The sequence below is a fragment of the Bufo gargarizans genome, chromosome 4, assembly GCF_014858855.1.
Source record: "Bufo gargarizans isolate SCDJY-AF-19 chromosome 4, ASM1485885v1, whole genome shotgun sequence".
NCBI lineage: Eukaryota > Metazoa > Chordata > Amphibia > Anura > Bufonidae > Bufo > Bufo gargarizans.
The window spans coordinates 233625353-233913710 of NC_058083.1; the positions used below are offsets into that span (position 1 = coordinate 233625353).

The window sequence follows — 288358 nt, forward strand, 5'->3', positions numbered from 1 at the left end:
GGGATGGCCAACCTGAGGCTCTCCAGATGTTGCAAAACTACAACTCCCAGCATGCCTGGACTGCCAAAAGCTATCAGCCTACAGCAGGGCATGGTTGGAATTGTAGTTTTACAACAGCTGGAGAGCCACAGGTTGGCCATGCCTGTTCTAGGGAATTAATATATCTAAAAATTCTGTGATTCTCACTAAACATAGCGGCAAATTTTAGAGATGTTCAAATTGATTCTGAAAAAAATCTAAATTGTTACAAATTTCACAAAAATTCATCTGGCAAACAAATTCGAAGTTTTTGCAATTTGCATTGGACGAAGTGCTTAAAAACGGTACCCAGTGCCTTACTGTGATAACTGGAGGGGAAAACCATGAGAGAGTAAGAAGATGGGAGATCACATGACAAGGGGATGAAGCTGGAGGAACGGCTTGCCCTGATTGGTTCAGCCAATCAGGGGGCAGGTCAGTAGGCAGTGGGCAGGCAGGTCCTTATGCTGAGACAGAAGACTCACCATTCTGGCTTCAGCTTGTGTCCAGTGCAATATACCCCTGTAAGGGTACTTTCACACTTGACTGCCAGATCCGGCAATCTGGACGCAAAAGGATGCATTTGGCAGACGGATCCGGATGCGGATCCATCTCACAAATGCATTGCAATACCGGATCCGTCTCTCCGGAAAAATGGATCCGGTATTATATTTTTTTTTGCATTTTTAAAGGTCTGTGCATGCACAGACCGGAAAGCCAGATCCGTTTTGCTGGAACACTTAATGCTGGATCCATTTATGCAGCACCTTAAAAAAATTTAACCCCACACACACACACACACAAACATTTTAAAAGTTTAATCGTGTTAAGTGCCCCAAAAATGTTTCAAATTTAAACCATGTGGAAAATGAATACAAGTATACTGACAATTGAGAGACATTAGCAGCATGACTGCAGGCCACAGCAGCCATACAGAATGAGATACTAGGCAAGACAACAACAGAGGCAAGATGGGGGACCACCAGCAAGGAAGGTAGGTGAGGGCTATACATCAGAAACAGCTGGATGAGTGGTGTGAAAATCCTCCCTCCCAGGTTTTATTCATTTTGACAAAAGTAATATTTTGGACACTGGCAGAGGACAACTTAGTCTGTTTGGGTGTCACCACACCCCTGCGGTGCTGAAAACCATCTCTGAGATGACACTGGAGGCCTGAGAAGAAAGAGATAGACAATGTACTGTGCCAGTGCTAGCCACTGTTCCAGTTTGCCTGCCCAGAAGAAGTCCATGGGATCATGGAAATGGGTATTATACTGGTCCTTTTTGAAAGAGATCAATGAGAACCATCTGAACCTGGTATTTAATGCCATGATCAAGGAAGAAACTGAATTCCTTGATCTGGTAATCAGAAGACAGAATAACAGATTTGTCTGTAATACCTTTTTTAAGCCGACGAATAAAAATAGCTTCATCCAATATTCCAGCTGCCACCTCCCAAGATGGCTTGACAATATTCCCACTGGCCAGTTTCGGAGGATCAGGAGGAATTGTACGGAAGATCTACGTTTTGAGGAGGAGGCAGCTGGAATGCGACAACTGTTCCGGGAGAAGGAATATCCGGATGAGGTGGTTGAAAAAGCCCTGGAAAGAGTTAAAAAACTAGACAGACAAACCTTTTTCGATAACCAGGTTGAAATTAAGAAAAAATCTCGGACAAGTGAAGAGATGAACAATAGGATCATCCTTCCCTTTAATGATGACCATAGAAAAATACAAAAAATAGTGAAGACACATTGGCATCATATACTGAATGATAAGGTGATAGGCCACCTTCTACCCACATCCCCAAATGTTATATTTACTAGGGCACCTAATCTTGGCATTAAAATAGCCCCCTCTGTGAAAACTAGAGAGAAAAAAAGGTCATTGATAGGAACTTGGATGGATCTGAAAGGGTTTTTTAAATGCGGCAAGTGCATCCCATGTAGAATTAACAATAAACCCCGTAAGATCACCATAGTCCCCTCCACACAAAATTCATTCGTTTGGGACATCAAGGATTGCCTCACATGCAATTCCTCCGGTGTGATCTACCTAGTCCAGTGCCCTTGTAATAAACAATACATTGGTAGAACCAAACGGTTACTAAAGACGAGGCTGGCTGAACATATATCTAACATCAAGAAAGGCTACGACAAGCATTCCTTGTCAAAACACTATAAGGAGGTGCACAATAGTGACCCGGCCAGCCTCGTCTTTGTGGCACTGGAAAAGGTGGATCAACACTGGAGAGGAGGCAATTTCATCAAACACATGTCGAGAAGGGAATCCCGACGAATATATGAATTTGGGAGCCTGCTACCATCAGGCCTAAATTCAGAGCTGGAACTATTTGGCTTTTTATGAGAGTGCCTAATGTGGGATTACATATTGAGAATAGGGCTGTCCCCATATAGGAGTCCAATACTATATTTACCATCCGAGTTATTAACATTGTTAGGTTTGCCTCCAATACGGTTAGACATGTATTGTATTGTGATATCTATGACAGGCATTAGATTATTGTGTCCAAATTGCCGCTAATATACTCATATACATTGTATTGGATATCCACTTTGGTTGTTTCATTATACAATACTAGTAATTCCTATTTTATCATTTTATTTTAACATTTTATGTGTTCATCAGTACACTAATTAGTGTATGCAGTTAAGTATCCAATATTAACTGACATACCATGGTTTTAAATGGAATCGCATATCCACAAATGGGGTATAGGCTGAGGTGGCAGAAAAAAACTCCTTTTCTCTCTATCCTTGCCTTCTATAAAAGAAGGAATAGAAGAATCATTGAAAAACTATATATTGACATCAAAAATGGGACATTACCAACTATAGACCATAGAATATCAAAGATAAACTGTGAGAATGGAAGTCCCGGATATTGAAACAGAAGGATTACATCCTGAGGTCCGATCCAGATTTTGAAGATAACCCTGGGAAGTATATAAGGCGTATTTAGACAGGTATGGCATAACCACTGAGGAAGGGAGAGTGACAACTCCCGAAACGCGTCTGGGTTTACGCCATATACCTGTCTACACTTTCCTAAATTGCATGGCCATGCAGACAATATTCCGATACCTGCAAGATTAAAACATCAGGAAACCGCAGTTTGAAATCACCGCCGAGATACAAGGTAGACGTCACTACCTGATCACACAGGAAGTGACGTAGGTGCTGTTTCGCTAAGCATCCAGCGCGGACACCGAGTGGAACCACGTGAGACGCCGGCCTCCGATACCATTCAAGTTGTTCCACGCACCTCGGCTGCACTGCGGTAGAATATCCTGAAAAGTCCGACCAGAATGCAGGACTGAAGACACATATGAATGAGAGGTAAGCGGCTATTAAGCCGGTCATTTCATCCTTACCTTATCTTTGCCTCATTGCATATTTTGGGACTATGATCTGACCAACGAAACAGTGCTGGAGCCTGTTAGGTCATAGTAATACCATCTCCATGGACTCTTAAACATAATCAGAGGACCTCATACAACGCAGTTTCAGGACTCTTGAGAAACCGATCATCTCCAACTAAGAAAATCATTACCCCATTGTGGTTATATTTATTTTAGTGTCATTTTATAAAGTTGTTGTTTTAAGAAGTTTTATATGTTATTATATACATTTTTATTAATTCAAATAAATGTGTACCAAATGGTAGAGTGCTCGTCCTTACACCTTTGATCAACTAATTTAGGTAGCCCTGAAACTGGGCGTTGAGCTGGGAGTTGTCGGCTTGCTGCCTGGCCTCAGCCAGGTGGGGTACGTGGAAAAAGTGCTCCATCATGTTAAGGAGACTGAAATGGCTACTGCTTCTGCTGCTCGTGGTGGCAAGTGGGGGGGAAGGGGGGGTTAATCTGCAAGGGCAGAGGGAGAGTTCCCTTTCAGGCAAGCTGCGTACACAGTGTTTCCTAGTTATAACATAATTTGTCCTCTCTTTCTGTAAGAGGAAAACATTCCCACATTTTGCCTTAGTAGCAAGGGTCTAAAAGCATGGCTATGCAATAATCATCAGACTGCTTGATGTCAATGATACGCCTGTCACTGCATAAGCAAGCCAGCATACAGGTGACCATTCTTCTCTGCTGCTGAGGTTATCTGGTGGATGACAAAATCATGGCTTTCCTCTGCTCGTACAAATGCTTGAGCATGTGCAATGCCGAATTACAGCGAGTTGGCATGTCACAGATTAAGCAGTGTAGCAGCAGGCTGTTCTGTTGTTGCAGGTCCACGAGAGCGTCCCTTTCCAAGTAAGAGTGACTGAAGTGCTTGGACAGTCTCCTGGAGTTTGCCAGCATCTTGTCGCCACGATGTTGCGCCCATTGTCACTGACCACCTTGCCCAGTTAGAATCAGCGGGGTGACAGCCAATGGGATATTTGCTGGTTGATGTACTTGAGCAACTGCTCGCCGGTGTGGCTACTTTCCCAGGATGATAAGCTTCAAAGTGGACATAGGGGACATCCTCTGCGCCTGGAGGAAAGAAGATTTGTACACAAACATAGAAAAGGATTCTTTACGGTAAGAGCAATGAGACTTTGGAACTCTCTGCCTGAAGAGGTGGTGATGGTGAGCTCACTAAAAGAGTTCAAGAGGGGCCTGGATGTATTTCTGGAGTGTAATAATATTACAGGTTATAGCTACTAGAGAGGGGTCGTTGATCCAGGGGGTTATCTGATTGCCTGAATGGAGTCGGGAAGGAATTTTTTTCCCCTTAAGTGGGGAAAATTGGCTTCTACCTCACAAGATTTTTTTTGCCTTCCTCTGGATCAACTTGCAGGAGAACAGGCCGAACTGGATGGACAAATGTCTTTTTTTGGCCTCATATACTATGTTACTATGGCGTGGCAACGCTTGACCACACACATATGATAGGAAGGAAGAGTAGTGCGAGCGACTCTGTGCCCAGCTGCTGTTGGGAATAAAAATGTGTCCATGTAGGAGGAGGATGCGGATAAGTGCCTGGTGTTAGAGTCAGCCCTACACAATTGTGGAAGGGTGAAAAGGACCTGGCCTCTTTCCCTGGGTGCTGCCTTACTACTGCTGGAAAAAACATTGACCCAGAGGGCTGTGAAATACATGTACTGTTCCTGCCTGTAAGAGCTGTTCCAGGTGTCCACCATGGCGTTAACCTTGCCACACAGCGAGAATCGCAGTGAGCATCCCACATTGTCCACCATATAAAAAGTACAAGGCAGGGATATATTTATGGGAGAAATAATGCCAGCTAGGAATCTTCCAGTGAGGCTGAGAGGACGCCACTAGCTCCCTGAAAGCAGTAGACTCGACTAAATGGTATGGCAGCAAGTACATAATTGCCAGCAACTTGGCCAGGTGGGAATTAAGTTTGCATACCATTGGAAGTAACTTCCCACAATTTGACGCAAAAGTACATCAATGATGATCGGTCGGGCACAGGAGCTGTGACTGACCACTGGCTGTGGCATAGAAGGTTTTTGTGCGGGGTACGGGTCCCCAATAACCCCAGTGTTTTACATAGTAAAAAAATAAAATTGTAAAAAAAGATAAATAGATGCATTTGGTATTGCCGCATCCATATCGACTTGCTCTATAAAAATATCACATAATCCTTACCATCAGATGAACATCATAAACAAAAATAAATTAAAATCATGCCAAAACAAAAAATATTCGTTACCTTGCCTCACAAAAAGTGTAATACCAAGCGATCAAAAAGCCATATGTACCAATCAAACTATAATTTCATCCTGAAAAAAGCCCCTAGCTAAGAAAATTGCCCAAAAAAATAAAACCAAATATGGCTCTCAGAAAATGGCAACACAAAAACAAGATTTTTTCAAAAATACTTTTACTGTGTAAAGATAAATAGACATATCTACCCCATCAGGTAAATGCTGTAACAATAAATAAATAAAAACAGCGCCAACATTTTTTGTCACATCACCTTGCAAAATGCATAATATCGAGGGATCAAAAAGTCATATGTACCCCAAAATGGTACCAATGAAAACATCACCTCATGTCGCAAAAAATGAGCACCCACATAAGACAATCGACCCCAAAAACAAAAAAGATGTTTTTTTCAGAAGATGGTGATTTAAAAAACATGATTTTTCCTAATAAAAATGCATTAGGAAATAAAAAAAAAAAAAAATATATATATATATATATATATAAACTTGGTATCTCTGTAATCGTACTGACCAGCAGAATAAAGATAACGTTTCGCTTTTCCCGCATTGTGTACGCCGCAGCAACAAAACCCAAAAAGCCTTGACAGAATTGCTGCATTTCTTTATCCTGCTTCACAAAAAGTAAAATAAAAAGTGATCCAAAAGTTGTCTTGTGTTGCTTGCAACTTCCATTAAAGCCAATGATTGAAAAGTTGTGCACAGCCTGCGATGTGTCGCATAGCAGTATGTTACATGTCGCATTGTTAGGGCTCTATCAAACGAGCGGGTGCCGTGCATGGAATCCGCTGCGCGAAAAACAGCCAAGCCCCGTTCCGGACAGCAGAGACACGGAGCAGTAACATGATTGATGCTCTGTGCCTCTCTGTGACCTTTTTACTACAATTTCACAGTGAGATAAAGTTGTCACTGTGATTTTTTGGCAAAAAGGTCACAGAGAGGCACGGAGCATTATCAATCATGTTAATGCCCCGTGTTTCTGCTGTCCGTAACGGGGCTTGGCTGTCTTTCATGCAGCGGATTCCACGTACGGCATACGCTCATGTGAAAGAGCCCCTACACCATTGACTTTTGCCGTGCGACACATGTCGCCGCCTAGTTGTACCTTTAAACAACTTATTTTATAGTATCAATTAGAGGTTCAAAGATTGTTGGACTGCCGCTATTGTGCCATATAATTGTGTGTGCACATAGTAATAGATTTTTCACATTTCTTAGCTCATCACTTGATAACACTAGTTAATTTTTAATCTAAATTACCTAACAAAGTTCACGTTCAATAAGACAGGTGTTAAATTCCATGTAAATTCCAGTTCAGGTGGTGAGCAGCTGCTTCCTAAGTGAGGATGGATCGTGTGTATTATATATTTTTCATAATTATCCTTTTTTTTAGAGAAGTTTTTTCAGAAAGACATCTGATGGTAAACCTCTATTCGGCAAAAGAAAATAAGCTGTTAAAATATGCCAGAGCAAAAAGATCCCTGGATATAGAAAGTTACTGTACCACAAATGGCTGTTGTGACAGTAGAAATGATGACTGCAATCTATTCTACATTGGGAAAAATGCAACATGTTACTGTGACACCTTTTGTGACCAGGAACCGTTGGGACATGTAGACTGCTGTCCAGACTTCTGGACCACTTGCATTGGACAGAATCTAGAAGAGCCTTCTACAACGAATGCCCCCTCCACTTTATTCCCTGGAACCTCTGATATACAGGGTAAGGTGAATTGTATGCCTAGAGCCTTTGTCAGTGAAGTGTACTTTACAGTCACCGAGCTTACACAGTAACCTCTGCATTGTCTGGATAAACACAGAGTAAAGCCATCGTGGTTTATTATGTTTTGTATAGAACCTACATTTTATCACATACAAGGGAATTGAGGCATTGATCATACATAGACTAGATGGTTTTGTAAGTGTGTACATAGTAATGAATTGCCCATATTTTGCATAATACACCAAGATGAATACACACAGTACAATTTATCAATTAGCAGAGTTATTAAGCTAATTGATTTCAAGCATTCTGCAAAGAAATGCCAAATTGACTGTGATGTTTACATCTCAAAGGAGTTGTGCATAGACTTCCGCAAACCCAATTAAAATGAATGGACCAGTAGAAAGGATAGTGGCTCAGTATTGATGATGAATTTGAAACAGTCCTATGCTATTACGGTATGTGTGCTATCATTTCTACTCAGCAATTCTTCTTGTTAACTGCCATAACGGTCTCAAAATCAATTCAATTATCTATCTTGCTCAATTAAGATTGGTCAAGATATAAAATTACAGAAGCAATTCAAATGAAATGATTTTATATTTAATAAAAGCTGCAATGTACTCAAGTGTTACATTACACTATGCCACAATTTCTGACCAGTAGCCATGGTCATTAACAATATTGGTAAACATGCTTTAATACATTTTAATTTGATAGTAACGCAGTTAAGTAGGAAGACTAAGGATGTACTGTAGGTCCATTGTAAAAATGTACAATCCTACACTGCTAATTTTGAGAAAAGACAAAACCCCTGTGAAGTAGATGCCAATTGCCTTATACAGGTCCTTCTAAAAAAATGTGCATATTGTGATAAAGTTCATTTTTTTCTGTAATGTACTGATAAACATTAGACTTTCATATATTTTAGATTCATTACACACAACTGAAGTAGTTCAAGCCTTTTATTGTTTTAATATTGATGATTTTGGCATACAGCTCATGAAAACCCAAATTTCCTATCTAAAAAAATTAGCATATTTCATCCGACCAATAAAAGAAAAGTGTTTTTAATACAAAAAAAGTCAACCTTCAAATAATTATGTTCAGTTATGCACTCAATACTTGGTGGGGAATCCTTTTGCAGAAATGACTGCTTCAATGCGGCGTGGCATGGAGGCAATCAGCCTGTGGCACTGCTGAGGTGTTATGGAGGCCCAGGATGCTTCAATAGCGGCCTTAAGCTCATCCAGAGTGTTGGGTCTTGCGTCTCTCAACTTTCTCTTCCCAATATCCCACAGATTCTCTATGGGGTTCAGGTCAGGAGAGTTGGCAGGCCAATTGAGCACAGTAATACCATTTACCAGTGGTTTTGGCACTGTGAGCAGGTGCCAGGTCGTGCTGAAAAATGAAATCTTCATCTCCATAAAGCTTTTCAGCAGATGGAAGCATGAAGTGCTCCAAAATCTCCTGATAGCTAGCTGCATTGACCCTGCCCTTGATAAAACACAGTGGACCAACACCAGCAGCTGACATGGCACCCCAGACCACCACTGACTGTGGGTACTTGACACTGGACTTCAGGCATTTTGGTATTTCCCTCTCCCCAGTCTTCCTCCAGACTCTGGCACCTTGATTTCCGAATGACATGCAAAATTTGCTTTCATCCGAAAAAAGTACTTTGGACCACTGAGCAACAGTCCAGTGCTGCTTCTCTGTAGCCCAGGTCAGACGCTTCTGCCTCTGTTTCTGGTTCAAAAGTGGCTTGACCTGGGGAATGCGGCACCTGTAGCCCATTTCCTGCACACGCCTGTACACGGTGGCTCTGGATGTTTCTACTCCAGACTCAGTCCACTGCTTCCGCAGGTCCCCCAAGGTCTGGAATCGGTCCTTCTCCACAATCTTCCTCAGGGTCCGGTCACCTCTTTTCATTGTGCAGCGTTTTCTGCCACACTTTTTCCTTCCCACAGACTTCCCACTGAGGTGCCTTGATACAGCACTCTGGGAACAGCCTATTCGTTCAGAAATTTCTTTCTGTGTCTTACCCTCTTGCTTGAGGGTGTCAGTGATGGCCTTCTGGACAGCAGTCAGGTCGGCAGTCTTACCCATGATTGCGGTTTTGAGTAATGAACCAGGCTGGGAGTTTTTAAAAGCCTCAGGAATCTTTTGCAGGTGTTTAGAGTTAATTAGTTAATTCAGATGATTAGGTTAATAGCTCGTTTAGAGAACCTTTTCATGATATGCAAATTTTTTTAGACAGGAATTTGGGGTTTTCATGAGCTGTATGCCAAAATCATCAATATTAAAACAATAAAAGGCTTGAACTACTTCAGTTGGTGTGTAATGAATCTAAAATATATGAAAGTCTAATGTTTATCAGTACATTACAGAAAATAATGAACTTTATCACAATATACACATTTTGTGAGAAGGACCTGTATTAGAGGTCACAATTGTTTCCAGACTCCAACTATGACCATCAGAGTAAATTCTTATTATATCATAATTTTAATAAAAAGGCATCCAGTCCATTTTTCAACTTGTTCAATAAACCAACCATTACAACATTATGTGACAAAGTTAAATAGGCTCACTAATCTTGCTAGAGCTAGATATAAAATGAAATGATCATTACAAAGATCTCTGTATAACAATATTGTCAATTGTCTCAATGGAATCAGGTATTGAAACCTTCAATACCGCCAGCCATTAACAATGTATACAGTGCGGTCTTCATTAGTTAAATAAGAGGCAGCTGTGGACTAATTTGCTGTGCGGTACTCGACTGCAGGTGGCCGTGCCATGAACTGCTAATGGCCGAACCAGCTAATGACCAACTCTTAAGGGATTATATACAGGAGTATGTGACTGTAAATAATATTATAAGTGATAACCAGCATGGGTTTACCAAGGACAGAAGTTGTCAGACTAATCAGATTTGTTTTTATGAGGAGGTGAGTAGAAGTCTGGACAGAGGGGTGACTGTGGATGTAGTGTTGCTGGATTTTGCAAAGGCTTTTGGTAATGTCCCTCATAGACGTGTAATAGGTAAAATAAATTCTATAGGCTTGGAAAATATAGTCTGTAATTAGATTGAAAACTGGCTGAAGGACCGTGTCCATAGAGTTGTGGTCAATGATTCTTATTCAGAATGGTCCCAGGTTCTGTCACGAGGGTGTCAAGAACCACGCCTGACTCCGTTATACCCGGGGTCAGGAAGTCGCAGCGGTTGGCTGCGCGCTCTATGTAGAAAGATAGGGCTGTTTCTTTATGGTAGATTTCTGGGTTTGCTTTGCAACCCTTTTTGGCTCACTCAGGGATCCGTAGCTCCTTCTCCTCAGCTGTTCCTTGTCCAGCACTCCCAACCTCCTTATATTCCCCTCTCCCACTTCTCTGGTTGCCAGATATAGAGCTTCCTGCCTGGACTTCTATACTGACCCACTGGAGCTGTGTTGCTGCGTTCCCTGGTTGTTGTTCCAGAACGTTACCCTCCGGATCCCTGTTGGGCCTCTGTGGTCTGCTGTTGTCGCCCACCTGGGATTATATGTTTGTCTGTATTGTCTGTCCTCTCCTTGGTGTTTTCCTCTTAGTGTCAGTGGTGCAGACTAGTGATCCCACCTAGGGCTCATCTTAGGGAAAGCCAGGGTTTAGGCACGTGATCGGCGTACGGGTGAGGAACCCGTCTAGGGACGTCCGGGCAGTCAGGTGCCAGCCACAAGGTGAGTCAGGGGTCACCACCTTTCCCTCTCCCTTGGGCAGGGCCTTCCCTCTTCCCTCCCTTTGCGTGACGCCGGTCATTATATTATATCTGGCCCTTATTTTGTGTAGGTAAAAAAAAAACAAATAAAAAAAACTTTTTTTTACCTACTTAGAATCCAGTATGGATCCAATTGCTACTTTGACAATTTCATGGCCTGTCTTTGGAGGTGGCAGGATTGAAGGCGTCGGTCCTCCAGCAGCAGCAGCAATTACAACTGACCGCAAGCCCAGCGGTTGCTACAGGTAACCAGGTTGTTGCAGAACCCAAGGTTGCTCTCCCTGACAGATTTTCTGGGGGAAGGGACAAATTTGTGACATTCCGTGATGCCTGTAAATTATATTTTAAGCTGTGCCCTTACTCCTCTGGTAATGAAGAACAGTGGGTGGGGGTTGTTATTTCCCTGCTGCAGGGGGACCCGCAATCCTGGGCGTTCTCTTTACCCACTGATTCCCAGGCTCTCCGGTTAGTGGATGAATTTTTTGGGGCCTTGGGTCTCATATATGACGACCCTGACCGAGTAGCACTGGCCGAATAAAAATTACGGAGACTCCTACAGGGAGAGCAGCCAGTAGAGGAGTATTGCTCTGAGTTCCGTAGGTGGGCTACGGATACCCAGTGGAATGATCCGGCTCTCAGGAGTCCCTGGTTGGTAGCGCACAATCCAGTGGTGGATTGGCAGGCCAGGGAGATATTGGAGTGGAGTGAGCATTGCAGAGAAAATTGCTTAAATAGCAATTGCTTAGTCGCCTCCATAGCTACCCTACCTACATTTATTTCGGACTTTGAGGACGTTTTTTCTGAAAAGGGTTGTAAGAAGTTACCACCTCACCGTCCTTATGATTGCCCGGTTAACTTTGTTTCCGGCGCAAAATTACCCAAGACCAGGATATATAATCTTTCGGGTCCGGAGAGACAAGCCATGAAAGATTATATCTCCGAGAGCTTGGCTAAGGGACACATCAGACCCTCTTCTTCACCCGTGGCTGCGGGGTTTTTCTTCGTTAAAAAGAAAGATGGGGGCCTGCATCCTTGCCAAGATTCTCGCGAATTAAACCGGATAACCATCCGAGACCCATACCCTCTTCCTCTCATTCCTGACCTGTTTAATCAGATTGCGGGTGCTAGGTGGTTCTCCAAACTTGATGTTAGGGGGACCTACAATCTGATTCGTATCAAGGAGGGGGATGAGTGGAAGACAGCTTTTAACACCCCTGAGGGGCATTATGAAAATCTAGTCATGCCTTTCGGTCTGACCAATGCTCCTGCTGTCTTCCAACATTTCGTTAATAACATTTTTAGTCATCTTATCGGCAGGTTTGTGGTGATATACCTAGATGATATTTTAATTTATTCGTCTGATCTGAAAACACATGAGGTGCATGTCAGACAAGTACTGCAGGTCCTACGGACGAATAAATTATATGCTAAAATTGAAAAGTGCGTCTTCTTGGTTCTTGGGCTTCGCAAATTTCTATAGGAAATTAATTAAAAATTATTCAGTTATTGTAAAACCCCTTACTGACATGACTAGGAAGGGGACTGATTTTTCTAAATGGTCTGACGCCGCTAAAATTGCTTTTTCCTCTCTAAAAGAGAGGTTTACCTCGGCACCTGTACTAGTCCAACCTGATGTCTCCCAGCCTTTTATTGTTGAAGTCGATGCATCAGAGGTGGGAGTGGGGGCTGTGCTGTCTCAGGGTCTGTCTCCTGGCAAATGGCGTCCTTGTGCTTTCTTGTCTAAAAAACTATCTGCAGCAAAAAAGAACTATGATATTGGCAATAGGGAACTATTAGCTATTAAACTAGCGTTTGAAGAATGGCGTCACTTTTTAGAGGGGGCAATCCACCCCGTCACTGTGATTACGGACCACAAAAACCTTCTGTACCTCGAATCAGCTAAGCGTCTCACCCCTAGACAAGCTAGGTGGTCGCTATTTTTTACCAGGTTTAACTTTGTTATTACCTATCGTCCTGTGGCAAAAAATACCAAGGCTGATGCATTATCTCGTTGTTTCCCTGGAGGGGGTAATGTGAGTGATCCGGTACCCATTCTACAAAGAGGAGTGGTTGTCTCTGCGGTACACTCTGCTCTGGAGGGGGAGGTGTTAGAGGTCCAGGGGGACGCCCTGGTCTCTTGCCCCTCAGAGAAATTGTTTGTACCGCTGAACCTGCGTTTCAAATTATTAAAGGAACATCATAATTCGGCACTTGCCGGGCACCCGAGTAGTAAAGCAACCTTGGAGCTATTGTCTCGTCGTTTTTGGTGGCCAAGGTTGCGTCAGGATGTAATGGATTTTGTGTCTTCTTGTTCTACTTGTGCGCGCGCGAAAGTCTCTCATACACGTCCTGCAGGGTCTTTATTGCCACTTGTCATTCCCAATAGGCCATGGACACATCTGGATTTTATCACTGACTTACCTTTGTCTGCGGATAAAACAGTTATTTTGGTAGTAGTGGACAGGTTTAGCAAAATGGTACACTTCATTGCGTTACCCGCACTACCTAATGCTAAGACTCTTGCTCAGGTATTCATCAGTGAAATCGTGAAGCTTCACGGGGTCCCTTCCGATGTTGTTTCGGATCAGGGTACCAAGTTTATTTCTAAATTTTGGAAAGCTTTTTGTTCCCGTTTGGGGGTACACTTGTCATTTTCCTCAGCTTTCCATTCTCAGTCGAATGGACACACTGAGCGTACCAACCAAAACCTTGAGACATATCTAAGATGTTTTGTGTCTGAAAACCAAGAGTTGTGGTCATCATATTTACCGTTAGCTGAATTTGCCATAAATAATCATCGTCAGGAATCCACTGGCAAGTCACCATTTCTTGGTGCATATGGTTTTCATCCCCAATTCTGTACTTTCAAAAAGGGGGGGGGTCTTCTGGGGTTCCCGAAGAGGAACGGTTTTCGTCATCTCTTTCATCGGTATGGCAGAAGGTGCAAGCTAACTTGAAAAATATGGGAGGTAAATACAAATGCATGGCTGATAAGAGACGGTTGCCAGGTCCGGACCTAGGAGTGAATGACTATGTGTGGTTGTCTACTAGGAATATTAAATTAAAGGTTCCCTCTTGGAAACTGGGTCCTAGGTTCATTGGCCCTTACAAAATTGTAGCCATCATTAACCCCGTGGCTTTTTGCCTGGAACTACCTCAGACTTTTAAAATCCGTAACGTCTTTCATAAGTCGTTACTCAAGAAATATGTTCCACCTCTAGAACCGTCACCACTGCCACCCCCTCCTGTTGTTGTGGATGGTAATCTAGAGTTTCAGATATCCAAAATTGTTGATTCTCGTCGGGTCCGCCGCTCTCTTCAATATCTGGTGCATTGGAGAGGTTAGGTCCCGAGGAAAGAATGTGGGTTCCTGCGTCTGAGGTAAACGCCGACAGGCTAGTTCGGGCTTTTCATGCCTCTCATCCTGAGAGACCTGGTCCTGAGTGTCCAGAGGCCCTCGTAGAGAGTGGGGTACTGTCACGAGGGTGTCAAGAACCACGCCTGACTCCGTTATACCCGGGGTCAGGAAGTCGCAGCGGTTGGCTGCGCGCTCTATGTAGAAAGATAGGGCTGTTTCTTTATGGTAGATTTCTGGGTTTGCTTTGCAACCCTTTTTGGCTCACTCAGGGATCCGTAGCTCCTTCTCCTCAGCTGTTCCTTGTCCAGCACTCCCAACCTCCTTATATTCCCCTCTCCCACTTCTCTGGTTGCCAGATATAGAGCTTCCTGCCTGGACTTCTATACTGACCCACTGGAGCTGTGTTGCTGCGTTCCCGGGTTGTTGTTCCAGAACGTTACCCTCCGGATCCCTGTTGAGCTTCTGTGGTCTGCTGTTGTTGCCCACCTGGGATTATATGTTTGTCTGTATTGTCTGTCCTCTCCTTGGTGTTTTCCTCTTAGTGTCAGTGGTGCGGACTAGTGATCCCACCGCCCCGTTCACTACCTAGGGTTCATCTTAGGGAAAGCCAGGGTTTTAGGCACGTGATCGGCGTACGGGTGAGGAACCCGTCTAGGGACCTCAGGGCAGTCAGGTGCCAGCTACAAGGTGAGTCAGGGGTCCCCACCTTTCCCTCTCCCTTGGGCAGGGCCTTCCCTCTTCCCTCCCTTTGCATGATGCCGGTCATTACAGGTTCTCAGTGGTGTACCCCAAGGTTCAGTGCTGGGCCCTTTATTATTTTATTTATTTATTAATGATATTGAGGACGAGATTAATAGCACCATTTCTATTTTTGCAGATGACACTAAGCAGTATAGTACTGTGCAGTCTATGGAAGATGTCTATAAAATACAAGCTTACTTGAACACTCTGAGTGATTGGGCATCAACTTGGCAAATGAGGTTCAATGTGGATACATGTAAAGTTATGCATCTTAGTAGTAATAATCTCTGTGCTTCATATGTCCTAGGGGATTTAACACTGGGGGAGTCACTTGTAGAGAATGATTTGGGTGTCCTTGTAGATGGTAGATTAAATAACAGCATACAATGTCAATCAGATGCTTCTAAGGCTATCAGCATATTGTCATGCATTTAAGCGAGGCATGGACTCGTGGGGCAGGGATTTAATATTATCACTTTACTAAGCGTTGGTGGGAGCTCATCTGGAATATGCAGTTTAGTTCTGGGCACCAGTCCATAGAAAGGATGCTCTGCAGCTGGAAAAAGTACAGAGGAGAGCGACTAAATTGATAAGGGGCATGGAGGGTCTTCGTTATGAAGAAAGATGAAAATAATTAAATGTATTTAGTCTTGAGAAGAGACATCTAAGGGATGACATGATTAACCTATACAAATATATAAATGGGCCATACAAAAAATACGGTGAAAAACTGTTTCATGTCAAATGCCCTCAAAAGACAAGGGGGCAGTGCCATGTGTGAATTTAGTTATCTTTATTGTAGTTTGTGGTTGTAGTGAAACACATTGACTGTTTAAGCATCTCACATACGGTAAATTACAATGGATAGAGAGATGCTTTCTGAAGAGTGAATAGGGATAAAAAAAAAATAAAAAAAACATTCTCTCAATAACTTGGAGCTGACAGGCAGACTTTTAATATGCCTTAAATGTCTTAGTTGGAAATACATTAAAAACTCGAGACCGTTTTTTAACAGGCTGTGAATAGCGGGCGTCAAAAATAGGAGATGTCCTATTTTTACATGGCCAGAAGTACCCCATTGAAATCAGTGGACAGGAGTGCACCCATCTAAAGTCCATTAAAAACAGATACAGTAGCGCAATATGGCCTTTTAGGGGTTAAAAAATCACTCACCTCATCCACTTGCATGCCCAGAGGCAGTTGCTTATCTCTTGATTCTGAAGGACCTGTTGAGGGACCATAGCTCATGTGTGATGACATCACCATATGATTATGCTGGGAGTGCATGTTAAGAGCATCACACTTGAGCACAGGTCCTTTGGCAGGTCCTTCAGAATCAATAGAGGAGCGGCTGCTGCTGCGTGTGCAAGTAGGCGAGGTAAGTGATTTTTTTTTCTGCTAAAAACAAACTTTTCAGCTGAGGACTACTATGGGGCCCACTTTGGTGGACATTATGGGCCACAAAGGGGGGAATTATTACTGCTGGGAGCCACTATGGAAGACATTATTACTGGTGGGGGCCACCATGGGGGACATTATTACTGCTGGGGGCAATTATGGGGGACATTAGGTATTCTGCAGAGGTTGGGATTTTATTAAAAAAGCCCATGAAATTCATCAATTTTTAACTGCCATTAAAAACAGACGGACAGAAAATAGAGGTACAAATGGTTGAAAAATCACCATGAAAAACTGGCAGTGTAAATTTTTTGAAACCCTTGGGAATGGTTCAGTCTGACAATGTGGCTCTCAGAAAAAGTTGTACACCCCTGCTTTAGGCAGAAAGCTATCACATGCCAATATTAAATGTGGTGCATATTACGACAGAGTAAAACCATGCCCCTTTGTCTAGAAACTTTTGAAATGTGTCTAGCAAGGTGCAAGCATTTCATCTAGTCGCGGAAAGGGCTTTATTTTTTTATTTTTTATTAAGTCCTTTTCATTAACATTTTAATAAATGAACAAAACAGAAACCACCCCCCCCCCCTCCACACAGAAGCTCTATACAGTATTAGAATGTATTGCGAGACTTCACGTAATAACTTAATAAATTAATTTGTACTATAAAAAAACATTTCACGAACTCGCGTTTGGTTAAAAGTCGTACTTTAGAAGCAATAACTTCGGCTCATCGTAGCCAATACATTCTAATACTGTACAGAGCTCCTGGTCCGTACAGTATTAGAACAAAGTTTTATGCAAATCGACTTCGGATGTTTCATCCAAAGTCTATTCGCTCATCCCTATTAATAGCCTATCCCTAGTATAGATCATAAATTTCAGGTCACTGGTGGTTCCATTGCCGGCACCCTCACTGATCAACTGTCTCTAGCGAGCATCAAATTCCATGTATTATTTACCAGATCCATACATTTTGTAGTGATGGTGCCTGGTATTATTGTTCAGCCCCATTCAATTAAATGGGACTGAACTACAGGGATCTGCTGTGCCAAGCACAGCCAGTACAATATGTATTGTGGTGATGTGTACAGTATAAGTGCTGGGAGGCGTGCACTGTATATCCCACCCAGATGCCTCAGCTGGGTGAGATAACTAAAATCCAGAAAGCTGCAGTAGTTTCAGCAAAGTGTAGTTTGCTGAGACAGTTTTGTCTAGATGTTGTTCTGGGCTGGATTTCATGTGGACTGGGGGATAGGTTTGGTAGTGGGATCTTCCAGTCCACACCCTTCCACTACATGTATTGTTTTTTTTTTGCCAGAGGTGATCTCAGGTGAGACCTGCTGCTGTAATCAAGGAGGGATAAAACAACCTTCTGTATATGACATGGAGGGAGAAAGACTGAGGAAGCCTGAGAGGCTATGTGTGGTCTCAGCCAGGAGGGCTTAGGGGCCACTAGGCTTTGTAAAACCTGAAATTTGGAGAGCCCAGTGATGCCTATGGAAAGAGGGTTGCACGGTCAGAGTCAGGAGGACTTCTGGACCATCTCCCCACAAGGATGCTGGTGTGGTCACAGCCTGGAGGCTGCTGGACCATATATGGCTGAGGAAGCCAGATCTAATCCCATGTGTGAACAGCGCTCTATAGGTGAGGTAGAGACAACACGTTTATTAGGTAGACCAGATGGGCAGGTGTTTATTTTCTGTTTATGAGTGTGATGGTGCTGAAGTGCCAAAATAAAGCACCTTTTGGACTTGAACCCTGTTGTCAGAGGAGAAGTCTGTGATTGCGACCCCCTGAGAGAGAGAGATCCCTTACAGTATGTAGCTGTGTCTAGTATTCAGTGAAGTGTCCACTTTAGTCAGCAGATTGGTGGGGCTGTGAGGCAAAATGGACATACACTAATTGATTCCAGGGGTAGAGAAGTATACTCTTGTAAAAACAGGGCAGATTTATGAAGTCTACTGTATGTAGGTCTTGATATTCTCAGAGCCACAAGAGAATGCATTTCATTTACAGTATGATGAGGAGCAGGTCTCGTCATAATGTAAGCACATCCTACTGCAGTTTGTGCGCCTGACTGCAACCTATGCCGGCTCATAGCTGGTGTAGATTTCAGTCATCATGTACACCATAAAACTGGTGTAAATGATGATAAATATGCCAGGGTTGATAGGGCGTCTTTGTCCCACCCTTACCATGTCCTTTTTTTGGAATGTGTCAGAAGAGTTGCAAAATGTGAATTTTGACTAAATTTAGTCACAATGGCAGGTAAAAAGCTCCAACCTCATGGTCTGAGGCTTTTCCATCCATTTCTAGTGAAGGGTGCATATTAAATAACCTCCATTGTTTCTAGGGGAAAATAGATCTTTACATACGGCACCCAGTAGAGCATGCATGTTAGCATACTGTGGCTCCTTACTAGGAGGCTTTATGGCCTCGGTGCACTGCCATACAGAATCCTTACACACAGATTTGCAATATACAGTATGTGGACCCGTACAGAATAGTTTATAAAAATACTTAAAGGGGTTCTGAAGTTCTTTTAAAACTGATGATCTATCCTCGGGATAGATCATCAGCATCTGATCAGCGGGGGTCCGAAACCTGGGACCCCCGCTGATCAGCTGTTTGAGAAGGCCTGGGCGCAGCTAAGCTCCATTTAAGTGAACAGAGCTTAGCCCAGCCCAGGCCAGTCATACTAGTTGCGATGTCACTGGGCCTAAGGGAAACAGAGAGAAGGGCGCTGCCTTCTCAAACAGCTATCAGTTTAAAAGAAATGGAGAACCCCTTTAAGATTGAAACTGACTGAGTGAAATCTGTTACGGTCCATTCACACAACCGTATCCATTTTTGCGGACCACAAAACATGGATACCGTTTGCGTGCGTTTCACATTTTGTGGATCGGAACATCCTTCCCTATGATAGAAATGTCTATTCTTGTCCACAAAACTGACAAGAATAGGACATGTTCTATCATTTTTGCGTGGCCGCAGAATGGAAGTGTAGATGCGGACAGCACGCTGGTGTGCTGTCCGCATCTTTTGCAGCCCCATTGAAATGAATGGATCTGCATCCGATTCACAAAATTTGTGGAACAGATGCGGACAGAAAAATATGGTTGTGTTAATAGGCCTTTACTACGATTGATTCGGCGTATTTTATAAATGTGCTCTAGATTTTAAGCTAATGTTGATGTATTGTCATCCATAGATTATATACATGAACTGTTTCCAGTATTAAATATGATTTATTTCATTGACAGGATGCTTTAAAGGTGGATCCTATTATGAAGATAACTCAATATGGAAAGACAACTGTAATTACTGGTAATATGAATAAATATAATTATGCTTCTTATGTAATACAGGCTGCTTCACTGCCTTAAAGGGGTTTTCCAGGCTTTTAATATTGATGACCTATCTTCAGGATATGTATGGAATCAATTTCAGATCGGTGGGGGTCCAAAACCCGGCACCCCCGCTGATCAGCTGTATGGGGAGAAGGCACTCGCCATGCGCAAGAGCCGTCTCTTGTCTCTCTTCCTGCTTGTCATTGATATACAGTAGCAGCAGCGAGCAGGGAGAGACACCTCTCCGCAAACAGCTGATCGGCGGGGGTGCCGGGTGTTGGACCCTCACCGATCTGACAGTGCATGTCCCGGTGACAGACTCCCTTTAATGGGGTAGTTCACTCCTTTACTATTGATGTCCTATCCTCAGGATTGGCCACTAATATCTGATTGTCTGTGGTTTGGCAAAGAGCACCACCAGCTGTTGCAGAATAGCTCTGGTAACTTCCATCGAGCCTACACAGATCCATCCATTGTGCAATAGAAGGAACTTGTAAATGAAATCCAGCTGACCAAAAATGTGTTTTAGCAATATGTTTTATGTGAGAGTAACATACCAGTATCAATGCTTGTATTTTACTATATAAACACAAGATGGCTATTAAAACAGGATCATCAGTACAGACGGTCACACAGCATGCTGTTATAAGCATGCTGATTGAGATAGTTACAGACACATTGCAGACATCAGTACAGCTCATCCTGTGTGCTCTGTGTCTGGCATTATTATAAATGCACTGCAAATTATACTATTAAATATACACTATAGATGACAATACTATTACTATGCTATTCCTTGTACTGTTACATTCACATTGGATGGTATTATTGAGAAATTCATGGCACTATTACATTGCCATTTATTTCACAGGCACTGTTTTAAATGCACTCTTATTTTTACATGGTATAGTACTTCTATTGTGTGTGTGTGTGTGTATATATATATATATATATATATATATAGTGCTGCCCATAATTATTCATACCCCTGGCAAATTGTGACTTAAAGTTACTTTTATTCAACCAGCAAGTCATTTTTTGACGGGAAATAACATAGGTCTATCCCAAAAGATAATAAGACGGTGTACAAGAGACATTATTATTATTATCAAAAAAATCTCCGTTTTTTATTTTCATTTGAGCAAAAAATACAAGATGTTCCGCACTGTGGAAAACCTCAGAGGACGTGGTCGGAAGCAAAAAAGTATAGAGGATAGTTAGAGAGGTGAAAAACAAGGCCATCCTGGTATATCTGGGCTCTGTTGGTGGCAATGTCTCAAGGCAGACAATCCAACGGACACTGCACAATGCAGACCAAGGAGGACACCACTTCTCCAGTTAAGGCACACAAAAGCTCGCTTGGCTGTCACGGACGGTGTACAGGAAACAAGACAAAGCAACATGCATATATGACTCACTGGATCCAAAGCTAAGGAACCAAAAGGGAGACCCCTGCACAAGACCTAGCACTTTCCCTGGCTGCTCAGCCTATGCAAAGATCCCAAAGGTGGATGGTTGCATATCCACGTACCTCGACTATATAACCCCTGAACACCCTACAATAGTGAGGGGACACGACCACCGGCTCCCTACACCAGACACGGAGGGAGTCAGGGTCACCTGGGATCCAGCAAACAGAAAATAACAGATAAATGTACAGCACTTAACTTTGTAGCAGACTGGGAAACAGGATCAGCATGCACACACACTCCAGGAAGAAGTATAAGCCGCCCAGTAAAGCATTATGGGGAGGAATTTAAAGGGAAGCAATCAGTCCAACTACATGACAGCTGAGAGAGGCTAACGAGATGAGGAACTGAATACCACAACAAAGAAAACTCAAGGAGGAGGTTCTGAAAGGCCTCTGTCAGAGCTTCTCAGCTGTCTGGTTGTGACAGTACCCCTCCCTCTACGAGTGGACTCCGGACACTCAGAACCCACCTTCTCAGGATGGGACCTATGGAAAGCCCTGATGAGACGAGAGGCCTTAATGTCCGTCACTGGGACCCACATCCTCTCCTCAGGACCATAACCCTCCCAATGAACAAGGTACTGAAGAGAACCGCGGACAAGACGAGAATCCACAATCCTAGAGACCTGAAATTCAAGATTCCCATCAACCATAATCAGAGGAGGAGGCAAAGGCGAGGGTACAATGGGTTGAACATAAGGAGGGAACCTTCAATTTGATATTCTTGGTAGACAACCACACCAGATCACCAACATTCAGGTCCAGACCAAGCACACGTCTCTTATCTGCCACACGCTTATATCTCTCACTCATGCTCTTTAGATTATCCTGAATCTTTTGCCAAATAGATGACAAAGACGAGGAGAATCTGTCCTCATCAGGTAAACCAGAAGACCCCTCACCCGAGAAAGTCCCAAACTGCGGATGAAACCCATATGCACCAAAAAATGGTGACTTATCAGAGGACTCCTGACGACGGTTATTTAAAGCAAACTCAGCAAGGGACAAAAAAGAACACCAATCCTCTTGATTCTCCGCCACAAAACAGCGCAGATATGTCTCCAGATTCTGATTGACACGCTCTGTCTGGCCATTCGACTGAGGGTGGAAAGCAGAAGAGAATGACAACCGAACCCCCAAGCGAGAACAGAAAGCCTTCCAGAATCTGGAAACAAACTGCGTACCCCTATCAGAGACTATGTCTGAAGGAATACCGTGCAATTTGACAATGTGATCAATAAATGCCTGCGCCAGCGTCTTAGCATTGGGCAAACCAGGAAAAGGGATGAAATGCACCATTTTGCTAAAACGGTCCACCACTACCAGAATCACAGTCTTCCCCGAGGAACGAGGCAGGTCCGTTATGAAGTCCATGGACAGATGTGTCCAAGGACGGGAAGGAATGGGTAAGGGAAGGAGAGGACCTGATGGCCGTGAATGAGGGACTTTGGCACGAGCGCAAGTTTTGCAGGCTGCCACAAAACCCTCAACCGACTTACGAAGCGCAGGCCACCAGAATCTCCGAGCGATGAGATCCAGTGTGGCTCTTGCCCCCGGGTGCCCAGCAAGGACCGTATCGTGGTGTTCCTTAAAAATCTTGTGTCTTAAAGTGAGAGGCACAAACAACCTCCCAGGAGGACAAAGATCAGGAGCCTCTGACTGGGCTGCCTGCACCTCTGCCTCCAATTCAGAAAAAAGAGCAGAGACCACCACACCTTCAGCCAAAATAGGACCCGGGTCTTCAAAATTCCCGCCTCCCGGAAAACAACGTGACAGGGCATCTGCCTTCACATTCTTAACTTCAGGGCGGAACGTGACAACAAAATTAAATCTTGAAAAGAACAAAGACCATCTGGCCTGTCTCGGGTTCAGACGCTTGGCTGACTCCAAGTAGGCCAGATTTTTATGGTCAGTAAACATGGTAATAGGGTGTCTGGCTCCCTCCAGCCAATGGCGCCATTCCTCAAAAGCCAACTTGATGGCCAACAATTCCCTATCTCCCACATCGTAATTTCTCTCTGCGGAGGAGAGTTTTTTCGAGAAAAAGGCACACGGTCGCCATTTGGCAGGAGAGGAACCCTGAGACAAGACTGCACCCACACCCACCTCAGAAGCATCAACCTCAACTATGAAGGGTAAAGAAATATCAGGTTGCACCAAGATGGGAGCGGAAGCAAAACTCTCCTTGATATTAGAAAAAGCCTTACGCGCCTCTACCGACCAAGAAGAAAAATCTACCCCCTTTCTGGTCATATCAGTGAGTGGTTTAACAATAGAGGAATAATTCAAAATAAACTTCCTGCAATAATTGGCAAAGCCCAAAAAACGCATCAGCACCTTCTGATTCTTAGGAAGCTCCCACTCAAGCACAGCGCGGACCTTCTCGGGGTCCATGCGAAAACCAGAAGCGGAGAGAAGAAACCCCAGAAATTGAATTTCTGGAACCGCAAACACACATTTCTCCAGTTTCGCATATAATTTATTCTCCCGCAGAATGAGCAAGACCTGACGTAAATGTTCCTTATGAGTTTTGAAATCAGGAGAAAAAATCTAAATGTCATCCAAATAAACTAATACAAATTTTCCCATCAAATGATAAAAAATGCTGTTCACGAAATGCTGAAAAACGGCTGGGGCATTCATCAAACCAAAAGGCATAACCAAATTTTCAAAATGGCCCTCAGGGGTATTGAAGGCCGTCTTCCATTTGTCTCCTTCTCTGACCCTGACCAGGTTGTATGCCCCTCTTAGATCTAATTTGGCAAAGACTTTAGCCCCAACAACCTGGTTAAACAGGTCTGGGATTAGAGGAAGCGGATAAGGGTCACGAATAGTGATACTGTTCAGCTCCCTGAAATCCAGACAAGGTCTTAAAGAACCATCTTTTTTCTTAACAAAGAAAAAACCAGCGGCAACAAGTGACTTCGAGGGTCGTATATGTCCTTTTCTCAGACTCTCAGAGATATAAGCACGCATAGCAATCCTTTCAGGTTGGGAAAGATTGTATAAACGAGATTTAGGCAGCTTGGCGCCTGGGATGAGATTAATAGGGCAATCGTACTCCCTGTGTGGGGGCAAATCCTGAACTCCACTCTCAGAGAAGACATCCGAAAATTCAGAGAGAAAAGATGGTACAGTCTTAGTAGCAACCTCAGAAACAGATGTCGTGAGGCAATTCTCTCTGCAAAAGTCACTCCAACCATTTATTTGCCTCGCTTGCCAATCAATGGTGGGATTATGTTTGGTGAGCCAGGGTAGCCCCAACACTAGAGGAGTAGGCAAACCGCTAAGGACGAAACATGACACATCCTCAACATGAGCATCACTCACAATTAAACGGATATTGTGAACTATGCCCTTTAATGATTTCTGAGAAAGTGGAGCGGAATCAATAGCAAAAACAGGAATATCCTTTCCCAAAGTGCACACCTGGAAACCATGAGTTATTGCAAATTGACTATCAATGAGATTGACCACTGCTCCACTATCCACAAAAATCGCACAAAAAATGCTCTTGCTCTCTAGCGCCACCCTAGCAGGCAGGACAAAACGGGAACTACAAGCAAACGGAAAACCTTCAATTTCCGCCTCAACCCTGCCAATAGTAACAGACGGAACATTTTTAAAAGATTTTTTCCTCTTTGTTTCTTTATTACTCCCAGAGAACTGCCTGAATCTCCTAGAGGGACAAACATTTGCCAAATGATTTATACCTCCACAACAAAAACAAACCCTCCCATGCGGGCTGAATCTTCTATTGTCAGAAGCAATCAACCCCAGCTGCATGGGCTCCTGCTCAGAAGGGGCTGACAGCGACTGAGACCCCTGCGCACAGAATGGGACCGCTGCACTGTCCTGGGACTGAGTATGACAGGAAGGAGAGATCTCTCCTCTCTCTCTAAGACGATTGTCAATACGAACGGCCTGAGATATAGCAGAGTCCAAGGAAATAGGCCTTTCATGAAAGGCAATTGCATCTTTCAATCCTTCTGAAAGACCATGGCAAAATTGACTTCGGAGTGCAGCATCATTCCAACCAGTATCAGCTGCCCATCTCCGAAATTCTGAGCAGTATATCTCTGCGGATTGTTTACCCTGGCATAATAGACGTAGTCTAGACTCAGCCAGAGCAATACGATCCGGATCATCATATATCTGACCCAGGGCTAAAAAGAATTCATCCACTGTGCCGTGCCCCCTCTGGCAGCGAAAAGGCCCAGGACTGAGCGTTACCCCTGAGCAGCGATATAATGATCCCCATCCTCCGTTCCTCATCACCAGAGGAATGGGGAAGAAGGCGAAAATTGAGTTTGCAAGCCTCTCTAAAACGCACAAAATTCTCACTACCCCCGGAAAACGTATCCGGGAGCGAGATCTTAGGCTCAGAACAAATTCCATGAACGCCAGCTGAACCGGTCACTTGAAGCTGAGAAAAAGTCCTGCGGAGATCAGCTACCTCCAATGAAAGACCCTGAAGGCGTTCAGCCAAAAGTGAAACCGGATCCATGCTTGAGACGGTTTTGGCGGCTTATAATGTCACGGACGGTGTACAGGAAACAAGACAAAGCAACATGCATATATGACTCACTGGATCCAAAGCTAAGGAACCAAAAGGGAGACCCCTGCACAAGACCTAGCACTTTCCCTGGCTGCTCAGCCTATGCAAAGATCCCAAACGTGGATGGTTGCATATCCACGTACCTCGACTATATAACCCCTGAACACCCTACAATAGATAGGGGAAACAGAAAATAACAGATAAAGTACAGAACTTAACTTTGTAGCAGACTGGGAAACAGGATCAGCATGCACACACACTCCAGGAAGAAGTATAAGCCGCCCAGTAAAGCATTATGGGGAGGAATTTAAAGGGAAGAAATCAGTCCAACTACATGACAGCTGAGAGAGGCTAACGAGATGAGGAACTGAATACCACAACAAAGAAAACTCAAGGAGGAGGTTCTGAAAGGCCTCTGTCAGAGCTTCTCAGCTGTCTGGTTGTGACATTGGCCTTTGCAAAAGCTCATCTGGACAAAGAAGAAGTCTTCTGGTCTTCTGTGTTATGGTCAGATGAAACAAAAATGTTATTGTTTGGTCACAATGATGTTTCCTTCATTTGGCGTAATAAAGGAGAAGCCTTCAACCCAAAGAACACCATCCCCACTGTCAAACATGGTGGTGGGAACCTAATGCCTTGAGGGTGTTTTTCAGCCAATGGACCAGGGAACCTAATCACAGTAAACGGCACCATGAAAAAAGAGCAATACATGAGGATTCTCAACGAAAATATCAGGCAGTCTGCAGAGAAATTTGGCCTTGGGCACCAGTGGACATTTCAGCATGACAATGATTCAAAACACACAGCAAAAGTGGTGAAGAAATGGTTAGCAGACAACAACAATAACGTTTTGGAGTAGCCCAGCCAGAGTCCAGATTTGAATCCAATTGAGAATCTATTGAGGGAGCTAAAGATCAGGGTGATGGCAAGAAGACCCTCCAACCTGAAAGATTTGGAGCTCATTGCTAAAGATGAGTGGGCAAAAATACCTGTGGAGACATGCAAAAAGCTGGTCTGCAATTATAGGAAGCGTTTGATTGCTGTAATAGCCAAAAAAGGCTTTTCTATTGATTATTGAGAATGGTATGAATAATTTTGGACTGGACACTTTTTGCTCAAACGTAAATAAAAGCTGAGAAATGTTTTTTTTCCACAATAATGCCTCTTGTACATCGTCTTATTATCTTTTGGGAGACACCTATGCCATTTCCCATCAAAAAATTACTTGCTGGTTGAATAAAAGTAACTTTAAGTCAAAATTTGCCTGGGGTATGAATAATTATGGGCAGCACTATATATATATATATGTATATATACTGTATATGTGTATATATATATATATATATACATATATATATATATAGCACAGGTAAAAGGATGTGGGCAGCACAACTATCTGTAGAGTACGGTCGGAGTGCCAGCGGCTGTGGGGGCGATCCACCTCCAATGTATAAAAATAAAAAATTCCACAGCACATCCAAGTAGTAAAAAGTAGAAAAACGGCTTTATTCACCAGACACGCGACGTTTCGATCCGCTCAATGGGATCTTTCTCAAGCAGTGACAAAGTGGGCAGTGCAATGTGCATATTTACTAGTGATGAGCGGGAGGTGCCATATTCGATTTCGCGATATTTCGCGAATATTCGAATGAATATTCGTGTTATATTCGTCGAAATCGAATATTCGTAATTATTCCAATTATCGCGAATAATATACGAATTTTTTTTCGCGTATTGCGATTATTTATCTTGATAGTATAAGGCAACGTTCCTATGCTAATTGACTATGGCTAGGCTAATATGTGTATTTTACGAAATTTCGTGATTTGCTCTAACTTCGTCTCTTAGAATATTACGAATATTCTAAAAGACGAAGTTAGAGCAATATTACGAAATTTCGTAAAATACACATATAGATTGTAATTTAGCTAATATACTGCTATAATCCCTTTTTTTGCCTCTAATTTTTTTTTTGCCTCTTCTGAACTTAAGTTTTGTAAAATATGTACACTATTAAAAAATAATACTATAGCAGTATATTAGCTTAAATACAATCTATGTGTATTTTACGAAATTTCGTAATATTGCTCTAACTTCGTCTTTTAGAATATTCGTAATATTCTAAAAGACGAAGTTAGAGCAATATTAAGAACATTTGCAAAAGCCGAAATTGCGATGCGAGTAATATAATACGAAATAATCGCATGAAGATTTCAACTTAGCACTGCTATATTCCATATTCTAGCCTAGTATGGAATACAGCAGTGCTAACTTAGCACAGCTATATTCCATATTAGGCTAGAATATGGAATATAGCAGTGCTAAATTGAAATCTTCATGCGATTATTTCGTGTTATATTACTCGCATCGCAACTTGCGAAATTTCGTAAAATACACATATAGATTAGATTGTAATTTAGCTAATATGGAATATAGCAGTAAGTTGAAAACGCCACTGACTGGAGCAGCCAGGAAGCCAGGAATCCAAAGGACAGGTAAGAACAACTTTAGAGAAGTGGGAAAGAAAAAAAATATTATAATAAAAAAAAAAAATATACGAATATTCGAATTCGCGAATATATAGAACGATATTCTAAATATTCGCAAAATCTCGAAATTGCGATATTCGAGAAAAAAATTCGTAATTCGAATATTCGCGCTCAACACTAATATTTACGCAGCTTGACATCATTAAATAATCAACAAGTCAAGTACATTCATCAAAGTTAATAAATTCAAAAATAATAATACAAACAGTACTATCCATGTATTTGTACAATCACATCCTATAACAAGCTTAAATGTGATGATATGGTATCATTCCTTCTCATGAAAATTCAACATAACCATAAATAAAACATAATACACTAATTGTGATAATAATAAACACAGGTGTAGGTCTTCTTGATAACCTAAAGTGTACAGGTGTACCTTCAGTGAGATGATGAGATGGGTCCCAGGAGTGTGCGATGGAGTCAATACACGTGGATCTCGGCGTATCAAACATTGCAGTATGCATGTCAAAGGACCTTTCAAAGCACTCCGGTCACATGATCGCATGTTAAATCGATCATTGAAGTGCGCATGTCCAAGGACCTTGGAACATGTGATCGTGACATATGATCACACATCCGATCATGTGATTAGGTGTATCACATCACAGAGAGCAGTACAAGATTCCTAGTATTCTATAACCTTGCGAAAACATCAGGGGACATGATCGCATATCCGATCATGTAATCAGACGTATAATCGCCTCAACAGAGACATTGTAAGATTACAAAGTGTTTCACAAGTACTAAGTTACAATATCGCCAAAGTAACTCCTGTAACCCAGCGCATGAAACTGCCAATATACACAAGCATACCATGGCTCTTAACAGAGTCCCACTGCGATCAGCAATATACTAGCTCCGATGTTAAAAATATGTGGATCTGGGTCAGTGATCAACCAGAGAGATAGAAGGGTGACTTAATAGACGTAAGTACCGTCACTATAGGGGAAGAAAAAGGTACATAATGTGCGGTAGTACCGCCAATTACCAAATGGAGTGTTTAACTCAAAATGGTTATTATTAAGATATTCCCTAGTCTTAGCGAGGAGCCCAACTAATGTGGCTCGTGCTATCACCACAAAACCACAAGTTGGAATATCCCCCCTGTCCGTGGGATACCATTCCTGGAAATCCAACATGAGAGACCGGGGATCATCCTCTAGATTACGGGGGCAATCCTATAAGAGCCCATTAGAAAACCCTTAATGTCACCTATCTCTCTGATGTTACTGACTCCAAGGACATATCCACACATCTAACCAGAATATGCAGATCACAAAATTGGAAATCGTAGATACCCCATAGTAATAATGTGCATGGTCATATTCATGTGCAAGGTACAGGAAAAATAATAATGCACAAGGTTCAACCATTATTATGTCAACCAAAAAATTGGAAAAATTATGTTGTATATTGAACAAAATATATAGGAACTTGTAATGCACATAATTCAGGTCCCATCATGATCCAGTCGGTTAGCCTTCCACTAGGGGGTATCTTAATAATAACCATTTTGAGTTAAACACTCAATTTGGTAATTGGCGGTACTACCGCACATTATGTACCTTTTTCTTCCCCTATAGTGATGGTACTTCCGTCTATTAAGTCACCCTTCTATCTCTCTGGTTGATCACTGACCCAGATCCACATATTTTTAACATCGGAGCTAGTATATTGCTGATCGCAGTGGGACTCTGTTAAGAGCCATGGTATGCTTGTTTATATTGGCAGTTTCATGCGCTGGGTTACAGGAGTTACTTCAGCGATTTTGTAACTTAGTACTTGTGAAACACTTTGTAATCTTACAATGTCTCTGTTGAGGCGATTATACGTCTGATTACATGATCGGATATGCGATCATGTCTCCTGATGTTTTCGCAAGGTTATAGAATACTTGGAATCTTCTACTGCTCTCTGTGATGTGATACGCCTAATCACATGATCGAATGTGCGATCACATGTCACGATCACATGTTCCAAGGTCCTTGGACATGCGCACTTCAATGATCGATTTAACATGCGATCATGTGACCGGAGTGCTTTGAAAGGTCCTTTGACATGCATACTGCAATGTTTGATACGCCGAGATCCACGTGTATTGACTCCATCGCACACTCCTGGGACCCATCTCATCATCTCACTGAAGGTACACCTGTACACTTTAGGTTATCAAGAAGACCTACACCTGTGTTTATTATTATCACAATTAGTGTATTATGTTTTATTTATGGTTATGTTGAATTTTCATGAGAAGGAATGATACCATATCATCACATTTAAGCTTGTTATAGGATGTGATTGTACAAAGACATGGATAGTACTGTTTGTATTATTATTTTTGAATTTATTAACTTTGATGAATGTACTTGACTTGTTGATTATTTAATAAAATATGCACATTGCACTGCCCACTTTGTCACTGCTTGAGAAAGATCCCATTGACCGGATCGAAACGTTGCTTATCTGGTGAATAAAGCCATTTTTCTACTTTTTAGTACTTGGATGTGCTGTGGAATTTTTTATATACATATATATATATATATATATATATATATATATACACCCATGCAGATGTATGTTAGGCAAATATGCAAATGATTTTTGAAAACGTTTGGTCCAGACCCGTTTTGGTCAAAACCGAAGTTGCTCTAATTGCCCTGAAAGTTGGTATATAGTCCCCTCTAGCCTCCTAGGACTCATAAATTTTAGGAAAGCATGTTATTTCTTTTCCTTTATTATTATTTTTTTTTACCCTCCATAAGCTCTGGCACACAGTGATTGCAATAGTAAATGACACTAACATACATAGCTGTAGGTAAACGCACATTTGACGGCGTAAATATATAGCATGTTTAAAAAAACACGGCACCAGCACAAGTCTCTGGCTTTTTCATATTCCAAAGCTTCCAAAAGGCTTCCATTAGTGGCATTACGCAGGCAGCAGCATGCAACAGGTGTAAACATTCATTTTAAAATATCAACCTTGTGGAAAGCGAGTACATGGAACTGACCCTCATGTATTAGTGGCAGTGGCATGATGCATTGCAGGCTCCAGCTTTGCCTGGACTGTGAGAAAATGGTGGCATTGATGTAGTAATCGAGAAAAAATATGCAGCTCCTTAAAAAAAGAATTTAAGGCAGGGGGCAAAAAAAAACGTGTCAACCCTCCGCCCTTAAAGAATAGTGACTGAAATGGATGCTGCTGCTACTGCTGCTGTGGCTTCTGCTGCTTGTGTTAATGGGAGGCAGAGGACTCTGCAGGGAGCTGAGGGGGCCTCTCTTTCAGACAAGCTGGCAGCAGGCATCTGATTGCTGCAAGCTGCACCAAGCTGCGAACACAGTGTTTCCTTAGTAACATAATTTGTCCTCCCTAATAAAAGAGAAAAACATTCCCCCATTTTGCCTTGGCAGCGAGGGTCAGCATGGCAATGATGCGCCTGTCCCTGCATAAGCAAGCCAGCATACAGGTGGCCATTCTGGACAGCGTGGCAGAGGAGCCACTTCTTTCCAGCTCCGGCCCTTACTGAGATGATTGGATCTAAGCCGGAGCCACCCTCTTCATCGTCCTCTTTCTCCACCCCCTCTGACTCCTCCTCATCTTCCAGTGAGAGCTCCCCATTCTTATCTTTCTCATTCTAATCTTTGTCATCCTCCTCCATGGCAGATTCCCCTTGTGTGTCCCCAACAGATATAGGGCAGACAGCAAGATGTGTCAGCTGCTCTTCTTCCGCTGTGGTCTACTACTGCATGAGTGTCAGCATTTGTTCTAAGGTAAATATGAAAGGGATGATGTTGTTCATGCCACAGTTGTCCCTTCTGACAAACTTTGTGGCTTCAGCACCCAACAGACATCTCAGATGAGCTGCCACTGCCTGACCCCGAAGCAACACGTGTTCCCTGCTGCTGAGGTGGTCTGGTGGATGACAAAATCATTCACAACTTTCCGCTGCTTGTACAGATGCTTGAACATGTGCAATGACGAATTCCAGCTAGTTGGCATTTCACGGATTAAGCAGAGTAGTGGCAGGCTGTACTGTCTCTGCAGGTCCAGGAGAGCGTTCCTCGCCACGTAAGAGTGGCTGAAGTGCTTGGACAGTCTCCTGGACTTTGCCAGGACCTTGCGCAAGCCAGTGTACTTAATTAGAAAGTACTGCACCACTAGATTGATGACATGTGCTATGCAGGGAACATGTCTTATTTCGCTCAGGTTCAGGGTGGCCATGATGTTGCTCCTATTGTCGCTGACCACCTTACCCAGTTGGAGTCAGCGGGGTGACAGCCAGTGGGATGTTTGCTCCTTGATGTACTTGATCAACTGCTTGCCGGTGTGGCTACTTTCTCCAAGGCTGATCAGCTCCAACATGGCGTGGCAACACTTGAACTTGCACATGGGATAGGGGTTGTGCAAGCGACCCTGTGTCCAGCTGCTATTGGGGACCGGAATGTGTCCATGGAGGAGTTGGTGGATAAGTACCTGGTGTGGGAGTCAGCCCGACAAAATTGTGGGGGGGTGAAAAGGGCCTTGTCTTGTTGCCCAGGTGTTGTATAATCACTGCCGTAAAAGACAATCACCTAGTTGGCCGTGAAAGACATGTACTGTCCCTGCCCATAAGAGCTGTTCCAGGTGTCCACCACAGCATGGCACTGCAAGAATCGCAACTGATACATTGTCCATCATGTGAGAGTACAAGGCAAGGATGGCTTTTTGAGAGAATTAATGCCAGCTAGGAATCTTCCAGCAAGGCTGAGTGCACGCCATTAGCTCCCTACAGGCAGCAGACTTGACTAAATGGTACAGTAGCAACTACATCGCCAGCAACTTGGCCAGGGATTGTGTCACTTCAGAAAATAGCACTTATTATGTAGAAGAAGTTAATACAAGCCACACAGTAATATATTGTTATTATCCATATTGCTTCCTTTGCTGACTGGATTCATTTTTCCATCACATTATACACTGCTGATTTCCATGGTTATGACTACCCTGCAATCCAGCAGTGGTGGCTGTACTTATAGGAAAAAGTGCCATTCTCTTTGGTGGCTGGGACAATGGGAGTGCATGTGCACATAGGCCAGAGTTTTTCCTATAGTGTGCAAGCATGACCTCCTCTGATGAATTGCAGGGTGGTTGTAACCATGGAAACAAACAGTGTATAATGTGATGGAAAAAGGAATCCAGCCAGCGAAGGAAGCAATATGGATAGTAACTGCTATCAGGGGCGGACACAGACAGCAAAGGGCCCCTGTGCAAAGAATGTACCTGCCCCCCCCCCCCCCCAAAAAAAAAAAAAAAAAAAAACAAACAAAACAAAAACAAACCACAAATTCAGATATAAACATATATGTGCAAATAAAAAACATCTTGTTAAAAATTATGTTTTATTATAAGCAAATAGGGGCATTAACATTACAACTAGAGGCTATGTTATTTTTATAACCGCTGTACCCTTTGCACTTTGACATGGACAGGTGTGATGACATTTTCACTGGGAGCTCCCCCTTGCTCCTAGAGGCTCATTTACATATAATAAAAAAAAAAACAGATTTTCTCAGCAACGCAGACACATTTGAACATGGGACCAATATAGATGCCTTCAGCTGCCAAACGCACATGTAACAGGTCAGCCAATGTCATAGATAATAAACTGCTGACAGATGCCCTTTTGTCCGGGTTCAGAACTGAATTCGGACATAACTCCATCTTCCCCCACTCAGTCCCTCTAACAAGCATTTCACAATTAGTCATAAGACTACACATACTCTATTAGCACCTGTGTCAATGCAGAATTAAAGCTTCTCTCTAACTCAGCTCACACACCACCTCCGCGCTTCCTCCGCTCACTGCTGCTCGACCATTCAGCTTAATACTTAACGCCACATACCGCTTACATCTAGTGATCTCTCCTCTAATGCAGACATTCACTTTCCTCATCTTCTCCATTCAGCCAAGACCACCATGACAACATCTTTGAGCCATGTCTTGTCTCAGCAGAGTTTGCAACATAGACATCTGAGATTCCTCACTTTCCATTAACCCCCTTCCTGGTGCCCCAACATGGTTATCCAGCTATTACCCCCAGTACTGTGTCCCCTGTGCTCCCCAATGCTCACATACACTATACTGCAGAAATAGTGCCATACAGTTAGTTTCCCCATAGTAATAGTCCTCCCAGACTAATAGTGATAGTGGTCTTCAAAGTCCCACCAGTATTAATTCCCTCCCATTGTAGCCTTATTAGTAATAGAGCCTCTACAGTGCCCCAATAGTGATAATGCTCTCCATGAGTGCCTCCTTTAGTAGTATTGCTCTCCATCTTGTGCCTGATAATTATTATGCCCCCATAGTACCCCAGTGGTCATAAGGCTCCCTATAGTGCCCTCAGTAATAATAAGGCCCTATATAGGGCACCCCTTATAGATATAAGGCCAATCTATAAGACACTTCTATAGAACTCTCAGTAGTAGTAATGCCCCCACCACTGCCCACAGTATTTATAATGCTCCCTGCAGTGCCCTCTGTAATTATAATATCTCCTGCCGTACCCCCTGGAGTTATAATCTTCTCTGTAGTGCCCCCATAAATTATAATGCCTGCCCTCTCCCTCCAATTTTCTATACCACGCAGTTTCATGTAAATAACACCAGTCCTTTCCCTCCAGTCTTCTATGTCTTACAGTCCCATGTAAATAACCTATCTTCCTTACAGTCTTCTATAACATACAATCACATGTAAATAACTCAAATCCACTCTTTTAGCCCCTCCAACACATAGTCCCATGTGAATAACAATACTCCTTACCCTCTAGTCCTCTATAATACCCAGTCCCATGTAAATAACACCAGTCATCTCCCCCCAATCTTCTGTAACATACAGTCCCATGTAAATAACACCAGTCATCTCCCCCCCAATCTTCTGTAACATACAGTCCCATGTAACTAACACCCCTCCCCTCCCTTCAGCCCTTCTAACATACAGTCCTAATTAAATAACATATTTCTCTCCCACTAAGGGGGAGGAGGTTTAATAGGGGAGAACCACATCTCCCAGCATTTCTCTGGCACTTACATTCATTCTATGGCATCACAGGTCTCCACTGCTGAACGCTGCCTTTTACTGCACTAGTCATATGATGGTGACCTCATCACAGGTCCTACCACCACTTCCAGTGTTGAAGAGATCACATGACTATGATGTCATCGCAGGTCCTTCATCTATGGAGTTTAAGCAGAAAGTCCTAATCGAGGCCCTGTCAAACCCCCAGATGACCAGTTTACCCTGTTGCAAGAGAAAGGGAGTAAAGAAAAGGAAAAAAAAACAACACCTCTGCTGCCACTGGAAAGGCCCCCCTGCCTTACTGAACCAGTTGCACAGGCGGTATGTCCGCCCCTGACTACTACCACCACCAACAGGGCTATGCCTGGGGTTTGCAGCCTCCACCTCCTTCTCAGGGAAGTATAAACGCCTACTGCTCTCACACAAGTCATTAACAGAGAGACTCTCTTGACTCTCTGTAAGAGGTGGACCAGAGGGAGTCCGTTAGGATACAGTGAACCACACAAGAATGAATGCACGGACAATGAGCTGTGTGAACCAAAATAATTTTACTGACTTTAGTAGAGAAAACTATATACAATATAATGTACACCGTGACCACACGGAGTGATGTATGTTCTGGTGTACTGAAGTTTTGATACAAACTCTCTGGGTTATTAGCAACCCAAGATTGTCCACAGTGGGACCCCAGCCGGGAATTCCCTAATTTAGGTACTATACCTTTAAATATTCCTACTTTGCCTAAATGCCACTAAATATGGCAGGATCTCCTAACCAAACACAGCGAACCGAAACCACTAGGAATTCACACTAAATTTGGGGTCTGTGTACCTGGGATCTCGGCTGAGGGACACTGTGGCTCACAGAGGCCAAATACAGAAAAATCCCACACTATTCCTCCCCCAAATGCCGATAATGCCCACTCCCCCACCTCAGCTAGACTCCCTTGAACTTCCACGTGGCTATTTGTAACTCCAGAACCGGGATATGGATCCACTTGCTGTCGCAATAAAGCTTTACTTGCTGCAGCGGTGCCAAAACTTGTCCTCATCCTGATTGCAGGGAGGGACCTGAGCTCAGGATTTAAGTCCCATTAAAAGTGCGCACTAACCGAGTGTAAAATGCTTCAGGCTGGGATCTCCAGTGCAGGCTTGAATGGCAGTTTGGTTTTCTTGATGATGATTCACCGCTGGCCTCAGGGCAGGCAGGCCTCTGGTCTCCTCAGCTCCTGAATATAAATTAAGACTACAGATCCTCTTTAACAGGCAGCAGATATTCACCACAGATCCTCTTTAGCAGGCAGCAGATATTCACCACAGATCCTCTTTAGCAGGCAGCAGATATTCACCACAGATCCTCTTTAGCAGGCAGCAGATATTCACCAATCATCGTTTGCTTGCTGTGGATAAAGCCTTCAATAGCTGGCTGATGACAGGACACCTCAGGTAAATAATTTAGCAGACATTGCTCTCCAACTGCCGACTCTATGTCCTCCTGCCACTTCCTTTCTCCAGCCCCTGTAGCTTTTCCCAGGAAGTTAGGACATGGCAACAAAATAACAAAATGCACAAAATAAATAAGAAGCGATCTTTTAGTCTATTTCAATAAGAAAGCCAATCAGGTGCAGCTATAAGATTACTTTTCTTTTTATATATTAATTGTCAACATCTCGCTCCTATTAGTTCTAAGGGGGCTGTCCGACTAAGGGCCTCTAGTGGCCAGTCACACAAACTGCATGTTATATCACTATGGCTTATTCAATGTAGTCACAGATGTATCCAATTGGAGTATCATATGTTTCATCTTGGGGGCCCCAGACTGTGACCCCTTCACATTTCTGCCGTAGGGCATGGTGGAATTTTATGTATATGTTTGCTTCTGCGAAGTAGGTCTGGAGAGAAGTCTGGTCTAGGGAACCTTCATCGCTGAGGCTGAAAGCACGTTCTTGTACAAGAATAGCACATGTTGTATATTTTTTGCAGAGCCACGGAACAGAACTACGGATGCGGACAGTGTGTTGTCTGTTGTCTGTGTGTTGCAGAACGGACCCAGAAATATGGTTGTCTGAATGCAGCCTAACTGAGAGACTAACCCTGAGTGAAAGCTAATAGCTATTGAATTTGAGGTTGAGAATCGCTTTAAGGCCATGCTGAATACAAACAGTAAAGTATTTTCTCATTTATGGCAAAAGACTTTAATGCTTGTGGAAAGGGTATATTGCTTTGGTACCCATTACACTTTGAGACGGACCGGCCATCCAGATGTAAGATCTGCACCCCGCAGCTGGGGAATTGCAGAAAGAGTTAATGAGAATGGAATTGCATGCCCGTGGTTTGATTGGGAAGATTGAAAAAAGCCTACTCTCTAATATACTTTGGAACTGTACCTATTGCTGTTATACGTATTGTGGATCCAATTATCAATTAGATAGAGATACTTTAGAGAGATTGTAACCAAACAGGCCTAGTCATTAACTCCGTCAACCATCTGCTGGCCCCTACATCTTCCCTCCTGCATTTCAACCATCTACCTAACATTTAGGGTACCCCACCTAACACCAGGCAGAAGCTCCAGAAAGCCCAGTGTGTATCCCAAGGACAGAAAGGGTGCACCCTTAATTCACTGCATGGGGAGCGTTGAAGTGGGGAGAGCCAATGTGAATCAACTACTGCTCCAATCAATGCCACTAGTCCCACTCCCCCCCTCCAAGCTCTCCCCTGTGGGTCGCTGCACTTTCAGCCATTAAATAACCATGTGTTTTTTCATCAGGTGATCAGTTGCACCTTTACAAGGGCCAATTATTGGAAGCAAGGGCTAGTTAGCTAGTTATTGTTTGCTCCAGATAATCATACAAATAATTATCCTGTGTAAAGGCACCTTAAATGGATTTTCCAGTAATTATTATATTTTATATTAATGCCCCAGCCTGCCTCCTGATCTAAACCAGTTGGATCTAAACAGTATGGTGACCAGAAGATGGAGTAGGAGGAGACAGTGCTTAGAGCAGAAGTATGAATCTTCTTTACAAAAAAGATTTTTTACAAAAATATAATTATTACCGGAAAACCCCTTTAATAGTAATGATGTGATAAAAGGGTTAACACTGTACTTCTGGCACAGAGTCATATTTAAAGTATAATTTTGCAAGTTTGTGAGTCACTACTTTGCTGATATACCATTTATATTTTCTTTATTTTTATGCTGTTCTTCTCCTCTTTAGTTTAGTAGAAAACAGGTAATTATTTTATTTTTTTGCAGTTATTGCTATGAGAAACATTGGAGATGTACAGACCATACCTGTCTTGTTGAGCCAGAATTGATTAACTTCATTAATAAAGGAGACTTTGGGTGAGTAACAAAAGCATTATCATATAGATATAGTATATGAAATCCGGCAGCACTCACTTTAGAGGTTATCAGGTGCAAGCGTCTCGCCTTTGACCATAGGCTTGTATATTCAAGGAAAAATTAACGTAGCACTCTTCTTGTAAAAAAACGCAGTGTCTTTATTCACACATGTGACACAAAAATAGGCAACGTTTCAATCCCCTTGAAACGTTGCCTATTTTTGTGTCACATGTGTGAATAAAGACACTGCGTTTTTTTACAAGAAGAGTGCTACGTTAATTTTTCATTGAATATATATATTTATATATATATATATATATATATATATAGTGAATTTCTAGTAGTGTTGATCGCAAATATTCTAATCACAGATTTTTATCGCGAATATTGGCACTTGTAGAATTTGCGAAGATGTAGAATATAGCGCTATATATTCGGAATTGCAAATATTCTAGATTTTTTTTCATCAGTAACCTCCATGCTTCTTGCTTGTGGACCAACAAGAAGGCTGCAATGTCTTTGTCAGAGTTTAGCAACATCCCTAGCAACCAATAGGAAAGTTGCCTACCCCTTACTATATCAGACACTCCCCAGCAGCCATTTCTGCAGTTTTTTAGCAGTTCTGAGAGAGAGAGCAGTGACATTGCTGTGCTCTGTGCTTTCATCTGGATCCTATTCTTTATCCAATTACATTAGATAGTTAGCTCATATATATATAATACAGATAGTTAGTGGGAGATAGTCAGTGTAAGTTAGATAGGGATATAGTGTAGCTGGTAGGTTCCAGTGCAGGATGTTAGGTATTGTGATAGGAATTACTGTTTCTCTGCTGTCCATACATACACGCTACAGACATAGTGCTGTGATGTCACAACAATACTTAGTGCACCAATCAGTAATTTCCACTCAGACATGATAAAATGTGAAGTTGAGTGTATTGTGCAAAAATATGCGCATCATTAGTGCCGATTTGCGCAATCGCAAAATAATGACTGGAGATCACAAATTCTAGAATTTGCCCATTTATTGCGAATATTATGCAGAATATTGCCTATGCCGCTCATCACTAACTTCTAGATATCTGTTTTCTGTCTGTTCTGTTGCACGGCGAAGTGACTAGACCGATCTGCACGACATTTGGCACATAGGTAAATCAATGTATAGGAAGGTTCTAGATCGGTTCCCGGCTCTCTAGGTGGTACCGTTCCTAATATTTTCCCAAAAAATGCAAATATGGCACCATCACAAGACCCGTTTCATTACTAGAAGCTCACAGATTTTTCACTCATATCCTAACTGTCATACACACAGTCACATGACCCTTATTGGCCAATAAAGGCTGGAAAGTCCTACAGTCTTGACATACACACAGTTTTACACCAGGTTTCAATAACAACCCAGCCATTTTTCTTTTCTGCTATAGCTCACCTTTAAGGGGCGGGGCACTGTGGAGGTCACTGTTAAGGGGCAGGGTTCTGTGGAGGTCACTGTTAAGGGGAAGGGTGCTGTGGAGGTTACTGTTAAAGGGGTGGGGTACTGTGGGGGGTAACTGTTAAGGGGGTTGGCTGCAGGGGAGGTAACTTTTAAGGGGTGGGATGCTCTGAGGGTAAATGTTAAAGGAGTGGGCCTCTGTGGAGGTCACTGTTAGGGGGGCAGGGTCTGTGGGGGAGTAAATTTTAAGGAGGATGACCATTGTGGATGCCACTGTTAGGGGATAGAGTGCTATCAAGGTCACATTTTAAGGGGGTGGGGCACTGTGGAGGTCACTGTTAAGGGGGTAGACCACTGTGGAGGTCAGTGTTATGTGGGTGGGATGCTGTGGAGGTCACTGTTAAGGGGGTGCTGAGGGGGGGGGGGGTCACTGTTAAGAAAGCGGGCTGAAGTGTAGGTCAATGTTAAGGGGTGTGGAATGTTGTGGAGGTCACTGTTAAGGGGCGTGACATTGTAGAAATCACTGTTAAGGGGGAATGCTACAGTGGAGGTCAATGTTATATCGAATGACATTAACAGTGCAATCACTTAAATGGTCAGCTAAAGATTGATTATAGGTATTTTATTCTGATTTTTTCAAATCAGGAGTCTGACAACTTTAAAAACAATGTCTGTCAATATTGTCAGGAATGCCCTTTAAATACGATTAAAATAGAATTGACTTTTGATTCTATTTAAAGACCTACGTACCTGTAATTTTTGGACAACTTTACAGTGTTTTTAGCCAAAAAAAGTCAGCTCCAGAAGTTGCATGGAAGTTCATGCGAGAACACAAATGCATTTTGTTGCCGTGACATTTTTTCAAAAAATGTTGTGTGTGTGTTGGAAGGGCTTAATGACACTTTCTGAAATTGCAGCATGCTCTGTGTCTGGCATTTTTATCTCACTGTCTGGAATTTTTGTCTCTTGGTTTTGTATGCCTTATATTTTTTTTTACAGTCAATTTTTCCCCTATACAGCTCTACAGAGTAAGTGACATTAAAGGGGGCTGTGGCAAAACCAACCTCGCCACTGGGTTTTGGAGGGGCCTGTTTGCTAGCCTCTTGCCCCAGGATTATGGGCCCTCTCATCAGCCAGGCTTCCTTTGTTCACAAAGGACTTGTACTAACTCGAACCCCTGGTCTAATTTGTGCCATTTTGGGATGTTAAATGTCTATGTGTATTGTAAAGGGGGGGGGGGACATTGTATACGTTGAGTAGTGAGGTCTGTTCCATTGTCTGTGTGTATTGGCGATGTCCTTTTGTCCTGAGAGATAATTGAATTACGTCTCGGTTGTCTCCAGGACAGAAGACATTGTGGATTCTCCTGCCTGTGATAATTACATCAACCCAGTGTGAGGTAATTGTCTCACAGGCAGAGGGGAGGATGTTGTGTGGGAGTGTCTGAGTGTATTGTACGTGGTTATTGGCTGTTTTTACAAAACCCTGTGGGTGGTAACCTTGTTGGAAGATGTGTATAAGTCAATGCTATGTGTTCAATAAAGAGTTCCTGTTTTACATATAGTCTCGTCTCATGTGTGTGGGGATTTCTATACACTGAAGATTTTCTATACTCCCCTGGCTATAACTACTAGCTCTTGTAAGAGCTGTTCCTGGCTCCTGTGGTGGTTTTGCTGTAGAGCGGAGTGCTCGGAGTCCTCGGGAAGCACTGGGAGCATCCATCGACGGAGGTACCCAGTCGGGGTGCTAGGAGATTCGTTACAGGGGCACATACTTTGCTATAAAAAAATGGAAGACATACAAAAATGCCATTAAAAAAACGCTGGGTGGTAAAACAGTGATGAGCGGCAGGGGCAATATTCAAATTCACAATATTTCATACATATTTTGTAGAATATTTGTCATATATTCGCGAATTTGAGATTATTTTATTGAATGCGAACAATCGGCAATGTAAAAATCGCGTAATGCGAATTTGTAAAAGCCAAATACAGGTGTGGGTCACTTTGGCTACACTTTTCAAGCTGCTAGAAGTTTCATGAGTTTCTACTGAGACTGGAGAAAATGGTTGGTACGGCAGAACATTACAATAGCTTTATATGAAGATAGAGTCAAGTGCTCCAATATATTCGCGATGGCACTAATCGACAGTGATTAGAATATTTTAGCAGGTATGACTACAGATTATTGATTGGTGCACTAAGTATTGTTGTAAACTTGACATTGCTTCCTTCTCATTGGCCCACAAGCAAGAAGCAGAGAGGAATCATGTGTTCAGATGTAAAAAAAAATGCTGCATATTCAATATAACGAATACATAGCACTATATTCCAAATATTTCGCGAATTATCGAAATTTGCTATTAGAATATTCGCACTTAACACTAGTAAGACACGCTATGGGCAAAAACACCAAAAAAAGGTACAAAGAGGCTGACCAATTCACAAAACTGTGTGTGGCAGAGCCCTATTGTAGCCTATCTTTCACCTTACTTTCTCATAGTAACACTTGCTCAGTACAATTTATAACATAAAATATATGTATTTTCTATGGCATAATTTTAATCTATATCTGACATTTAAATCATAATTAAAAAAACAACCTTAATTACAATTAAATATACATATAATAGAAGAGTAAAAGTAGACAAACACATTTTCTGTCAATTATTCCAGCTTTAGTTTAATAGTTTATACTGCAAAATCTTTTTGCATATTTTGGTTGCTTTGTTTCAATTATTTGCTGTTCTTTCTGTGATTGTGTGGATTCCTTTTGAGTGTTCCAATATCCTTCTACAATCCAGGAACAAACCAATAGGTTAATTGGTTTTCATGAAGTTGGCGGTAGTGTACCTCAGAAATACAGTCGAGAAAATGTTTTATGAGACACAGAGTGGTTTAGGGACAGATGTGAAATGATTTTGTAAATCAATGATGTCTTTTGCAGATGGAAAGCAGACAACTACAGCCAATTTTGGGGAATGACTTTAAGGGAAGGATTTGAATACCGATTGGGTACTAAACCTCCATCTCCTTCACTCCTCAGTATGAATGAAATGACAGTAAGTTTCCTGAATATTAGTGAAAAGTAGATCTATAAATTCTGAATAATATGCAAGTATTTGAGAAGGCTCTTTTTCATGTTTCAGGTCACAGATATACTTTACTGTATAAGTCATAATCTGTGAAATGAAGTGCCTTGTTTTTATATAACAAATCTATTCATTACAATTTTGCCATAATAAAATATTGATGCGCCTCTTCACAGACTGATCGTAAATAGGAATAATTTAATAATAAATTAAATAATTTAATAAATGTGTTGTCTAACATACGGTAACACAAATAAAATGAGTTACTATGCAAATGTCAAAAGTCTTTTAAAATTCAATTCCACTTTCAAAATTCCTGTTGCTGTCAGAGAACAGAAACACTCGTATTTAGAATCATAAAATAAAAACCAGTACTGACCATGACCCACTCAGAGGTGAGAGTTGAATATAAAATTTCCACATTTACTTATGACTTTGTGCCTTGACTTTGTCTACAATTTTGGAAAGGAGGCGTGGCCTAAAATGTGACTTTGGCAGTAAAATGTGGCAAACATTCTGGCATAAATCCTAAAAGAAACGAAAAGCTAGCTTAAATTGGCAGTCTATTGGTGCACCAGATTTACAGGATACAACCAGTGCCATTGTGATAAATCTGACACATTTGAAGAGAATATGTTATCAGAAAATGAACAATTGTTTAAACAACATTTTTATGTTTAACATATTTTAAGAATTTTTGGTGATGTTATTTGTAATTTTTTCTCTCTCTCTCTCTCTCTATCTATAAATCAATATGTGTATATATATATATATATATATATATATATCTCCAAAAGATGGCAGTGCAGCACTCCTCACTTCAAGTGATGCAAATGATTCAGGTGCCAGCATTTTCCTCTGGGTCCTGGGGTCCAAACACAATCCAAATAAATGTAACGCAGCACTCCTTAGATAAAAAGTAAAAAAATACAAAATGTATTTAATACATGTTGATACAGGCAATGTTTCAGCTCTCACAGAGCCACTTTTGGCTTGATAATGGCTCTGTGAGAGAGCTGAAACGTTGCCTGTATCAACATGTGTTGCATAATTTTTTATTTTTTTTCACTTTTTATCTAAGGGGTGCTGCGTTACATTTATTTGGATTACATATCTCTAAATGCTGTTAACAATAGCTTATGAGAGATTCAATGACGGAGGGCGGTATAATGCCGTCCCCCGTAATCACGCCTGCTACATACAAAGAAATGCACTTCCTGATGAAGGCTACTTTCACACTAGCGTTCGGGTGTCCGCTTGTGAGTTCCGTTTGAAGGGGCTCACAAGCGGCCCCGAACGCATCCGTACTGCCCTAATGCATTCTGAGTTGATGCGGATTCGCTCAGAATGCATCAGTCTGGCAGCGTTCAGCCTCCACTCCGCTCAGCAGGCGGACACCTGAACGCTGCTTGCAGCGTTCGGGTGTCCGCCTGGCCGTGCGGAGGCGTGCGGATCCGTCCAGACTTACAATGTAAGTCAATGGGGACGGATCCGTTTGAATATGACACACTATGGCTCAATTTTCAAACGGATCCGTCCCCCATTGACTTTCAATGTAAAATCTGGACGGATCCGTCTGAGGCTACTTTGACACTTTTTTTTACAATATAATGCAGACGGAACCGTTCTGAACGGAGCCACCGTCTGCATTATATGAGCGGATCCGTCTCAGACGGATCCGCTCTGAACGCAGGTGTGAAAGTAGCCAAAGTCATTCGTCACAAAACTAATTTCTTTGTGAAATTCGGTGAAGCAGCTGAATTAAGTCTTCCATAACTTCATTCATCACTAATGATTTGTATAATAGCTAAGCCAGCATCTTAATTACACACAGCTCTTTTGTGACTGAATATAGATTAATTCTCAATCAGTCAGAATAATATAAAAGGGGCACATTTATTAAGAACGGCATTTTAGATGCTGATCTTAATAATCCCCTAAACTGTCGCCGGCTTCTTCATAACTTCAGCGGATCTTCCGCCACTTCTAAATGTAAGACAGCTTTCGAGCTGTCTTACATTTAGACCTTTTACTACGCAGGAAACAAGATTAGAAAATGGTAAATGAGACGAGCTTCTGGTCCCTTCCCTCACTCTTTTAGACCTGGCATGAGCAGGGAAAGTTCGCAGATTGCGGCCAACTAACCTAATTTAGGTGTATTTCAGCATAATGAATGACCTCCAAAATGTACAGTATACTGTGTTGTAGAGCAGGCTTGAACACAATAGAATAAATACTACACACGTACTTTGTAGTGCAGGAACATAATAAAGGCACACATCCTATACTATACATTATACCCTGCACCACACTGACATTCTAATACATAAGTGATAGGGGAAGGGGGAGAAAAGAGAGCAAAAAGGTGGGAAGTCATAGGCCTAAAGCTTTATTGACAAATACACAAAGGGGAGAGGGAGAAAGAGGGGATTCAATCCTCCTATTCATCGATGTTCAGACAGTCCATCATGAAATCGTCTCTGAGCTGGTTGCAAACCAAGCCATGGAAGTCCTCTCACACTGCATAACCAGGTATTTCCTGGCCAGCCACAGTACATAAAAGTATGGGTCCCATGGAAAACTCCATAAAGCACTATGGTGTACTTCAGACTGTTCCTAGAAATAGAGTCTGTGAGTTCATTTTCCAGGTTGGCCAACAGGGCCTATGCAAATGGGAACTGCCAAAAGAGGGGTAAGGGTGTTTCCTCAGTGAATGGACACATGGGGCAGTATCTGGTGTTGCATAGTCAACAGGCATGCATAAAAGTTCTTTCCTCCTGAATGGCCATCCATGCCAGGTCTTTGTGCCCATTGGTTAACCTTCTAGAAACCACATTATTCCAAACAGTTTTATCAGTGGCAGCAGGAAATATACTCTGTTAAGTCTTTTGCTTGGATGAGCTAGGTTTCCACAAGCGGTGCTTGAGTCCCTCCAGTTGGTGTTCCCTTAGAAATTTGAGAAGGTCATAATAGCACCAGGGGATGTCTCAGTTGTACGGGTAGGAGATATCCCATTTGTCATAACCCAGCCTCCTGTAGAAAGGCAGAAGAAAGAAACTGGACATGAACTGGTCTGCCAAGCCACTTTCTTTTGATATCCGAGTCCTGTGGACACAGTGATACACAAAAAGCTGCCCACAGAAACTCCTTTCCCACCTTGCATGGTTCCTTGTACATGAATATCCATTTTACTCCATTTTGTAGTCCCAGATGAACCAAAAGACAGTCTTGGTAATGGCCTGGCATCAGGGGCGTAGTTACCCCTCATGGGCCCTGGTGCAAGAGTTCAGCTTGGGCCCCCCTTTACCTTTGTAGCAAGAGGCAGGGGAGCACCTAGCCTTTCTGGTGCCTGAGTCAAAAATTTAAATGGCACCCTTCCATTACAAATTCTCAACCTAACCGCTTCCCTCCAGTCATACTATTAAAGACATACCGTATTTTTCGCTTTATAAGATGCACCTGATTATAAGACGCACCTAGGTTTTTGAAGAGGAAAATAAGAAAAAAAATATTTTGAACCAAAAGGTGTGCTTTTGGTGGATTTAGAACTAATGGTCTGGGGATGACACTGTTATGGGGCTCTGTGGATGATGCACTGTTATGGGGGAACTGTGGATGACACACTGTTATGGGGGAAATCTGTGGATGATACACTGTTATGGGGGGATCTATTGATGATGCACTATTATGGGGGATGTGTGCTGTGACACATAGGGCCATGAGGGGGGCCAGCATAAGATGCTATATGTGTGGGTGACACACATATAACATCTTATGCTGGTCCCCCTCATGGCCCTATGTTTCACAGCATTACAGTACTTTATTCTTTGTATGTAAAATCTTTCTTTAATCCTGAATCAATCGCTCTCCTTTTGATAAACTAGCTGACACTGATATATCGCCGGCTGCTATGCTGCACAGTGTGGGCGGCGATACATCAGTCACAGTGCGGGGAGGGAGGAGGGGCTGGAGGCAACTCAAAGCGGGGCCCGGTGCAGTCACTGTATTATACCGGGCCCCGCGCACAGAAGTCTCTTTGTATGTAAAATCTTTCATTAATCCTGAATCAATCGCTCTCCTTTTGATAAACTAGCCTAATCGCCTGCATCAGTACTCACTATGAATGCAGTGTGCGTCCGGCCGGCGTGTGACTGACATCACTCAGTCAGTCACGCTCCTCCCACTTCATTAACCGCCTCCGGACCACCTAACACAGGATTGCGTTCCGGAGGCGGTCGATTCGTTCCTCCTTGATGCGCCGACGCGTCATCTAGCGAGATTTCCTGTGAACGCGCGCACACAGTAGCGGGCGTTCACAGGATCGGGAGGTAAACTAGTTTATCTACAGTCTGCCAGCGGCGATCATTCGCTGGCAGGCTGTAGATGTGATTTTCTTTTTAACCCTTGAAAGGTATATCCGACGCTGTTTTGTTAACAGTGTCTGATATACCTGCTACCTGGTCCTCTGGTGGTCCCTTTTGCTTGGATCGACCACCAGAGGACACAGTCAGCTCTGTAAGTAGCACCAAACACCACTACACTACACCCCCCACCCTCTGTCACTTATTAAACCCGTATTTACCCCTGATCACCCCATATAGACTCCCTGATCACCCCCCTGTCATTGATCACCCCCCTGTAAGGCTCCATTCAGACGTCCGTATGTGTTTTGCGGATCCACGGATCCAAAACACATACGGACGTCTGAATGGAGCCTTACAGGGGGGTGATCAATGACAGGGGGGTGATCACCCCATATAGACTCCCTGATCACCTCCCTGTCATTGATCACCCCCTTGTAAGGCTCCATTCAGACGTCCGTATGTGTTTTGCGGATCCACGGATACGCGGATATGCAAAACACGGACACCGCGGATATGCAAAACACCGACACTGGCAATGTGCTTTCCGCATTTTGCGGATTTGCACATTGCAAGAACTATATAGAAAATGCCTTTTCTTGTCCGCAATTGCGGACAAGAATTGGACATGTTCTATAGGCTCTACATAAAACGCAGTGATCGTCCGATCAGGCCTGATCTTGTGCGCACACTTGCGTTCAGTCCGCTCCACCGCAGTGACAGAATAGTTTTTTTCTGATCATTGCAAAAACACCGTAAAATCGCTGCGGCGCTATAAAGATCACTTTTGAGGGGCATTGCGAGTTCATAGAAGATTATTTTTTTTTTGCACAAGTTAGCGGAAATCGTTTTTTTTTTCTTACAAAGTCTCATATTCCACTAACTTGTGACAAAAAAATTAAATCTCACATGAACTCACCATACCCCTCACGGAATCCAAATGCGTAAAATTTTTTAGACATTTATATTCCAGACTTCTTTTCACGCTTTAGGGCCCCTAAAATTCCAGGGTAGTATAAATACCCCACAAGTGACCCCATTTTGGAAAGAAGACACCCAAAGGTATTCTGTGAGGGGCATGGCAATTCCTAGAATATATATATTTTTTTTGGCACAAGTTAGCGGAAAGTCATAATTTATTTATTTTTTCTCTAACAAAATCAACTTCCATTAACTTGTGCCCAAAAAAAATATAGTCTAGGAACTCGCCATGCCCCTCACAGAATACCTTGGGGTGTCTTCTTTCCAAAATGGGGTCACATGTGGGGTATTTATACTGCCCTGGTATTTTAGGGGCCCTAAAGCGTGAGAAGTCTGGAATTCAAATGCCTAAAAATGCCCTCCTAAAAGGTGCTCATTGGAATTTGGGCCCCTTTGCGCACCTAGGCTGCAAAAAAGTGTCACACATGTGGTATCGCCGTACTCAGAAGAAGTAGGGCAATGTGTTTTGGGGTGTATTTTTGCATACACCCATGCTGGGTGAGAGAAATATCTCTGTCAAATGACCACTTTGTATAAAAAAAATGGGAAAAGTTGTCTTTTAGAGAGATATTTCTCTCACCCAGCATAGGTATATGTAAAAATACACCCCAAAACACATTGCCCTACTTCTTCTGAGTACGGCGATACCACATGTGTGACACTTTTTTGCAGCCTATGTGCACAAAGGGGCCCAAATTCTAAAGAGTATCTTTACGATTTCCCAGGGCATTTTTTACGCATTTGGATTCCAAACTACTTCTCATGCTTTAGGTCCCCTAAAATGCCAGGGCAGTATAATTACCCCACAAGTGACCCCATTTTGGAAAGAAGACACCCAAGGTATTCCATGAGGGGTATGGTGAGTTCATGTAAAATTTAATTTTTTGTCACAAGTTAGTGGAATATGAGACTTTGTAAGAAAAATAAAAATAAAAATAAATAATTTTCTGCTAACTTGTAACAAAAAATAAAAACTACCATGAACTCACTATGCCCATTAGCGAATACCTTAGGGTGTCTACTTTCCAAAATGAGTTCATTTGTGGGGTGTTTCTACTGTCTGGGCATTGTAGAACCTCAGGAAACATGACAGCTGCTCAGAAAGAGCTGCTTCAAATTGCGGAAATTCAAATTTTTGTACCATAGTTTGTAAACGCTATAACTTTTACCCAAACCAATAATTATACACTTATTGCATTTTTTTAAATCAAAGACATGTAGAACAATTAATTTAGAGAAAAATGTATATAGAAATGTAGTTTTATTTGAATAATTTTGCAACTGAAGTGAAAATGTCATTTTTTTGCAAATATTTCGGTCAATTTCGATTAATATAATATAAAGTAAAAATGTCAGCAGCAATGAAATACCACCAAATGAAAGCTCAATTAGTGAGAAGAAAAGGAGGTAAAATTAATTTGGGTGGTATGTTGTATGACCGAGCAATAAACCGTGAAAGTAGTGTAGTGCAGAATTGTAAAAAGTGGTCTGGTCATTAAGGGGGTTTAAGCAAGGGGAGCTGAGGTGGTTAAAAAATTAAATACATTTTATTTCCATACAAATGCATTAGAAACTGACAATAACTACAACTAATAAAACAGTGATATTTTACTAATGCTTTATCATTAATATTTAGCTCACAACATACACATAATTGTGCTTCTGGCACTAATATATATATAATTTGTAGATAGAATTTGTAAAAGATATATAATGTTAATGTGACATAACAATGAGTCACAATGCCATTTCAGATGGACGTGTTAAAAAGGTCATGAACCATCACTGAATAGCAGACTGTTAATGTTCTGTTGTCTTATGTTTCAAGTCACACAGGGACACAACAGAAAATAATAAAAAATAGGCTTATGTGGGAAATAGTAAATGAGTACTGAAAAACAATTTTTTTTTTTCATTTAATAGACACAACAGAAGATATACCACATATCAGATGTTGAAAGTGAGACATTTTACCATTTTAATAAAAAATGTAAAAAAAAATTGAACTTGATGGCAGCAACACAATTCAAAAAAGTTATGACAGGGGCATCAAAAGGCTGGAAAAATAAGTGATAATAAAAAACTGCTGGAGGAGTAATGTGAAAATAAGTCATATGAATGGGTATAAAAATAACATGTTAGAGAGGCAGAGTCTCTCAGAAGCAAAGATCATCAGAAATTCACCAATCTGCAAAAAAAATAAAAAAAAAAATGCAAGTAAACATTGTGGAATAATTTCAGAAAAATTGCGAAATCACAGAAGGGACATAACCCTGTGCGGTGGAATTATAATCGTAAGTGGTAAATACTCCTAGGGCTCACTGAAAGGCCACTATTCTAAAACATAACCTTTAATTAATTAATAATAAAACCAATTCACCCAAAATATACAATAAGGAGAAAAAATAAATAAAAATAAAGCAAAAGGATGGGAAAAACCCTCAGCCGTGCGATGCCAGAGATGTTAATGGGTACTCAGCCAGAACAACAGAAATAGGGAGCAGGTTACCTCGTATTGCGTCCCTAATCTGACCCTAACTCCTAACCGTATGAGCCAACCCTGATGGTAGGAGGACTCATACACTGGAACCTAATAGTCCCTGCTAACACCTATCTGCCACAGACACAGAGCCTGGAACCCAAGTATAAGTGCTAATGTCCACAACAACACAAGAGACAGAGCACACACCACACAGGAAACCAGGAAACCATACGCTGCAATAAAAGCATAACACAAACACATCCTCATAACATCGTGTATCACATTCTATAACCACAAGGGTGGCCCTCACTGGCAGATGGGACAAGGAGAGTGCCTCCAGCTTACTACAAGGCTGGAGTACCCGTCAGACATCAGGTCTTAACTGAGGCTTTATAGCCCATGTAGTCACACCCACAATCAGACACACCCAGTGCACACACACTAGGAAGGAAGTTAACCCTTCCAACACTAGGGAAGGGAAGACAGCAACTTAAAGGGGAAGTGCACACAACTCAAACCCTGTGCACACCAAACAGGGAATGTGCACACATATAAAGGCAGGTTGCCAGGTGCAACCGCATGCACATTGCAGCAAGCTGCCCAGCATAAGCTCAGGCTGCCAAACTGCAAAACAACCACATGTTGCCAGCGGCAACCACAAGTGAGGCAACATACTAGCGGCCCTCACCTGTGGCTGAACAACAACACCAGACCGCAGGCAACAGCATGCGGACACAGGGGTCACGACCATGACCATGGTCATGACAATACTATTCCGGTCACATATGGTTGTAGGAAGGTATAGTAAATATACCAATAATGTAGGGTGTAGGGCAGTATCCCTATTGATGTCCCTATCTCTGCCACCCTGCCTACGAACGGAATAGCCGCCCCGTTAGGGGCGATCCCGTGTCTCGTGCCTCCTAATAGCCCTAGGATAGCCCTGACACGGGGATGTATTCCAGCAGTGTGGAATACTGGCCCTAAATATAGACTTGGACTACTATAATTTGCCAAAAATAACAAACAGATTTAGTGTCCCATATGTTGTGACAAGAACCACCCAATAATGTACAACAAAAGAAAAATAGTGATATAAAGAAAGATGGAACAAAAAATGAGAAAATAAATACTATAAAAATGTGCTTATGAATCCCACAAGGAGTGAAGATGGAGGCTGAGGTGTCCACAGATGAAAAGCAGCATGAAGCACCCTGTGCTGTTGCTATTTATACGTCACTTCCGGGTTTCGTCTGACATCACCAGATTATCACGTGACTCTGCGGCCGGATATGTGATCTCGCCGGCCGGGAAAACGAGAAATACTGTTAAAGCAGGGCCAAGCAATGCGACAAAGGAAGAAGAGCGGATATGGGGACTTGACTTTCTTGTTCTTTAAATATATTTGTTATTCACCGACATCAACAGACTTTATAGATAAAATAGCCACAAACTACATTCTGGGTTACATATGGTGTCACATGTTGATCACCTGACTGGACGGCAGGTCATGTAATCAAACCAACCTGCGAAATCACCGGAGTTAAAAAAATCGGTATGGAGCTAAGTGGTATGTCACTGCGGCAAAGTAAAGGGGAAATGATCTTTAATAACTTTATTTCTCAAGTATAAATGATGTTAGAGAACGGATACACAATACTGATAGATGTTGTAAATGAAATAGCCACAAACTAATAATGTATATGAAATCTGTATAAGGGTGATTGGTAAACTATATTGGGGACATGTAGGGAATATTAAGACCCTCACAACATTACCTTAAGATGCTCAAGATGAAAATATAAATTAATCCCCAACTAGTAAAATAAGAGAGGCCGGAAGTTTGTTTTAAAAAAAAAACACACGCAAATCCAATGCACTCATTTAGTCCAGAGGGTGCAACGGTGTTAAGCGCAAATATCCATCTGGACTCTTTCTGTTTTAAAAGTTTGTCAGCATCACCACCCCTGATAGATGGTACAAGTACTTCTATCATGGAGAAATGAATGACTTTGGAGTTCCCAACATATATGTCTAGAGATGGGTTTCCCCAGATATGTCTAAAGATGGGTTTGTCCCGTCTATTCCAAATGTCGCCAATATGTTCAAGAATTATTTTCTTGAAAACCCTATTGTTTTTACCTACGTATTTTAACCCACAGTCGCATTGAGCCAAATATACTACTCCCGAGGTATTATAATTCGCAAAACTGCAGGTATAAAACATTTTATCTTCGGAACTGTTCTTAAACGTCTTCCCTATAGCTATGAACATACACGCCTTGCATTTGCCGCACCTCAATGTTCCTACTTTGCTGTTCGATAGCCACATGTTGGTTTCTGGAATGTCCAGATAACTATGGACTAAGGTGTCTCCAATGTTTCGCCCCCATCTATAAGTAATAGCTGGGCTATTAGGTAATACTTCTGCTAAATCGGGGTCTGTTTTGATTAAAGACCAATATCGATTTAGGATATCTCGAACCTGCTGAGACTCTGTGTCAAAAGTACCAATTATCCTAATTGGTTTCCGTGGACTCATTTTCTTCACTCGCAGCTGTAGTAAAGAACAGTCTTTGGAGTTGGCCCAATTACACGCCTCATATAGACATGGGCTCGGGTATCCTCTTTGTTTAAAGCGATGAAACAGCTTAGATGCCTCTTCTGTGAAATTGTCTGGTTCTGAACAATTTCTCCGAACTCTCAGAAATTGTCCTTTTGGAATACCCCTTTTAGGGGCTTAGGATGGAAACTCTCCCATCGCAAGAGACTGTTTGTCGAAGTCTCTTTCCAAAAAAGGGTGTTTTTTATATAGTTGTTTTCATATCTTTCTTGGCATGTATCTAGGAAAGTAATGGAGTTGTGATGGATTTCAGACGTAAAGAACAAACCTATAAGGTTGGAGTTTAGAACATCCATAAATTGTTGAAAATCTATTTCAGTACCTGACCATAGAAGCAACACATCATCTATGAATCTGGACCAAAGAGATATGTATCAGCTCAGGAACACTTCCAGAAATCATTGTCGATGAACACAGTTCATCATGCAATCCACAAATGAAAATTTAATCTGTATCATGAATATGAAGAAGAATCTTTATGCCAACACCATCCAGAAATGCTGCCATCTTCTCTGGACCAAAGCTTATTTAAAAGGGACTAAAGCAAAGGAAGGAACAAGGAAATTTGTTTTGTAGTCAAATTAATCAAAAATGTATTTTTTTTCTTGGAAACAACAGATGCCTTTTCCTGCTGACACAAGAAGAGAGACCATTCATCTTGTTTTCAGCACAAAAAAACTGCATCTCTGGTGGTATTAATGCCTATGGTGTGAGCAGCTTGCACACCTGGAAAGGCACTGTCAATGCTGAACAGTATGTAGAGGATTTAGAACATCTGTTCCCATCCAGACAACATTTCTTTCTGGGAAGGCTTTGCATATTTCAGCAAGACAATGCTACACCACACACTTCATCCATCACAATAGCAGAACAGTCTGTGTGCTGAAGTGGCTTGCCTGCAGTCCAAACCTTTCACCAACAGAAAACATTTGGCACATGACGAAATGAAAAATACGGCAAAAGAGACATGGTATAACATTACACTTTCAAAAGTCAATCAACTGGGTTCCTCTCTTCCCAGGCATTTACAGACTTTTGTCAAGAGAAGAGGGTATGCTACACAATAGTAGACATAGTCCTGTCCAGGGGAGTTGTTAGGGTCTCAAAAGATCCGGGGCCAAGCCCCAATGCATATGGCCTGAAACAGATCTCCTGCTACCCTGACTGGGTACCTCAGTTGATGGATGCTCTTAGTGCTTCCTGAGGGCTCCAAGCACTCCGCTCGACACCGTAGCCACCATAGAAACAAGGAACAGGAACAACGAGATGAGGCTCTATATTGAAGGCCAAAACAGGAACTCTTTATTGACCACACAAGTATTGACTTTTATACACATTTTCCAACAAAGGGTACCACCCCTGTGGACCTGGTTGGGAACTGGGGACATAACATAGCAGTCAATCCTTTACAGCTTTACAGTTTAAACACAACGGCATTGCCTGTGAAGCAATCAATAACAGAATAGGCATTGTGTGTGACGCAATTAACAACACAATGGCATTGCCTGTGACATATTTAACAAACACAATGGACTTAATTACTCACAGGCATAAAATACACATTTTTCCCACCCACAGAAAACACCCCAAAGCACCACATATTCCCATAAAGGTTACATCCCCTGATAGCCTTGATCTGGGTGAACAACCTATCCAAAAATCACCCAGATTGGTTCAGGGGTTCAGGAATTTCCTGGAAGTCTTATTTTTGCCCCAACGTGCACATGGTCACATGCCCCAAATAGTTCCAGTAAAAAGTCCACAGGGCAGAAACAGAGCCTTTGAAATCCAATATGCACAAAAAGGGTCCCAGGGGCCATAGTCACAGGGCAAGAGGCTGGAACACATCTTACCTCCCAGGGGAAGACTACCTCCTGTCAGTCAGTACCTGAGTTAGTCGAGAAGCCCACCCACAACCAAGTACTGCACCTGTAGTTCTTGGGTGTCCAGCTTTCTTCGGTCTGTCCTAGGCTGCAGAGGGTACGTCTGATGGCGTTGCACAGTACACACTGATTTTTTCCACCACTTGCTCATGCAGGGCAGGGACAGCCCAAATGGAAAAGTTGTGGTGGCTGGGAACCACATACTGTGGGACAGCCGCTGTCACTAAGTTTTTAAAGCTATCCGTCTCCACCATATGGTGGATTGGGGGATGGACAGCTAAATGCTTCCATGGGACAGTGTAGAGATGCTCGGTGACACTTGTCGTGGTGGTGTTGCTGTCACATCTTCACTTTGAGGGGTGCCAGGTGGCCCTGTCGATGCGGGGGGGGGGGGGGTATCTACTCCACTGCAGCTTGTGCTTTGCAGTTAGGTGCCTGGTCATGCAGATGGTGGCCAGGTTTAGAACCGTTATGCCTCGATTCAGGCTCTGACTGCACAATGTGGAAATCACCTGTGTCTTGTCGGCAGCACATTTCCTGAAGAACTGCCATGCCAGGGAACTCCTTTGAGCTGGCTTTGGTGTGCTCTGTTCCTCAGCGAGTCGGGCAGTAGCAGGTGTGGCGGCTGGTGGCCAGTCTCTCTGATTTGGCACTCTAGTCCCTCTTTTGCTGTGTGAGCTCGCGCATGCGCAGTGCTGGTATAGTGTTCCTTCTCTGTGCTGGCATCAGCTTCAGGGAAGGAACTGCGCATGCACGAGCTTGCGCATCGCGAGATTATGGCAATCTATCGGTGATGAAAGGAGGACATTCGGAGGACATAGGCGGTGCTGGGCTCCTTCACAGACGGGTGTGGCTGGGCACCAGGAAGGTTCGTACAGACCCTTGGGCACCTTACAAGACTAATTTACATATCTTTAAAATCCTTTTTTAAAGAAAATAAAAGCACAAAGCCCTTTAGGACAGGTATATTGCAGACATGCTAGCGGCGATCTAGCTGTGCATGTCCGTATCTCTATAGCCTAAAACTTGGTGACAGAATCCCTTTAACAAGTGGGTGGCACATATGCAAACTGTTGTAATTCCTACACCGTTCACCTCATTTGGATGTAAATACCCTTAAATTAAAGCTGACAGTCTGCAGTTAAAGCACATCTTGTTTGTTTTATTTCAAATCCATTGTGGTGGTGTATAGAACCAAAAATGTTAGAATTGTGTGGATGTCCCGATATTTATGGACCTGACTGTATAATTAAAGTGCAGCATTTCATAAATTTGGTGCAGGCACATCAAGCAAAAACAGATTTAGAAACCACACAAAAAAACCCACAAATGATAAATGTCTCCAGCAGTGTTTTAACCGGATAGACAAAGTGCCCCTGAAACACTGCATGTCCAAATGCTGCTAAACCAACCTGAAGAGACTCACTTGCAGCTCTCAAGCTTCTTTAAATTGAGGATTGTACATTTACAGATAATGTAAACTTCCACAATGCAATTGCTGTATGGATTTACCAAGTGGCCATTCCTGTTGGATTTAATGTATCTTTATGAATACTATAATGTTAAAATGAGTGACAAGTCAAAATAGCCATCTCCACAATAGTTAATCTGAATTCTTCTCCAATAAAGCCTTCTAACTAGGCAAAAACTGACTCACAGATACTGAAAGAAACAAACTGAATGTATGATTTAGAAGTTCACCCCAGAGACACAATGAATTGTACAGAATATTTGAGTCTACTGTATTAATGTAAATCCTGTAATAAAGTAAAGCAATCTTTCTTTCCAGTGCATTTATTTAGAGACAAATCAAATGGAGATACATTCTTCCTTTTCTATATATTTGTTTTGTTAAGCCTAATGAGTAATACCACATTCTTCATTGCCTTTCATGTTAACATTGTCTGTCATTTTTAATAACAACCTATATGTGAATATACTATGTGTTTTTAATAAATAAAATAAAAATAAAAAAAAACAGGTAAATGGTTTTATAAATATATTTTTGAAGCCACTCCATGTATTATTCATCCTGCAGTGGCTTTGTGTTTGAATGTTTAGCATGTCAAGCAATACACATGTCTCAACATTTTTAACCAGACCATCACTGTGACCAAGAACCCCCCATAATAATTCAGTACATCCTAGAGCATCACAGATTACAACAATGTATCTGATTCTCTTCCATGAGAATATTTATGTAGGTCTACCTAAGGATTACCTCTCAGATAAAATCTTCCCCTCACAGTAGTAGTAACATACATACAGCCAGGTCCATAAATATTGGGACATCAACACAATTCTAACATTTTTGGCTCTATACACCATCACAATGGATTTGAAATTAAACAAACAAGATGTGCTTGAACTGCAGACTGTCAGCTTTAATTTGAGGGTATTTACATCCAAATGAGGTGAACAGTGTAGAAATTACAACAGTTTGCATATGTGCCTCCCACTTGTTAAGTGACCAAAAGTATTGGGACATAATAATCATAATAATAATCATTTTTAATACTTGGTTGCAAATCCTTTGCAGCTAATCACAGCCTGAAGTCTAGAATGCATAGACATCACCAGACGCTGGGTTTCGTCCTTGGTGGTACTCTGCCAGGCCTCTACTGCAACTGTCTTTTTAAGAATGTTCCAAACAGTTGTTTTGGCCACGCCTAATGTTTTTGCTATCTCTCTGATGGGTTTGTTTTGTTTTTTCAGCCTGATGATGGCTTGCTTCACTGATAGTGACAGAACTTTGGATCTCATCTTGAGAGTTGACAGCAACAGATTCCAAATGCAAATAGCACACTTGAAATGAACTCTGGGCCTTTTATCTGCTCATTGTAATTGGGATAATGAGGGAATAACACACACCTGGCCATGGAACAATTAATTATCCAATTAATTTTGGTCCCTTAACAAGTGGGAGGCACATATGCAAACTGATTTGGATGTAAATACCCTCAAATTAAAGCTCACAGTCTGCAGTTAAAGTACATCTTGTTCGTTTCATTTCAAATCCATTGTGGTGGTGTATAGAGGCAAAAATATTAGAATTGTGTTGATGTCCCAATATTTATGGACCTGACTGTAGGAAGACTAAATGCACATGACCATTGTGTGTTTTGCGGTCCGCAAATTGAGGATCTGCAAAACATGGATGGTGTCCTTGTGTGTTCCGCAAATTGCGAAGCGGCACAGACAGCCATTGATTTAACTGCCTATTCTTGTCCGTAAACCGGACAAGAATAGGACAGGTTATACTTTTTTGCTGTCCGCATCTTTTGCGGCCCTATTTAAGTGAATGGGTCTGCATCCGAGACACAAAAACTGCGGCTCGGATGCGGACCGAAACAACGGCCGTGTGCATGAGGCCTAACATAGTAACATAGTATATACGGCCGAAAAAAGACATTTGTCCATCCAGTTCGGCCTGTTATCCTGCAAGTTGATCCAGAGGAAGGCAAAAAAAAAAACTGTGAGGTGCAAGCCAATTTTCCCCACTTAAGGGGGAAAAAATTCCTTCCCATCTCTAATAAGACAATCAGAATAACTCCCTGAATCAAGGACCCCTCTCCAGTAGCTATAGCCTGTAATATTTATTATACTCCAGAAATTCATCCAAGCCCCTCTTGAATTCTTGAATTGTACTCACCATCACCACCTCCTCAGGCAGAGAGTTCCATAGTTTCACTGGTCTTACCATAAAGAATCCTTTTCTATGTTTGTTTACAAACCTTCTGTAATGCAAGGCACCAACAAACAGACCAGTGATGAAAGCAAAAAGGTGTTTATTCACCAGAAACATAAACGTCCAGGACACTTGCTGGTAACAAGGAATAATAACAAAAAACCAGGCAAGGAGATTCCAGGAATAGTCCCAACCAGTGCTGAATGATGCTGTGCACTTGGCAGTCGAGTCACTCCAGATCTTGGGTCCGCTGTAAGGACAAAGTTCCTGGCAGTCTTCAGTCACTAGGAGTTGTGACCTATACCTGGTTGAGGGAAAATAACAGTGGGCACTGATCACCCTGAGAGACCTCCTTTTAAATGCCTGCTGACCAATCCCAGGGTGCCAAGTGTCCACTACCATAGGTGAACAAATTGCCCTGCACCTGAGTACAAGGCCTAAGGCAATCACAAGTTGATTAACCCATGGCTGGCTCCCTAATCCACTTTGCTCTTGTGAGTCAGTATAATATGCGCCACTGGTCGACGAAGTGCATAAGAAGCGCGTACTCGCAACCGTGTATCCCTTTGCGAACCTGCCCTCGTGCGTACGCACGGACGCATGATTGACTCAGCGCGAGTATGCGAGCGCGTGGACCCAGATGCGGAAACGGAAGTCGTGGAGACACCGGAGACAACCTTGGCCGCGGCGTCTTGTCACTCGCCTGGCCACTCTGTCCCCAGGACTCCGACGGTCCTCGCCTCCGATGTCCACGCGAACGCATCTCCGCACTGGCTCGCAAAGGGGTCAGCGCTGGTGCATCAGAGACACGCATAACCTGTCCCGCAACTCCACGAGGACCCCTCTTGGTTCCCCTGGAGTGCAAAGCAGGTAAGGATCTTACACCTTCTTACTTCCAGATGCAGAGGATGTCCCCTCATCACAGTCACAGTCCTGAGGATAAATAGATGATGGAAGAGGTCTCTGTACTGCCCGCTGATATATTGATACATAGTAATTAGATCTCCCCTCAGTCGTCTTTTTTCTAAAGTGAATAACCCTAATGTTGATCATCTTTCAGGGTACTGTAGTTGCCCCACTTCAGTTATTACTTTAATTGCCCTCCTCTGAACCCTCTACAGCTCTGTTACTATGTTTCCTTCCATAATCCATTAACATGTATTTAAAAAGAAAGCAAACATATAACAACAGCATTAAATTGGTTTAATTCCTATTCTTGTCATACTTTAAAATGTTACAGTAAATGGCTTATAGTTATGAAAAAAATAAAATAAATTATTGAATCCAAGGTAAAATTTATAAATTGCATGCTATTAAACAATTAAGCAAATTAGGCCAGGTGCCTTCTTAAAGCGGTTGACCCTAGGTGAATGTTGGGCTTACCGCGACTTATGCGTTGACCGCACAGGCTGCAGATGTCAACAGATTGTCAGCAGCGGACACGTTAAAAAAAGCCCACTCTGCGAAGCCATGTGCCGGCGTCCTAGGAGCACCAGATGTGACCGTGCATGGTGGATGGCTTGTTCCAGATACATTAGCAGTCTGCTTTTTGCCTCCTGTACACTATGAGTTCTGCCTGCTTCTCCTCCTTCTACTTCGTATCTGCTGCTCCGTCTCTCCCTCTGAACTCCCCTTCTCTTACTCTCTTGTGGGCACTCATGGGACGTCCATCGACACGTCATCATCGTCACGTTCACCACCATTGACATTAGAGATCTCGGAGTAGGCAGCAACAGCAGGGACCACGCTTCTTCTGCTGATCTGGGTACTGTTGTCAGACTTCTGGGTGGCGACTGTTGATACCTCCTCTTGCTGATCCGATGCCAAGAATGGCTGTGCATCGGTAAGGTCTTCTAATGGATGGGAAAATAATTCCTCTGATTCAACCGGAGGAGATATGGTGGTGGTGGTGTCTTTGGGGGTGTAGACAGCAGAGAGTGAAGAGGGTGCAGATAGAGAGGATGAGGAGGGTACAGAAGCGGAAGGCTGAGTGAGCCATTCAACCAAGTCTGGTGCGTCCTTTGACGTAATCGTACGCACCTTCTGCAACTTCCCACTTAGGCTCCGCCCTGGTGCACCTGCTGACCCCTACCACCCCTGCGGAATGGCCTGCCTCTTCCTCTGCCTGTTATTTTCAAAATGACCCTGTGACAAAAGTCCCTATGGAAGAGTAGTATTTGTGGAAGAAGGTATATCACACCCCTGACTCAATCACTTTTTTGGGGGGCAACTGGTATATCACACGAATTGAAATTATTTGTTCCAATAGCGTTTAGTCACTCTGTGTAGCTGCGGTAACGCAGCAAAACCGCAAACAAATGCTGCACTACATAAATGCACTATATTGAAAGTATTTTTTTGTTATATTACACCCCTGCTTCTATCAGATTTTTTTTGGGGGCAACTGGTATATCACACCAGTAGAAATTATTTGTTCCAATAGTGTTTGTCACTGTGTAGCTGCGGTAACGCAGCAAAACCGCAAACAAATGTTCACTACCTAAATGCACTATACAGAAAGTATACTATTGGTATATCACACCCCTGCTTCAATCAGTTATTTTGTGTGGCATCTGGTATATCACACCAGTTGAAATTATTTGTTCCAATAGCGTTTGTCACTCTGTGTAGCTGCGGTAACGCAGCGAAACCGCAAACAAATGCTGCACTATAGAAAGTATATTATTGGTATATCACACCCCCTTCTTCGATCAGTTTTTTTTGGGGGGGCAACTGGTATATTACACCAGTAGAAATTATTTGTTCCAATTACGTTTGGCACTCTGTGTAGCTGCAGTATCGCAACAGAACCGCACACAACTGCTGCACATTACAAATGCACTATAATATACTTTCTATGTTAGAAAGTATATTACAAGTCTATTACACCCCTCAGTAAGTCACACCTATCGATAGCACACCTATACCAGACCTTAAAAGTACTTTTGTGGCCCTATTAGCTAGAGTTTGGTGTCCTTAACATTCTGTCCCTGCTCCACACAGCAACCTCTCCCTACACTGGCAAAAGACTGAATGTAAAATTGCGGCCAGATCGGGTTAATTTATAAGGTGTCCATGTGCTGAAACGTCTCTATTGGCTGTCCTGTACCACCTGATGGATGTTTAATGGATCAAAGTTCTTCAAAATATAAAAGAATATGGCGCCGGCGGACATCGCCATATGTTTGCCTGTTCGGCGAACCGTGAGCGAGAAAATTCGCCGCGAAACAACAGCCGGGCAAACTGCAAGGCCATTTCTATCGATGGGAATGAAGGACAGCTTCCTTCTGCTGAATTTGGCCACCTAAAGGAGTAGACAGCAGGTCTCTCCTCCAAGTCTGGACTGGCCTATAACTGCTGACTGTCCTCACAAAGCTCATTGTCGCTGCAAAGCAGAGCCGGTGGATATCATTACTTGGCAAGCAAAATGAGCAGCAAAAGCAAGAGACAGGTTCAGAGCTGTTGAGAGCATAGAGACATTTCCTGAGCCATGCCAACTAAGCATGGTGTCAGAGGAACCCACTGATTTCTGGCTGTGTGTGTCACCACCAGATCTTTGAGAAGTTCTGTTAGACGTTCTTCAGTACCTTCTGCATGATCTTCTTTTGTTTTGACATCTCTCCTCCCTCTCCCAGCTGTCATCCATTAGCAGTGATTGCCTCCCTATATATCTCCTCCCCCTCCCCTACTGCCTTACCTTGCGGTTTATACAACTTCCTGGAGTGTGCTGATGCTAGAAGCTGTTACTGCTGCATCCACAAGATAAGTCTGTTTCTTTATTTCTGTTTTCCTGTGGGCTTGATCCTAGGTGACCCTGACTACCTCAGTATTAAGTATAGGGAGCCGGTGGTCGTGTCCCCTCACTATTATAGGGTGTTCAGGTGTCATACAGTCGAGGAACGAGGGTATGCAATTTTCTACCATTGAGATTTTTGCATAGGCTGAGCAGTAAGGGAGAGAGCTAGGGCTGTTACAGGGCTTATCCTTTTGTTCCTTAGTTTTGGATCAAGTCAGTCGGATCTTCATTTGTGTCTTCTAGTTTTCTGTAACACCATCCGTGACAGTGTGTATCTGTGGTCACTTGAGATGATTGTAAAGAGCGAGTCAACCATTCTAGTACAGCTGGATTGTTGATCAACTATGAATTTTGGTGCACTGCACAAACATGCACATGGTGATATATTACACCTGCCTTTAATACAGAGATACAGTTACTGTATCACTAATGGTACACAATATGTGCTCCCGTCTAAATGTCATCATCTCAGGAGTTGCACGCCTAAGGGAGTCTGCAGTGGACCTCTTGTTGTTGAAAAGCAGAACAGAGCTGGTGGCTATCGTTACATGGCTAGCAGAAACAGCAACAAAAGCAGGAAGCAGATTCAGGACAGTTTAGGGCTTAGAGGCGATTCCTGGGCCATGCCAACTAAGCGTGGTGTCAGAGGAACCCACTGATTCCTGGCTGTGTGTATCTGTTGTCCCTTGAGATGATTGTGAAAAGCGAGTCAACCATTCCAGTACAGTACATTCCATGACCGCTGGATGACAGTGGTAGCTCTGGCCTGTTGCTTTGGCTGCTACCACCCCCACTTGTTCTGCTGCAACTTGTGCTGGCTACAGCATTATTTTTGCTGCTGCCTATTCCTTTGGAGGGTCCCAGAAACTGTCTGTTGGCCATAGTGCATAACAACTGTATCGCTAACAGAAAACATTACCTATAAATGTTGGTGCACAGCACAGAGATGCACATGGTGATATATTACTCCTCTCTTTAATACTGAGGCACAGTTACTGTATCACTAGCAGAGCGGATTAACTGTGAATGTTGGTGCACTGCACTATGATGCACATTGCAATACACTCTCCCTGCACTCTCCATCTCCAATATTGTTTATTTAAGTGCATGAGCACTTGCCATGTCTCTCCCTATGCTCAGCTCACAGGACAATTGCGGAGACTGGGCAGGATAAGGGTTTTATAGGGCTGTGACATCATAGGTGATGGCTACCTGTGGATTGACTCTCTGCAGGCATAATGGATGATGTCTCGTTCCTGGGCTTGTCTCTTCTACACTTACTTTCACTTGCTAACGTGAGCAGCCGCCATTTTGGTTAAACTGATTTGTTACCACGAAAGGTGAGGAATTGTGGATTTGCTTAGAATCAATGGAAAAATTGTGCGATGTACTATACTATATAAAGTACTAGTAAAATGACCCTGCTTCACGTGGGCATAGTTCAACTGTTTCATTTAACCCTTCAGATACTTCATTTTTGCATTTTAATTTTTCTTCCCTATCTTCCTGGAGCGATAACTTTTTTTTATTTTTCAGTATACATATCCATATAAGGGCTTGTTTTTTGCGGGACAAGTAGTATTTTCTGATGTCTCCCTTAAATATGTCATACAATTTAGTGGGATGCAGGAAAGAAATTCCAAACGGGGTATTATTGGGGAAAAAACACAATTGTTCCACCATTTTACAGGTTTTGTCCCTACGGCGTTCCCTTTGCAGCAAAACTAACCTGTGCCCTTAAATTTCTTGGTCAGTATGATTATAACAATACCACATATGCATAGGTTTTACGTCTAAATAGTGTAAAAATAAATTAAAACGTTGAAAAAAAATATTTTTTTACGTTACCATATTCTGATCCCCAGAACTTTTTTATTGTTATGTTTACTGAACTGTGTGGGGTCTCATTATTTTGCGGGACAGTCTGTAATTTTGATTAATACCATTTTTACCTTCTTGATCACATCTTATTAAAGCAATGAAAAAACTGTGAATAATGCCATTTTGATACTTTTTCCCATTACGCCATTTGGAAAAATATTTTTTATATTTTAATAATATGGGCGTTTTTGGACATGGTGATGCTCATGATGTTTCTACATTTTACAATTTATGTATTTATTTATTTTATTCTAAGGGAAGGGGGGTATTTAAATATTTGTTATATATATTTTTTTATGTTTTTTTGTATCCAGTGTAGGAGGCTACAACATTCACTAATTCTTTTAGTTATGCCATTTGCTGTATTGGAAAAATATTTTTATATTTTAATGGTACGGCATTTTCGGACGTGGTGATGCCCATGATGCTTATACTTTTATTATTTATGTATTTATTTTTTTATTCTAAGGAAAGGGGGGTGATAATTTTTTTATATATTTTGTTTTATTTTTATTTTTTTACATTAAAAAATATGTTTTTTATGGCTAGTGTAGTGGGCTACAGCATTTAGTATTATTTTTTTTTATTCAATATTACCACACTTCATACAGCAGCATGGTAATATGTAAATAGCTGATTTCTTATTTTGGCCTGCCACCTGCTGGCCAACATAATAATTGCAGCTCTAATACATTAGTCTCTTCATTGGATGCATGGGGATGGTGGTAATAACCCGGGCATATGCGCTTCTGGGTTTTCCACTATTTAGATCCGTGATCCCACTTAATCACAGCATCTAAAGGCTTCAGTGATTATGATCGGCATAATTTCCGGTCGCAGTCATTAGCCGCGGACCTTTGCTGTTTGAAACAACAGAGACCCACCGGCCATGGTGCCAACTGCAATCGTGAGCAAGAGCCATGCTTACCCATCGTTCCAGGGCTGCGCATGTACAGCGCTCGTAGCAAAAGGGTTAACGTTTGTGTGTGTAATTAAAAGATATCAACAGTGTCTCCCATACCAATGACATCTAAAGTTCCCCACCCCCTTAACAGTGACCTCTTTAGTGCACCATGCCCTTAACAGTTACCTCCATAACACCATGCCCCTTAACAGTTACCTCCATAACACCATGCCCCCTTAACATTGACCTCCACAGTATCTCATCCTCTTAACAGTTACCACTACAGTGCACCACTCTCTTAACAGTGACCTCCACAGCGGCCTGCCCCCTAAAAGTGAACTCTACAGTGCCCCATCCTCTTAAAATGTTACCTCCATAGCACCCTGCCTCCACAGTGGCCTCCACAGTTCCAGACCCCCTTAACATTGACCTCCACAGTGGCCCACCCCCTTAACAGTAACCTGCACAGTACTCAACCTTCTTAAAATATGACCTCCACTGCACCCTGCCTCCCTTAACAGTAAAATCCACTGTGGTCCACCCTCTTAACACTGACCTTCATATAAGCCCACCTTCTTTTCTGTGATCTCCACAGCAGCCTGTCTCCTTAAGAGTGACCTCCACAAAGGTCCACCTTTAACAATGACATTCACAGTGGCCTGCCCCCTTAACACTGACATCCACAGCACCCCACCCCCTTAACAGTGACCATCACAGCACCACACCCCCTTAACTGTGACCGCCACAGCAGCTTGCCAATTTAACTGTGACCTCCACAGCATCCCACACCCTGAACATTGACCTCTACATAGCACAGCGCCTTAACAATGATATTCACAGTGGCCTGCCCCCTTAAAATAAACCTCCACAGCAGCCTGCCCCCCTAACTGTGACCTTCACAGCACATTGTCCCTTAACATTGACCTCCCCAGCACTCTTTACCCTTAAAGGGGTTATCTGAGAGTATAAAATGTTCCCCCATATGCCGAGCCCCCCACATGGAATATACTTACCCCACTCCCCGTTCCCTGAGCATCTCCTGGCTCCGCACCACTGCTGCTGCTTCTCCCCATGCACGAATGAAAACATCTGGTGTCGGGGGGAGCAGCCAATAGCAGGCGAGGACGGGGACAAGCCTCCCTAGCATCGAGGGTGATGCTAAGGAGGCTCGTCTCCATCCACGCCTACCATTGGCTGCTCCGCCCAACACTGGATGTTTTCATCCATGCACGGAGAGAAGCAGCAGTAGCAGTGTGGGGACCAGGAGCAGTGCAGGGAGCGGGGAGCAGGGTAAGTATATTCCATGTAGGGGACCGGCATACGGGGGGACATTTTATACTCTTGGATAGCCCCTTTAACTGTGACCTCTACAGCACTTCATCCCCTTAACATTGACCTCCACATACCCCAGCCCCTTAACAGTAACCTCCAAAGAGGTCTGCCTTCTTAACAGAGATGTCCACAGCAGCCCACTACCTTAACTGTGACTTTCACAGCACCTCGGTCCTTAATATTGACCTACACAGCACTCTTTTCCCTTAACTGTGACCTCCACAGCACCTAATCCCGTTAACTGTGAGCTGTAGCAGTAAAGAAAAATGGCTGAGTTGTGGAAACCTGTCAGTTTCTATTGACCAATATGGGTCCTGTGACAGGGTGTATGGCAGTTAGTAAATGATTTAAAGACCTGCAAACTTCTATTGGCTAATACAAGTCATGTGATAGTGCCATATTTGCATTTTTGGGTATAGCTCAAGAACCATACGTCGTAGAGAGCTGAGACCCGGTCTAAAATCCTCCTGGACACCCCGATGGTACCTATGGCCGTGCATAAAAACCAGACGGACAACAGACAAAAATTCATTTTTTTATATATGGCACTCTGTTTCCTAACTGTTGTCATAGTGTTACCTGAGCTATTTCTGCATTAAAATATTATAACAGATTCTGTAGAAACATCAGTTTTCTTACATCCCGTAACTTTCTAAATAATAAAAATTTTGTATTTAGCATCGCGTATCTCCAGATGAAGAATTCCCAGTGTTTTTCATAGCTTCCTACAAATGGCCTAATTATATTCATCGACCTTTGGATCAAAAGAATTGTGCTGCATCGTGGGCATTTTCTACAGCAAGTAATATAAATATCTTTTTTATTTAATTCTATCTTTGATTGCTATTGTTGAATCTATTATTTCACTAATTATTAAGAATATCAATTTAGAAAAGAGATTCAGAGTACATTATAAAAAAGTAAATGTGTAGGGAAAAAAGATACAAACCCAAATGATATACGGTATTGTATGCATACCCTTAATTTAGCAATTTTATGTACCATGAGATACCATTTCTTGCCCAGAAACTCAGTGATTTTAAAGTAATTTTCTGAGTTTTTTTAAATGATGACCTATCCTTCAGATAGGTCATCAGTATCTGATCGGTCAGAGTTCGCCTGGGTCCACGGACCCTCCGATCAGTTGTTTGGGAAAGGCACTGCACTTGCAGTAGCATAGCGTCCTTCTCTTTGCTTACTAAGGACAATGCAGTACAATGTACAGTGACTGTGCTTGGTAGCGCAACTCAGTCCACTCATTTCAGTGAGGCTGAGCTGCGTCTAGACCATGTGACCAATGAACGTGATGTCACATGGCTTAGGGAAAGTCACAAGAAGGCGCTACTGCGAGCGCCAGTACCTTCACAAACAGCTGATCAGAGGGGGTCTGACCTATCCAGAGGGAGACCTATCCAGAGGATAAAAACATCTTGGAAAACCCTTTAATTTGCATTGTGGGCCTCAATCATAAAATACTTTCACACTTTATATTTAATCCTTTTGAAGTTTTGCATCTTAGTTATTCTAGTGGGTTTGGCTGACTATATGCAAATTTTCACGGCAGTCTTTAGAATTTACTAGGAAACAATTTACTCATTCATTTTTGAAGATTATGACAGGGATAGGGTGAGGGGGTGAAAGTTAATTATTTTGAAATTATGATGAAAGTAATGCAAGCTATTTTTATTTAAAAAAAAGAATGACTATTGCATGCATAATCCTAGACAACGAGGACCAATGTTATTTTATTAAACTATTTTCTTGTTGTCTGATTTTTTTAACTCTGAAATATGAGCTTAAGGTTTTTTTTCATTAAAAGTAAATTCTACATTTTTCAATCCAACACATTTAATAAAATCTAGCTGTATAGCGCCACCTTCTCTTTTCCTTATTTCCCTGTCTAATTTGGGTACATCACTGAGGAAGATACAGATGCTCAGTCCAGTACAACTGACACCAGATTTATCTACTATAAGAACTTGTGAAAGTTGCAGCAGAAAGAACACACCCCTGAAAAAAAGACAAAAGACATGCGCCCAAGAAAGGACATGCCCCGATCTGCCAGCTAGAAATAAATCTAGCAGAGAAGCTAGAGCAATGGATTGCAGCAAAGTTTTAGTTTAGACTTTATTCCATGTAGATACTTCTAAGGACCATTATATTACTGCATTCATTAGGATGTTTTAGCAAATCAATGACACCATGAGCACAATATACATTTACTGTATATCATGTAATACATACTGTGCTTTAGTTTTATTTGTGTTAAAAAAGGGCTTTCAAATCACAGTGTTTTTAAAGTTGTAATCACCTTTTAAGTCCAGAAGAACTATAGCTATGTTTCATGTATGCATTAGTTAGATTTCAGCTGTTGGGGCAGCATAGTGGCTAAGTGGTTATCACTGGTTCATTGTGCCTTGGAGTCCTAAGTTGAGGACTGGAGTCAGACCAGTGGAAAAATCTAAATTTTTGTGCTCACACACAATTTTCTTCTGGCCTTTCTCTGTCCTCTTTTTTCCTTCCATATAATAAAAATGTACTAGCCAAGTAAATACCCTGTGAAATTCCCTGCAGATTATGTATATTTCTGAGAATAATCTTCAATAACAAAAGCATGTTTCTTTACTAGTCATTGAGCAAATTAATTCGGCACTAATCAAATTTGTTTTTTAACTTTAAAAATGTTTTTTAATAGGCTGTTTGTTACTACAATCTACCATTAGTTTTATCATAACCATATACAGTATGTTGATGTTACTCTGACATGACTATTGCTATTTTAACAAACAGCCTATTAAAAAACATTTTTATGAGTGAACTTCCCAAAATATGTATTAAGTCTGATTCTGTCAGATTGGCCAGCAAATTTGATTCAGTCCATTTGCACGTCAGTTTTCCCCGTACTTGTACAGCACACGCCACCATTCATTTGAAAGGGGTTAGCTATAGTCCTAGGAGACCACAGAGTCTAAAGCCTTATTCACACGTCCGTGCTCAAATCCGCGAGAAGGCGGTCAGTGATGCATTTGTGAAGCTGTCCATTAAGGATCTGTGTTGGGTCCGTGTGCCATTTTTCACTGACACTGAACAGCTGAAAAGTAATTTTCAAAGCATCTCTTCCTAATGATCCGTGAAAAAAAGATGCAACATGGATGGCATCCGTGTTGCATTCGTTTGTTTTCACTGACCCATAGACTATAATAGGCGTGATGGATCAGTGAAAAATAAAGCATGCATCCATGCTAAAAACTCGGGCCCACAGACCATGCTAAAACACTGATGTGTGAAAACACACATTAAAATGAATGGGGACGTGTGCTGTTTGTGTACGTGGAACAATGAACTTTTCAGGGCAATTAAGGCAATTTTGGGTCGAATGGACTGAGTCAAATCTGCTGGCCAATCTGACAGCATCAGACTCAATACATATTTTGGGAAGTTCGCTCATATCTATTTATAACTGAAACATAACATAAAAATTGGCTCTGTATAATTTTTGTTTCAGATATGTCTAATAGTGAGCAAATTTACAGTAATATTTTGATCTATCTTTTACTAAACATTGTCTCTATAACAGGTGTTGCAGCAGATCGAGTTGCAATACACTCTCAAGGTCGTCATACTTCAAATCTGTCTCCTCAAGATTTTATCTCTTGCAATGTTCACAATCAATATGGCTGTAGAGGAGGACACGTAGACGGTGCATGGTGGTTCCTGAGAAAACGTGGGTAAATATTAAAGTGATATTGACATGTACTCATGCAAACAATGTTTTGTTTAATAATCAAATATATTTTCTCACTTTTATGGAACTATCAGAAAATAAATTATTTTTATTATTAGGCAAACTTTATTTACAGATAAATCACTATAAAGGTGGACCTGTAAACTCTTTTACTATCTTTCCAAAATTTAAAGCAATTTACTAGTTATAAAAAAAAAACATCTGCATAAAGAGGTTGTCCCTTAAAAACTATTCTACAGTTTTCAAACCAGCTGAGCCTATTACAGGGAGAGAGTACAGAATACACAGCCCCTGAAAAAGGACACTGCCCTTGAGGTGCCGGCTTGATATAAATCTAGCAGACCAATGAATGGGGAGATCTCTGTATCTATGTGAGGTACGGGGCTGGTTCTAGCTTTGTTAGAAAGAACTTAGCATGTGCTATATGATGTCTGATTTTTATTTTTTGCATGAATCATAGGATAATCTCTTTAAATCTAATAAAAGGAAAACAAGTTATAAAATGTTTTCAACTCCTCACTGTTTTAATTCTCCATTTGTGTCCCTTTATTTAGGTCATGGGTCTCAGCACCTCTCCTTCCTGCTTGCACTCAAGGCAGGACAACATTTTATATGTTGGCACATGATCAGTGCTGAGTGAGAAGGTTACGAGACACATAGACGGAGAAAGGGGTTGGCATAGCTATGGAAAACCCTTTTAAAGACTAAGGGGGACATTTAGCAAACTGGTGTAAAGTACAATTTACTTAGTTGCCCATAGCAACCAATGAGATTCATCCTTTCATTTTCCAAAGGTGCTGTCTAAAATGAAAGGTGGAATCTGATTGGTTGCTATGGGCAATTAAGCTAGCTCTACTTTACACCAGTTTGATAAATTACCTCCTAATTCTTTCACAAAAGTCCAATATATTAAATCTCTGGTGCTATATTACATAGCATTTTTTTCTAATCATCTGCAGTCCACCCCCTACATAATTCAAGCACATACCCTTAAAAGGTTAGAAGACATTATCTTCAGGTGACAACCTCTGTTCTCCCCTAGGCCCCTACCTGAATTGTTTTGTTGAAAGGTCTGTTGGCAGATAAGATTCCTTAAAGGGAAAGTGTCATCAGAAAATGACCAATTGTTTAAATCACATTTTTACTACTCTTGGTCAAGCACCAAAGTGCTCGGGTGCTCAAGTAGAACACCTCGGGATGCTCAGGTGCTCTACAGAGCACCCGAGCACAATGGAAGTCAATAGGAGAACCAGAGTATTAAACCAGGCACCCCTGCTCTGAAGCTCTGAAGAGGGGAGAGTGTCTGGTTCACTGGAAAAGGTCAGAAATTGATGGAAACACCACTGAAATGGTTCGGAAAGAGCATGGGGAGGATGTCTGGATGCATCTTGGACTTGCAGGTCACTTCTGGGAACGATGTTGTCCGAGTAGTACGCCACTTTTACAGACCGACAATAATGCGCACAAAACCGAAGATAAAATATATAAAGTGCAAGTGCTGCCAAAAATTACAAGGAAGAGGCACTCCGATACAACCTGTATATCACATAAAGGAGGACCTTATTCAGATTGTGCTACAATTGTTCAGGTAGTGGGACTACTACACTCATAAAGCCTATGCACTAAGTGAAAGGGCTGCCTAAAATTGCAAGGAACCGACTCTACAATACACCCTTTATTACACATAAAGGAGGGCATCATACACACCCTTGAAAAATTATGTTTGATGGCCTGCTGGTGACCCTCAAAAACAATAGGAGCAAGGGCCTGCTGGTGACCCTCTAAGACATTAGGGATGAGGGCCTGCTGCTTATCTGACCCTCTAAAACATTAGGGGTGAGTGCCTGCTGCAAATCTGACCATCTAAAGCATTAAACCTATACAATAACCAGTTCGAGCCTGACAAAGCCATCTGGCGAAACGTGTTGGTTAGGTGAGGGACACTACTTATTTACTATTGTGATATGTATTGACTAGTGGCTTTTGCTACTTGTTTTGACTCTCCCCTGCTATTTTGTGTAACAGATCTTGTATACTGAGCTAACACATGTATTTTTTATATGTGCAACCTCCAACAATGCCATGCACTTTAGTATACCTGGTAGGCTGTCAGTACTTGCACAATCTTACAGTGGAGACTTTGCATCTCTTTTCTTGTTTATGAAGCACTCAGCATTTTAACAGTACAGATTTTATACTACTACTGGAAAGGATGTTCATTGAAAGTTGTTTCTACAAGTGCAATATGGTCATTAGCCTCATCCTATCAGCCTCTCTCCTATGATATTTATTTCCAACTTGGTTGTGTGGACTACTTTTGTATGTTTTTTATGGGTAAGGACTCAATAAAGATTTAATTGATTATTAATATAGTTGTTTTGTAGCTTCAATAACCCGGGCATACACAAAACATTATTTTATAGGTTCCATCTAAAACATTAGGGGCGAGGGCCTGCTGGTGACCCTCAAAAACATTATGAACAAAGGCCTGCTGGTGACCCTCAAAAACATTATGGTGAGGGCCTGCTGGTGACCCTCTAAAACATTATGGGTGAGGGCCTGCTGGTGACCCTCTAAAACATTATGGATGAGGGCCTGCTGCTGACCCTCTAAAACATTAGGGGTGAGGGCCTGCTGGTGACCTTCAAAAACATTATGGTTGATGGCCTGTTGGTGACCCTCAAAAACATTATGGGCGAGGGCCTGCTGGTGACCCTCTAAAAAATTATGGGTGTGATCCTGCTGCTGAGCTGAACCTCTAAAACATTCTGAGTGAGGGCAGCCTAATAAGCATGTAGGTATGATGGAGGAGGAGGACGAGAAAAGGGAGATTGAACTATATACCCTTTTTAGTGGTGGAATGGGTTCATGGGAATACAGTGTATTCACTACACCATAAAAGTCACGTTTAGAGTGCCTTTATGTTCAGCCGCTTTCAGAGTAGAGAAGTCAGGGGAAATCCAGGCCTTGTTCATTTTTATAAGAGTCAGCATTTTCAGTTGACAGGTGGATGCGCTTATCAGTTATTATGCCCCCAGCAGCACTAAATACACGCTCTGACAAAACGTTGGCGACTTTGCAGGCCAGCACCTCCAAGGAGTAGAGCGCAAGTTTGTGCCACGTGTCCAATACCCAATAGTTATAAGGCACAGAGGGATCACTGAGGACGCTGACACTGTCTGCTACGTACTCCTTTGCCATCTTCCAAAATGTTTCCCTTCTTGTGACACTAGGCCGCGCATCAGGTTGAGGGTGCTGGTGGGGTGTCATAAACCTGTACCAGGCCTTGGAGAGTGTTGGAGCAATTTTTCCACAAGGACCTTCTGGTATTACAGCATTTTGCTTATCCTCTCCTTGGCATCGGTAGCACCTGTGCCATTCCAGGGTACGACTTGCTCCCGGCCTCCACAACGTTCACCCAGTGTGAAGGGAAATGTAGCCTCCCTGGCCAAAAGCACTTGTCCATGTGTCAGTCATTAAGTGGACCTTCCCAATACCTGCATTGGTCAGGGCTCGGGTGATGTTATGGGACACATGCTGGTGTAAGGCAGTTATGGCACACCGTGAAAAAAATTGGCGGCTGGGAACAAAGTTACGCGGGGTGGCCACCGCCATCAGGCTGCGGAAAGCCTCAGTGTTTACAAGCCAAAAAGGCAACATTTCCATGGCCAGCATTTTGGAAAGGTGCACATTTAGTGCTATGGCCTGTGGGTGGGTGTCTGGGTATTTGCGCTTTCGTTCAAAAGCCTGAGGTATAGACATCTGTACGCTGCGCTGGGACACAGAAATGGAAGTGCTAACTGATGGTGCTTGCAAAGGTCCATGTGCATGGCGGGAGGCATTCAGGTCTGCGTCTTGAACAGGGGATTGGCCAGCACGTAACACAGGGGAAGAGGAGGTAGCAGTGTCACGTGCAGACACTGATTGTGGATACAGGCCTTCGGCCCACCTATTAGTGTGCTTGGATGCCATGCGGTGGATCAGTCTGGTGGTGGTCAGGTTGCTATTGTTCACGCCCCTGCTCATTTTGGTATGGCACAGGTTGCAAATGACAATTCTTTTATCATCCGCACTCTCCTCAAAAAAGCGCTAGAGTGCGGAACACCTACCACTTGGCAAGGGAGATTGCCGCAATTGGGGGCTTCGGGGAACAAGTTGCGGGCCTGTTTGCTGTGGCTCACCTTCTCCCTTTTGCCACCCCAATGCCTCTTCCAGCCTGTTGCGGTGCTGCGTATCACTCCCTCTCTGTACTGCTGTCCTCGCTCGGCTTGCCACCTTCCCAAGTTGGGTCAGTGAATTCATCGTACACCACCTCCTCTTCCACTTCCTCACTCTGGTTATCCTTCAAATTTGTTGACCTAACAACAACCTCAGTTATTGACACCTGTCTTATCCTTATCATGAACCTCTTGAGACACTATCTGCGGTTGATTTATTGAACAGAATCACATGGGGGAGGAAATGCTCCGTGTGATGCATCAAGAAATCGAATTCTGGCTTTCTCCACGTCAACTGAAAATCGGAACAATGCTGACCGACAATGGGAAGAACATGGTATCGGCGCTGCATCATAGAAGGCTGAGCCATGCGCCCTGCATGGCACACGTGTTCAATCTGGTTGTCAAGAGGTTCCTGAAGTCTTCCACCCATCTGCAAGACATCTTAAAAATGGGCAGGAAACTTTGGATGCACTTCAGCCACTCATACACCGCAAAGCACATCCTCCTTGAGCTGCAGCGGCAGAATGGAATCCCCCAACATAGGCTGATATGCATAGTTTCCACCCATTGGAATTCCACCCTCCATATGTTGGACCGACTATACGAACAGAGAAAGGCCATCAACAATTTCTTGATGATGCACGTGGACAGGAGTACTCCACTGTGTAACTTCGATGTCAGCCAGTGGCAGCTCATGTGTGACACCTGCTGTTTGCTCAGGCCCTTTGAGGAGGCCACATTATTTGTCAGTTGCCAGGACTACGGAATGAACAATGTCATTCCACTGCTTCATGTCCTGGAACAGATGCTGGTAAATATGGCTGGCCAGAGGACAGGAGACGTGCAACGGTTCCTTTCTGTGGAGCAGCTGTAAGACCTGTATGGTCCCATCAGAATTGGCTTATGATTTGGCAGCCAAAAGAGGGAGTGGGTACAAAACACAGAAGACATGCAAATATTACATTCACGTATTATCTCTGTTTTACATCCATTCCTGTTTTTTTTGGGCATTAGCAATACTGATAGATTATTGAGCAAATGCTGACTGAGTGAAGGCGTATGCTCCACAGACAGGATCCATTTTTTGTGGGTTATTGTTCTGAAGGATCAAAGGAAGGGCAAATTAATCAGTGAAGTCAACACAAACTTACTGCTGACACCCTCTCCACTTTTGTTTCTACCCTCTCCACTCTGTCCGGGGAGCTCTACTTGTATAAGCGTTTAATAGAACAGGTTCTGTATACATCTATGTGGAATCAGCTGACGACAGTGTAAAAGGACTGTGCTTCTTCTTGACACGAACATCGACCTGTAAGGCTGAGTTCATAGTTATTTGGTCAGTTTTGGCAGCAAAACTGCCCAAATAAGTGAAGTGTGCAGTGATTCTAAGAGCGATGCCTATCATGTGCTTGTCATACTGACTCACAGTATTGTTTCACTACCACAGCGGACTCCCTATGCGTGTTACTGCAAGGCACAGTGTTCTACACCACTATAAAGGCTCTCTGCAGCCAGGAAATAGCAGTTTTTTAACGCAATTCACCGCAAATAAATTCGGATCGAAGCACATTTTTCGAAAAATTCGGCTAGCCGAATCGAATTTTTCAAAAATTCGCTCATCTCTAGTAGTAACTAAACAAACATGTCAGGAGAGTTTACAGGTCTTCTTTAAGGTCACAACCCCTGTGAAACCAAACATGTGTCACTTTAAAAGATAATAACTTTGGAATGCTTTCTTTTGTCCAAGAGAACATTGGGGGAGATTTACCGGCTATTTTCCAGAGGAGCTCTGGAAAATGAAATATGGAGTCTGATTGGTTGCTATGGGCATTCAAGCCAGTTTTTCTTTACACCAGTTTTGATAAATCTCCCCATTGTATTTGTACTGCAATGTTGTTCTGTATGGTAGTGGAAAATTTTGTTCAATATACATTGTATTTGGTTTTATTTACCACCATATAATTATAGCAGCCAGTTCTACTTTACACCAGTTTAATAAATTACCCAACATGTGTTTTGAAACTTGAAAGACTTCTATATTATGTTGCACAATTATTTTATTATTAAAAGGGTTGGATGGGCCCTAAAAAAATGGGGATGGCTGGGTATTTGGTGTGTGAATATAAAACCCACTCAACTGTCCTCCTTGTGGTCCTAGTTCCATGCAGCATATCTCAGTCCCCACCTGACTAAAAGTGTGACATGCTGACACCCTTTACGACACCAGTGCCAGCAAATCAGTGGCAACAGCTGTGACATCTACACGAATGCCGGCAGCTGTGACAAGCAGGAAGTTGGAACGTCACACATTCAGCCAGGATGGGGCTGGAGCCACAGGGACAGAGATGCACCGCTGTACCATGGATGACCATAGGAAGTCAGTGGGTGTTTATCTTTTACGTACCCACCATGACTGCCCACCCCCATATTATTTCAGGGCCCAGACAACCTCTTTAATTAGTATTAGCTGTATTTTATTTTTTTATGAGCAAAGCTTATCTATAAGAATATCTAAGTATGCTTATAAGTTTCCAGAAGACATTAACTCCTTCTAACCTTGGCCAGTTTTCACCCTCCTGCCCAGGCAATCTTTTGTTAATCTGACATTTGTCAATTTATGTGGTATTAACTAGAGATGTCGCGAACATAAAATTTTCCGTTTGCGAACAGCGAATTCAAATTTTTGCAAATGTTTGCGAACGGGCGAACCGGGCTAACAGCCATTGACTTCAATGGGCAGGCGAATTTTGAAACCCACAGGGACTCTTTCTGGCCACAATAGTGATGGAAAAGTTGTTTCAAGGGGACTAACATCTGGACTGTGGCATGCCAGAGGGGGATCCATGGCAAAACTCCCATGGAAAAAACTTAGTTGACTCAGAGTCGGGTTTTAATCCATAAAGGGCATAAATCACCTAACATTCCTAAATTGTTTGGAATAACGTGCTTTAAAACATCAGGTATGATGTTGTATCAATCAGGTAGTGTAACGGTTACGCCCGCTTCACAGTGACAGACCAAACTCCCTGTTTAACGCACCGCAAACAACCGCAAACAGTCCATTTGCACAACCGCAAACTCCCCATTTGCACAAGGTTGGATACCAAGCTAGCCATGTCCCGTTCCTTGTCCTCACTGATGTCATTGAAGGTCTCTTCCTCCACCCGGCCATGTACAACACCAAGGGTCCCCGAAAGGTGACAACAAGCCCCCTGGGACGCCTGCCACCTTCCTCCTCTGACTCCTCTTCTTCAGACTCCTCTCTCTGCGTTACCTCTCTCTGCGTTATTATAAGGTGTGTTAAGTAGTACTATTCCTATCAGTTTAATCCCTGTTATGTCCACTAGTATTATTATTATTAATATTATTATAAGGTGTGTTAAATAGTACTATTCCTATCCGTTTAATCCCTGTTACGTCCCCTATCAGGGGACGTGTATATGGCATCGATTTTAGGAACCGGGAGATGGAAAAAGATGCTTGGTCGGTCCTCCTACTTCAAATTTGGGGCACTGAGTGTGCAATCGAATGTGCCACCAGATATGAGGGGTGTGTTAAGTAGTACTATTCTTATCAGTTTAATCCCTGTTACGTCCCCTATCAGGGGACATGTATATGGCATTGATTTTAGGAATCGGGAGATGGAAAAAGATGCTTGGTCGGTCCTCTTAATTCCAATTTGGGGCACTGCGTGTGCGCTGTGTATTGTACTGTGCAATCCCAATATGTGTGGTGTGTTAAGTAGTACTATTCCTATCAGTTTAATCCCTGTTACGTCCCCTATCAGGGGACGTGTATGGAATAGATTTTAGACAACCGCAAAGAGTTGTCAATAGTTGACACACTCATGACATAAATTGTATTCCTCTATGCGTCAATCTTGGTGTAGTGATGACTGTGCTTGTGCGCACGTTTGGGAGATTGCAGGCGATGAGGGTTTTTCAAAGCCTATGGTCGTGCTGAGGTAGTTCAGTGACAGTTAAGTGACCCAGAAAACAATGATTCTGCAGTGTGGGCCCATTGTTGGCCTAGTAGGCTTTAATGATCACCTTAGATGATCACAAAGAAAATTAATGTTTTTTCTATGCAAAATTATCCAGCCGATCGCTTTTGGTCTGTTCACAATGAAGCAACGACCTTATCATCTGGGGTGTACCAACATTGCCATTGCGAACACACTCATAGAGGTGGTCGCTTTATTGTGATACGCAAGCCCCTTCACCACAACAAGGTAACGATCACGAAGGGGAATTGACACATGCATGTGCCTTTTTTTTTGTTTGGTTTTTGAAGCCACAGTGCAGCACCAGAGGCCAGAAAAATTAATGTTTCCCAGGCAGAAAGTGCCCTAAAACATTGCGGCTTGAACCCTAGTTGGTGGCGGATAAGTCACGCAAGTCATCCGGCATTCAGAGATAAAATACAGCAGCGTGTGGACAATTTTTAGCCCAAGGCAGCTCATCTCAGTCATCAGGCCTTTTTTAGTCGAATGTATTGCCCATCCCTCATTCATCTTAATAAAGGTGAGGAAATCTAGACTTTTTTGACCTAGGCGACTTCTCTTCTCAGTGACAATACCTCCTGCTTCACTGAAGGTCCTTTCTGACAGGACACTTGAAGCGGGGCAGGCCAGAATTTCTATCGCAAATTGGGATAGCTCAGGCCACAGGTCAAGCTTGCACACCCGGTAGTCAAGGGGTTCATCGCTCCTCAGAGTGTCAATATCTGCAGTTAAGGCGAGGTAGTCTGCTACCTGTTGGTCAAGTCGTTCTCTGAGGGTGGACCCCTAAGGGCTGTTGCGATGCGTAGGACTTAAAAAGCTCTGCATGTCCTCCATCAACAACACATCTGTAAAGCGTCCAGTCCTTGCCGGCGTGGTCATGGTAGGAGGAGGATTACTTTCACCTCTTCCCCTGTTAGATTCCCGTTGTGCTGTGACATCACCCTTATACGCTGTGCAAAGCATACTTTTTAACTTGTTTTGGAACTGCTGCATCCTTTCCGACTTCCAGTAATTCGGTAACATTTCAGGCACTTTCTGCTTATACCGGTGGTCTAGTAGTGTGGCCACCCAGTACAGGTCGTTCTCCTTCAGCCTTTTTATACGAGGGTCCCTCAACAGGCACGACAGCATGAAAGACCTCATTTGCACAAGGTTGGATGCCGAGCTACTCATGTCCCCTTCCTCATCCTCACTGATCTCACTGAAGGTCTGTTCTTCCCCCCAGCCACGTACAACACCACGGGTACCAGATAGGTGACAACGAGCACCCTGGGATGCCTGCTGTGGTTGGTCTTCCTCCTCCTCAAAGCCACATTCCTCCTCCTCCTCCTCCTCCTCAGACTCCTCTTCCAGCGTTGCCGCAGGTCCAGCAAGCGATGCTGATAAGGCTGTTTCTGGTGGTGTTGATGGTGATCAAACTCTTCCTCTCCTCTTCACGCTCATCTACGGCCTAATCCAGCACTCTTCGCAGGGCATGCTCCAGGAAGAAAACAAATGGGATGATGTCGCTGATGGTGCCTTTGGTGCAACTAACTAGGTTTGTCACCTCCTCAAAAGGACGCATGAGCCTACAGGCATTGCGCATGAGCGTCCAGTAACGTGGCAAAAAAATTCCCAGCTCCGCAGAGGCTGTCCTAGCACCCCAGTCATACAAATACCCGTTGACGGCTTTTTCTTGTTGGAGCAGGCGGTCGAACATTAGGAGTGTTGAATTCCAATGTGTCAGGCTGTCACAAATCGAGCGCCTCACTGGCATGTTGTTTCAGCGCTGAATGTCTGAAAAGTGCGCCATGGCTGTGTAGGAACGCCTGAAATGGCCACACACCTTCCTGGCCTGCTTGAGGACGTCCTGTAAGCGTGGGTACTTATGCACAAAGCGTTGTACGATCAGATTACACACATGTGCCATGCACGACACATGTGTCAACTTGCCCAAATTCAATGCCGCCAACAAATTGCTTCAGTTGTCACACACCACTTTGCCGATCTCCAGTTGGTGCGGAGTCAGCCACTGATCCACCTGTGCGTTCAGGGCGGACAGGAGTGCTGGTCCAGTGTGACTATCTGCTTTCAGGCAAATCAACCCCAAGACGGTCGTATCCGGGATGTGGATTAGCCTCTGGGGAGCTGGGGGGGTGCCGTTGATGTGGAGCAAGATGCAGCAGCAGAAGAGGACTCAGCCGAGGAGGTTATGGAAGAGGATGGAGTAGGAGGAGTAGAGGAGGTGGCAGCAGGCCTGCCTGCAAGTCGTGGCGGTGTCACCAACTCCTCTGTAGAGCCACGCATTCCATGCTTGGCAGCCGTCAGCAGGTTTACCCAATGCGCAGTGTAGGTGATATACCTGCCCTGACCGTGCTTTGCAGACCAGGTATTAGTGGTCAGATGGACCCTTGCCCCAACACTGTGTGCCAGACATGCCATGACTTCCTTTTGCACAATCGAGTATAGGTTGGGGATTGCCTTTTGTGCAAAGAAATTTCGTCCGGGTACCTTCCACTGCGGTGTCCCAATAGCTACAAATTTTTTGAAGGCCTCAGACTCCATCAGCTTGTATGGTAAAAGCTGGCGGGCTAAGAGTTCCAATAAGCCAGCTGTCAGACGCCGGGCAAGGGGGTGACTTTGTGACATTGGCTTCTTACGCTCAAACATGTCCTTGACAGACACCTGACTGTGGGCAGATGAGCAGGAACTGCTCAAGGCGAGAGGCGGAGTGGCGGGTGGTTCAGAGGGGGCAAGGAGGACAGCAGTGGTTGACGTGGCTGAAGATGCTGGACCAGGAGGAGGATGGTGGCTTTGAGTTTGGGTGCTGCTTTTACTCATGTGTTGATCCCATAGGCGTTTGTGATGTTAGATCATGTGCCTTCGCAAAGCAGTTGTAACTAGGTGGGTGTTGGACTTCCCACGTTTCTTTTGGCACAGGTTGCAAATGGCATCGCTGTTATCAGAGGCAGACACACACAAAAAATGCCACACTGCTGAGTTTTGCAATGACGGCATTCTGGTGTTGGCAAAAGCATGCGTTCATTGGCGTGCTGTCTGGCTGACCACGGGTGCCGATACATGCTGTCTGACTGTGCCACTAGCTCCTTGTGACGACCTCCCCTGCTTCCAACTCGTCTCCTCCTCCTCTCTGTCTCCCCATCTGAACTTTCCCCCTGTTCTTCTTCTGTTCGAGCAGGCACCCACGTGACATCCACGGACACATCGTCATCATCAACAGCTTTACTTGTATATGACAACTCAGCAAAGGAAGCAGCAGCGGGTACAACATCATCATCATCACACCGTACGTCCATGTGTGTAATGCTGCCTGACTGAGACATATCCCTGTTATCTACATCTTCTTGCAATAATGGTTGCGCATCACTCATTTCATCCAACTGATGTGTAAATAACTCCTCTGACAGATCAAGTGAAGCGGCTGTGGTGCTAGTGTTGGTGGTGGTGGCAGGCGGGCGAGTGGTAACTTGAGAGGTGCCCGAAACTGAGCTGGAGGAGGATGGTGCGTCAAGGTTCCGAGCGGAAGCTGTAGAAGATTGGGTGTCCTGTGTTAGCCAGTCAACTATGTCCTCAGAACTTTTCGAGTTCAGGGTACGTGGCCTCTGAACACTGGGCATTAGTCTAATACCAAAGGGAATCACAGCACCACGACCACAACCACGATGGCCCCTGCGGGGTGGCCTGCCTCTGCCTGTCATTTTTTTTTGATTAGTTAAGTAGTACTATGCGTGCAAGCTACTGTGACAAAAGATATGAGTTGTGCTTAAGTGACACTATGGACTTGCAGCTGGGCCTTAACTGACTGCTATTTATTCAGTCAAAATATTTTTTTTCTTTAAATGGAATCGAATGTGACACCAGATATGAATGGCGCTGAAATTACACTATGCGCTGCACTGGGCCTTAAACACACAAACACGTGTGTAACTGACTGCTATTTATTTAGTCAAAATAGTTTTTTTTTCTTTAAATGGAATCGAATGTGACACCAGATATGAATGGCGCTGAAATGACACTATGCACTGCACTGGGCCTTAAACACACCAACACACGTGTGTAACTGACTGCTAGTTATTCAGTCCAAATTGTTGTTTTTCTTTAAATGGAATCGAATGTGACACCAGATATGAGTTGCAGGGTTGTGAGCCTGACACACACGCTGGCAGGCAGGCAACTGACTGCTATTATATTACAGTTAAAAAAGTTTTAGTTTTTTTTAAATGCAAGCTATTGTGACACCAGATATGAGTAGTGGCATTGGGCAAGTGGGCACAGTATACGCTGTGAGCCTGACACACACGCTGGCAGGCAACTGCAATTTAATTACACAGAAAAAAATAAAAATAAAAGCAGACTGATGTTCTAGCCCTAAAAAGGGCTTTTTGGGGTGCTGTCCTTACAGCCTTCAGGACAGCCTTCAGGACTGCAGTGGACACTGAATACACTTGCCTAGCTATCGATTTCCCTATTAAATCAGCAGCAGCTACACTGTCCCTCCTCTCACTAAGAATGCAGCTTCCGAATAAATCTAAAATGGATGCTGTCCAGTAGGTGGGAGGGTCTGGGAGGGAGGGCCTGCTGCTGATTGGCTGGAATATGTCTGCTGACTGTGAGATACAGGGTCAAAGTTTATTCAATGATGATGTATAGGGGGCGGACCGAACATTACATATGTTCGCCCGCTGTGGCGAACGCGAACAAGCTATGTTCACCGGGAACTGTTCGCCGGCGAATAGTTCGGGACATCTCTAGTATTAACCCTTTAAGGACCCATGATGAACATGTACGTCATTTCTTTCCGGGACTTAAAGACTAGTGTTGATCACGAGTATTCGAATTGCAAATTTTTATTGCGAATATAGGTACTTCAAAAATTCACAAATATTTAGAATATAGTGAAATATATTCGTAATTTTGAATATACCATTTTTTTTAACAGTACACATGATTCCTCCCTTCTTCTAGCTTGTGGGCCAATGAGAAGGCTGCAGTATCTTTGACTTTTAGGAGTAGTGTTGATTGCGAATTTTCGTAATGCTAATTTTTCAATTGCCAAGTAAAAACATGATTCCTCAAGCAAGAAGCAGGGAGGAATCATGACTTTAGATGGGAAAAATGATGAATATAAAAAATATTCGTAATATTCTAAAACAAGAATATATAGCAATATAGCGAATATTCGAAAAAAAACGAATATAGAGCAATTTAGCTAATATATCTAATATAGCTATGCTTTTTGAGTAAAAAAATCATAGAATATAATAAATATTCCAATTTGCGAATATTAAACTAATATTCTACAAAATATTTGCGAAATATAGCAAATTCGCAAATTCACTGATAGCGGGAACCCTGCTGCATGCGCCAGCATCGGTGAAATCACAGATGCCGGCACATTAACCCTTGATGTGCCGCGGTCAGCGCTGACCGTGGCACGTGCAAAGTCGGCAGGGATCGGAGCTGCCATCGGGTCCCTGTGCTGCTGTAATCGAGAACCCAATGGCATGGAAGGCAGCGCAATGCCTTCCTTAGGCATCAGGGCTGCATTCCAGGGTAGAGCCTGTGAGACCCAGCCCCCTGGATCTCACAGGCAGGAATCTGTACGTGTAATACACACTGTATTGCACATACAGTCGTGGCCAAAAGTTTTGAGAATTACATAAATATTGGAAATTGGAAAAGTTGCTGCTTAAGTTTTTATAATAGCAATTTGCATATACTCCAGAATGTTATGAAGAGTGATCAGATGAATTGCATAGTCCTTCTTTGCCATGAAAATTAACTAATCCCAAAAAAACCTTTCCACTGCATTTCATTGCTGTCATTAAAGGACCTGCTGAGATCATTTCAGTAATCGTCTTGTTAACTCAGGTGAGAATGTTGATGAGCACAAGGCTGGAGATCATTATGTCAGGCTGATTGGGTTAAAACGGCAGACTTGACCTGTTAAAAGGAGGTTGATGCTTGAAATTATTGTTCTTCCATTGTTAACCGTGGTGACCTGCAAAGAAACGCGTGCAGGCATCATTGCGTTGCATAAAAATGGCTTCACAGGCAAGGATATTGTGGCTACTAAGATTGCACCTCAATCAACAATTTATAGGATCATCAAGAACTTCAAGGAAAGAGGTTCAATTCTTGTTAAGAAGGCTTCAGGGCGTCCAAGAAAGTCCAGCAAGCGCCAGGATCGTCTCCTAAAGAGGATTCAGCTGCGTTATCGGAGTGCCACCAGTGCAGAGCTTGCTCAGGAATGGCAGCAGGCACGTGTGAGCGCATCTGCTCGCACAGTGAGGCGAAGACTTTTGGAAGATGGCCTGGTGTCAAGAAGGGCAGCAAAGAAGCCACTTCTCTCAAAAATAAACACCAGGGACAGATTGATCTTCTGCAGAAAATATGGTGAATGGACTGGGGCAAAGTCATATTCTCAGATGAAGCCTCTTTCCGATTGTTTGGGGCATCAGGAAAAAGGCTTGTCCGGAGAAGAAAAGGTGAGCGCTACCATCAGTCCTGTGTCATGCCAACAGTAAAGCATCCTGAGACCATTCATGTGTGGGGTTGCTTCTCATCCAAGGGAGTGGGCTCACTCACAATTTTGCCCAAAAACACATTCATGAATAAAGAATGGTACCAAAACACCCTCCAACAGCAACTTCTTCCAACAATCCAACAACAGTTTGGTGAAGAACAATGCATTTTCCAGCACGATGGAGCACCGTGCCATAAGGTAAAAGTGATAACTAAGTGGCTCGGGGACCAAAACATTGACATTTTGGTTCCATGGCCTGGAAACTCCCCAGATCTTAATCCCATTGAGAACTTGTGGTCAATCCTCAAGAGGCGGGTGGACAAACAAAAACCCACTAATTCTGACAAACTCCAAGAAGTGATTATGAAAGAATAGGTTGCAATCATTTAGGAATTGGCCCAGAAGTTGATTGAGAGCATGCCCAGTCGAATTGAAGAGGTCCTGAAAAAGAAGGGCCAACACTGCAAATACTGACTCTTTGCATAAATGTCATGTAATTGTCGATAAAAGCCTTTGAAACGTATGAAGTGCGTGTAATTATATTTCACTACATCACAGAAACAACTGAAACAAAGATCTAAAAGCAGTTTAGCAGCAAACTTTGTGAAAACGAATATTTGTGTCATTCTCAAAACTTTTGGCCACGACTGTACAGCCAATGCATTCCAATACAGAAGTATTGGAATGCATTGTAAAGGGGATCAGACCCCCAAAGTGGGACAAAAAATAAAGTTAAAAAAAAATTGAAAAAATAAAGCTTCCCCCTTCCCCCAAGTAAAAAAAAAAACTACAGAATTTTCCCCAAATAAAGTAATATTTTTGGGAAAAAATAGGGAAAAAAAGAAAAGTAGACATATTAGGTGTCGCTGCGTCCATATAGACCGGCTCTATAACTATATCACATGATCTAACCCCTCAGATGAGCACCGTCAAAAAAGAAAAACTGTGCTAAATAAATAAACAATTTTTTTGTCACCTTACATCACTAAAAGTATCACCAAGTGATTAAAAAGGCGTATGCCCGCCCTAAATAGTACCAATCTAACCATCACCTTATCCCATAAAAAATGACCCCCTACCTAAGACAATTGCCCAAAAAAGAAAAAAAAAATCTATGGCTCAGAATATGGAGACACTAAAACATAGCTTTTTTTGGCTTTAAAAATACTGTTATTGTGTAGAACTTAAGTAAATAAAAAAGTATACTTATTAGGTATTGCCTCATCTGTAAGAACCTGCTCTATAAAAATATCACATTACCTAATCCCTCAGGTAAACACCATAAAAAAATTAAATAAAAACGGTGTGAAAAAAATCAATTTTTTTTGTCACCTTACATCACAAAACGTGTAATAGCAAGTGATCAAAAAGTCCTATGCACCCCAAAATAGTGCCAATCAAACCGTCATCTCATCCCGCAAAAATGGTGGAGACACTAAAACATGATTTATTTATTTTGTTTCAAAAATAAAATCATAGTGTAAAACATAAATAAATAAAAAGTAGACATATTAGGTATTGCCGCATCTGTAATAACCTGCTCTATAAAAATATCACATGACCTAACCAAAACCTGTGTGAAAAAAGCAATCAAAAAGTCATATGCACCCTATAATAGTACCAATCAAACTGTAAACTCATCTGGAAAATAATGAGCCCCAACACAGGACAGTCGCCCAAAAATTAAATAAAACTACGGCTTTCAGAATGTGGAGACACTAACAAATATATATTTTTTTAATGCTTTGTTATGTAAAATATCGATATGTTATATGTCATATTTGATATTGTCGCGTCCGTGACAACCTGCTCTATAAAAATACCACATGATCTAACTTGTCAGATGAATGGGTCACTTTTTGGGAGTTTCTACTCTAGGGGTACATCAGGGGGTCTTCAAATGTGACGTGGCAGCTTAAAATTATCCCAGTGAAATCTGCTTTCCAAAAACCATATGGCCTTCCTTTCCTTCTGCACAATGCCATGTGCCCGTACAGTAGTTTACGACCAAAATGGGGTGTTTCTGTAAACTATCGAATCAGGGCCATAAATATTGAGTTTTGTTTTTGTCTGTTAACCCTTGCTTTGTAACTGGATAAAATTGATTCAAATGGAAAATATGCCAAAAAAGTGAAATTCTCAAATTTCATCTCTCATTTCCATTAATTCTTGTGAAACACCTAAAGGGTGAACAAAGTTTGTAAAATCAGTTTTGTATACCTTGTGTGGTGTAGTTTCTAAAATGGGGTAATTTTTTTTATGAGTTTCTACTCTAGGGGTGCATCAGGGAGGCTTCAAGTGGGACATGGTGTCAAAAAAACCAGTCCAGCAAAATCTGCCTTAGAAAAAAACTGCATCGCGCTCCTTTCCTTCTGCGCAATGCTGTGTGCCCGTACAGCAGTTTACAACCACATATAGGGTGTTTCTGTAAACTACAAAATCAGGGCCATAAATATTGAGTTTTGTTTGGCTGGTAACCCTTGCTTTGTAACTGGAAAAAAATTGATTCAAATGAAAATTCTGCCAAAAGAGTGAAATTCTGGAGTGCCTTCAGACCTGAACTGGTCCAGAAAAAGTGGGTTTTAGAAATTTTCTGAAAAATTTCAAGATTTGCTTCTAAACTTCTCAGCCTTCTAACGTCCACAAAAAATAAAATGGCATTCACAAAATTATCCAAACATATAGTAGAAATATGGGGAATGTAAAGTAGTAACTATTTTTGGAGGTATTACTATCTATTATAGTAGAGAAATTGAAATTTGGAAATTTGCTAATTTTTTTTTTTTTGTAAATTTGGAATTTTTTTTGAAATGAAAATACATTTTTTGGACTCAATTTTACCAATGTCATGAAGTACAATATGTGACAAGAAAACAATCTCAGAATGGCCTGGATAAGTAAAAGCTTTTTAAAGTTATAACTACATAAATCGACACATGTCATATTTGCAAAAAATTGCCTGGTCCTTAAGGTGAAAAATGGCAGGGTCCTTTGGAATGCTTTTACTTATCCAAGCCATTCTGAGATTGTTTTCTTGTAACACGTTATACTTTATGACAGTGGAAAATTAATGTCGATATATTTCACCTTCATTTATGAAAAAATCCAAACTTTGCCAAAACTTTGGTAACATTCGTAATTTTCAAAATGTCTTAAAACAGATGGTGATACAGATGTAGCAGGGTTAGCACTCAAGCTCTTAATTCTCAAAATTTCTTAATTAATTGCGTTATCCTGAATTTGCTTAACTCATTTAGTTTCGATAACACTTCTCATAAATCATGAGTGTTAAAATTTCCAAAACCCACTTTTAAGGATCAGTTCAGTTAGGCCTCATGCACATGACCGTTTTTCGGGGCCGCATCCGAGTCGGACCCATCCACTTCAATGGGGCAGCAAGAGATACAGACAGCACTCCGTGTGTTGTCCGCATCCGTTACACCATTCCGTTGCCCTGCCAAAAAAATATAGCATGTCCTATTCTTGTCCGTTTTGCGGACAAGAATAGGCATGTCTACAATGGGCCGTCCGTTCCGCAAATTGCAGAAAGCACACAGGTGGCTTCCGTTTTTTGCGGATCCGCGATTTGCGGACCACTAAAAACGGCTCGGTCGTGTGCATGTAGCCTTATGTAGTTTCTAAAATGGCCCCATTTTAGAAACTACACCTCTCAACTTATTCAAAACGGATTTTACTAACTTTGTTAACCCTTTAGGCATTCCACAATAATTTAAGGAAGCTTTCACTATTTTGGCAGATTTCCCATTTGCGGTCCCCAATGCATGGGCAACATCTGTGCAGTAGGCCGCACCCATTCAACTTGAAAGGGTCCGTGGTATGTCCGCACCACAAAAAATATGACGTTCACCATTAAAGGGGCGGCCACTGTGAAAGTCAAGGTTAAAGGGGCGGCCACTGTGAAAGTCACTGTTAAAGGGGCGGTCACTGTTAAAAGGGCAGCCACTGTGAAAGTCACTGTTAAAGGGACAGCCATTGTGAAAGTCACTGTTAAAGGGGCAGCCACTGTGAAAGTCACTGTCAAAGGGATGGCCATTGTTAAAGTCACTGTTAAAGGGGCGGCCACTGTGAAAGTCACTGTTAAAGGGTCGTGCCGTTAAAGGGGCGTACATTGTGAAAGTCACTGTTAAAAGGGCAGACACTGTGAAAGTCACTGTTAAAGGGGCAGCCACTGTGAAAGTCACTGTTAAAGGGGCAGCAATCGTAAAAAGTGGCTGTTAGGCGGTCACTGTTAATGGGGCGGCCACTGTTAAAGTCACTGTTAAAGGGGCGGTCACTGTTAAAGGGACAGCCACCGTGAAAGTGACTGTTAGGCAGTCACCGTTAAAGGGACGGCCACTATGAAATTCACTGTTAAACAGGCATTCACCGTTAAAGGGGCGGCCAGCCGGCCACTGTGAAAGTCACTTTTAAAGGGGTGATCACTGTTAAAGGGGCAGGCAAAGTGATAGTCCCTGTTAAAGGGGCGGTCACCATTAAAGGGGTGGCCACTGTGAAAGTCACTGTCAAAGGGGTGGTCACCGTTAAAGGGGCGGTCACCGTTAAAGGGGCGACCTTGTGATTGTCACTGTTATTTAATATAAAATTGAATAAATAAATACCCGAGCAACGCCAGGTCATCAGCTAAAGGGGCGACCACTGTGAAAGTCATTGTTAAAGGGGCGGTCACCATTAAAGGAACAGCCATTGTGAAAGTCACTGTTATCTAATATATAAAGCTGAGTGTAGGTGTGTGTTTGTGTCTATGTCCGCTAAAAGAATGCACACCGTCGCATTTACAATCATTAAATTTGGCATACAGGTACATCAGGTGTCCGGGAAGGTTTTAGACCGGGTCTCAGCTCTTTAGGAAGTACCGTTCCTAAGATATTCCCAAAAAATACATTAGCCAATAGAAGCTTGGTCAGACAATAGAAGCTCACAGGTCCTCCAGCCTCCACATGCACAGTTTTACTCCAGGTTTCCATAACAACCCAGACATTTATCTTCACTGCTGTAGGTGAGCTTTAAAGGAAATCTGTCACCAGGATAATCGCTATTGAAGTAAAGCCATGGCCTAATAGCACTTAGTACCTTATTTCAAGATGTGCCATTGTTACAGCAATAGATGTTTTTATCCTCTGAAAATACTGTTTATTTGGTATGCAAATGAGCCAATAAGGTGCCCACAGGGGCGTCACTCTTGGAGGAAGGAGCGCAGACACGCCCCCTGCCACAATGTGTCCACCCTCAAAATACAAACTTAAAACCCCACCCCCAGGTCCCGCTAAACCACACCCTTGATCATGTTAGGCCATGCTCCTTCCCACTCCTGAGCCGACGGGGATTGAAAAAATGAAAATGAAAAATCAACTTTTGTCAGCTGCAGGGTGGGAAAGAGGGTGACTTTCTCCCTGCAGCTCACACTCATACAGCGCAGTGCTGCTGTCTTAGAGTGAGCTGTTCAAAAATACACACCCCCTAATCCAGTAAGGCCACGCCCTTACCACTCCTCAGCCGACAGAGATTGAAAAAATTAAGTTAAAAATCAACTTCTAGGTCCTGCTAAGCCACGCCCTGATCTGGTAAGGCCACGACCCTCCCACTCTTCAGCCGACAGGGATTGAAATTTAATGTGTCCACCCTCAAAAGACAATCTTAAAACCCCGCCCCCAGGTCCCACTAAGCCACACCCTTGATCAGGTTAGGCCACGCCCCCTCCCACTCTTGAGCCGACGGGGATTGAAAAAATGAAGGTAAAAATCAACTTTTGTCAGCTGCAGAGGTGGGAGGGAGGGTGACTTTCTCCCTGCAGCTCATACTCAGACAGCACAGTGCTGCTGTCTTAGAGTGAGCTGTTCAAAAGGACATGCCCCCGATCGAGTAAAGGCCACTGTTAAGGGGGCAGGCCCCTGTGGAGGTCACTGTCAAGTGACAGGGCACTGTGGGGGGTCAGTGTTATAAGGGGTGGAAGGCTGTGGATGTCACTGTTAAGGGGACGGAGTGCTGTAGATGTCACTGTTATAGTGGATAGTGTTGATATCTCTTAATGACACACACAAACATTAAATTAAATGGATTAACTATACCCGAGTGAAGCCAGGTCCTTCTGCTAGTTTAATATAAAATGGCAATAAATAAATGCCCGAACAATGCCGGGTCATCAGCTAGTCTAATATACAAAGCTGAGTGTATGTATGTTTGCATGTCCGCTAAAGGAATCTGCACCATTGCATTTACAATCATAAAATTTGTGACACAGGTATATCAGGTGTCAGGGAAGATTTTAGACCGGGTCTCAGCTCTTTAGGATATACCAATCCTGAAATATTTCCAAAAAATACAAATATGGCATATCGCATGACCTATATTAGCCAATAGAAGCCTGCAGGTCTTTCTCCTCATATCCCAACTGCCATACACATGGTCACATGACCCTTATCAGCCAATAAAAGCTCACAGGCCCTTAGTCTCCACGTGCACACAGTTTTACACCAGGTTTCTATAACAACCCAGCTATTTTTCTTCACTGCTATAGGTCAGCTTTAAAGGTACAGGGCGCTGTGATTGACATTGTTGAGGGCTATGGAGGTCACAGTTAAGGTGGCAGGTAGGGTGGCCATTCAAGCCACCCTCAAAAGACGACTTGAAAACCCCATCCCCAGGTCCTGGTAAGCCACACCCTCTCACACTCTGCAGCCAACGTGGATTGAAAAAAATGAAGGTAAAAATCCATTACTGTCAGTTGCAGGGGTGGGAGTGAGGGTGACTTTCTCCCTGCAGCTCACTCTCAGAAAGCATGGTGCTGCTGACTGAGAGTGAGCTGTTCAAAAGGACATCCCTGGCACAGGGCCTGGACGGAGGACAGGGAGTCTTAAAGCTGGACTGTCCGGCCTAAAAGAGGACCTCTGGCCACCCTATTGGCAGGCTGCTATGGAGGTCACAGTTAAGGGGACGGTCCGCTATGGAGGTCAGTATTAAGGTGCAGATTGCTGTATAGGTCACTGTTAAGGGGACGGAATGCTGTGGAGGTCCCTGTTAAAAGGGCGGACACTGTGGAGGTCTCTGTTAAGGGGGCAGGGAACAGTGGAAGTCACAGTTAAGGGGATGGTCTGCTATGGAGGTCAGTGTTAAGGGGCAGGATTCTGTAGAGGTCACTGTTAAGGGGGTGGGGCATTGTGGAGGTCACATTTTGAGGGAACGGAGCTCTGTGGAGGTCACTGTTATTGTGGAAATCACTGTTAACGAGATGGGGTACTGTGGAGGTCACTAATAAATGGGTGGCCGCTGTGGAGGTCATTGTAAAAGGGGGAGGGCGTTGTGGATGTTACTGTTAAGGGGCAGGCCACTGTGGAGGTCACTGTTAAAGGGGCGGAAACTGTGGAGGTCACTGTTAAGGGAGGAGGGGACTGTGGAGGCCACTATTAAAGGGGCAGCTGGGTACTGTGAGGTCATTGTTAAGGGAGCAGGGTACAGTGGAGGTCACTGTTAAGAGAGCGAAGTACTGTTGCAGTCACTGTTAAAGGGGCAGTCACTGTGGAGGTCTCTGTTAAGGGGTCCGGGAATGGTGGAGGTCAGTTAAGGGGACTGTAACCTATGGTCAGTGTTACGGGCGGGTGCTGTAGAGGTCACTGTTAAGGGGTCGGGCCCCTGTGGTGGTCACTGTCAAGGGGATGGGATGCTGTGGAAGTCACTGTTAAAGGGGCAGGCTGCTGTGGAGGTCCCATTTTAAGGAGACAGGGCACTGTAGGGAAGGTCAGTGTTAAGGGGTGGGGGGACTGTGGAGTTCACTGTTAAAAGGACGGGGTGCTGTAGACGTCACTGTTATGGGGGGTACTGTCGATATCTTTTAACGAGTAGACAAACATGAAAAGAAATAGAAGAAATATACCTGTGTGAAGCCGGGTCCTTCTGCTAGTGCTACAATAAAAGTAACTCACACATAGACTGAATGATACAGTATTAACACATTGATGATTTCTATTTTGTACTAATGTATTTTAATTAGTTTAATATCTGTATTAATTCTCTTGACATATATTGTACTTCCTCTGCAGGCTGGTCTCCCATGAATGTTCTCCCTATAATATGTATGATAATACTAATGTATACAATACCTGCAACATCTTAACCACTACTGATAAGTATGGGAAAAGTCATGCAACAAATCCATGTCCAAACCATCTAGAAGATTCCAACTACATGTACCAGTGCAGCCCCCCTTACAGAATACCTTCCAATGTGAGTTATTTTTAATGGTCAAGTCATTCACAAGACAAAATATTTTCATTTGTGGTTTATAACAGACTTCATTTGCCTCTTGGAAACTTCTTTGAAAGAGTGACTTCTCACATGCACTGCGCTGCCGTCACTGATTTCATTGGTCTGTCACTTTAACTATGCACAACAGGAAAGAAGCCTGTCACTCGTCGTCCGGATGTGGGGCAGCAAGCCTCGGACTTGTCGGACTCATCTCCCTTGCAGCAATGGCATTCAGTATGTCAGTATTTTATTCATTTATTTTACTTTATTTTTATTTTATTTTTTTTTAAATGTCAGTACTCTAAAAGTAGAAGTGACAGACCAATGAAAAGAACACAGAGCAGGTGACAAGTTTCCTTTGAGCAAACCTATGATCAGCATGCTGATGTACTGTATTTGATTTTGTATTGTTTATGGGTTTATTCACATGTCAGCAAATCATAAATGGGTGCTTTGTGTTCTCACAAACCAGCATACATATCCTTGGATTTTAATGTGTTTAATTACACACCATTGGTTTTCCACTGACAAAAACAATGGGTTAGTGAAAACCACGGACAGAGCACAGATGCCATCTTTGTCCTGTCTGTCACCGATCCATTGCTTAGAAAAATCAAAGAGTCACTGTATTTTCACACAATGTAATTTAATAGTAGATTTCTAAATAATTTCATTCGAAAAAAAATGTCTGCCTCCACCGTCATATCAGTATATTCATATGTAATTCATATGTACCACCATATGCCACCATGAGACATGATGCTGACCAGTACTGTATGTTATGATAATCTGAAAATGTACTTAAAGAGAACCCGTCATCAACTTTATACTGACCTCACTGAGGGCAGCATAAAATGGTGACAGAAATGCTGATTTCAGCGCTGTGTCACTCATCAGCTAACGGTAAGTGGTTGCCGAGAACCAGCATCATAATCATTGCAGCCCAGGCCTGGAATAGAGTCAAATCTACCTGAGAAGAGTCAAGGTTATACATAATCTCCTGCTCTCCTCGCCCATCTGCTGATGGTTGGCAGTTGTCTCCTAAAGAGAAAGGGAGAAAACTAGGTAGAAGGCTGTCAGTCATCAGCAGGTGGGCAGGAGAGCAGGAATTCATGACTAACCAGGACTCTTCTCAGGTGGCCATGACTCTTCTCCAGGCCAAGTCTGCAATGATTGTGAGGTTGGTTCTCGGCAACCACTTACTTTTATCTTATAAATGACAGACCGCTGAAATCAACTCGCCTGTCTCTACTTTATTCAGCCGTTAGTATGGGCAGTATAAAGCTGATGACAGGTTCCCTTTAATAATGTAATATAAAGACTGCTGTATTATAACAAGAGCAAAGAAGCTCGATAGCTACAGGCTTTTCTACCTATATTTTATCTTTCTTCTAAGTTTTTTTTTTAATAGGAAGAATAATAAAAGTTATATTTTATATATAAAAAATTAGGCCATAAACAGAACAAATATAGCCTATGGCTATCGAGCTACTTGAAATTATTCATTTATTTTGGGCCACAATGGTCTTTTGAATTTAAAATAACAAGATCAAGATTCATCTAATTTAATTTAATTTCTAATTTTATATAGGAAAGAGAAATCATGAAGGAAATCATGGAAAATGGTCCAGTGCAAGGTACAGTGGCCTAATACTTATCCATTTTTCTATGTATGTATATGCTCTTTATACTATAGTATTCTTTTCTCTTCCCTCCTACCTGGTCCATAGCTCCAGTTGAAACAGGCATATACCAGATTTGCTGTGTTCCCAACTGTTAGCAGCAGAAAAGAGGTAGAATTAAAGGGGTAGTGTAATTTCAAGCAATGGTGGCATATTGCTAGGGTATTCCACCAATGTCTTATAGGTGTGTGTCCCATCTATGGGACTCTCACCAATCTCCAGAAGGGGACCCATGAAGTGAGTGGAGAGCAGCCATTAATGCATGGTCACCCTCTATTCACCATTATGGGACCGCTGAAAATATCCAAGCTCAGGCTTGGCCACCCCCATGTCCCATAGGGCTGAATTGAGTGGTGGTAACGCTTGCATGGTGCGCTTCCCATTAGTTTCTATGAGACATTCGCCACTCCCATACAAAGGAATGGAGGGCGGCTGCACATGCATGGTCCATGCTCCTTCATTTTGAGGGATCCATTCTATAGATAGGTGCTGGTTCCAGAGGTGGGACCTGCAGCACCTATCAGACATTGGTGGCATATCCTAGCAATATACCACCAATGTTTGAGATGTGACAACCCCTTTAAGTGTAGTGATAATACTAAATGTACATATGGGGTCATTTATTAAACTGATGTAAAGTAGAACTCGCTTAGTTGCACATAGCAACCAATCAGATTCCTCCTTTCATTTTTGACAGCTCCTTTGGAAAATGAAATGGACAACTAAGCCAGTTCTACTTTACACCAGTTCGATAAATGATAAATGACCCCAATAGTATGAACATCTACTGTGCTTATCTAAGTTTGTTTGTACTTTTTATAATGAAAATTTTAGTAGCTTATTTTTTGTTATAATTTATTAACTATTGTTGCAATTTTTGGCAAAATCAGTGTCAAGCTCTGGATCATGAGCATAACTACAGCACTGCATCTATTATGGGGTCAATACTCTGTATGGACTATCACAATACATTAGTAAGTGCAGTGTGTCAACTTTCTCTACATTTTAAATGCCATTTGCTGAAGTGAGAAAACCTCTTTAAAGGAAATCTGTCACCAGGATAATCGCTATTGAAGTAAAGCCATGACCTAATGGCACTTAGTACCTGATTTCCAGATGTGGCTTTGTTCCAGCAATAGAAGTTTATTTGGTATGCAAATGAGCCAGTAAGGTGCCCAGAGGGGCGTCACTCTTACAGGAAGGAGCCCAAGCCTGCCCTCATGCTGGGAGCAGGGGAAAGGGTGGCAGAGTTATAGCTTAAATGTGATGTAGGAGGGGTGGGTGGACACATTGTGACAGGAGGCATGGCTGGGCTCCTTCCTGCAAGAGTGATGCCCCTCTGGGCACCTTACTGGCTCATTTGCATACCAAATAAACTGGATTTTCAGAAGATAGAAAACATCTGTTGTTGAAACAAAGGCACATCTGGAAATAAGATACTAAGTGCTATTAGGCCTATGGCTTTACTTCAATAGTGATTATCCTGATGACAGATTTCCTTTAAAATTTTGACAACCCTTGACGTACTAGTATTTCATGGTATATATCTGTAAAGAATAAATCAAGGCAACTGGACGTACTGTAGATTTCTTGAAAACATTTCACTCGTTCTTCCAACGAGCTTTCTCAATTCTGAGTGACTGTACAAAAATCTGGGAATAAATATGTAACTGAATCCACATCTGGTAATTATACCCAGCATTGGGTCAAAGGTGTTGATTCCATTATCCTAATTGGAGTCAGTAGGTGATAAAGACTTCCCAGAAAAAGGTGTCAAGACAGCCTTGTATGTTGCAGACAATAGATGTCTAACCCACGTTTTCAAGAAATCTACAGTACGTCCAGTTGCCTTGATTTATTCTTTACAGATATATAACATGACCTGGATAAATGAGAACCTTCACAGACATAGTATTTCATGGCCCAAAAATTTGCTTTGCGACAAATTTCTCTTTCACAAAGTGTATTTCTTTGTGAGTAGTGGGTGCAATGATAGGGAATGGGGATTGTGCCACCCCCTGTCATTGAACCCCTGATAAATGACCATAAATTCATTAACACATTGATTTTGCATGAAGCTTTTTGGTCAGGCGTGTTTTTTATTCACTGAAAGGCTGCCATGATTTTGACTATTTAGCTACTCAGATGTTGCGGCATCTCAACTAGAGATGAGAGAATTTCACAAAAATTCGATTCGGCCGGTTTGATCCGAATTTATTTGCGGCGAATCGCGTTGAAAAACAGCTATTTCCTGGCTTAAGAGAGTCTTTATAGTGGTGTAGAACACTGTGCCTTGCAGTAACATGCATAGGGAGTCTGCTGTGGCAGTGAAATAATACTGTGAGTGCAGATGACAGGCGTCGCTCTTAGAATCACTGCACACTTCACTTATTTGGGCAGTCACGGGGCCAAAACTGACCAAATAACTATGAACTCAGCCTTACGGGTCGATGTTAGTTTCAAGAAGAAGCACAGTCCTTTTACTTCGTCGTCAGCTGATTCCACATAGATGTATACAGAACCTGTTCTATTAAACGCTTATACAAGTAGAGCCCCTCCTGACAGAGTGGAAAAGGGTGTCAGCAGTAAGTTTGTGTTGATGTCACTAATTATTTTGCCCTTTTTCTGATCTGTCAGAACAATAACCTCCAAAAAACTGATTCTGTCTGTTGAGCTTCCGCCTTCACTCGGTCAGCATTTGGTCAGTAATCCATCAATATTGCTAATGCAAAAAAAGCAGTAGTGGATCCAAAACAGATATGACACGTGAATGGAATATTTGCATGTCTTCTGTGTTTTGTAACACTCCTGATTTTGGCTACCAAATCATTAGCCAAATCTGATGGTACATAGAGGCCTTAGAGATGCTACACAGACAGGATCCATTTTGTGTTTCATTTTTCCTTCTTTCTGACAGAGAAGAAGAAGGGTCAAATAAATGATGATGTCAGCCAGGCCAAAAGGCAAAAAAGTGCCCCAGTCATAAAGTGGGGAGGGTAGAAACAGCATGAGAAGTCCGCAGAGTGGCCCTATGACATAGTGGTGAGGTGGAAGCAGCATGAGGAGTCCCTCTGCCAGAGTGGCCCAATGACAGAATCTGGAGGTGGCGGCAGCATCAAGAGGAGGCTACAGAGTGGCAGAATGATAGTGTGGAGGTGGTGGCAGCATCAGGAGGAGGCTACAGAGTGGCACAATGACAATGTGGAGGTACCAGCAGCAGCATCAGGAGGCCACAGAGTGGCACAATGACCGTGTGGAGGTAGCAGCAGCAGCAACAGTAGACCACACAGTGGCAAGGTGAAATAGTGTGGAGGTGACAGCAGCATCAGGAGACCAAAGAGTGGAAAGGTGACATAGTGTGGAGGTAGCAGCAGCATCGGGAGACCACAGAGTGGCAAGGTGACATGGTGTGGAGGTGGCAGCAGCATCAAGAAACCACAGAGTGACCCAGTAACAGAGTGGGGAGGTGGCAGCAACATCAGGAGACCACAGAGTGACAAGGTGACATAGTGTAGAGGTGACAGCAGCATCAGGAGACCACAGAGTTGCAAGGTGACAGAGTGGGGAGGTGGCTGAAAGAAGGAGCACTTGGCATCAGATGTGTGGCATCAGGCGGGTGGCAGCATCAGAATAGTAGTTGAGGCAGATAGCAAGAAGAAACCAGTCTCTTTTGTCAAAGTGTTGGTGTGGCACAATGGATGATCTAGTCTGATGCATCAGGCATTGGTTGCATTGAGATCCTGGCTGATATACGCCTGATTCATCTTGTCAAAGGTCAGTCTCTCCAGATTTTGGGTGGACAGGTGAGTTCTTCTTAGGGTAACTATGGCCCCCGCCACACCAAAAACCTGCTCTGATGCCACACAGCTTATCCAGGGCAAACTCTGCTAGTTGCGGACAGAAATCCAGTTTGGCTGCCCAGTAGTCCACTGGATCTTCATTGAGGGGTGGCAGGGTGCTGTCGAAGTATGCCGCCACCTGCTGTTTCAGGTTCTGCTCCTGGTCTAGCTGCTGCTGCTGCTGTTAAGTAGTTTCTTCACTAGGCGGGTGAAGAAAGCTGCTCATCAGCTGTAACTGCTTCTACCCCCCCCACCCTGCCACAGCAGCCATGGAAGCCATGGCAGAAGAACGTGAGTGCAGAGGGCCCCCCTGGTCAGACCTGCAAGAGGATGGACGATGGCGCAGATAGGCAGTGGCCAACTCACAACATAGGATGTCTCTATAGTAGTTCAGTTCATCCTCCCTTCCAGTGGGTGTAAAAAAGGCCCCCATTTTGGACAGGTAGCCAGGGTCCAACAAGGTGGAGAGATAAAAGTCGTCCCTCTGCCAAATAGTGACAATTTGGATGTCACTATGCAAGCAAGTGAGCATGCATCGGGCCATTTGTGGAAGAGACTCAGAGGGACTCCCTGCCTCCATCTCCACTGCATACTGCCAAGGTGTGTCTGGGTCCTCTGCCTCCAATTCCTCATCACCCTGTAGCTCCTCTGGCTACTCCTGCTCCTCCTCTCCTGTCACCTTTGTTTAAAAACCACCTATTTTGCTACACATTGCTTGTGCTTCAATGTCCTCCTCCTCCTCCAGTTCAGCCCTCACAGGGCTCATGTGACCAAGAGATCTAGGCGGCACATCTTCAGTCTCCTGACCAGCCCATATTTACCAGCATCTTTTCCAGGACATGAAGCAGTGGAATGACATTGTTCATCCTGTAGTCCTGGCGACTGACAAATAATGTGGCCTCCTCAAAGGGCCTGAGCAAATGGCAGGTGTCACTCATGAGCTGCCACTGGCTGACATCAAAGTTAGACAGGGGAGTACTCCTGTCCGCTGGGATATCAAGAAATCGTTTACAGCGTTTCTCTGTTCGTATAGTCGATACAACATATAGAGGGTGGAATTCCAATGGGTGGAAACTACATATATCAGCCTATTGTGATGGACGAACATCTGCCGGGATGGTTCACGAACACTATCAAATGTTCGCGAACCCCAAGTTTGCGGTGGGTCCCATTCATTTTAATGGCAGGCGAACCTGAAAAAACCTTCAGCTCATATTTGCAGCCAAGAAATAATTACTAGAAGTGCACAAATAATCCCACAACATGGACAGTGACATACCAGATGTATTAATCGAATCTGCAATCTCCATTCATTATTTTTTTCAATGCGAAATCGTCAATAAAATTTTCGCATACGCGCATGCGCACATGCACTATACAATACCCAAGTGCTCTATAAAGAAAGTATATTGGTATATAACACCCCACTTCAATCAGTTTTTCGGGGGGGGGGGGACTCGTACATTACACCAGTAGAAATTATTTGTTCCAATAAGGCTTGTCCTTCTATATACCTGCAGTATCGCAGCAGAACCGCACACAACTGCCGCACAATACAAATGCACTATAATATAATTTCTAACATAGAAAGTATATTATAACATTGTACAAGGAAGGCAATCCCTTAGAATATACATAAAGATAAAACGTAACCTTTAAAAAGGTTACTATGAATGTCCATTTACACGTCCGTGTTTAGCGAAACCGCAAAACACGGACACTGGCAATGTGCATTCCGCAATTTACAGACCGCACATCGCCGGCTCTATAATAGAAAATGCCTAATCTTGTCTGCAATTGCGGACAAGAATAGGACATGTTCTATTTCTTTGTGGAAACGTCAGCCTTCCTGCAGCGAATGCAAGAAGAGGGCGGTTTGAAGATGTGTTGGTCACTTGGGATATGAGATCATTCTTGAGGACAACCCATCGACAACAGCCCTCCGGATCCAGCCTCAGGGAATGCCTAGACCGCCAGGTGTCCGACTACATTGGGTTAACGGTCGATGTGGACGCTCTGAGCAGCGAGGAACCCCTTGACTACTGGGTATACAGGCTTGATTTGTGGCCAGAGCTGGCGCAATTTGTCATGGAACACTTGGCTTGCCCCTCGTCGAGTGTCCTGTGCAAAAGGACGTTCACCTAGGTCACAACAGTGTGGACTACCTCACATTTCTAAAAATGAATGAGGCATGTATCTCAGAGGAATTCAACACTTTTGACAACCACATTTAATTGAATTTCCTCATGTCAGCCCACACATATCCGCCACCACACAGAACAAATAATGGTCCCTGTCTTATGTAAATACAGCGGCATAAAAGGCATTTTCTGTCCGGTAAATGCCTAATGTTTGGGGCCACGGAAGAATTCAACACCTGTGATGACCACGTGTTAGCAAATTTCAACTATTATAATTAGTTTTTTTTTCAAGAGGGGGGATTTTGTTAGCCATGTTTTTAATCCAATTTAATATTTTTAGTTCTTTTAAACATATATATTTGACATGTATTTGTACTGGCCTGCAGTAAAATTGATATCCATTGACCGTCTAATATACCTCCAGCCAAATAATCAATTGATGTTTTGTGTACGTTGAATGAATAATTTTTTGGGGCCTGTACTCCGCTGGCCTGAAGTAAAATTGTTATCTAACAACCATTTAATAGAACTCCAGCCACATAATCACTTGATGTTTGCTGTCCAGTGAATGCCTAATGTTTGGGGCCTATACTCCACTGCCTGCATTAAAATTGATATCCAATGACCGTCTAATATACCTCCAGCCACATAATAACTTGATGTTTTCTGTCTGATGAATGAATAATTTTTTGGGCCTGTAGTCCACTGGCCTGCAGTAAAATTGATATCCATTGACCGTCTAATATACCTCCAGCCACATAATCACTTGATCTTTTCTGTACGGTGAATGCATAATTGTTGGGACCCCGGAGCAATTCAACACCTGTGACAACCACATGTTATCGTATTTCACCTATTATCATTTTGGGTTTATTCAAGAGGGGGGATTTCGTTAGCCATGTTTTTAATTCAATTTTATATTTTTAGTTCTTCTAAATATATGTATTTGACATGTATTTGTACTGGCCTGCAGTAAAATTGATATCCAATGACCGTCTAATATACCTCCGGCCACATAATCACTTGATGTTTTCTGTCCGGTGAATGAATAATTTTTTGGGCCTGTATTCCACTGGCCTGAAGTAAAATTGGTATCCAATGACCATCTAATATACCTCCAGCCACATAATAACTTGATGTTTTCTGTCTGGTGAATGCCTAATGTTTTTGGCCTGTACTCACGTGGTCTAAAATAAAAAAAATTCTAGGCTCCAGCAGGGCACATTTTTGACAGTTTCCCTTTAAGACGCATAAAAATGGCCCCTGATTAAAATACATATTTTTTGTGGGAATTTTTGCCATTGACCCCCCTCTGGTATGTCACTTTCCGTGTTGTAGGACGATTTGTGCACTTCTAGCATGTATTTGGTGGCTGCAAATATGACCTGAAGGTTTTTCAGGTTCGCCTGCCATTAAAGTGAATGGGGCCTGCCACAAACTTGCGGTTCACAAACATTTGAGTGCGTTCGCTTGATTGAGTTCGCGAATTGTCCTGGCCGATATTCGTCCATCAGGACTTGTAAATCATTTTTTTAGCACAATGAAGTTTTTTCTAGCACTGTTCCTAGTGCCTGCTTACGTCTCTTCCTGTACTAAGTTCATTGAAAAATGGCAGAATCCAAGATGGCTGAGGCTATTTATAGGGCTGTGACATCACAGAGATGGCTGGCTGCTGATTGGCTGCATGCATGGCATTATGGGTAATCTCGCCTTCCCAGAGTTCCTTGCTCCATGTCCTCACACATGCAGCAGCTATTTTAAGCTGATTCGTTACCACAAGGCGTGAGGAAATTCAGATTCGGAGAGAATCGAAGTCTTCCTGAAATTTGGATCAAATTCCACTTTGTCAACTTTTATTCACTTATCTGTAATCCTGACCCCTCTGACTCTTTGTTTTTTGCCTTACTCTTCCCCTCATACTTCGTAACCTCTGCTAGTATTCTCATCCACAGCACCCTTCCATTCAGGTGCAAATGATCTGCAGAATACAATTGGTACACCAATAAAAAGTTGACCCAGTGCTCTACAATCCCAAACCCTTCTGCCCTACATAAAAACTTTAAGCCATGGATTTTGTTTGGGAGTGGTATTCCTTTTCTTGACCCCTTTCTACTCCTCCTTACTGCATTAACCCAGCTACAATATGCAGCAAAGCTAACAGTTATAGTCATAACGCGTTAAGTACCGTAGATGTGATAACTCACCAAGTTTGCGTCTGCTACATCCATACTTACCTTCTCTTCCTAACTCTTATCACGAACCTCCATTTCTACCACACTAACTGCTTGTTCAGTAACCAGCTTGCTCCTCTCAAGAATGTCAATTACCCTCAGTGTTGCATTTTGTTCTAGATCTCTAATGTGAGCTTCCAGATGGGTAACATGCTCACATTTGTCATAGCAGTAATTGCAGTGGCCTGGTCTGGGGTGGCACCAACGCTACGCTGGGTCCCCCGGACACCGTTGAAGTGTCACCATGTGGCATCGATATCGCCTAAATGGATTTTAGAAAAGGCTTTGGCAGTTCCACATAAAGAGCTGATAAATAAGTTATTGAAAATTGAACTAAATCCCTTGATAGCTCCGTGGATTTGCAGTTGGTTTTAGGACAATTATTAGAGTGCTGTTGTTAATGGTGTGAAGTCTGAAGAAAGTCTAGTAACTATTGCTGCACTACAGATGACTCTTCTGAGGATTTTTATTAATTTTAATAAATTTATAAATTACATAAGAGAGCGTTTGGTATGTTAGGTTAAACATACCAAACGTTTTCTTATGTCATTTATACATTTATTAAAATTAATAATAAACCTCAGAAGAGTCATCTGTAGTAGAGCAATAGTTGTAGTAGTTGTTGCCAATAATATGGAAATTTGCATTAAGGGTAGATATTCCTAGAGGTGTCTATAAAATGGAAATGGTCAACACAATGAAAACTGCAGTTCAATATTTCTAAATGTAAAATATAGCATTTTGGGATAATCTTCTGGGAGTTGTATTGGCAGTTCTGCATTACACAGGACTTCAAAAAAACTTAAACAGCTTCAAAAGTTGTGGCCTAGCAATAATGAAATCAAGCAGGATGTTGGGCTATATATATATAGTGCTGAAGTATATGGTACAGATGTGGAGGTATATATATATATATATATATATATAGTGCTGAAGTATATGGCACAGATGTGGAGGGGGTGTATATCTCACCCAATTTCCAGTTTAGTTGGGTGAGGTAGCAGAAATCGAAAAGAGATATGAGAAAGAGATATGTTTTGCTTCAGCAAGGCATAGCTTGCTAGAGATCTTTTGTTTAAGTTATATGGGCTGGATTTCTTTGGAATAGGAGATAGGTTGGTAGTGGGAGTCTCTCAGTCCGAGGTGAGGCCAGCTGCGATAATCACTGTGGAATAAATCAACCCTCAGTATGTGTGTGGGGTAGGAATTGAGGAGTTGAGGAATTGAGAAGGATGCCTGCACAGCCTCTGTGTGGTCCCAGCCAGGAGGGCTGGGGGACCCCAAGTCTGAAAAAAGCCTCACTTTGGGGGGCCCGGTGATGCCTGGAAAAGAAGGGCGTGGGTGTCATATGGTCAGAATTGGGAGGACTGTTGGACCATATTGCCCCCAAGGTATAACATGGTCACAGCCAGGAGGCTGCTGGACCGTATGGCTGTGTGAAGCTAGATTTCCCAAGGTGAATAGTGACCTATAAGTGAGATAGGCAAGTGCTGTGTATTAGTGAAAGCCTAGACAGGCAAGGTTTGTTTATTTTTGTGGTGTGACACTAGAACTTGTCACGAGGGTGTCAAGAGCCACGTCTGACTCCGTTATACCCAGGGGCAGGAAGTCGCAGTGGGTGGCTGCACGCTCTATGTCTAAAGCTAGTGCTGTTTCTCAATGGTAGCTTTCTGGGTTTGCCTTGCAATCCTTTTTGGCTCACTCAGGGATCCGTAGCTTCTTCTCCTCAGCTGTTTCTTGTCTAGCACTCCCAACCTCCTTATATTACCCTCTCCCACTTCTCTGGTTGCCAGATATAGAGCTTCCTGCCTGGACTTCTATACTGACCCACTGGAGCTGTGTAGCTGTGATTCCTGGTTGTCGTTCCAGAGCGTTACCCTCCGGATCCCTGTTGGGCTTTTGTTGTCCACTGTTGTCACCCACCTGGGATTATATGTTTTGTCTGTATTGTCTGTCCTCTCCTTGGTGTTTTCCTTTAGTGTTAGTGGTGCAGACTAGTGTTCCCACTGTCCTATTCTGTACATAGGGCTCATCTTAGGGAAAGCCAAGGTTTAGGCACGTGATCGGCGTACGGGTGAGGAACCCGTCTAGGGACGTCAGGGCAGTCAGGTGCCAGCCTCAAGGTGAGTTAGGGGTCACCACCTTTCCCTCTCCCTTAGACAGGGCCTTCCTATTCCCTCTCTTTGCGTCAGGTATGTGATCGGCACGCTGGTCATTATATTATATCTGGCCCTTATTTTGTGTAGGTAGAAAGAAAAAAAATATATACTTTTTCTTTCTGCCTATTTAGAATCCAGCATGGATCCTATTGCTGCTTTGACAAAGCAACTTCAAGGCCTGTCTTTGGAGGTGGCAGGATTGAATGCGTCGGTCCTCCAGGACCAGCAGCAATTGCAGCAGACCGCAAGCCCAGCGGTTGCTATGGGTAACCAGGTTGCTGCGGAACCCAAGGTTGTTCTTCCTGACAGATTTTCTGGGGAAAGGGACAAATTTGTGACGTTCCGTGAGGCCTGTAAGTTATATTTTAAGCTGCGCCCTTACTCCTCTGGTAATGAAGAACAGCGGGTGGGGATTGATACTTCCCTGCTTCAGGGGGACCCGCAATCCTGGGCGTTCTCTTTACCCACTGATTCACAGGCTCTCCGGTCAGTGGATGAATTTTTTGGGGCCTTGGGTCTCATATATGATGACCCTGACCGAGTCACCCTGGCTGAGTCGAAATTACGGAGACTCCTAGAGGGAGAGCGGCCAGCAGAGCAGTATTGCTCAGAGTTCCGTAGGTGGGCTACGGATACCCAGTGGAATGACCCGGCTCTCAGGAGTCAGTTCTGCTCTGGGTTATCCGAAAGGTTTAAGGATGCGCTTGCGCTGTATGAGACCCCCTTTTCCCTTAAGTGCTGTTATGTCCCTCTCTATCAGAATAGATAGACATTTTATTGAAAAATCCTGAGCAATTGGTAACCCCTCCCAAGCAGCAGCTAGTCTGTACGGACCTAGACGAGCCTATGCAGCTAGGAGGAACTACTCGTCAGGTCCGTCCTCCTGAGGCTCGCTGTAGGCATGGGGTTTGTTTTTTCTGTGGGGGGAGGGGTCATTTCATTAATGTCTGTCCTTCCTTTCTCAAAAACAAAAGACCATCGGAACTACTTACCCTGTATGGAGGATGTCAGCCGGGGGGTATATGTTTCCTCCATACGAACATCTCATTTTGTGTTGCCAGCGGTTGTTGTTTTTGGTGTTAAGACGGAGACTATTTCTTTCTTTCTAGACAGTGGAGCAGGGGTAAATTTGATAGATGCCCATTTTGCCCGCACTATGGGTTTGTCTTTCTGTACGCTACAGAGCCCTATTCCCATATTCGCTATTGATTCTGCTCCTCTGTCTGAGAGAAACCTCACTCACATTGTCCATAACTTACACCTTCGCGTAGGGGACCACCATAACGAGTGTCTATCATGTTATGTTCTGGAGGGCCTTCCCACTCCTGTGGTATTGGGTCTTCCCTGGTTGGTAGCGCACAATCCAGTGGTGGATTGGCAGGCTAGGGAGATATTGGAGTGGAGTGAGCATTGCAGAGAAAATTGCTTAAATAGCAATTGCTTAGTCGCCTCCATAGCTACTCTACCTACATTTGTTTCGGACTTTGAGGACGTTTTTTCTGAAAAGGGTTGTCAGAAGTTACCACCTCACCGTCCTTATGATTGCCCGGTTAACCTGATTCCAGGTGAAAAATTACCCAAGACCAGGTTATATAATCTTTCAGGTTCTGAGAGACAAGCCATGAAAGATTATATCTTCGAGAGTCGTCCTAAGGGACACATCAGACCCTCTTCTTCACCTGTGGCTGCAGGGTTTTTCTTTGTTAAAAAGAAAGATGGGGGCCTGCGTCCTTGCCTAGATTTCTGCGAACTAAACCGGATAACCATCCGAGACCCATACCCTCTTCCTCTCATTCCTGACCTGTTTAATCAGATTGTGGGTGCTAGGTGGTCCTCCAAACTTGATCTTAGGGGGGCCTAGAATCTGATTCATATCAAGGAAGGGGATGAGTGAAAGACAGCTTTTAACACCCCTGAGGGGCATTATGAAAATCTAGTCATGCCTTTCTGTCTGACCAATGCTCCTGCTGTCTTCCAACATTTTGTTAATGACATTTTTAGTCATCTTATCGGCAGGTTTGTGGTGATATGCCTAGATCATATCTTAATTTATTCATCTGATCTGAAAACACATGAGGTACATGTAAGACAGGTACTGCAGGTCCTACGGACAAATAAATTATATTCAAAAATGGAAAAGTGTGTCTTCGCCGTTCAGGAAATACAGTTCCTGGGATATCTATTATCTGCTTCAGGTTTCCGTATGGATCCTAGGAAGGTCCAGGCAATTTTAGATTGGGATCTTCCTGAGAACCTTAAAGCACTGCAACGGTTCTTGGGTTTCGCAAATTTCTATAGAAAGTTCATTAAAAATGATTCAGTGATTGTCAAACCCCTTATTGACATGACTAGGAAGGGGACTGATTTTTCGAAATAGTCTGACGCTGCTAAAATTGCATTTTCCTCTCTAAAAGAGAGGTTTACCTCAGCACCTGTACTTATCCAACCTGATGTCTCCCAGCCTTTTATTGTTGAAGTAAATGCGTGAGAGGTGGGAGTGGGGGCTGTACTGTCTCAGGGTCCATCTCCTGGCAAATGGCGTCCTTGCGCTTTCTTTTCTAAAAAACTATCTGCAGCGGAGAATAACTATGATATTGGCAATAGGGAACTATTAGCTATTAAAGAATGGCGTCACTTTTTAGAGGGGGCAATCCACCCCATCACAGTGATTACGGATCACAAATACCTTCTGTACCTCAAATCAGCTAAGCGTCTCACCCCTAGACAAGCTAGGTGGTCGCTATTTTTTACCAAGTTTAACTGTTTCATCACCTATCGCCCTGGGGGAAAAAATACCAAGGCAGATGCATTATCTCCTAGTTTCCCTGGAGGGGGTAATGGGGGTGATCCGGTACCTATTTTACAAAGGGGAGTGGTTGTCTCTGCTGTACACTCTGTTCTGGAGGGGAATGTGTTAGAAGCCCAGGGGGACGCCCCGGTCTCTTCCCCCTCAGAGAAATTGTTTGTACCGTTAAACTTGCATCTCAAATTATTAAAGGAACATCATAATTTGGCACTTGCTGGGCACCCGGGTAGTAAAGCAACCTTGGAGCTATTGTCTCGTCGTTTTTGGTGGCCAAGGTTGCGTCAGGATGTAATGGATTTTTTGTCTAGTTGTTCTACTTGTGCACGCGCGAAAGTCTCTCATACACATCCTGCAGGGTCTTTATTGCCACTTGTCATTCCCAATAGGCCATGGACACATCTGTCAATGGATTTCATCACTGACTTACCTTTCTCTGCGGGTAAAACAGTTATCTTGGTAGTAGTAGACAGGTTTAGCAAAATGGTACACTTCATTGCGTTACCCGCACTACCTAATGCTAAGACTCTTGCTCAGGTATTCATCAGTGAAATCGTAAATGCTTCACGGGGTCCCTTCCGATGTTGTTTCGGATCGGGGAACCCAGTTTATTTCTAAGTTTTGGAAAGCTTTTTGTTCCCGTTTGGGGGTACACTTGTCCTTTTCCTCAGCTTTCTATCCTCAGTCGAATGGACAGACTGAGCGTACCAACCAAAACCTTGAGACATATCTAAGGTGTTTTGTGTCTGAAAACCAAGAGGTGCGGTCATCATATTTATCGTTAGCCGAGTTTGCTATAAACAATTGCCGTCAGGAATCCACTGGCAAGTCACCATTTCTTGGTGCATATGGTTTTCATCCCCAATTCTGTACTTTCAAAGAGGGGGGGTCTTCTGGGGTTCCCGAAGAGGAATGGTTTTCGTCATCTCTTTCATATGTATGGCAGAAGGTGCAAGCTAACTTGAAAAATATGGGAGGTATATATAAATGCATGGCTGATAAGAAACGGTCGCCAGCTGTGGACCTAGGAGTGAATGACTATGTGTGGTTATCTACTAGGAATATTAAGTTAAAGGTTCCCTCTTGGAAACTGGGTCCTAGGTTAATTGGTCCTTACAAAATAGTAGCCATCAATAACCCCATGGCTTTTCGCCTGGAGCTACCTCAAACTTTTTAAATCCATAACGTCTTCCATAAGTCGTTACTCAAAAAGTATGTTCCACCTCTAGAACCGTCACCGCTGCCACCCCCTGTTGTTGTGGATGGTAATCTAGAGTTTCAAATATTCAAAATTGTTGATTCTCGTTGGGTCCGCCGCTCTCTTCAATATCTGGTGCATTGGAGGGGTTACGGTCCCGAGGAAAGAATGTGGGTTCCAGCATCTGAGGTAAACGCCGACAGGTTAGTTCGGGCTTTTCATGCCTCTCATCCTGAGAGACCTAGTCCTGAGTGTCCGGAGGCCCCTCGTGGAAAGGGGGGTACTGTCACGAGGGTGTCAAGAGCCACGTCTGACTCCGTTATACTCGGGGTCAGGAAGTCGCAGCGGGTGGCTGTGCGCTCTATGTCTAAAGCTAGTGCTGTTTCTTAATGGTAGCTTTCTGGGTTTGCCTTGCAATCCTTTTTGGCTCACTCAGGGATCCGTAGCTCCTTCTCCTCAGCTGTTTCTTGTCTAGCACTCCCAACCTCCTTATATTCCCTTCTCCCACTTCTCTGGTTGCCAGATATAGAGCTTCCTGCCTGGACTTCTATACTGACCCACTGGAGCTGTGTAGCTGTGATTCCTGGCGTTACCCTCCGGATCCCTGTTGGGCTTTTGTTGTCCGCTGTTATCGCCCACCTGGGATTATATGTTTTGTCTGTATTGTCTGTCCTCTCCTTGGTGTTTTCCTTTAGTGTTAGTGGTGCGGACTAGTGTTCCCACCGCCCTATTCAGTACGTAGGGCTCATCTTAGGGAAAGCCAGGGTTAGGCACGTGATCGGCGTACGGGTGAGGAACCCGTCTAGGGACGTCAGGGCAGTCAGGTGCCAGCCTCAAGGTGAGTTAGGGGTCACCAGCTTTCCCTCTCCCTTGGACAGGGCCTTCCCATTTCCCTCTCTTTGCGTCACGTATGTGATCGGCACGCCGGTCATGATAGAACTATGATAGAAACTTCCAAGTGCTGCCAAACTTGGAAGTTTCATGTGCTGTGTGACAAATAAAGCACTGTTTGAGCTTGAAAACCTCCTGTTTGATGAGAAATCTGTCATTGCCGCCCCACGCATTAATAGTTATCCTTTCTCTCTCTCTCTCTCTCTATATAAAATATATATAAACAAGTAGAAGGGTAAAATAAATGGACCTTGTGGCCCTTTCTGTGGACTATGTGGCCCTTAATTATTCAGTGTTACAATTTAGTAAATTTTTATTGTTTCTATATTCATATCTCATAAAAAAAAGTCTAGCAAGCTTATCTGATTCTGCATAGCTTACAACACTTTTTAATTAAATTAAATGACAGCCTCATAACTCTAATATTAAAATTTTGTAAGAAATATTCTAAGTTTAATGAATTTGTTCTTAGATAAGTTTGTCCAACCTTTGCTAGAATATCACCTTTTAGATCTTAACAACATATAATTAGCTAGAAGTTTCCAATAAATATTCATACATTGAAGCTCCATTTAAGAAATATCTAAATAACTCATTTAGTAAATAAACAGTAACTTTGAAGTTAATGGTAATCCAGATACAAACAATATTGAAGAAATCCTTCAGTGAGCACAGTGGTTAATCTCCTGCTGATCTCTCTTCTTTGGTCATCTGAGGAGTGGGGCTTAGCACTGAGGCAGGGTTTAACAATCTTTTTGTCCTACTGCAGACAAGGCTCAGCCGGGAGGTTCCTGCTCCAGTCAATTGTCTTAAAGCTGGACATATGTCAGTGAGGAGGAGAGGGGGCATGGCTAAGCTCATGGGAAACAGATTTATTTATGTATTTCTTAGCTTCAATTGTAATTTGTGAAAAAAAGGGAAAGGAGGTGATAAAAATGACATATTGAGAGTTTTTGTGTATTTTATTTAATGTTTATTTATGGATAATATTTATTAAAGTGCAATTTTATGCAAAACTGATCTGAAAAACAGTACTTTGGCCTCACACTTTCACTTTAGCTCAGCCTTTCCTCGGTCAGCTCCTAGGGGTTAGTTCAATAATTTTTATACATTAGGCTTCATACAAAATTATTCCATCCATACGTAACAAAAATGCATTAACTGCTTAAATGATATTTGGGCACTAATAGCAAAATTTGAATGAAGCTTTATTGTCAAAAATGGAAACCACAGCATGACTTATCTGTTCTAAAGCTGAGATATACAGAGCACATAACATACTTGACCCCCTTTTCCTGTAATTTTGTGAAACAATGTATTATTGAAAGATAGAGGCATAACTTATGATAACTGCATTTTAAAATTATTCAGAGATATCTGGTTGAACGATATAATAACTTTTGTGTGGATCTTTCAGTAAAGTCATCCTATATAGACAATATAGTACTATGGTATGTCATAGTATTCAAAGGGGTTGGGCAGAAAAACATATATATTTACTACCAGAAATGGTGTCAAAACAATCCATAGGTTGTTGTTGCTGGGCCTCATTCCATTCAAATGAGCTAAGCTACGATACCAGAAAAACCCTTGAAGAGGTGTGGCATTGTTTCTAGAAGAAAGCAGCCACGATTTTCTAATCCTGGACAATGCCTACAATTGCAGGCCAAAGTATACCATATTGTTATTGTAATAAAATAAATAAATAAATCACCTTCCCAAGCCCCCCCTTTTGATCCATGGCTGCTGTTCTGTATTCTCTGCTGGCTTGCAGGATTGAGTAATATGTTTTCTGCAGCAGTGCTGTGTCCATATACTGCATATGACTACTTCAGCCAATTACTGGCCTGAGCGGTCTCGTGCCATATACTATTGAGCCCACTGAGTGGCTGTAGCAGACACATCCTGTATACAAGACCATCATTGCTATAGAAAAAACATTAAATCACTGCCGCAGAGGAGAGAGCAGAGCAGTGGCTCAGAGGTTGCTTCCGAAGGTGAGTTACATTTTTTATTATTGTTTTAATAGCCTCTCTGCAGTTAAGCTAAATATTAGGCAACCTCTTTGTAGCATTTTATTGACACTAAGTGAGCCTTGGTTTGTGCCAAAATTGTAGCATTACTATGACTATGGGAAATGTTTTCATGTGGAAAAATGTTACATTTTGCAAAGTCACTTACAACTTTCTTTTCCTAAAATGTATATTGCCAGCAAGCAGCGGTAATGTCATGATTTTACCCAAAATTGCTGGTGAATTCATATAGGCATTAAACCCTAGCCTAAAGATATCAATAATAAAATAAATAAATATATCTTTGTTTTATAGACAAAATACATATAGAGAATGCACAAGGTAGCAAAATCACCAGTGCTAATCTTAATGAAATATATTCTGCAGTCAGCACAAATGCTACACTACATATTAAATACAAGAGTTTGTGAAACAACCTATATTATAAAATATATACAGTACCTATACAGGATGCCATTTGCATGGTTACAGCATTCAGTATAAATTAATAAAAATAATAATAATAATAATAAACGATATAAAGATCAATTCATGACATTAAGTAAAGTGCATCTGTGCAAATCACAAGCGTAAAATGCAAGAGAAACATAGTTATGATAACTGACCCGTAAGAGCATAACCACTGCAACTGGCATCCATTTGTTGTTGTTATTATTACTATTATTATTATTTAGCATAATTGGATGGGCATTTGGGCGATCAACTGATCATCGATTATTGTCATCAGACAACACCCTAATAGGGAATATATTTTGAAATAATATATATATCACTGCTTTTATAACACTATCATATTTTATATATAACATTTAGACACTGGTATATTAAACTATGAAGGTGTACACCATATTCAGGTATCTTAGGGTATAAATGTGATTATTAAAAGTAAGCTAAAAGGTCCTGATGTAACTGAATGGTTCCTGACCTGTGACCAGGAGGTCATAAGATGGTATGCACTGTATCTAAAATATGAAGTCTTTGAAGAAGCAAATGAGGCCCATTAATTGGAAATTCAGGAGATAGGATAATGAGTAATGATTTGAGTGTTTACTTAACAAAAAATATTCATAATGATTTGAAAGAGTATTTGAAGTCACACAACTTTTACACCTATATATTGTCTTTTATTTTCATTTCTGTAGCTATCTATGGAAAATAACTAAAGCAAGTATAGGTTTTGATGACAATCTGCCATAGAGAAAGCAATACTATGCCAGTCCTTCCTATAGACACCTTCCTCCTGGCCATATAAAAGTAAATTCCCTAAAAAACATTTAATCAAAGTTGAGTATATTCGTAATAAATTTACAATGCGAGAATGAAAATGCCAACACATGCTGCTGACCAAAACTTATTGAAGCCTCTTCATAACAAAAAGAACTGGTACAGTAAAAAGGATTATACTTTGGAAAACCAGAAGAATTTACAATGAGAAACAACTTTTTTGCTGCTGTTACACTTTAAATCCAAGAAAGTAATACATTTCTTCCACTGTGTAATTTCTTTTGTGATGGTCAGTGGTTTGTAAATGCTTTTATGATTTATTTTGAAAGATTTAAAACATAATGTTTCTGTCTTCCAGCTGTAATGGAAGTTCATGAAGACTTCTTCCTTTATAAAACTGGAATCTATAAATATATAGGCATGAGAAAGAAATCTGAGAAAAATGGCACACATTCAGTTAAGATTATTGGGTAAGAATTATTTTTAGAGGACTAGCAATTTAATCAATACAACGGAAAACCTTGCAGATTTTGGACGTTGTGTTCCCCTCACTGTGAAAACAGTTATAATCTGTTGCCAAGATGAGAAAATCCTTCTTCCCAAAATAATTGTTGCAATGAAATATGTTGTACTTGAACTCTGAACAGTTTCCAAAAAATCTTTTTCATTTAAGTCTTGTACAATGCTGGAGATAGTGATCACATCATGTTAGTATGGCACTGGAAACACTAATCAAGTCATAAAAATAAATAAAATAAAGTCTCTGTTAGATATACTTGTCTTCTCTAGCGCTGCAAATCCGGAGACAATGTGGGAAAAGTCAGATAAGTAAAGTTATGAAGAAGGATTGCGCTGCAGGAGAAAATTCTTTTGTATAAAAATGAAAATAAAAGGAAAAAATAAAATAAAAGGTTCCTTTAGTAGATCTTCAATCAACGTGGTCACAAGCCAACCTCACAAAATAACACTGGTATGGAAATCTGTTCTGAAATGAAAAAGCGCACTATGGTGTAGCAAATTCCAAAAACTTAGCGCACCTGCGAATAGATTATACTCACAGGATTTCTTGCGAGTAAATGCGTATAGGAATAGATGGTATCTTCGGTAGAACACTGTTAAAGAAAGAGGACTATAGTGTAGCATGTAATTACACTTAAAAGGCGTTTTAAGTGTAATTACATGCTACACTATAGTCCTCTTTCTTTAACAGAGTTCTACCGAAGATACCATCTATTCCTATACGCATTTACTCGCAAGAAATCCTGTGAGTGTAATCTATTCGCAGGTGCGCTAAGTTTTTGGAATTTGCTACACCATAGTGCGCTTTTTCATTTCAGAACAGATTTCCATACCAGTGTTATTTTGTGAGGTTGGCTTGTGACCACGTTGATTGAAGATCTACTAAAGGAACCTTTTATTTTATTTTTTCCTTTTATTTTCATTTTTATACAAAAGAATTTTCTCCTGCAGCGCAATCCTTCTTCATAACTAATCAAGTCATAGTAGTATGCTGCTAGATAATATGATCAAGTTATGGCAGTATAGTGGTGGAGCGATCACATCATAGTAGCTTTTATTCTTTAATAAAACAATTGGTAAAAAAATTTAAGCAAAATCAGTATTTAATTGTTAATCTGCATCCTGAAGCACCAATACATCTAGAGCAAATCAAGACAATAGCAAATCAAGACAAAGTGGAAATTAAGAATTTTTTTACAGTACACACTATGACATTTTAGAAGTAACTGACAATTATTGTGATCATAGGAAATGTGCTCAAGGAGAACAGAAAATGTTTGCAGGGAGCTAGATGAAATACAGAAAACACAGTAAAATATGATAGCATTAAAGACAGAAGCTATGCATAGATTCCAAACAAGGACAATCTTAATATATATTTATTGTGCACAAATAGAAAAAATACTAAAACAGTATTGGGCCATTAAAAAATAATAACATGCAGAAGTTGGTCTTTAAGAATACTTAAATTAACTACACTGACAAAGAGAAAACAAAAATAGATTAGATATAATTTATAAATTGCAAACTGCAATTTATTTTTATTTGTTTAATACCACAAATGTGTCTGAATGTGTATATGCTTATGTACATATCCATATATTAGTGTATTATCTATTTCTATTAGTACTGAGCGAAGCGAAGCAGTCGAAGCGGACTTCAGTCCAAAGTTTAGGAAAAGGGGGTGTGTCCAACATCTCTAACATTCATCACTAAAAACTTCTTTGTGGAAAATATTTAGAATAATTCACATTACTGTAATTTGGAAGTGTCATGTTACCTTGTGGGGCAGCAGCCTAAAAAATTTCTGCATAGGGCATTAAACAAACTAAGGTTAGCACTGAAAGTGACATACTTTTTATTTCAATCCTATCCTTCATATGACATGAGCAAGAAGGCTTTAAAAATTCAACCACAAAAATAGCAGCCGATGTATGTGATCAGCCCTAAGGCTGATTGTATACATTTAACCCCTTAGTAGCTGTGGGAGACGTGCAATCGTGGGAGCCGCATGTTCCAGCTCCCATAATAGCGTTTCTCCACTGGGATCGGGGAAGCTGTTACATTACAATAATAGCCCTGAGCCTCAAGCAGGCTCCGATAGCTATTACTGGAATATACCAATACAGGCCAGCAAGTGGCATCACTGTTTTGGTATATAGTAAATTGTGTGTTCTATAATGGCTATTTAGCTATCATAGAACAGAATGTGCAATCTAATGATTTCCAGTTATAGTCACCAAAAATTGTTAAAAAATATTAAAAAATAAAATAAAACAAAAACAAATTTCAAATCACCTTCCTTTCTCCAAAATCAAAATTAAAAATAAATAAAAAAAACATTAAAGACATTGCCATGTTCCAAAACGCCCATACTATAATTCTAAATGGCCAATTTGTTATTTCTTTTGTCACCTCACCTCTGAACAAAAAGCAATAAAAAGAAATTAAAAAGTCATACAAACTTCAGACTGGTATCACTGTAAAGTACAGATAGCCCAGCAAAAATAATTATCTATCCCGCAGCTTGGTACACATAACTCACATAGGGTTATAGGGGTCAGAATTTTTTTATGATTGCATTTAACTTATTTTTGGCTAAAATTAATATTTTCAATTGGCCTTTATTAAAAATATCGAGCTGTTCTGTCACAAAGGGTGATGTTTTTCTAACTGTGTGACTGGAACTTTCACTTAGTTTGGTCATCTAATTATCTAAAAACACTTATTTAAGCCACATTCTTATCAGTAAGATAAGAATTGAGCTGTAATGAGTGTTTATGATGTGAGACAATACAATTAAAAAGTCTGTCTGCTCCTCAGATGACTGAAAGGACAAAAAATCCATAGGCAGATAGTAGAGCTAGTCAGTTCTGTACACAAAAAAGGATTTCATATTGTTAATAAAGACAAATTGAAAAAATTATTTTTAGCTCAAAATAAGTATAATGCAATAATAAAAAAAGAATTGCCCCCGAAGGTGTACATAGCCTTTAAGGCTATGCGAATATAAAAATAAAAAAATAATCTCTGGGAAGGCGGGGAGTGAAAAAGAAAAAACAAAATTGCAAAGTGCTCTAAGGGTAAAAATAAGGCTATATAAATGGCTTTTTTTATTTTTTACTAAACAACATGTATTTTTGTCTAAATCAGGGATGCTCAAACTGTGGCTCTCCAACTGTTTCAAAACTCCCTGCATGCCCTAATGGCTGTAGACTGTCCAGCCATCCTGGGAGTTGTAATTTTGCAACAGCTGGTTGGGCATCCCTGGTCTAAATCATTTCTGCATTTGGGTTATAATAAAAATGTTAAGCCGTTGTCTTCCCATGTATAGCAGGCTGCAAAATCATGTTTAGTATGAATCCATCAGATAAAGTTTCTGATAGCTCAGTCTGTAGTCCTTATATCTGCTCTCCTGAATGCTCATAACGCTGACATCCCTTTGATTTACGTTAATTTTAGAGGGTTGTAAAGCTTTCAGCTTAGATTTGTGTTCAGGATATGAGAGATGGGAACTGGCCCATCAGAGAGCTCATCTGACAGATTTCATACTTAAAGAGGACCTGTCACCACAAAATGCAGTTCAATCTGGAAGTACCATGATATGGAGCATGAGGAGCTGAGCCGATTGATCAGTAGTTTTATGGAAAAACATTCAATAAAGCATATCATTTATACATATATCTTTGCTGCTGTTTTTCACTTCCCAAAAACTATTGGTAGATAAGGGAAGGGGTTATCAGAGATTAATAGCATTGTGAATATAAGTGTGTATGCAGAGATAGCTGTCAGTCACTGATAACCCCTCCCTCCTGTACCAATAGTTTTTTAAGGCGTGAAAAAAAGCAAAGATACATTTGTATAAATTACAGGTTTTACAAGAAAATATGCTCCACTCCTCTTTCTCTATAATATGATGGTTTCATATTGCATATTGTATTTTGTCGTCCTCTTTAACCCCTTCAGGACACATCCATTTTGCATCTTCCTGACAGAGCCTATTTTTCCAAATCTGAGATGTGTCATGTTATGTGGTAATAACTTTGGAATGCTTTTACTTATCCAAGCCATTCTGAGACTGTTTGTTGTTAAACAATGCACTTTCAGTTAAAAGAAAATTAGAGTTTTACCTTTATTTATAAAATCATAAATTTATGGAAAATTTTGAAAAATTCATTATTTTTTCAAAATTAAAATTTTTCTGGTTTTAAGATGGATAGTGTTACCTCATAAAATAGTTATTAATTAACAATTATCATATGTCTACGTTATGTTGGCGTCATTTTGTCAATTAGATTTTTTTATGACTTTAGAAGGTTTAGAGTTTTAGAAGTAATTCTTCAAAGTTTTAAGAACATTTCCAAATTCCGCTTTTTTAAGGATCAATTGAGTTCTGAAGTCACTTTGCGGGGCTTACATAGTATAAACCACCCCATCCACAACCCCACCCCATAAACAATCCCATTTTAGAAACTACACCCATCAAGTTATTTTTTTTAACCCTTTACATATTTCACAAGTACTAAAGGAATATTTTTGGGCAGATTTTACACTTTAATCAATTTTTTTCCTATAAGGCCGCAAGAGTTAAGAGTTAATAGCAAAAAAAAAAGTTTTTCTGCAGTATATAGAAACACCCCACATGTGGTTGTAAACTCTTGTATGGGCACACAGCAGGGCTCAGAAGGAAAGGAGCACCATATGAATTTTGGGGGGCAGATTTTGCTGGAATGGTTTTTGGGCATCATGTTAAAGGCAAACTAAACTAACCCTACAATAGAAACTCCCATAAGGTGACCCCATTTTGGAGACTAGATCCCTCAAGGAATTTATTAAGGGGTATACTGACCAATTTAACCCCACAGGCTTTTATCATCTTGTTTAGGGGCTAATTTTTTGCGGGATGGTGTAATGTTTTCAGTGGTACTATTGTGGGGTACATAGTACTTTTGATCACTCGGTAGTACACTTTTTGTAATACAAAGTTGGTAAAAAAAAAAAGGCTATTTTGGCAGTTTTTATTTTTATAGCATTCATCTTATGGGGTAGATCATGTTTTTTTACAGAGACGGTCATTATAGACGATACCTAATATATATTTTTTTTATTGTATGTGGTTTATTGAGGGGAAAGAATCCCTTCTACAATGCATTACAATTAGTGTTGATCGAGCACCAAGGTGCTTTTGTGCTCGAGTAGAACACTTCGCGAAGCGATATATGGAGTCAGTGCTTGGGGACACTCCAGTGTATTTAAATCTAATTTCTGAAAAGTTCCTGCTGCGATTTGAACTCCCAACAATGTACATTAGAGGCAAAGAACTTATCCACTCAGCTATAAAACTGAATGCTAAACTGTGTCTAGTGAGTATTCCTATTCAGCAGAAGACTTATTTTTTATTTCTGTGCAGGTTAATATGTAGCTGTATAGTGTAGTGGTTAACATCCTTGCCTCTAATGTACAAGGTTGGATGTTTGAATCCTGGCAGAAACATTTCAGAAATAGAGATTAATTTTATATCTTTTTTAGTAATTGTAAGAATGTAAGAAATGTATGGCACACAATAAATGTGTAATCACAAAAAATAAATATTTTTTTTTAGATATATATATATATATATATATATATATATATATATATATAAAATCATACAAACCGGATTCCAAAAAAGTTGGGACACTATTCAAATCGTGAGTAAAAACTGAATGCAATGATGTGGAGGTGCCAACTTCTAATATTTTATTCAGAATAGAACATAAATCACGGAACAAAAGTTTAAACTGAGAAAATGTACAATTTTAAGGGCAAAATCTGAATTTCATGGTGTCAACAAATCCGCAAAAAGTTGGGACAAGGCCATTTTCACTCCCCTTCTTCTTACAATACTCAACAGACGTCTGGGGACCGAGGAGACCAGTTTCTCAGGTTTAGAAATAGGAATGCTCTCCCATTCTTGTCTAATACAGGCCTCTAACTGTTCAATCGTCTTGGGCCTTCTTTGTTGCACCTTCCTCTTTATGATGCGCTAAATGTTCTCTATAGGTAAAAGATCTGGACTGCAGACTGGCCATTTCAGCACCCGGATCCTTCTCCTACGCAGCCATGATGTTGTGATTGATGCAGAATGTGGTCTGGCATTATCTTGTTGAAAAATGCAGGGTCTTCCCTGAAAGAGATGACGTCTGGATGGGAGCATATGTTGTTCTAGAACCTGAATATATTTTACTGCATTGATGGTGCCTTTCCAGACATGCAAGCTGCCCATGCCACACGCACTCATGCAACCCCATACCATCAGAGATGCAGGCTTCTGAACTGAGCATTGATAACAACTTGGGTTGTCCTTGTCCTCTTTGGTCCGGATGACATGGCGTCCCAGTTGGGCTGAATGACCTGTGGTGACGTCAGATCACATGCTCCAATCACATGATCTAACATCACCACAGGTCCTTTAGCCCAAGCCCACAGCTAGCAAAGAACAAACCGGGAACTAACTACGCAAACAAGAGGATAAGGTGAGTTAACTTTTTTATTTTTTTAACCTTTCCAGCACTATTATACTATGCATTCTGTAGTCAACCCCATTCACGCAACCCCATTCACTTCTATGGGGCCTGCGTTGCGTGGATTATCGGAATACTCGCTCGTGTGAAAGGGGCCTTACAGTAGCATTCCTGTTTGTGGTGCAGTGTCGTTTAAGGGCCCAGAGATCACAGGCATCCAGTATGGTTTTACGGCCTTGACCCTTACGCACAGAGATTGTCCCAGATTCTCTGAATCTTCGGATGATGTTATGCAAAGTTGATGATGATAGATGCAAAGTCTTTGCAATTTTTCGCTGGGTAACACCTTTCTGATATTGCTCCACTATCTTTCTGCGCAACATTGTGGGAATTGGTGATCCTCTACCCATCTTGGCTTCTGAGAGACACTGCCACTCTGAGAAGCTCTTTTTATACCCAATCATGTTGCCAATTGACCTAATTAGTGTTAATTGGTCTTCCAGCTCTTCGTTATGCTCAAATTTACTTTTTCCAGCCTCTTATTGCTACTTTTGGGGGATTTGTTGACACCGTGAAAATTTTAATCAACGTATTTTTCCTTTAAAATGATACATTTACTCGGATTAAACGTTTGATCTGTCATCTACGTTCTATTACAAATAAAATATTGACATTTGCCATCTCCACATCATTGCATTCAGTTTTTATTCACAATTTGTTTAGTGTCCCAACTTTTTGGGAATCCGGTTTGTACTTCTGATATATATGAATGCCTAATATTTGGGAAACTACTACTGATGTTTTTAGCCATAAAATTATTTACATATATTATAATAATCCAAGAGAATCCACAACACTTCCTTGTGTAAAAGAGTGTAATTTATTCACCAAATAACGTTTCGGTTCGCTCACTAGAACCTTTCTCAAGCAGTGAGAAAGGTTCCAGTGTGTGAACCAAAAAGTTTGTGCCGTGGATTCTCTTGGATTATTGTCATTTGGAAGTCTTTGATCGCTTCATCAGCCGCTGGCACCCGCCATCATATAATACTGTTGTGTTTTTCACAGATGTTGGAAATTGTGTTACATATATTATAATATATATTCTAAATATATAATAATATATGTAAATATATTATGGCTAAAAACTTATATAAATATATAAATATTTATAGTATAAATGTTTCTGCTGGGATTCGTTGGTCTGGGAGTTCAAATTCCGGCAGAAATTTTCTGAAATAAATGCTAAATTACATTTAAATACACTGACTCGAGCATGCTCAATCAACACTTATTACAAAACACATTGTTTATTGTAATGCATTGCCTGTCAGTGTAATACCAGCCAGGGGCCTGTGTCTCAAAGGCTTCCGTAGGAGGCAATACCAGATGCCTGTGGAACTCATTGGGTTGCCTTAGTATTCATCATGGGAACCCAATGGGGTCAGAGAGGGAACCCCCTCACTCTGCAAAAACCTACGCATGCCCTGTGAACTCCAGCAGTTTGTTCAGGCAGAGAAACAGACTGTCAGATTTCACTATATACTTCAGAGATGAACACTGCCTCAGACTGTTAGATCCCCATTGACAATATTGCAATCCAACAAGGATCTGGTTGCTTTTCACCATAAATGCCGGCTACCATCTGGACAAAAAGTACTGTATGCTGTATTTTTTGTCCAGCCAAAATTTACAATTTATGCAGTTCACATGGTAGTCAATAGGGATCTAGATGTGCATGGCAGTGTCCAGCTGTGCCAGGTAAAATGGACTCCAGAAAAATGCTCCTCTGCCGGAACATATTGCCAGAGTTCACATTGCATATTTTAGCCTAGCATTAGAATCTAATTGCATATTACTTTTCAGCTTAATAGTAAAACCTTATGCGGTAAGCTCTTATGCACCTCTAGCTGCAGATGTTAGCAGAGATGAGCAAATAATTGAAAAGTTAAATTCAGCTGATTCAATTAATCTTGCAAAAAAAATAAAAAATGCAATGACAGGGAGCAGAGATCATGCTGCCCCCGTCATTTGTGTCCCTCAGATGCCACGTTCATACATGATCGCAGCATCTGAGTGCAAAATTATTGGAGTATTCCCATCTTAGACAATGGGAGCATATTGCTAGGATATGCCCCCTTTTATGATAGGTGCGGGTCCCACTGCTGGGAGCTGCACCTATATTGAGAACAGAGCGGAGAGCACTGTGGCTGGAGGACCCCAGATTTCCCAGGGTCCATCCACCACCAAGCGCTAATCCCCGCCTCTCCCATAGAAGTGAATGGGAGCGTGCTGGTCATGCACGGCCCATGCTCCCATTCATTTCTATGGGGCAGACGGCAATGGAACCCACACCTATAAGACAATAGGGGGCATATCCTAGCGATATGCACCCATTGTCTGAGATTAGAAAACCCCTTTAACAATAAAAAAATAAAATAATAATAAAACTTACCACTTCCATTTAATCACGTCTTGCTTGAAGATCTGGAGCGAAATCTCGCACAGCGCGAGATTACGTCATCACACCAGCCGACATGGTGATGTCATACGTCACCACGCACGGGATCTTCAATCAAGATGGAGGCTAGCGGCCCGTTACGATCAAATGGAGGAGATAAGTTTTCTACACTATTTCAGGTTAAAATCGATTTGCTGACACGAAGCACGTGAAATGTGATCTGATCTTCATCTTGGTCACAACAATAGACAATCACAGTCTGCTTAAACTAAAAACACACAACAAATTAAATATTACCATGTTTTTATTGAACACACCATGTAAACATTCACAGTGCAGGTAGAAAAAGTATGTGAACCCTTGGATTTAATAACTGTCTGAACCTTCTTTGGCAGCAATAACTTCAACCAAACGTTTCCTGTAGTTGCAGATAAGACGTGCACAACGGTCAGGAGTAATTCTTGACCATTCCTCTTTACAGAACTGTTTCAATTCAGCAATATTCTTGGGATGTCAGGTGTGAATCGCTTTCTTGAGCTCATGCCACAGCATCTCAATCAGGTTGAGGTCAGGACTCTGACTGGGCCGCTCCAGAAGGCGTATTTTCTTCTGTTCAAGCCATTCTGTTGTGGATTTACTTCTGTGCTTTGGGTCGTTGTCCTGTTGCAACACCCATCTTCTTTTGAGCTTCAGCTGGTGGACAGATGGCCTTAAGTTCTCCTGCAAAATGTCTTGATAAACTTGGGAATTAATTTTTCCTTTGATGATGGCAATCCATCCAGGCCCTGACACAACAAAGCAGCCCCAAACCATGATGCCCCCACCACCATACTTCACAGTTGGTATGAGGTTTTGATGTTGGTGTGCTGTGCCTCTTTTTCTCCACACATAGTGTTGTGTGTTTCTTCCAAACAACTCAACTTTGGTTTCATCTGTCCACAGAATATTTTGCCAGTACTGCTGTGGAACATCCAGGTGCTCTTGTGCAAACTGTAAACGTGCAGCAATTATTTTTTTGGACAGCAGTGGCTTCCTCTGTGGTGTCCTCCCATGAAATCCATTCTTGTTTAGTGTTTTACGTATCGTAGATTCGCTAACAGGGATGCTAGCATATGCCAGAGACTTTTGTAAATCTTTAGCTTATACTCTACGATTCTTCTTCACCACATTGAGCAGTCTGCGCTGTGCTCTTACAGTCAGATACTTTTATAACCCTTTCCAGCTTTATGCAAGTCAACAATTCTTAATTGTAGGTCTTCTGAGAGCTCTTTTGTGTGAGAGGCATCATTCACATCAGGCAATGCTTCTTGTGAAAATCAAACCAAGAACAGGTGTGTGTTTTCTTATAGGGCAGGGCAGCTGTAACCAACACCTCCAATCTCATCTCATTGATTGGACTCCAGTTTGCTGACACCTCACTCCAATTAGCTCTTGGAGATGTCATTAGTCTAGGGGTTCACATACTTTTTCCAACTACACTGTGAATGCTTACATGGTGTGTTCAATAAAAACATGGCAACATTTAATTCTTTGTGTGTTATTAGTTTAAGCAGCCTGTTATTGTCTATTGTTGTGACTTAGAGGAAGATCAGATCCCATTTTATGACCAATTTGTGCAGAAATCCATATCATTCCAAAGGGTTCACATACTTTTTCTTGCAACTGTATGGGCGCCGGCTGTGTGCACAATGCTTCACAGATGCGGACTTATTTGCTTGAATGGGTCCACAATCCATAAGATACGGTGCAGTGACACACAGTGGAAGGCCACTGAAGCACTACAGGGTGCCTCCATGGCATTTCGGTCTGTGCCTTAGCACCACAAAAAATATGCTCTATTTTGTTCGCGGTGAGAAAGGATCACAGACCCATTCAAGTTGAATCGGTCTGCATTTGTCAGCACCTGCCATATGGATGGTGCTTGTGCATTGGGGATCGCAGTCTGCGGTCCCCAATGCACAGGCAACACACGCTTGTTTTTTAACATAGTTTATTAATAAGAAATTCTGTACACATTTTCCTGCTTTCTTTTGTGGACAGACATGCTCAGTAGCTTTCCTACTCCTTTCCTCCTCTCAGTTTCAGCATAAAGATCTCATTATGAAGCTCAAGCACATTTCATTAATTTGTCCCTACTTCAAAATTCATAGACATATTTAGCTGCATTTCTCTCTAGACAGTTGAAAAGGAAATTGAAGGGGACATTTCATACTTCATTTGTTGGTGGAATATCCGGGCTGTGTGAGAGGGATTATGCAAGGGAGAAGAAAAGGTTAACAAAAGCTGACTGCAATCCACTTTTAAAAAATACAGGTGCTTGATGGCCACGTAAAAAACTGCTGCCCACCCGCAGAATATGAAAAGACAAATGCTCTAGATGTGTAAAAAAAATAGAGAGAAATTTGTGGAAATTACATTACATTAGTTTTCTGACAACCAGTCCCATTGGATCCCCTCAGTTTTGTCTTAAAGTTCTCCTTCAGGTCTTCTGCTAAATGAGTGCTAGACTGCTCCTCCATCATCTAACTATTGCAAAATGACTCATAGCAGTTATTTGGAAAACAACCTCTATACCGTCTAAGCATGATTTAGTCACAATAATTAAATACATCGACAACATAAAATATATGTGCGACAGTCAAAATTGCTCTCTTGATGAATTTCATAATACCTGGGCCAATACCTAGGCTTGAAGAGAGTTGTTGATGTCCCATAAATATAACCTTTCCATTTATTATACTATTAAGATCAGCATGACAAACCCTACCACTGTCTTCTACCTTCTTCTATGGATTGTCTTTTTCGTATTTTCCTGCTTATTTTTTCTTTTTACTTTTTTATCATATATGTTATATTTGTTATATCACCCCATTTTGACCATGTTAGTTTTGAGTTGACTAAGAAAAACAAGACTAGGATTGCTAACGACTGTATGTCATGATTCTCACATGAGTAAGTATTGCTCATCTTGTTTTATGTATGTTATTGAAGATTCTAACTCATATCTATTGTAGTAATATAACATTGTATGATTGTATGTATATATAGTGGCATGCAAAAGTTAGGGAACTCCTTGTCAAAATTACTGTTACTGTGAACAGTTTAGCAAGTTGAAGATGAAATGATCTCCAAAATTCCCTTTGCATTTTAAGTAAAAACTTTTTTTTTCTTCATCTTTTACATTTTCAAAATAATGCATGGCTAGTACCTAGTAGCACCCCCTTTAGAAAGTATCACAGCCTGTACATGCCATTTGTAGCCAGCCAAGAGTCTTTCAGTCGTCTTTCTATTTGAGAAATTTATATCCATTCTTCCTTGTAACAGTCTTCCAGTTCTGTGAGATTACTGGGTCATCTTGCATACACTGCTTTATTGAGGTCAATCAACAGATTTTCAATGATGCTAAGATCAGGGGACTGTAAAGGTCATGGTAAAACCTTCAGCTTGCGTCTTTTGAGGTAGTCTATTGTGGATTTTGAGGTGTATTTAGTATCATTATCCATTTGTAGAAGACATCCTCTTTTCAACTTCATTTTTTTTTACAGTTGGTGTTATGTTTGCTTCCGGAATTTGCTGGTATTTGATTTTTTCCTCTACCCATGAAATGTTCCCTGTGCCATGGGCTGCAGCAGAACTCCAAAGTATGATTGATCAGCCCCATGCTTAATGGTTGGAGTGGTGTTCTTTTCATGAGATTCTGTGCCCTTTTTTCTCCAAACATACCTTTGCTCATTGTGGTCTAAGAGTTATATTTCTACCTTATCGGTGCTTCAAGCTTGTTTAAACCTTTGTTTGCAAACTTCCGATGCTGATTTTTGTGGTGATGATGCAGGATAGTTTTCTTATGATGACCCCTCCATAAAGGTCATATATGTGCAGGTGTCGCTGAACAATGTACCACAACTGTACAGTCTAAAAAGCTTCTTGAAGGTCTTTTGCAGTAAATCAGGATTTCTGATTTTCCTTTCTAGCAATTAGGACTGAACGAATTTAAGTATCCGGTGTAATGGTGCAGAACCCTAAACAACCAGACAGAGTATAAACAATAGTGGCTTTATTGAATAAACGGCAGTACAGTCCAAACCAATAAGCATATACAGGTAACCAACCCGAATAATAACCTGTGCAGGGAAACACCAAGGGGACAGCCAGTGACCAGACCAAAGTTGTTTTGCGCAGTATTAGTTCATGTAACGTACTGTCATGCCCTGTTCAGGTCATGTGCGGAGGTCTGCTAGGTTAGCAGCACATGTGTAGCCTTTTGTTATTGCTTTGGAGTTGAGCTGTATCCGCCTCCCTTCAGGTGCACTGGGTGGGGTCGTTGGTATGAGCTTAACTCCAGTGTCCTGTGCGGGTTATAGCTTCTGTCTTGTTCAGAGGTAGGAAGGAGGGAAGGTTTGCTGTTCCTGCTCAGTTCAAGGTAAGTTGGTTTTGTTTTCTTGTGATTGTCTGTCTAGGCTGTTAGAGAGACGCCTGCCACCTCCAGGTCCTGAGGGAGCAGGCTGCCTCTTTCCCCCTTTTACCATCTTAGGGATTTTAGGGAATCTTCAGCCTAGTCACAAGGACACGTTCATTCCCACCTTCAGGGTCTGAATGTGGGCATAGAAGTCTAGGGAGAGCTGGTGGGGATTTGCCAGGAGGTAACCTTTATCCCCAGCTTCTTGCCTAGACATTTGTTTTGTTGTATTCTGTGTATCTTGTATCCTGTCCAGCGTGACACGTACCTAGGGATAAGACGTCAGGATTTCTGGGGCTCGTTCCGAGGTCATAAACGACACAAACTGTTCAGCAAAGATGAGGTATCCAGAGGCAGTCTCTAGAGATAAATTGAGGAAGGAAGGGGTCATGCACAGGTAAGTCTGGGAGAATATGAACCGTAGCATACACCCGGGTTGTCAAAACAGTGGGCACTGACCAGCCAGGGAGATCACCTTTTAAGTACCCTCTAGCCAATAACAAAGTGCCATATGTCTATTCCGCATACGTCATATAATGATCCTAATCCCTGACACTTGTGCGGCCTAGGCTGGTCCTTAGTCACTTAACCCATGCCTGTCCTCTAATCTACTAGAATTTACGTATAGGTATTTTCCCCATCAGCGGATGGCAAAGCAAATGAGATGCGCGTACGGCCGCGTATCCTCTTGTGAACATCCTCTCAAGCGTGCACGCAGACGCTCGAGTGGCCCAGCATGAATGAAATATAGCGTCGGCATGGATGCCGGAACATAACCTGCAGGTGATACCGGAGTCAGGACCGGCCGCTGCGTGCCGTCACCAGTCCGGTCAATCTGCCACCGAGACCCCGGGGGTCATCCCCTTCCTGCGACCATGCAGACACACTTCCGCGTCTGCCCGCAAAGGATTCGGAACCGAAGACTCCCCAGGCACATGCATGACCTGTCCCGCCACTCCAACAGGGTCCCCCGCAGGGCGAGCCCCACGAGGACCCCTGGGGGCTCCAGTGGATCGCGGAACAGGAGAGTGTCTTACACCTGAAGTTCACTTTGATACAAATTTCAGGGAAAATTCGATTTGCTACGAAGCTAAATTTCCTTGTGCTTCTTGGTAAAGAAGTTCTTTGAAATGGCGGTAAGAAAAATAAAATCATGCACACCTCATCCATTTGAGTGCGAGGTGGCCTCCTTGGTCATGACCATGTAAGATTTCATACAGGATCTTAAATCAAAATGACCTGGTGGTCATTTCGCTCTCAGATGGAAAAGGTGAGTATTAATAATTTTTTTAACCAATTAATCCCTGAAATCCCTTATTTTTCATCTTCAATGCTGCGATCAGCGATGAACGCAGGATTTGAGGGGTTCAATGGTGGTGGGGGGCACAATCACCGTTTCCAGTCATTGCGCCTGCTACTTACAAAGAAATACTCTTCGTGACAAAGTGAATTTCTTTATGAAATTCTGCAAAGTAGTTGAATCGAATTTTTATAAATTTTGCTCATCACTACTAATAATCCTACGATCAGCCATCTCTGAAATTTTTATTGGTCTTCCAGAACATCCCTTGACCTCCACTGTTCCTGCTAACATTTCGAACAGAGGAAATGGCAACCTGAAAACGTTTAGCTTTCTCCTGCTTTATGGGCTTAACCATTTTTATTTTCAGAGTGTTAGTAAGCTGCTTAGAACCCATGGCTGCTGTTTATTTGGGACAAGGTTAGAGGAGCCTAGGTATTAATAAAGCTTTGAACATTAAATCACCTGGCCTTTCCTAAGGATGATTGTGAATAAGCCTCAAACCTAACAGGCTATTTAGGTCTGAGACCTTGGTCAAATTTATCTGAGTGGTCAAATCTCCTTGGGTTCCCATACTTTTGCAAGGTACTCCTTTTCCTTTTTTCACTTTAAAATTGTACCAAACTAAAATGATACACTGATATTGCTTAAAAGTTAAAAACTGTGTTTTTCATCTTTGACTTTATTCCTTTTGGAGATAATTTCAACTTGCTTAACTGTTCACAGAAACAGTAAATTTGACCAGAGATAGCTAAACTTTTGTATGTCATGCTGCTTATACATCTGTCTCTGCTGCACTCGCACAGGCTTTAGGCTCTTCTGTTCCAGTCCTGATTGAATGTCTTCTCTTCCTGATCAGCTGCATAATAGTAAATGTAGCTGAACAAGAAATTAAGAGAAGTTATCCAGTCAGGACCCAAACAGCAGAGCTTGCAAGCCTGTGTGAGTGCATCATTGGCAGAGCAATGGAGAGAGAAAGTACTAACCAAACTTTCTTCTACAAGAGTGGATTTGTTTTAAGCCTGGAAAACTCCCTTAAAGAGTACTCCAAAGTTAGATACTGCAGAAACTATCATTAAAGGAAGCCTGTCACCCAATTTGTACACATTAGGCTTTCAGTAATGGCCCTTAGAACTTTGAAAAAGCATGCTAGACATATCTTTATGTAATTTGTCGCTGTAGTGAATGTCCTGGAAAATCTGTTTTCATCCTATGGTAAACATCTCCAAAGTGGCGAGTGGGGCGGGCTTTGGCTTTCAAAGTGCTCAAGGCACTGTGTACCTCCCCTAAGCTGCAAAGGTTTCCTCCCCTCTCCACCATCATCACTCTCATGCAGTGCCTGCCTTATTTTCCCAGATTTGCCAAGGCACCTACCTGTCATTGGAGGAGAGGTTGAGAATGCTAGGCATAGCCTAGGGGGAGGAGCAGGCAGCATCAGTGTGATGTTGATGGACAGGGGAGGAAACTTTTGCAGCTTAGGAGAGGTATACAGCACCGTGAGGAGTGGGGGGCTTGTGCACTTTCAAAACCAAAGCCAACCTTGCTGGGGACTTTTTGATTCCATAGGATTAAAATAGCTTTTTCAGGACATTCGCTAGAGAGACAACTGACATAAAAGGTATGTCTAGCATGCTTGTGCAATTACTGAAAGTTTAAGGGGTGACAATTTGATGACAGACTGCCTTTAACACATTATTAGTATATCTAGTCTTATATAGTAAGAAATTAATTCTCCATACCAATTTTGGGATATTTTGTCTTTTACTAGATGGGGTTCTCTACAAGGCCCGAATAAGGAAAAATTCTGGGTAAGCTTTTTAATTAGGATTAAAAAGTACTTTTATATTTTAGATGAAAAACTATTTTAATTCAGTCTATTGTTTTTATTAACTTTTTGGGGATTGGAGAGGAAAAGCAATTGCGTTATTCTGATTCTGTATTTATATATTAAATAGATTTGTTGTACATTGCTTTAACTGCAAAATTGAGTTTCTTCCTGACACAAAATCTGGACATAGAACAGACCCTTCTCCAGAAACCTAGTAACTATAATATGATTGTTAAACTACAGAAATGCATTCAGACCCATCTTGAGCTTTAGTGAATTTACCATCACAGCCTCCTCTTTTAGAAAGTTCCATAGTATCATTGCTGTGACGACCCCTGTCAAGGTAGGTGCATGAACCTTTTTTCTTCCATATGTGGAGAATACTGGGTATAATTAGATTATGGGAGCAATTTCTGTATTGAGCTATGATATAGTTAGACATAGTTATTAGATCTCCCTCAAATTTATTTTTTCTAAAGAATCCTTATTTTGATAAGGTTTCTACCTACTGTAGTCCGCACTTTCCATATATTACATTAGTCAACCTCTGTAAAGTCTTTATTATTCATTGGTGTCCAAAATTGTACACAGTACTCCATGTGCGATCAGTCTAGTAATTTTTAAAGCTGTAGAAGCAAGTTCTTGTCTAAGCCCCTTTTGATGCTCCCCATCTTCTTACCAGCCTTGACTGCAAGTGCCTGATTTGCTTTTCCTTGTCAATTTACACAGTATTTTCCAAAATAAAACAAAGCTAGTTATTTATTGTTCCCAGCCCGTACACTTTGATACAAGAGATGCTTTATAGTCAGGTTTCCAAAGATTCTTACACAGAAATTGAATCATAGCTTGGATTCCCTTCACCTGCTGAAAATATACAGTTTGTTGCATCAACGCCATGACACATTGCCTTAGCCAAGGTAGAATATCTTGTTGGGCCTCTTCTGGCTCCAGTTATACCCATCCTTGTGTCATGTAGATCTGTATCTTCAGGCAGAAACTGTTTGCCATATCCCCCCTTTCATAGTGGTTTGGCCATCCACACCATTATCACCTCATCTCTATAACCACTTCATGAATGTGTGAATCTCAGCTTAACCAAATACATCCTGTTTTCAATTTTTCTAGTTAAATGTATTCATGTAATAGACTAAATCTGTTTAATTTGTTTTCCAGATTGTGGCAAATTCATGGGGAAAAACTTGGGGAGAAAATGGATATTTCAGAATTAGTCGAGGAGAAAACGAATGTGGTATTGAAAGCTTGATAATAGGAGCTTGGTGCCACACCATGGAATAATAATGAAACATTCTATAGACTTTTACATTTCATGTTTTATGTAATGTAATATTTTGTACGTGATTTAGTTTGAATAATTTGTTATAATTAGTTATTGCAAAGTTTGCCAGCAATAATATTGTATTCTTTTAGTAATATTATGGGTCCATTCACACGTCCGCAACTTGGATCCGATGCAGACCCAATCATTTTTAAATGGGGCCGGAACGGATGCGGACAGCACACTATATGCTGTCCGCATCTGCATTTCCAGATCCGCAATTCCGTTCCTGAAAAAAATTGAACATTTTCTATTAAAGTGCCAGTGATGTGCAGTCCGCAAAATGCGGAATGCACATTGCCGATGTCCGTGTTTTGCGGATGCGCAATTTGTGGACCGCAAAACACCTACGGACGTCTGAATGGACAGTAATAAAGGCAATCTGTCACCAGCTGTGGTTCTCCTAATTAAAATTTTATTTTTCTATTTTTTTTTTCTTATCTGTCCAAGGCAAAGCTCCATTCCGAGTTATGTTACTTTTTCTTAATATGAAAATTTTGCTTTTGTTGCTCCCAGGCACCACATCTTTCTATGGCCAGTCTTTGTTTGACAGGACCAAGCAGTGCCAAAGCTTCCAGAGAGGGGTTGGCCAAGGAAATGAGTGGAGCGTGGGTACAACAAGAGCAATGGCAATGCCCTCATTGCACAATAGGCCTCATTTACATATTAGGAACAAGCTTTATAACTCAGAAACGGAAACTCAGATCAACAAAAGAAAAACAAAATTTTAATCAAGTGAACAGCTATGTCTATGCAAACAGCAGTATAGGGAGGTCGCTGATAACATATTACCTTTAACTAGGTACTAACATAATATTACTAAATCATTATGATGAATTATGACATTATAGTAGTTGAATGTTTGCATTTGAAAACATCCATTGCTGCACTGCTTACTGATCGAGCACTAAAGTGCATGTGTGCTCTGGCCGAGCACATCGTTATGCTCGAGTGCTCTACCGAGCACCCTAGCATAATGGAAGTCAATGGGAGAACAAGATTAGTCTTGTCATAAGATTATGAAACCAATAGATGGCGCTGTTCATCTTGTTGGGCCGCTAGTAAGTGGGGCACCCTGCTCAACAGAGTCCACACAGGCTATTATAGGCTGAGTGCTACACAGTGTGTAGACTCTGTTGAGCAGAGTGCTTCACTTACTAGCGCCCCAACAAGATCAACAGCGTCCTCTATTGGTTTCATAGTCTTATGACAATAGTCATAAGACTCATAGTCTAATAGACTTGTCATAAAACTATGAAACCAATAGATGGTGCTGTTCATGAGTAATGTAAATCACACATTTTCCATGCATGTCTTTCCCATATGCCCATGTTTATGCAAATTAGTTTTTACATGACAAAACTATATAGAAAGGTTATTAAATATTATGTTAGGACAATCAGAAAACCTTTTGTCACCCTAATGATATTGATCTAGGTGCGCAGGTCCACCCAAGCCATCCAAAAGATGTGAAGCAACTTTAAGGCTTACTGGTTCTCAGTCAGATGAGAGCTGGTTTGGAATGTCTCATAGTGCACAAGGCTGCCATTGTAAAGTATGCTGACTGTTATCTGTCTCATGGATAGATTGTTGGCTTCCACATAACTGGCTTTTGGCATATAGTCTTTGAGTGGTTGTCTATTGCATGTCATAGATAATAGGAGTCCAAGACACATCTGGCCATCCACTTAATGTTGTTTCCAAACCATTTTGATGGGGTTCCATCTTTTTTTTTTTTTTTTGAACCAGACACTCTCTCTTCTTCAGAGCAGGGGGTGCCTGGCTTGATGCTCGGGTCTCCCATTGACTTTCATTGTACTAAATTGTACTTGAGAACCCGCAGTACTCGGCCGAGCACTGCAATGTTCCGAGCATAGCGATGCTCGAGCCGAACAGCAGTTCGGCAGAGCATGCTCGCTCAACACTATTGCTTACATTTATATGACATAGCTACTATTCTATTGCAATGTCTTCCCCAAAATTTATTGGTTTGATTTTAAACTAACTTGATGTCGTTAAATATTATTCTATTAAACAAAGAAACCTTTCAATCAAGTTTATTGGAAACTTTTTTTGCATAGTTCCCTCATGGTTTCCAATTAATTTAATCATTTATTAGAGTTATACAAGACACATTAACGACCTGTATTGTTACTTCATACCATGTCCTACATTATTGCCTAAAGAGAAGACTTGAAATGTCTTTCATTTTAATACTAATATTACAATTCTTGTACATTGCATGTTTCATTTTAAATTCCAAAATAGAGAAAAAAAAGCATGACTCGTACATGCCCTGCATTGATCTATAAATGTTTCTCAGAGTAGCTGGGGGTCCATCTGATAGCTGGGGGTCCATTCCAATTCCCGGCACCCCCACTGATTAGCATCACTAGAGATGACAAAGTGTAGCAATCTAGACCCGATCTACAGGTCAAATGAATAAGTTCAAGAAGATATCACAGCACTCCAACCACAATACTGGAAAACCATTTTCCGTTGTGACATAGAAACATGGCCTCTTTAACTAGGCCCAAACAGGTAGTGACATAAAAGTTTATGCAAATTACAACCAATTAAAGGGGTTGTCTTGGTTCAGAGCTATTCCCATTTTCACCCCTGCAACCCCTGTGATATAAGCATTGGAGAATTTCATGCTCTGATGCTCTCCTTTGCCATGCACTGAATTGCGCATGGCAAGGGCATTTTCAGGAGATCCAGTGACGTATCGGACTCTCCATGGGAACTGCCAGGTGGAGGCTTCTGCCCAGCAGTGTATTCGGTAACATCACTGGCACTGATGGGCGGGCTTTAGCACTGCCCTAGCCTGTAAAATGGCTAGGGCAGTGCTAAAGCTGGCCCATCAGAGCCAGTGACTTCACCGAATACAGAGATAAACAGACATGCTCCAATTCTCATATCACAGGGGCTGCTGGGATGAAAATGTGGGTATGTCTGGGTTCAGAAAAGCATGAAAAAAAGAGCATGAAAATACAAAATCCATCCCTGCATGTGTATTTCTTCCTTAATGGTACAGCGACTCTTCTTCCCTTGCTCCTGGAACAAAGGAGATCCAAACACAAAAAATAGTATAATACAGAAAAAAGAACACCAAGACAGCTGCAGCTCACCACACTAATATGAATTTGAAATTTCAGATTGGTAAGCAACTCTCTCTTCCCTGCCCTGGACATTATTTGCATTTGAACAGATTTTATCTTATTGCGCTATTTTGTATAGTTATTTTATCATGCAAAAAATTATCTGAGAATAATTAGGCACTTTTTAGATTAACTGGTTGTACTTTGCGTAAACTGTGATGTTACTACCTGTTTGGGCCTATTTAATGAAGCCACATGTGTGTGTCACAATATGCTTAAAAAAAGCGGGAGCTGAAATTTCACAATTATGGATACTTGAAAATAAATTAACGTGTTTTTCAGTATTGCCATTGGAGTGCTGTCATCTCTTCTTGAACGTGATTATACAGTACAGACCAAAAGTTTGGATACACCTTCTCATTCAAAGAGTTTTCTTTATTTTCATGACTATGAAGGCATCAAACTATGAATTAACACATTTGGAATTATATACATAACAAACAAGTGTGAAACAACTGAGAATATGTCATATTCTAGGTTCTTCAAAGTAGCCACCTTTTGCTTTGATTACTGCTTTCCACACTCTTGGCATTCTCTTGATGAACTTCAAGAGGTAGTCCCCTGAAATGGTCTTCCAACAGTCTTGAAGGAGTTTCCAGAGATGCTTAGCACTTGTCGGCCCTTTTGCCTTCACTCTGCGGACCTGCTTACCCCAAACCATCTCCATTGCGCTCAGGTCCGGTGACTGTGGAGGCCAGGTCATCTGGCGCAGCACCCCATCACTCTCCTTCATGGTTAAATAGCCCTTACTTTCAAAGTTTTCCCAATTTTTCGGCTGACTGACTGACCTTCAATTCTTAAAGTAATGATTGCCACTCGTTTTTCTTTACTTAGCTGCTTTTTCTTGCCATAATACAAATTCTAACAGTCTATTCAGTAGGACTATCAGCTGTGTATCCACCTGACTTCTCCTCAACGCCACTGATGGTCCCAACCCCATCTATAAGGCAAGAAATCCCACTTATCAAACCCGACAGGGCACACCTGTGAAGTGAAAACCATTTCAGGTGACTACCTCTTGAAGCTCAACAAGAGAATGCCAAGAGTGTGGAAAGCAGTAATCAAAGCAAAAGGTGGCTACTTTGAAGAACCTAGAATATGACATATTTTCAGTTGTTTCACACTTGTTTGTTATGTATATAATTCCACATGTGTTAATTCATAGTTTTGATGCCTTCAGTGTGAATCTACAATTTTCATAGTCATGAAAATAAAGAAAACTCTTTGAATGAGAAGGTGTGTCCAAACTTTTGGTCTGTACTGTATATATATATATATATATATATATATATATTGTGGGGGTTTACTCTGATAGGCAGGTTAGCAGACGCAGTATAGAGGCAACAACAAAGTCTTTAAATTAAACAGTTCAGTGTTTTTTCACAAATTGAGGGCTCGTTTACACGAATGTGTGCTGCCCGTTTCCATATTGCAGACCACATTTGTGGATCCGCAATACATGGGCACCATTTCATGTGCATTCCGCATCACGGATGCGGACCCATTCACTTCAGAGTGCTTCCTGGGGTTCCGTTCCGTGCCTCCACACCGTAAAAAGATAGAACATGCTCAAACCTTTTGCGGAACGGAGGGATCGCGGATCTATTCAATTGAATGGGTCCATGCTCCCCATGCGGCTGGGCCACGGTTGGTGCCCTTGCATTGCAGACTGCAATTTGCTGTCCACGGCACGGGCTTCACACGGTCGTGTGAATGAGCCCTAAGTAAATGACAACAAAAAGTCAGTTTCAAGGAAAATAGTCACCTTGTGATTCTGGTGTTCGTTCACACCATGCAGCAAAAAATAAATCTTGGACAAAGCAGAATCCACCTGCTTTCACACAAACAAGGTAGCAGGCCTACTCCAGGCCCAAACTCCCAGCTCCAAACACAGAGACTGACAGAGGTCCACTGTCAGAGAGGAGTAATCCACACCACCTGACAGTGCTACCTGTGTTTTATAGCCCAAAACCAAGACCCGGCCTGGAACTTGGGGAGTAGTCACCCACCCAGCACTTTGCCTACTCCCAGTAAGTGCCATCCCAGACAAGATATACAGCCATACTAAAATTGTAAAGTGTCAATCAGCATTAGCTGCCGCTGACACCTGAAAATACCGTCTTTTACTTCACAGAGAAATGAAGAGAAGTACGCTACACCTTAAGTGGAGCGTGTGGACTGCTGGGGGCGCACGAGACAACCAAACAAGGACCGTGTTTTAATTTCGGCAGTATTCCATTTATTTATAAGACAACGCGTTTCGGGGTAAAATCCCCTTTATCAAGTCTAAAAGAAAAGTTAAATAAAACAAAAACAGAGAAACATATATTTGAAGACATAAATTTTGTGCTTCCCTATGATAATTCTGTATAAAAAGGGATATATAAATAAATAGATAGGTATTGATGAATTTAGCTGTAAATATAGGTACCAAAACATATAAAAATGGTAAGTATCACTAAAATACACAAAGGAAGGGGATTACAAAATATATACATATATATACATATATATACATACACATATATATATATATATATATATATATATATATATACATACATACATACACATAAAAATAAATCAGTAGTAATGATCATAAACGGTAAAAATGAGTACGGATTAAAAATAATGCTATTGTATCTATGTTACTATATTTAAAGTACTATTTCTATTGTAAGAATGGATTTTGTGTTATATTGGCCACAGAATGGCAGATAAAAAATGAATCCAGGGTCAGGCTTTAAAGTATAGTTACTGATATTTCATATGTTTATATGTATACACAGGCACTATCAGATATAATTAGCAAATGTAAAATGTCTACTGGCAGTTAATTAGGGGGTATATATTATCTATTAGCCAACAGGAGTGTTACTACTATGGCTTTAAAAAGAGGAATATATAGCAAATCTTCAAGCCCTAGGGCATCTTACCTGAGCCGGGAAGGTTAGGAGAGTGTCACGGCTCATCTGGAGAGGCACGTGTAGAACGCTGACCTTTTCAGTGCCCGCGCTGCTGAAGGAAAGGGGAGTGGGTGGGAGGGACTGGCCGGGTCCAGAGGAGAGGCCTCAATAGGGAGGTGTGGTTGGGGAACACGAGCGGGGCCTGAGGTGGGCGGTGAAAGGAGGGACTTGTCCAGGTGAAAGACAGGGAGCTCATGTGGAGGCATAATTAAGCGGAGCACTGGAGCCTGTCAGGGGAGGTAACGGGGCAGGGCTAAATCGGAGGGCGGGGGCGGGGCTAATGCACGAGGGGCGGGGCTAACGCTGGTGAGAGGCGGAGCCTGGATCTGTGGGCGGCGGGTTCATGTGGGGGCGTGGTTAGGTGTAGCGCCGAGGGAGAGGACTGGGAGCTGTTGGAGGGGATGGAAAGACAATTCAGATGAGCCGTGACACTCTCCTAACCTTCCCGGCTCAGGTAAGATGCCCTAGGGCTTAAAGATTTGCTATATATTCCTCTTTTTAAAGCCATAGTAGTAACACTCCTGTTGGCTAATAGATAATATATACCCCCTAATTAACTGCCAGTAGACATTTTACATTTGCTAATTATATCTGATAGTGCCTGTGTATACATATAAACATATGAAATATCAGTAACTATACTTTAAAGCCTGACCCTGGATTCATTTTTTATCTGCCATTCTGTGGCCAATATAACACAAAATCCATTCTTACAATAGAAATAGTACTTTAAATATAGTAACATAGATACAATAGCATTATTTTTAATCCGTACTCATTTTTACCGTTTATGATCATTACTACTGATTTATTTTTATGTGTATGTATGTATGTATGTATGTATATATATATATATATATATATATATATATGTGTATGTATATATATGTATATATTTTGTAATCCCCTTCCTTTGTGTATTTTAGTGATACTTACCATTTTTATATGTTTTGGTACCTATATTTACAGCTAAATTCATCAATACCTATCTATTTATTTATTTATTTATATATCCCTTTTTATACAGAATTATCATAGGGAAGCACAAAATTTATGTCTTCAAATATATGTTACTCTGTTTTTGTTTTTATTTAACTTTTCTTTTAGACTTGATAAAGGGGATTTTACCCCAAAACGCGTTGTCTTATAAATAAATGGAATACTGCCGAAATTAAAACAGTCCTTGTTTGGTTGTCTCGTGCGCCCCCAGCAGTCCACACGCTCCACTTAAGGTGTAGCGTACTTCTCTTCATTTCCATTACCCTAGTGGCAGGGTGGCCCCTGCCCAAGGTGGCACCAACCATCCCTTATCTATACTTGATCTCCATTGCAGTTGCATCCAATTGATGCAACCGCAGTAGGTGAGCAAACCATTTTTTTCATTAGAAATTTGTTTGTTTGAATTTACTTACCCTATGAGCGCCTTCTCTATCCCATTGGCCATAATTTACTTCACAGAGGCCAGAAACCTCGGTGACACACACATACCTTCCATCAATGACGGACCCTTGCGCCTTCCTACATACCTCCCCACTTTGTTCAACCCTGAGGGGGTGAACACTTGCCAGACAGTGTACCCGGGACAGGGCCACCGCGTTTCCCTGCAAGCGGTCTGCCCTGTGTTCCACTGAGAACTTGTAGTTCTGTAATGACAAGAACCATTTGGTGACACGAGCATTCCTCTCTTTGCCCTGGCTCATCCACTTGAGAGGAGAGTGGTTGGTCACCAGATGGAACATTCTGCCCAACAGATAATAGCGGAGAGATTTCAGTGTCCATTTGATGGCCAGGCACTCTCTCTCCACTATGCTGTACCTGGTCTCAGCTGGTTGCGGGTCAGGAAAACAACGGGATGTTCCTCCCCATTGAGTTGCTGAGAGAGTACAGCTCCGAGGCCTACTTCAGAGGCATTGGTCTGTACCACAAACTCCCTCTTGAAGTCGGGCGTCACCAAAACCGGTGACCTGCACAGGACCGACTTCAATGTGGAAAAAGCCTCTTCCACCTGGTCATTCCATCGGACTATTACGGACTTCCGTCCCTTCAGGAGCCCTGTCATTGGAGCCTCTAAGGTGGCAAAATGAGGAACGAACCTTATATACAGTAACAGCCCACCATTCCCAGGTGCTTCGTGGTGACAGGTCGTGACTAGGGTTGAGCGAACATGAACTGTAAAGTTCAGGTTCGTACCAAACTTTAGGATTATTAGACCCCGGACCCGAACCCAAACTTTTCAGTAAAAGTTTGGGTTCAGGTTCGATGTTTGGCGAGTTAATGGCGCTTTTTGAAAGGCTGCAGAGCAGAAAATCAACAAGCGTTTAATTTGTATGCCCTTAGAAGCCATCACACCCATGGCTACTAATTAGGGATGAGCGAACTCGAACTGTATAGTTCGGGTTCGTACCGAATTTTGGGGTGTCCGTGACACGGACCCGAACCCGGACATTTTCGTAAAAGTCCGGGTTCGGGTTCGGTGTTCGTCGCTTTCTTCGCGCTTTTGTGACGCTTTCTTGGCGCTTTTTGAAAGGCTGCAAAGCAGCCAATCAACAAGCGTCATACTACTTGCCCCAAGAGGCCATCACAGCCATGCCTACTATTGGCATGGCTGTGATTGGCCAGAGCACCATGTGACCCAGCCTCTATTTAAGCTGGAGTCACATAGCGCCGCCCGTCACTCTGCTCTGATTAGCGTAGGGAGAGGTTGCGGCTGCGACAGTAGGGCGAGATTAGGCAGATTAACTCCTCCAAAGGACTTGATTAACTGATCGATCTGCAGCTGTGGATCATTGAGCTGCTGATCCTCAATTGCTCACTGTTTTTAGGCTGCACAGACCGTTTGTCAGTCTCATTTTTCTGGGGTGATCGGCGGCCATTTTGTGTCTTGTGGTGCGCCAGCACAAGCTGCGACCAAGTGCATTTAACCCTCAATGGTGTGGTTGTTTTTTGGCTAAAGCCTACATCAGGGTGAAGCTGTCACACCAAGTGCATTTAACCAGCAATAGTCTGTTTATTTTTTGGCCATATCCCAGTCTAATTCTGTCACTAAATCCATACCGGTCACCCAGCGCCTAAATACTAGGCCTCAAATTTATATCCAGCTAAATCTGTCCCTAGTGCTGTAGCTGGGCGAGTTATTTAGTGTCCGTTCAAGCACATTTCTTGTTCTGGGTTGAAATACAATTCCCAATTTAGCAATTTCATAATTTAGTGGTTCCTGCTATATCAGAGCTATTTGAAATCTATCCCAAAAAGGGTATATAATATTGAAGGTGCACATTGGGTCATTCAGAATAACTTCACACACACGCTTCTGTGCATTTCCAAGTCTAATTCTGTCACTAAATCCATACCGGTGACCCAGCGCCTAAATACTAGGCCTCAAATTTAAATCCCTCTAAATCTCTCGTTACCCACCGCTGTACTGTTGTTGCTGGGCAAGATATTTAGTGTCCGTCAAAGCACATTTTTTGTTCTGGGTTGAAGTACAATTCCCAATTTAGCAATTTCATAATTTAGTGGTTTCTGCTATATCAGAGCTATTTGAAATCTATCCCTAAAAGGGTATATAATATTGAAGGTGCACATTGGGTCATTCAGAATAACTTCACACACACGCTTCTGTGCATTTCCAAGTCTAATTCTGTCACTAAATCCATACCGGTGACCCAGCGCCTAAATACTAGGCCTCAAATTTAAATCCCTCTAAATCTCTCGTTACCCACCGCTGTACTGTTGTTGCTGGGCAAGATATTTAGTGTCCGTCAAAGCACATTTTTTGTTCTGGGTTGAAGTACAATTCCCAATTTAGCAATTTCATAATTTAGTGGTTTCTGCTATATCAGAGCTATTTGAAATCTATCCCTAAAAGGGTATATAATATTGAAGGTGCACATAGGGTCATTCAGAATAACTTCACACACACGCTTCTGTGCATTTCCAAGTCTAATTCTGTCACTAAATCCATACCGGTGACCCAGCGCCTAAATACTAGGCCTCAAATTTAAATCCCTCTAAATCTCTCGTTACCCACCGCTGTACTGTTGTTGCTGGGCAAGATATTTAGTGTCCGTCAAAGCACATTTTTTGTTCTGGGTTGAAGTACAATTCCCAATTTAGCAATTTCATAATTTAGTGGTTTCTGCTATATCAGAGCTATTTGAAATCTATCCCTAAAAGGGTATATAATATTGAAGGTGCACATAGGGTCATTCAGAATAACTTCACACACACGCTTCTGTGCATTTCCAAGTCTAATTCTGTCACTAAATCCATACCGGTGACCCAGCGCCTAAATACTAGGCCTCAAATTTATATCCCGCTAAATCTCTCGTTACCGCTGTACTGTTGTTGCTGGGCAAGATATTTAGTGTCCGTCAAAGCACATTTTTTGTTCTGGGTTGAAGTACAATTCCCAATTTAGCAATTTCATAATTTAGTGGTTCCTGCTATATCAGAGCTATTTGAAATCTATCCCAAAAAGGGTATATAATATTGAAGGTGCACATTGGGTCATTCAGAATAACTTCACACACACCCGCTACTGTGTATTTCCAAGTCTAATTCTGTCACTAAACCCATACCTGTCACCCAGCGCCTAAATACTAGGCCTCAAATTTAAATCCCTCTAAATCTCTCGTTACCGCTGTACTGTTGTTGCTGGGCAAGATATTTAGTGTCCGTCAAAGCACATTTTTTGTTCTGGGTTGAAGTACAATTCCCAATTTAGCAATTTCATAATTTAGTGGTTCCTGCTATATCAGAGCTATTTGGAATCTATCCCTAAAAGGGTATATAATATTGAAGGTGCACATTGGGTCATTCAGAATAACTTCACACACACCCGCTACTGTGTATTTCCAAGTCTAATTCTGTCACTAAACCCATACCTGTCACCCAGCGCCTAAATACTAGGCCTCAAATTTAAATCCCTCTAAATCTCTCGTTACCGCTGTACTGTTGTTGCTGGGCAAGATATTTAGTGTCCGTCAAAGCACATTTTTTGTTCTGGGTTGAAGTACAATTCCCAATTTAGCAATTTCATAATTTAGTGGTTTCTGCTATATCAGAGCTATTTGAAATCTATCCCTAAAAGGGTATATAATATTGAAGGTGCACATTGGGTCATTCAGAATAACTTCACACACACGCTTCTGTGCATTTCCAAGTCTAATTCTGTCACTAAATCCATACCGGTGACCCAGCGCCTAAATACTAGGCCTCAAATTTAAATCCCTCTAAATCTCTCGTTACCCACCGCTGTACTGTTGTTGCTGGGCAAGATATTTAGTGTCCGTCAAAGCACATTTTTTGTTCTGGGTTGAAGTACAATTCCCAATTTAGCAATTTCATAATTTAGTGGTTTCTGCTATATCAGAGCTATTTGAAATCTATCCCTAAAAGGGTATATAATATTGAAGGTGCACATAGGGTCATTCAGAATAACTTCACACACACGCTTCTGTGCATTTCCAAGTCTAATTCTGTCACTAAATCCATACCGGTGACCCAGCGCCTAAATACTAGGCCTCAAATTTAAATCCCTCTAAATCTCTCGTTACCGCTGTCCTGTTGTAGCTGGGAAAGTTATTTAGTGCCCGTCAAAGCACATTTTTTGTTCTGGGTTGAAGTACAATTCCCAATTTAGCAATTTCATAATTTAGTGGTTCCTGCTATATCAGAGCTATTTGAAATCTATCCCAAAAAGGGTATATAATATTCAAGGTGCACATTGGGTCATTCAGAATAACTTCACACACACGCTTCTGTGCATTTCCAAGTCTAATTCTGTCACTAAATCCATACCGGTGACCCAGCGCCTAAATACTAGGCCTCAAATTTAAATCCCTCTAAATCTCTCGTTACCCACCGCTGTACTGTTGTTGCTGGGCAAGATATTTAGTGTCCGTCAAAGCACATTTTTTGTTCTGGGTTGAAGTACAATTCCCAATTTAGCAATTTCATAATTTAGTGGTTTCTGCTATATCAGAGCTATTTGAAATCTATCCCTAAAAGGGTATATAATATTGAAGGTGCACATAGGGTCATTCAGAATAACTTCACACACACGCTTCTGTGCATTTCCAAGTCTAATTCTGTCACTAAATCCATACCGGTGACCCAGCGCCTAAATACTAGGCCTCAAATTTAAATCCCTCTAAATCTCTCGTTACCGCTGTCCTGTTGTAGCTGGGAAAGTTATTTAGTGCCCGTCAAAGCACATTTTTTGTTCTGGGTTGAAGTACAATTCCCAATTTAGCAATTTCATAATTTAGTGGTTCCTGCTATATCAGAGCTATTTGAAATCTATCCCAAAAGGGTATATAATATTCAAGGTGCACATTGGGTCATTCAGAATAACTTCACACACACGCTTCTGTGCATTTCCAAGTCTAATTCTGTCACTAAATCCATACCGGTCACCCAGCGCCTAAATACTAGGCCTCAAATTTATATCCCGCTGAATTTGAATACAATACATTGGGCCAAATAATATATTTGTTGTTGTGGTGAACCATAACAATGAGAAAAACATCTAGTAAGGGACGCGGACGTGGACATGGTCGTGGTGGTGTTAGTGGACCCTCTGGTGCTGGGAGAGGACGTGGCCGTTCTGCCACATCCACACGTCCTAGTGTACCAACTACCTCAGGTCCCAGTAGCCGCCAGAATTTACAGCGATATATGGTGGGGCCCAATGCCGTTCTAAGGATGGTAAGGCCTGAGCAGGTACAGGCATTAGTCAATTGGGTGGCCGACAGTGGATCCAGCACGTTCACATTATCTCCCACCCAGTCTTCTGCAGAAAGCGCACAGATGGCGCCTGAAAACCAACCCCATCAGTCTGTCACATCACCCCCATGCATACCAGGGAAACTGTCTCAGCCTCAAGTTATGCAGCAGTCTCTTATGCTGTTTGAAGACTCCGCTGGCAGGGTTTCCCAAGGGCATCCACCTAGCCCTTCCCCAGCGGTGAAAGACATAGAATGCACTGACGCACAACCACTTATGTTTCCTGATGATGAGGACATGGGAATACCACCTCAGCATGTCTCTGATGATGACGAAACACAGGTGCCAACTGCTGCGTCTTTCTGCAGTGTGCAGACTGAACAGGAGGTCAGGGATCAAGACTGGGTGGAAGACGATGCAGGGGACGATGAGGTCCTAGACCCCACATGGAATGAAGGTCGTGCCACTGACTTTCACAGTTCGGAGGAAGAGGCAGTGGTGAGACCGAGCCAACAGCGTAGCAAAAGAGGGAGCAGTGGGCAAAAGCAGAACACCCGCCGCCAAGAGACTCCGCCTGCTACTGACCGCCGCCATCTGGGACCGAGCACCCCAAAGGCAGCTTCAAGGAGTTCCCTGGCATGGCACTTCTTCAAACAATGTGCTGACGACAAGACCCGAGTGGTTTGCACGCTGTGCCATCAGAGCCTGAAGCGAGGCATTAACGTTCTGAACCTGAGCACAACCTGCATGACCAGGCACCTGCATGCAAAGCATGAACTGCAGTGGAGTAAACACCTTAAAACCAAGGAAGTCACTCAGGCTCCCCCTGCTACCTCTTCTGCTGCTGCCGCCTCGGCCTATTCTGCTGCTGCCGCCTCGGCCTCTTCCTCCGCCTCTGGAGGAACGTTGGCACCTGCCGCCCAGCAAACAGGGGATGTACCACCAACACCACCACCACCACCTCCGTCACCAAGCGTCTCAACCATGTCACACGCCAGCGTTCAGCTCTCCATCTCACAAACATTTGATAGAAAGCGTAAATTCCCACCTAGCCACCCTCGATCCCTGGCCCTGAATGCCAGCATTTCTAAACTACTGGCCTATGAAATGCTGTCATTTAGGCTGGTGGACACAGACAGCTTCAAACAGCTCATGTCGCTTGCTGTCCCACAGTATGTTGTTCCCAGCCGGCACTACTTCTCCAAGAGAGCCGTGCCTTCCCTGCACAACCAAGTATCCGATAAAATCAAGTGTGCACTGCGCAACGCCATCTGTAGCAAGGTCCACCTAACCACAGATACGTGGACCAGTAAGCACGGCCAGGGACGCTATATCTCCCTAACTGCACACTGGGTAAATGTAGTGGCAGCTGGGCCCCAGGCGGAGAGCTGTTTGGCGCACGTCCTGCCGCCGCCAAGGATCGCAGGGCAACATTCTTTGCCTCCTGTTGCCACCTCCTCCTTCTCGGCTTCCTCCTCCTCTTCTTCCACCTGCTCATCCAGTCAGCCACACACCTTCACCACCAACTTCAGCACAGCCCGGGGTAAACGTCAGCAGGCCATTCTGAAACTCATATGTTTGGGGGACAGGCCCCACACCGCACAGGAGTTGTGGCGGGGTATTGAACAACAGACCGACGAGTGGTTGCTGCCGGTGAGCCTCAAGCCCGGCCTGGTGGTGTGTGATAATGGGCGAAATCTCGTTGCAGCTCTGGGACTAGCCAATTTGACGCACATCCCTTGCTTGGCGCATGTGCTGAATTTGGTGGTGCAGAAGTTCATTCACAACTACCCCGACATGTCAGAGCTGCTGCATAAAGTGCGGGCCGTCTGTTCGCGCTTCCGGCGTTCACATCCTGCCGCTGCTCGCCTGTCTGCGCTACAGCGTAACTTCGGCCTTCCCGCTCACCGCCTCATATGCGACGTGCCCACCAGGTGGAACTCCACCTTGCACATGCTGGACAGACTGTGCGAGCAGCAGCAGGCCATAGTGGAGTTTCAGCTGCAGCACGCACGGGTCAGTCGCACTACAGAACAGCACCACTTCACCACCAATGACTGGGCCTCCATGCGAGACCTGTGTGCCCTGTTGCGCTGTTTCGAGTACTCCACCAACATGGCCAGTGGCGATGACACCGTTATCAGCGTTACAATACCACTTCTATGTCTCCTTGAGAAAACACTTAGGGCGATGATGGAACAGGAGGTGGCCCAGGAGGAGGAGGAGGAGGATGAGGAAGAGGGGTCATTTTTAGCACTTTCAGGCCAGTCTCTTCGAAGTGACTCAGAGGGAGGTTTTTTGCAACAGCAGAGGCCAGGTACAAATGTGGCCAGCCAGGGCCCACTACTGGAGGACGAGGAGGACGAGGATGAGGAGGAGGTGGAGGAGGATGAGGATGAAGCATGGTCACAGCGGGGTGGCACCCAACGCAGCTCGGGTCCATCACTGGTGCGTGGCTGGGGGGAAAGGCAGGACGATGACGATACGCCTCCCACAGAGGACAGCTTGTCCTTACCCCTGGGCAGCCTGGCACACATGAGCGACTACATGCTGCAGTGCCTGCGCAACGACAGCAGAGTTGCCCACATTTTAACCTGTGCGGACTACTGGGTTGCCACCCTGCTGGATCCACGCTACAAAGACAATGTGCCCACCTTACTTCCTGCACTGGAGCGTGATAGGAAGATGCGCGAGTACAAGCGCACGTTGGTAGACGCGCTACTGAGAGCATTCCCAAATGTCACAGGGGAACAAGTGGAAGCCCAAGGCCAAGGCAGAGGAGGAGCAAGAGGTCGCCAAGGCAGCTGTGTCACGGCCAGCTCCTCTGAGGGCAGGGTTAGCATGGCAGAGATGTGGAAAACTTTTGTCAACACGCCACAGCTAACTGCACCACCACCTGATACGCAACGTGTTAGCAGGAGGCAACATTTCACTAACATGGTGGAACAGTACGTGTGCACACCCCTCCACGTACTGACTGATGGTTCGGCCCCATTCAACTTCTGGGTCTCTAAATTGTCCACGTGGCCAGAGCTAGCCTTTTATGCCTTGGAGGTGCTGGCCTGCCCGGCAGCCAGCGTTTTGTCTGAACGTGTATTCAGCACGGCAGGGGGCGTCATTACAGACAAACGCAGCCGCCTGTCTACAGCCAATGTGGACAAGCTGACGTTCATAAAAATGAACCAGGCATGGATCCCACAGGACCTGTCCGTCCCTTGTCCAGATTAGACATTAACTACCTCCCCATAACCATATATTATTGGACTCCAGGGCACTTCCTCATTCAATCCTATTTTTATTTTCATTTTACCATTATATTGCGATGCTACCCAAAGTTGAATGAACCTCTCCTCTGCCTGTGTGCTAGGCCTAAATATATGCCAATGGACTGTTGCAGTGGTGGCTGACATGAAGCCTGATTCTCTGCTATGACATGCAGACTAATTCTCTGCTGACATGAAGCCAGATTGTCTGTTACGGGACCTCTCTCCTCTGCCTGGGTGCTGGGCCTAAATTTATGACAATGGACTGTTGCAGTGGTGGCTGACGTGAAGCCTGATTCTCTGCTATGACATGCAGACTGATTCTCTGCTGTCATGAAGCCAGATTGTCTGTTACGGGACCTTTCTCCTCTACCTGGGTTCTGGGCCTAAATTTATGAAAATTGACTCTTACAGTGGTGGGTGACGTGAAGCCTGATTCTCTGCTATGATATGAAGACTGATTCTCTGCTGACATGAAGCCAGATTGTCTGTTACGGGACCTTTCTCCTCTGCCTGGGTTCTGGGCCTAAATTTATGAAAATTGACTCTTACAGTGGTGGGTGACGTGAAGCCTGATTCTTTGCTATGATATGAAGACTGATTCTCTGCTGACATGAAGCCAGATTGTCTGTTACGGGACCTTTCTCCTCTGCCTGGGTTCTGGGCCTAAATTTATGAAAATTGACTCTTACAGTGGTGGGTGACGTGAAGCCTGATTCTCTGCTATGATATGAAGACTGATTCTCTGCTGACATGAAGCCAGATTGTCTGTTACGGGACCTTTCTCCTCTGCCTGGGTTCTGGGCCTAAATTTATGAAAATTGACTCTTACAGTGGTGGGTGACGTGAAGCCTGATTCTCTGCTATGATATGAAGACTGATTCTCTGCTGACATTAAGCCAGATTGTCTGTTACGGGACCTTTCTCCTCTGCCTGGGTTCTGGGCCTAAATTTATGAAAATTGACTCTTACAGTGGTGGGTGACGTGAAGCCTGATTCTCTGCTATGATATGAAGACTGATTCTCTGCTGACATGAAGCCAGATTGTCTGTTACGGGACCTTTCTCCTCTGCCTGGGTTCTGGGCCTAAATTTATGAAAATTGACTCTTACAGTGGTGGGTGACGTGAAGCCTGATTCTCTGCTATGATATGAAGACTGATTCTCTGCTGACATGAAGCCAGATTGTCTGTTACGGGACCTTTCTCCTCTGCCTGGGTTCTGGGCCTAAATTTATGAAAATTGACTCTTACAGTGGTGGGTGACGTGAAGCCTGATTCTCTGCTATGATATGAAGACTGATTCTCTGCTGACATGAAGCCAGATTCTCTGTTACGGGACCTCTCTCCTCTGCCTGGGTGCTGGGCCTAAATTTATGACAATGGACTGTTGCAGTGGTGGCTGACGTGAAGCCTGATTCTCTGCTATGACATGCAGACTGATTCTCTGCTGACATGAAGCCAGATTCTCTGTTACGGGACCTCTCTCCTCTGCCTGTGTGTGTGCTGGGCCTAAATATATGCCAATGGACTGTTGCAGTGGTGGCTGACGTGAAGCCTCATTCTCTGCTATGACATGCAGACTAATTCTCTGCTGACATGAAGACAGATTCTCTGTTACGGGACCTCTCTCCTCTGCCTGGGTGCCGGGGCCTAAATATCTGAGAATGGACTGTTCCAGTGGTGGGTGACGGGAAGCCAGATTCTCTGCTATGGAACCTCTCTCCAATTGATTTTGGTTAATTTTTATTTATTTAATTTTTATTTTAATTCATTTCCCTATCCACATTTGTTTGCAGGGGATTTACCTACATGTTGCTGCCTTTTGCAGCCCTCTAGCTCTTTCCTGGGCTGTTTTACAGCCTTTTTAGTGCCGAAAAGTTCGGGTCCCCATTGACTTCAATGGGGTTCGGGTTCGGGACGAAGTTCGGATCGGGTTCGGATCCCGAACCCGAACATTTCCGGGATGTTCGGCCGAACTTCTCGAACCCGAACATCCAGGTGTTCGCTCAACTCTACTACTAATGGCATGGCTGTGATTGGCCAGTGCAGCATGTGACCAAGCCTCTATATAAGCTGGAGTCACGCAGCACTGCACATCACTCTGCTCTTATTAGTGTAGTGATGCTGCTGCTGTGAGGGAGCGAATAGGAAAGAATCTTTTATAAGAAGTACTTGTTAACTCAGCGATCTACAGCGATTTTGTCTTGTGGGTGCAGTCCCAATATTTTTTTACCCTGCCCTGATCCCAGTGACACAGAAAAAGAACTTTTATCCATCTGTTAGTTAAGCTGGCGTAGACGGACATTTTATGCAAGTTCAGAGCACCAGCACAGCAGATGTGCATTTGTGACAAGCTTGAAATACTGCAATTATATTCTGGGTTTAAAAAAATCACCTATTTTTTGAAAGACCCTACATCTGTGGCCTTTGATGAATTTGTCACAGTGATATACAAGCTTGAAATACTGTAATAATATGCTGGGCTTAAGAAAACACCAATTTTTGGCAATACCCTACATCTAGGGCCTTCGCTGCATTTGTCACAGTGAAATACAAGCTTGGAATACTGCAATAATATTCTGGGTTTAAAAAAAAACAACAGATTTTTGGCAAGATCCTACATCTGTGGCCTTTGCTGTATTTCTCACAGTGAAATGCAAGTGTTAGATACTGCTGTTATATTCTGTTATAAAAAAAAAACAAACCCATTTTGGGCAAGATAATAAATTTGCAGCCTTTGCTGAATTTGTCACAGTGAAATACAAGCTTGAAAATATAACAAATGAGATCCGGGAATTTTGGCTATTGAATGCTCTGTCAGCACCTATGCAGTTTGTATGGGATTATCTTAAAGCGATTTTGCGTGGAGTTTATATAGCCAAAATTAACTGGAAAAAATAAAGAGTATGTGGCAAAATAACTAGCCTTAAAAAGAAGGGTCCAGTCCCTACAGGGAGAGATATTTAATAATTCGAGCTCTGCTGTACAATTACAGTTTGAAGAAGCTTAGACTGGAGTATAAAAACTATCTACTATAAAAAGCACAACATAGTTTTTTTTTTTTTTTTTTACAGGAGCCAAATTCTTCTCTCAGGCAGGGAAACCTGGAAATCTTTTATCATCTTTGATCCAAAACCCCCCAAAAAATCAATAGAATAATAAAAATATCAGATTGGAAAATGGGGTAGTCACTACGCGCCCGGAAGAGATTGAGCTGGAATTCGTGAAGTATTATAAAATCTTATATACAAATACTAATAAGCAGCAGGATGGAGACACTGAAAAGAGAACATTAATCTCCCTAAACTAACAGAGGAAGATCGTAAAATACTATCTTATTATCCTATCGTATGGTCCTCTACTCTCCAGGACTATAGATTGCAATAATTATTAAATATTCACGATGCTCGCTACATAGTGTACTCACCATTATAATATGAATGAGAGTGAACTTGTCGGCCCCTTGGCAAGTAGTTCCTGTAATAAAGAATAAAGAAAAAAGAGAAATGATTATAATTGACATAAAAACACCTTTTAAACAAAAAATGGCACAAAAACAATGTTAGCAACTATGGAGGAAAATTATGCTACATGGATATACTTGAAATATCTAGAGATAACAATTAATTTAAAAAAATGCATTGAGAACAGAAATATCCGGAAAAAAAACGCATTACCGCAAGACAAACGCGAAGTTGAAAATATGTAGAGATTTTTTAGAAAAGTTACGGCCAGTGAACCATAGTACTAATAGGTACACTGGCCTACATGATGAAGCATTATAGTCCTTATTAAAACGGCAGCATTGTTCTATGCCATGTTTTATCTTAACATTTATATTGTATTTTATATATATATATATATATATATATATATATATATATTCATTTGAATACTGTTTTGAATAAACTCGGACTTTTTGAATAATCTCAGACTGCATGCAATTGTATAGTATAAGAATAAGTATCTATACATAGACAACAATAAGATAACATGTTCCTATGTAATACCCTGAGATCCCAATCAGAACTATACAGAAATCCATGCCACATCTTCAGTATAGCACAATCAAATCAACCTGGACTATACCTAGGAGAAAAATAGCCACTGAGGAAGGAGTCTTAGTTAACTCCGTATGGTGATCAACAACCTCATGAAATAATCTCATGAAATAAAATGAAATAAAGTACAAGACCGGAACACTGAAGAGCTTCAAGTAATACACAGGGAGAGGGATTGGTAACACGATTTGTAATGGAAATGCCGAAAAATCTACAATTCCAGTGAAACCTGACCTTGCGCTTAACTAATCACCTGCACAAGAAAATCATCAGGAAATCACTAGTACGGCACACCAACAAACAGCTACTGAAGATCCCTAAACCCGCAGACAGGTCTCCTGGAAGCCAGATTACTGCCTACAACAACCGAGCTACACGTGGGACACCACGATAGACGCAGCATAACTGTCAAACTCAGCAGAACAGTATGTAAACCAGCACCGAGTGAATGTATATGCAGGCAGCGATATCTGAGGTACTATATCAAATATATAAAGCAATCTAACCAAGTAAATACAAGCGATTATACTGAGGACTCCATCTGACTATCGATTTTAACTCGAGTACGCCCCACCGCGATATTAGTTGGGGCAGTGAAGTTACTGGACGAATAATGTCATTTATACAGAACCACTTTATTGGGATTGTTATCCAAACACATCAGGGATCCACTAGGACTATACTTTTTATGAGTTTACTTTTTATTATTAGTATATTTTAGTATATGGAGCAAACAGTGGATAGCTCACCACCTCTCTCAGACGGAACGGGTGCTCTAGCCAAAAGACTGATCACCCAGTCACTCAAAGGGTAATTTATAAAACAAGTAGAAGGCTGGCACTCCAATATGTGGGATCAATCAAGATGATAATTTATTCATATATAAAATACAGACATAAAATTAAAATCCTATAATGAATAAAATAATGATAAAATATATAGAAATGTGAGCAATGTACATATAACAGTAAATAAGAATAAAACCGCAGATAAATGAGCACTGGGGACAACAATCTGTGGGTGATTATCAGTATCCTTTAAAGCGCATAAAGTGCATCCTAGTGTGGGATAATGTCCTTCCTGATGAAATCCTCTGGTTGTGATAGACACTTGTCCAGCAATGGCCTATGGCCAGATGAAAATAGTAATCCAGAGAGAAGTGTATAGTTCAAACTGATACAATTGTATCACAGGATGAAGCATGAAGTGGATACAAAGCTGCAGGTTGGAGTTACAACGGGGCCGGATCTGTCTTACCCTTCAATTCGGGTCCGGTCACTGGGAAGTCTCTCCCTCTCACCGCTACTCACCACGCCATGTCTGCTTCCATGTGCGCTGTTTGGCGTCCTCGCTCGAGACAATGGTCACGTGATGTTAGTCTCGCGGGATTTGCCTGTTAGGAAGTCCGGTCTGTTTCTTCTCAGGGTGATTTCAAGTCAGATTTCTATGGAGCGCTCCGATATCTGAAAGACTTTCTTGATGACTCTGGATCCTTCTTTGTGGGGGTGAACTCGCCAGACGCGTTTCGGGGACGTCTCTCCCCTTCCTCAGTGGCTCTACCCCCATTGTAGTGTCACTTCCTTTTATAGTCCGCTCGGTAGCTTCCAAATTCCGGATCAAACTCCGGTTTTGGCTGTTTGCGGCATCCATGCGTTTCTCATGCGGTAATTTCTAAGTATGTGCGTTTTTTGCTCTAATTTTTTCTTTTCATTATAATATTCTTATATATTAAAAATAAACACTTCCACAACATTTCTAACACTGTAAAAAATAAAAAAACTTAAAAAAACTTAAAGACACACAATAAATATGTCTAGCAGAGCAGATATCTGTTATCATCTTATATAAAAAGAAAACGATATTAGTGCGGTAATATATAAATATACATATACATAGCCACATTGGAATATAAATACAAATTCTATTTTAGTATAAAAATTACATGAGAAAGATGTGTAGAGGAAAACGTTGTTCCTGGACCAAATAACATATATATTGACTGGTATCCATTGGATCCATAGCACTAATGTTCTCAATATATTCGTTGATAGAGTAATAGGTATGTGAGCCTCTCTCCAAGGGGGGATCACAGCGCCGATAGACGGCCTGACATGTCATCCCCCATTAGATGAGAGGCACACAAACCTGGGTCTATAGGAAGCCGAAGATCTCGAGTTCGGCATTTAAGCCTGCCGGAATCAGACTGCCGAAGTCGTATATATGTCGGGATTCTGCCCGGGACATTCGTTCTACATGTTTCCCCCCTCTCCAATGTATATCTATTTTTTCAAGGGCCATAAATATCAGTCCTTTGGGGTCTTGATTATGGGCTTCTTTAAAATGCTTTGAAAGTGAGTGCTTCAGATAACCCTTTCTGATGTTAGACACGTGTTCTGAAATCCTCACCTTCAAAGTCCTTTTTGTCCTTCCAATATACTGTCGGGAACAGGGGCACTGGATGAGATATATTACGCTAGTCGAGTTGCAAGTTAGGAAGTCTTTAATCTCCCATAGAAAGCTGTTGTATGTTGAACTAATATTTTTAACACTTTTTGGGGCTTTGGTCACTTTACAGCCAGCACATTGGCCGCATCTATAAAATCCTTTTAAATGCATCCAATTTCCAGCATTTGGGGATTTTTTTAGACTGTTTTTTATTGACGGGGCTATTTTGATTCCCAGGTTTGCTGCCCTCGTGAAGGTAATTTGTGGTCTCACTGGGATATCAACGAATATATTGAGAACATTAGTGCTATGGATCCAATGGATACCAGTCAATATATATGTTATTTGGTCCAGGAACAACGTTTTCCTCTACACATCTTTCTCATGTAATTTTTATACTAAAATAGAATTTGTATTTATATTCCAATGTGGCTATGTATATGTATATTTATATATTACCGCACTAATATCGTTTTTTTATATAAGATGATAACAGATATCTGCTCTGCTAGACATATTTATTGTGTGTCTAAGTTTTTTTAAGTTTTTTTATTTTTTACAGTGTTAGAAATGTTGTGGAAGTGTTTATTTTTAATATATAAGAATATTATAATGAAAAGAAAAAATTAGAGCAAAAAACGCACATACTTAGAAATTACCGCATGAGAAACGCATGGATGCCGCAAACAGCCAAAACCGGAGTTTGATCCGGAATTTGGAAGCTACCGAGCGGACTATAAAAGGAAGTGACACTACAATGGGGGTAGAGCCACTGAGGAAGGGGAGAGACGTCCCCGAAACGCGTCTGGCGAGTTCACCCCCACAAAGAAGGATCCAGAGTCATCAAGAAAGTCTTTCAGATATCGGAGCGCTCCATAGAAATCTGACTTGAAATCACCCTGAGAAGAAACAGACCGGACTTCCTAACAGGCAAATCCCGCGAGACTAACATCACGTGACCATTGTCTCGAGCGAGGACGCCAAACAGCGCACATGGAAGCAGACATGGCGTGGTGAGTAGCGGTGAGAGGGAGAGACTTCCCAGTGACCGGACCCGAATTGAAGGGTAAGACAGATCCGGCCCCGTTGTAACTCCAACCTGCAGCTTTGTATCCACTTCATGCTTCATCCTGTGATACAATTGTATCAGTTTGAACTATACACTTCTCTCTGGATTACTATTTTCATCTGGCCATAGGCCATTGCTGGACAAGTGTCTATCACAACCAGAGGATTTCATCAGGAAGGACATTATCCCACACTAGGATGCACTTTATGCGCTTTAAAGGATACTGATAATCACCCACAGATTGTTGTCCCCAGTGCTCATTTATCTGCGGTTTTATTCTTATTTACTGTTATATGTACATTGCTCACATTTCTATATATTTTATCATTATTTTATTCATTATAGGATTTTAATTTTATGTCTGTATTTTATATATGAATAAATTATCATCTTGATTGATCCCACATATTGGAGTGCCAGCCTTCTACTTGTTTTATAAATTACCCTTTGACTGACTGGGTGATCAGTCTTTTGGCTAGAGCACCCGTTCCGTCTGAGAGAGGTGGTGAGCTATCCACTGTTTGCTCCATATATTTTTCATTCACCCACTTGTGGATTTAGCTCCTCCCTCTTCCAGTATGGATATGTGGAATCATATTGAAATGAAAAAACTGAAAGTAGATTCCTTCACATTTGAAGCATCGGAGATGTCGACTACTGAGGCCAGCTCAACCAATGAGCTATTCAGGGAATTAGAAAACCTTGTATTAAAACAGCTTAGGCAACATTGGGAAATCAGGTCACTACGCCAATACTTGATACAAAATAAAATCCCCAAGGGACTTAAACTATATAAAACCCCAGCACAGGACCTGCATGGAGAAGAGTTCAACCTAGAATGGGAGAACCTCCTCCATGCACAGTCCTGTGCTCTTATAGAACTCATTATTAAGAGGAGAATGCAAATTCTGGGATCCCTTACAGAAAGCATTACCCAAATGAAAATTAAAATAGATAAATTACCGAAAGATAGCATATTTAATATATGGCAAGAGCGTATCTGCAAGAGCCTTGATAAAACTGAATCTGAAATTATTTCCAAAAAAACTAACAAATATACCAACTCAACTAAAACATATAACAGAAATGATAATCATTTAGAGAGAAATGAGGTATCCATTGAGATTCCCATAGAATATATAGGATCCAATATACCTACTAGGAACAGATTCGAAACACTTGCACAGCAACCTTTTTTAGACAGGACTTCCCCACATCACTCACCACGGGTCAAACACAGACAATCACGGTCTCCAAATCATGGCAGGAAAGCACGAACCCCAACACGACACCCATACAATTTGAGACACAACAATCCACAAATCAATCAAGAGACACATCAGCAACATTCTCCAACACGTACACGTCCCCTCAGACAGATGAATTACCCCACAACTCCGTTAATACACAAATCGAGAGAGATTCAGAACACGTCATATCACAACCACCAAATAGGAGTAAGAAGACACGAAGGGGAAGAAAGAAGAAGGAACCACCGATAATTACATCAGACACTGATCACGATAATAACATTATCAATTTGAGTAATACGATTTTAACACCATCACAAACTTCTCTGCTTAACAAAGGTTTAAAATTTGCTCCCAGTGCCCATTTGGATAAATTTAGTACTTACATAGGGATCCAAAAGTTTATTAAGAATATCTGTTTGAAAAAATATTTTATCAAAAATCCAATAATGATGAGTACTCAAGAAACAGACAAATTTAGACACACTTCTTTAAAGAACAAGTCAAATAAATTTCCCCGTAATGAGATAGGTCCAGAAATTAGTAGTTTCCAGAAGAACGTGGAAACTGACCTTAGAAAAATAAAAGATAAAACATTTTATAGAAAAAATTTATCAAATAAAGAAATAGTGGCTATAAAAGAACTACAAAAAAAAACGAAGATATAACGATTCGCCCCGCAGACAAAGGCGGAGCAATCGTAATTCTCGAGACCACGAAATATATAGAAGAATGTATAAGACAGCTCTCCGATGCTTCAACGTATAGGAAATTGGCATCTGATCCGACTTCGATATTTTGTGAGAATTTGCGCAAATACTGCGATAAGGGGTCACAGATAGGGATCCTGTCGAATCAAGAACACAGCTTTATTATGGGGACGCCCGGACGGCTCCCAGTCTTTTATTGCCTTCCCAAGGTTCATAAGGACATGGGGAGCCCTCCGGGCCGCCCCATAGTATCTGGTATAGGCTCCCTGACATCGAATCTCTCGAGATATATAGATACCTGGTTACAACCCCTAGTGAAAACTACAATGTCCTATTTAAAAGATACAACACAAATTATCGATATCTTAGAAAACCTTACTGTTGAATCAAATTGGATAATGGCCACACTTGATATCCAATCGCTGTATACGGTCATAGATCATGATCAAGGGATAGATGCGATAGGTAGACAAATACAGAAGGATAATTCAATGAAGTTGGAACAATAGAGTACATACTAGAAGGCATCAGACATATTTTACAACATAATTATTTTTATTTTGAGAAGGATTTTTATTTACAGATAAGAGGGAACTGCCATGGGCACCAGGTTCGCCCCCAGTTATGCAAACCTGTTCCTGGCACAATGGGAACAGGATGCTATTGACCCATACCGTGGGGGCGACCTGGTGCTCTGGCAACGTTATATAGATGACGTGATTTTAATTTGGAAAGGAGAAGAAGCTACTTTACGTTCATTTATAGCTACATTGAATGATAACTGTTTTTAATTTAGTTTTTACTGCTAATGTTGGATTGGAAAATACGGAGTTTCTGGACCTGTTAATTACTAAAAAGGTTAATAAATATATCTGTCAGACATATCAAAAACCTACAGCAAGAAACGCTTTTATCTTACATTCAAGTTGCCATTTACCGAATTGGTTATTAAATGTACCATTCGGACAGTTCCGACGATTGAAACGGAACTGTACCGAAAATTCACAATTCGAAATAGAAGCCTTAGAGATGAGGAAGAGATTTGCTTCCAAACAATATCCAAGTGCGACACTAGATGACGCACTGGAGAATGTTAGGAAAATATCTAGAAGCAGTCTCTTAACTAACAAGCCTCCTCAAGAATTGCAACAAGAACCACAATTTCGCATAATACTCCCCTATAATACACAACATAGGAAAATCAAAGAGATAATTGGGAAACATTGGCTTCACTTATTACAAGACAAGACTTTGGGCACACTTATCCCAGTGAGACCACAAATTACCTTCACGAGGGCAGCAAACCTGGGAATCAAAATAGCCCCGTCAATAAAAAACAGTCTAAAAAAATCCCCAAATGCTGGAAATTGGATGCATTTAAAAGGATTTTATAGATGCGGCCAATGTGCTGGCTGTAAAGTGACCAAAGCCCCAAAAAGTGTTAAAAATATTAGTTCAACATACAACAGCTTTCTATGGGAGATTAAAGACTTCCTAACTTGCAACTCGACTAGCGTAATATATCTCATCCAGTGCCCCTGTTCCCGACAGTATATTGGAAGGACAAAAAGGACTTTGAAGGTGAGGATTTCAGAACACGTGTCTAACATCAGAAAGGGTTATCTGAAGCACTCACTTTCAAAGCATTTTAAAGAAGCCCATAATCAAGACCCCAAAGGACTGATATTTATGGCCCTTGAAAAAATAGATATACATTGGAGAGGGGGGAAACATGTAGAACGAATGTCCCGGGCAGAATCCCGACATATATACGACTTCGGCAGTCTGATTCCGGCAGGCTTAAATGCCGAACTCGAGATCTTCGGCTTCCTATAGACCCAGGTTTGTGTGCCTCTCATCTAATGGGGGATGACATGTCAGGCCGTCTATCGGCGCTGTGATCCCCCCTTGGAGAGAGGCTCACATACCTATTACTCTATCAACGAATATATTGAGAACATTAGTGCTATGGATCCAATGGATACCAGTCAATATATATGTTATTTGGTCCAGGAACAACGTTTTTCCTCTACACATCTTTCTCATGTAATTTTTATACTAAAATAGAATTTGTATTTATATTCCAATGTGGCTATGTATATGTATATTTATATATTACCGCACTAATATCGTTTTTTTATATAAGATGATAACAGATATCTGCTCTGCTAGACATATTTATTGTGTGTCTTTAAGTTTTTTAAGTTTTTTTATTTTTTACAGTGTTAGAAATGTTGTGGAAGTGTTTATTTTTAATATATAAGAATATTATAATGAAAAGAAAAAATTAGAGCAAAAAACGCACATACTTAGAAATTACCGCATGAGAAACGCATGGATGCCGCAAACAGCCAAAACCGGAGTTTGATCCGGAATTTGGAAGCTACCGAGCGGACTATAAAAGGAAGTGACACTACAATGGGGGTAGAGCCACTGAGGAAGGGGAGAGACGTCCCCGAAACGCGTCTGGCGAGTTCACCCCCACAAAGAAGGATCCAGAGTCATCAAGAAAGTCTTTCAGATATCGGAGCGCTCCATAGAAATCTGACTTGAAATCACCCTGAGAAGAAACAGACCGGACTTCCTAACAGGCAAATCCCGCGAGACTAACATCACGTGACCATTGTCTCGAGCGAGGACGCCAAACAGCGCACATGGAAGCAGACATGGCGTGGTGAGTAGCGGTGAGAGGGAGAGACTTCCCAGTGACCGGACCCGAATTGAAGGGTAAGACAGATCCGGCCCCGTTGTAACTCCAACCTGCAGCTTTGTATCCACTTCATGCTTCATCCTGTGATACAATTGTATCAGTTTGAACTATACACTTCTCTCTGGATTACTATTTTCATCTGGCCATAGGCCATTGCTGGACAAGTGTCTATCACAACCAGAGGATTTCATCAGGAAGGACATTATCCCACACTAGGATGCACTTTATGCGCTTTAAAGGATACTGATAATCACCCACAGATTGTTGTCCCCAGTGCTCATTTATCTGCGGTTTTATTCTTATTTACTGTTATATGTACATTGCTCACATTTCTATATATTTTATCATTATTTTATTCATTATAGGATTTTAATTTTATGTCTGTATTTTATATATGAATAAATTATCATCTTGATTGATCCCACATATTGGAGTGCCAGCCTTCTACTTGTTTTATATTTTAGTATATGTTTATAATTCTCTACATGTGTATTTTATGTAATTTTGTATACAATTTATTCAGAATAAATATATTGCCTTTATAAACTCTCCATGTGCAGCTGAGTGAAGGTGTGCCCTGCTACTTTTCTATTTTTACAATGACTTTCTAGAAGATTGGGTGAATTCTTCTTTGCAGGTGCACCCACTCCATATTTTGATCAGTAGGTGAGCCGTCTCTAATATCTATTTTTAAAATACTAAATCGGCCTATATATTTAAAGGAACTATCTGAGGCTGTCAAGACCATCCAGGGAAATTCCTCCCCAGCAACTGACGGGCTCCAGTTTGAAATATCGCCAGTATGGGGACACAATTTTGCCACTGTTTCTACAGGTTTTAAACAAAACCTATCAGACCGGTGAACTCCCTTCATCTCTATCTGAGGCTGTGATCACACTTATTCTAAAAAAGGGTAAGGATGAAAGAGAAATTGGGGCATATCGCCTAATCTCTCTGTTAAATAAGACTATAAAATCTGTGCAAAAATATTCACTAATAGATTAAAGGGAGTTATTGACAGGTTAATTCATCCAGATCAGACTGGGTTTATACCCAAGAGATTGGTACAATCCAGCATACATAGAGCTTTTTTGAATATGCAGATTGAGGAGGGGGGAGGTTCCCACTCCATCCTGTCATTAGACGCTGAGAAGGTGTTTGACAGGCCGGAGTGGGAATATCTTTGGAAAGTAATACATAGGATGAATCTGGGCCAATACTTTATTAAGTGGGTCCAGATTCTATATAATCATCCCAAAGCTAGTATAAATATTAACGGAGTATGGTCTGAGCAAATAGAGTTGTAAAGAGGAACAAGACAGGGTGCCCCCTTTCCCCCTTACTGTTTGCTCTATTTATAGAACCGCTGGCAGCTAAAATTAGATTGGATGAAGTGATCAAAGGTTTTGGTATGAACGGGACCTCCGATAAGATGAGTATGTATGCAGATGATATCTTAATCTTTTTGGAGAACCCAATATCTCAGCTGTCTCATCTTGTGGAACTCATAAATAAGTTTAGTGATATCTTAGGATATAAAATCAACTGGGCCAAATCAGTATTGTTACCGCTTGATCAGGTACCCCTACAGAATTTTGCAGAAATCAGGGTAATAAAACCTAGGGAGTACTTTGAATACCTGGGTGTAAAGCTGAGTGCAAGTATCTTAGACTTCACAAAATTAAATGTCTCTCCTTTGCTGATCAGATGTAAAAGTAAAATAAGTGTTTGGCAGACGTTATCGATAGGACAAGCGGATAGAATTGCGTTAATAAAAATGGTGTTACTTCCCCAGATTTTGTATATTCTGGCAGCTTGTCCAGTTTGGATAGAGGATTGTAGAAACAATCACCTGGAACGGCTGCTGAATGACCTAATCTGGGGAAGAAAAAGGGTAAAACTAAAACAAAAAATATCTCTGGTTAGCGGAAGAGGATGGAGAGCTATCAGTGCCCTTTTTCCAGGGATACTATTTGGCCTCTCAAGTTCAATGGCTAAAAATATGGGGGAAATAATATAAAAGAATACCTAAAAAGGGGCTATAATGGTCCAAAATATAATATAGTTAGCATAGTAGAGACAGGATTTTATTTTTATTTTTTTAAAGGGAAAAAGTGCCCAATATGTCGAATGGTTGATTTGGTTTGGGGAAAAATCTAAAGAATATTAGGAATTCTGAACACTTCATATTTTTCACCTCTGTGGTGCAATAATAATATGAGAGAATTTCAATTAATTGCAGAATACAAGTATTGGGAAAGGTACGGTATCATTTATGTATCACAGTTAGTCAAGAATGGGGAAATAAGAGCACTAAAATAATGTCTGAGAACTAATTTAGAATCAATGAGTCGGTTTCGGTATCACCAACTAAAATACGCTTTTGAAGCTACACAAAATAGGGAATATTTTATCACAACAAAACATGAATTTATAGATTTTTGTTATCAATGCACAATAACTAGGGTCACTATTTCTCAAGTGTATAGGATAATAAGAAAGGGGTTGGGTAAAATAGTAAAGTTTAATAGTGAGGAAAAATGGGTAAAGGATATAGGATTAAACACATTAGAATGGGGATATATATATATATATATATATATATATATATATATATATATATATATATATATATATATGTATAATAATATAAAAAGGGCAACAACTTCTTGTAATTTTACGATAATTCACTTTAATATTATCCATAGAATATATATGACTCCATTATTGCCAAGTAAGATTTATATAGAACAAAAATCAAACTGTTGGAAATGTAGAGAAGAGGCTGCTGATTATATGCATCTGATTTGGGGTTGTTCAAAAATGCAATCCTTTTGGAGAGAGGTTTTTGGTCTCCTAAGTGCAGAGTCCCTAGTATCCCTCCCATTGAAACCGGAAGTGTCTGTCTTGGGCAGTATCCCATTATTAATTAGAAAAAAAAAAGGGTCTGGATGAGAGGTCTTATGGTGGCAAGAGTGACTATCGCAAGAAAGTGGGGTTCCAAAAGAGTGCCCAATATTATCGAGTGGAAAAATCGAGAGGTTTGAGGAATATGCAATGAGTAGTGCAATCAGCTGCTGATTGGAGGTGCCGTCGCCTGGCCGGACGGGGAGGTTGGGGGGGAGGAGAGAGATGAAAAATAATGTATAACCCTTAGGGGGGATTGTTTAAGGTGCCAACTGAGACAACCATCATGGGGTGGGGGCATTGGGGTGATTTAAATTGGGGGATAATTCAAATAGACAATGAGAGGTCTGAGTATGAGCAACATGGTGCTTAGTGGGGGGTCTGATAATCCCCCAAAATAGAACAGATTATTTACTATTTTTGTATTGTTTTTGTTTATAATGATTTATAATTTATTGTAATGGCTGTTCTTGCAGATTGATGAACTCTGATTTTGTATTGTCAAATTGTATTTTAATTTTGTATTATGAAAGGTAAAAAATAATAAAATATAAAAAAAGAATACTGCTGTTATATTCTGTTATTAAAAAAACACCAATTTTGGGCAAGAAAATAAATTTACAGCATTTTCTGCATTTGTCACAGTAAAAAATAGAAGCTTGAAATACTGCAATTATATTCTGGGTTTAAAAAAAATCACCCATTTTTGGCAATACCCTACATCTGAGGCCTTTGCTTCATTTGTCACAGTCAAATACAAGCGTTAGATACTGCTGTGGCTGACAGTGCCTCCAGTTCATTCACATTGTCTCCCACCTAGTCCCCTGCTGAAAGATCAGAGTTGGCACCTACAGCCCATTGCCATCTGTCTTTCAACTCACCCCCTTGCAAATCAGGCAAGCAGTCTAAGCCCGAAGTCATGCAGCAGTCTCTTATGCTTTTTGATGACTCTGCTGGCAGGGTTTCTGTGGGCCATCCACATAGCCCTGCACCAGAAGTGGAAGAGATTGAGTGCACTGATGCCCAACCACTTATTTTTCAGGATGAGGACACGTCTCTGATGATGACGAAACACAGGTGCCAACTGCTGCGGCTTTCTGCCGTCTGCAGACCGACAAGGAGGGCAGGAATAAAGAGTGGGTGGAAGATGATGTGGAAGATGATGAGGTACTAGACCCCACATGGAATTAAGGGCATGCGAGTGACGTGTGCAGTTTGAAGAAAGAGGCGTTGGTCGCACAGAGGCACCAGAATAGTAAAAGAGGGAGCAGGGTGCAAAAGCATCTGATACATTCTTGGGTGACATTTGGCCATTTTTGCCGCGAATAAACCCCTGCTCTGCATAGATGACAGGGACCTAATTTTCAAAAATCGTCTGTTACATTCTCAGGTGACATTTTACCATTTTTGCCGATGAAAAACCCCTGCTCTGCATAGGTGACAGGGAATAAAATTTCTAAAATTCATCTTTAATTGACGAGCGCCCCCTCCTTTCATTCGATCCTTCCGCTTTAACAACTTGTCCCACATTTCAGCCAATGACCTCCCTTGGATGTGGTATTCCATGGAACCCCAATTCCCCATTTCTTGTGATCACCATGGTAGGCACATAAAAGAATATTGAAAGTTGATAGGGAAGATATCCAATTGTATCGTGGACATCACGGTACGTGAGACATGGTGGAGCAGTATGTGTGCACATGCATACGTGTACTGACTGATGGGTCTGCAACCTTCAACTTCTGGGTTTCCAAATTGGGCACATGGCCCGAGCTTGCCCTTTATGCCTTGGAGGTGCTGGCATTTCCTGAAACCAGTGTATTGTCTGAACGTTTGTTTAGCACGCCAGGAGGGAGTTATCACAGACAAGAGCAGCCGCCTGTCCACAGCCAATGTGGACAAGCTCAAGTTCATTAAAATGAACCAGGCAGGGATCCCACAGGACTTGTCCGTACCTTGTGGAGAGTATATATTGTTGTACTCCAGCGCATGTTCTATTTGTTTTATATTTATATTTCCCATGGTTTTGGGGTCTACCCAAAAAAATAAAATACTAAAATAAAATAAAAAACTAAAACCAGTGTTGGCTACCTCCTTCTCCTCCATCGCCGCTTCCACCTACACCACCACATCCACTGCCTCCTCAACCTCCTATTCCATATGGACCTCTTCCTCCTAGATCAAGATTATTTTATTTTATATTTTTTATGCATTTTATGTTATTTGAAGAAATTTACCTCTCCATATTTGTTTGCAGAGCACTTGTCATGCTCGTAACCAAATTTTTCTGCCTTTTGCAGCCCTCTAGCCCTTTTCATGACATTTTTAGAGGCATTTTAGTGCTTCAAAGTTCGGGTTTGGGGTCAAGTTCAGGTCAAGTTCGGGTCCCAAACTCGAACTTTTTTGTGAAGTTCGGCCAAACCCGTCGAACCCAAACATTCAGGTGTCTGCTTAACTTTACCTATGAGTGCTTCGTCTTGTTGTCTATCCATTGCTATACAATGTACAAGGAAGCTGGAGACATTTTTCAACACAATTCCACAATTTTTTTTTTACAGGTTTTGTATTTGCATCATTCATTGGGTGGTAAAAAGACATCAAGCAAAAAAAAATTTGATTTGGCCATTTTTTTCAAATACAGTGTTCACCTTATGGGATAAATAAACTTTTTTGGCTTATAGTTGTAAAATAATGAAATACAGTGATTTTAAATTTATATTCCTTTGCCTTTTTATATTTTAAACTTAATTTGTGGTTCCTTTACTGGACTTAAAAATGCAATCAATCTTTTGAGGAATTATTTTATATTAAACAATCAGATTATATTGCAGCCTTTGACAAAATTGCAAAATTCCTTTTAAGCTCTGCCTGATACAGGGCTTTATAGGAAATTAACAATGGTAGACATGGGAAGGGTGCATTTGGTCACAAGTGAAAGCCCTTAAATGACTGTTCATTAGTGTTGAGCGTGAATATTCGAATTACAAATATTTATCTCGAATATCACAACTTCGAGAATTTGCGAATACTTTGAATATAGTGCTATACTGTATATTTGCTATATCAAATATTCGTCATTTTTTAACATCTAAAAATATGATTCCTCCCTGCTTATTGCTTGTGGGCCAATGACTCATTGGCCCACAAGTAGAGTTGAGCGAACACCTGGATGTTCGAGTTCGAGAAGTTCGGCCGAACTTCCCGGAAATGTTCGGGTTCGGGATCCGAACCCGATCCGAACTTCGTCCCGAACCCGAACCCCATTGAAGTCAATGGGGACCCGAACTTTTCGGCACTAAAACGGCTGTAAAACAGTCCAGGAAAGGGCTAGAGGGATGCAAAAGGCAGCAACATGTAGGTAAATCCCCTGCAAACAAATGTGGATAGGGAAATGAATAAAAATAAAAATTTAATAAATAAAAATTAACCAAAATCAATTGGAGAGAGGTCCCATAGCAGAGAATCTGGCTTCCCGTCACCCACCACTGGAACAGTCCATTCTCAGATATTTAGGCCCCGGCACCCAGGCAGAGGAGAGAGGTCCCGTAACAGACAATCTGGCTTCATGTCAGCAGAGAATTAGTCTGCATGTCATAGCAAAGAATGAGGCTTCACGTCAGCCACCACTGCAACAGTCCATTGGCATATATTTAGGCCCAGCACACAGGCAGAGGAGAGAGGTCCCGTAACAGAGGATCTGGCTTCATGTCAGCAGAGAATTAGTCTGCATGTCATAGCAGAGAATGAGGCTTCACGTCAGCCACCACTGCAACAGTCCATTGGCATATATTTAGGCCCAGCACACAGGCAGAGGAGAGAGGTCCCGTAACAGAGGATCTGGCTTCATGTCAGCAGAGAATCAGTCTGCATGTCATAGCAGAAAATCAGGCTTCACGTCACCCAGCACTGTAAGAGTCCATTTTCATAAATTTAGGCCCAGCACCCAGGCAGAGGAGAGAGGTCCCTTAACAGACAATCTGGCTTCATGTCAGCAGAGAATCAGTCTTCATATCATAGCAGAGAATCAGGCTTCACGTCCCCCACCACTGTAAGAGTCCATTTTCATAAATTTAGGCCCAGCACCCAGGCAGAGGAGAGAGGTCCCGTAACAGACAATCTGGCTTCATGTCAGCAGAGAATTAGTCTGCATGTCATAGCAGAGAATGAGGCTTCACGTCAGCCACCAATGCAACAGTCCATTGGCATATATTTAGGCCCAGCACACAGGCAGAGGAGAGAGGTCCCGTAACAGACAATCTGGCTTCATGTCAGCAGAGAATTAGTCTGCATGTCATAGCAGAGAATGAGGCTTCACGTCAGCCACCACTTTAACAGTCCATTGGCATATATTTAGGCCCAGCAAACAGGCAGAGGAGAGAGGTCCCGTAACAGACAATCTGGCTTCATGTCAGCAGAGAATTAGTCTGCATGTCATAGCAGAGAATAAGGCTTCACGTCAGCCACCACTGCAACAGTCCATTGGCATATATTTAGGCCCAGCACCCAGGCAGAGGAGGGAGGTCCCGTAACAGAGAATCTGTCTTCATGTCAGCAGAGAATCAGTCTGCATGTCATAGCAGAGAATCAGGCTTCACGTCAGCCACCACTGCAACAGTCCATTGTCAGATATTTAGGCCCAGCACACAGGCAGAGGAGGGAGGTCCCGTAACTGAGAATCTGTCTTCATGTCAGCAGAGAATCAGTCTGCATGTCATAGCAGAGAATAAGGCTTCACGTCAGCCACTACTGCAACAGTCCATTGGCATATATTTAGGCCCAGCACCCAGGCAGAGGAGGGAGGTCCCGTAACAGAGAATCTGTCTTCATGTCAGCAGAGAATCAGTCTGCATGTCATAGCAGAAAATCAGGCTTCACGTCAGCCACCACTGCAACAGTCCATTGTCAGATATTTAGGCCCAGCACACAGGCAGAGGAGGGAGGTCCCGTAACAGAGAATCTGGCTTCATGTCAGCAGAGAATCAGTCTGCATGTCATAGTAGAGAATCAGGCTTCACGTCAGCCACCACTGCAACAGTCCATTGGCATATATTTAGGCCCAGCACACACACAGGCAGAGGAGAGAGATCCCGTAACAGAGAATCTGGCTTCATGTCAGCAGAGAATCAGTCTGCATGTCATAGTAGAGAATCAGGCTTCACGTCAGCCACCACTGCAACAGTCCATTGGCATATATTTAGGCCCAGCACACACACAGGCAGAGGAGAGAGGTCCCGTAACTGAGAATCTGTCTTCATGTCAGCAGAGAATCAGTCTGCATGTCATAGCAGAGAATCAGGCTTCACGTCAGCCACCACTGCAACAGTCCATTGTCAGATATTTAGGCCCAGCACACAGGCAGAGGAGGGAGGTCCCGTAACTGAGAATCTGTCTTCATGTCAGCAGAGAATCAGTCTGCATGTCATAGCAGAGAATCAGGCTTCACGTCAGCCACCACTGCAACAGTCCATTGGCATATATTTAGGCCCAGCACACAGGCAGAGGAGGGAGGTCCCGTAACTGAGAATCTGTCTTCATGTCAGCAGAGAATCAGTCTGCATGTCATAGCAGAGAATCAGGCTTCACGTCAGCCACCACTGCAACAGTCCATTGGCATATATTTAGGCCCAGCACCCAGGCAGAGGAGGGAGGTCCCGTAACAGAGAATCTGGCTTCATGTCAGCAGAGAATCAGTCTGCATATCATAGTAGAGAATCGGGCTTCACGTCAGCCACCACTGCAACAGTCCATTGTCAGATATTTAGGCCCAGCACACAGGCAGAGGAGGGAGGTCCCGTAACAGAGAATCTGGCTTCATTTCAGCAGAGAATCAGTCTGCATGTCATAGTAGAGAATCAGGCTTCACGTCAGCCACCACTGCAACAGTCCATTGTCATATATTTAGGCCCAGCACCCAGGCAGAGGAGAGAGGTCCCGTAACAGAGAATCTGGCTTCATGTCAGCAGAGAATCAGTCTGCATATCATAGCAGAGAATCAGGCTTCACGTCAGCCACCACTGCAACAGTCCATTGGCATATATTTAGGCCCAGCACACACACAGGCAGAGGAGAGAGGTCCCGTAACTGAGAATCTGTCTTCATGTCAGCAGAGAATCAGTCTGCATGTCATAGCAGAGAATCAGGCTTCACGTCAGCCACCACTGCAACAGTCCATTGGCATATATTTAGGCCCAGCACCCAGGCAGAGGAGGGAGGTCCCGTAACAGAGAATCTGTCTTCATGTCAGCAGAGAATCAGTCTGCATGTCATAGCAGAGAATCAGGCTTCACGTCAGCCACCACTGCAACAGTCCATTGGCATATATTTAGGCCCAGCACACACACAGGCAGAGGAGAGAGATCCCGTAACAGAGAATCTGGCTTCATGTCAGCAGAGAATCAGTCTGCATGTTATAGTAGAGAATCAGGCTTCACGTCAGCCACCACTGCAACAGTCCATTGGCATATATTTAGGCCCAGCACACACACAGGCAGAGGAGAGAGGTCCCGTAACTGAGAATCTGTCTTCATGTCAGCAGAGAATCAGTCTGCATGTCATAGCAGAGAATCAGGCTTCACGTCAGCCACCACTGCAACAGTCCATTGTCAGATATTTAGGCCCAGCACACAGGCAGAGGAGGGAGGTCCCGTAACAGAGAATCTGTCTTCATGTCAGCAGAGAATCAGTCTGCATATCATAGCAGAGAATCAGGCTTCACGTCACCCAACATTGGAACAGTCCATTGGCATATATTTAGGCCCCGGCACCCAGACAGAGGAGAGGTTCATTCAACTTTGGGTAGCCTCGCAATATAATGGTAAAATGAAAATAAAAATAGGATTGAATGAGGAAGTGCCCTGGAGTCCAATAATATATGGTTAAGGGGAGGTAGTTAATGTCTAATCTGGACAAGGGACGGACAGATCCTGTGGGATCCATGCCTGGTTCATTTTTATGAACGTCAGCTTGTCCACATTGGCTGTAGACAGGCGGCTGCGTTTGTCTGTAATGACGCCCCCTGCCGTGCTGAATACACGTTCAGACAAAACGCTGGCCGCCGGGCAGGCCAGCACCTCCAAGGCATAAAAGGCTAGCTCTGGCCACGTGGACAATTTAGAGACCCAGAAGTTGAATGGGGCCGAACCATCAGTCAGTACGTGGAGGGGTGTGCACATGTACTGTTCCACCATGTTAGTGAAATTTTGCCTCCTGCTAACACGTTGCGTATCAGGTGGTGGTGCAGTTAGCTGTGGCGTGTTGACAAAAGTTTTCCACATCTCTGCCATGCTAACCCTGCCCTCAAAGGAGCTGGCATTGACACAGCTGCCTTGGCGACCTCTTGCTCCTCCTCTGCCTTGGCCTTGGGCTTCCACTTGTTCCCCTGTGACATTTGGGAATGCTCTCAGTAGCGCGTCTACCAACGTGCGCTTGTACTCGCGCATCTTCCTATCACGCTCCAGTGCAGGAAGTAAGGTGGGCACATTGTCTTTGTAGCGTGGATCCAGCAGGGTGGCAACCCAGTAGTCCGCACAGGTTAAAATGTGGGCAACTCTGCTGTCGTTGCGCAGGCACTGCAGCATGTAGTCGCTCATGTGTGCCAGGCTGCCCAGGGGTAAGGACAAGCTGTCCTCTGTGGGAGGCGTATCGTCATCGTCCTGCCTTTCCCCCCAGCCACGCACCAGTGATGGACCCGAGCTGCGTTGGGTGCCACCCCGCTGTGACCATGCTTCATCCTCATCCTCCTCCACCTCCTCCTCCTCCTCATCCTCCTCGTCCTCCAGTAGTGGGCCCTGTCTGGCCACATTTGTACCAGGCCTCTGCTGTTGCCAAAAACCTCCCTCTGAGTCACTTCGAAGAGACTGGCCTGAAAGTGCTAAAAATGACCCCTCTTCCTCCTCCTCCTCCTCCTGGGCCACCTCCTCTTGCATCATCGCCCTAAGTGTTTTCTCAAGGAGACATAGAAGTGGTATTGTAACGCTGATAACGGCGTCATCGCCACTGGCCATGTTGGTGGAGTACTCGAAACAGCGCAACAGGGCACACAGGTCTCGCATGGAGGCCCAGTCATTGGTGGTGAAGTGGTGCTGTTCTGTAGTGCGACTGACCCGTGCGTGCTGCAGCTGAAACTCCACTATGGCCTGCTGCTGCTCGCACAGTCTGTCCAGCATGTGCAAGGTGGAGTTCCACCTGGTGGGCACGTCGCATATGAGGCGGTGAGCGGGAAGGCCGAAGTTACGCTGTAGCGCAGACAGGCGAGCAGCAGCAGGATGTGAACGCCGGAAGCGCGAACAGACGGCCCGCACTTTATGCAGCAGCTCTGACATGTCGGGGTAGTTGTGTATGAACTTCTGCACCACCAAATTCAGCACATGCGCCAAGCAAGGGATGTGCGTCAAATTGGCTAGTCCCAGAGCTGCAACGAGATTTCGCCCATTATCACACACCACCAGGCCGGGCTTGAGGCTCACCGGCAGCAACCACTCGTCGGTCTGTTGTTCTATACCCCGCCACAACTCCTGTGCGGTGTGGGGCCTGTCCCCCAAACATATGAGTTTCAGAATGGCCTGCTGACGTTTACCCCGGGCTGTGCTGAAGTTGGTGGTGAAGGTGTGTGGCTGACTGGATGAGCAGGTGGAAGAAGAGGAGGAGGAAGCCGAGAAGGAGGAGGTGGCAACAGGAGGCAAAGAATGTTGCCCTGCGATCCTTGGCGGCGGAAGGACGTGCGCCAAACAGCTCTCCGCCTGGGGCCCAGCTGCCACTACATTTACCCAGTGTGCAGTTAGGGAGATATAGCGTCCCTGGCCGTGCTTACTGGTCCACGTATCTGTGGTTAGGTGGACCTTGCTACAGATGGCGTTGCGCAGTGCACACTTGATTTTATCGGATACTTGGTTGTGCAGGGAAGGCACGGCTCTCTTGGAGAAGTAGTGGCGGCTGGGAACAACATACTGTGGGACAGCAAGCGACATGAGCTGTTTGAAGCTGTCTGTGTCCACCAGCCTAAATGACAGCATTTCATAGGCCAGTAGTTTAGAAATGCTGGCATTCAGGGCCAGGGATCGAGGGTGGCTAGGTGGGAATTTACGCTTTCTCTCAAATGTTTGTGAGATGGAGAGCTGAACGCTGCCGTGTGACATGGTTGAGACGCTTGGTGACGGAGGTGGTGGTGGTGGTGTTGGTGGTACATCCCCTGTTTGCTGGGAGCAGGTGCCAACGTTCCTCCAGAGGCGGAGGAAGAGGCCGAGGCGGCAGCAGCAGAAGAGGTAGCAGGGGGAGCCTGAGTGACTTCCTTGGTTTTAAGGTGTTTACTCCACTGCAGTTCATGCTTTGCATGCAGGTGCCTGGTCATGCAGGTTGTGCTCAGGTTCAGAACGTTAATGCCTCGCTTCAGGCTCTGATGGCACAGCGTGCAAACCACTCGGGTCTTGTCGTCAGCACATTGTTTGAAGAAGTGCCATGCCAGGGAACTCCTTGAAGCTGCCTTTGGGGTGCTCGGTCCCAGATGGCGGCGGTCAGTAGCAGGCGGAGTCTCTTGGCGGCGGGTGTTCTGCTTTTGCCCACTGCTCCCTCTTTTGCTACGCTGTTGGCTCGGTCTCACCACTGCCTCTTCCTCCGAACTGTGAAAGTCAGTGGCACGACCTTCATTCCATGTGGGGTCTAGGACCTCATCGTCCCCTGCATCGTCTTCCACCCAGTCTTGATCCCTGACCTCCTGTTCAGTCTGCACACTGCAGAAAGACGCAGCAGTTGGCACCTGTGTTTCGTCATCATCAGAGACATGCTGAGGTGGTATTCCCATGTCCTCATCATCAGGAAACATAAGTGGTTGTGCGTCAGTGCATTCTATGTCTTTCACCGCTGGGGAAGGGCTAGGTGGATGCCCTTGGGAAACCCTGCCAGCGGAGTCTTCAAACAGCATAAGAGACTGCTGCATAACTTGAGGCTGAGACAGTTTCCCTGGTATGCATGGGGGTGATGTGACAGACTGATGGGGTTGGTTTTCAGGCGCCATCTGTGCGCTTTCTGCAGAAGACTGGGTGGGAGATAATGTGAACGTGCTGGATCCACTGTTGGCCACCCAATTGACTAATGCCTGTACCTGCTCAGGCCTTACCATCCTTAGAACGGCATTGGGCCCCACCATATATCGCTGTAAATTCTGGCGGCTACTGGGACCTGAGGTAGTTGGTACACTAGGACGTGTGGATGTGGCAGAACGGCCACGTCCTCTCCCAGCACCAGAGGGTCCACTAACACCACCACGACCATGTCCACGTCCGCATCCCTTACTAGATGTTTTCCTCATTGTTATCGTTCACCACAAAAACAAAAATATTATTTGGCCCAATGTATTGTATTCAAATTCAGCGGGATATAAATTTGAGGCCTAGTATTTAGGCGCTGGGTGACCGGTATGGATTTAGTGACAGAATTAGACTGGGATATGCACAGTAGTGTGTATGTGTGAAGTTATTCTGAATGACCCTATGTGCACCTTGAATATTATATACCCTTTTAGGGATAGATTTCAAATAGCTCTGATATAGCAGAAACCACTAAATTATGAAATTGCTAAATGGGGAATTGTATTTCAACCCAGAACAAAAAATGTGCTTTGACGGACACTAAATAACTTTCCCAGCCACAACAGGACAGCGGTAACGAGAGATTTAGCGGGATATAAATTTGAGGCCTAGTATTTAGGCGCTGGGTGACCGGTATGGATTTAGTGACAGAATTCGACTGGGATATGGCCAAAAAATAACCACACTATTGCTGGTTAAATGCACTTGGTGACGGGCGCAGCTTGCCCCTGATGTAGTATATGGCCAAAAAATGAACAGACTATTGCTGGTTAAATGCACTTGGTGTCACAGCTTGACCAACCACACTACTGAGGGTTAAATGCACTTGGTGACGGGCGCAGCTTGCCCCTGATGTAGTATATGGCCAAAAAATGAACAGACTATTGCTGGTTAAATGCACTTGGTGTGATAGCTTGACCAACCACACTACTGAGGGTTAAATGCACTTGGTGACGGGCGCAGCTTGCCGCTGATGTAGTATATGGCCAAAAAATGAACAGACTATTGCTGGTTAAATGCACTTGGTGTCACAGCTTGACCAACCACACTACTGAGGGTTAAATGCACTTGGTGACGGGCGCAGCTTGCCCCTGATGTAGTATATGGCCAAAAAATGAACAGACTATTGCTGGTTAAATGCACTTGGTGTGATAGCTTGACCAATCACACTACTGAGGGTTAAATGCACTTGGTGACGGGCGCAGCTTGCCCCTGATGTAGTATATGGCCAAAAAATGAACAGACTATTGCTGGTTAAATGCACTTGGTGTGCACAGCTTGACCAACCACACTACTGAGGGTTAAATGCACTTGGTGACGGGCGCAGCTTGCCCCTGATGTAGTATATGGCCAAAAAATGAACAGACTATTGCTGGTTAAATGCACTTGGTGTCACAGCTTGACCAACCACACTACTGAGGGTTAAATGCACTTGGTGACGGGCGCAGCTTGCCCCTGATGTAGTATATGGCCAAAAAATGAACAGACTATTGCTGGTTTAATGCACTTGGTGTGATAGCTTGACCAACCACACTACTGAGGGTTAAATGCACTTGGTGACGGGCGCAGCTTGCCCCTGATGTAGTATATGGCCAAAAAATGAACAGACTATTGCTGGTTAAATGCACTTGGTGTCACAGCTTGACCAACCACACTACTGAGGGTTAAATGCACTTGGTCACGGGCGCAGCTTGCCCCTGATGTAGTATATGGCCAAAAAATGAACAGACTATTGCTGGTTAAATGCACTTGGTGTCACAGCTTGACCAACCACACTACTGAGGGTTAAATGCACTTGGTGACGGGCGCAGCTTGCCCCTGATGTAGTATATGGCCAAAAAATGAACAGACTATTGCTGGTTAAATGCACTTGGTGTGATAGCTTGACCAACCACACTACTGAGGGTTAAATGCACTTGGTGACAGGCGCAGCTTGCCCCTGATGTAGTATATGGCCAAAAAATAAACAGACTATTGCTGGTTAAATGCACTTGGTGTCACAGCTTGACCAACCACACTACTGAGGGTTAAATGCACTTGGTGACAGGGCGCAGCTTGCCCCTGATGTAGTATATGGCCAAAAAATAAACAGACTATTGCTTGTTAAATGCACTTGGTGTGACAGCTTCACCCTGATGTAGGCTTTAGCCAAAAAACAAACGCACCATTGAGGGTTAAATGCACTTGGTGACAGGCGCAGCTTGCCCCTGATGTAGTATATGGCCAAAAAATAAACAGACTATTGCTGGTTAAATGCACTTGGTGTGACAGCTTCACCCTGATGTAGGCTTTAGCCAAAAAACAACCACACCATTGAGGGTTAAATGCACTTGGTCGCAGCTTGTGCTGGCGCACCACAAGACACAAAATGGCCGCCGATCACCCCAGAAAAATGTGACTGACAAACGGTCTGGGCAGCCTAAAAACAGTGAGCAATTGAGGATCAGCAGCTCAATGATCCACAGCTGCAGATCGATCAGTTAATCAAGTCCTTTGGAGGAGTTAATCTGCCTAATCTCGCCCTACTGTCGCAGCCTCTCCCTACGCTAATCAGAGCAGAGTGACGGGCGGCGCTATGTGACTCCAGCTTAAATAGAGGCTGGGTCACATGGTGCTCTGGCCAATCACAGCCATGCCAATAGTAGGCATGGCTGTGATGGCCTCTTGGGGCAAGTAGTATGACGCTTGTTGATTGGCTGCTTTGCAGCCTTTCAAAAAGCGCCAAGAAAGCGTCACAAAAGCGCCAAGAAAGCGACGAACACCGAACCCGAACCCGGACTTTTACGAAAATGTCCGGGTTCGGGTCCGTGTCACGGACACCCCAAAATTCGGTACGAACCCGAACTATACAGTTCGAGTTCGCTCATCCCTACCCACAAGCAACTTAAGCAGGGAGAAATCATGACTTTAGATGGGAAAAATTACAAATATTCTAAAAAACATATATATAGCATTATATTGAATATATTAGTTATTTAGAATATTCGTCTTTTTTTTTCAATCTGTACAGTAGTTCCACTTCAGTATACTCCTCCCTGACAAGCGTTTCCGTCACCATAGGAATGCCTGGGGGTTAGAATATACAATCAGTGAGATTGTGAAAACTCAGATCCGATGGTATATTCTAACACCCAGGCGTTCCCATGGTGACGGGGACGCTTGCGTGTGGGATCGTGAAAACTCAGATCCGATGGTATATTTGTACCCCCAGGCGTTCCCATGTTGACGGGGACGCTTGTCGGGGAGGAGTATGCCAAAGTGGAACAACTGTACAGATTTTAAAATAAGGCGAATATTTTAAAACTAATATTCGTAATATTCTATAACAAGAATATATATATATATATATATATATATATATATATATTTATATATATCGAATATTCGAAAAAACTAATGTAGAGCAATTACACTAATATAGTGCTACAATTTCTTTGTCTAATAGTTGTAATTTTTTTCTCATCTGAAGTTCAGATTGGAAAAAACTGACAACTATAAAAAAAAAGATTATAGCACTATATTAGCTAAATTGCTCTATATTCGTTTTTTTTTCGAAAATTCTCTATATTGCTATATTGCTATATATTTTTGTTTTAGAATATCACGAATATTCTAAAAATGCAACCATTAGGAACGTTGCCTATACACAGAACAAGTTGGATTCGCAATGCGAGAATATTACTTTGCTTATTTTTTGCAATAAATAGAATAATGACTCAGTATTCTATTTATTGCAAAAATAGGCAAAAAATATTCTCGCATTTCAAATCCAACTTAGAGCTGTCTACAGCTTGGCTTTTTGCTTGATTTAACGAATATAGAAAATATAGCGCTATATTCGTATTCGTCATATTTGTTGATTCTAGATAGCCAAACAATGGATAAGTAAGTTACATATACCCCGCTCTAAGTTGGATGCGCAATGTGAGTAATATTACTTAATCTTCTCTGTTGTGATATACCTGTTGTTGCCCCAAAATAAACTAATTAAGGGGTTTGATATACCTACTTCCAGCAAATACTCATTAAGGGGTTCTATATACCTGCTTCCACAAATACTGCTCTTCTATAGGGACTTTGTCACGGGGTCATTTTGAAAAAAAAAGACAGGGAGAAGAAGAGGCAGACCATTCTGCAGGGATAGTAGGGGTCAGGCAGATGCACCAGGACGGAGCCTAAGTGGGAAGTTTAAGAAGGTGCATGCGATTATTTCAAAGGATGCACCCGAGTTGGTTGAGTGGCTCACTCAGCCTTCTGCTTCTAAACCCTTCTCATCCTCTGTATCAGCACCCTCCTCACTCTCAGCTGTGTGCACCTCCAAGACACCACCACTACCACCACCATAGCCTCTCCACTCGAGTCAGAGGAATTATTTTTCCATCAATTTCCAGACCTTACAGATGCGCAGCCATTCTTGGCATCGGATGAGGGTAGCAACTGCCACCACCCAGCGGTCTGACAACAGTACCCAGATCAGCCCAAGGAGAGTGATCTCCGATGTTGCTGCCTACTCCGACATGTCTAATGTCACTGTTGGTGAAGGTGACGCTGATGTGTTGATGGACATCACGTAGGTGCCCACAAGAGAGGAAGAGGAGGAGAATTCAGAGTGAGAGACGGAGCAGCAGATAGGGAGGAGAAGGAGGAAAAAGCAGGTAGAACTCGCCGTTCAAAGGAGGCAAAAAGCAGACTGCAAATGTATATGAAGCGAGCCATCCACCATGCACAGTCACATCTGGAGCACCCAGGACACCGACACATGGCTCCGCAGTGTGGGCTTTTTTAAAAGTGTCAGCTGCTGACAATAGTGTTGCCAAATGCAGCCTGTGCTGTCAACGCACAAATCGCGGTAAGCCCAACACTCACCTAGGGACAACCACCTTAAGAAGGCACCTGGCCTCCCATCACCGAACCTAGTGGGAGCAACAATGTCAGAACCCACAAAGCCACACTTCCGGCGCTCCATGTCTTGCCTCTTCTCCTCTCTACTCCCATTTGTCCTTCACTCCACCTTCCACCGTGTCGTCGTTGTGTTCATCTGGCAAAAGGCAGGCTTCCGTGGCCCAAATGTTCGAAAGTAAAAAGTTAATGATGCCGGATAACCTTCTTGCCCAACGGCTGACTGCTGGCTTGTTGAAACTGCTAGCTCGCCAACTACTGCCATATAAACTGGTGGACTCGGAGGCCTTTAGAAAATTTGTGGCACACTGCAATGGAAAGTCTATTCAGTAGGACTATCAGCTGTGTATCCACCTGATTTCTCCACAATGCAACTGATGGTCCCAACCCCATTTATAAGGCAAGAAATCCCACTTATTAAACCTGACAGGGCACACCTGTGAAGTGAAAACCATTTCAGGTGACTACCTTTTGAAGCTCATCAAGAGAATGCCAAGAGTGTGCAAAGCAGTAATCAAAGCAAAAGGTGGCTACTTTGAAGAACCTAGAATATGACATATTTTTAGTTGTTTCACACTTTTGTGTTATGTATATAAATCCACATGTGTTAATTCATAGTTTTGATACCTTCAGTGTGAATCTACAATTTTCATAGTCATGATTTTTGAATGAGAAGGTGTGTCCAAACTTTTGGTCTGTACTGTATATATATATATATATATATATATATATATATATATATATACATATATATGTCTTAATTGCTTTTCAGTGGTGTCCCATAAGCATTTCGGCAGTGAATTGTTATTGTTATTATTTTTGTTTTTTTGCGGTGAAGAAACAGAGAAAAAATATATATGTCATAATTTGCTTTCAGCGCTGAAGTTACATTGTACTACAGCTATTTATGTGGTGTAGAAAAAGGAAATATACGTACGTCCTATAAGCTGTTCTGCGGTGAATTGTTACTGTTATATTTCTTTTTTTGCGGTGTAGAAACAGGATAAAAAAGGAAAAAATATATGTGACCGAGTGAAGGCGGATGCTCAACAGACAGGATCCGTTTTTTGGGGGTTATTGTTATGATGGATCAGATTATGGGTAAAATAATCAGTGACATCAACACAAACGTACTGCTGACACCCTCTCCACTGTCCGAGGGGCTCTACTTGTATAAGCGTTTAATAGAACAGGGTCTGTAGACATCTATGTGGAATCAGCTGATGACAGTGTAAAAGGAGTGCGCTTCTTATTGACGCTAACATCTACCTGTAAGCAGTTCATACTTGAGTTATTTGGTCAGTTTTGGCCCCATAACTGCACAAATAAGTGAAGTGACTCTAAGAGCGATGCCTGTCATCTACATGTCATACGGACTCACAGTATTGTTTCACTACCAAAGCAGACTCCCTATGCGTGTTACTGCAAGGCACAGTGTTCTACACCACTATAAAGGCTCTCAGCAGCCAGGAAATAGCCGTTTTTTAACTCGATTCACCATGAATAAATACGGATTAAATCAAATCTTTTTGGAAAATTCGGCGAACCGACCAAATCCAATTTTTTTTTGCAATTTGCTCATCTCTATTACAGATCTTAGATTTGTAAAAACATTTCCGTGGCTTTTACAAAACCTGTGAATGGCACACATAGATCTGTGTTTCTCAATGTTTTTAAGGCTATTAAAACACTGCATGAGGACAGCATGATTACCCTCCGGAAACATGCTGTGTACCTTCTAGAAATATAGAATTTAACCTCTGGGATTACATGTACCCTAGGTTAAGAACAAAGAGAGCAAGTACAGTTACTAAATGATGTCTGTTTACAATGTGTAATAGATGTGGTCACATAGTTCTCCTCAATCAGCAGACTACTCCTCTAAGCAGAAAAATAAGAATAAAATGGCTAAAGTATGCACACCCATATGACTAATGTAATATGAGCTACTTCTAATACACGTCATTTAAGTAAATGTGAAATGCAAGGTGTTTCAGAGCTTGAGGCAAATGAACAAACCACAATATAACCTGCTATTTCAGTATTTACCAAGTTCCTTTCCAGGAGCAACTTGCACTAAGAAAGGGTCAATATTTTGCAATATTTTGAGTAGTTGACATGCATAATAATAGGTTTTAGAAAGAAGATGGTGACATTGTAAGGTAAAACAGAAAATTTTAAGATTAGTAAATATACGGTATATAAATGTCAAGGAAGTCATTAAAGGGAACCTGTTACACTGAACATGGTGTCTGGGCTGAAGACAATATTTTATAGAGCAGCAGGAGCTGAGCAAATTGGCACATGGTTCTGCAGGAAGATTTCATTAAAACCTATATTTTATTTATTAAAATTCCTGCTCATTCTGGTCTTTCAGGTCAAGAAGGTGGTCCTATCAATGATTGACAGCCTTTGATCCATGGCTGTGGATACAGAGATAGTCTGCTTCCTTGACTTTAAAGCCAAAAATCAGAAGGAATTTAAATGAAATAGAAGTTAGGCCTCATGCACACGACTGTTGTGTGTTTTGCGGTCCGCTAATTGCGGATCCGCAAAACACGGATTGTGTCTGTGTGCGTTTCGCAATTTGGGGAACGGCAATGACAGCCATTTAGATAACTGCCTATTCTTGCTGACCACGGAACAGAGCAACAGATGCGGATAGCACATGGAGTGCTGTCCGCATCTTTTGCGGCCTCATTGAAGTGAATGGGTCTGCATTAAGGATGCTAGTTGACTAGGGACCTATTGCTTAGGCACCTTCCCACAGGAGAAGGTGCCTTAAGTACCTCAAGATTGGCAGCCAGTAGCTGGTAAAGACTAGGGTGGACACACCCTGGCCCTTTAAGAGTCAGGAGGAGCATGAGCTACCCAAGCAACCGGACCCGCCAGGAAGAAGATGGGAGTGGGCAGCGGGTCTGTGCCACTGAGAACAAGGCAGGTGAGCAGAGCAGCAGCTACCCAGCTATCTGCTTCCAACTTTGTGACAATAGTTTGGAGATGGCCTATTCTGAGCATAATATGCGCAGAGCCCTGATCTTAACCTCTTTGAAATTAATTATAAACACTGATTACAGGTAGGGATGAGCAAACACTTGGAAGTTCAGGTTCGCCGGGTTTGGCCGAACTTCAGCATAAAGTTGAGGTTCAGGTCCCGAACTTGAACCTGAATCCCATTGAAGTCAATGGGGACCCAAACTTTGGGGCACTAACATACCTGTAAAATAGACACAGTAATGGCTAGAGGGCTGTAAAAGGAAGACGGTCTGCACACTGCAAAAAGCCGCAGCAGTTTGCACCTGTGTTTCGTCATCATCAGAGATGTGCTGCGGTGGTCCTCCCATGTTCACATCCTGAAACATAAGTGGTTGGGCATCGTTGCACTCAATCTCTTCCACTTATGGGGCAGGGCTAGGTGGATCGCCCATGGAAATCCCACTAGCAGAGTCATCAAAAAGCATAAGAGACTGCTGCATGACTTGGGGCTCAGACTGCTTGGCTGATTTGCAAGGGGGTGAGATGAAACACAGATGCCCATGGGCGGCTTTGGGAGACAATGTGAAGGAACTGGAGGCACTGTCAGCCACCCAATCTACTACCGCCTCTACTTGTTCTGGCCTCACCATTCGGGCCTACAAAATAACGCTGTTTCTTTTGTCATCTACGTGCACCTGAGGAAGGTGTATCATTTGGACTTGTAGCTGGTACAGATCAACCACGTCCTCTCCTTGCAACAGGAGCTCCGCCAACACAAGCAGCACCACAACCAGGGCCATCCGTTATTTGATGCTCTCCTCATTCTTTGAGGTCACCCACCGAACTAACAGACGGATTAGCTATATTAATTTCCCTGTCATGTATGCAATGCAGGTGTACCTCACACAAAAATGGTGTATATTTCACCCACCGAATTAACAGACAAATTAGCTATATCAATTTCTCTGTCACGCATGCAATGCAGGTGTACCTCAGGCTAAAAATGTGTATATGTCACCTACCGAACTAACAGACGGATTAACTGTATTTATTTCCCTGTCAGGTATGCAATGCAGGTGTAACTCCTAGTGATGAGCGGCAGGGGCAATATTCAAATTTGCTATATTTCGCAAATATTTGGGCGAATATTTGCCATATAATCGAGAATTCGCTAATTTGTGATCTCCAGGCATTATTTTCTTGATTGCGCAAATTAGCATAAAATTCACATGAACTGGTAATAAAAAAAAAAAATGAATATTCGCAATTACAAATATATTTTGCGATATTCTAAATATTCGCAAATTCTCGAAGTGCCGATATTCGCAATTAAAATTCGCAATTTGAATATTCGTGATCACAACAATAACTCACAACAAGAATAGGAATATGTCACCCACCAATCTAACAGACGGATTAACTACATAGTTACATATAGTTAATACGGTTGAAAAAAGACTTACGTCCATCAAGTTGAACAAAGGGACAGGTGGCGATGCGAATCCCAGAAGGAATTGAGACTCTACTTCTTTACTTTTAAGAATTTATCTAAACCCTTTTTGAAACTGTCTACTGTTCCTGCTGTGACCATGTCCTGAGGAAATCTTTTCCACAGCTTCACAGTTCTTACAGTAAAGAAGCTTTGACGCTTCCGGAAACTGAACTTTTTCCTCTCCAATCGGGGGCAGTGCCCCCTTGTCTTTTGAGCGCATTTTACATGGAACAGCTTTTCACTGTATTTTTTGTTTGGCCCATTTATATATTTGTATAGGTTAATTGTGTTCCCCCTTAGACGTCTCTTCTCAAGACTAAATAAATTCAATTATTTTCATCTTTTTTCATAACCAAGACCCTTTATTCCCCTTATCAGTTTAGTCGCTCTCCTCTGTACTTTTTCCAGCAGCAGTGCATCCTTTCTATGTACTGGTGCCCAGAACTGAACTGAATATTCCAGACGAGGCCGTACCAACACTTTGTAAAGTGGTGATATTACATCCACGCCCCGCGAGTCCATGCCTCGCTTAATGCATGACAATATCCTGGTGGACTTAGAAGCAGCTGATTGACATTGTATGCTGTAATTTAATCTGCCATCCACAAGGACACCCAAATCCTTCTCTATGAGTGACTCTCCCAGTGCTACATCACCTAGGACATATGAAGCACAGAGATTATTACTACCAAGATGCATAACTTTACATTTGTCCACATTGAACCTCATTTGTCAAGTTGATGCCCAATCAGACAGAGTGTTCAAGTCAGCTTGCAGTTTATGGACATCTTCCATTGACTGTACAGTTCTACACAGCTTAGTGTCATCAGCAAAAATAGATAAGGTGCTTTTAATCCCCTCCTCAATATTGTTAATAAATAAATTAAATAATAAAGGGCCCAGCACTGAACCTTGGGGCACACCACTTTTAACCTGGGACCATTCAGAATTGGAATCAATGACCACAAATCTCTGGACACGGTCCTTCAGCCAGTTTTCAATCCAATTACAAACTATATTTTCCAAGCCTATAGACCTTACTTTATCCATTAAGCATCTATGAGGGACAGTATCAAAAGCCTTTGCAAAGTACAGAAACACTACATTCACAGGCGCCCCTCTGTCCAAGCTACTACTCACCTCCTCATAAAAACAAATCAGGTTAGTCTGACAACTTCTGTCCTTGGAAAACCCATGCTGGTTATCACTTATAATATTATTTATAGTCACATATTCCTCTATATTGTCCCTTAAGAGTCCTTCAAACATTTTCCCCACAACAGAAGTTAAACTAACTGGTCTATAATTACCTGTGGAGGACCTTGATACTTTTTTGAATATGGGCACCACATTTGCCTTGCACCAATCACTTGGCACTGTACCAGTACCTAGAGAATCTTTAAAAATTATAAACAGGGGCACAGCAATGACTGAACTGAGCTCTCTAAGAACTCTTGGGTGTAATCCATCTGGACCCGGAGCTTTGTTCACATTTACTCTATTAAACTTCTCTTGGACCATATCTACAGTTAGCCGATTGAGTATATCACTGGATGTACTAACAGTCCCGGCACCACAGATATCAGCTCCTTTCTCTTCTTTAGCATATGCAGATCTAAAAAAAACATTTAGTAACTCTGCCTTTTCCTTATCTTCAGTGACTGTCCCCCTTTACCATTATTTAGTGGACCTACCTGCTCAGACCAAGGTTTTTTAGCATTTATATATTTAAATAATTTTTGGGGGATTTGTTTTGCTCTCTTTTTCTACCTACTGTTTGTTTTGTATTATTGCTAATTTTATCTCCTTTTTACAGATTTTATTAACCCCTTTGTAATCTTCAAATGCTACAGCTGACCCCTCAGATTTGTATTTTTGAAATACTCTTTTTGTCTTTTATTGCCCTTTCTACAGTAGCTGTAAGCCATGGGGGTTTAATTTTAGAAATTTATACTTGTTACCTAAAGGGATAAAAAAAAAAAAATGGTGCTATTACTCAATGTGGATTTGAAGCTCTGCCATTTATCTTCAGTATAATATTGTGACAGTAGCTGCTTCCAGTCTATGCCCTGAAATGCTGCCTTCAGCAGGCTGGGTTCTTCAAAGGCCCAGCTCCACCAAAAACCTGGGCTGGCCGTGGGGAACAGGCACCTGCCCTGCTCTTTACCTGTTCCCAGTAAGAACCAGCCCGGACATGCTGCGCCAGCAGCATTTGCCGCTGTAACCGCAATGATTCGGTTCTTACTCCAGTGAGGCCAGGACCTCTGGTGGCACGTATCGTCCATCCACTATTATCCCGGGGACTCTCCTACATATCCCCCCCCTTTGTTTACCCCTGAGGACTTGAACATACTGTTCAAGCCTGAGGGGGTGAACACATGCACAGCAGTGTACCCAGGGCAGGGCATCTGCGTTCCCCTGTAAGCGGCCCGACCCTGTGCTCAACAGTGAACTTAAAGTTCTGGAGGGACAAGAACCACCTGGTAACCCGAGCACTCCCCTCCTTAGCCCGACTCATCCACTGGAGAGGGGAGTGGTCGGTCACCAGACGGAACCTTCTCCCTAAGAGGTGATATCTGAGATACTCGAGTGCCCACTTGATGGTGAGGCACTCTCTCTCCATGATGCTATACTGGGTTTCTGCTGGGGTAAGCTGGCACTTAGGAAAACCATGGGGTGCTCTTTCCCGTTGAGCTTCTGGGAAAGCACAGCCTCTAGTCCTACTCCCGAGGCATCTGTTTGAACTACAAACCGAGAGAATTTGTTAGTCAGAATAGGCATGTATTCTCTGACCTTCCTAGGCGTACCACCTTGATCGAGCATGACCCACATAGGGCCGACTTTAAACGGGAGAACGCCTCCTCCTCCTGCTCCCCCCAGCGAACCATCACCAACTTTCTACCCTTCAAGATTCCGGTTAACGGGGCTGCCAAGGTGGCAAAATGGGGAATGAACCTCATAATGACCGTACTTGCTTGGACATACGAGGCCTAGGCCACTTCCGGACTTTATTCACTTTGGGCCTAATGACTCCAATCACACACCTCAAATAGCGAGCTTCCTCTAGCCCCACCGAGCATTTTTTGGGGTTGGCGGTCAACCCCGCCTTCCTGAGAGAATCTATCACTGTCTGAAATTTTGACAAATGACCCTCCCAGTCCGGGCTGAACACGACTATATCATTCAGATACACGGAGGTATACTGGTGATGGGGCTTGAGGACGACATCCATCAGACGTTGGAACGTAGCCGGAGCGCCATGCAACCCAAGAGGCAACACCCGATACTGAAAAAGCCCCTCCGGGGTGACAAAGTCCATCTTCTTCTTTGCCGCCTCCGTCAGAAGTACCTGCCAGTAACCTTTTGTGAGATCTAGGATCGAAAAATACCTGGCTTTTCCCAGCCACTCTATCAACTCGTCCACCTGAGGTATGGGATAGGCGTCAAATTTTGATACCTCATTTAATTTCCTAAAATCATTACAGAATCATAATGAACCATCCGATTTGGGAATATGGACAATCGGGCTAGCCCACTCGCTCTTTGACTCTTCTATGACCCCTAGACGTTGCACGATCTTACCTCCTGCGAAATGGCCTGTCGACGAGCCTCCGGTACTCAGTATGGTCTTAGGCAGACTTTCAACTGGGGCTCGGTGACAATGTCATGCTCGATCAAGGTGGTGCGTCTAGGAAGGTCAGAGAATACATGCCTATTCTGACTAACAAATTCTCTCACCTCTTGTGCCTGTTTGGTCGACAGTCTGTCTCCTACCGTCACCCCAGCGGCATTCTCCGGAACCCCTGGTGACTCCGGGTCACTCCCTGCCGTCCAGACAGAGGGCGGGAGGTCTTCAAACAAATTCTGTCCATCTCTCCAAGGTTTTAGTAGGTCCACATGATATACCTGTTCAGGCTTCCGCCATCCTGGCTGGTATATCCTGTAATCTATTGGGCCCACTTTCTCCTTAACTTCATAGGGTCCTTGCCACCGGGCCAAGAATTTACTCTTGACCGTGGGCATGAGTACAAGAACATGGTCACCCGGGTGAAATGTCCTTATATACCTGACTCTGGGCCAGTTGTGCCGCTTCCATGTGCTCACGGACGATCGGCAACACGATCCCTATTCAGTCCTGCATTCTTTCCTATGTGCTCTATCACACTTTTATGAGGTGTAGGCTGTTGCTCCCATGCCTCCTTAACGATATCCAGTAGCCCACGGGGATGTCGCCCATATAACAACTCGTGGACGCCTGGGGCACTTCCCGTACCGCAAACAAAAAATAGGGCAATATTAAATACCAATCTTTCCCGTCCTTAGCCAAGACTCTTTTTAGCATGGACTTCAGGGTCCTATCAAACCGTTCTACTAACCCATCGGTTTGGGAATGGTAGACGGACGTTTGCAGGTGTTTAAAATTTAATAGCTTACACAATTCCTTTGTTATTTTAGACATAAAGAGTGCCCCCTGGCCCGTCAGAATCTCCTTTGGTATCCCCACCCGGGTGAACATACTTATGAGATATTTAGCTATTACCTTGGCCGACTTATGGCGCAATGGGACCGCCTCTGGATACCACGTGGCATAGTCTAACACTACCAGGATGTGTTGGTGACCTCGGGCTGATTTAATAATGGGGCCTATCAGATCCATGGCGATCCTTTCGAAGGGCACCTCTATAATGGGCATAGGCACCAGTGGACTGCGATACTGAGGTTGGGGGCTAGTCACCTGACACACTGGACAGGACTGACAGAACCTCCGGACTTCCTCATATATCCCAGGCCAATAGAACCGTTGTAAAATTCGCTCCAGGGTTTTCTTAACTCCCAGATGCCCTCCCAACACATGCGCAAAATCCAAGACCATTCGCCAGTAAGGCTGGGGCACCACCAGTTGTTCCACCACCTCCTGCCTCACCTTGTCTACCCTGTATAACAGGTCCTGGTTATAAGCCAGTTGAGGAAATACGGTATCAGCCCCGGGATGCTGGGCAACGCCATTGATCACCGACACACCTTCTCTAGCCCGCTATAACATTGAATCCTGGAGCTGTGCGGTCCCAAAGGTTTCTCGGGGTACCTCCAGATCCAAGATGGACAAACTTTCTACTGTCTCACCCGCCAATCCTTCTAGGGTAAACCAGTCGGGTTACACACCACCTCCCCTACGGTGACCCCTATGGCTAAGGCCCCTGCCTCTGGGTCCTTGGGCTCGGGACCCGGACATTTTTCTTCCCCACAGGTAGGCAGCCCATTCCTCCACAAAGTCCAGAACAGTGGAAAGTCCCTCCCCAATATTGCAGGATAAGGGAGCCGTCTCCCCACTCCTATGACATGTGGTACCTCCTTCCCACACACCGCCAGGGTAAACTTAGTGGTGGGATACTCCCGGCGATCCCCATGTATACAGACAATGGTAAGGGTTCGCCTTTCCGGAAGTTTTTCCGTTACCAGCGACTCATGGACCAGAGTTACTAGGCTCCCAGAGTCCAGCAGGGCCTGCACGAAGTGTCCATTAACAACGACATCACACACCGCAGGGGTGTCCGCGGCCAGCAGGGGGTCAGCTATATACACCGGTTGGGCATAAAAGGAGGACCGGTGAGCGAACCCGCAGTCCATGGGTTTGGATGCCCTACGGCAGTTGGCTGCCACATGTCCCCAGTCCTGACAATGCCAACATCTGATCCCTGCAGCCTCCCTCCTCCATAGGTTATTCCTCCCACGAACTGGAGATCCACTCCCCCCCTTATGAGGTTGGTTCCCTTTTTCAGGATCCCAGGTCGGCAAAGGGTCTAACGTGACTTCGGTAGTACCGCTGAGTCCCGCACCAAATCCTGAGTGGCCATATACCTCTCCACCAGGCTAACCAGTTGTTCCAGGTTGCCTGGATCGCCTTCTCCCTGTATGGCTGTATGGCTCTCGGGAGGGTACGCATGAACCTGTCAATTACGACCCTTTCAACCATCTGAGAAGGGCTCAACATTTCAGGCTGAAGCCATTTTTGTACTAGGTGAAGTAAGTCATAGGCTTGTGACCAGGCAGGTCGGGACTTGGAAAACACCCACTGATACATCATGTGCACTCGCACATAGATGTTTACCCCCAACCTGGCCAAAACCTCACCTTGTAGCCTCTCATAGTCCTTGGCCTCGTCGCGGCTGAGGTCAAAATAGGCCTTTTGTGCGTCCCCCACCAGAAAAGGCGCCACCACCACAGCCCACTGCTCCAATGGCAGCCTCGCTTGCTCAGCGGTTCTTTCGAACACCGTCAGGAATCCCTCTATATAATCTTCTGGACCCATTTTCCTCAGGGCGGATCGGACTTTGTCCCTAGAGGTAGACACAGTCGGGGTTGACGCGGTTGAAACTCCTTGCAGGGATGTTCGCACCGACTCTTGCATGGCTACCAGCTGCTGAATTAGGAGATTGCTCGTCTGCTGCTGTGCACACGTACCCTCTTCATGTCTTTTTTGCTGTAGCTCATTACTTTCCCTCTGAGCCTGCAAAGCCTGTTGCTGCTGTAAATTACTCTGAATCAGGTGCTTTATGACCTCCTACATCTTGTCAGGAACCATAAAACTGATATATGACATGCAGTCCAACACAACTTTTGCTTCAGGCCTGCCTCATTGCAGGAATACCCGCATCCTAAACCAAGTGTGGGGATGTGCTTGTGGAAGGCAACAGTAGCGGTGCAGTATTGAGGCAATCACAGACAGTCTTTATGATATACTGTGACGTTATTCACATCAAAGGCATAACAGGCAATGTGCAGACCACACAGGTGCATATCCACATAGTGCATAGAACAAAAGTCTTTCCATAACAAATAAACAGCAGGTTTGAGTCACCTTGTTTCTGGACAGACCACACCGCTCCTGCAGGCTTCTAGGCTACCTGCCTTTGTCTCCCTCAGGCCAGAGCCCCTTTGGCTAATAGCACCACAAGTCCCAGGGCTATCCTTCAGTTTGTGCTGAGCGCAGTCTCTCCTTGACCAGCACTGTCTGTCAAAATCTCCAGCACAGCAAGACACACCCCACCCTCCATCTTCAGCAGGCTGGGTTCTTCAAAGGCCCAGCTCCACCAAAAACCTGGGCTGGCCGTGGGGAACAGGCACCCATCCCGCTCTTTACCTGTTCCCAGTAAGAACCGGCCCGGATACGCTGCGCCAGCAGCATTTGCCGCTGTTACCGCAATGATCCGGTTCTTACTCCACCTAGGCCAGGACCTCTGTTGGCACATATCATCTGTCCATTATTATCCCGGGGACTCTCCTACAGTTTCCATATCCTCACAATCTGCACCCACAATTGCCTCTTTCACACTTGTCTTCAGATCACTCCTCACATACACGCACACACCACCACCTTTTCTATTGACCCAGTCTTTCCTAAATAGTGTAAGACCCTCAATATTAACAGCACAGCCGTGTGAAGAGTCCAACCATGTCTCAGCCACACCAACTACATCTATGTTTTCTTCTAGTACCATAGCCTCCAGCTCCCCCATTTTTCTAGCTAGACTTCTGGCCTTTGTGAAAATACATTTTAAATTACTATTACTTGTAAAGTGAATATCTGGGATTTTTGGGTTACCTTGGTTGATTTTTGTATGTAAGAGGTTCTTGTTACTAGCAGTTTTTTTTTTTCATAAATGTATAGTTATGCCCAGTCTTCTCCCTATTTCCTCGCTAACCCCAGCCCCCACTGAATCCCCACTGTCTCTTCTATAACCCACTCTCTATCTACCCCCTCATTAGTATGACCTCACAAGCACCCCCCAGATCCTAGTTCAAAAGCTCCTCCAGCCGTCTAACCATTTTTTCCCCCAGGGCAGTTGCACCCTCCCCATTAAATTGCAGCCCACCCCTACTGTAGAGCCTGTAACTGACGAGAAGTCGGCCCAGTTTTCCATAAACCCAAACCCTTCCTTCCTGCACCAGCTTCTGAGACACTTAATTAACTCCCTAAGATCCCGTTGTCTCTCTGGTGACGCTCGTGGCTCTGGTAGTATTTCTGAAAACACTACCTTGGAGGTCATGGACTTGAGCTTCTCACCTAGTTCCCTAAACTTGTTTTTAAGGACTTTTCGTCTCCCACTGACTTTGTCACTGGTACCAATGTGTACCATGACCTCCGGGTCTTCCCCAGCACCACCCAGCAATCTCTCAATCCAGTCCGCAATATGCCGAACCCGAGCACCAGGCACACAACACACTGTTCGCCATTCATAGTCTCAGCTACAGATGACCCTGTCTGTCCGCCTAATAATAGAGTCCCCTACACCAGCATCTGCCTGACCTTTGCCTCCTTTTCCCATGATTCCTGCAGCTGTCATCTTCCTGGTTGCTAGGAGAAACACCATGCAGCAGTGTTGCTGGCTCTGGGCTTTCATCCCTAATATCAGCCAAACAGGCATATTTATTAGGGCATGCCAGCTCATGACAAGCCTCCCTGACACGTTTCCCTATTTTGCCCGTTCTTCCTACATGAACCCAACTGCTCACCTGATATTCCTGAATTTGCCCTTCTCCCACTTCCATTTCACTGACTCCAGTCAGGCCCTGCACAGTGAGGTCTAAGTCTCTCTCCAGGTCTGCAATGCCCCTAAGTATTTCAAGCTGCTTATTTAGATCAAAGATCTGGGCTTCCAAATATGCAACATGATTGCATCTAGTGCAAATGTATTCACCCTCGAAAGGCTCTTCAAGGCACGCATATATTGCACAGTGGCATTGTCCATGGAGCACATGTTTAAATGGGGATGAACAGTAAAGTAGGAAAAGAGTAAATAGGAGTTAGAATTAGACCCTGTCTGCTGTAGTTGGAGGACTAGCTAGAATTAAGCCAACAACACACAAGGAAATTCTATCAAACCTTAGTTTCTTGCTCCTTGTCTTAAAGTCAGGTTCTTAAAACTCCACTTAATCAGCAGCCACTTGGTACGGCAAGCCTCATGTAGAGCAAGCTCTGGGAGAGTTCAGTGGTTTAATTTATAGCACCTGGAAGCACAAGTCACTCCCCTTAACCAAGCAGAGAAAAAAATGGATTTAAATTGCAGTACACAGCAAAAAGAAAAAAAAGGGGTTTAAATGGCAGTACTAAAATGCAAGCACTTAACTTTCAAGGATCTCTGCTTCAAACCACACTCAGCCACCTGCAGTAACTCCCACGAAGTCATACTCAGCACCAGAAGTCTGTTTTTTTTAACTCCACTTATTCAGCAGCCACTTAGTACAGCAAGTCTTACTTTCACGTATGCAATGCAGGTGTACCTCAGACAAAAAATGGGTACCATATTTTTCACCCGGCCCATAAGATGCACCTAGGTTATAGAGGAGAATAATAAGATTTATTTTTTTTCCATTACACTACAGGTCAGACCAGCAATCAGACCCCCAATGTAAATCAGACCTTAGTTTACAGCACCAATCAGCCCCCATATGTCAGCCATCTATCAGCCCCAATATGTCAGCCATCAGCCCCCATATGTCAGCCAGCTGCCCCTATATATCAGCCCCTATGTGTCAGCCATTAACCATAAGAGCAAAAAAAAAAAAAAACTCACTTACCTCTCCTGCTCCTGGACGCCACCACTACTCACCATCTCAATCCTCTTCGTCCTGCTGTCAGCTGTGTATCGCGGCGCACAATGTGAGGACACAGTGCACCCTCACGCTGTGCACAGCCAATAGCTAAGCAGAGGACCAGGAAGTGGTGAGTACAGAGTCTTCACCGCTTCCCATTCCTCCGGTACTAATTCATCGCTTCTATAATGGAAGCGCTTCATTAGTATTCACCCCATATCCCCCCCCCCCATATTTTCGGGCAGGACACTCGACGAAGCCAAGAGTTCCATGGCAAGTTGTGCCAGCTCTAGCCACAGGTCAAGCCTGCACACACCAATGATCTCATAGCTGAAGTGATCAACACATCTTCAAACCGCCCTCTTTTTTCAGGCGTGGTGGGATTGGTACCTGCACCTGTTTCGCTGTGGGTGGAAATTACTCTGCCAGCGGCCGCAACAGCAGAATGCAGCATTTCTCGCAGCAAGGCCTGGAAATGCTTCATTCTGACAGCCCTCTGTGATTCTGGTAACATGTCCGCCATTTTGTGTTTGTACCGGGGGGTCTACGTATGTTGCTACCCTGTACAGGTACTTGACCTTTATGCTTTTATTACGGGGTCCCTCTTCAAACACTGGAGCATGAATGCCCCCATTTGAATCCATTCAACATTGCAACTTCCTCATCATCCAGCTCCTGCTCCTTGACGGCTTGATCAATGACACAACGCAATGCACACTCCAGAAGGCGTAAGATACAATGTCACTCATGGTGCCCTTGCTGCGACTGACCAGTTTGGTGATCTCATCAAATTGCAGCAGAAGTCTGCATGTGTCACGCATGAGCAGCCACTGGCATGGTGAAAAAAAAACAAGCTCCACAGAACCTGTCCTGCCGCAGAGTGCATACAGGTAGTCGTTAACTGCACGTTTCTGCTAAAGAAACCTATCAAACATATACAAGGTTGAGTTCCATCGCGTTGGGCAGTCAAAAAATCAGACATAGGGCAGGATGGTGTCGCCGCGGTACTTCAGCAAGGTGAGCCATGGCCGTGTAAGATCTTCTAGAATGGCCAGAGATTTTCCTGGCCTGCTGCAAGACGTCCTGGCAACAAATTGCTGCACAACTAAGTTCAGGACGTGTGCCATGCACGCTACATGTGTCATTTTGCCCAATTTCAGCATGCTCAGCAGATTGGCACCATTGTCGCACACTACTTTATCAACTGTCAAATTGAGCAGGGTTATCCACTGATCGGCCTGTGACTGCAAAGCTGAAAGGAGTTCAGGACCGTTGTGGCTCTTGGCTTCCAGGCACAACAGCCGCAGCACAGCATGGAAAAGTCTCACATGGCACATCAAATAGGTTCTGGGGAGCTTGGGGGGCACATCGGAAGAAGCGGTAGCTGTGGAAAAGGTGGAGTCATCTGATGAGGAGACGGAGGATAGAGTAGGAGAAGGAGAAGAGGCATGTCTGCATGCAATCGGTGGCAGTAACACTAAATCCACACAGGTGCCAGGGGTTGCATGCTTGACAGCTGTAAGAAGGCTCACCCAGTAGGCAGTAAAAGTTGAGTACCTTCCCTGCCCATGTTTGCTAGACCATGTGTCTGTGGTCAGATGTATTTTGGCAATGACACTGTGTGTCAGAGATACATTCACTTGCCGCTGAACGAGGCCATATAGCTCCAGGATGCCCTTCTGGGAAAAATATTTCTTTACCTTCCATTGAAATGTGTCAATGGCCAAAATTTTTCTAAAGGCCTCTGAGTCCTCTGAGTGCAGGACCGTTGTGGCTCTTGGCTTCCAGGCACACCAGCCTCAGTACAGCAGGGCAACGTTTCATCTGGCATGTCAAATAGGTTCTGGGGAGCTTGGGGGGTGCAGCAGAAGAGGCAGTAGCCAGTGGCGTACCGCCCATAGAGGCAGACCACGCCACTGCTATGGGGCCCGCGGCACGGGGGGGGCCTGTAGCGCAGATAAGGCCCCGCCCACACTATTTGGCCCCGCCCACTCATGACCTGCAGCCAGCTATGCGGCTGCTTTTCTCCCCAGGGCCCAGCCCCAACATCAATCAACTCATCTTCCGCAATCTCCGCAATCGCCTCGCCGCCTCCCCCCCCGCCTCCATGTTTAGCTGAATCGCCTCCCAGAGGCGCGGCTAAGTCCTCAACACCCGCCCCCCTCCTCAGCGCCGCGCTCTGCAAACACCCGATCCTCCTGTCGTCGGCGTCCCAAATCCCGCGCAGGCGCAGTGCCGGCGATTGCCTGCGCTCTGATAATACGGCTGAGGGCAACAGCTTCAACATAGTCACTGGGCATGCACCGAGCCCAGTGACGATGTTGAAGCTGTTGCCCTCAGCCGTATTATCAGAGCGCAGGCGCAGGCAATCGCCGGCACTGCGCCTGCGCGGGATTTGGGACGCCAACGAGAGGAGGATCGGGTGTTTGCAGAGCGCGGCGCTGAGGAGGGGGGCGGGTGTTGAGGACTTAGCCGCGCCTCTGGGAGGCGATTCAGCTAAACATGGAGGCGTTAGTAGTTTTCATATTTAGGCGGGCACGGCAGTTCATTTACAGCGTCACAGAGTACCTTTTTTCCATCTGTCTTGTTCTTTTGATTGTGAGTCTTGTCATTTCTTCAAAAAATCGATTCTTATGATATGTAAATGAAGCTGTAAGGAGCCCAGAGGGGCGTTATTCTTTCTCCACTGTGCCCAGGAACGCCCCTCTGAAGTGCCGTGCCCGGCTAAATTTGAAAACTAATAACGCCTCCAAGTTCCTCTAAATCGCCTCCCAAATCCCGCGCAGGCGCAGTGCCGGCGATTGCCTGCGCTATGATAAGATGACTGACGGCACTGCGCCTGCGTGGGATTTGGGATGCCGGCGAGAGGAGGATCGGGGTGTTTGCCGCAGAGCGCGGCGCTGAGGAGGGGGGGTGTTGAGCACTTAGCCGCGCCTCTGGGAGGCGATTTAGATGAACTTGGAGGCGTTATTAGATTTCAAATTTAGCCGGGCACGGCACTTCAGAGGGGCGTTCCTGGGCACAGTGGAGAAAGAATAACACCCCTCTGGGCTCCTTACAGCGTCATTTGCATATCATAAGAATCGATTTTTTGAAGAAATGACAAGACTCACAATCAAAAGAACAAGACAGATGGAAAACAGGTACTCTGTTAAACATGGATTCATGAAAAAAACATTGGGGGGTAAATTGCTAGTGACAGATTCCCTTTAACATGGCACCCCAAATAAGGAGACCTGCAGGCTGCAGCACATATCCCATGTGACAGGTCACCCCCAGGAAACCCCTAACAGTTTCTGTAGGTCATGTATAAATTTATTTAATGGGGGTGTGGCATGGGAGGAGCAAGGTCAGGAAGTGGGAGGGGCCATGGTGGGTAGTGGGCGGGGTTAAGGGGCCCAATTCAGATTTTTGCTATGGGGCCCAGTGATTCCTATGTACGCCTCTGTAGCCGTGGAAAAGGAGGAGTCATCTGAAGAGGAGACGAAGAAAGGAGCAGGAGGAGAAGAAGAAGAGGCAGGCCTGCATGCATTCCTTGGCAGTAACACCAAATCCAAATGGTTGCGACGGGTTATATGCTTAACGGCCGTCAGAAGGTTCACCCAGTGGGCAGTAAAAGTTAAGCACCTTCCCCGCCTTTGTTTGCTAGACAACGTGTCTGTGGTCAGATGTATTTTGGCACTGACATGTGTGCCACAGATATATTAACTTGCAACTGAAGGTGGCCATATACTTCAGGGATGCCATTCTGAGAGAAATATTTCCTTCTGGGGACCTTCCATTGTTGTGTGCAAATGGCCACAAATTTTCTAAAGGCCTCCGAGTCCACCAATTTATATGGCAGTAGTTGGCAGTCTACCAGTTCTGACAAGCCAGCGGTCAGCCGTTGGGCAAGAGGGTTAGCCAGCATCATCATTTTTTACTCTTGAACATTTGGGACATGGAGGCCTGCCTTGTGCCAGATGAATACGAGGGCACGGTAGAAGGTGGAAGACAAATGGGAGGAGATAAGAGAAGGAGAAAAGGCAGGACATGGAGCGACGGGAGTGTGGCTTTGTGGGTTCTGACGGCGTTGCTCCCACTGGGCACGGTGATGGGAGGCCAGGTGCCTTCTTAAGGCGGTTGTCCTCCCTAGGTGAGTGTTGGGCTTACCGCGACTTATGCGTTGACAGCACAGGCTGCAGATGGCAACACTATTGTTAGCAGATGACACGTTAAAAAAAATCCCACACTACGGAGCAATGTGCCGGCATCCTGGAAGCGCAAAATACGACCGTGCATGGTGGATGGCTAGCTCCAGATACATTTGCAGTCTGCTTTTCGCCTCCTGTGCACTGTGTGTTCTGCCTGCTTCTCCTCCTTATCCCCCCTATCTGCTGCTCTGTCTCTCTCGCTGATCTCCCCTCCAATTACTCTCTTGTGGGCACCCACGTGTCGACCATTGACACGTCATCATCGTCACCTTCACCAGCTCTGACATAGAGATCTCGGAGAAGGCAGCAACAGCGGGGACCACCCTCCTTGGGCTGATATGGAAACTTCTGTCAGGCTGCTGGGTGGCGGCCATTGCTTCATCCTCTTCCTGATCCGATGCCAAGAATGGCTGTGCATCGGTAAGGTCTGGCAATGGAGGGAAAAATAATTCCTCTGACTTGAGTGGAGAGGCTATAGTGGTGGTGGTGGTGGTGCCTTTGGGAGTGCACACAGCAGAGAGTGAGGAGGGTGCAGATACAGAGGAAGAGGAGGGTGCAGAAGGCTGAGTGAGCCACTCAAACAACTATGGTGTGCCATTTGAAGTTATCGCACGCGCCTTCTCCAACTTCCCAATTAGGCGCCGGCCTGGTGCACCAGCCCGACCCCTACTATTCCTGCGGAACGGTCTGCCTCTTCCTCTGCATGTCATTTTCTAAATGACCCTCTGCCTAAATCCGTAGAGAAGAGCAGTACTTGTGGAAGAAGGTATATTGCAGCCCTCAATCAGTATTTAGTGAAAAAGCCATATAGCAATAGCACCCCTCAATCAGTCTTTTGTGGAAGAAATTATATGGCACCCCTCAATCAGTATTTGGCGAAAACAGGTATATTGCACCCCTCAATCAGTATTTTGTGGAAGCAAAAACACAAATGCAATGGCACTCTGCAACCAGCACTCTGCCCTGCCTCTATGCTGGATGTTGAATGAGGCATTAGTGTACATTTTGGCCAAAGCATAATAAGCCACTCACCACGTCAAGGTCGCCTCTATGAGTGGTCCCTAACACTAGTTCCTACCTGTTATGGGCCATGACAGCCACACAAAGTCCAGGGAGCGCAGGTACAGCATGCACGCCAGGCACACTCTGCTTTTAACCCCGTCCGGTGCCATAACAGCATCCATCGGATCCAGGGATGCAAGTACCAACATGCATGCTGAGCCCACTGTCTACTTCTCCTGGAGCCAAATGGCTACTGGTAGGCGCTATAAAAGCAGACTCAGTTTTATACTGACTTTAAAACCAGCCTCCAGGGCATTCTAACTGGTCAGGTGTGCATGACTGCATGGAGATCGCCACGCCTCCAATATATACTACAAAGAAAACAATGTGGGGGGGTTCAGTCAGCACAACCCTGTATGCATGTGCACATTGCTATGGCGAAATACACATACAAACGCAAAAACACAAATGCAATGGCACTCTGCATTTTGTGGAAGCAGGTGTATTGCAGCACTCAATCAGAATTTGGTGGAAGAAAGTATATATCAATAGCATCCCTCAATCAATATTTAGTGGAAGAAGGTAAATTGCACCCCTCAATCAGTATTTGGCAAAAACTGGTATTTGGCACCCCTCAATCAGTAATTTGTGGAAGCAGGTGTATCGCAGCTAGAGCTGGCCTTGCGATTCACCCAGCGGTCACTTCGCCGCAAACTTTGCTCATTCACGGTTCACCGAACAGGCAAAAATATGCTGATGTCCGTCGGCACCATATTTTTTTACATTGTGAAGAACTTTGATCTAGGACACATCCATCAGGTGGTAGAGGACAGCCAATTGAGACGTTTCAGCACATGGACATACCCCCTACCTTATAAATAAACCCAACCATTTTACATTCAGTCTATTGCCAGTGCAGGGAGAGGTTGCTGTGTGGAGCATGGACAGACTGTTAGGGAGACCAAACGCTAGCTAATATGGCCACAAAAGTCCTTTTAAGGACTGGTATATGTGTGCTATCGATAGGTGTGACTTACTGATGGGTGAAATATACTTATAATATACTTTCTAACATAGAAAGTATATTATAGTGCATTTGTATTGTGCAGTAGTTGTGTGCGGTTCTGCTGCAATACTGCAGCTACACAGAGTGCCAAATCCTATTTGAACAAATAATTTCTACTGGTGTGACATACCAGTTGCCCCCCCAAAAAACCGTTTGAAGCAGGGGTGCTATATACCAATAATATACTTTCTGTATAGTGCATTTGGGTAGTGCAGCATTTGTTTGCGGTTTTGCTGCATTATCACAGCTACACAGAGAGCCAAACAATATTGGAACAAATAATTTCTACTGGTGTGATATACCATTTGCCCCCCATAAAAGTGATTGAGGCAGGGGTGTGATATACCTTCTTCCACAAACACTGCTCTTCTATAGGGACTTTTGTCACATGGTCATTTTGAAAATGATAGGCAGAGGAAGAGGCAGGCCATTCCACAGGGATGGTAGTGGTTGGGAAGGTGTACCAGGCCGGAGCCAAAGTGGGAATTTGCAGAAGGTGCATGCGTCAAAGGACGCACCAGACTTGGTTGAGTGGTTTGCTCAGCCTTCTGCACTCTCCCCATCCTCTCTATCTGCCCCTCTTCATTCTCTGCTGTGTGCACCCCAAAAGACACCACCACCATACCCCCTCCGCTCGAGTCAGAGGAATTATTTTCCCATCCATTATAAGACCTTACCGATGCACAGCCATTCTTGGCATCGGATCAGAAAGAGGATGTATCAACGGTCGCCACCCAGCAGTCTGACGACAGTACCCAGATCAGCCCAAGGAGGGTGGTCCCTGCTGTTGCTGTCTACTCCGAGATCTCTAATGTCAGTGCTGGTGAAGGTGACAATGATGACTAGAGTTGAGCGAACACCTGGATGTTCGGGTTCGAGAAGTTCGGCCGAACTTCCCGGAAATGTTCGGGTTCGGGATCCGAACCCGATCCGAACTTCGTCCCGAACCCGAACCCCATTGAAGTCAATGGGGACCCAAACTTTTCGGTACTAAAAAGGCTGTAAAACAGCCCAGGAAAGGGCTAGAGGGCTGCAAAAGGCAGCAACATGTAGGTAAATCCCCTGCAAACAAATGTGGATAGGGAAATGAATTAAAATTAAAATTAAATAAATAAAAATTAACCAAAATCAATCGGAGAGAGGTCCCATAGCAGAGAATCTGGCTTCACGTCACCCACCACTGGAACAGTCCATTCTCAGATATTTAGGCCCCGGCACCCAGGCAGAGGAGAGAGGTCCCGTAACAGACAATCTGGCTTCATGTCAGCAGAGAATCAGTCTGCATGTCATAGCAGAGAATCAGGCTTCACGTCAGCCACCACTGCAACAGTCCATTGTCATACATTTAGGCCCAGCACCCAGGCAGAGGAGAGAGGTCCCGTAACAGACAATCTGGCTTCATGTCAGCAGAGAATCAGTCTTCATATCATAGCAGAGAATCAGGCTTCACGTCACCCACCACTGTAAGAGTCCATTTTCATAAATTTAGGCCCAGCACCCAGGCAGAGGAGAGAGGTCCCGTAACAGACAATCTGGCTTCATGTCAGCAGAGAATCAGTCTTCATATCATAGCAGAGAATCAGGCTTCACATCACCCACCACTGTAAGAGTCCATTTTCATAAATTTAGGCCCAGCACCCAGGCAGAGGAGAGAGGTCCCGTAACAGACAATCTGGCTTCATGTCAGCAGAGAATCAGGCTTCACGTCAGCCACCACTGCAACAGTCCATTGTCATAAATTTAGGCCCAGCACCCAGGCAGAGGAGAGAGGTCCCGTAACAGACAATCTGGCTTCATGTCAGCAGAGAATCAGTCTTCATATCATAGCAGAGAATCAGGCTTCACGTCACCCACCACTGTAAGAGTCAATTTTCATAAATTTAGGCCCAGCACCCAGGCAGAGGAGAGAGGTCCCGTAACAGACAATCTGGCTTCATGTCAGCAGAGAATCAGTCTTCATGTCATAGCAGAGAATCAGGCTTCACGTCACCCACCACTGTAAGAGTCCATTTTCATAAATTTAGGCCCAGCACCCAGGCAGAGGAGAGAGGTCCCGTAACAGACAATCTGGCTTCATGTCAGCAGAGAAACAGTCTTCATGTCATAGCAGAGAATCAGGCTTCACGTCACCCACCACTGTAAGAGTCCATTTTCATAAATTTAGGCCCAGCACCCAGGCAGAGGAGAGAGGTCTCGTAACAGACAATCTGGCTTCATGTCAGCAGAGAATCAGTCTTCATATCATAGCAGAGAATCAGGCTTCACGTCACCCACCAATGCAACAGTCCATTGTCAGATATTTAGGCCCAGCACCCAGGCAGAGGAGAGAGGTCCCGTAACAGACAATCTGGCTTCATGTCAGCAGAGAATCAGTCTGCATGTCATAGCAGAGAATCAGGCTTCACGTCAGCCACCAATGCAACAGTCCATTGTCAGATATTTAGGCCCAGCACCCAGGCAGAGGAGAGAGGTCCCGTAACAGACAATCAGGCTTCACATCAGCCACCAGTGCAACAGTCCATTGGCATATATTTAGGCCCAGCACCCAGGCAGAGGAGAGAGGTCCCGTAACAGACAATCTGGCTTCATGTCAGCAGAGAATCAGTCTTCATATCATAGCAGAGAATCAGGCTTCACGTCACCCACCACTGTAAGAGTCCATTTTCATAAATTTAGGCCCAGCACCCAGGCAGAGGAGAGAGGTCCCGTAACAGACAATCTGGCTTCATGTCAGCAGAGAATCAGTCTTCATATCATAGCAGAGAATCAGGCTTCACGTCAGCCACCAATGCAACAGTCCATTGTCAGATATTTAGGCCCAGCACCCAGGCAGAGGAGAGAGGTCCCGTAACAGAGAATATGGCTTCATGTCAGCAGAGAATTAGTCTGCATGTCATAGCAGAGAATCAGGCTTCACGTCACCCAACATTGGAACAGTCCATTGGCATATATTTAGGCCCCGGCACCCAGACAGAGGAGAGGTTCATTCAAATTTGGGTAGCCTCGCAATATAATGGTAAAATGAAAATAAAAATAGGATTGAATGAGGAAGTGCCCTGGAGTACAATAATATATGGTTAAGGGGAGGTAGTTAATGTCTAATCTGGACAAGGGACGGACAGGTCCTGTGGGATCCATGCCTGGTTCATTTTTATGAACGTCAGCTTGTCCACATTGGCTGTAGACAGGCGGCTGCGTTTGTCTGTAATGACACCCCCTGCCGTGCTGAATACACGTTCAGACAAAACGCTGGCCGCCAGGCAGGCCAGCACCTCCAAGGCATAAAAGGCTAGCTCTGGCCACGTGGACAATTTAGAGACCCAGTAGTTGAATGGGGCTGAACCATCAGTCAGTACGTGGAGGGGTGTGCACACGTACTGTTCCACCATGTTAGTGAAATGTTGCCTCCTGCTAACACGTTGCGTATCAGGTGGTGGTGCAGTTAGCTGTGGCGTGTTGACAAAACTTTTCCACATCTCTGCCATGCTAACCCTGCCCTCAGAGGAGCTGGCCGTGACACAGCTGCCTTGGCGACCTCTTGCTCCTCCTCTGCCTTGGCCTTGGGCTTCCACTTGTTCCCCTGTGACATTTGGGAATTCTCTCAGTAGCGCGTCTACCAACGTGCGCTTGTACTCGCGCATCTTCCTATCACGCTCCAGTGCAGGAAGTAAGGTGGGCACATTGTCTTTGTAGCGTGAATCCAGCAGGGTGGCAACCCAGTAGTCCGCACACGTTAAAATGTGGGCAACTCTGCTGTCGTTGCGCAGGCACTGCAGCATGTAGTCGCTCATGTGTGCCAGGCTGCCCAGGGGTAAGGACAAGCTGTCCTCTGTGGGAGGCGTATTGTCATCGTCCTGCCTTTCCCCCCAGCCACGCACCAGTGATGGACCCGAGCTGCGTTGGGTGCCACCCCGCTGTGATCATGCTTCATCCTCATCCTCCTCCACCTCCTCCTCATCCTCGTCCTCCTCGTCCTCCAGTAGTGGGCCCTGGCTGGCCACATTTGTACCTGGCCTCTGCTGTTGCCAAAAACCTCCCTCTGAGTCACTTCGAAGAGACTGGCCTGAAAGTGCTAAAAATGACCCCTCTTCCTCCTCCTCCTCCTCCTCCTCCTCCTGGGCCACCTCCTCTTCCATCATCGCCCTAAGTGTTTTCTCAAGGAGACATAGAAGTGGTATTGTAACGCTGATAACGGCGTCATCGCCACTGGCCATGTTGGTGGAGTACTCGAAACAGCGCAACAGGGCACACAGGTCTCGCATGGAGGCCCAGTCATTGGTGGTGAAGTGGTGCTGTTCTGTAGTGCGACTGACCCGTGCGTGCTGCAGCTGAAACTCCACTATGGCCTGCTGCTGCTCGCAACAGTCTGTCCAGCATGTGCAAGGTGGAGTTCCACCTGGTGGGCACGTCGCATATGAGGAGGTGAGCGGGAAGGCCGAAGTTACGCTGTAGCGCAGACAGGCGAGCAGCAGCAGGATGTGAACGCCGGAAGCGCAAACAGACGGCCCGCACTTTATGCAGCAGCTCTGACATGTCGGGGTAGTTGTGAATGAACTTCTGCACCACCAAATTCAGCACATGCGCCAAGCAAGGGATGTGCGTCAAACTGGCTAGTCCCAGAGCTGCAACGAGATTTCGCCCATTATCACAAACCACCAGGCCGGGCTTGAGGCTCACCGGCAGCAACCACTCGTCGGTCTGTTGTTCTATACCCTGCCACAACTCCTGTGCGGTGTGGGGCCTGTCCCCCAAACATATGAGTTTCAGAATGGCCTGCTGACGTTTACCCCGGGCTGTGCTGAAGTTGGTGGTGAAGGTGTGTGGCTGACTAGATGAGCAGGTGGAAGAAGAGGAGGAGGAAGTCGAGTAGGAGGAGGTGGCAACAGGAGGCAAAGAATGTTGCCCTGCGATCCTTGGCGGCAGAAGGACGTGCGCCAAACAGCTCTCCGCCTGGGGCCCAGCTGCCACTACATTTACCCAGTGTGCAGTTAGGGAGATATAGCGTCCCTGGCCGTGCTTACTGGTCCACGTATCTGTGGTTAGGTGGACCTTGCCACAGATGGCGTTGCGCAGTGCACACTTGATTTTATCGGATACTTGGTTGTGCAGGGAAGGCACGGCTCTCTTGGAGAAGTAGTGGCGGCTGGGAACAACATACTGTGGGACAGCAAGCGACATCAGCTGTTTGAAGCTGTCTGTGTCCACCAGCCTAAATGACAGCATTTCATAGGCCAGTAGTTTAGAAATGCTGGCATTCAGGGCCAGGGATCGAGGGTGGCTAGGTGGGAATTTACGCTTTCTCTCAAATGTTTGTGAGATGGAGAACTGAACGCTGCCGTGTGACATGGTTGAGATGCTTGGTGACGGAGGTGGTGGTGGTGTTGGTGGTACATCCCCTGTTTGCTGGGCGGCAGGTGCCAACGTTCCTCCAGAGGCAGAGGAAGAGGCCGAGGCGGCAGCAGCAGAAGAGGCCGAAGCGGCAGCAGCAGAAGAGGTAGCAGGGGGAGCCTGAGTGACTTCCTTGGTTTTAAGGTGTTTACTCCACTGCAGTTCATGCTTTGCATGCAGGTGCCTGGTCATGCAGGTTGTGCTCAGGTTCCGAACGTTAATGCCTCGCTTCAGGCTCTGATGGCACAGCGTGCAAACCACTCGGGTCTTGTCGTCAGCACATTGTTTGAAGAAGTGCCATGCCAGGGAACTCCTTGAAGCTGCCTTTGGGGTGCTCGGTCCCAGATGGCGGCGGTCAGTAGCAGGCGGAGTCTCTTGGCGGCGGGTGTTCTGCTTTTGCCCACTGCTCCCTCTTTTGCTACGCTGTTGGCTCGGTCTCACCACTGCCTCTTCCTCCGAACTGTGAAAGTCAGTGGCACGACCTTCATTCCATGTGGGGTCTAGGACCTCATCGTCCCCTGCATCGTCTTCCACCCAGTCTTGATCCCTGACCTCCTGTTCAGTCTGCACACTGCAGAAAGACGCAGCAGTTGGCACCTGTGTTTCGTCATCATCAGAGACATGCTGAGGTGGTATTCCCATGTCCTCATCATCAGGAAACATAAGTGGTTGTGCGTCAGTGCATACTATGTCTTTCACAGCTGGGGAAGGGCTAGGTGGATGCCCTTGGGAAACCCTGCCAGCGGAGTCTTCAAACAGCATAAGAGACTGCTGCATAACTTGAGGCTGAGACAGTTTCCCTGGTATGCATGGGGGTGATGTGACAGACTGATGGGGTTGGTTTTCAGGCGCCATCTGTGCGCTTTCTGCAGAAGACTGGGTGGGAGATAATGTGAACGTGCTGGATCCACTGTCGGCCACCCAATTGACTAATGCCTGTACCTGCTCAGGCCTTACCATCCTTAGAACGGCATTGGGCCCCACCATATATCGCTGTAAATTCTGGCGGCTACTGGGACCTGAGGTAGTTGGTACACTAGGACGTGTGGATGTGGCAGAACGGCCACGTCCTCTCCCAGCACCAGAGGGTCCACTAACACCACCACGACCATGTCCACGTCCGCGTCCCTTACTAGATGTTTTCCTCATTGTTATCGTTCACCACAACAACAAAAATATTATTTGGCCCAATGTATTGTATTCAAATTCAGCTGAATATAAATTTGAGGCCTAGTATTTAGGCGCTGGGTGACCGGTATAGATTTACTGACAGAATTAGACTTGGAAATGCACAGTAGCGTGTGTGTGAAGTTATTCTGAATGACCCTATGTGCACCTTGAATATTATATACCCTTTTAGGGATAGATTTCAAATAGCTCTGATACAGCAGAAACCACAAAATTATGAAATTGCTAAATTGGGAATTGTATTTCAACCCAGAACAAAAAATGTGCTTTGACGGACACTAAATAACTTGCCCAGCCAGAACAGTACAGCGGTAAAGACAGATTTAGCGGGATATAAATTTGAGGCCTAGTATTTAGGCGCTGGGTGACCGGTATGGATTTATTGACAGAATTAGACTTGGAAATGCACAGTAGCGTGTGTGAAGTTATTCTGAATGACCCTATGTGCACCTTTAATATTATATACCCTTTTAGGGATAGATTTCAAATAGCTCTGATACAGCAGAAACCACTAAATTAGGAAATTGCTAAATTGGGAATTGTTTTTCAACCTAGAACAAAAAATGTACTTTGACGGACACTAAATAACTTGCCCAGCCAGAACAGTACAGCGGTAAAGACAGATTTAGCGGGATATAAATTTGAGGCCTAGTATTTAGGCGCTGGGTGACCGGTATGGATTTACTGACAGAATTAGACTTGGAAATGCACAGTAGCGTGTGTGTGAAGTTATTCTGAATGACCCTATGTGCACCTTGAATATTATATACCCTTTTAGGGATAGATTTCAAATAGCGCTGATACAGCAGAAACCACTAAATTAGGAAATTGCTAAATTGGGAATTGTTTTTCAACCCAGAACAAAAAATGTGCTTTGACGGACACTAAATAACTTGCCCAGCCAGAACAGTACAGCGGTAACGACAGATTTAGCGGGATATAAATTTGAGGCCTAGTATTTAGGCGCTGGGTGACCGGTATGGATTTACTGACAGAATTAGACTGGGATATGGCCAAAAAATAACCACACTATTGCTGGTTAAATGCACTTGGTGTGACATCTTGACCAACCACACTACTGAGGGTTAAATGCACTTGGTGACAGGCACAGCTTGCCACTGATGTAGTATATGGCCAAAAAATTAACAGACTATTGCTGGTTAAATGCACTTGGTGTGACAGCTTGACCAACCACACTACTGAGGGTTAAATGCACTTGGTGACGGGCGCAGCTTGCCCCTGATGTAGTATATGGCCAAAAAATAAACAGACTATTGCTGGTTAAATGCACTTGGTGTGACAGCTTCACCCTGATGTAGGCTTTAGCCAAAAAACAACCACACCATTGAGGGTTAAATGCACTTGGTGACAGGCGCAGCTTGCCCCTGATGTAGTATATGGCCAAAAAATAAACAGACTATTGCTGGTTAAATGCACTTGGTGTGACAGCTTCACCCTGATGTAGGCTTTAGCCAAAAAACAACCACACCATTGAGGGTTAAATGCACTTGGTCGCAGCTTGTGCTGGCGCACCACAAGACACAAAATGTCCGCCGATCACCCCAGAAAAAAGTGACTGACAAACGGTCTGGGCAGCCTAAAAACAGTGAGCAATTGAATTTCAGCAGCTCAATGATGCACAGCTGCAGATCGATCGATTAATCAAGTCCTTTGGAGGAGTTAATCTGCCTAATCTCGCCCTACTGTCGCAGCCGCAACCTCTCCCTACGCTAATCAGAGCAGAGTGACGGGCGGCGCTATGTGACTCCAGATTAAATAGAGGCTGGGTCACATGGTGTTCTGGCCAATCACAGCCATGCCAATAGTAGGCATGGCTGTGACGGCCTCTTGGGGCAAGTAGTATGACGCTTGTTGATTGGCTGCTTTGCAGCCTTTCAAAAAGCGCCAAGAAAGCGTCACAAAAGCGCCAAGAAAGCGACGAACACCGAACCCGAACCCGGACTTTTACGAAAAAAATGTCCGGGTTCGGGTCCGTGTCACGGACACCCCAAAATTCGGTACGAACCCGAACTATACAGTTCGGGTTCGCTCATCCCTAATGATGACGTGTCGATAGACGTCATGTGGGTGCCCACAAGACAGGAAGAAGAGGAAAGTTCATAGGGAGAGATGGAGCAGCAGATAGGATGGAGAAGGAGGAGAAACAGGCAGAACTTACAGTGCACAGGAGGCAAAAAGCAGACTGCTAACATATCTGGATCAAGACATCCACCATGAGCGGTCACATCTGGCGCTCCCAGGACACTGGAACATAGCTCCGCAGTGTGGGCTTTTTTTAACGTGTCCGCTGCTGACAATAGTGTTGCCATCTGCAGCCTGTTCTGTCAACGCATAAGTCGCCCAACACTCACCTAGGAATGACCGCCTTAAGAAGGCACCTGGCCTCCCATCACCGAGCCCAGTGGGAGCAATACCGTCAGAACCCACAAAGCCACACTCCCGGCGCTCCACGTCCTGCCTCTTCTCATCTCTCCTCCCATATGTCCTCCAATACACCTTTCACCGTGCCGTCATTGCTTTCATCTGGCAAAAGGCAGGCTTCCGTGGCCCAAATGTTCAAGTGAAAAAAGATAATGACGCCGGATAACCCTCTTGCCCAACGGCTGACCGCTGGCTTGTCGGAACTGCTAGCCTGCCAACTACTGCCATATAAGCTGGTGGATTCAGAGGCCTTTAGAAAAATTTTGGCCATTGACACACCTCAATGGAAGGTCCCCGTAAAGAAATATTTTTCCCAGAAGGGCATCCTGGAGCTATATGGCCTCGTTCAGCGGCAAGTGAATGTATCTCTGACACACAGTGTCATTGCCAAGATACATCTGACCACAGACACATGGTCTAGCAAACATGGGTAGGGAAGATACTCAACTTTTACTGCCTACTGGGTGAGCCTTCTTACAGCCGTCAAGCATGCAACCCCTGGCACCTATGTGGATTTAGTGTTACTGCCACGGATTGCATGCAGGCATGCCTCTTCTCCTTCTCCTACTCTATCCTCCGTCTCCTCATCAGATGACTCCACCTTTTCCACTGCTACCGCTTCTTCCAATGTGCCCCCCAAGCTCCCAGAACCTATTCGATGTGCCATGTGAGACTTTTCCATGCTGTGCTGCGGCTGTTGTGCCTGGAAGCCAAGAGCCACAACGGTCCTGAACTCCTTTCAGCTTTGCAGTCACAGGCCGATCAGTGGCTAACCTTGCTCAATTTGACAGTTGATAAAGTAGTGTGCTTCAATGGTGCCAATCTGCTAAGCGTACTGAAACAAGGCAAACTGACACACGTGCCGTGCATGGCACACTTTCTGAACTTAGTCGTGCAGCGATTCGTTGCCAGGACGTCTTGTGGCAGGCCAGAAAAATCTCTGGCCATTCTAGAAGATCTTACACAGCCATGGCTCGCCTTGCTGATGTTCCGCGGCGACACCACCAGCCCTTCAAACGTCTGATTTGTGACTGCCCGACGCAATGAAACTCCACCTTGTATATGCTTGATAGGCTTCCCCAGCAGAAACGTGCAGTTAACGACTACCTGTACGAACTCTGCGGCAGGACAGGTTCTGGGAGCTTGTTTTTTTTCCACTGTGCCAGTGGCTGCTAATGAGCGATGCATGCAGACTTCTGCGGTCATTTGATGAGATCACCAAACTGGTCAGTCGCAGCCAAGTTGCCATCAGCAACATTGTACATTATGCCTTTTTTCTGGAGTGTGCATTGCGTCGTGTCATTGATCAAGCCGTCAAGTGCCAGGAGAAGGAGAATTAGGAAGTCACAATGCTGAATGAATTCCCAGGGGGGGCTATGCCATATGAGACAAGTCAACAGGAGTCTGAATAGGAGTCAGAGGAGGATTGTGCAAGTGTGCAGGAGGTGCAAGAAGAGCATACTTTAAACTTTTCTGGGATCCTTGGTGTTGTCCGTAGTTGGGTGGAGGAGACCGAGGACGACATTATCCTCCTGGACGATGACCAGGAGCCAGGCCACTCCAACGCTTCCAGATTAGTGCAAATGGGGGCCTTCATGCTCCAGTGTTGGAAGAGGTACCCCCGTATAAAAAGCATAAAGGGCAAGGACCAGTATTGGGTGGCAACGTACTTAGACTCCCAATACAAACACAAAATGGCGGACATGTTACCAGCGTGATGCTGACCTTGCTTTGAGAAATGCTGAATTCTGCTTTTGTGGGAGCTGGCAGAGGAATTTCCACTCACAGAAAAACAGTTGTGGGTACCAATCCAACAACGCATGCAAGAAGAGGGCGATTTGAAGATGTGTTGGTCACTTAATTCTTGCAGCCGCCTTCCGGATACAGCCTCAGGGAACGCCTAGACCGACTACATCGGGTTAACGGCCGATGTGGACTCTCTGAGAAGCGAGGAACCCCTGGACTACTGGGTGTGCAGGCTTGACCTGTGGTCAGCGCTGGCACAATTTGCCCTGGAACTCTTGGCTTGCCCCTCATCCAGTGTCCTGTCCTAAAGGACGCTCAGCGCAGCAGGGGGATCGTCACCGATAAGCGCACTTGCCTAGCTCACGACAGTGTGGACTACCTCACATTTCTAAAAATGAATGAGGCATGGTACTCTGAGGAATTCAACACCTATGACGACCATGTTTAATTGAATTTCCTCATGACAGCCCACAAATATCCGCCACCACCCAGAACAAATAATGGTCCCTTTCTTAGGTAAATACAGTGGCAAAAAAGGCCTTTTCTGTCCGTTGAATGTTTTGGGCCTCGGAGGAATTCAACACCTGTGATGACCACATGTTTCAACTATTAGCATTAGGTGTTTTTTTAAAGAGGGGGGATTTCGTTAGCTATGTTTTTAATCCAATTTAATATTTTTAGTTCTTTGAAATATATGTATTTGACCTGTATTTGTACTGGCCTGCTGCAAAATTTATATCCAATGACCTTGTAATCCACCTCCAGCTACATGCTTACTTGTTCTTTTATGTACATTGAATGCATAATTTTTGGGGCCTTTAGTACACTGGCCTGCTGTAAAATTGATATCCAATGAGTGTGTAATCTACCTCCAGCCACATACTTACTTGTTCTTTTCTGTACGGTGAATGAATAATTGCTGCGGCCTCAGAGGAATTCAACACCAGTGACGACCACGTGTTATTAAATTTCAACTATTATCATTAGTGTTTTTTTCAAGAGGGGGGATTTCATTAGCCATGTTTTTAATCCAATTTTATAGTTCTTTTAAACATATGTATTTGACCTGTATTTGTACTGTCCTGCAGAAAAATTGATATCCATTGACTGTGTAATATACCTCCGGCCACATAATCACTTGATTTTTTCTGTCCAGTGAATGCCTAAAGTTTGGGGCCTGTAGTCCAGTGGCCTACAGTAAGATTTTTATCTATTGACCGCATAATGTACCTCAAGCCACATAATCAGAATTTCTTTTATGTCAGGTGAATGCCTAATTTTTAAGACCCATACTCCTGTGGCCTAAAATAAAAATTTCCTAGGTTCCAACAGGGCAGATTTCAGAGAATTACCCATAAAGACGCATAAAAATGTCCCCTGATTAAGATACATATTTTTTGTTGGAATTTTTGTCATTGATCCCCCTCTAGTATGTCACTGTCCATGTTGTGGGACTATTTGTACACTTCTACTAAGTATTTTGTGACTGCAGATATGAGCTGAAGGTTTTTCAGGTTTGCCTGCCCTTAAAGTAAATGGGGTCTGCCGCGAACTTGCAATTCGCGAACATTTGATAGCGTTCGCGCATTCTCTTTTGTCGAACCATACTGGCCGATGTTTGTCCATCACTAATCGCAGCCTTTTATTTCGTATTTGGTGGAAGAAGGTATATAGCAATAGTACCCCCGAATCAGTATTTAGTGGAAGAAGGTATATGGCACCTCTCAATCAGTATTTTGTGGAAGCAGGTGTATTGCAGCCCTCAATCAGTATTTGGTGGAAGAAGGTATATAGCAATACCACCCTTCAATAAGTATTTTGTGGAAGAAGGTATATGGCACCACTCAATCAGTATTTGGCGGAAACTGGTATATTGCATCCCTCAATCAGTATTTGGCGAAAAAAGTATATAGCACCCCTTAATCAGGATTTTGTGCAAGAAGGTATATCTCAGCCCTCAAGCAGCTTTTTTGGGGGCAACAGGTATATCATACCCATTGCAATTAGTTACTCCAATAGCGTTTCTCCCTCTATCTAGCTGCGGTATCACAGCAGAACCAGACACAACTGCTGCGCAATTCTTATACACCATGATATAATTTCTATGTTAGAAAGTATATTATAAGTATATCACACCCCTCTATATCACACCTTTCGATAGCACACCTATGCCAGTCCTTAAAAGAACTTTTGTGGCCCTATTAGCTAGCGTTTGGTATCCATAACTGTCCCTGCTCCAAAATGCAATCTTTCCCTACACTGGGGAAATCAATGATGTAAAATGGCTGTCAGATTGGATTTTGTTATAGGGTTGGAAGCGTGTCTATTTGCTGAAACGTCTCAATTGGCTGTCCTGTCCCTCCTGATGGATGTGCTATGGGTCATAGTTTAGGGCTATGCAAAAAAATAATTTGGCGTGTGTGAATATCGCCATATTTTCGCATGTTCTGCAAGTCGCGAACGAGCAAAGTTTGCCGTGAAACGACTGCTGGGCGAGTCGCAAAGCCATCTCTAATGGCCAGCTCTATGAAACCTCTATGAGCAACCAGGGCTTTTCTGTTACATCTAGAGGCTCTGCAACATTCACGCCTTATCCGCTTTTATTGGCCAGGCAATGAAAACATAATCACGCCTGGCCCTGTCAATCAAAGAGGAGAGGGTGTGGCACTTGCAAAGCGAGCTGAGCCTCTAGGAGTAACAGCGACCCCCTTTTGCCCTTTAAGGATCATTTGCATATATTAAAGCATAATTTTTCCCGGCAATCCTAAAACATATGAACATGAGACCAACACAGATGCTTTCAACTTCCAAGTGCAAATTCAACAGGTCAACCAGTTTCACAGGTACAGATATAACAGATGCCCTTGAATTAAATAGTTTTATCAGGGAAAGCGAGTTAATCAGTGAGATATTGGTCTAGTCACTGTCAGGTGTCAGTTTTTTGGCAGGCTATTGTCAGGTCAGTCACAGCAGGATGACATAGAGGTCACCTCTGGATCTGGCCATTGTTGCATTTGTGAAAGTCAATACAACTTTAAATACTGCTGTTACATTCTGGTTAAAAAAAAACAAAAAACATTTCAGGCAAGATAATACATTTGCAGCCTTTGCTGCATTTCTGACAGTCCAATACAATCGGTACATACTGCTGTTATATTCTGGTATTTAAAAAAAACACCCATTTTGGGCATGATAATACATTTACGGCCTTTGTTGCATTTGTGACAGTCAAATACTAGTGTTAGATACTAGAGTTATATTCTGGTTTAAAAAATAATAATATTTTTTTTTGCAAGACCCTACATCTGGGGCCTTTGCTGCATTTGTCACAGTCAAATACTAGCGTTAGATATTGCTGTTATATTCTAGTTTTTAAAAAAAACACCCATTTTGGGCAAGATAATACATTTGCGGCCTTTGTTGCATTTGTGACAGTCCAATACAAGCGTTACATACTGCTATTATATTCTGGGTTTAGAAAAACACAATTTTTTTGAAAGACCCTACATCTGGGGCCTTTGCTGCATTTGTCACAGTCAAATATAGCATTAGATACTGCTGTTATATTCTGGTTTTAAAAAACCACCCATTTTGCGCAAGATAATACATTTGCGGCCTTTGCTGCATTTTTGGCAGTCCTATACAAGTGTTAGATACTGCTGTTATATTCTGGCTTTAAAAAATACACCTATTTTTGGCAAGATAATACATTTGCTGCATTTGCTGCATTTCTTGCAGTCCTATACAAGTGTTAGATATTGCTGTTATATTCTGGGTTTAAAAAAAACACACCAATTTTTGAAATACCCTACATCTGGGGCCTTTGCTGCCTTTGTCACAGTGAAATACAAGCTTTAAATATTGCCATTATATTGTGGGTTTAAAAAAATAACACCCATTTTTGGCAAGACCCTACATTTGGTGCCTTTGCTGCATTTCTGACAGTTAAATACAAGCTTTAAATACTGCAATTATATACTGGGTTTAAAAAAAAAAAAAACACCCATTTTAGGCAAGATAAGACATTTGCAGCCTTTGCGGCATTTCTTGCAGTCCCATACAAGTGTTAGATACTGCTGTTATAGTCTGGGTTTAAAAAAACACCCATTTTGTGCAAGATAATACATTTTGGGTCCTTTGCTGAATTTGTGACAGTCAAATGCAAACTTTAACCACCTCCGGACCGCCTAACGCACATGTGCGTTCCGGAGGTGGCAGGCTGGCGCACAGTCACGCATATATGCGTCATCTCGCGAGACGCGAGATTTCCTGTGAACGCGCGCACACAGGCGCGCGCGCTCACAGGAACGGAAGGTAAGCGAGTGGATCTCCAGCATGCCAGCGGCGATCGTTCGCTGGCAGGCTGGAGATCCGAATTTTTTAACCCCTAACAGGTATATTAGACGCTGTTTTCATAACAGTGTCTAATATACCTCCTACCTGGTCCTCTGGTGGTCCCTTTTGTTAGGATCGACCACCAGAGGACTCAGGTAGGTCAGTACAGTCGCACCAAACACCACACTACACTACACCCCCCCCGTCACTTATTAACCCCTTATAAACCCCTGATCACCCATGATCACCCCATATAAACTCCCTGATCACCCCCCTGTCATTGATCACCGCCCTGTCATTGATCACCCCCCTGTCAGGCTCCGTTCAGACGTCCGTATGATTTTTACGGATCCACGGATACATGGATCGGATCCGCAAAAAGCATACGGACGTCTGAATGGAGCCTCACAGGGGGGTGATCAATGACAGGCGGGTGATCACCCATATACACTCCCTGATCACCCCCTGTCATTGATCACCCCCCTGTCATTGATCACTCCCCTGTAAGGCTCCATTCAGACGTCCGCATGATTTTTACGGATACATGGATACATGGATCGGATCCGCAAAACACATGCGGACGTCTGAATGGAGCCTTACAGGGGGTGATCAATGACAGGCGGGTGATCACCCATATACACTCCCTGATCACCCCCCTGTCATTGATAACCCCCCTGTAAGGCTCCATTCAGACGTCCGCATGCGTTTTGTGGATCCGATCCATGGATCCGTAAAAAATCATGCGGATGTCTGAATGGAGCCTTACAGGGGGGGTGATCAGTGACAGGCGGGTGATCACCCTGATTACCCTGATCACCCCCTGTCATTGATAACCCCCCTGTAAGGCTCCATTCAGACGTCCGCATGCGTTCTGTGGATCCGATACATGTATCCATGGATCCGTAAAAAATCATGCGGATGTCTGAATGGAGCCTTACAGGGGGGGTGATCAGTGACAGGGGGGTAATCACCCTGATTACCCTGATCACCCCCTGTCATTGATAACCCCCCTGTAAGGCTCCATTCAGACGTCCGCATGCGTTCTGTGGATCCGATACATGTATCCATGGATCCGTAAAAAATCATGCGGATGTCTGAATGGAGCCTTACAGGGGGGGTGATCAGTGACAGGGGGGTGATCACCCTGATTACCCTGATCACCCCCTGTCATTGATAACCCCCCTGTAAGGCTCCATTCAGACGTCCGCATGCGTTCTGTGGATCCGATACATGTATCCATGGATCCGTAAAAAATCATGCGGATGTCTGAATGGAGCCTTACAGGGGGGGTGATCAGTGACAGGGGGGTGATCACCCTGATTACCCTGATCACCCCCTGTCATTGATAACCCCCCTGTAAGGCTCCATTCAGACGTCCGCATGCGTTCTGTGGATCCGATACATGTATCCATGGATCCGTAAAAAATCATGCGGATGTCTGAATGGAGCCTTACAGGGGGGGTGATCAGTGACAGGGGGGTGATCACCCTGATTACCCTGATCACCCCCTGTCATTGATAACCCCCCTGTAAGGCTCCATTCAGACGTCCGCATGCGTTCTGTGGATCCGATACATGTATCCATGGATCCGTAAAAAATCATGCGGATGTCTGAATGGAGCCTTACAGGGGGGGTGATCAGTGACAGGGGGGTGATCACCCTGATTACCCTGATCACCCCCTGTCATTGATAACCCCCCTGTAAAGCTCCATTCAGACGTCCGCATGTGTTTTGTGGATCCGATCCATGTATCCATGGATCCGTAAAAAATCATGCGGATGTCTGAATGGAGCCTTACAGGGGGGGTGATCAATGACAGGGGGGTGATCAGGGAGTCTATATGGGTGATCACCCCCCTGTCATTGATCACCCCCTGTCATTTTTTCTTACTAAGTCTCATATTCCACTAACTTGTGTCAAAAAATAAAATCTCACATGGACGCACCATACCCCTCACGGAATCCAAATGCGTAAACATTTTTAGACATTTATATTCCAGACTTCTTCTCACGCTTTAGGGCCCCTAAAAAGCCAGGGCAGTATAAATACCCCACATGTGACCCCATTTCGGAAAGAAGACACCCCAAGGTATTCCGTGAGGGGCATATTGAGTCCATGAAAGATTGAAATTTTTGTCCTAAGTTAGCGGAAAGTGAGACTTTGTGAGAAAAAAACAAAAAAAAATCAATATCCGCTAACTTATGCAAAAAAAAAAAAAAATTCTAGGAACTCGCCATGCCCCTCATTGAATACCTTGGGGTGTCTTCTTTCCAAAGTGGGGTCACATGTGGGGTATTTATACTGCCCTGGCTTTTTAGGGGCCCGAAAGTGTGAGAAGAAGTCTGGGATCCAAATGTCTAAAAATGCCCTCCTAGAAGGAATTTGGGCCCCTTTGCGCATCTAGGCTGCAAAAAAGTGTCACACATGTGGTATCGCCGTACTCAGGAGAAGTTGAGGAATGTGTTTTGGGGTGTCATTTTACATATACCCATGCTGGGTGAGAAAAATATCTTGGTCAAATGCCAACTTTGTATAAAAAAATGGGAAAAGTTGTCTTTTGCCAAGATATTTCTCTCACCCAGCATGGGTATATGTAAAATGACACCCCAAAACACATTGCCCAACTTCTCCTGAGTACGGCGATACCAGATGTGTGACACTTTTTTGCAGCCAAGGTGGGCAAAGGGGCACATATTCCAAAGTGCACCTTTCGGATTTCGCAGGCCATTTTTTACACATTTTGATTGCAAGGTACTTCTTACACATTTGGGCCCCTAAATTGCCAGGGCAGTATAACTACGCCACAAGTGACCCCATTTTGGAAAGAAGACACCCCAAGGTATTCCGTGAGGGGCACGGCGAGTTCCTAGAATTTTTTATTTTTTGTCACAAGTTAGCGGAAAATTATGATTTTTCTTTTTTTTTCTTTTTTCCTTACAAAGTCTCATATTCCACTAACTTGCGACAAAAAATAAAAATTCTAGGAACTCGCCATGCCCCTCACGGAATACCTTGGGGTGTCTTCTTTCCAAAATGGGGTCACTTGTGGCGTAGTTATACTGCCCTGGCAATTTAGGGGCCCAAATGTGTGAGAAGAACTTTGCAATCAAAATGTGTAAAAAATGCCCTGCAAAATCCGAAAGGTGCACTTTGGAATATGTGCCCCTTTGCCCACCTTGGCAGCAAAAAAGTGTGACACATCTGGTATCGCCGTACTCAGGAAAAGTTGGGGAATGTGTTTTGGGGTGTCATTTTACATATACCCATGCTGGGTGAGAAAAATATCTTGGTCAAATGCCAACTTTGTATAAAAAAATGGGAAAAGTTGTCTTTTGCCAAGATATTTCTCTCACCCAGCATGGGTATATGTAAAATGACACCCCAAAACACATTCCCCAACTTCTCCTGAGTACGGCGATACCAGATGTGTGACACTTTTTTGATGCCAAGGTGGGCAAAGGGGCACATATTCCAAAGTGCACCTTTCGGATTTCACCGGTCATTTTTTTACAGATTTTGATTGCAAAGTTCTTCTCACACATTTGGGCCCCTAAATTGCCAGGGCAGTATAACTACGCCACAAGTGACCCCATTTTGGAAAGAAGACACCCCAAGGTATTCCGTGAGGGGCATGGCGAGTTCCTAGAATTTTTTATTTTTTGTCGCAAGTTAGTGGAATATGAGACTTTGTAAGAAAAAAATCATCATCATTTTCCGCTAACTTGTGACAAAAAATAAAAAGTTCTATGAACTCACTATGCCCATCAGCGAATACCTTAGGGTGTCTACTTTCCGAAATGGGGTCATTTGTGGGGGTTTTCTACTGTTTGGGCATTGTAGAACCTCAGGAATCATGACAGGTGCTCAGAAAGTCAGAGCTGTTTCAAAAAGCGGAAATTCACATTTTTGTACCATAGTTTGTAAATGCTATAACTTTTACCCAAACCATTTTTTTTTTGCCCAAACATTTTTTTTTATCAAAGACATGTAGAACAATAAATTTGGCGAAAAATTTATATATGGATGTCGTTTTATTTGCAAAATTTTACAGCTGAAAGTGAAAAATGTCATTTTTTTGCAAAAAAATCGTTACATTTTGATTAATAACAAAAAAAGTAAAAATGTCAGCAGCAATAAAATACCACCAAATGAAAGCTCCATTAGTGAGAAGAAAAGGAGGTAAAATTCATTTGGGTGGTAAGTTGCATGACCGAGCGATAAACGGTGAAAGGAGTGTAGTGCCGAAGTGTAAAAAGTGCTCTGGTCATGAAGGGGGTTTCACCTAGCGGGGCTGAAGTGGTTAAATACTGCAGTTATATTATGGGATAAAAAAAAAAAAAAACACCCATTTTTGCAATACCCTACATCTGGGGCCTTTGCTGCATTTCTGACTGTGAAATACAACCTTTAAATATTGCAATTATATACTGGGCTAAAAAAAAAAAACACCCATTTTGGGCAAGATAATACATTTGTGGCCTTTGGTGCATTTCTGACAGTCCAATACAAGCGTTAGATACTGCTGTTATATTCTGGTTTAAAAAAAGAAACATTTTGGGCAAGATAATACATTTGCGGCCTTTGTTGCATTTGTGACAGTCACATACAAACTTTAAATACTGCCATTATATTCTGGGTTTTAAAAAAAACACTCATTTTGGGCAAGACCCTTCATTTGGGGCCTTTGCTGCATTTGTCACAGTCAAATACAACCAGTCAATACTGCAGTTACATTGTTGGTTGACAAATTAACATTACACAGTAATTGTATAAAATTCACCTGTCACACTGTTGTGTGACCTCAATAAATTTTTCCTCTTTATGACACTGGCACTGCCTTACTCTCAATGAAATTAATTGTTGACTATTGGCAGTTACATTGTCACATTGTCACCATCTGTTAGTTTGGTGGATGAACGCAAAGAATGAGGAGAGCGTCAAATAAGGGATGTGGCCCCGGTCATGGTGCTGCTGGAGGAGCTCCTGTCGCAGGGAGAGGACGTGGTCGATCTGTGCCAGCTACACGCACAAGTGAAACACCTTCTTCAGGTGCGGGTAGGCGACAGAACCTTCAGCGTTATTTGGTAGGGCCGAATGCGGCTCTATGAATGGTGAGGCCAGAACAAGTACAGGCGATAGTAGATTGGGTGGCTGACAGTGCCTGCAGTTCCTTTACATTGTCTCCCACCCAGTATCCGGCTGAAAGATCATAGTTGGCACCTGCAGCCGATGTCCATCAGTCTTTCACCTCAACCCCTTGCAAATCAGCAAAGCAGTCTGAGCCCCAAGTCATGGAGCATCTTATGTTTCAGGATGAGTACATGGAAGGAGCATCGCAGTAAGTCTCGGATGATGACGAAACACAGGTGCCAACTGCTGTGGATTCTGCAGTGTGCAGACTGATGAGGAAGGCAGGGGTGAAGACTGGGTTGAAGATGATGTGGAGGAAGATGAGGTCCTCGACCCCACATGGAATCAAGGTCATGCAAATGACCTGTGTAGTTTGGAGGAAGAGACGGTGGTCGCACAGAGCCACCAGCACAGCAGAAGAGGGAGCAGGGTGCAAAAGCGGTGCGGCCGTCCCCTAGATAGTACACCTGCTACTGCCCACCGCACCAAGGGACCGAGCACACCAAAGCCAGCTCCAAGGAGTTTCCTGGTGTGGCAGTTCTTCAGACAATGTGCTGATGACAAGACACAAGTGTTTTGCAAGCTGTGCAATCAGAGCCTGAAGCAAGGCATAAATTATCTCAACCTGAGCACAACCTGCATAACCAGGCATTTAAGTGCTAAGCATCAGCTGCAGTGGAGTAGACACCTCAAAAACCAAGAAAGGTCTCTGGCTCCTCCTGCTTCCTCTTCTGCTGCAGTCTCGGCCTCTTCATTTACCTCTGGAGTGACAGTGCCACCTGCCACCCCGCAAACAGAGGATCTGCCAGCAACACCACTACCTGGGTCACCAAGCATCTCCAATGTCTCATGGAAATGTTCAACTCTCTATCCCCCAAACACTGGAGCGAAAGAGGAAGTACTCCCTTACCCTCCCACGATTCCTGGCCCTGAATGCCAGCATTTAAAAATGACTGGCCTTTGAAATGCTGTCATTCCATCTGGTGGAGACGGAGAGTTTTAAAAGCCTTAAGGTGGTGGCTGTCCCACAGTTCGCCATGCCCAGCGAGCCATCCCTTCCCTGCACAACAAAGTGGGGGACAAAATCAGGTGTGCACTGCGCAACGCCATCTGTGGCAAGGTCCACCTAACTATGGATGCGTGGACCAGTAAGCACGGTCAGGGATGTTATATCTCCCTAACAGCACACTGGGTAAATGCAGTGGCGGCTTGGCCTGAGGCGGATAGCAGTTTGGCACATGTCCTTCCACCACCGAGGATTGCAGGAGCTTCTCTTTGCCTCCTGTTGCTTCCTCCATCTACTCCGCTTCCTCATCCTCTACTGCCTCCTCATCCAGTTAGCGTAACACCTTCCCCACCAACTTCAGTACAGCCAGGGGTAAACAACAGCAGGCAGTTTTCAAACTTATCTGTTTGGAGGACAAACTCCACACAGCGCAGGAGCTATGGACGGGCATGGAACAACAGACCAATGAGTGGTTGGTGCCAGTGAGCCTCAAGTCCGGCCTGGTGTTGTGCGATAATGGGCAAAATCTCATAGCAGCTCTGGGACTAGCCGGTTTGAAGCACATCCCTTGCCTGGCGCATGTGCTGAATTTGGTGGTGCAGAGGTTCCTTAAAAATTACCCTGATATGTCAGAGCTGCTGCAGAAAGTGCGGGCCGTCTGTGCGCACTTTTGGCATTCTCACCCTGCTGCTGCTCACTCATTAAAATGAACCAGGCATGGATCCCACAAGACTTGTCCGTACCTTGTTCAGAATAAACATGTATACCTGCCTTACCCAGCTATTGTTATACTACAGTGTAATTGCTCATTGTTGTATTTTTTATATTTCACACTCTTTTGGGGTGTACCCCAATTTAAAAAAATAAAATTAAAATAAATAAATAAATAAAAAAAAACAGAGTTGGCTACCTCATCCTCCTCCACTGCCACTTCCACCTACACCGCCTCCTCAACCTCCTACTCCATATGGACCTCCACCTCATAGATCAAGATAATTTTTTTTAATTTTAAGTATTTTATTTTTAGTCATTTCACAAATTTTTCTGATACATTGTTGGGTTACATATCCCAAATTTTTCACTGTGATATACCCCTGCTCTACCTAGGCAACAGGGAAATACACTAATTTGTCTGTTACATTGTTGGGTGACAAATGCTCATCTTTTGCGCTAGAAAGTACATTTGCGGCCTACACTGAATTTAGGACAGTACGAATGGTGAGGGCAGAACAAGTACAGACGATAGTACAGTAGATTGGGTGGCTGATAGTGCCTCCAGTTCATTCATATAGTCTCCCACCCAGTTCCCTGCTGAAAGATTAGAGTTGGCACCTACAGCCCGTGGCCATCTGTCTTAGCCCCAAGTCATGAATCAATCTCTTATGCATTTTGATGACTCTGCTGGCAGGGTTTCCGTGGGCCTTCCACATAGCCCTGCACCAGAAGTGGAAGAGATTGAGTGCACTGATGCCCAATGTCACGAGGGTGTCAAGAGCCACGTCTGACTCCGTTATACCCGGGGTCAGGAAGTCGCAGCGGGTGGCTGCGCGCTCTATGTCTAAAGATCACGGTGTTTCTTAGTGTTTGTTTTCTGTGTTTGCCTTGCTATCCTTTTTGTCTCACTCAGGGATCCGTAGCTTCTCCTCCTCAGCTGTTTCTTGTCTGCCACTCCCAAACTCCTTATATTCTCCTCTCACACTTCTCTTGTTGCCAGTTATAGAGCTTCCTGCCTGGACATCTATGCTGACCCACTGGAGCTGAGAATCTGGTTGTTGTTCCAGAGTGCTACCCTCCGGATCCCTGTTGGGCTTTTGTTGTCTCCTGTTGTTGCCCACCTGGGATTATATGTTTAGTTTGTATTGTCTGTCCTCCCCTTGGTGTTTTCCTTTAGAGCTAGTGGTGCGGACTAGTGTTCCCACCGCCCTGTTCACTATCTAGGGCTCATCCTAGGGAAAGCCAGGGTTTTAGGCACGTGATCGGCGTACGGGTGAGGAACCCGTCTAGGGACGACAGGGCAGCCAGGCGCCAGCCGCAAGGTGAGTCAGGGGTCACCACCTTCCCTCTCACTAGGGCAGGGCCTCCCTCTTTTCCTCCCTCTGTGTCACGTATGTGACAGTTACGCCGATTGTGATATTATAACTGGCCCTTATTTTTTTTTGAGAAAAAAAAAAAAAAAAAAAATTTTTTTTTTTCTCTACTTAGAATCCAATATGGATCCTATTGCTGCTTTGGCAAAACAGCTTCAAGGCCTGTCTTTGGAGGTGGCAGGATTGAAGGCGTCTGTCCTCCAACAGCAGCAGCAAATGCAGCAGACCGTAAGCCCAGCGGTTGCTATGGGTAACCAGGTTGTTACAGAACCCAAGGTTGTTCTTCCTGACAGATTCTCTGGGGGAAGGGACAAATTTGTGTTGTTCCGTGAGGCCTGCAAATTATATTTTAAGCTGCGCCCTTACTCCTCAGGTAATGAAGAACAGCGGGTGGGGATTGTTATTTCCCTGCTTCAGGGGGACCCGCAATCCTGGGCGTTCTCGTTACCCCCTGGTTCCCAGGCTCTCCGGTCAGTGGATGGATTTTTTGGGGCTTTGGGTCTCATATATGATGACCCTGACCGTGTCGCCCTGGCTGAGTCGAAGTTACGGAGACTCCTACAGGGAGATCGGCCAGCAGAGGAATATTGCTCAGAGTTCCGCAGGTGGGCTACGGATACTCAGTGGAACGACCCGGCTCTCAGGAGTCAGTTCTGCTCTGGGTTATCTGAAAGGGTTAAGGATGCGCTGGCGCTGTATGAGACCCCCCTTTCCCTTGATGCTGTTATGTCCCTCTCTATCAGGATAGATAGACGTCTTAGGGAGAGATCGAAAATTCCTGAGCAATCGGTAACCTCTCCCAAGCAGCAGTTAGTCTGTACTGACTTGGATGAGCCTATGCAGCTAGGAGGAACTTCTCGTCAGGTCCGTCCTCCTGAGGTTCGCCGTAGGTGGGGGGCTTGTTTTTTCTGTGGGGGGAAGGGTCATTTCATTAATGTCTGTCCCTCCTTTCCCAAAAACAAAAGACCGTCGGAAAACTACTAACCCCAGGCTGTGCGGAGGATGTCAGCCGGGGGGTATACGTTTCCTCCATACGAACATCTCAATTTGTGTTGCCAGCGGTTATTGTTTTTGGTGTTAAGACGGAGTCTATTTCTTTTTTTCTAGACAGTGGTGCAGGGGTAAATTTGATAGATGCCCATTTTGCCCGCACTATGGGTTTGTCTCTCTGTACGCTGCAGAGACCCATTCCCATATTCGCTATTGACTCTGCTCCTCTGTCTCAGAGAAACCTCACTCACGTTGTCCATAACTTACATCTTCGGGTAGGGGACCACCATAAGGAGCGTCTTTCATGTTACGTTCTGGAGGGCCTTCCCTCTCCTGTGGTATTGGGTCTTCCCTGGTTGGTAGCGCACAATCCAGTGGTGGATTGGCAGGCCAGGGAGATATTGGAGTGGAGTGAGCATTGCAGAGAGAATTGCTTAAATAACAATTGCTTAATCGCCTCCATAGCTTCCCTACCTACATTTATTTCGGACTTTGAGGACGTTTTTTCTGAAAAGGGTTGTCAGAAGCTACAACCTCATCGTCCTTATGATTGCCCGGTTAACCTGATTCCCGGTGCAAAATTACCCAAGTCCAGGTTGTATAATCTTTCGGGTCCCGAGAGACAAGCCATGAAAGATTATATCTCCGAGAGTCTGGCCAAGGGACACATCAGACCCTCTTCTTCACCCGTGGCTGCAGGGTTTTTCTTTGTTAAAAAGAAAGATGGGGGCCTGCGTCCTTGCCTAGATTTCCGTGAGCTAAACCGGATAACCGTCCGAGACCCATACCCTCTTCCTCTCATTCCTGACCTTTTTAATCAGATTGCGGGTGCTAGGTGGTTCTCCAAACTTGATCTTAGGGGGGCCTACAATCTGATTCGTATCAAGGAAGGGGATGAGTGGAAGACAGCTTTTAACACCCCTGAGGGGCATTACGAACATTTAGTCATGCCTTTCGGTCTGACCAATGCCCCTGCTGTCTTCCAACATTTCGTTAATGATATTTTTAGTCATCTCATCGGCAGGTTTGTAGTCATATACCTAGATGATATCTTAATTTATTTGGCTGATCTGAAAACACATGAAGTACATGTCAGGCAAGTACTGCATGTCCTACGGACGAATAAATTATATGCGAAAATTGAAAAATGTGTCTTCGCCGTTCAGGAAATACAATTCCTGGGATATCTATTATCTGCTTCAGGTTTCCGTATGGATCCTGGGAAGGTCCAGGCAATTTTAGATTGGGATCTTCCTGAGAACCTTAAAGCTCTACAACGGTTTTTGGGTTTCGCAAATTTCTACAGAAAGTTTATTAAAAATTATTCAGTGATCGTTAAACCCCTTACTGACATGACTAGGAAGGGGACTGATTTTTCTAAATGGTCTGACGCCGCTAAAATTGCATTTTCCTCTCTAAAAGAGAGATTTACCTCGGCACCTGTCCTAATTCAACCTGATGTCTCCCAGCCTTTTATTGTTGAAGTTGATGCGTCGGAGGTGGGAGTGGGGGCTGTATTGTCTCAGGGTCCATCTCCTGGCAAATGGCGTCCTTGCGCTTTCTTTTCCAAAAAATTATCTGCAGCAGAAAAGAACTATGATATTGGAAATAGGGAACTGTTGGCGATTAAACTGGCGTTTGAAGAGTTGCGTCACTTCTTAGAGGGAGCAATCCACCCCGTCACGGTAATTACGGATCACAAAAACCTTCTGTACCTAGAATCGGCTAAGCGTCTCACCCCTAGACAAGCTAGGTGGTCGCTATTCTTTACCAGATTTAACTTTGTAATCACCTATCGTCCTGGGGCAAAAAATACCAAGGCAGACGCATTGTCTCGTAGTTTCCCTGGAGGGGGTAATGTTAGTGATCCGGTACCTATTTTACAAAGAGGAGTGGTTGTCTCTGCTGTACACTCTGTTCTAGAGGGAAAGGTGTTGGAGGCCCAGGGGGACGCCCCGGCCTCTTGCCCCTCAGAGAAATTGTTTGTACCGTTAAACCTGCGTCTTGAGTTATTGAAGGAACATCATAATTCGGCACTTGCTGGGCACCCGGGTAGTAAAGCAACCTTGGAGCTATTGTCTCGTCGTTTTTGGTGGCCAAGGTTGCGTCAGGATGTAATAGATTTCGTGTCTACTTGTTCTACTTGTGCACGCGCGAAAGTCTCTCATACACGTCCAGCAGGGTCTTTATTGCCACTTTTCATCCCCAATAGACCATGGACACATCTATCAATGGATTTCATCACTGACTTACCTTTGTCTGCGGGTAAAACAGTTATCTTGGTAGTAGTAGACAGGTTTAGCAAAATGGTACACTTTATTGCGCTACCCGCACTTCCTAATGCTAAGACTCTTGCTCAGGTGTTTATCAGTGAAATCGTGAAGCTTCACGGGGTCCCTTCCGATGTGGTTTCGGATCGGGGAACCCAGTTTATTTCTAAGTTTTGGAAAGCTTTTTGTACCCGTTTAGGGGTACAATTATCCTTTTCCTCAGCTTTCCATCCTCAGTCGAATGGACAGACTGAGCGTACCAACCAAAACCTAGAAACATATTTAAGGTGTTTTGCGTCTGAAAACCAAGAGGTGTGGTCATCATATTTACCGTTAGCCGAGTTTGCCATAAATAATCGCCGTCACGAATCCACTGGCAAGTCACCATTTCTTGGTGCATACGGTTTTCATCCCCAATTTTGTACTTTCAAAGAGGGGGGGTCTTCTGGGGTTCCTGAAGAGGAACGGTTTTCTTCATCTCTTTCATCGGTATGGCAGAAGGTGCAAGCTAACTTGAAAAATATGAGTGGTAAATACAAATGCATGGCCGATAAGAAACGGTCGCCAGGTCCGGACCTAGGAGTGAATGACTATGTGTGGTTGTCTACTAGGAATATTAAGTTGAAGGTTCCCTCTTGGAAACTGGGTCCTAGGTTCATTGGTCCTTATAAAATTGTAGCCGTCATTAACCCTGTGGCTTTTCGCCTGGAGCTACCTCAGACTTTTAAGATCCATAACGTCTTCCATAAGTCGTTACTCAAAAAGTATGTTCCACCTCTAGAACCATCACCGCTGCCAAACCTCCTGTTGTTGGTGGATGGTAATCTGGAGTTTCAAATATCCAGAATTGTTGATTCTCGTCGGGTCCGCCGCTCTCTTCAGTATCTGGTGCATTGGAGGGGTTACGGTCCCGAGGAAAGAATGTGGGTTCCAGCGTCAGAGGTAAACGCCAACAGGTTGATTCAGGCTTTCCATGTCTCTCATCCGGAGAGACCTGGTCCTGAGTGTCCGGAGGCCCCTCGTGAAAGGGGGGGTACTGTCACGAGGTTGTCAAGAGCCACGTCTGACTCCGTTATACCCGGGGTCAGGAAGTCGCAGCGGGTGGCTGCGCGCTCTATGTCTAAAGATCACGGTGTTTCTTAGTGTTTGTTTTCTGTGTTTGCCTTGCTATCCTTTTTGTCTCACTCAGGGATCCGTAGCTTCTCCTCCTCAGCTGTTTCTTGTCTGCCACTCCCAAACTCCTTATATTCTCCTCTCACACTTCTCTTGTTGCCAGTTATAGAGCTTCCTGCCTGGACATCTATGCTGACCCACTGGAGCTGAGAATCTGGTTGTTGTTCCAGAGTGCTACCCTCCGGATCCCTGTTGGGCTTTTGTTGTCTCCTGTTGTTGCCCACCTGGGATTATATGTTTAGTTTGTATTGTCTGTCCTCCCCTTGGTGTTTTCCTTTAGAGCTAGTGGTGCGGACTAGTGTTCCCACCGCCCTGTTCACTATCTAGGGCTCATCCTAGGGAAAGCCAGGGTTTTAGGCACGTGATCGGCGTACGGGTGAGGAACCCGTCTAGGGACGACAGGGCAGCCAGGCGCCAGCCGCAAGGTGAGTCAGGGGTCACCACCTTCCCTCTCACTAGGGCAGGGCCTCCCTCTTTTCCTCCCTCCGTGTCACGTATGTGACAGTTACGCCGATTGTGATACCCAACCACTTATGTTTCAGGATGAGGACATTGGAAGACCACCGCAGCACGTCTATGATGATGACAAAACACAGGTGCCAACTGCTGCAGCTTTCTGCAGACCAACAAGGAGGGCAGGGGTACAGAGTGTGTGGAAGATGATGTGGATGATGATAAGATACTAGACCGCACATGGAATCAAGGTCATGCAAGTGACCTGTTTAGTTCGGTGGCCGCAAAGAGGCACCAGCAGGGTGCAAAAGCGTCTGTTACATTCTTGGGTGACATTTTAAATTTTTTGCCATGAATAAACCCCTGCTCTGTATAGGTGACAGGGACCTAATTTTTGTAAAATCATCTGTTCAATTGGTGGGTGACATGAACACAGTTTTGCCGTCAATAAACCCCTGCTCTGCATAGTTGACAGGGACCGAATTTTTTTAAAATTGTGTGTTCCATCGGTGGGTGACATTAACCCATTTTTACCGATAAAAAAACTCTGCTCTGCATAGGTGACAGCGACTGAAATTTCTAAAATTCACCTTTAATTGACGCGCACTCCTTCCTTTCATTCGATCCTTCTGCTTTAACAACTTGTCCCACATTTCCGCTCGATCACATTTCAGCCATTAACCTCCCTTGGATGTGGTATCCCTTTCTCACGCTCCCTCTCCGGTGTGGAACCCTGATTCGCCGCTAACCGTGATCAACATGGTAAGCGCAGAAAAGAACATCGAAAGTTGAAAGAGAAGATATCCAATTGGATTGTGGACGTCACAGGGACGATCAATCAGGATTAGTGGCGGCGCCTCGGAGGGCCACCAGAGGGGGCCACGGCCTCCCCATGTGCCCCCCCAGCTGAAATGTGCCACCATTCATTAAAATTCCTGGTGGTGTGCAGGGCCGGACTTAAATTCCTGGTGGTGTGTAGGGCCGGACTCGACCGCTCACAGGCGTGTACATGTCTTCTAAACTGTAATCCGTATCCTGACCTGCAGTAACTTTAACTTTAAATCAGCGCTTGGTAACAACTAACAGGCAGTGCTGGCGGCACGCCTGCTCCTCCCACTAGGCGGCGCAGGCGCGTGACATCACTGTGAGCGCCGCCCGCACTGTCCTTAGGCTGTAGCCTGTTACCGAAGCTAGCCTGAGTGTAAGGTACTAGTAGATGAGCGCCCGCTCATCTAAACTTAAAATTACTGCAGGGTATGGATTGCAGTTTAGAATTGTCAAATGTACACTCCTGTGAGCGGCGGGAAGGGGGATCTATGGATGACACTGTTATGGGGTGGGATCTGTGGATGACACTGTTATGGGGAGGGAGATCTGTGGATGACACTGTTATGGGGAGGGAGATCTGTGGAGGACACTGTTATGGGGAGGGAGATCTGTGGATGACACTGTTATAGGGAGGGGGATCTGTGGATGACACTGTCATGGGGTGGTTCTGTGGATGACACATATAGCATAAGATGCTATATAAAGTATGTGTCATCCACAGATCCCCCATATCAGTGTCATCCACAGATCCCCCTCCATAACAGTGTCATCCACAGATCCTGAATTAACGGGAAAGATTCTAAGTTGGTAGTTGTATAAGAAAACTGGGTCACAGAAGCCAACTACCTAAAACCTAACTTTTATTTTATATATTTTAAGATCAACAAAGTCCCACTCTAGGGAACTGTTACGACATAGACAGACAACAAAAAACCAGAAACGGCCAGTGTGGAGTAGACAGGGATGTTCTAATGTTAGCAGCGGGAACTGGGCAACCATATGGGGTCCCTGGTATAGCCCTAGGGTGTCCCTGGTCTCTTTCTCTGCCCAGAGATGCCCCCAGATGGTAGAGGCACTCTGTCCCCGTGCCTAAGCCTGTCTGTCCTTACGACGGCCCTCGTCACACAGATTGGCCCATATGGATGCCCGGGTCATTCAATGCGTGAATAGTTATCTAGATGATATTGGTCTCCCTTCTAGTCTCGACGCGTTTCACCTATGATAAATAGGCTCATCAGGAGACAATGAGGGTACTAAGGTGGCCCACCCACAATATTTGGTGGCCACACGCCAATCGTTTAACACATATAAACCAAAAAGAGAACAATAAATAATAGCTGGAGCAACCCCAAGGTCGCAAACCAACAATCAATCAATCAAACAAGGATCTCACAATACTAATGGATTATCAATGCGTCCAGACAGTTCAGATAAAGCCGGTTATTTGAATTGATACTTATCTTTACGCTGTATGAGTCCTAGGTGACGACCTGTAGATGGGGCTGCTCCAGGGGGCACTAAAGATGAGGCTCCAATTTGTGTGCTGGTTCCTAGCAGATTTAAATACTAAGTTGGGGGCGATGCCTACTTCACTCTCCAATCACTGAATGGATAGGGATATCATGTGGTATACTCTCCACTCCACCCCCCTAAATGACATGCGTCCTGGGTTAATATAATCCAGAAGTATCGATAGGGTATTATACATATGCTGGGTGTTGTTCATGGAGGCCCCCTCTCACCTGTTATTCTAGTGTTTATTGTTGGCAGTGGCATATTCTTAATAACTAATTGAATAGCCACTGAGGTCCAGTAAGTGCGGTGGAACGCACGCCGAAGCTCCAATATGGCCATGCGTTCCACCGTGCCTCGGCCAAAGAGCAACATAGGAGCTCGGCGCACTGATAATTAAGTCATAGGTGGGGACTGGCCGAGGCACGGTGGAACGCACGGCCATATTGGAGCTTCGGCGTGCGTTCCACCGCACTTACTGGACCTCAGTGGCTATTTAATTAGTTATTAAGAATATGCCACTGCCAACAATAAAGACTAGAATAACAGGTGAAAGGGGGCCTCCATGAACAACACCCAGCATATGTATAATACCCTATCGATACTTCTGGATTATATTAACCCAGGACGCATGTCATTTAGGGGGGTGGAGTGGAGAGTATACCACATGATATCCCTATCCATTCAGTGATTGGAAAGTGAAGTAGGCATCGCCCCCAACTTAGTATTTAAATCTGCTAGGAACCAGCACACAAATTGGAGCCTCATCTTTAGTGCCCCCTGGAGCAGCCACATCTACAGGTGGTCACCTAGGACTCATACAGCGTAAAGATAAGTGACATCCACAGATCCCCCTCCATAACATTGTCATCCACAGATCCCCCTCCATAGCAGTGTCATCCACAGATCCCCCTCCATAACAGTGTCATCCACAGATCCCCCCATAGCAGTGTCATCCACAGATCCCTCCCATAGATGTCATCCACAGATCTCCCTCATAACAGTGTCATCCACAGATCCCCTCCATAACAGTGCCATCCACAGATCCCCCTCCATAACAGTGCCATCCACAGATCCCCCTCCATAATAGTGCCATCCACAGATACCCCTCCATAACAGTGCCATCCACAGATACCCCTCCATAAGTGTCATCCCTTATGGGGAAAAGGCAGTATTTTGTGCTGCACTGTGATATCTGGTTTTGCTAGGGAGGTATTTTGTGTTGCACCATGCTATTTCTGTCCCCACCTACTTCTGTTGGTCCCGCCTACTGGTAATGCCCTGTCTCCTGTCACTTGACTCGCCTACAACTTGGGGCCACTTTTAGGTTTCTTTTTCAGGGCCACTTAAAGTTCCAAACTGAAAAGAATGGTGTGGTATTAGCAGGAGGTGCTCAAATCCACATGCAGTCGTGCATATATATAGGGGAGCAAATCCTGCACTTGTGGCCCGTTGCTAATGACGATCCCCAGCAAAAATGCATACAGTGGAGGATGCCCGCAGCAAACCACAAGTACCACAATAGAAATCCTACACAAGGTAGCAATTATGTGGATGTGATAATCAATATAACAAAATGATAGCAAAGCCAGATATCCCTTCATAACAGTGCCATCCACAGTTCCCCCAATAAGTGTCATCCATAGATCCCCCTACATAACAGTGTCATCCACAGATTCCCCATAACAGTGCCATCCACAGATCATAATGATCTGAAGCTCTTGGGTGCTTGCCTGAATTCAGCCGTATCACTGCCCTCAGTATGGGGAAAGGGCAGTATTTTGTGCTGCACTGTGATATCTGGTTTTGCTAGGGAGGTATTTTGTGCTGCACCATGCTATTTCTGGCCCCACCTACTTCTGTTGGTCCCGCCTACTGGTAATGCCCTGTCTCCTGTCACTTGACTCGCCTACAACTTGGGGCCACTTTTAGGTTTCTTCTTCAGGGCCACTTAAAGTTCCAAACTGAAAAGAATGGTGTGGTATTAGCAGGAGGTGCTCAAACCCACATGCAGTCGTGCATATATATAGGGGAGCAAATCCTTGTGGCTCGTTGCTAATGACGATCCCCAGCAAAAATGCATATGGTGGAGGATGCCCGCAGCAAACCACAAGTACTACAATAGAAATCCTACACAAGATAGCAATTATGTGGATGTGATAATCAATATAACAGTATAACAAAATGATAGCAAAGACAGGTGCACTCTGCGGTCTTACTAAACCCTCAAACTGATTTTAAAATTGAGAGATTAGCCAACATGTCCTACGGTGTAGGACATGTCTCAGCCCGGGCACCACGCCAAGGTTTCTCAAGTAGCCCGCCAACTTAAAGCTCCCAGTCCGCCCCTGGTAGTGTGTGTGGACACATAATCGTTGCCCGGCCCGCCTGCCCGTCGCCGGCCGCGATGGCTGTCCAGCGGGCGCAGGGCAGGGAAACACACTAGCTGAGTGCTGTGACGTCGGACTGTGCATCATGTGATGCGCAGCGTCAGGGTGCCTCCTCCTCAGTCAGTGCCGGGCCGGCGCCCGGAGTCAGCATGCCCGCCGCAGGGCAGTGTGGGAGAAAGAAGTGAAGGCAGGACCAGCTGTCACACCACCGCTGAGGAGAATAGAAGGAGGCCTAGCTGGGGCTAAGAACTAGAGAGGGCGGCATAGAAGTGTGAAAGAGCCAGCTGCCTGGTAGCCAGAGGCCCAGAAGGAGAGGACAGCCAGTGAGTGAGCCAGCCTGCCTGCTTGGAATCAGTGAGTAATTAAAGGGTACCTTTCACCAGGATTTTGTGTATAGAGCTGAGGACATGGGTTGCTAGATGGCTGCTAGCACATTCACAATACCTAGTCCCCATAGCTCTGTGTGCTTTTATTGTGTAAAAAAAAAACATATGCAAATTAACCTGAGATGAGTCCTGTCCCTGACTCATCTCACATACAGGACTAATCTCAGGTTAATTTGCATATGTATCAAATCGTTTTTTTTTTACACAATGAAAGCACACAGAGCTACGGGGACTGGGTATTGTGAATGTGCTAGCAGCCATCTAGCAACCCATGTCCTCAGCTCTATACACAAAATCCTGGTGACAGGTTCCCTTTAAGCAGGCAGACAGAGCAGCAGGAGCCAGCAGCAGTGACAGTAAGAAAATCCAGTTAAATGACTTACTATGTGCATACAGTGACGTGCTTACAGTAGTGGATTATGATTAAGGCGATTGCATTTGGGAGCCAGGTGAAGAAAGGGGCTTTATCATCATCAGGAGAAGAGGTTGGCAGCTTGTGCGTGAGTCAGCGGCTGAGCCAGCAAGGTTGTAGCTTGGCGGTGAGTCAGCAGGGTGGCAGCAGTGGGGTTTTAGGAGCCAAACGTGCCCAGGGTAGACTGCATGCTTCACAGGAGACTACCTGCCTGGGAAGTAGCGGTGAAGGGGTTCACGGAGGCAGCTGTAGCAGGCAGTCAGTACGGAGTGTTGGGAGGGAAAATGCCATAGTCAGCGGTGTGGCAATTTTTTGTTAGGCTGCCGGAGGAGGTGAAGAGTGGGCAGGATGCCAATGTTGGCACCACCGCCCTGTATCAACACAGGCAGTGCCACCATATAGTTGCCTGGGAGTACCGTGGCTCTGATGTGGTGGTCCAGCCTGCCACAGCAACTGCTGTATCACCCAGTGGCACGCACACAATTTCATGCAGTCAAGGCTACACCACCTCAGTTGAAGGGAGCTGTCTGTCCTCCCCATCATCTGCTGGTCCTAATGCTCCTGCTCCTCCTCCTTCTACTCCTCATCAGATATTCCGTCAGCAATCGATCACTAAAGCGATTTCCAAGAAACAACATTATGCATGCACTCATCCAAAGGTGCAGAAGCTGAATGTGCTCCTGGCCAAGTTGCTGTTACTGCAGTCCTTCCCTTTCCAAGTGGTGGACTCTGCACCTTTCAGAGAACTGTTGGCTTGTGCCGAGCCGTGCCGAGCCAGGGTGGACAGTCCCACGCTGTCATTTCTTTGGCAGTACCAGCCCTGCACACATATGTAGAACAGAAGGTGGGCCATTCCTTGAGCCCGTCTGTGTCCTGCACGGCAGTGCTGCTGTGTGGAGCTGAAACGACAGTCAAGGACAATATCTGTTCTTTACCGCCCACTGGGTAAATGTGGTTCCTTCCCAGCCACACCAGCAATATGGCCAGGTAACGCCGCTTCTGTGTCCTCATCATCCACCATGTCCTCAGCCTCCACTGCAGGGACAATTCACAGTGCCCCACCACCATACAACATGTGCAAGGCACGGCGGTGTTGTGCTTTTCTGCACCTAGTTTACCTGGGCGAACTGTCACACAGGAGAGGAACTGCTTAGCATCCTTCATCAAGAATTCAAATCCTGGCTTTCTCCTCCACAAATTGGAACCATTGTGACCGACAACGGGAAGAACATGGGGTCGGTGCTGCATGAAGACGGACTGAGCCATGCGCCCTGCATGGCTCACATGTTCAATCTGGTTGTAAAGCGGTTCTTAAAGTCTTCCGCCCATCTGCAAGACATCCTGAAAATAGCCAGGAAACTTTAAATGCACTTCAGCCACTTGCACATCGCAAAGCATACCCTCATTGAGCTGCAGCAGCAGAACGGCATCCCCCAACATAGGCTGATATGCGACATTTTCACCCGTTGGAATTCCACCCTTCATATGTTGGACCGATCATATGAACAGAAAAAGGCCATAAACAATTTTTCCAAAATGGGTGTTTTTTTAAACCCAGAATATTATTGCTGTATTTCAATCTTGTATCGTACAATGACAAATGCAGACAAGGCCACAAATTTGGTATTTTGCACAAAAAGGGTGTTATTTTTAATAATAGAATAAGACAGCAATATATAAAACTTGAATTTCACACTGACAGATGCAGCAAGGGCTGTAAAATTGAGTATTTTGCCCAAAAAGGGTGTTTTTTCAAAACCCAGAAAATTATTGCTGTATTTCTAGCCTAAATTGCACACTGACTAATTTGGCATAGGCCAAAAACACCAATTTTTAGCAATACTCTCCATCTGAGAGTATTGCCAAAAATTGGTGTTTTTTAAAACCCAGAAAGTTATTGCAGTATTTCAAGCTTAAATTGCACACAGACAAATGCTGCAAAGGCCACAGATGTAGGGTCTTGCCCAAAATGGGTGATTTTTTTTTAAACCCAGAATATAATTGCAGTATTTCAAGCTTCTATTTGACTGTCACAAATGCACATATGCTGTGCTGATGCACAGAACTTGCATAAAATGGCCGCTGCCCACCTAACTAACTTTTTTTCAGGGTCACTGGGCTCAAGGCAGGGTAAAAAGATTGTGCACTGCACCCACAATACAAAATATATGTAGATCGCTGAGTTAACAAGCACTTCTGATTAAAGATTCTGTCCTATTCTCTCCCTCACAGAAGCAGCATCCTATCCCTACACTAATCAGAGCAGAGTGATGTACAGCGCTACGTGGCTCCAGCTTATATAGAGGCTGGGTCACATGCTGCACTGGCCAATCACAGCCATGCCATTAGTAGGCATGGCTGTGATGGCTTCTAAGGGCTTTAACTCGCCAAACACCAAACCCGAACCCAAACTTTTACTGAAATGTTCAGGTCCGGGGGTCAAAAATCCTAAAGTTCAGTACGGGTTTGCTCAACCCTATCAGTGACGTCAACACAAACTTACTGCTGAGTAGAGATGGCCTTGCGGTTCGCCCGGCGGTCGTTTCACGGCGAACTTTGCGTGTTTGCGATTCGCCAAACATGCGGACATATGGAGATATTCGCGCCCGCCATATTCTTTTACATTGTGACGAACTTTGACCCATGAAACATCCATCAGGTGGTACAGAACAGCCAATTGAGACGTTTTAGCACATGGACATACCCCCTACCTTATAAATAAACCTGATCTGGCCGCCATTTTACATTCAGTGTTTTGCCAGTGTAGGGAGAGGTTGCTTTGTGGAGCAGGGACAGGTTGTTAAGGGACACCAAATGCTAGCTAATAGGGCCACAAAAGTAATTTTAAGGACTGGTATAGGTGTGCTATTGATAGGTGCGATACACAGAGGGGTGTGATATACTTATACACATAGATCTATATAGTGATCACCTGGAAGTCAAGGGCCTAGGGGCTTACTAGGGCCATTTTTATATAGGGTAAGGATCCGGGTGGGGTCTTATCACGGCAGGTGGTCTGTAGTTAGGCTGTCAGGGCCAGAATAGCACCCCCCTGTAGGGCAATATCAGGGACAGTTCTTTGCCCACCCTGTCCTTCAATACCACATCATCATCTAGCCCAGGGATAGATGTTTTTTGCTTTCCCTCCGGGATTCATGGATGTGCACTGGAACCCCCCGAATTGTGGTAGGACATATGGTTTCTGATTTGGTGCCGCCGAGCACTTGTTATTGCCTACCACATCTATCCTTTTTGCTTAACTTTAATATTTTAATTTATTTTCATTTTGAGGGATATCTTTTCCATTCTCACGTCCGCAAAAGCATCTGTTCCGCAATTTTGCGGAAAGGGTGCAGACCCATTAATTTTCGATTGGGCCGGAATGTGCTGTCCGTAACCGCATTTGCGTATCCGCATCCGCATTCGCGTATCCGCACTTCCGCATCTGTGCTTCCGTTTCCGCAAAAAAATAGAACATGTCCTATTCTTGTCCGCAATTGCAGACAAGATTAGACATTTTCTATTATAGTGTTAGTGATGTGCGGTCCGCAAATTGTGGAATGCACATTGCCGATGTCCGTGTTTTGCGGATCCGCAAACCACTTACGGACATGTGAATGTACCCTCATAGTAACATTATTAAAGGTTACGTTTTATCTTTATGTATATTCTAATGGATTGCCTTCCGTGTACAATGTTATAATATACTTTCTATGTTAGAAAGTATATTATAGTGCATTTGTATTGTGCGGCAGTTGTATGCGGATCTGCTGCGATACTACAGATATATAGAGGGACATGCAATATTGGAACAAATAATTTCTACTGGTGTGATATACCAGTCGCCACCCAAAAAAACTGATTGAAACGGGGTGTTATATACCAATATACTTTTTTTTATAGTGCATTTGGGTACTGTATAGTGCATTTGCGCATGAGCATAGGTGAAAATGATATTGCCGATATTTCTTATTGAAAAAAAATATGAATGGAGATTGCAAATTCGAATAATACATCTGGTATGTCACTGTCCATGTTGTGGGACTATTTGTGCACTTCTAGTAATTATTTCTTGGCTGCAAATATGAGCTGAAGGTTTTTCAGGTTCGCCTGCCATTAAAATGAATGGGACCTGCCGCAAACTTGCAGTTCACGAACATTTGATCGCGTTTGCGAACAGTCCCGGCAGATGTTTGTCCATCACTACTGCTGACACCTTCTCCACTCTGTCAGGGGCGCTCTACTTGTATAAGTGTTTAATAGAACAGGTTCTGTAGACATCTATGTGGAATCAGCTGACGATGTAAAAGGAGTGCGCTTCTTCTTGACGCTAACAGTTCACACTTGAGTTAGTTGGTCAGTTTTGGCCCCGTAACTGCCCAAATAAGTGAAGTGTGCAGTGATTTTAAGAGCAACGCCTGTCATCTGCATGTCATACTGACTCACAGTATTATTTCACTACCACAGCAGACTCCCTATGCGTGTTACTGCAAGGCATACAGGTCCTTCTCAAAAAATTAGCATATTGTGATAAAGTTCATTATTTTCTGTAATGTACTGATAAACATTAGACTTTCATATATTTTAGATTCATTACACACCAACTGAAGTAGTTCAAGCCTTTTATTGTTTTAATATTGATGATTTTGGCATACAGCTCATGAAAACCCAAAATTCCTATCTCAAAAAATTAGCATATCATGAAAAGGTTCTCTAAACCAGCTATTAACCTAATCATCTGAATCAACTAATTAACTCTAAACACCTGCAAAAGATTCCTGAGGCTTTTAAAAACTCCCAGCCTGGTTCATTACTCAAAACCGCAATCATGGGTAAGACTGCCGACCTGACTGCTGTCCAGAAGGCCATTATTGACACCCTCAAGCAAGAGGGTAAGACACAGAAAGAAATTTCTGAACGAATAGGCTGTTCCCAGAGTGCTGTATCAAGGCACCTCAGTGGGAAGTCTGTGGGAAGGAAAAAGTGTGGCAGAAAACGCTGCACAACGAGAAGAGGTAACCGGACCCTGAGGAAGATTGTGGAGAAGGACCGATTCCAGACCTTGGGGGACCTGCGGAAGCAGTGGACTGAGTCTGGAGTAGAAACATCTAGAGCCACCGTGTACAGGCGTGTGCAGGAAATGGGCTACAGGTGCCGCATTCCCCAGGTCAAGCCACTTTTGAACCAGAAACAGCGGCAGAAGCGCCTGACCTGGGCTACAGAGAAGCAGCACTGGATTGTTGCATGTCATTCGGAAATCAAGGTCCCAGAGTCTGGAGGAAGACAGGGGAGAGGGAAATGCCAAAATGCCTGAAGTCCAGTGTCAAGTACCCACAGTCAGTGATGGTCTGGGGTGCCATGTCAGCTGCTGGTGTTGGTCCACTGTGTTTTATCAAGGGCAGGGTCAATGCAGCTAGCTATCAGGAGATTTTGGAGCACTTCATGCTTCCATCTGCTGAAAAGCTTTATGGAGATGAAGATTTCATTTTTCAGCACGACCTGGCACCTGCTCACAGTGCCAAAACCACTGGTAAATGGTTTACTGACCATGGTATTACTCTGCTCAATTGGCCTGCCAACTCTCCTGACCTGAACCCCATAGAGAATCTGTGGGATATTGGGAAGAGAAAGTTGAGAGACGCAAGACCCAACACTCTGGATGAGCTTAAGGCCGCTATCGAAGCATCCTGGGCCTCTATAACACCTCAGCAGTGACACAGGCTGATTGCCTCCATGCCACGCCGCATTGAAGCAGTGATTTCTGCAAAAGGATTCCCGACCAAGTATTGAGTGCAGAACTGAACATAATTATTTGAAGGTTGACTTTTTTTGTATTAAAAACACTTTTCTTTTATTGGTCGGATAAAATATGCTAATTTTTTGAGATAGGAAATTTGGGTTTTCATGAGGTGTATGCCAAAATCATCAATATTAAAACAATAAAAAGCTTGAACTACTTCAGTTGGTGTGTAATGAATCTAAAATATATGAAAGTCTAATGTTTATCAGTACATTACAGAAAATAATGAACTTTATCACAATATGCTAATTTTTTGAGAAGGACCTGTAGTGTTCTACAGCACTATACAGGCTCTGTGCAGCCAGGAAATAGCTGGTCTAACACAATTCCCCACAAATAAATTCAGATAAAATCAAATCTTTTTGGAAAATTCGGCGAACCGACCAATTCGAATTTTTGAGGAATTCGTTCATCTCTACTTTTAACATTTATATGCTGACCAGTAGAGATGTTGCGGACATAAAATTTTCTGTTCGCGAACGGCGAAACGCAAATTTCCGCAAATGTTCGCGAACGTGCGAACCAGGCGAACCGCAATAGACTTCAATAGGAAGGCGAATTTGAAAACCCACAGGGACTCTTTGTGGCCACAATAGTGACGGAAAAGTTGTTTCAAGGGGACTAACACCTGGACTGTGGCATGCCGGAGGGGGATCCATGGCAAAACTCCCATGGAAAATTACGTAGTTGACGCAGAGTGTGGTAAGTTGAAATCGCAATGCGATTTATAGAACTTGAATTAATCGCATTGCGATTTCAACTTTCTCAAATCCGACAGTACATTCTAGCATGGAGTCGTTCCCGTGGTGATGGGGACGCTCCATGAGCACGGAAGTCGGCAGAAGTTCTAAGTTGAAATCGCAATGCGATTAATTCAAGTTCTATAAATCGCATTGCGATTTCAACTTAGAGCTTCTGCCGACTTCCGTGCTCGTGGAGCGTCCCCATCACCATGGGAATGGCTCCATGCTAGATTGTACTGTCGGATTTGAGAAAGTTGTAATCGCAATGCGATTAATGCAGGTTATATTAATCGCATTGCGAATTCAACTTAGAGCTGCTGGGTTCCTAATGGTTGAATTGCTAGAATATAACGAAGATTGAGAATATAGTGCTATATTCGATCTAAGTTGTAATCGCAATGCGATTAATGCAGGTTACATTAATCGCATTGCGAATTCAACTTAAAGCTGCTGGGTTCCTAATGGTTGTATTGCTAGTATATAATGAAGATTGAGACTATAGTGCTATATTTGTTATCTTCGTCAATTCTAGCAATACTACCATTAGGAACTTAGCTCTAAGTTGAATTCGCAATGCAATTAATATAACCTGCAGTATTCGCATTGCAATTACAACTTAGATCTGAGTTCCTAATGGTTGTATTGCTAGAATTGACGAATATAACGAATATAGCACTATATTTTCAATCTTCGTTATATTCTAGCAATATAACCATTAGGAACCCAGCTCTAAGTTGTAATCGCAATGCGATTAATATAACCTGTATTAATCGCATTGCGATTACAACTTTGTGACCTGCGGTGGGAGGGTCTGGGAGGGAGGGTATGCTGATTGGCCGGAATGTGTCTGCTGACTGTGAGGTACAGGGTCAAAGTTTGCTCAATGATGAAGTATAGGAGGCGGACCGAACATCGCATATGTTCGCCCACCGCGGCGAACACGAACATGCGATATTCGCCGGGAACTGTTCGCCGGCGAATAGTTCGGGACATCTCTACTGACCAGTTAACCTGCACTTGATTGCCCGGTCAGAAACTTTGGCTTGGCATCCAATCAGAGGTATAGCTGGGTGAGTTAAATGAGACACTGACATTACACCAATGCAATTGTGTATAGTGACCTGACACTCATTTATGCTTGTGCCTGAACTCTATACCTGCTTGTTTACCCTCTGTATATCGACCTTGGCTAGTTCCAGTGATCAATCTTTTGTCTCCTGATTTATTTATATCTTTACTTTACAGGTTTGGACCTTGGCTTGTTTTACTGCTTACCTCTTATGTGCAGATTTAGGTTTATCTATACCCTCCTGATTTTGTCTCTGGCTTTTCTTATTATCATTTCTGCTTTATTTTAATCATCTGGTTGGCACCTATTTTCTGTCACTACTTTGCAGATGCAACCTGGCTCCCTAGTGGCCAAGACCATCCTGTCTTGAAGTGGGCTCCTATGAATACCTAGGCGTAGCCTAAGTCTCTGCTAACCAGAGGAGTGTATGATGTCAAGTGGCTGTTTTGATTTTTTGGGCTGTGGTTCCGGTCGGTGATCTCTGTAATTATCATTACAGGAGTATTTAAATCTATGCAATTCAGTGTAAGTGTTACAGAAGCTGCCAAGAAGATTGTGATGTGCTGTTTCTGTAACCCCTGTTCACTGCTATGAATGACTTATCCGTAATGCTGCCCACCTTGCCATGGCATAAGATGGGTGTTCCGAATTTATTATTGAATAGTTAAGAGAGTTAAACCCTTAAGGCCAAAATTGGCTTGGTCCTAAAGGGATTAAAGTAAGCTCTCTCTTTAGTTGCACAGGCTAAATATAAACATCATAAAACTGGTCATAAACCGATACAATCAGGAATTTTGGAATAGATGTATGGAATAGATCAAAGACTTCAATGTTAGATAGAGTTCATTATGAGAACCATCTGTTTAATTTCATAGGGAAATAACCAATGACAGCTATTACTTTCCACAGAAAAAATGAAAACATATTGGTTCCAATTTAATAGTCCCATTTGGCCTGAAAAATAGAAATGTGTGGGCTGAGATGAAAAGAATCCAGTATTCCAACAACTAGCTAAAATCCAGGAATAAAATGTAAATTGAATCCATTAGTGACCACAAAAATGCCTTTTAACGGTGGTCACTAATGGGCCTTATGCTAAGCCACAGCCTTTTTATGATTGCCTAGTCTAAGTAATTCATAAGTCTTTTATGCAGTTAACAGTGGGGGGCTCAGCTCTCACAAGAGATCTGAGCTCCTGCTCTTGTGGCCTGGACCTCGAGGAGTGCCCCTTAGTTGCTGCAGTCAATAGCAAACATAGCGTCTAAGTGGTTTAGAGGGAGGGAGCTTTGTCTCTCACCAGCACCCCTCAGATGACACTGTGGGGTGCTGATGTTTTTGAATAGCAGCCTGGGGCCTAATAAAGGCCTCAGGCCAGCCTGCAGTGTATGCCCTTCAGGCAGTGCCTCTATGGTGCAGCCTAATGGTAACTGTCAGTATTTAGCAAAATTAAAATCCCCTCCTCATACTTGATATCTCTGCATCCATAACCACCTGCACTACACAATTATCATGTAATTTATTCCGTACAGTGAATGCCAAAATCGCTGTTTTTGCTTATTTGCCACAAAAAAGGAATAAAAGGTGATCAAAAAGTGTTATGTACCCCAAAATGATGCCAATGAAAAGTCGGTCCCGCAAAAATCAAACCTTTACACATGGTTTTTTTTCTCCGGTTTTCTCCGGAATCCATTTGTTCTTTCTTATGTTTTATATTTGTACAGTATTTGCCTCTGCTACCATGTGGTAAAACTTTCTGCTAAATCCAGGCCGTTTCACCTACGTACCAATAGGACAAATAGGAAGGCTATATATTTGTCTCGTATTGTGATTATTTTATGCCATGAGGAAGTATCGTACTGTCTAAGATCCGAAAAGCGTTAGCTTTTTGTGTACTGCTATGTCCTTACCCAGATGATCCAGATGATTCAACAAAGATTATGGATTAAATTCATGATGAACGAAAAAGCCCCAACACAGCTCCATAGAATAAAAAAAAAAAAAAAAAGCTATGCAGTGGTGACGCAAAAAAAAGGGGTTTGTTGTCCAACAGCAGTAAAATATATCCAAAATTATATGTATTTGGCATTGCTGTAATCCTACTGACCCGGAAAATACATTTGTACTTTTATTTATGATGAAAAAAGAATGCCGCAAAATTAAGAACGTAAAAGCAGTAGCAGTATTGCTTTTTGTTTGCCATGGCCCAAAAAAAGAGTTAATAAAGAGTTAATAAAAGTTAACCAGTAAGTTATGCATACTTCAAAATAATGCCATTAAAACTACAACTTGTCCAGCAAAAAACAAGCCCTTATATGGCTACATCGAAGGAAAAATTAAAAGTTATAGCTCTTGGAATGCTGTGATAAAAAAATGATAAAAATGCTCTTGATCACTTAAAGGGGTTATGCTATGGCTGATGTAAAAGATGAAAATCAGTCATCATATAGTATAAGACAATCTCTTTCTAACAAAACCAGAACCAGCTTTGTATTACAAATGGGTCCAGAGATCTTACTATTCAGTCTTCCAATTACTGTGCTAGCTTATCTTCAGTATGGCAGCTTAGGGGGTGTGCCCTTTCGCGGCAGCTCTCTCCTTGTAACTACCTCAGCTTAAAACAGAACATAAGACTAGTAGCAGATGACGATTTACACTGAGCACGTTGAACCAGCTCAGTGAGACAGACAAAACATAAGGAAAAGAACAAACAGCAGGTGGCGCTATACTGACACATTTTATTGAATAGCTCACTGGCTATACTAAATTTTTTATTACATGCAATTACAAAAGCATTCAGATCCAGCTGCTGGTTTGGAAAATGTAGAATATGTTTTGTGACACAACCCCTTTAAGGCCCAAAACAGACTGGTCACTGATTATTAAACTCTTTGTTTCTTCAAATACTACAATTGTTTGCAAAGCTAACAGTTAATATTTAATGAATCTTCATTGGGGAATACTTATCCTTAGTCTCTTCACACACCAATAACTATGTTGGAATATTAAACACTAGTACAAAACAAGGACATTAGTAAGTAATAAAGAATTAGCCAATGCAGAGAATATGGGATGCTTTTACTTGTTAAATACAATGTGAATATGGGAAGAACCTCTTAATTATATTCATACTTCAAGGACATCTACTGAACTATAAGCGAACACATCATTTGTATTCATAGATAGTTCATCAGTCATTATATCTGTCAGATTTTCTGACCAATGCCTCATTAGTGCTGAATAATTAAGGCACATACAGATTAAAGCAGTATTGGCAGTAATTTTTTTGATAAAAAGTCTACTAGATAATAGTAATAGTAAATGTCCAATTATGTTATTATTCTAAATGATGAGAATGCTTAGGAAAATGTAAGTGTTTTAGAGAAGAATGATATGAAGTTTAAAGTTATATTAAATGCAGGTAAATGTGGGAAAAAGAAATCAGGGTCATAAATAGACATTGTATTTATTTTAATTTTAAAGTGACAAGCTCATGAAGAACAAGTCAGATCTCATACCAAAGATTACAAGTTATGACAAGAGATATAGCTTCAGGTCAGTAGACAATCCAGGGCCTATGGCAGTGCTTTTAGCTAATGGATCTCAAAAGTACAATAAAAATGTTTAGTTTATTTTGTTGACATATCATTTGCTCTCACCAGACTCCAGATCATATCTGGTGGGTTCTCGACATATGAGGGTGTTGAATTTAATGGCAGGTAGGTGGAGATTGCCACAGCACTCCTCATGTTGGTCCACTGTTTGCATTATTTTAGTGGGATTCACTTCAAAGGAAAAGAGACAAGGATGTCTGAACAGTTGAGTCAACACTGGAGGAGGTCTTCATGGAGGCCTTGCCCAGATGGAGAAGAAAAAGAAAAACAATGACACCAACTAGAGTAGACATTATCTGTAAGTGCAGGATATAATTTTTCATGTTTCTTTTGTGTTGGACCAGTACTGTATTTACTCAGTCCGCATTATGATGAAAATCTGGAGACCATCTGTGAAGGAGTCATCATTGTACTGTGGTATTATTGGTCTTTGTGTTTTTTATTCAGTGTATAGTTATAGTGTGGTTGTATTCAATTAAATAATGCTGGAGTTAAAGAATAAAACAGCATGTATTAAAAGGTTTCTGTCATCAGAAAAAATCGTTATGTAGCTGCCTGACATTAGTGATGTGCTAATGTCAGCAGAACATAACTGTATGACTTATATCTCTCTGCCTGCCGCCGATATCGCTAAATAATGACTTTTATAATATGCAAATTAGCCTCTAGGTGCTAGTGGGGCGTTGCTGCAGCACCTAAAGGCTCCGTCTTTTCACCGTTGGCACGACCTTGTAAAGGTGATTGACATCCTCGGTCTCCTCCGTGTCCTGCAAATCCCGCGCCTGCGCCATCCATTTTAGTATTAGGCAGCAGGCGAGCGCCGTTCACTTAGTGCACCTGCGCCTAATACTAAAATAGACGGTGCAGGCTCAGGATTTGCAGGGCACGGAGGAGACCGAGGATGTCAATCACCTTTACAAGAGCGTGCCAAATGGTGAGAGGACGGAGCTTCTAGGTGCTGCAACAACGCCCCACTAGCACCTAGAGGCTCATTTGCATATTATAAAAGTCATTATTGAGCGCGAAAGGCGGCAGGCAGGGAGATATAAGTCACACAGTTATGTTCTGCTGACATTAGCACATCGCTAATTTTCTGATGATAGAAACCCCTTAAACAGAACACAACGACAATGTTCACTGCTAGAGATAAGCAAATTTCTCTAAAATTTGATTTTGATGCTTTGCCGAATTTTTGTAAAAAAATTGCGTTATGACGGATTACTTTGTCATGAAGCACATTTCTTTGTAAATAGCGGGTACAATGACGGGGAACATTCATCGATGATCGAGGCATTTGAGATCAATATCAAGGCCGTTCAGGGGTTGTTAAAAAATGTATTTTATTGAACTTCATCCATTTGAGCATGAACAGGCTGCCACGACCCTCTTGCTTGAAGATCCACAGCAAAATCTGGCTGGATTTTGCACGGGATCTTCAAACAAAATGACTGTGGTGGCCTCCTTGCGCTCAAATGGATGAGGTAGTTATTATTATTTATTTTTTTACCGCCATTTCAGGGAAAATAGATTTGTTACCACGAAGCACGAATCAAACTTTTCCTGAAATTCATCAACTTAGATTTGCTCAACACTATTCACTGCCAGTCTTCGACCAGGAAGAGTGGAAGAGAATGTTTAGTAATTCTGCATACTACTGGAAGGCAGCTTTTTTCCTGAGAAATGAAAAACTTTGCATCATCAAAAGTAGCGGATTAGCTTCCAGAATGTGATGTTTTTCACGGCAATCATACTAGAAAATAAGTGTAACTTCATTGACTAAACGGGTTGTATTCATTCTCAGTGTCTAGGAAAAAGTGAGCTGTGAATATTGCCCATCAGTTAGGGTAGTGTAGGACAATGCTCAAAGTTGCTCATTGCTTGGGTGACATGCAGATGTCTTGACAACCTGAATTTCCCTTTTTAACACTACTAGACTTGAGCGAACACCTGGATGTTCGGGTTCGAGAAGTTCGGCCGAACATCCCGGAAATGTTCGGGTTCGGGATCCGAACCCGATCCGAACTTCGTCCCGAACCCGAACCCCATTGAAGTCAATGGGGACCCGAACTTTTCGGCACTAAAAAGGCTGTAAAACAGCCCAGGAAAGAGCTAGAGGGCTGCAAAAGGCAGCAACATGTAGGTAAATCCCCTGCAAACAAATGTGGATAGGGAAATGAATTAAAATAAAAATTAAATAAATAAAAATTAACCAAAATCAATTGGAGAGAGGTTCCATAGCAGAGAATCTGGCTTCCCGTCACCCACCACTGGAACAGTCCATTCTCAGATATTTAGGCCCCGGCACCCAGGCAGAGGAGAGAGGTCCCGTAACAGAGAATCTGTCTTCATGTCAGCAGAGAATTAGTCTGCATGTCATAGCAGAGAATGAGGCTTCACGTCAGCCACCACTGCAACAGTCCATTGGCATATATTTAGGCCCAGCACCCAGGCAGAGGAGGGAGGTCCCGTAACAGAGAATCTGTCTTCATGTCAGCAGAGAATTAGTCTGCATGTCATAGCAGAGAATGAGGCTTCACGTCAGCCACCACTGCAACAGTCCATTGGCATATATTTAGGCCCAGCACACACACAGGCAGAGGAGAGAGGTCCCGTAACAGAGAATCTGGCTTCATGTCAGCAGAGAATCAGTCTGCATGTCATAGCAGAGAATGAGGCTTCACGTCAGCCACCACTGCAACAGTCCATTGGCATATATTTAGGCCCAGCACACACACAGGCAGAGGAGAGAGGTCCCGTAACAGAGGATCTGGCTTCATGTCAGCAGAGAATCAGTCTGCATGTCATAGCAGAGAATCAGGCTTCACGTCAGCCACCACTGCAACAGTCCATTGTCATAAATTTAGGCCCAGCACCCAGGCAGAGGAGAGAGGTCCCGTAACAGACAATCTGGCTTCATGTCAGCAGAGAATTAGTCTGCATGTCATAGCAGAGAATGAGGCTTCACGTCAGCCACCACTGCAACAGTCCATTGGCATATATTTAGGCCTAGCACACAGGCAGAGGAGAGAGGTCCCGTAACAGACAATCTGGCTTCATGTCAGCAGAGAATCAGTCTGCATGTCATAGCAGAGAATGAGGCTTCACGTCACCCACCACTGCAACAGTCCATTGGTATATATTTAGGCCTAGCACACAGGCAGAGCAGAGAGGTCCCGTAACAGACAATCTGGCTTCATGACAGCAGAGAATCAGTCTGCATGTCATAGCAGAGAATGAGGCTTCACGTCACCCACCACTGCAACAGTCCATTGGCATATATTTAGGCCTAGCACACAGGCAGAGCAGAGAGGTCCCGTAACAGACAATCTGGCTTCATGACAGCAGAGAATCAGTCTGCATGTCATAGCAGAGAATGAGGCTTCACGTCACCCACCACTGCAACAGTCCATTGGCATATATTTAGGCCTAGCACACAGGCAGAGCAGAGAGGTCCCGTAACAGACGATCTGGCTTCATGTCAGCAGAGAATCAGTCTGCATGTCATAGCAGAGAATGAGGCTTCACGTCAGCCACCACTGCAACAGTCCATTGGCATATATTTAGGCCCAGCACCCAGGCAGAGGAGGGAGGTCCCGTAACAGAGAATCTGTCTTCATGTCAGCAGAGAATTAGTCTGCATGTCATAGCAGAGAATGAGGCTTCACGTCAGCCACCACTGCAACAGTCATTGGCATATATTTAGGCCCAGCACACACACAGGCAGAGGAGAGAGGTCCCGTAACAGAGAATCTGTCTTCATGTCAGCAGAGAATTAGTCTGCATGTCATAGCAGAGAATCAGGCTTCACGTCACCCACCACTGCAACAGTCCATTGGCATATATTTAGGCCCAGCACCCAGGCAGAGGAGGGAGGTCCCGTAACAGAGAATCTGTCTTCATGTCAGCAGAGAATTAGTCTGCATGTCATAGCAGAGAATGAGGCTTCACGTCAGCCACCACTGCAACAGTCCATTGGCATATATTTAGGCCCAGCACACACACAGGCAGAGGAGAGAGGTCCCGTAACAGAGAATCTGTCTTCATGTCAGCAGAGAATTAGTCTGCATGTCATAGCAGAGAATGAGGCTTCACGTCAGCCACCACTGCAACAGTCCATTGGCATATATTTAGGCCCAGCACACACACAGGCAGAGGAGAGAGGTCCCGTAACAGACAATCTGGCTTCATGTCAGCAGAGAATTAGTCTGCATGTCATAGCAGAGAATGAGGCTTCACGTCACCCACCACTGCAACAGTCCATTGGCATATATTTAGGCCCAGCACCCAGGCAGAGGAGGGAGGTCCCGTAACAGAGAATCTGTCTTCATGTCAGCAGAGAATTAGTCTGCATGTCATAGCAGAGAATGAGGCTTCACGTCAGCCACCACTGCAACAGTCCATTGGCATATATTTAGGCCCAGCACACACACAGGCAGAGGAGAGAGGTCCCGTAACAGAGGATCTGGCTTCATGTCAGCAGAGAATCAGTCTGCATGTCATAGCAGAGAATCAGGCTTCACGTCAGCCACCACTGCAACAGTCCATTGTCATAAATTTAGGCCCAGCACCCAGGCAGAGGAGAGAGGTCCCGTAACAGAGAATCTGGCTTCATGTCAGCAGAGAATCAGTCTTCATATCATAGCAGAGAATCAGGCTTCACGTCACCCACCACTGTAAGAGTCAATTTTCATAAATTTAGGCCCAGAACCCAGGCAGAGGAGAAAGGTCCCGTAACAGACAATCTGGCTTCATGTCAGCAGAGAATCAGTCTGCATGTCATAGCAGAGAATCAGGCTTCACGTCAGCCACCACTGCAACAGTCCATTGGCATATATTTAGGCCTAGCACACAGGCAGAGGAGAGAGGTCCCGTAACAGACAATCTGGCTTCATGTCAGCAGAGAATCAGTCTGCATGTCATAGCAGAGAATGAGGCTTCACGTCAGCCACCACTGCAACAGTCCATTGTCATAAATTTAGGCCCAGCACCCAGGCAGAGGAGAGAGGTCCCGTAACAGACAATCTGGCTTCATGTCAGCAGAGAATTAGTCTGCATGTCATAGCAGAGAATCAGGCTTCATGTCAGCCACCACTGCAACAGTCCATTGGCATATATTTAGGCCTAGCACACAGGCAGAGGAGAGGTTCATTCAACTTTGGGTAGCATCGCAATATAATGGTAAAATGAAAATAAAAATAGGATTGAATGAGGAAGTGCCCTGGAGTCCAATAATATATGGTTATGGGGAGGTAGTTAATGTCTAATCTGGACAAGGGACGGACAGGTCCTGTGGGATCCATGCCTGGTTCATTTTTATGAACGTCAGCTTGTCCACATTGGCTGTAGACAGGCGGCTGCGTTTGTCTGTAATGACGCCCCCTGCCGTGCTGAATACACGTTCAGACAAAACGCTGGCTGCCGGGCAGGCCAGCACCTCCAAGGCATAAAAGGCTAGCTCTGGCCACGTGGACAATTTAGAGACCCAGAAGTTGAATGGGGCCGAACCATCAGTCAGTACGTGGAGGGGTGTGCACACGTACTGTTCCACCATGTTAGTGAAATGTTGCCTCCTGCTAACACGTTGCGTATCAGGTGGTGGTGCAGTTAGCTGTGGCGTGTTGACAAAAGTTTTCCACATCTCTGCCATGCTAACCCTGCCCTCAGAGGAGCTGGCCGTGACACAGCTGCCTTGGCGACCTCTTGCTCCTCCTCTGCCTTGGCCTTGGGCTTCCACTTGTTCCCCTGTGACATTTGGGAATGCTCTCAGTAGCGCGTCTACCAACGTGCGCTTGTACTCGCGCATCTTCCTATCACGCTCCAGTGCAGGAAGTAAGGTGGGCACATTGTCTTTGTAGCGTGGATCCAGCAGGGTGGCAACCCAGTAGTCCGCACAGGTTAAAATGTGGGCAACTCTGCTGTCGTTGCGCAGGCACTGCAGCATGTAGTCGCTCATGTGTGCCAGGCTGCCCAGGGATAAGGACAAGCTGTCCTCTGTGGGAGGCGTATCGTCATCGTCCTGCCTTTCCCCCCAGCCACGCACCAGTGATGGACCCGAGCTGCGTTGGGTGCCACCCCGCTGTGACCATGCTTCATCCTCATCCTCCTCCACCTCCTCCTCATCCTCGTCCTCCTCGTCCTCCAGTAGTGGGCCCTGGCTGGCCACATTTGTACCTGGCCTCTGCTGTTGCCAAAAACCTCCCTCTGAGTCACTTCGAAGAGACTGGCCTGAAAGTGCTAAAAATGACCCCTCTTCCTCCTCCTCCTCCTCCTCCTCCTGGGCCACCTCCTCTTCCATCATCGCCCTAAGTGTTTTCTCAAGGAGACATAGAAGTGGTATTGTAACGCTGATAACGGTGTCATCGCCACTGGCCATGTTGGTGGAGTACTCGAAACAGCGCAACAGGGCACACAGGTCTCGCATGGAGGCCCAGTCATTGGTGGTGAAGTGGTGCTGTTCTGTAGTGCGACTGACCCGTGCGTGCTGCAGCTGAAACTCCACTATGGCCTGCTGCTGCTCGCACAGTCTGTCCAGCATGTGCAAGGTGGAGTTCCACCTGGTGGGCACGTCGCATATGAGGCGGTGAGCGGGAAGGCCGAAGTTACGCTGTAGCGCAGACAGGCGAGCAGCAGCAGGATGTGAACGCCGGAAGCGCGAACAGACGGCCCGCACTTTATGCAGCAGCTCTGACATGTCGGGGTAGTTGTGAATGAACTTCTGCACCACCAAATTCAGCACATGCGCCAAGCAAGGGATGTGCGTCAAATTGGCTAGTCCCAGAGCTGCAACGAGATTTCGCCCATTATCACACACCACCAGGCCGGGCTTGAGGCTCACCGGCAGCAACCACTCGTCGGTCTGTTGTTCTATACCCCGCCACAACTCCTGTGCGGTGTGGGGCCTGTCCCCCAAACATATGAGTTTCAGAATGGCCTGCTGACGTTTACCCCGGGCTGTGCTGAAGTTGGTGGTGAAGGTGTGTGGCTGACTGGATGAGCAGGTGGAAGAAGAGGAGGAGGAAGCCGAGAAGGAGGAGGTGGCAACAGGAGGCAAAGAATGTTGCCCTGCGATCCTTGGCGGCGGAAGGACGTGCGCCAAACAGCTCTCCGCCTGGGGCCCAGCTGCCACTACATTTACCCAGTGTGCAGTTAGGGAGATATAGCGTCCCTGGCCGTGCTTACTGGTCCACGTATCTGTGGTTAGGTGGACCTTGCCACAGATGGCGTTGCGCAGTGCACACTTGATTTTATCGGATACTTGGTTGTGCAGGGAAGGCACGGCTCTCTTGGAGAAGTAGTGCCGGCTGGGAACAACATACTGTGGGACAGCAAGCGACATGAGCTGTTTGAAGCTGTCTGTGTCCACCAGCCTAAATGACAGCATTTCATAGGCCAGTAGTTTAGAAATGCTGGCATTCAGGGCCAGGGATCGAGGGTGGCTAGGTGGGAATTTACGCTTTCTATCAAATGTTTGTGAGATGGAGAGCTGAACGCTGGCGTGTGACATGGTTGAGACGCTTGGTGACGGAGGTGGTGGTGGTGGTGTTGGTGGTACATCCCCTGTTTGCTGGGCGGCAGGTGCCAACGTTCCTCCAGAGGCGGAGGAAGAGGCCGAGGCGGCAGCAGCAGAATAGGCCGAGGCGGCAGCAGCAGAAGAGGTAGCAGGGGGAGCCTGAGTGACTTCCTTGGTTTTAAGGTGTTTACTCCACTGCAGTTCATGCTTTGCATGCAGGTGCCTGGTCATGCAGGTTGTGCTCAGGTTCAGAACGTTAATGCCTCGCTTCAGGCTCTGATGGCACAGCGTGCAAACCACTCGGGTCTTGTCGTCAGCACATTGTTTGAAGAAGTGCCATGCCAGGGAACTCCTTGAAGCTGCCTTTGGGGTGCTCGGTCCCAGATGGCGGCGGTCAGTAGCAGGCGGAGTCTCTTGGCGGCGGGTGTTCTGCTTTTGCCCACTGCTCCCTCTTTTGCTACGCTGTTGGCTCGGTCTCACCACTGCCTCTTCCTCCGAACTGTGAAAGTCAGTGGCACGACCTTCATTCCATGTGGGGTCTAGGACCTCATCGTCCCCTGCATCGTCTTCCACCCAGTCTTGATCCCTGACCTCCTGTTCAGTCTGCACACTGCAGAAAGACGCAGCAGTTGGCACCTGTGTTTCGTCATCATCAGAGACATGCTGAGGTGGTATTCCCATGTCCTCATCATCAGGAAACATAAGTGGTTGTGCGTCAGTGCATTCTATGTCTTTCACCGCTGGGGAAGGGCTAGGTGGATGCCCTTGGGAAACCCTGCCAGCGGAGTCTTCAAACAGCATAAGAGACTGCTGCATAACTTGAGGCTGAGACAGTTTCCCTGGTATGCATGGGGGTGATGTGACAGACTGATGGGGTTGGTTTTCAGGCGCCATCTGTGCGCTTTCTGCAGAAGACTGGGTGGGAGATAATGTGAACGTGCTGGATCCACTGTCGGCCACCCAATTGACTAATGCCTGTACCTGCTCAGGCCTTACCATCCTTAGAACGGCATTGGGCCCCACCATATATCGCTGTAAATTCTGGCGGCTACTGGGACCTGAGGTAGTTGGTACACTAGGACGTGTGGATGTGGCAGAACGGCCACGTCCTCTCCCAGCACCAGAGGGTCCACTAACACCACCACGACCATGTCCACGTCCGCGTCCCTTACTAGATGTTTTTCTCATTGTTATGGTTCACCACAACAACAAATATATTATTTGGCCCAATGTATTGTATTCAAATTCAGCGGGATATAAATTTGAGGCCTAGTATTTAGGCGCTGGGTGACCGGTATGGATTTAGTGACAGAATTAGACTTGGAAATGCACAGAAGCGTGTGTGTGAAGTTATTCTGAATGACCCTATGTGCACCTTGAATATTATATACCCTTTTAGGGATAGATTTCAAATAGCTCTGATATAGCAGAAACCACTAAATTATGAAATTGCTAAATTGGGAATTGTATTTCAACCCAGAACAAGAAATGTGCTTGAACGGACACTAAATAACTCGCCCAGCTACAGCACTAAGGACAGATTTAGCGGGATATAAATTTGAGGCCTAGTATTTAGGCGCTGGGTGACAGGTATGGGTTTAGTGCCAGAATTAGACTTGGAAATACACAGTAGCGGGTGTGTGTGAAGTTATTCTGAATGACCCAATGTGCACCTTGAATATTATATACCCTTTTAGGGATAGATTTCAAATAGCTCTGATATAGCAGAAACCACTAAATTATGAAATTGCTAAATTGGGAATTGTATTTCAACCCAGAACAAGAAATGTGCTTGAACGGACACTAAATAACTCGCCCAGCTACAGCACTAAGGACAGATTTAGCGGGATATAAATTTGAGGCCTAGTATTTAGGCGCTGGGTGACAGGTATGGGTTTGGTGCCAGAATTAGACTTGGAAATACACAGTAGCGGGTGTGTGTGAAGTTATTCTGAATGACCCAATGTGCACCTTGAATATTATATACCCTTTTAGGGATAGATTTCAAATAGCTCTGATATAGCAGAAACCACTAAATTATGAAATTGCTAAATTGGGAATTGTATTTCAACCCAGAACAAGAAATGTGCTTGAACGGACACTAAATAACTCGCCCAGCTACAGCACTAAGGACAGATTTAGCGGGATATAAATTTGAGGCCTAGTATTTAGGCGCTGGGTGACAGGTATGGGTTTAGTGCCAGAATTAGACTTGGAAATACACAGTAGCGGGTGTGTGTGAAGTTATTCTGAATGACCCAATGTGCACCTTGAATATTATATACCCTTTTAGGGATAGATTTCAAATAGCTCTGATATAGCAGAAACCACTAAATTATGAAATTGCTAAATTGGGAATTGTATTTCAACCCAGAACAAGAAATGTGCTTGAACGGACACTAAATAACTCGCCCAGCTACAGCACTAAGGACAGATTTAGCGGGATATAAATTTGAGGCCTAGTATTTAGGCGCTGGGTGACAGGTATGGGTTTAGTGCCAGAATTAGACTTGGAAATACACAGTAGCGGGTGTGTGTGAAGTTATTCTGAATGACCCAATGTGCACCTTGAATATTATATACCCTTTTAGGGATAGATTTCAAATAGCTCTGATATAGCAGAAACCACTAAATTATGAAATTGCTAAATTGGGAATTGTATTTCAACCCAGAACAAGAAATGTGCTTGAACGGACACTAAATAACTCGCCCAGCTACAGCACTAAGGACAGATTTAGCGGGATATAAATTTGAGGCCTAGTATTTAGGCGCTGGGTGACAGGTATGGGTTTAGTGCCAGAATTAGACTTGGAAATACACAGTAGCGGGTGTGTGTGAAGTTATTCTGAATGACCCAATGTGCACCTTGAATATTATATACCCTTTTAGGGATAGATTTCAAATAGCTCTGATATAGCAGAAACCACTAAATTATGAAATTGCTAAATTGGGAATTGTATTTCAACCCAGAACAAGAAATGTGCTTGAACGGACACTAAATAACTCGCCCAGCTACAGCACTAAGGACAGATTTAGCGGGATATAAATTTGAGGCCTAGTATTTAGGCGCTGGGTGACAGGTATGGGTTTAGTGCCAGAATTAGACTTGGAAATACACAGTAGCGGGTGTGTGTGAAGTTATTCTGAATGACCCAATGTGCACCTTGAATATTATATACCCTTTTAGGGATAGATTTCAAATAGCTCTGATATAGTAGAAACCACTAAATTATGAAATTGCTAAATTGGGAATTGTATTTCAACCCAGAACAAGAAATGTGCTTGAACGGACACTAAATAACTCGCCCAGCTACAGCACTAAGGACAGATTTAGCGGGATATAAATTTGAGGCCTAGTATTTAGGCGCTGGGTGACAGGTATGGGTTTAGTGCCAGAATTAGACTTGGAAATACACAGTAGCGGGTGTGTGTGAAGTTATTCTGAATGACCCAATGTGCACCTTGAATATTATATACCCTTTTAGGGATAGATTTCAAATAGCTCTGATATAGCAGAAACCACTAAATTATGAAATTGCTAAATTGGGAATTGTATTTCAACCCAGAACAAGAAATGTGCTTGAACGGACACTAAATAACTCGCCCAGCTACAGCACTAAGGACAGATTTAGCGGGATATAAATTTGAGGCCTAGTATTTAGGCGCTGGGTGACAGGTATGGGTTTAGTGCCAGAATTAGACTTGGAAATACACAGTAGCGGGTGTGTGTGAAGTTATTCTGAATGACCCAATGTGCACCTTGAATATTATATACCCTTTTAGGGATAGATTTCAAATAGCTCTGATATAGCAGAAACCACTAAATTATGAAATTGCTAAATTGGGAATTGTATTTCAACCCAGAACAAGAAATGTGCTTGAACGGACACTAAATAACTCGCCCAGCTACAGCACTAGGGACAGATTTAGCTGGATATAAATTTGAGGCCTAGTATTTAGGCGCTGCGTGACAGGTATGGGTTTAGTGACAGAATTAGACTTGGAAATACACAGTAGCGGGTGTGTGTGAAGTTATTCTGAATGACCCAATGTGCACCTTGAATATTATATACCCTTTTAGGGATAGATTTCAAATAGCTCTGATATAGCAGAAACCACTAAATTATGAAATTGCTAAATTGGGAATTGTATTTCAACCCAGAACAAGAAATGTGCTTGAACGGACACTAAATAACTCGCCCAGCTACAGCACTAGGGACAGATTTAGCTGGATATAAATTTGAGGCCTAGTATTTAGGCGCTGGGTGACCGGTATGGATTTAGTGACAGAATTAGACTGGGATATGGCCAAAAAATAAACAGACTATTGCTGGTTAAATGCACTTGGTGTGACAGCTTCACCCTGATGTAGGCTTTAGCCAAAAACAACCACACCATTGAGGGTTAAATGCACTTGGTGACAGGCGCAGCTTGCCCCTGATTTAGTATATGGCCAAAAAATGAACAGACTATTGCTGGTTAAATGCACTTGGTGTGACAGCTTCACCCTGATGTAGGCTTTAGCCAAAAAACAACCACACCATTGAGGGTTAAATGCACTTGGTGACAGGCGCAGCTTGCCCCTGATTTTGTATATGGCCAAAAAATGAACAGACTATTGCTGGTTAAATGCACTTGGTGTGACAGCTTCACCCTGATGTAGGCTTTAGCCAAAAAACAACCACACCATTGAGGGTTAAATGCACTTGGTCGCAGCTTGTGCTGGCGCACCACAAGACACAAAATGGCCGCCGATCACCCCAGAAAAATGTGACTGACAAACGGTCTGTGCAGCCTAAAAACAGTGAGCAATTGAGGATCAGCAGCTCAATGATCCACAGCTGCAGATCGATCAGTTAATCAAGTCCTTTGGAGGAGTTAATCTGCCTAATCTCGCCCTACTGTCGCAGCCGCAACCTCTCCCTACGCTAATCAGAGCAGAGTGACGGGCGGCGCTATGTGACTCCAGCTTAAATAGAGGCTGGGTCACATGGTGCTCTGGCCAATCACAGCCATGCCAATAGTAGGCATGGCTGTGATGGCCTCTTGGGGCAAGTAGTATGACGCTTGTTGATTGGCTGCTTTGCAGCCTTTCAAAAAGCGCCAAGAAAGCGTCACAAAAGCGCGAAGAAAGCGACGAACACCGAACCCGAACCCGGACTTTTACGAAAATGTCCGGGTTCGGGTCCGTGTCACGGACACCCCAAAATTCGGTACGAACCCGAACTATACAGTTCGAGTTCGCTCATCCCTAAACACTACATCTCTTGTTTCTACCAGGGTATTTAGATGTTGCAATTGGAACCAGGAGCCTGATGGGGCCTAATGTTCAGTCCGCCACTTCGGAAGAAGCCATAATATGGGTATTATTCCCCCTGTTATTGTGTATATCACCTGGGTGCATGTCGCCTGACCTCCTCCACACAACCATGCAAAGTAAAAGGGAGAAAGCACAGTCATTAGCGGAAGGGCATGAGTTGGTGGCTGTCTCTGAAGTGGCTATATCCGCAGCTCATGAATTCAACAGTAGCTTTCTCATGCCAGCATTCCAGCTGATAAACAGTAAATTTCAGAGTGCAACATAAGGGTAGTAATTGATTCTCTTTAAGGAAACAGTATACTTCATAGTCTGTACATAGATATTTATAAAGATATTATGAAACAGCGCACTAAGGTAGCGTCTCCTTTCAAGAATTTTTTTGACGAAATTGCCCCGAGCTGCATAGCTCCATTTATGATAATGATATACATTTCACTTCTTACTTTGTCAATCCAGTAGAGTCTGTTCTGGGACCTGACATTTTGCTTTTAAGTTTGCTAATGAGACATTATATACAGTAAATGTACAGTGGAGTATATTTTATAGGTGGTGGTAGCCAGTAGCGTTGAGCGCGAATATTCGAATAGCAAATTTGTATTGCAAATATCGCCACTTTGAGAATTCACAAATATTTAGAATATAGTGCTATGTATTCGTTATATCGAATATTCTGGATTTTTTTCCATCTGAACACATGATTCCTCTCTGCTTCTTGCTTGTGGGCCAATGAGAAGGAAGCAATGTCAAGTGTACAACAATACTTAGTGCACCAATCAGTAATCTGTAGTCAGACCTGCTAAAATGTGAAGTTGCACATAGTGCGGGAAAATATTCTAATCACTGCAGATTAGCGCAATCGTGAATATATTGGAGCACTGCATATAAAGCTATTGTAATGTTCTGCCGTGCCAACCATTTTCTCCAGTCTCAGGAGAAACTCATGAAACTTCTAGCAGTTTGAAAAATGTAGCCAAAGTTAACCACGCCTGTATTTTGCGTTCGAATTTGCATAACACGATTTTTACTATGCCGAATTTTCGCATTCAATAAAATAATCTGGGATTCTCAAATTCGTGAATATATGACGAATGTTCTGTAAAATATTTGTGAAATATTGCAAATTTGAATATAGCCCCTGCCGCTCATCACTAGTAGCCAGGTGTGTATATTTGTTAGCATTAGATTCTGATTTAAGTACAGCCAAAGTCTATCTGACAAAACTGAGCTTGCAGGAATCAGGAAAGATTATCATGATATCAGCACTGCAGCCTCTAGCTTTGGGCTTGTAATTACAAGCTTTAGCAATGAATATACCAATTCTGTGACCTCAAGTTTTGATTTGCATAATATTTTTAATCCACACCAGGTATGAGCATATACAGTATGAGGACTTTCATGATATGACATCCACCACAATAAAGTTCTGTGACCTTACATCATTATGCACAGTCTGTAACAGGAAGAATGGTATGGATGTTGCTCAGAAGCAATTCAGTATTTGTATTTTATTAATCTTTAAAATATAATAAAAAATAACCTATTTTACTAAGCATAACCAAGTTATAAGGGAAAATAATAAAATCTACACAACACCTAACCCAAACCCGAACTTCTGTAAAGAAGTCCGGGTTCGGGTCTGGTTACCAAACATGCAGATATTTCTCACACGCGTGCAAAACGCATTAAAACGCTTTTGCACTTGCGCTGAAAAATTGCACATTTTCCCGCTTCCTATCTGGCCCTCACACGCGACGCCTGTGTGAAAGAGTGGTGCATGTGGTCCTCCCCGGCATCCTCCATTGTACGCATTTTTTGCTGGGGATTGCCGTTATCTGCGGACCGCATGTGGAGGAATTGCTCCCCCGGTTATGGACACGCTACAGTGTTTGGGTTTGGAGCATTTCCACCCGTTTCAGGGAGTTTTTTATTTTATTTATGTGTATGGAATGTGCCACTTCATTTTGTTGGTAACTTTCTTTGGCACCTGGTAGCTTCTGTGTCACATGGTCTGTTGTGGGTGCGGCTCACAGCTTTAGCCTACCTCACAGTGCATTGGTGATACCACTATGGAGGCGTGTGAGAGCCTGGCTGTGAGGTAATTTCTAGCACTGTTCAGACCCTGTTCACACACCACAGGCGTTTTAGAGGTAGGACCCCATGCGTGCTGAGACTCCGTGACGTGGTGCATGAGGGGCTCCGATATGTTCCTGACTGGAAGATTTTGGCAAAGTTCTCCGCTTTTAACATTGGCTTGAGGAATTAGCTAGTAATGTCAGTTGCGTATCATTTTGGTGCATTTTCTGCAGTGATTTTTGTAAAAATAAAATATATTTAACCTATATGAAATCAATAAAAACTACAGATCACTGTGCAAAAAATATCCCTTAGGGTACTTTCACACTAGCGTTTTCAATTCCGCTATTGAAATTTGTCATAGTTTCTCAATAACGGATGAAAACGCTTCAGTTTTGTCCCCATTCATAGTCAATGGGGACAAAACTAAACTAAATGAAACGGAATGCACCAAAATGCATTCTGTTCTGTTTGGTTGGACAAAATAGCACTGCAAGCAGCGTTTTTCCATCCGCGATGTGGTGCGGAGCAAGACACACAATGTAAGTCAATGGTCACGGATCCAATTTATCTGACACAATAGAAAAAAGATCCATCCCCCATTAATTTTCAATTCTGTTCATGACAGATCCGTCATGGCTATAGGAGACAATACAACCGTATCCGTTCATGACGGATGCATGCTGTTGTATTATGGTAACGAAAGGGCTTTTGCAGATCCATGACGGATCAGCAAAAACGCTACTGTGAAAGAAGCCTTACACAGATATGTAGAAGTAAATTTTGAAAAGTGATGGAGGTCAGAATATGGTGATGCAAAGAAAAAATATGTTTTTTTTTGTTATTTTATTATACACAAGAAGATAAATCTGTAAATGTGGTATTGGTGTAATCATACTGTCCGCTAGAATAAAGGTAACAGGTCACTTTTAAGACCCAGGTAATGCTGTAAAAATTAAACACAAAAAACTATAGCGGAATTGCATTTATTTTCCCGTATCCCACCCCATTTGGAATACTTTCCAGTTTCTCACTACATTATAAGTAATATAATATAGTGCCAATAGAAAATAAAACTTGTCTGGTAAAAATCAAGCTCTCATGTGAATGTAAAAAATGCAAACATAGAAAATCACTATCTCATTAATGAGTTAATGGCCACCAATGAAATTAATACAATAGAGGGAGGGAGGGGGGCCGCACTGGCCACCAATGAAATTAATACAATAGAGGGAGAGAGGGGGGGCCGGGGGGGGGGGCCGGACTGGCCGCCAATGAAATTAATGCAAGGGAGGGAGGGAGTGGGGCCGGGGGGAGGCCGCACAATGGCCACCAATGAAATTAATACAATAAAAGGAGGGAGGGGGGCCGGAGGGGGCCACACTGGCCATCAATGAAATTAAAACTGATGAGGGAGGGGGGCTGCCCCCTGCTGCCTGGCAGCCCCTGATCTCTTACAGGGGGCTATGATAAGCACAATTAACCCCTTGTTAATTGTGCGGATCACAGCCCCCTGTAAGAGATCGGGTGCTGCCAGGCAGCAGGGGACAGTCATGTCCACAGTTCGTAGTATATTCTAACTTGAAGCATCCCCATCACCATGGGAACGCCTCTGTGTTAGAATATACTGTCGGATCTGAGTTTTCACGAAAACTCAAAACTCAGCTCTGAAAAATCTTTTATGCAGACGGATCTTCGGATCCGTCTGTATGAAAGTAGCCTACGGACACGGATGACAATCTTGTGTGCATCTGTGTTTTTTCACTGACCCATTGACTTGAATGGGTCCATAAACCGTTGTCCGTCAAAAAAACAGGACAGTTCATATTTTTTTGATGGACAGGAAAATACTGAAGTATGAACTAAGCTTAAGATAACATATTTTATTTTTTCATGAAAAGTTATCTAAGATATTAAGAAAAATTAGGATGTTCTTTGACCGAAAACACTGGTCCTGAAGGTAAGGTAATACTTTACATAGTAGCCAGCTATTTTCTTTGTAGACTAAGGAAGAATAACTGGAATATCAAGAATAATTATCTATTGTTACTCAGCAATAGGTAAGTCCCCAGTCATGTGTTGTTTTTCTATTAGAAACGTTTAGAACTATAAATACTTAACCCTTTAAAGGTGCCCATACACATTAGCTAGAAGTTGGTTGATTGCTGAACACCAGTTAAACAAACATTTGGTGCACAATAGTTTTGCAGACATGACCACTCACGGTCCATATAGGCAATGGACGAAAGATCTTTCTGAGAATGTTTCTTTCAAGAAAGATGATCTTTCGTTCAACTATCGGCCACAAATATTAAACACGTCTGATTTCTTTTCAATTGACAATGTCATCATCATTAGGCATCATGCACATGACTGTAGTTCTGGTCCGCATCCAAGCCACAGTTTTTGCAGCTCGGGTGCAGACCCATTCACTTCAATTAGGCCGCAAAAGATGCAGACAGCACTCCGTGTGCTGTCCGCATCCATTGCTCCGTTCCATGGCCCAGCAAAAAAAAATATAACGTGTCCTTTTCTTGTCCGTTTTGCAGACAAAAAAAGGCATTTCTACAATGGGCCTCCGATTTTTGCAGATCCGCGGTTTGTGGACCGCAAAAAACAGCACGGTCGTGTGCATGTAGCCTTAAGCTACATGCACACAACCGTTCCGTTTTTTGCGGTCCGCAAATTGCGGATCCGCCAAAAATGGAAGCCGTCTGTGTGCCTTCCGCAATTTGCGGAACGGAACGGGTGGCCCATTGTAGAAATACCTATTCTTGTCCGCAAAACGGACAAGAATAGGACATGCTATTTTTTTTTTGCGGGACCACGGAACGGTGCAACGGATGCGGACAGCACACGGAGTCTATCATGTGATATCTTTATAGAGACGGTCGTGAGTTCGTATGACATGCAGATGACAGGCGTCACTCTTAGAATCACTGCACACTTCAATTATTTGGGTAGTCACAACAAAACAGGAGTGGATCTAAAGCAGAGATGACACGTGAATGGAATATTTGCATGTCTGCTGTGTTTTGTACCCACTCCTTTTTGCTACCAAATCATAAGCCAATTCTGATGGGACCATACAGGCCTTACAGCTGCTACACAGACAGGATCCATTGTGTGTCTCAGTTTTCCTTTCTTCTGACAGATCAGAAGAAAGGTCAAATAAATCATTATGTCAGCCAGGTCAAAAGCCAAAATAGTGGACCAGTCATGAAGTGGGGAGGGTGCAAACAGCATGAGAAGTCCACAGAGTGGACCTATGACATAGTGGTGAGGTGGAAGCAGCATGAGGAGACCACAGAGAGAACCAATGACAAGGTCTGGAGGTGGAAGCAGTATGAGGAGGCCACCGAGCGGCACAATGACAGAATCTGGAGATGGCAGCATCAGGAGAAGGCCACTGAGTGGCACAATGACAGAGTCTGTAGTTAGTAGCAGTATGAGGAGGCCACCCAGTGGAACAATAACAGAACCTGGAGATGTCAGCAGTATGAGGAGGCCACCTAGTGGCACAATGCCACAGTCTGGAGGTGGAAGCAGTATGAGGAGGCCACCGAGTGGCACAATAACAGAATCTGGAAGTGGCAACAGTATGAGGAGGACACAGAGTGGCACAATGGCACAGTCTATAGTTGGCAGCAGTATGAGGAGGCCACTGAGTGGCACAATAACAGAGTCTGGAGGTGGAAGCAGTATGAGGAGGCCACTGAGTGGCACAATGACAGAATCTGGAGGTGGCAGCATCAGGAGAAGGCCAACGAGTGGCAGAATGACAGAGTCTGGAGTTATTAGCAGTATGTGTCATGCCCCACTCTGACGATGTGCGGAGGTCAGCCAGGATAGCAGCACGAGTTTAGTGATTGCTTTGGAGCCGTGCTGGATCCGCCTCTCTCAGGTGCACTGGGTGGGGCTTTAGTTAAAATAGCACACTGCCCAGTGTCCTGATCGGATTATACTGTTCATTCTGGTCTGGGAAGCTTGGAGAGAAGGTTGGCTGTCAGTTCCTGCTCTCAGAGATAAGTGTCATTGCTAGTTTGGTTGTTTGTGTCTTCTTGTCCATCCAGGTTCTGTGCAAGCAGACTGCTCCTATCTCCCCACTTCACCATCTTAGGGAGTTCAGGGTTTTTGTTAGCCCAGGCTGGAGGACACTAGCACACCTACCTTCAAGGTCTACTGTGGGCTGAGCAGTGCAGGGAAAGAGGTCAGGGATAAGCTAGGAGGTGAACCTTTCCCTGTCTCTCGTCCAGAGCCTGGTTGGTGTGTTATCTTTGGTACAAAGTGTACGTCCGCCGTGACAGTATGAGAAGGCCACCCAGTGGAACAATAACAGAGCCTGGAGATGTCAGCAGTATGAGGAGGCCACCTAGTGGCACAATGACACAGTCTGGAGGTGGCGGCAGCAGCATCAGCAGCATCAGGAGGAGGCCACCAAGTGGCACAATAAGCAAGTCTGGAGGTGGCATCAACAGCAGCAGCATCAGGAGAAGGCCATCAAGTGGTACAATAACAGAGTCTGGAGTTGGCAGCAGTACGAAAAGGCCAACAAGTGGCACAATAACAGAGTCTGGAGTTGTCAGCAGTATGAGAAGGCCACCGATGGCACAATGACACAGTCTGGAGGTAGGGACTAGAGTAAAAGAAGAAGAGGGGGTTAGTCACAGGACCTTTGGAAAGAAAGGGTCTGGGATATCCTGGCAGGGCGCCAAAGGAAGGACCGTAGATAAAAGTTCCAGGTGTATTTAGTTACTGGAGAGGTGATAGGCTGCCACAGTCATACATTCCAAATAAGGATTATCCTATGTGGACGTGATACAAAGATAAAGAGAATGGAGGAAAAAGAAGCCTGTAAATGACGCCAGATACCTCTGAAGTAATAACTCACTAGATGATGATTAGTGGCTATTTGTGGGATGTCTTCAATTAGTTTCCCTTAAAATCAACAGCAGTAGCTTTAAAAGCAAATATACCTTTTAATAAAATAGTTGAGATAAAAACAACGAAAGACACTCACTTCACCCAGGAGGGGCAGGGTGGGATAAAGCTCAAGACACCCACTCTGCTTCCTCCTGCACCTGGGTCGCCTATAGGATCTCCGGAAATAACGGCAGTCACATGTGGTACATCTGGTTAATTTCCTTTAATTAGCACAGGGTAAGGGTAAGGTGCAGGCTCAACGCGTTTCAGGGTCTATAGGATCCCCTTCATCAGGAGCATAAACAAGTCACATACACTGTCCAGTATTTAAACACTGTGAAAAAGCGCCAAAAAGTATAGGAAGTGGCGTCACTTCCGGTCTGCGCTCCAGCATGGAACGCATTGGGACCGGAGTGACGTAAAGTTAGTTCCGGTTTGCGTTCCAGCATGGAACGCATCGGAACGCATCAGAACTATAATCACAAGAACACGTAGTAGAGGTTGGGCATATATACATAAATAAATAGTAGGTAAGATCCTATAAAGCCTAGTACAATATAACATTCAAATGTATGAAAAGTGACCGGAGGAGGGGCTATCTGAACGTTTGAAAGACATGTGAGTCTACAGACTAATAGTGGTGATAAAAGTGGATTGTCACGTGACACTAAAAGCCAGATAGGGAGGCAGATTAACCGCAGGCTAGAACAGTGCGCCTATATATGGCTAAAAATAGTTTAGAGATGGTTTAAGAAAATACATTTGGAGCTAATCAATCGGGAGTGATGACGTAAATGTGCAAAATGCGGGATGTCTATAACCTCAGAGAGGTGACAAGGGTTAATCATAATACTAAATGAATAGGAAAGAATAAATAAAGGTATATGTATGTATGTATATATTAGAATAAATTAATTAATTTAATAAAATAATGTAAAAAAATAGATTTTTTTAAATAAAAAAATAAAGGGATACATTATGCTATGTGATTTGGAACAATCAGTAGTTTCTATATATGAAACCGATACAGGCATAACATATGAACATGAGTTTAAAATCACATCCTGAGTCTATCTCTTAACAATCAATACATAGTTGATCCTTAATGTATATATACCGTAATATAAATATATGAATATAAAATTATAAAATATATATATATATATATATATATATATACATGAAAAATATATATGTATATAGATATATCATAATCTTGATGGTATAAAAGGGGTCACTATAAAATGGTAATACATAGCAATACGCGACTAGATAAATAGATAAATAGATAATAAATGATGCATATTGTATGGGGGTATCGTATCTACAGACAGGCGGCATAAATTGGTCAGTACAACAAGGGGTGCATGACGCTTCATAAAGGATATATTAGTGATAATGTTTAAAAAAAATTAATAAAAAATATTTCCATCTACAACACCCCATCTTCCGTACACAACCACTCTCACCATTCTATAACAGAATCTACTCCACCAACTCAAGTAGTAATTGAGAAGAAACCTACTGATTCTTCCTTCTCACCAAATCCCCATTCAGTAGGGGAATGCAGCTTGTCTAGATCCATTCTCAATACATCCACCTATTCTCCATCAACCCCACCAACCCTAGCAGTAACTGAGAAGATACCTACTGATGCCTCTCCCTCACTAAATCCCCACTCATCAGGGGAATGTAGTCTGTCTAGATCCATTCTTAATACATCCATTCATTCCTTATCCAGTACACCATCTGATACTTTTTTTAGCTTTACCTTCAAACCTATCAGGAAGCCTTTTTTTAGGGAACCTTTCTCCAGGACCACCAATCACACCATCGATCACTTCGACCCAGAAAGTAATCTCGAGCATACAGCTGTTGAGTCCCTTTTTTACCCCAACAAGTTTCACTCCCCACCCGAGCCCCCACCTACAGAATCGAAGAATCGCACAATTCTTTCGTCCATTACCAATGACACAAAAAAATACAATAAAAGAACAAGGGGATGTAGAGGGGGAAGATTTAGACCCAACCAACTCAATCTGAACGTTTAAACCTATTCTCTTCTACCAGTTTATTCAATGGTAATGATATCGATACACCGAAAGTTAATGGAATCTTCAATCTCTCTAGATACTTTTTAAAACCAGAAGAATCACTGCTATTGAGCAAGGGCCTTTCCTTTTGTCCAACCTATTACCCCGACCCATTTGTTGACTTAAATCAGTTTATTAGAAGACTCACTCTAAAGAGACACCTTTCCATCAAAAGCCTCAATGATGGGGACTACGATCTCCCAACCAACATTCTTGATGCCAATATCTCCATGGACGCTAAGGATGGGTGTATGACTGAATCTAACAAACCACCCCCTGTACCCTCCAATTTAAAACTAAAATCCACCTTTTATCCTTTAGAAAAAAAGAGGCCCTCACTTAGAGACCTTCTTTAATCTAGTCCTCAAAGATTTTAAAGTTCTAACTAAAACCCTATCCAATAAACCTCTGTTAAACCTTAACATTTATGAAAATAGAGCCCTTAAGGCCCTCAAAAATAGCAAAGATATAGTCACTAAGAGTGCCGATAAGGCAGGGGGGTTGTCGGGGGCGGAGCCTACGCTGAATGTGGATGGTTGTGTGAAGCGTCGCTCTGCTACTTAGATATCCTTCAAAGCCTCTAATCACTAGCTAACTAGACCGGAGGACAAAATCGGAGGACAAAAGAATACTGAACACTCCGGTCCTGCTAAAACGGCGACTCTGCCCGGAGAAATGGATAAATTCATTAAGAAGGCTGCTGCTGCATGTGTGGCAATGGAAGCTAAAATGGCTACAAGCTACAAGCTCCGACAGGTGCTGAAGGAGACAGGGAGACTTCCCCTAGCCCAGACGCCCTTCCAATCTCTAGGAGCTTCCTTAAGGACTCTCTCGCTGAAGCCTTAGAACCCCTCAGCTCTGAACTAGCTGCTATCAGGGGTGATATTCGCCATATTGAATCCAGAGTGGAGACTCTGGAGGAAAACCAGCAAAAGATCGTGGGCATCAGAAGGAGGTGTCTTCTAATATGGCTGATCATCAAGCCCACATAAACTTGCTTTACACAGCGCTGGAGGATCAGGAAAATAGGGGAAGAAGGAATAACCTACGGTTCAGAGGTATTCCTGAATCTGTAGGCCCTGGCGATATTTCTGAGGCAGTGATGCAAATCTGCCTCCAATTACTAGGCCCTGACACAGCGCATGAGATCATAATCGAAAGGGCTCACAGGACATTAAGGCCTAAACCGCTCCCAAACAAGCCCCCACGGGACATTATCTGTAAATTTCTATATTTTCCGGTCAAGGAAGCGATTCTCTCTGGCGCTAGAAATAATCCGTCGCTGCTGTGGGAAGGCAACGAAATTGCGATTTTTTATGATTTAGCACAATCTACCCTTTGCAAGCGCAGAGCGCTGAAGCCACTTACTGATTGGCTGTGCTCTCAGAAGATTCTGTATCAATGGTCCTTCCCTTTTGGCCTTTCATTCTCCCACGACGGCCGTCGTCTATTCGTCTCTTCACCTAAAGACCTGGAGAAGATTTATTTGCATCTTCAAATCCAACCGTTGCTGATCGACAATTGGGATGTGCTCCAAAATTCAAATACCCTGCCGGATCTGCCACCCTACATCCCTTGGGAACCTCCACATACCCCAAAGCCGCAGAGAGGTAGAAGAATGAATGCCTCCACCCTGAGAAGACTACCTCTGGTCGACGAGTGAAGCAAACTTCTTTTGATAAGTATATAATCGCAGGACTGTTAATTTAAACCTCTGCAGCTTAAGTTTAATTTGCATGCCCTAGAGTATGGGAAATGCGTTATTCGCTATACTCTGCGCAGAGAGGTAGAGGAATGATTGTCTCCACCTCGAGAAAACTACTTCTGATCGACGAGTGAAGCAAACCACTTTCGATAAGTATATAATCGCAGGACTGTTATAGAGTCGTTATACAAGTGAACATTACAAAGTGCGGGTGTTCCTATCTGAATTTTTTCTCCCGATGCTCTAGTTGATTGCTTAGTTATACCCATGTAGTTTAGGTTTAAATCGCATGCCCCAGAGTATGGGAAATGCTTTATTCGCAATATGTTGCGATTATATATTGTTACTTCTCCTTATGCAAATCTAGGTCTGGTTGTATATAATCTAGGGAAGGATATTACGAAAAGAATATTTCTCTCTCCGCCCTAGTAGATAAAGAGTTTTCTAACTCTGCCAAAATGTTTAACACACTCTATAGTGTTATCTTTATGGTTGATTGCCATTTATTTATTTTTTCCTTTGTTGTTATTGTTTTTCACTCAGGTACTTTTTTCTGTATGCAGGATGTTCGATCCTATCCAAGATATATGGGACAAACTGATGCTTTGCTTCTGGAGGTTGAGTGCTCCCCCTTCCTATTATCCACCTTTATCATACAACATACTTTAAGCTTATCTATCATGCATCCCCTCACCTTGAATTATGGATGACCTCCATATAGCATCCTTCAATGTGAAGGGATTCAATTCCCCCTCTAAATGAAGTCAAGTCTTATATCTAAAAAAAGAAAAATGCTCAAGGGAGGGGGGTTGTCATTATGGACCGCGACTACTATCTTGCGGAATCCAATAGAATCCTGTCAGACACCAATTATTACAGGATCGTCACTAGCGACCCAACACCCGTTTTCAAAAATGCCCTACAGTTATTATTAGACTCCGGCTATTCTTTGGGAATTATCAACAAAAAAGAAAAAGCGTTTCTCTATAACAATCATCCTACAATAGCCCCCTTCTATTTCTTACCGAAGATCCACAAATCCATTGAGCATCCCCCAGGAAGACCAATCATATCCGGCATTGATTCCCTTACATCCAATTTATCTGCCTATGTGGACAAATTTCTGCAGAAATATGTTATAGAACTCCCCTCTTATCTCAGAGATTCCTCACATCTAATTAATATACTCGATACAATCCAATGGAAAACAACCTACCACTAGGTAACATTAGATGTAAGCTCTTTGTACAGCAATATCCAACACGAATTAGGCCTACAAGCAATTAAGCATTTTTTAACTAAAGACCATGAAATGCCCTCACTTCAAAAAGATGTTATTCTCAATTCTATTCATTTTATCCTCTATCACAACTTTTTTACTTTTAATGATAAATTCTATCTACAAACCAAGGGCACAGCTATGGGGCTAAATTTGCACCTTCCTATGCCAACTTATTTGTAGGCCTTTTCGAAGAAAAATTAGGCCTAATCTCTCACGATCATATTATACTCTACAAAAGGTATATTGATGACATTATACTTATCTGGGATGGACACAAGGAGGGACTAGTTAACTTCATTAAAGAACTGAACACCAATAGCTGGGGTCTAGAATTTAGTTCTGAACATGACCCTCAGGTAGCCATCTTTCTAGACATTCATATCAAAACAATATCATACAAAATCACAAACCAAACTCATTTAAAAAAAGTTGATGCAAACAGCTACCTTGATTATTCTAGTTGTCACTATTCCAAATGGAAAAACAATATTCCATTTGGTCAGATGAAAATAATTAGGAGAAATTGCTCCGAAGACAAAGTGATGAGAGAACAATTAGAGATTCTCAACAGTAGATTTAAAGAGAAAGGGCTAATCAATGCCACCACGAAGAGGGTACTTACCCTAACCCAAAAAATAGCCCTCAGATCTACTCGACCGAAAACTACAACAGATGATAAATATCAGTATAATCTTATTTCCCATTTTAATGCCAAAAATAAAAACATCAGGCAAATACTGACTAAACATTGGGACATCCTCCTCAAGGATCCAATTCTAAGAGACTCCCTACCTAAACAACCCTCAATCACGTTTAGGAGAGCCCAAACTCTTAAAAACCTAATTGCTCCATCCTGCCCAAAACTAGAGACAAAAAAAGCTACTCTGTCCGAATATGACAGAGATACAGAAATGTCAGCTCAAAAAATGTTTATGCTAGTAGGAAACCTAGGATATCTCATGCAATCTTAGTCAGAAGTAAGGAGAGAGGAGGACTAGGTCTACCGGATGTATCTAGATACTATATAGGAAGACATTTCCAGAAACACTTAGGGCTTCCAGATAGGAACATACACAGAGATATGACTATGAATCCACTGATACGTGGACTTGGGGAGGTATGGAGAGAAATGAGCAAAAAATTAGCTCCAACTCCATCTCCTCTGATGCCAGTGAGCTTAATACCAGATCTCCTAAACCGAGATAATTTAGATAAACCACATCTGTGGAACTCCCTAACATCGGTCAAACTTGGTGAAATCACCCCAAACGTGGAGGCTTCCATTCTGGGGGCACTTCCGTGCTCAATCACGGAATCTCCAGGTTTTTTCCTAGCACAGCCTCATATTAAAGCTGTGTGTGGAGAGTTAAAAGAGCGGTACCCTCTCCAGAGGTCCTTAACTAAATTTGAGAAATTAATCTTATCACAACTTTCTACTGCTAAGAAGGTGTCGAAGCTCTACCCAATAGTAGGAGGCGAGGGTGACCCTCTGAAGCCCGTGTACATCAGAGAATGGGAAAAGGAGCTGGAAAGGGTTCTGACTGAGACTGAGGTCAAGCAGATACTGAGGAATTCACATGGTTTCTCCAACTGCATCTGCCTGCAGGAGAATCATTTTAAACTACTAACAAGGTGGTATAAAACCCCTGACTTTCTCTATAAGAGAGGTCTAGCGTCTGCGAGGGAATGTTGGAGATGCGGAGTAGGTGTAGGCTCCCTATCACATATTTGGTGGGACTGCCCTCAGATTAAGTTCTATTGGAGGGAAGTAGAAGCATTGATTCGGAAACTTACAACTCCAGACTTTAGACTTACATTAGAGATGGTGGCTCTTGCACTTCCAACCCCTCAATACTCTCCTTCGAAAAAGAATTTGATCTCACATATCATCGTTGCGGCTAAAACGTTGATCCCCTTACATTGGCTAGATGTTAACCCCCCTTCCATACAAGAATGGAAGGCTAAGGTCACTCAAATATGCAGATTTGAAGAAATGACTAGCTGGATTGATAGGACTCACGATAAATTCACGAAGATATGGAGTACTTGGAGGTCTCTGGCGTAGGTGAACCCTGACTAAACAGATCCAAAAATTCTAAAGACCTGGGACTTGGTATCGGTGAGCTACTCCCCCCCCCCCCCTTTCTTCCCTTAACTATTCTTTTCCGCTCTACTTTTATTATCAATTTCTTGTTCTTCTTTTTACTTCCTTCTCACTTCTTTTCTTTTATTTACTAATTTACGCCTCATACATGGCTCAAATATGGAGCATCGTAGAAGATTTCTAGAAAAGAAAGCTCCCGCTCTCTTACACTTCCTTAGTTCTTAAAAGGAGTTTAAACGCAATGACAAATGTTAAAAATCCATGTCTTTACATGATTATTTTACTATGTGTACTATTGTATGACTCTGGATATTAACGTCAAAATGATTTGCATTCATATGTCATGTTCATATGTCTCTGTTACTTGACTATATAAAAAATGAAAAATAAAGAATTTATAAAAAAAATAAAATGTTTATGCTGTACCATGATCACCCATGGTGTCAAAGAAATACTGATGGATACACCAAAAGAGGCCCAAAAAGAGGCCAAAAACACCTCCATTCTCTTTATCACAGTCTGGAGGTGGCAGCAGTATGAGGAGGCCACCGAGTGGCACAATGACAGAGTCTGGAGTTAGCAGCAGTATAAGGAGGCCACCGAGTGGCACGATGACAAAGTCTAGAGTTGGGAGCAGCAGCATCAGGAGAAGGCCACCAAGTGGCACAATGAGAGGGTCTGGAGGTGGCGTCAACAGCAGAAGCATCAGGAGAAGGCCACCAGGTTTCACAATGACAGTTTGGAGTTGGCAGCAGTATGAGGAGGCCACTGAGTGGCACAATCACAGAGTCTGGAGTTGTCAGCAGTATGAGTAGGCCACCGAATGGCATAATGATACATAATAATGCTGACGCTGACATCAACAGCAGCAGCATCAGGAGAAGGCCACCGAGTGGCACAATGACAGAGTTTGGAGATGGCAGCAGTATGAGGAGGCTACCGAGTGGCACAATGACAGAGTGTGGAGGTGGTGGCAGCAGCATCATCAGTTGAAGGCCACCAAGTGGAACAATGACAGAGTCTAAAGTTGGCAGCAGGATGAGGAGGCCACCAAGAGGCACAATGACAGAGTCTGGTGGTGGTGGAATCCGCAGCATCAGGAGAAAGCCGAGTGGCACAATAACAGAGTCTGAAGATGGCGACAGCAGGAGCAGCATCGGGAGAAGGCCACTGATTAGCACAATGACAGAATCTGGTGGTGGCTGCAGCATCAGGAGAAGGCCACTAAGTGGCACAATGACAGAGTCCGAGTGGCACAATGATTCAGTCTAGAAGTGGCAGCAGTATGCGGGGGCCACGGAGTGGCACAATGACAGAGTCTGAAGTTGGCAGCAGTATGAGAAGGTCACCGAGTGGCACAATGACAGAGTCTAAAGATTGCGGCAGCAGGAGCGGCATCATAAGAAGGCCACTGAGTGGCACAATGACAAAGTCTGGTGGTGGCTGCAGCAGCATCAGGAGATGGCCACAGAGTGGCACAATGACAGAGTCTGAAGACAGTGGCAGCAGCAACCTTAGAAGAAAGACACAAAGTGGCACAATGACAGAGTCTAGAGTTGGCAGAAGTATGAGGAGACCACTGAGTGGCACAATAACACAGTCTCGAGGTGGCAGCAGTATGAGGAGGCCATTGAGTGGCACAATGACAGAATCTGGATGTGACGGCAGCAGCAGCATCAGTCGAAGGTCACCGAGTGGCGCAATGTTAGAGTCTGGAGTTGGCCGCATCAGAATAAGGCCACCGAGTGGCACAATGACAAAGTCTGGAAGTGTAATCAGTATGAGGAGGCCACCGAGTGGCACAATGACAGAATCTGGAGGTGGCAGCAGTATGAGGAGGCCACAAAGTGGCACAATGACAGAGTCTAGAGTTGGCAGCAGTATGAGGAGGCCACCGAGTGGCACAATGACAAAGTCTGGAGGTGGAAGCAGTATGATTAGGCTACCGAGTGGCACAATGACAGAATCTGCATGTGGCAGCATCAGGAGAAGGCCATCGAGTGGCACAATGACAAATTCTGGAGGTGGCAGCAGTATCAGGAGGCCACCGAGAGTCAAGAAGTCTGGAGTTGGCAGCATCAGGAGAAGGCCACCGAGTGGCACAATCACACAGTCTGGAGTTGGCAGCAGTATGAGGAGGCCACCGAGTGGCACATTGACAGAGTCTGCGGGTGGCAGCAGCAACAGCATCAGGAGAAGGCCACTGAGTGGCACAATGACAGAGTCTAGAGGAGGTGGCAGCATCAGGAAGCCACCAAGTGAGACAATGACAAAATCTGGTGGTGGCAACAGCATGAGGAGGCCACAGAGTGTCACAACGACAAGAGATTGTGGAGGTGGCAGCAGCACAAGGAGGCCACAGAGTAGCACAAGGACGAGAGATTGTGGAGGTAGCAGCATGAGGAGGCCACAGAGTGGCTTGACGATGAGAGATTGTGGAGGTGGCAGCAGCATGAGAAGGCCACAGAGTAGCATGATGACAAAAGATTGTGGAGGTGGCAGCAACATGAGGAGGCCACAGAGTGGCACGATGACAAAGTGTGGAGGTGGAAACAGCATGAGGAGGCCACTTTGGCTCTGCACGATTTAATAATACACGTTCTCCAGCACAAAAGGCTTGGCAAATTGACTGTCTGGAAATTTCCATCGAAGATTGGGATAATATATTGGAAAATGTAAGTTTAGGTTCCATTTAATATGAAATATTTAATAAATTTTATGAAAAAAATAAATAAAGTGTTGCCTCAGACAGGAGAGAATCAGTCAATCTTCTGGTTATTCAACGACGTGGTTGCAATAGAGAAAGCATTCCTAAAAATTATTTCTCTCCACCTGGAGACAAATTCTGTCAAGATTGATGCAGGTGTGGTATCGGCGGCTTATCGAGCCTGATACTTCTGGGGGAACTTGCCTGGCATGCACAGGCCTCTAATAGCTACAGACAATGAGAAGACAAAGCTTCAAGATTGCTTGGAGCCCGGAAAAGTAGCGAAGTTCCTCAAGATTCAAACCATAACTACCAGCCCCTGGTCTCTTCGTCAGGGAAAACATCCTGAGTTGCCAGTCATCATGGATGGGAAAGAGGACATCCTGTGGTGCAAGGAGATGGAGAGGGTCTTCAGATTTCCCCCGCACTATACAGACATCTCAGAGTGAACTGCTGCTCCCGACAGAAGCTCCTGGGAAGGTCATGGAGCGTCCCGGTCCTCTGGCATCTATTTGCCCCATCAAAGAATTATTTTGAAAGTGTGTAGAAGCCACACGGGGCCCCCATGCTGCAGATTTATCATGGAGACACCAGATTTTATAATATTACATTATTATATAAAGTAAGAAAAAAATGAAGCCCCTTCGTCACCCAACTTTCAAGTGCGATCAGCTACATCATCATCATTGAGTACTGTCTGCACATCACCGATGTCCCCCCCCCCAACCGTCTCTGGGTCAGGAGCCTAACCGCTCGCAACACCAGCTCCCACGCCACTCTAGATGACACCGAGAGCTCAGGCCTCTCGCTGCGACTCCTGCTACCACGCCCTCTTACTCTGCTGCGACCTCTGCCTACGCCAGAAACATTTATGCCTCTGCCACTACTCTGTGCAAAGGACCAGCACTTTTCTGTCTGACATACTTTTAGCTGAACTAAATAAATTAAAAGCAAATTAAAACACCCCTAAAAGCAACAAATATATTTATATTTTTGTACTGAAATAGGCCACTAAACGCTTTAACCACAAAGAACTGCAACAGTGAAGTGCGTATTTATTTTTCATTCTGTCCTGAAATAGGCCACTAAACGCTTTCACCACAAATAATTGCAACAGTGAAATGTGTATATATTTATCTTTTTGTACTGAAATAGGCTACTAAACGCTTTCAACACATATAACTGCAGAAGTGAACTGAGAATATTTTTTTTATTTTTGTACTGAAATAGGCCACTAAACGCTTTGACCACAAATAATTGCATCAGTGAAGTGCTTATATATTTTTTTATCTGTAGTTAAATAGGCCACTAAACGCTTTCACCATATACAACTGCAGAAGTGAAATGTATATATACTTTTCTTTCTGTACTGAAATAGGCCACTAAACGCTTTCACCACATTTAACTGCAGAAGTGAAATGCATTTATATTTTTCTTTCTGTACTGAAATAGGCCACTAAACGCTTTCACCACAAATAACTGCAACAGTAAAATGTGTATATATTTTTATTTTTGTACTAAAATAGGCCACTAAATGCTTTTCAACATAGCACTTGCACCCCAAAAACAAGAACAAATTTCTTGAATGACATAGCTGCATAATGGCCATTTGGATCCCCAAATAATTTTTACCTGCGCTTGTAAATCGCTTTTCTAGCACTGGCCCCTGCCCCTTCTGATGTCTCTCCCTGCACTAAGATTCTATGAGATGATTCCTCCCTATCCTTTCCCTGCACTTATAAACATTTTTGTTTCAGTTTTTTTTTACAATGAGGCTTTTCCCATTGCTGTCCCTAGTGCCTTCTCAGGTCTGTCCCTGCACTCAGAACCCTGAAAAATGTCTGAATCTAAGATGGTTGCCATATTTATAGGGCTGTGACATCACAGGGCTGACTGCTGATTGGCTGCATGCATGGCATTATGGGTCATCCCGCCTTCCACAGTTCCTTGCCCCATGTCCTCACACGTGTAGCCGCCATTTTAGCCACCATTTTAGCCGCCAATTGTGATACGTTAGCACGAAGCGTGAGGAAATTCGCATTCATTGTGAATAGAATTTTTCCTGAAATTTGGATCAAAATCGACTTCGTCAGCTTTGATTAGCTCTAATTATTATTCAAAATATATATGTTCATAAAAAATCCAAACAACCACATTGCATTAACTTTCCCCAGCCACAAAATCCTCCCACATCCTTATCATGAGTTGTCCTGTCAGTTGTCGAAAATTCAAGTATCCCTTAAACCATGCTACACATAATCTTCAGCACTCCAAGAGAGTATCAATTTGTGGAAAGTTTATTGTGCTCAAAGTACACTCACATTTCATGAATTCTATTTTCTCCTAGCTACAATTTCCTATCCATTACAGAACAACAACTATTTCCCAGATAATTTCCTAGATAGGTCTCAAAGAACCTCTAGGGGGCACTCAACTACAGATTTGTACAGAAAACCTACAGATCTTAATTTGAGATAATTTGAGAGAATGCAGTTTTCTTCCTGAATAGGTCATTAGTACTTGATCGGTGGGCGTTTAACACCCGGGTCCCCCGCCAATCAACTTTTTGAGAAGGCACTGGTTCAGACTATGCTTGGTATTGCATCTCAGTGGGGCTAAGGTGCTCCTGGGCCATGTGACCGATGAATGTGACTACTGCGAGCACCAGTGCTTTCTCAAACTGCTGATCAGCATAGGTCCCAGGTGTCAAATACCCACCGATCAGATACTGATGAACAAATTAAAGAGGATATGTCATCATTAGTAAAGTCTCGGAAAACCCTTTTAAACACATGATAGGACAATGGCCCACATATTCCCTGTGCATACAAGAGATGTCAAGTTTAGGGAAAGAGAATGAGCACCGAATAGTATTAGTGTTGAGCGCAAATACTCAAAAAGCACATTTTTTTTCTCGAATATCGGCACTTCAAGATTTGGCCAATATTTAGAATATAGCGCTATATATTCGTAAGGACGAATATCTTTTTTTTTTTTTTTTTTTTTTTAACACAGTACATATCAGGTGATCATCCCTCCCTTCTTCTAGCTTGTGGGCCAATGAGAAGGCTTTGTCACAGCTTAGCAAAATCCCTAGCAACCAACAGAAAAGTTGCCTACCCCACGCCGGTATTTCGCGCGCTTTACGTAAGTAATACATTGCTGATTTTTGCAATCAAGAATATAATCTCAAATTCGCAAATATATGATGAATATTCTACAAAATATTCGCAAAGTATTGCAAATTCGAATATTGCCCCTGCCACTCACCTCCACAACCTAGAAAGGATACTGAAAGGATTCCCTTTCTGCATACTTTCATCCTTTTGCAAGCAAAGTACAACATATCATCCAACGTTCCAGGAATATATTGATGAAGGCATATCTTTCAGAGTCCAAATTTAAATCACTAATTCTTCCATGCCCTCAATAATTTAAAGGACATTCTAGTTAGAGCAGATGTGGGCTCTGCCTCAAAGGTCCCTTGTCAAACCTTCTTTCGTACACAAAAGAAGGGAACCTTTCCATGTTTACATTGTTTTAAAGGAGTTGTCCGGGTTCAGAGCTGAACCCGGACATCCCTCCATTTTCACCCCGGCAGCTTCCCTGACATGAGCATCGGAGCAGTTCATGCTCCGATGCTCTCCTTTGCCCTGCGCTAAATTGCACAGGGCAAAGGCATTTTTTGAAGTTCCGGCAACGTACTGGGGCTCTCCATGGGGCTGACAGGAACCCCGGTGACGTCACCGGCACTGAGAGGCGGGATTTAGCTCTGCCCTAGCCAGTAAAATGGCTAGGGCAGAGCTAAAGACCGCCCCTCAGAGCCGGTGACGTCACCGAACACACTGCCGGGCGGAAGTTACCGCCCGGCAATGTGTTATTGAAAACAAAAGAGCCCGTGCCCTGACCGATTTAGCGCTGGGCAAGGGAGCGCATCGGAGCATGAGATGCTCCGATGCTAGGCCCAGGGATGCTGCCGCAGTGAAAATAAGGGTATGTCCGGGTTAAGCTCTGAACCTTGACAACCCCTTTAAGTGTGCCATAATACAGAAAGGCGACTACATCTGCCATCCACACTAAGGCCAGAGAACTCTGGTAAGAGAGTATTACACATTCAACACTAAATATGTTGTTTATCTTGTAAATTGTTCCTGTGGCCCAATATATCTAGAGAGACAAATCTGCTAGCAGTTCCTGCACCATCAGATTTCACAACTCATATTTTAGTTTATTGAACTGGTGAACGTTCCCGCAAAATAAAAGAATCAGATTTAGGCCTCTTGCACACGACCGTATGGCTTTTGTGGTGCATTTCGTTTTTTGTGGAACTGAACAGCTGGCCCCTGATAGAACAGTACTATCCTTGTCCGTTATGCGGACAATAATAGGACATGTTCTATTTTTGAACAGAACGGAAAAACTGAAATGCGGAAACAGAAGGCATATGGATTACCTTCCTTTTTTATGGATACATTGGAATGAATGGTTCCATATACGCTCTAAGAGAGACCTATTGGACACACAGACCTTGGGGCCTAAACACGTAATATGAACCATTTGGCCTGATTTAACATACTTGGACTTATTTTAGGCTACTTTCACACTCGCGTTTGGTGCAGATCCATCATGGATTTGCAGAGATGGATCCGTTCCGATAATACAACCGTCTGCATCTGTTCAGAACTGATCTGTTTGTATCATCTTTAACATAGCCAAAACTGATCCGTCTTCAACACTATTGAAAGTCAATGGATGATGGATCCGTTTTCTATTGCAGCAGATTGTGTCAGAGAAAACGGATCTGTCCCCATTGACTTACATTGTGTGTCAGAACAGATTCGTTTGGCTCAGTTTCGTCAGACTGCAAGCAGCGTTTTGGTGTCCGCCTCCAAAGTGGAATGGAGACGAAACAAAGGCAAACTGATGGATTCTGAGCGGATCCTTTTCCATTCAGACTGCATTAGAGTTCCCTGCTGACATTGTTCTTGGACTTTATCTTTTTGGTTTTCCCTTTTCCATTTTTACTCCCCTCCGCTTATTTTCTTTCCCTTCCTTATTTTTCCTTTTACCCCCATATCTGCATCATACACTCAATATTTGTTTGACTTATTATTATTCTATATTTTTCCTTATTGTTTCATCTTGTATTTGCTTTTTCTGTTCCCCACTTTATATAATGAGTTGTATATTCCCATCTGCTGTGGAATCTTTTCATTATCATATTGTTATGAAACCTTTCTAGGCTTTATTTAACACTTTGCCACATTTAATGACCAACTGTAATGCACTGCTGCCGCTGGTTGCCCTTCTTTTGCTAATTTTGGATGCATCACTCATACTGCCTTAACTGCACACATGTGCTTCCTATTTTCTTTAGCCATACATCACTTTAGGCTTTTGTTTTATTAGGTTGTCTGCTTACCTGACACCAGGTTGGAACCCACTGCTGGTCTGGCTAATACTTCCTCATTTCACAATGTGTTACACTCTATTGTATAAAGCTACAAATGTTTCCTCTTTCTTTCCTCCACTTCTTCCGGCTGATTGCTACTGTATATGTGGGCGACTGCACCACACTTTTACCAGAGCTGTTCTACTGGTGAGGATTAATGTTTTCTGGTGCCCTTTACTTCTCATGTCTTCATATTTCTTTCCCAACAGCAAAGGGTAGATTGAATATCCTTTTTTCACACTATTTTCATTCATATAATCGACAGACATTTAAGTCATTTTAGATATTTCAGTTTTTGCTAATTTTTTACTATATCTTTCTAGCTGCTGAGCAGATTGATATACTGTACACATAAAGGAATTTTAGGAGTGAATGCAAAACATAAGCCTTTAAGAGGCATTTTGTTTTGCTCCATTCTAATACATTTCTATGGGAACAATTAACGGTTCCATTTGGTTACATTATACATGACGGAACCAAACATAATTCAGTTATAACTCTGTTATAATTTGCAAAACCTAAAACAGAATTCCATAATGCAAATGCAAACCCAGCTGAGTGATCTGAGAAGATCTGTCAGACTTGCTGCACGTGATTCTATCTGACAGATTGCTTTGTTGTGGCTTTGGGCAGGATCCCACCCCCTCACAGGTTCCGCTCATTAGTTTGTTAGTGATGCTATTTATACCTGCCTCTCACTATAGCCCTTGTGGTTTATAGTTTCTCCTGGAGTTCGCTGCTGGTGTTTTGTGGATCTCCTGCTCCCAGTTTATCTTCAGATAAGTCTTCCTTCCTTCCCTTCAGTTTGTACAGGCTAGGCCTTAGGTAGACACGGGTTCCTTCATATGGTGCAAGGAACTGTTTGTCTTTTCTCCTGCTCCCTAGCTGCGGGTTTATATTAGTTGCAGCAGGGCTTAGGTTCGAGTGCATGAACACTTCTACCATCAAGATTTGTTCATGTTGGCAGCCGCCAGGGAAAGGCTCAGGGACTATCACGTGGTGACCTTTCCCCTAGCCTGGTGTTTTGTGTAATTTTGTTGTGTTTTGTTTGCTTCCCTTCCCTCACCTTCCGTGACATCGGCCTTACCCATCCATACTAAATGGTAAAACACTGGGTAACACTGACATAGAAAAGGACTTTGGAATATTACTGGACAGCAAACTGAACTGCAGAAACCAGTGTCAGGCAGCTCCTGCCAAGGCCAATAAGATAAAAGGGGCATAGATGCACGTTATGAGAAACGAGTACTTTGCAATTCACTAGTCAGACCACACATGGAGTACTGTGTACAGTTCTGGGCTCCTATGAACAAGAAATACATGGTAGAGCTGGATAGGGTTCAGCGGAGGGCAACTAATGCAATAACTGGAATGAGTGGACTACAGTACCCAGAAAGATTATCAAAATTAGGGTTATTCAGTTTAGAAAAGAAAAACGACTGAGGGGAGATTTAATAACCATGTATAAATGTATCAGGGGTCAGTACAGAGATCTCTCCCATCATCTATTTATCCCCAGGACTGTGACGAGGGAACATCCTCTGCATATGGAGGAAAGAAAGTTTGTACACAAACATAGAAGAGGATTCTTTCCTGTAAGAGCAGTGAGGCTATGGAACTTTCTGTCAGAGGTAGTGATGGTAGAGATGGCCTTGCGGTTCACCCTTTTACATTGTGAAGAACTTTGACCCATGACAAATCCATCAGGTGGTAAAGGACAGCCAATTGAGACATTTCAGAACATGGACATACCCCCTACCTTATAAATAAACCCAATATGGCCGCCATTTTATATTCAGTCTTTTGCCAGTGTAGGGAGAGGTTACTGTGTGGAGCAGGGACAGACTGTTAGGGACACCAAAAGCTAGCTAATAGGGCCACAAAAGTCCTATTAAGGACTGGTATAGGTGTGCTATCGATAGGTGTGACTTACTGAGAGGTGTTATATTCTTATAATATGCTTTCTAACATAGAAAGAATATTATAGTGCATTTGTATTATGCAGCAGTTGTGTGCATTTCTGCTGCGATACTGCAGGTATACAGAAGGGCAAACACTTTTGGAACAAATAATTTCAACTGGTGTGAAATACCAGTTTCCCCCCCCCAAAAAAAAGTGATTGAGGCAGGGGTGTTATATACCAATAATATACTTTCTATGTAGTGCATTTGGGTAGTGCAGCATTTGTTTGCGGTTCTGCTGCGATACTGCAGCTACACAGAGTGACAAACGCTATTGGAACAAATATTTTCTACTGGTGTGATATACCAGTTGCCCCACAAAAAGTGATTGAGGCGGGGGCGGAGCCTGGACGCCGAGGTGGATGGCAGCGTGAGTTCTCAGCTCCTCCACTCTTAGGCGACTGAAAGCCAGAAAAGAAGCGATACCCGACCAAAAATGGTTAAATATGGCAGAGATAGGGGAGTAGACCCCTCAGACACCCCGAGATCGCATAAAGGGCAACAAGAAATGCAGAAGTTCTTTAAAAAGAAAGCGGCTCACTCACCGGGCCTGAGCGCTAAGATGGCGGCGGCTGCAGCGCGGGCCGAAGAGGAGGAGGAATCTGAGGCGGACAGCGTGAGAGAGGAAGAGGCAGAAAACCAAGATGTGGCACCAGTCTCTAAAGCTTTTCTTACTAAGGTATTGAGCCAAGCCCTTGAAAGGGCTATCAAGCCCGTTCTCACGGAACTGTCCGACATAAAAACGGAGTTGAAACAAATAGGCCACAGAGTAGAGGCCCTCGAAACGACTGCAGTAGAAGTCGTGGCGCACTCTGCAGGAATGGCGGAACACACAGCGGAGTTAAACAGGGTCATGGTCTTACTTGAAGATCAAGAGAACCGGAGCAGGAGGCGCAATGTGCGCATAAAGGGTTTGCCGGAGTCCTGGGCGAATGAAGCGCTGCGCAAGGTGGCACTAGAGATTTTCACTGACCTGGTAGGTCAAGAAGCAGCCTCGTCCATCACAATAGAACGCATCCACAGGGCCTTGAAACCGGTCCCAAAGCCCTCAGAGAGGCCAAGAGATGTGATCTGCGGTATCCTATCATTTGTGGACACAGCTCGCATACTAGCCGCAGCAAGAGAAAAAGAGCGCATAGAATACGATGGAGCGGAAATATCCTTTTTCCAAGACATAGCGCCGTCCACTCTGGCAAAAAGGCGCATTCTGAAACCCTTGCTGGACAAGCTGCGGAGCCAAAAGATACCGTACACATGGATGTACCCCTTCGGACTTTCAATCCTGAAAAACGGGAAGAGGATAATAATTCACACGCCGGAGGACTTACAAAAAGCGTGGCCGATACTGGGACTCCAACCAGTAGAGATTCCAACATGGATGCCGGTCGTACATTCAACGTCACTACCAAATCTACCAGCAATTGAACCCTGGAGGAAGGTAACTGCGAGCAGAGCGGGAAAAGCAATGAGAAGCGTCAGCAGATCATCTACCCCTCCACCGTGATCCCCAGAAGAATGGACATTTCCTTGTCTATTCACTTAAGGGTGATAGTTCCAGATAGGTCCATTCCCTCTGTCCTGGAATAGAGGGATGACAGTGTAATGGACCCGAATTCTAATTCTACTGTTATAATGTTATGCATTAACCTAGTAATTCCTCCCTAGGATATGTCGTTTTTTATGTGAGGTTTCTAGTGAGACGACTAAAATTATCACTGTATACCACACTAGCCTCATGCATATATCGGGGTTATGTTTATTTCATACAGGTTAGGCTAGTTTGTATTTTCCGGATAATGTGTATGAGAGACGCTTAAGATATTGGGAAGATATGTATGCAGTGCTATGTGATCCTACTGTAGGTTTTTTGTTTCACTACAGAATTGTTCAGATTGAGACGGGTAACTGCATGATTTTAGTTCACTGCTCTGGCTTTCGGCCTGAGGTGGCTGAAGGCGTACATAAAGAAAACCCCTATATACACCCCCCCCCCCTCAACAATAATAACAACAATTGTTGTTGCGTTACCATTATATTGGAGGTCCATGCATGGGATCAACCCATGCTTAAATAGTGGACATACAAGGAACAGTTGTTCACGGACGAGACCTCCTAGTAACACCTGGTACATATAGGGGACCTTGTACTTGTTCCTGTCTACCTAACAATAGACACAGTTGTGCCTATTGGGGTCGACGTCAAAGAATTGATAAAAAGTTATTTGTTTGTTAAAACTCCTTACCCATTTGTCCCTGACTCACTCCACCTCCCCCCCCCCCCACCCATTCTGACTCCTCTTACCTAGAAGAGCCAGACACATCAAAGGGCACCTTAGAAGAAGACTACTGTGACTCTTACTGAAAATCAGACCTCAGGACCAACTATGAGTGACTTAAAAATCACAACATTTAATGTTAAGGGGTTAAACTCACCACCCAAACGTAGCAAATTAATGCTTATGCTTAGGAAACTCCAGTCCCACGTTATTTTCGCCAAAACAGCATTCCAAAACTGCAGACTCATCCATACAATCAATGGTTTCATAGCGCGCACCCTACCTCTGCCTCTAAGGGAGTCTCGATAGCCATTCATCATACTATTCCATTTACACTCAAACAGCAGCTTACGGATACAGCTTACGGATACAGAGGGAAGAATGTTGCTATTAAAGGGAGACATAGGCAACCGCAAATTCACTTTCGTGAACTTGTATGCTCCTAACACTGCCACGGTCACCTGGTTAATGAAAAGCTTTAAAACAATACAAATTTTTGCAGAGGGACACATAATACTGGGAGCAGACCTTAACTTAACTCTATGCCCCTTGACGGACTCATCCACAGCGAAATCCCATATCTCACAAAAACACTTAAGCGCGCTACACAAAAAACTACAAGAATTAAAATTGCTAGACGTATGGAGATGTCTTAACCCCACAGTCAAGGATTTTTCCTTCTACTCTATTCCCCATAAGTCTTATCAGAGACTTGACTACTTACTAACTTCTGCCTCTCTTTTGCCTCTCTTTAGTGCTGCTGAGATAGGAAACATCACGATCTCAGATCACGCCCCGTGCATGGCGAATCTCACCCTGGCCTCCCTTCCCAGGAGAGACTGGAATTGGAGACTGAATGAATCACTCTTGAACAACGAGCAAAACCTGAAACAGGTCAGATCACATTTGGAGACCTTTTTTGACGTCAACTCTCCCACACACAGCAAAAGAACTGTTATCTGGGAAACGCACAAAGCGTACATTAGAGGAATTTTCATAGCGTTAGGCACAAAAGTTAAAAGAGACCAACAAAAAGAAATAGACTCAATACTTGCCCAATTAGCGACATTGGAGAAATTAAATAAGCAGTCGGAGAGCAGGGCCTTTCAGGACGATCTGAAAGATCTTCGAATAAAACTACATAATCTACTTGCACGGAAAACTGCCAGGCAGTTTCTATATTTTCAACATAAAATTTATGCGCATGGTAATAAAGGGGGAAAATTGATGACATCACTACTCAAAAAGAACAGACAGGTGACACATATACCCAAAATTAAGAATGCGAATAGGAAAACCCTCATGGATACCCCGGCTATAGCAAAAGCTTTTCAAGAATTTTATGCAGAGCTTTACAATCTCAATAAAAAAGAAGGCTATGAGGACTCAAAAACAAGACAGGACAACATCGCCAAATTTCTGAGTTCTTTAAGTCTCCCCTCCCTAACACCTGAAGGAGCCTCTCACCTAACGAGCCCAATCTCATCTAATGAGATTGAACAAATTATTAACAGCTTCCCTCCGGGAAAGAGCCCAGGCCCAGATGGGCTGCCCCTGGCCTATTATAAAAAGTTTAAGGACGTGCTTATTCCCAAATACACTGAGGTATGCAATGCGCTTCTCCAAGGAGAAAATTTGACGAGACAATCACAGGAATCCTTTGTTACTTTGATACATAAAGAAGGTAAAGACCCTGAACAGTGCGGTAGCTACAGGCCTATCTCTTTACTAAACCTTGACCTTAAAATATGGGCAAAAATACTGGCCACCCGCCTCAGCGGGTTTCTCCCGGATTTGATAGGTCCTGAACAGGCGGGGTTTGTGAGGGGGAGAGAGGGTAGAGATAACTCTCATAAGGTTTTCCATGCCATGCATATAGCCCGGATGAAAAAGCTGCCACTAATATTGCTAGGAATAGATGCCGAAAAGGCATTTGATAGGGTTAATTGGAGTTTCATGAGAGAGGCCCTCGGTAGGTTTGCCTTCCCCGAGATTTTTATTAATGCTGTCTTTACTCTATATGAACAACCAAATGCCAGGCTGAGAGTTAATGGCACGCTCTCACCAACATTCGATATTACAAATGGGACCAGGCAGGGCTGCCCTCTCTCCCCCTCACTGTACATTCTAGTAGCTGAAACGCTGTTACAGGCAATCAGACAGGACCCGAACATTATGGGAGTAAGGTTTGGCGAGAGAGAGATTAAATGCACAGCATTTGCAGATGATCTCCTATTCCTTGTAACGAACCCCAAAGTGGGACTGAATAGTCTAGAAAGGACTCTAGTGGAATATGGTGAGCTTTCAGGCTTTAAGGTGAACACTTCAAAGTCAGAGATCCTCAATATAACGCTGCAGGAAGACATAGCCCTACAACTTAAAAAAGCATCCCCCTTCTGCTGGACAAAGGGACCTATAAAATACCTAGGAATCAAAATCCCACAGAATCTAGATGATCTGTACAAATATAACTTCTTGCCACTAAAAGAGGAGATCAGGCAGATGCTTCAAAAATATAATATACCTTTCTTGTCATGGATGGGAAGGAAGAATGTTTTGAAGGCCTATGTAATGCCTAAGATTTTGTATACCATGCAGATAGTACCCATCCATATCCCTAGGCGACTTATTTTAGACCTGAAGCAGATGTTTTCCAGCTTTCTTTGGGCAGGGAGGAAGTCTCGCATATCACACAAGGTGCTGGTAAGGAGCAGAGAAAGGGGTGGCCTCGGACTACCAGATGTTGAAGCATATTATACAGCGATTCAGCTTAATAGATGGTTAGAGTTATCGGACCCAAAAAGACAGAAAGAGGTTAAGGAGTTATGCGAATATAGTGTGGGAGACTCCTTCCAAAAATACCTCTGGCTTCCGGATAAAAAAATCGGACGCAATAGATAGCATAGACCCTCTATTCAAAGGGGTATATGAGACATGGTGCTCTCGAAAGAGCTCTCTAGCCCCTGTACCTTCACCAATGATGCCAGTCAATCTTCTCCCGGATCTTTTAAAACTACCAATAAAAACGTTCCCAGAAGTGTGGAACTCTTTAAGGCAGATCAAAATGGGCGACTTTATGAGAGATAGAGAACACTATTCAAAGGAATTGATCATGGACTCAATAAAAAGGTCTCCAATCTTCTTTCTAATAGACTCACATGTTAAAGCTGTGTGTGGGAGAGCGACTAGGAAATATAAGCTTCAGAGGTCTCTGACAGAATTCGAGTCATTGCTCGAAACAACTCAGATAAAACAAAGAGGAGTGTCTGCAGTCTATTCGGTCCTGGGAGGTCGGGGTGTGATCGAAAAACCGCCGTACTTATTGGCATGGGAGAAAGAACTAGACATGGAGCTTTCAGAGCGAGAAACTAAACAAATACTAGCAACGTCACACGGTTTTACACAATGTGTACGTATGCAAGAGAATCATTACAAATTGCTTGTACGGTGGTATAGAACGCCTGAGTTCTTGTTTGAGAGAGGTCTTTCTGAGTCCCGGAGGTGCTGGAGATGTGAAGGAGAGGTGGGATCTTTATCTCATATCTGGTGGTCATGCCCCCAGATTAGAAAATATTGGGAAGAAGTAAATAAGGCAATTAAAAAAATTGCGCTACCTGATTTCGAGATAACTGTGGAGATGGTAGTTCTCTCGAAAGCTTCCTCACTTTACACCCCTTCAAAGAAAAACCTAATAACTCATTTATTAGCAATAGCTAAATCTCTCATACCACTACGTTGGTTAGACACAAACCCTCCCACAATTCAAGAATGGAAAGCCAAGGTAGATCAAATTTATAATTTCGAGGAGATGACTAGCTGGATAACTAGGAGTCATGATAGGTTCCTCAAGACATGGAAACTTTGGGATCTGGTGAAAGCTGATGGATAAGGAGTTTGGGAAAATAGGATCTTGAGATTGCTTGCACATTATCTGGTACTCGAGATGCCCTAAGCAATCTGATCCCCACGACGTGTGGCTATCTCTTGGAAATTCTATGTGAGTAAGAGTGCCCCAATCTTTCCCCCTCCCCCCTCCCCCCTCCCTCGCCCACACCTTCCCCTCCTACCCCTTTTCCCTCTCCACATATTTGTTTTCTTTTTGTTTGTTTGTTGTGTTATTGTGGCAAGGTGGGCCGCAAGTACTAGTGGCGAAATCAGTATGGTAAGCCAGAGGAAGCTGATTAGGCTTTGGTCGCTATAAGATCAAAGAGATTAGGGTGTATCCTGGTCTTCGCTTTACCACCTAGACCTCTGAATATGGATATTCTCTCTGTTAATGTACTGTAATGTCTTTGCATGACTAGTAAGAAGTCCACTTGCAATTGTCTTTGTATTGATATATACTTTTTGAAAATAAAGAATATAAAAAAAAAAAAAAAAAAGTGATTGAGGCAAGGGGTGTGATATACCAATTATATACTTTCTATATAATGTATTTGGGTAGTGCAGCATTTGTTTGCGGTTTTTCTGCGTTACCACAGCTACACAGGGGAACAAGCGCTATTGGAACAAATATTTTCTACTGGTGTGATATACCAGTTGCCCCACAAAAAGTGATTGAGGCAGGGGTGTTATATACCA

The 288358-nt window shown here is 43.6% G+C and overlaps 1 protein-coding gene across 1 annotated transcript; it reads left to right on the forward strand.

The window, feature by feature from the left end:
• Window positions 1–1212: 1212 nt before the first annotated feature.
• On the forward strand, window positions 1213–132797 carry LOC122935346 (tubulointerstitial nephritis antigen-like). The gene is made up of 13 exons (XM_044291111.1): window positions 1213–1797; window positions 6985–7055; window positions 7109–7437; window positions 19958–20021; window positions 38941–39030; window positions 43408–43522; window positions 68162–68285; window positions 71061–71211; window positions 94032–94215; window positions 95828–95873; window positions 114796–114907; window positions 131442–131481; window positions 132675–132797. The coding sequence occupies exons 1-13, from the start codon at window positions 1213–1215 to the stop codon at window positions 132795–132797; spliced, it is 2034 nt and encodes a 677-aa protein (XP_044147046.1).
• The last annotated feature ends 155561 nt before the right edge of the window (window positions 132798–288358 follow it).

Bases quoted from the DNA above. Each gene is read 5' to 3' on its own strand.
- LOC122935346 (XM_044291111.1), top strand. From the start codon at position 1,213: ATGTACTGTGCCAGTGCTAGCCACTGTTCCAGTTTGCCTGCCCAGAAG. The intron at 43,523-68,161 runs GTAAGTTTCCTG...TTTTGTATTTAG, and splicing joins TCAGTATGAATGAAATGACA to CATCGCGTATCTCCAGATGA. The intron at 114,908-131,441 runs GTAAGAATTATT...GTCTTTTACTAG, and splicing joins CATTCAGTTAAGATTATTGG to ATGGGGTTCTCTACAAGGCC.